Source organism: Dermochelys coriacea, chromosome 5, assembly GCF_009764565.3.
Source record: "Dermochelys coriacea isolate rDerCor1 chromosome 5, rDerCor1.pri.v4, whole genome shotgun sequence".
In the NCBI taxonomy this organism is placed as follows: domain Eukaryota; kingdom Metazoa; phylum Chordata; order Testudines; family Dermochelyidae; genus Dermochelys; species Dermochelys coriacea.
In genome coordinates this window covers 412,687-663,682 of record NC_050072.1, presented here as the reverse complement: position 1 = coordinate 663,682, position 250,996 = coordinate 412,687, and the positions used below count along the sequence as shown (strand labels likewise).

The following is a 250,996-nucleotide window of genomic DNA, read 5'->3' as shown; positions in this document are numbered from 1 at the left end:
GAATCTGAAGTGCCGTCCAAAATCTGAGAGGGATGAGGTGTGGAGCATGCTTTCAAAAGTCTTAAAAGAGCAACACTCCAATGTGGAAACTACATAACCCGAACCACCAAAAAAGAAAGTCAACCTTCTGCTGGTGGCATCTGACTCAGATGATGAAAATGAACATGCGTCCGTCCACACTGCTTTATCGTTATTGAGCAGAACCCATCATCATCATGGATGCATGTCCTCTGGAATGGTGGTTGAAGTATGAAGGGACATATGAATCTTTAGCGCATCTGGCATGTAAATATCTTGTGATGCCGGCTACAATAGTGCCATGTGAATGCCTGTTCTCACTTTCTGGTGATATTGTAAATAAGAAGCGGGCAGCATTATCTCGTGCAAATTGTAACCAAACTTGTTTGTCTGAGCAATTAGCTGAAGTAGGACTGAGTGGACATGTAGGCTCTAAAGTTTTACATGGTTAAAATTATAATTGTAATTGAAATCAATATATTTGAAAACGTAGAAAACATCCAAAAATATTTAAATAAATGGTATTATATTATTAACAGTATGATTAATTGTGATTAATGTTTTTTATTGCGGTTACATTTTTTATTCCTTGACAGCCCTAGTTTTCTATATATACTATGATGTGTGTACATGTTTGTTGTAAATATAGGACCTGGCTGTGCAGGTATGAGCACTCTGGCAATGGCAGGATTTTAGCAAGGGGGAATGCAAGGGGACTTAATAAAACTTAGTGGGTTTTTTTTGGTTGCTTTTCTCCCAATACCACGAGAACGCAGAAGGGCTGAAGAGGAGTCAGGACCCTGAGACTGACAGTCCCCATGGGCAATTGAGAGAGGCCAGGGCTCCAAGTCGGCTGGACTGACAGGGTAGTGAGGGAAACTGAGGCACACTACCATATAGCTTTCATGGCTAAATGTCAAGATTCCTGTACTATGAACAACATTAATATTTACATTGACTTAATGTTAATTGGGTTCCAAACATTTGCCAGAGCTTGAATGGATAAAGTATCTATGTTCTTCAGTTCTTGGCAAGATCACATGAAACATACAGGTTTCAGAGTATAAATCTCTCCTCTGTTTTTTCCACCAAATGCATCCGATGAAGTGAGCTGTAGCTCACGAAAGCTTATGCTCTAATAAATTTGTTAGTCTCTAAGGTGCCACAAGTACTCCTTTTCTTTTTGCGAATACAGACTAACACGGCTGCTACTCTGAAACCGCTCAAATAAATGTGTTAGTCTCTAAGGTGCCACAAGTACTCCTTTTCTTTTTATGAAACATACAGGAATCATGCTGCAAGAGCAGATCCAATCCACTCTTGTTCCAACCAAGTTTTACCTTGAGTTTGTAAAAAGATTCAATCGTGTTATTGAACATGACTTTGATAAACCATTTCTGTTCTACACTGGTATGGCTTCTAACCCAATACTTGCTATAGTAAGACAGAACCAAGGATGGGGAGCTCTTGGGATGCAGTCAGTGATGTTGGTGTCATCCCTTCCTGCATCAATTGTGCATTGGGGATGTGACTTTATTGACATGAACTGTAACCGCATATATCGTTGTTGCAACCGCGGTTATATATTCACAGCAGATATTGTACAAAGGTTGTCGTGTGTGGTGTCTATGAGAAGATTCTGGTTTGCTGGTTAGGATGATGCTATCTGTCTGGGTGTATCATTTTTGTAGTTGAAGTTATAAATATTGGCTCTGTACTTGTATCGCAATGTGTTTGATTCTACACTGGCAAGTTTCTGGGCAGTAAAGCAGCTTTGTGCTGAACGCCCGAGGGGTCACACGGCCAAGCCACCAAGTGCACAGAAACTGCACAGATGCAGCGCTCTAAAAACCCACCCCGATGAGCAGTGTCGAGCTTCCTGTGCCAGGGGTACGGCGCTGCGGTGCCAGTGGAGACACCCTGGTGATTACAGTGCTGCGACTGGCCTCCGAGAGGTGTCCCACAATGCCTGCTCTCGCCTCTCTGGCCATCGGTTTGAACTCTACTGCCCTGCCCTCAGGTGACCAGCCGTCAGCCCCACCCTGGACATTCCTTGGGAAATTTGAAAGCCCCCCTGCCATTTGCTCTCCAACGCGTGCAGTGATCTCAGGGTATCTTTCCAGGTGGCTGTCAGAGTTCCTTCCCCACTCTGAACTCTGGGGTACAGATGTGGGGACCCACATGAAAGACCCCCTAAGCATATTCTTACCAGCTTAGGTTAAAAACTTCCCCAAGGCACAAACTTTGCCTTGTCCTTGAACAGTATGCTGCCACCACCAAGCGTGTTAAACAAAGAACAGGGAAAGAGACCACTTGGAGACATCTTCCCCCAAAATATCCCTCCAAGCCCTACACACCCTCTTTCCTGGGGAGGCGTGAGAATAATATCCTTACCAATTGGTTACAAAATCATCAAAGACCCAATCCCCTGGATCTTGGAACAATGGAAAAATCAGTCAGGTTCTTAAAAGAAGGATTTTATTAAAAAAAAAGAAAGGTAAAAATCATCTCTGTAAAATCAGGATGGAAAATACTTTACAGGGTATTCAGATTCAAAACACAGAGGATCCCCCTCTGGGCAAAATCTTAAAGTTACAGAAAACAGGAATAAACCTCCCTCTTAACATAGGGAAAATTCACATAAAACAAAAGATAAACTAATCCGCCTTGCCTGTTTTACCTATACTGGTTGCAATATTGGAGACTTGGATTAGGGTGGGTTGGAGAAGATGGATTTCTATCTGGCCTCTCTCAGTCCCAAGAGAGAACAAACACGTAAACAAAGAGCACAAACAAAAGCCTTCCCTGCCCCCCCCCCGACCCCAAGATTTGAAAGTATCTTGTCCCCTTATTGGTCCTTTGGGTCAGGTGCCAGCCAGTTTAGCTGAGCTTCTTAACCCTTTATAGGTAACAGGATGTTGCCTCTGGCCAGGAGGGATTTTATAACACTTTATACAGGTCTCTAAGGTGCCACAAGTACTCCTTTTCTTTTTGTGTATACAGAAAGGTGGTTACCCTTCCCTTTATATTTATGACAGTGGCCATGCCTGCTCCATGCACCAGGCAATCCCCCGCTTGGAGCAAAGCCAAGCTGCTGGACCTCATCTGCATTTGGGGAGAGGAGGCAGTGCTGTCCCAGCTGCACTCCAGCAGTAGGAATTATGATACCTATGGACAGATTTCTAGATGCATGACAGAATGGGGCCATGCCCAGGACACATTTTTCCTGTGCCACTGTGCCATCACAGGGGGTGTGGGGGGACCATAGCTACACACAGGCTAGCTGCATAGGGGCCAGGGCGGAAGCCTTAGGCTTGGAGAAGACCCTCCCTTGATTCCCTGCTCACCCTCAGCAGCGAGATATCTTCCATAATGATCACCTCCTGTGGAAAGTGTGGGGACAGGAATGATTATCAGGCCCCACCCCCTGTAGTGCTGGCTCTCCCCAAGTGCCCAAGAGCCATGTGCCCAGTGTACTGCAGGGTCCAGGAACAGTGATTTACCCTGCCCCTGTGGCTACTCACCATTTTGGGGGTCTTGTGGGGTCAGGCAATTAGTGACGGGTTTGTGAGTAGTGGTTGTGTTTTAAAGCACTGAAACAGTGTTGTCTGTGTTGCAAACAATACTGGGTCTGTAAAATGTAGCATTTAAACTTCACAGAGATGACCTTGGGAGCATAGCCTCCCTCTTTGTTATCGGCAGCAGAACGGTTATGAAGAATTAGAAAGCATCCAAAGAAGAACTAAGGAAGACTTTCATTTGACTCTCTCCTCTGGTTGCTGTCTTTCAATAAAAGAATTGTGTTTGTTTGAAAGCAATCTTTATTCTATTAAGTGAAAGCAAAAAGAGCACTGCAAAGCAACATACAATTATGTTAAGGCCCCTTCTTGAATCATGGGCACCAATCACCTCCTAGCATTACAAGCACTGCAAGCCCGAGCATAGCAACAAATATTAGTGGCTTTCAGCTTCATATTGCTGCCTCAAAGCCTCCCCCATCCTTATGGCCCCGTGCCCCTCTAATAGCCGTGGTCTCCAGCTGTTCAAACTCAGCCTCCAGGTACTTAGCCTCTGCTGTCCAGCCCTGAGTGAAGCTTTCACCCTTCCTTTCACAAATATTATGGAGCGTACAGCACATGGCTATAAGCATAGGAATATTGTCATCAGCCAGGTCCAGCTTCCCATACAGGCATTGCCAGCAGGCTTTTAAATGGCTGAATGCACACTCCACAGTTATTCTGCACTTGCTCAGCCTGTTGTTGAAACACTCCTTGCTGCTGTCAAGTTGCCCCATTTATGGCTTCATGAGCCATGGCATTAAGGGGTAGGCGGGGTCTTCCAGGAGCACAGTGGGCATTTCGACTTCCCCTACGGTGATCTTCTGGTCCCGGAAGAAAGTCCCTGCTTGCAGCTTCTTGAACAGGCCAATGTTCTGAAAGATGTGTGCGTCATGCACCTTTCTGGACCAGCCTGCGTTAATGTCTATGAAATGCTCGCAGTGATCCACAAGCGCCTGGAGAACCATTGAGAAATACCCCTTGTGATTAGTGAACTCGGTGGCCAGAATTGGAATGTGCATGCCACCTATCACCTCTCCGCAGTTAGGGAAGCCCATTTGTGCAAAGCCATCCACAATCTCATGGACGTTGCCCAGAGTCATGGTCTTTTGGAGCAGGATGCAATTAATGGTCCTGCACACTTCTGTCAACATGAATCCAATGGTCGACTTTCCCACTCAGAACAGATTAGCGACCGATTGGTAGCAGTCTGGAGTAGCCAGCTGCCACAGTGCAATCGCCATATGCTTCTCCAGCGACAGGGCAGCTCTCATTTATCGTGTCCTTGCGCCCCAGGGCTGGAGCAAGCTCATCACACAGTCCGGTGAATGTGGCTTTCCTCATGTGAAACTTCTGCAGCCACTGCTCATCATCCCAGACGTGCATCAGGATGTGATCCCACCACTCAGTGATTGTTTTCTGAGCCCAAAAGCGGCATTCCACTGTGATCAGCACCTCCGTGAATGCCACAAGCATTCTCGTGTCATAGCTACTACACATGGTGAGACCAATGTTGCACTCCTCTTGCCTTTGTAGTTTAAGGAATAACTCCACTGCCACTCATGACATATTGGTCAATGCAAACAGCAATCTTGTCAACAGCTCGGGACCCATTCCTGCGGCCAAAAAGAGGCAGGGCAGGGCGCGCAGTACACAAACCGTTGAAAGATGGTGCCAAATGCGGACGGAAGCACAGGGATTGCTGGGATGTGACGCAATGCATCACGGAGCATTGGGACAGGACCTAGGATGCCCCGCGACCCCTTCCGCCCTCCCACAAGTCTTAGCAGCAATAGAGAAAGAGGTGCTCTGTGGGATAGCTGCCCAGAGTGCACCGCTCTGAATAACACCGCAAGTGCTGCAAGTGTGAACACGCTACAGTGCAAGCAGCTGTCAATGTGAACACACAACAGCAGTTTTTCTTCAGCGCTTTCTGAGTTGCGCTGTAACTTGCGGCGCTGTAACTTTGCCAGTGTAGAGACGTGCCCTAAGCAGCACCAGTGAAGCATTTGCCCAGTTTATTCAGAAGGGGCTCTTCAGATTAAGTGCACGATCAAGAAACACTTAACTGACAATGGGCCTTGGGAGACTCCAATCCACATGAGAAGCTTCCCTGGGGATGTTCAAGGCAGCATGTGAGCAATGGCTGCTCTACCTGTAAAGAAGTGAGTCATGCATGGACATGTGACTTGCCCATGTGACTCCAAACTCCATCTTGCTGCTGTGATTTTCCACAGTAAGAACAAAGGGGTCCTGCCACATGACAGAGGATATAAAAGGTCCTGGAAACCCCTCCATTTTGTCTTCAATCCTGCTTCTCACCTCTGGAGGAACTTTGCTACAAACTGAAGCTCTGAACAAAGGACTGAATGACCCATCCCAGCTGGGATGTTTGTACTCCAGAGACCTGATTGGCTTAAATCAGCAGTAATCCCATCAAGCCTGAAACAAGCCTGAACTAAGAACTTCGCAATTGTTGTATGTATTTGATTCATTTAACCACTATTAACTCTCATATATATTTCTTTCTTTTTATGAGTAAACCTTTAGATTTTAAATTCTAAAGGATTGGCCACAACGTGATTTGTGGGTAACATAGAATCATAGAATCATAGAATATCAGGGTTGGAAGGGACCCCAGAAGGTCATCTAGTCCAAACCCCCTGCTCAAAGCAGGACCAAGTCCCAGTTAAATCATCCTAGCCAGGGCTTTGTCAAGCCTGACCTTGAAAACCTCTAAGGAAGGAGATTCTACCACCTCCCTAGGTAACGCATTCCAGTGTTTCACCACCCTCTTAGTGAAAAAGTTTTTCCTAATATCCAATCTAAACCTCCCCCATTGCAACTTGAGACCATTACTCCTCGTTCTGTCATCTGCTACCATTGAGAACAGTCTAGAGCCATCCTCTTTGAAACCCCCTTTCAGGTAGTTGAAAGCAGCTATCAAATCCCCCCTCATTCTTCTCTTCTGCAGACTAAACAATCCCAGCTCCCTCAGCCTCTCCTCGTAAGTCATGTGCTCTAGACCCCTAATCATTTTTGTTGCCCTTCGCTGTACTCTTTCCAATTTATCCACATCCTTCTTGTAGTGTGGGGCCCAAAACTGGACACAGTACTCCAGATGAGGCCTCACCAGTGTCGAATAGAGGGGAACGATCACGTCCCTCGATCTGCTCGCTATGCCCCTACTTATACATCCCAAAATGCCATTGGCCTTCTTGGCAACAAGGGCACACTGCTGACTCATATCCAGCTTCTCGTCCACTGTCACCCCTAGGTCCTTTTCCGCAGAACTGCTGCCGAGCCATTCGGTCCCTAGTCTGTAGCGGTGCATTGGATTCTTCCATCCTAAGTGCAGGACCCTGCACTTATCCTTATTGAACCTCATTAGATTTCTTTTGGCCCAATCTTCCAATTTGTCTAGGTCCTTCTGTATCCTATCCCTCCCCTCCAGCGTATCTACCACTCCTCCCAGTTTAGTATCATCCGCAAATTTGCTGAGAGTGCAATCCACACCATCCTCCAGATCATTTATGAAGATATTGAACAAAACGGGCCCCAGGACCGACCCCTGGGGCACTCCACTTGACACCGGCTGCCAACTAGACATGGAGCCATTGATCACTACCCGTTGAGCCCGACAATCTAGCCAGCTTTCTACCCACCTTATAGTGCATTCATCCAGCCCATACTTCCTTAACTTGCTGACAAGAATGCTGTGGGAGACCGTGTCAAAAGCTTTGCTAAAGTCAAGAAACAATACATCCACTGCTTTCCCTTCATCCACAGAACCAGTAATCTCATCATAAAAGGCGATTAGATTAGTCAGGCATGACCTTCCCTTGGTGAATCCATGCTGACTGTTCCTGATCACTTTCCTCTCCTCTAAGTGCTTCAGGATTGATTCTTTGAGGACCTGCTCCATGATTTTTCCAGGGACTGAGGTGAGGCTGACCGGCCTGTAGTTCCCAGGATCCTCCTTCTTCCCTTTTTTAAAGATGGGCACTACATTAGCCTTTTTCCAGTCATCCGGGACTTCCCCCGTTCGCCACGAGTTTTCAAAGATAATGGCCAAGGGCTCTGCAATCACAGCCGCCAATTCCCTCAGCACTCTCGGATGCAATTCGTCCTGCCCCATGGACTTGTGCACGTCCAGCTTTTCTAAATAGTCCCTAACCACCTCTATCTCTACAGAGGGCTGGCCATCTCTTCCCCATTTTGTGATGCCCAGCACAGCAGTCTGGGAGCTGACCTTGTTAGTGAAAACAGAGGCAAAAAAAGCATTGAGTACATCAGCTTTTTCCACATCCTCTGTCACTAGCTTGCCTCCCTCATTCAGTAAGGGGCCCACACTTTCCTTGGCTTTCTTCTTGTTGCCAGCATACCTGAAGAAACCCTTCTTGTTACTCTTGACATCTCTTGCTAGCTGCAGCTCCAGGTGCGATTTGGCCCTCCTGATATCTTTCCTACATGCCCGAGCAATATTTTATACTCTTCCCTGGTCATATGTCCAACCTTCCACTTCTTGTAAGCTTCTTTTTTATGTTTAAGATCCGCTAGGATTTCACCATTAAGCCAAGCTGGTCGCCTGCCATATTTACTATTCTTTCGACTCATCGGGATGGTTTGTCCCTGTAACCTCAACAGGGATTCCTTGAAATACAGCCAGCTCTCCTGGACTCCCTTCCCTTTCATGTTAGTCCCCCAGGGGATCCTGGCCATCTGTTCCCTGAGGGAGTCAAAGTCTGCTTTCCTGAAGTCCAGGGTCCGTATCCTGCTGCTTACCTTTCTTCCCTGCGTCAGGATCCTGAACTCAACCAACTCATGGTCACTGCCTCCCAGATTCCCATCCACTTTTGCTTCCCCCACTAATTCTACCCGGTTTGTGAGCAGCAGGTCAAGAAAAGCGCTCCCCCTAGTTGGCTCCCCTAGCACTTGCACCAGGAAATTGTCCCCTACGCTTTCCAAAAACTTCCTGGATTGTCTATGCACCGCTGTATTGCTCTCCCAGCAGATATCAGGAAAATTAAAGTCACCCATGAGAATCAGGGCATGCGATCTAGTAGCTTCCGTGAGTTGCCGGAAGAAAGCCTCATCCACCTCATCCCCCTGGTCCGGTGGTCTATAGCAGACTCCCACCATGACATCACTCTTGTTGCACACACTTCTAAACTTAATCCAGAGACACTCAGGTTTTTCCACAGTTTCGTACCGGAGCTCTGAGCAGTCATACTGCTCCCTTACATACAGTGCTACTCCCCCACCTTTTCTGCCCTGCCTGTCCTTCCTGAACAGTTTATAACCATCCATGACTGTACTCCAGTCATGTGAGTTATCCCACCAAGTCTCTGTTATTCCAATCACGTCATAATTCCTTGACATCACCAGGACCTCCAGTTCTCCCTGCTTGTTTCCAAGGCTTTGTGCATTTGTATATAAGCACTTGAGATAACCTGTTGATCGCCCCTCAATGCCAGTATGAGGCAGGAGCCCTCCCCTCACAGACATTCCTGCCTGTGCTTCCTCCCGGTATCCCGCTTTCCCACTTACCTCAGGGCTTTGGTCTCCTTCCCCCGGTGAACCTAGTTTAAAGCCCTCCTCACTAGGTTAGCCAGCCTGCTGGCAAAGATGTTCTTCCCTCTCTTCGTAAGATGGAGCCCGTCTCTGCCCAGCACTCCTCCTTCATGGAACACCATCCCATGGTCAAAGAATCCAAAGCCTTCTCTCCGACACCACCTGCGTAGCCATTCGTTGACCTCCACGATTCGACGGTCCCTACCCAGGCCTTTTCCTTCCATGGGGAGGATGAACGAGAACACCACTTGCGCCTCCAACTCCTTTATCCTTCTTCCCAGAGCCACGTAGTCCGCAGTGATCCGCTCAAGGTCATTCTTGGCAGTATCATTGGTGCCCACGTGGAGAAGCAGGAAGGGGTAGCGATCCGAGGGCTTGATGAGTCTCGGCAGTCTCTCCGTCACATCACGAATCTTAGCCCCTGGCAAGCAGCAGACTTCTCGGTTTTCCCGGTCAGGGCGGCAGATAGATGACTCAGTCCCCCGGAGGAGAGAGTCCCCGACCACCACCACCCGCCTTCTCCTCTTGGGAGTGGTGGTCGTGGAACCCCCAACCTCAGGACATCGCATCTCATGCCTCCCAACCAGCGGAGTCTCCTTCTGCTTTCTCCCCCCAGACCTATCATCTGGTCCACTCTCCGCAATGGTACCTGTGGAGAGAACATGAAAGCGGTTAGTTACCTGTGTCTGTGTTACTGGAACCCGGACATTCCGCTGACCTCTTCTGGAGGTCACATGTTGCCAAGCTTCTTCACTGGCCTCTTGGCTCCTCTGTGCAACCTGCTCTATATCTTTAGAGCTTTGTGCCCCTAGAAGGCTATCCTGAGTTTGGTCCAGAAAATCCTCAGTCTCTCGTATACAACGCAGGGTCGTTACCTGTTGCTCCAGACCTTCAATCTTCTCTTCCAATATGGAGACCAGCTTGCACTTTGTACAGACAAAGTCGCTTCTGTCCTGTGGAAGAAAGACAAACATGGCACATCCAGTGCAGGTCACAACAGCTGAACCCCCCCCTTCCATATCACCTACCTACTATGAGCTTCCTCAGAGACGTTGGCAAGATGTAAGCCTCACTGGGCTCACTCCAGGCGAACTCCCAGGCAAACTCCTGCTGTGAGCTGCTCTGCTGTCCCCGCTGCTCAGACTGGTATATTGACCTGGGTCTGGGGCTTGGTCCTTTGGGATCGGGAGTACCTTTTTTTTCTTTTACTGTGGTATTGGTTTTCATAACCATTCATCCCCATAAGGAGTGGCACTGGTGGTGATACTGGAAACTGGAGTGTCGAAGGGAATTGTTTGTGTGACTTCTGGGTAGCCAGTTGGGTGAGACCAAAGTCCTCTCTGTTTGGCTGGTTTGGTTTGCCTTAATAGTAAAGGAACCCCAGCCTTGGGCTGTGACTGCCCTGCTCTAAGCAATTTGTCCTGAATTGACACTCTCACTAGTGTCCCACTAGAGGCAGCTTCATTACAAACGACAGCATCCCTCGGGAGTGACTTTGGCTCCCATGGTGCTAGTGTTCAGATCAATAGGGTGAACATTACCTTGGCGATTCTCTTCTAGAGGGAGACGCTGAGGCGCACACACAGAATGAATGCAGTGACCACACATGGTTACAAATGAACTCTTTGTTTGTATGATCATAGAATCATAGAATATCAGGGTTGGAAGGGACCCCAGAAGGTCATCTAGTCCAACCCCCTGCTCAAAGCAGGACCAAGTCCCAGTTAAATCATCCCAGCCAGGGCTTTGTCAAGCCTGACCTTAAAAACCTCTAAGGAAGGAGATTCTACCACCTCCCTAGGTAACGCATTCCAGTGTTTCACCACCCTCTTAGTGAAAAAGTTTTTCCTAATATCCAATCTAAACCTCCCCCATTGCAACTTGAGACCATTACTCCTCGTTCTGTCATCTGCTACCATTGAGAACAGTCTAGAGCCATCCTCTTTGAAACCCCCTTTCAGGTAGTTGAAAGCAGCTATCAAATCCCCCCTCATTCTTCTCTTCTGCAGACTAAACAATCCCAGCTCCCTCAGCCTCTCCTCATAAGTCATGTGCTCTAGACCCCTAATCATTTTTGTTGCCCTTCGTTGTACTCTTTCCAATTTATCCACATCCTTCCTGTAGTGTGGGGCCCAAAACTGGACACAGTACTCCAGATGAGGCCTCACCAGTGTCGAATAGAGGGGAACGATCACGTCCCTCGATCTGCTCGCTATGCCCCTACTTATACATCCCAAAATGCCATTGGCCTTCTTGGCAACAAGGGCACACTGCTGACTCATATCCAGCTTCTCGTCCACTGTCACCCCTAGGTCCTTTTCCGCAGAACTGCTGCCGAGCCATTCGGTCCCTAGTCTGTAGCGGTGCATTGGATTCTTCCATCCTAAGTGCAGGACCCTGCACTTATCCTTATTGAACCTCATTAGATTTCTTTTGGCCCAATCCTCCAATTTGTCTAGGTCCTTCTGTATCCTATCCCTCCCCTCCAGCGTATCTACCACTCCTCCCAGTTTAGTATCATCCGCAAATTTGCTGAGAGTGCAATCCACACCATCCTCCAGATCATTTATGAAGATATTGAACAAAACGGGCCCCAGGACCGACCCCTGGGGCACTCCACTTGACACCGGCTGCCAACTAGACATGGAGCCATTGATCACTACCCGTTGAGCCCGACAATCTAGCCAGCTTTCTACCCACCTTATAGTGCATTCATCCAGCCCATACTTCCTTAACTTGCTGACAAGAATGCTGTGGGAGACCGTGTCAAAAGCTTTGCTAAAGTCAAGAAACAATACATCCACTGCTTTCCCTTCATCCACAGAACCAGTAATCTCATCATAAAAGGCGATTAGATTAGTCAGGCATGACCTTCCCTTGGTGAATCCATGCTGACTGTTCCTGATCACTTTCCTCTCCTCTAAGTGCTTCAGGATTGATTCTTTGATGATGGGTTATACTCAGCGGATGACTAAGGCTGCAGTCACAAATGGGTGCACAGAACCTAAGCTACTGCTGTATCCATACTCATCTGCTCTGATGGACCCCTCAACAGGCGGTCATCAATAGTGGGGTGGCTCCTGCTGGGGCCTTCCCACACTGTCCATGCCAGGGATATCTTTTATCTTGTGGTTTTGGCCACGCCTAACACCTTATGTATATGCATAAGGATTCTAATCACCTTGTCCTTATCTGTACTTCCACACCCCATACATTGTGGGATGCCCCATTTTTCATAGGGTGTTCTCTTAGTTCACCTTATTCTTATTGGCAGCTACGTAAACATGTTTTCATTGGAGCCCGTGGTCAAAGCAGAACTTTTCATGATGTTACTATCAGGAACCTTACTGTCTAGATGGGTACACGGTGGTCTGTTTTCCCAGAACATCACCGGCAGGCACATCCCTTACCGTAATCTGGTTACCTTACTGGCACAGGGTCACTTCTGGTCACTTACCTGTGTCAGGTCGCCTTAAGCCTGGTGAGGCTAAGCTGAAATCTAACAGGTCTCAGCCCGCAGATCTTGCACTACAGTTGTGCTTCACATATATACCAAATGCACACTCATCCCTCCTTCAAACTTGTCCGTCCAACAGTCCTATCCTACTTATATCACACATACATCAGACATTAACTCTATATGAAATAACATGGTCACAACACAGTTAAATGATAACATGAACTAATTGGCATCCGACGAAGTGGGTATTCACCCACGAAAGCTCATGCTCCAATACGTTAGTCTACAAAGTGCCACAGGACTCTTTGCTGCTTTTACAGATCCAGACTAACACGGCTACCCCTCTGATAATTGGCTACAGGTATCACCGCAGCGCATCCAGCTGCTGGGAAGGAGGTCTGGGGCCAGGACTGGCTCTAGGTACCAGCAAAGCAAGCACGTGCTTGGGGCGGCAAAAAACCTAGAGCCGGCCCTGCCTGGGACCAGTAAGGAAAAGGCTGTGAATTGTTCTTGACTTAGAGAGACCAAAAGGCCACACCAAAGCATGGAGCTGGTTTGGCCAGATGTGGCATTGCTAAACTAACAAGAACTGGAACCGGCCCGCGGTTTGCTAGCAAAGATTCTAAAATCTTCACCATGGATTATGGATTTTAACATATTCTACCTAGTCCTGAATATCCGCAGAGTAATGGACTGGCAAATGGGGATTTATAACTGTAAAGAAGTGGGTAAGAGAGGCTGGCCCTGTGTGGTGTTTAGATGTTGCTTGTAATTATTAGAATTGGGAGCACTGGCTGTTGGGAGTCTGAAAGGACAGGAAACAGGAAGGGGGGGAGGTATTGAGAGGCTGGGAGAAAGCTACAGAGGCTGCAGCAGCAGCTTGGTAAAGAGGTTTCCCCTTTGAAAATAAAGTCCTGTTGAAGCTTGTTAGTACCTTGTCTGGTTGATACAGCACCCCTGATCACTCGTTACCACCTGTCTGGGAGGCAGGGGCTGGTGCTGACTGATATCAGACGTCATTATTTCCACTGGAGTTAGTGACCATTCAGAGGCTCAGGATCTTGACTGCTAATGGACTCCAGTTCCCGCCTTGCCCCTGCTCTGCCATGCATGGCACACAGAGAACCTTTGTCCTGCCATCACCTCTCTCACCACCCCGAGGCAATGTGCCCTCACACACCCCGTGAGCCATGGCAGGCACAGCCCTCAGAGCCAGGCACCTTTCCACCTGTCACTGCAGGCCAATGGCCCTGCTGGTCTCTGTCCAGCTCTCCCATGTGCTGGGATCTATCTATGGCTGGTCACTGACCGCACTCCTCACATCACTGCCCAGATCACACGTCCCTTCTTTTCATTTTATCTTGCTGACCCTGCCAGCAGCTGGGGCTGGAGATTGAATGTCAGTAAGACATAAACAAAATAACCGAAGTGCCCGCTCGCTTCTGGGAACTGCAAGGAAAGAACCAACACAGCTCAGGTTGCAGCCCCTGCAAGCTGCAAGGGGATATAAAGACGGGGCCTGACTGGTGACTCCAGACTAAGTGCTCGGGAGACTCAATTGGCTTCTGCAGGTGGCTTCTACTCCAAGTGATGATGGGAAAAACTGGCTTCTCCCTGATCCTCGCCCTGGCTCTGGTGACTGTTGGCACCTCTTCAGAGAGAAAGGTATGGGGCAGACTGGGCAGGGTGAGGGGCCAAGGGGGCTGGGCGCTCGCTCTGGGGTGTCTCAGGACAGAGCGGGGTGAGGGGCTGAGGAGGCTGGGTGCTCGCTCTGGGTGCTCACTCTGGGGTATCTCAGGGTGGGGCAGCGTGAGGGCCGAGGGGGCCAGGCACTTGCTCTGAAGTGTCTCAGGCTGGGGCAGGGCAAGGGGCCGAGGGGGCTGGGGGCTGACTGTCTGATGGATCAGGCTCTTGTAGGGGGTTTCTGCTGTGGGCAGGCAGGAGTGGGAGCTCGGGACCATTGACGGAGGTGAAGAGGGGATGGGGCCTTTCCCCCTGCAGGGATTTCGCTCTGGCTGTAAAGCCACAATGTCTGTTACAGCAAGGGAGATTCTGTCTCCCATAAAGGGCAGGGACAGGAACAGCTCCAGGGGTTATTTCATTGTAAATCTCCCCAACCCCATAGAAGTGATGGAGCTGTGAGCAGTGAGCTGCACGATGGGCGCATTTGGGCTGCAGAGAATAAAGCCCACCAGGCGGTCACTAGCAAACTGGGGAACACATGGGAGAAGGCCTGGAAGCATTATTGTTATTGGGGGTCCCATCACATCTGGTAGATCATAGAATCTTAGGACTGGAAGAGATCTCCAGAGGTCTCTAGTCCAGTCCCCTGCACTCAGGGCAGGACTAAGTATTATCGATTCTAGCCCATCCCTGACAGGTGTTTGTCCAACCTGCTCTTAAAAATCTCCACTGACAGAGATTCCACCACCTCCCTAGGCAATTTATTCCAGTGCTCAACCACCCTGACAGTTAAAGTTTTTCCTAATATCCAACCTAAACCGCCCTTGCTGCAATTTAAGCCCACTGCCTCTTGTCCTATCCTCAGAGGTTAACAACAATATTTCTCCCTCCTCCTTGTTACAACCCTTTATGTACTTGAAAACTGTTATCATGTCTCCCCCACTCCACCTCCCACCTTCTCTTCTCCAGGGTAAAAAAATTGGTTTTGTTTAACCTTTCCTCATAGGTCTTGTTTTCTAGACCTTGAATCATGTTTGTTGCTCTAATCTGTATTTTCTCCAGTGAGTCCACATTTTTCTTGAAATGCGGTACCCAATACTGGACACAATACTCTAGCTGAGACCTAACCAGTGCAGAGTAAAGCAGAAGAATTACTTCTCGTGTCTTGCTTACAACACTCCTGCTAATACATCCCAGAATGATGTTTGCTTTTTTTGCAACAGCATTACACTGTTGACTCATATTTAGCTTCTGGTCCACTATGGACCCCCAGATCGCTTTCTGCAGTACTCCTTCCTAGGCAGTCATTTCTCATTCTGTATGTGTGCAACCGATTGTTCCTTCCTGAATGAAGTACTTTGCATTTGTCCTTATTGAATTTCATCCTATTTACTTCAGACCATTTCTCCAGTTTGTCCAGATAATTTTGAATTTTAATCCTATCCTCCAAAGCACTTGCAACCCCTCCCAGCTTGGTATTATCCACAAAATTTATAAATGTACTCTCTATGCCATTATCTAAATCATTGATGAAGATATTGAACAGAACCATACCCAGAACTGATCCCCGTGGGACCCCACTCGTTATGCTCTTCCAGCATGACTGTGAACCACTGATAATTACTCTCTGGGAATGGTTTTCCAACCAGTTTTGCACCCACCTTATAGTAGCTCTATCTAGGTTGTATTTCCCTAGTTTGTTTATGAGAAGGTCATGCGAGAAAGTATCAAAAGCCTTACTAAAGTCAAGATATACCATGTCTACCGCTTCCCCCCTATAAACAAGACTTGTTACCCTGTCAAAGAAAGCTATCAGGTTGGTATGACATGATTTGTTCTTGACAGTTACACACTGACTGTAACTTATCACCTTATTATCTTCTAGATGTTTGCAAATTGATTGCTTAATTATTTGCTCCATTATATTTCAGGATGCTGAAGTTAAGCTGACTGGTCTGTAATCCCACGGGTTATCCTTATTCCGCTTTTTATAGGTGGGCACTATATTTGCCCTTTTCCAGTCCTCTGGAGTTTCTCCCATCTCCCATGACTTTTCAAAGATAATTGCTGATGGATCAGATATCTCCCATGTCAACTGTTTGAGTATTCTAGGATGTATTTCATCAGGCCCTGGTGACTTGAAGACATCTAACTTAGCTAAGTAATTTTTAACTTTTTCTCTCTATTTTAGCCTCTGATCCTATCCCATTTTCACTTGCATTCGCTATGTTACATGTTGAATCACTCCTAACCTTTTTGGTGAAAACTGAAACAAAAATGTCATTTAGCACTTCTGCCATTTCCACATTTTCTGTTATTGTTTTTCCACCCTCATTGAGTTATGGGCCTACTCTGTCCTTGGTCTTCCTCTTGCTTTTGATGTATTTGTAGAATGTTTTTTTGTTACCCTTTATGTCTCTAGGTAGTTTAATCTCATTTTGTGCCTTGGCCTTTCTAATTCTGTCCCTTCATACTTGGGTTATTTTTTTATATTCATCCTTTGTAATTTGACCTAGTTTCCACTTTTTGTAGGTTTTTTTTTTTTTTTTTTTTTTTTTTTTGAGTTTCAGGTCATTGAAGATCTCCTGGTTAAGCCAGGGTAGTTTCTTGCCATACTTCCTATCTTTCCTACGCAATGGGATAGTTTGCTCTTGTGACCTTAATAATGTCTCCTAGAAGAGACTGCCAACTCCCTTGAACTATTTTACCCCTTAGACTTGCTTCCCATGGGATCTTACCTACCAATTCCCTGAATTTTCTAAAGTCTGCCTTCTTGAAATCCATTATCTTGACTCTGTTGTTTTCCCTCCTACCATTCCTTAGGATCACAAACTCTCTCATTTCATGATCACTTTCACCCAAGCTGCCTTCCACTTTCAAATTCTCAATCTGTTCCTCACTGTTTGTCAAAATTAAATCATAGAATCACAGAATATTAGGGTTGGAAGAGACCTCAGGAGGTCATCTAGTTCAACTCCCTGCTCAAAGTAGGACCTACCCCAACTAAATCATCCAGCCAGGGCTTTGTCAAGCCTGACCTTAAAAACCTCTAAGGATGGAGATTCCACCACCTCACTAGGTAACCCATTCCAGTGCTTCACCACCCTCCTAGTGAAATAGTGTTTCCTAATATCCAACCTAAACCTCCCCCACTGCAACTTGAGAACATTGCTCCTTGTTCTGTCATCTGCCACCACTGAGAACAGCCGAGCTCCATCCCCTTTGGAACCCCCCTTCAAGTAGTTGAAGGCTGCTAACAAGTCCCCCCTCAATCTTCTCTTCTGCAGACTAAATAACCCTCAGCCTCTCCTCGTAAGTTATGTGCCCCAGCCCCCTAATAATTTTCATAGCCCTCTGCTGGACTCTCCAATTTGTCCACATCCCTTCTGTAGTGGGGGGACCAAAATTGGACACAATACTCCAGCTGTGGCCTCACCAGTGCCAAATAGAGGGGAATAATCACTTCCCTCGACCTGCTGGCAATGCTCCTACTAATACAGCCCAATATGCCATTAGCCTTCTTGGTAACGAGGGCACACTGCTGACTCATATCCAGCTTCTCGTCCACTGTAATCCCCAGGTCCTTTTCTGCAGAACTGCTGCTTAGCCAGTCGGTCCCCAGCCTGTAGCAGTGCATGGGATTCTTCATTCCTAAGTGCAGAATTCTGCACTTGTCCTTATTGAACCTCATCAGATTTCTTTTGGCCCAATCCTCCAATTTGTCTACATCACTCTGGACCCTATCCCTACCCTCCATCGTATCAACCTCTCTCCCCAGCTTAATGTCATCAGCAAACTTGCTGAGGGTGCAATCCATCCCATCATCCAGATCATTAATAAATATGTTGAACAAAACCAGCCCCAGGACTGACCCCGGGGCATTCTGCTTGATAGCGATTGCCAACTAGACATGGAGCCGTTGATCACTATCCGTTGAGCCCAACAATCTAGCCAGCTTTCTATCCACCTTATACTCCATTCATCGAATTCATACTTCTTTAACTTGTTGGCAAGAATACTGTGGGAGACCATATCAAAACATTGCTAAAGTCAAGATATATCACATCCATCGCTTTCCCCATATCCACAGAGCCACTTATCTCATCATAGAAGGCAATCAGGTTGGTCAGGCATGACTTGCCCTTGGTGATTCCATGTTGACTGTTCCTGATCACCTTCCTCTCCTCCAAGTGCTTCAAAATGGATTCTTTGAGGACCTGCTCCATGATTTTGCTGGGGACTGAAGTGAGGCTGACTGGTCTGTAGTTCCCTGGGTTCTCTTTCTTCCCTTTTTTAAATATGGGCATTATATTTGCCTTTTTCCAATCATCCAGATCCTCCCCCAATCTAGAACAGCCTCTCCCCTAGTAGCTTTCTCTACCTTGTGAACTAAAAAATTGTCTCCAATACATTCCAAGAACTTCTTGGATAATCTGTGCACTGCAGTGTTATTTTCCCAACAGGTCTCTGGGTAGCTGAAGGCCCCCATCACCATCAAGATGGCAGTTTACAAAGCAGGATGTCGAGTGTAGCTCTGCTCCATACCCCCAGTTCAGCTTTCCCCACCCCTCCCATTACCCAAGTTATACCAGCCAACTGGCCGGACCCAGCAATATCTCATTGGGTGACATCCCCTTGTCTGCTCTCGGGAAGGAAGGGCCCGGTGGTTCTAGGGCCGGGACAAGGAAAAGAGCAGGTTCTTGAAAACAGGTTGCTAATGTTTTAAGTAACATTTTAAAAACCCAGCTGTAAGCACGATGAGTTGTATTTTAACACTTGTTAGCTGGTTATGTTGTAGCCTAGGCTCCCAACTAATACTTAAACTACAACTGGCCTTGTCTACACTAGGGTTCTAAGACTTGTCAGGTAAAACATGTCAGCCAACCTGTTTTAAAGACACATCTTTTTGTCTAGCGTAAGTGTTGTGATTGTGGGCCAGTTTGTATTTTGCAGTTCCATCCCACATTGCAGGAAAGCAGCTGGACTCTGTCTAACCATCTAATCTCATTGCCATGGTACTCGAGGGGCTGATCCTGATCTCATTCTGGTTTCACCCCAGTATAAGTCCAGTGATCTCAGTGGAGTGGCGCCTGATCCCCTCCAGCGTGATGTCAGAATCAGGCTCCTAAAGAGAAGGGCCTGATTTTCAGAGGGGCAGGTGCTCACAGCTGCCTTTGGGGGATGGACGATCGTGGTGTTTGGAGCTCCCAGCCCTGTGGCAGACTTCCTGTCTGACCTTGGCAAGTCACTCATCTCCGTGAATTGGCAGAAGCACGCATGTCTCTACCCCACCAGGGTGTGAGGCTAGGTTCATGCTGGCATGTGAGGATCTGATCCCTTGGTGAGGCGGTAGATTCCGGAGAGCTTCTGGCTGCTCTTGGAGGAGAAGTGCAATGCCTGGATGTGAGTAAAGCACAAGCTGTTGTGGCAGCCACACAGGGGCATCTGCAGAGCCACTTCCTCTGGCAAAGGAAGCTGCACTGAAGGTTCTTTGATGGACAAAGCAGGGAGCTCATCAGGCCTGCATCAGACACAGTGGCCACTAGAAACGCTGGGTGCATGGCTGGAAAGATCAGAGAGGGGGCCATGAGGCCCTTCCCCCGGGCTGGGCCAATGCTGCCCACCCTGCTCCTCTGCGGGTTTCCGCTCCTACAGACAGCTGCCAAGTCAGTGGTGTCTTCTCTGTCCTCTCCCCATTCTCTTGTGTATCAGTGCCAGGGGGCAGGGGGTAATGACACTGCAGGGTGCAGTCCAGACCAGTGAGGGGCTGTCGCCCCCTCCCTTCAAACTTGGGTGCCTCACAATTCTTTGCTGCTGCAGCTCCCAGCTGGGCAGCTCACAAGAAGCCTTCAAGCAGCAGGTCACATCCTGAGTGTCTGTGTGTAGGTGCAGCCTGCCAGCAGCACTCCAGTCACTCTCCGGCTTCCACCAGCCTGGGTTACCACCCACAGTGTGACCCCAACACACTCCCAGTCCTGGATTTTCCCCCAAAATGTGTGTGCTGTACTGTCCAGCCCACTCCTGGGCAGTCCAAACATAGTAGGTCTGTTGCCCTTCTAAGGGAATGAATAGACCAGGGGTCAGCAACCTTTCACAAGTGGTTTGCCAAGTCTTCATTTATTCACTGTAATTTAAGGTTTCGCGTGCCAGTAATATATTTTAACGTTTTTAGAAGGTCTCACTCTATAAGTCTATATTATATAATTAAACTATTGTTGCATGTAAAGCAAATAAGGTTTTAAAAATGTTTAAGAAGCTTCATTTAAAATTAAATTAAAATGCAGATCTTATCAGTTTAGTGTGATCCTTGCCCTGCTTTTCCTTGCTGAGCTTTTCAATGTCCCCAGGCAGGCAGCGGGCTGAGCGGGCCGGCCGCAAGGACCCTGGCTGGCAAGGGACCGGCGGACGGAACCCCAGACTGGCAGCAGAGTGCCACTGAAAATCACCTCGTGTGCCACCTTTGGCACGCATGCCATAGGTTGCTGACCCCTGGAATAGACAATAGTTTGCTACCCTAAATGGAGCTACCCACACACTGCATTCATTTTGATTAAAGAATAAAATAAGTTTATTTAACTACAAGGAGGCAGGTTTTAAGGGAGTACAAGTGTAAGGCATTAAAGTCAGAAATGGCTACAAGAGACATAATGATAAAACACTTCCTCGTAGTAAATTTAACTAACTAGACTCCGTTCAAGGTGAGGTTCCCTTAGCACATGTTTCCAGTATCATTGCTGACCAAATTCTCAGACTGGATCTGCTCCCAAAGTCCAATGGCTGTTTTCCTTTCCCCTCTGACATGCATTTTCCCACGGGATACCCCTAGATAAAGTTCGTTCCTGCTGCGAGCTTGGAGTCAAGGAGTCTGGTGGTGAAAGCGGTTCCCTGCTGTTGTTTGCTAAGATGCAGAACTGTTTGTTCCTGCCCCCCCTCCCTTGCCAAGGAATGGACACTTGACAGGTGATGGCCCATCGGCTTTGATGGCACCTGGCTAGACATGTCACCTTGTCCTTTGTCTTTGTGAAACAGGTTCACCCCCTCCCCAGACTTCTCTGGTGAACACACTTCAATCGCTATTTCTGCGTGTCTTATCTCTTTACATATAATATTGCTACACACATTTTGACCTGATACTCTTGGCCAGTGCATCCTTGATTTTCAAACGATAGCTCACACAGCATATTGTGTACCAAGATTTTGCAGGGGTGTGTAGGATGTGAATACAGAGGTGCGTTCCATCCAGGGGGCTTCACTGGGCCCTGAAGAGCAGCTGGGAATGGGAAGAGGAGCCAGCACTGTCGTCTGCCTGTCCCGGATACGGGCTGGCTATAGAGCTTCCTTCTGAGCGAGATACACAGCAGGTGTGTTCGATCTCAGATCCTTTAATGGTCTGCCAGGGTTGGCCCACGGTGACTTAAATAAAATGTGTGCCACACAGCACCACCTCGTGGCCGAACAGCGTGATACAGCTTAGCATCCCATTACAGTACGAGTGCCATGGAGGCCTGTCAGCTCTCCAGGACCCTCACCCAGCCTGGGCCCCACTGCTCTCTGGGGTGTAGATGCCTGCAGCTGCCTCCTCTCTCCTGCCTCAGTAAGCTCCTCTGCCTGTGGGGAGAGGGACCAGGTGGCAAGGGAATGGAGGACAGCTCCCCCCACCCTATGGGTTAGGAAGGAGAAAGCAAAGGACCTCCCTGGAGCAGAGGAGGTCCCCAGTTCTGTGTTTATGATGTGATGGAGCAGGGAGTGGAGCGTATTGACCTGGGAATGTTGTGTGGGAGTTTTACTAGGACTGTCTGCATTGGTGCTGGATGGTGATGGGGATATCAGGGTGTGACTTCACTGGAGGGACGAACCTGAGCCAGGAGGGGGTTGGGGCCAGGTCCCACCTTCTGCCCGGCAAACTGGACAAAGGCTGGAGGAGGGGCCGGGGGGAGGCTCGGTGAAGGACTGGAGGGGATTTCAATTTGGAGCTGGCTGGGGAAAGAGAGGGAGGCCCAGAACCGTGGTCTGGCCTCCCTACCCCCCAAGATGGGCCTGACTGAGGGGGTCCTGTTTTCTACAACTACAAGCTCTGTTTTGGACTGTGTTCCTGTTGTCTCATAAACCTTCTGTTTTACTGGCTGGCTGAGAGTCATGGTGAATCGCAGGAAGTTGAGGGTGCAGGGCCCTGTCTCCCCCACACTTTGTGACATATGGTTTAGGATTTATTCAGTTAGTTGCATTTTTGGTGGAATCCCCAGCCTGAAAAACCCAGAGACAAGTGGGGAGGGGTCACAGAGGGAGGGAAGGGGCTTCCCTGGAGAGCTCAGGAAGCAGAGCACACACCAAGAGTTCGTTGTTCATCTCCGGTTTGAGTGGTCTGTGCCCTGCGTTCCGGGCTGGCAGGGTCATAGGCTCCGCTGAGCATCGGACCCGCAGTGCAGTGTGGGGCCCCTGTTCCAGCTGACTGTGTCCCTTCCCTTTTCAGTGTGTCCTGTCCGGATCATGGAGGAGCAACCTGGACTGCAGGATGGTTGTATCTGAACTCAGCGAGGCTGGAGCATTCTCAGGTTCATACCACTCTGTGGCAATGGCCCCCAAGGCTGATATCCTGTCATCGCCCCTGCATGGAGTCCAGCACAATGCCAATCAGAAGGAGCAGCCAACCTTCGGGTTCACTGTGAAGTGGCAGTTCTCAGGTGTGTAGCCTACACTGCCTCGGTGCCGGCCAGGTGGAGCCGGGGTAAGCGTGATCTGACAGGGGGCTGAAAAACCTGGGGGTCTCATGCCCCATTCTGGGGGAGGGCTGGTGACTCAGGTACCCTGGGACTGAGGGGTCAGGACAGTGTACAAGGAAAGCCTGTTCCTCAGTCAGTGAGAGGCCTGGAGCCGCTTGTGGTGGTCTCTGAAGGTAGGCCTGGAAGGCACAGTCCAGGCTTAGGCTGGGAGGAGGTGAGTGATGGTCAAACCAAACTTTAAGCGAAAGCATGGAGAGTGGAAGCAGACTGGTCTGGGGAGAAGGACCTGCAGAGAAGGCTCAGGGTGGGGATCTCTGTCTCCACGGAATTCCCTCCCATGCCAGACACATCCAGCTACAGCTCGCAATGGAAAATACTTGATGGAAACTTCGTGATGCTCATGTAATCCACTGACCAGTGTGTTACGTGTCCTCATCGATGCTCGAACCACGGAGGATGTGAGTCCATTACAGACACTAGCTTTGCAGCTCACACTGTAAAGTGTTGTGCGTTAGCTGGGGAGATCCTGGGTTCAGTGCCCAGAGGGTGGTTGTCACGCTTACTTTCCACAAAGACTTGGAAGTTGTCTTCAGGTGGCCCAGCTCAAAACCTCCTTCCCCCAGCCTTGAAATCCAGTTGACTCCTCCTGAGGGAGCAGGAGGATACTGCAGGCAGGGCAGGGAGAAAAGAAATGGGTTGGTGTAGCACAATAGTGAATTTCCATGGCAAAGGTATCAACTTCTGCAGCTGGAATCCGTGGAGCCCTGAGTGGGACAGCCCCATCGTTCAGCCAGTGCTGCAGGTGTTCTGCAGGTTTGCTCTATGCGCAGGCCAGGTTTTCAAGGTTCTCTCTGCTACCAGAGGGGCTAGAAACATGATTTTAATATTAAACGTAATAATTCAGGAGCAAGGGGAGAACTCCATGTTGTGGAATTGTGGAAGACAGGGGGTCCTAATTTAGACCATGCTTCTATTGTCACCCCTTAAACTTCCTTTAATAAACAAAATTGTGCCTTAAATCTCTCTTCTGTAACACACACTGAAGCTGGGAATGGGCGACGACAGGGTTGGATCACTTGGTGACCACCTGTTCTCTTCACTCCCTCTGGGGCACCTGGCATGGGCCACGGTCAGCAGACAGGACACGGGGCTAGATGATCCTTGGTCTGACCCAGTCTGGCCGTTCTAATGCTATTACATTCTTATATGGCGTATCCTTACTGCAGTGGCTTAAACCAAAAGCCCCATGCTTTTACACTGGCGATCCCCAGGTTCAGGGACTCTCAGGGGGCCGGCACGGTCGTGACCGCACCAGGAGCAGGGCAGTGGCACTTGGGGGCAAGGGGGGACTACGCGGGGGCAGAGTGTTGGTGTCGGGGCGGGGAAGCCGTGGACGGGGCGGGCTCAGACTGGGGAGGGGCAGGAAGGCAGGTGCCGTCAGTGGCTGCCCTGGCCGGTGTCGGTGCGGGAGGCCGGTGGGGCCCGCGCAGTGAGGTTTGGCTGGGGGGCAGGGAAGGAAGGGTGCGGATCCTGGACACAGGCGCGACGCCGGGGGTGCTCGGGGGCTGGAGCACCCATGGGGGAAATAGTGGGTGCTCAGCACCCGCCAGCCACAGCAGTTTGGCAGCTCTGGGCGGGTTTGCAGGAGGGCAGAGAGTGGTGGGTGAGTGGGGGGGTCAGGGAGGGGTTGGAGTGGTGGAAGGAAGAGGAGGAAGGAGGGTGGGGTCACGGGGAAGAGGCGGGGAAGGCTTGAGCCGCGGGAGAGGGGCGAGACTCGGGCCGTGGGAGAGAGGCGGAGTGGGGGTGGGGAGGGGCGGGGCTCGGGCTGCGGGGGAGGGGAGGGGTGGGGCTAGGGTAACGCACCCCTGGGGTAAAGCAGAAGTTGGCGCCCCGGACCCTGGCACTGCTGAGGGCGCAGCCGTGGGATTTGGAAATGCCCCTGCAGGCCGGGGGGGGCGGGAGCGGGAGGTGCCCCACTCACCCCCCAACTGCTGCCTGGCGCGGGGATGGGAGGGGGTCCGGCTCTGGGTCCGGAAAACGCGGCACCTCCCGCTGGTCTGCCGTGGGTTAAAGGGGTGTAACCGCTGCGCTCCCCCTGGGGTGAGGCAGGCCGGGGGGCTGGAACAATGTGTATAGTGGGGGGGCCCTTGAACCAAGCTGTAAACCCCGCGTATGGTGGAAGCCACGTGCAGGCAGGGAGTGCGTCAGCCCCCCACACCCCGAGTTCCAGCCCGTCTGCAGGCAGGGGGTGAAAGGCAGCAGCCTGCACCGCAAGGCCAGGCGCGCCGGGGCCGGGCCCGGGCCGGGGCTGGGGCGTCCTTTGGGAAGGTTCCTGTCCCTGGGAAGGGGAGGCAGGAGGAGCAGAGGCGCAGCGAGGAGGCAGCCCGAGTCCCTGGGAGCCTGGCCCAGAGTCGAGCCGGGAGAGCCCCAGCCCCAGAGTCGGCGCCGATGGGGAAAGCTGTGGGGCCCAGGGCGGCTGGGCAGGGCTCAGAGCTGCGCGCAAAGCCGCTCTCCCCTGCCGTGTTTGCATCCGAGATACCTGGCTGCAAGACCCACTTCTCCTGCAGAGCTGAATGACCCGCAGGGCCCTGCGTTGGGCCAGCTGTGCGGTAGCAGAGGGGTAACGGCAGGGAGGCCCGTTACTGAGGGCGGGCGAGCGACTCGCCTCGTATTTTGCTTCAGCGTGTTGGCTTGGGGGGCACTCAGCACGGGGGTTCCCAAAGGTGCGGGCTGAGTCTGGGGGGGGTTAGAGTGACCCTAGAGCGTCCTGCTGGGCTGGCGGGGTCCCTTGGGCCTGAAGGCAGACAGGGAGAAGGAGGCTTGTGCAAGGTCCCGTTGCATGAGAATCAGAGCCTGTCTCTGCAGACGCATCGCTCGGGGGCCAGGCTGTGATGGGTGATTAAGGCCTGTCTTGGGCTGACCTGGCATGGGGCTGGGGGGCAGTGATGCCAAAGGGAAGGCTGACATTGCTTGCTGCTGCAGAAACCTCCGGCTCCACCTTTGGGCAGCTGCTTCTCCCTCTCCCCATTCCACACCCAGTGTTCTGTCCCCTCCCCAACTTCCTTGCCCCCCCCCAGCCTGCTGCCCCAAGAATGGGTCACTGCACTGACCCTCGACGCTGCCGAGGACCCAGTGGGTCGCTCTGGTGTGACTATTGCAGGTGCATGGCACCACCCCAGCGACACGCAGCAGACTCCCTAGGGCTCCGGGCTCTGTCTGGGGACCCTGTGCCGGGATCTCAGAGCGAGCAGCGCTGACCCTGTCACTCTATCACCTGACAGAATCTCCACCAGAGTCCATGAGCGTCTTCGTGGGCCAGTGCTTCATGGATGACCAGGGAGAAGAGACCCTGCAGACCACGTGGCTGCTGCGCCAGGAGGTCGGATCCCCCAATGCCAACTGGGAAGCGTTCAGGTGGGAGACGGGACACAGACTGCCCAGAAGCGAAGGTGCTGCCTGCAGAGCCAGGACTGCAGGGCCTGGCCCCATCTGTCCTCAGCGCTGTGCCAAGGGCTGGGATCCCAAGCCTGGCTCTGAGGCTGTGGTGCTGGAGATCCAGGGAACCCAGTGTAGGATGAGGTGGGGCAGAGCAGGTCTCTCAGCCCAGAATCACAAACTCTTGGGGGACCCACCATGTGCTGTAGGAATTTTAGGGGGGAAGCCCTAAGGCCCGTGCTATGCAGGGGGTCAGATTAGTCCTAGGGCCTATGCTGTATAGGGGGACAGGCACAGATCACAATGGTCCCTTCTGGCCTGGGAATCTAGGAAGCCATGTATCTTGCTGAGGAAGGATGAAGGTGTAACGACGTGGCCTTTGGCAGTACACTTCTGAGAGTATCAATTCAGGACAAATTGCTTAGAGCAGGGCAGTCACAGCCCAAAGCTGGGGTTCCTTTGCACATCAATGCAAACCAAACTAGCCAAACAGAGAGGACTTTGGTTTTATCCCACTGGCTAACCAGAAGTCATACAAGCAATTAACTTAGACACTCCAGTGTCCCAGTATCACCACCAGTGCCACTTGTTGTGGGGACGAATGGTTATGAAAACCAATACCCCAGTAAAAGAAAAAAGGTTCTCTCGATCCCAAAGGACCAAGTCCCAGACCCAGGTCAATATACAAATCAGATCTTACCTACAAATCACGCTGTTGCCAATCCTTTAGAATCTAAAGGTTTATTCATAAAAAGAAAGAAATATAGATGAGCGCTAGAATTGGTTCAATGGAATCAATTACATACAGTTATGGCAAAGTTCTTGGTTCAGGCTTGCAGCAGCGATAGAATAAACTGCAGGTTCAAATCAAGTCTCTGGAGAACATCCACAGCTGGGATGGATCATTCAGTCCTTTGTTCAGAGCTTCAGTTTGTGGCAAGGTACCTCCAGAAGTAAGAAACAGGACTGAAGACACAATGGAGGGGTTTCCAGGGCCTTTTATATCCTCTGCCATGTAGAAGGACACCCCTTTGTTCTTACTATGGAAAATCACAGCAGCAAGATGGAGTTTGGAGTCACATGGGCAAGTCACATGTCCATGCATGACTCACTTCTTTACAGGTAGAGCAGCCATTGCTCACATGCTGCCTTGAACGTTCTCAGGAAGGCTTCCCATATGTAGATTGGAGTCTCCCAAGGTCCATTGTCAGTGAAGTGTTTCTTGATTGGACACTTAATCTGAAAATTCCTTTCTCAAGAAGCTGACCACATGCTTCACTGAGGCTACTAAGAATCAAACACATTGCGATACAAGTAAATAGCCAGTATTCATAACTTCAAATACAAAAATGATACACACATATAGACAGCATCATTATAACCTGCAAATTATAACTTTTTCATAGACACCTCACTTGACCTCCTTTGTACAAGATTTGGTGCAACTATAGGACCTTGGTTGCAACAATGATCTATACAGTCACAATTCATGTCAATAATGTCACAGAAGGTTTGCTGAGTTCCCTGGGCCCTGTCACACCCCAGGGCTGTGTGTGATCCCCACAGCTCTTCTCCAAGAACTTGCTAATGGGTGAGCAACCCACCAGGGGTGTGGACATCCTGTGAGGGGGAGCATCCCCAGGGTAGACGAGTCAGTCGCCAGGGAAGAGCACAAAAGGTGGCCTTGCTAACCCACCCAGGAGGGTATGGCTGGATGAGCAACCCACAGAGCCCCTGCCCACCCCTGGGGTGCAGCTGGGTAGCTCTGAGGCCATGCCAGTGCGGGGTGCCCACAGCCATGCTGCCTCCCTGGGCTGGGCGGCTGGGTGCCCCCATGAAATGGAGCCTGGAGGAGGTGCCTCTTTGGGCTTATATCCATCTCAGATTAATGCACCTTGTGCCCCTGCCCCTCCCCCCCCACCCCGTGTATGGGACAGCCCCAAGCGCAGGCCTGTGCTGAGCCAGTAACTCCAGCTCTGTGCTTCCCCGCAGGGTCGGCACAAATATTTTCACCCGGATCAAGTGACAGAACGTGGGCAAATCCATGAGGAGCGACGGTGCCCGGTGACCCAGCAGTACCGTGACCACACTCTGCAGCCCCAGGGCTCAAGGCCCCCCCATCCGGGATTGTTCTGGTCTCTCTCGAGAGATTCTCACCTGGCCTCAGGGCTGTTTGCTGGGTTGCAGAATCGCCTGTCTCTGTCTCCACCTCCCCCTCGCTCTCTGGTGACCCCCCCCAGAATCGCTGTCCGCAGCCCCCCTATGCTGCAGTTTAGTTCCTTTCCCAGTAAAGCTCTAGTGCGGGAGGCAAATGAGTCTCTGGTGTTTTTATCGCTCTTGGCCCTTGGGGTGAAGCTGTTGCTGAGCCGTGATTCCCACCTGCCCCTCCCTGGTTTCCCTGGGAAGTGCTGGATTCTCTCCTGTTAGCAGGGCCCTTCCTGGGACACCCGTTGGCAGGTTCATCCCCCTGGTTCGCTCCTTTGCTCCTTGCCTATGGCCAGGGGCACACAATACAGCAGCCCAAGGAGGCGCCCTTCCTGGCTAAACAGCCTTTCGCTCACTTGGGAGGTTCCTGTCCAGCGCTCTCAGCCCCGGGTTTCGTTTCTCTCCAGCATCCGGCGCCGCCCACCTTGAGGTCTAGGCCCCAGGAGGCAAACAAACATTTTCCATCAGAAAAGCAGGGCTCAGTTCTGTGTGGTTCTCCCTTGAAACCCTCCACGGGAGGTGTAAGGCTCCAGAGGAACCCGGCACGGGGAGGCTGTTTTGTGCAGGGTGTCCAATTCCGCTGGGGTCAGAGTCCCATTTTAGAGATGATCTTAGGGCAGCATCTGAGCCTGGTACCAGGTGCTCCCCTCGGCTCCCCACTCTCACTGGGTTGGTTGCACAAAGGTCCAAGGGAGGATCTGGCCTATATGTAGCACCCGAGGCCGGGTCTGCTGGTGACACGTGGCGCTGGTGCAGGGTGACCCGATGTCCCACCCAGGTTGCAGTGCACTTGCAGCGTGCTAGTGAAGACGCTCCAGCCCTGGCGGGAGAAGCTCCCAGCAGCACAGTGACCCCGGCCCAGCGCTGTCCTGCTCCCCACCCCACATGGGGTCCCGCCCAGCCCAGCTCCCGCCTCCGCACCCGAACGAAAGACACGCTGCACAAAGGACGGTGAGGGGGCGTCTCGGACAGCCCATGAGAGCTGGAAGTTGCCGGCCTCTTCCAGGAACAGGTTGGGAGGGGGGGACTAAAACTGCAGAGCAAAGAGACCAGTAAGTGTTACGGGGGCCTGATCCCCAGGGGACCCCTCCCTGTGCCCCCAGACCCCCTACCTCTAGGGGACCCCTCCCTGTTCTCCCAGCTCCCCTGCTCCAGGGGACCCCTCCCTGAGCCCCCACCTCCCTGCTCCCAAGGGACCCTCCCTGTGCCCCAGCCCCCCACAGCTCCCAGAAGACCCATCCCTGTGCCTCCAGCCCCACCCCCAGCCTCTAAGGGACACCTCCCTGTGCCCCTAGCCACTGCCCCTGCCTCTAAGGGACCCCTCCCTGTCTCCCCAGCCCCCCCCCCCGGCTCCCAGGGGATCCCTCACTGAGCCGCCAGCTCCCATCTGGGCAGGGGGAGGGCTCAGGCATAGGTGTAGTTTGATGTCTATTTGAGGGGCAGGGGCCAGCGGGGCTTGAGCCAGCTCCGCAGGATGGGTCCAGGGAGGCAGCGCTACATCCCCCCCCCCCGACTCACCTCATGTCACGGAGTCCCCGGGCGATGCGATGCTCTGGAGCTGCTCCCCATGAAGCCAGAGAGGCTGTGGCTCAGACCCAGCCACTGAGAGGGAACCGGGCCCCATCCCTTCCCCAGCCGCTGAGTTCCAGGCCAAGTTGCAGAAAGATCCCTCCTGGCGGAAGCTCAGGGACCTGGCCAACCTCAGTGTGGTACGGACCATGAGGAGAGGTTGCCAGGAGAGGTTCCTGTGGGAGAAGGGGTTCCTGTACCGAGAATGGGCTCCCCCAGGGGAGGTGGAGTCCTGTGGGGTCAGGAGGCAGCTGGTGGTACCCCAGAAGTATCGCCGCAAGCTCCTATACCTGGCCCATGACATCCCCCCTCAGGGCACCAGGGAATCCGGCGCACCCAGCAGAGGTTGCTACAGGCCTGGGGTCTTTACCACTGTCCGGCAGTATTGCCGATCCTGTGACCCCTGTCAGAAGGTGGGGAAGGCCCGGGACAAGGGGAAAGCGGCTTTGAGACCTTTGCCCATCATAAAGGAACCTTTCCAGAAGGTGACCATGGACGTAGTGGGACCTCTCGGCAGGATGACCCGGTCGGGGAAGATATACATTCTGGTGGTGGTAGATTTTACCACCCACTACCCCGAGGCAGTGCCCTGAGCTTCAATTGAAGCAGACATCGTGGCAGATGCACTGCTGACCATTTTCAGCTGAATGGGGTTCCCTCAGGAAGTCTTGACAGACCAAGGATCCAACTTCGGCCCTGCTCCAGTGCTTGTGGGAGAAATGTGGGGTTCGGCACAGTTGGGCCTCAGCACAGAATCACAGAATATCCAGGTTGGAAGGGACCTCAGGAGGTCATCTAGTCCAACCCCCTGCTCAAAGCAGGACCAATCCCCAATTTTTACCCCAGATCCCAAATAGCCCCCTCAAGGATTGAACTCACAACCCTGAATTTAGCAGGCCAATGCTCAATCTGAGCTATCCCTCCCCCATACCACCCCCAATCCAACAGGCTGGTAGATAGGTTTAATGGGATGCTAAAGATGATGCTGAAAACCTTTATGAACCAGCACCCGCAGGATTGGGACAAGTACTTACCTCACCTTCTGTTTGCGTACAGGAAAGTGCCCCTGGAGTCTACTGGATTTTCACCTTTTGAACTGTTACATGGATGGAGGGTGAGGGGCCCCCTGGACCTGATGAGAGACGAAGGGAGGGGAAGGCCACTCCCGATGGAGAGTCAGTGGTAGAGTATGTCCTGATCTTCTGAGAGAGACTTGCTGAACTCATGGGCCTGGCCAGGGAGAATCTGGCCAGAGCCCAGAAGAAGCAGAAGGTCCGGTATGACCGCACAGCGCAGGCCCGCGCCTACGCCACTGGGGATCCGGTGATGGTTCTCATCCCCATGAGAAAGAGCAAACTACAGGCTGCCTGGGAGGGCCCTTCCAAGGTCGTCAAGCAGCTAAATGAGGTAAACTATGTGGTGGAGCTGTCGAACCAGGCCCACCACCGCCGGGTGTACCATGTGAATATAATGAAGCCATATTATGCTAGGGGGAATGTGGTGTTGGCCGTGTGTGGACATTGGGAGGAGCAGGGAGGTGACCTTCTGGTAGATCTATTCCCTGAGACTGGGACTGGCCCCTCCCAGGAAACAATTCCCTCTTGGATCAGCTAACCTCTGCCCAGCAAGCTGAGGTCAGGGGGGTGCTGCATCCGTACCGACAGCTGTTTTCCAACCAGCCTGGACTCACTAATCTGTCTGTCCACCGGGTGCAAACAGGATCTCACCCGCTGATAAGATGCTCCCCCTTCCGTGTCACAGGGAAAACTGCTCAGGACCTGGAAAGGAAGATCCAGGACATTCTGGCTTTGGGGGTGATCCAGCCGTCTGCCAGCCCTTGGGCCTCGCCGGTGGTGCTGGTCCCCAAAAAGGATGCGTCGATCCGGTTCTGTGTGGACTAACGGAAGCTCAATGCCATCACTGTATCTGATGCCTACCCCATGCTCAGGCCTGATGAGCTCCTAGACAAATTGGGAGGAGCTCGATACCTTACCACCATGGACCTTACAAAGGGCTACTGGCAAGTGCCGCTGGATGCAGATGCCCGGCTGAAATCGGCCTTTATCACCCCTCTGGGGCTCTATGAGTTCCTGACCCTGCCTTTCGGCCTCAAGGAAGCGCCGGCCACCTTCCAGCGCCTGGTGGATCAGCTACTGAGGGGGATGGAGAGTTTTGCCGTGGCGCAAATCGATGACATCTGTGTCTTTAGCCAGACCTGGTAGGACCATGTGTCCCAGGTTAGACAAGTGCTGGACCAACTCCAGGAGGCTGGGCTGACTGTAAAAGCGGAGAAGTGCAAGGTGGGGATGGCTGAAGTATCTTACCTGGGCCATCAGGTGGGGAGTGGCCGCCTAAAGCCGGAACCAGCTAAGGTGAAGGTGATCCGGGACTGGCCTGCTCCCCACACCAAAAAGCAGGTCCAAGCCTTTACTGGGTTGGCAGGATACTATCGAAGGTTCGTGACCCACGTTAGCACCATAGCCACCCTCATCACCGAGCTATGCAAGAAGGGGAAGCCAGACAAGGTGGTCTGGACTGAGCAGTGCCAGGAGGCTCTCTGCGCTGAAGGAGGCTCTGGTCAGTGGCCCAGTTCTTCCCAACCCAGACTTGGACAAGCCCTTTATGGTGTTCACTGATGCCTCAGACACGCAGCTGGGGGTGGTGTTAATGCAGGAGGATGAAAAGGGGGAGCGGCACCCCATTGTGTACCCGAGCAGGAAGTTGCTACCCTGGGAGCAGAACTACGCAGCCATCGAGAAGGAATGTCTGGCCATGGTGTGGGTCCTCAAGAAACTAGAGCCATCTCTCTTCGGGCGACACTTCACCGTGTGCACTGACCACTCTCTACTGGGCATCTGTGGCAGAGTCGAATTAGGCAACTATCTAGCAACATATTTTGCCAAGAGAGATGTTTAATTTTCGGAATTGTTTTTAAAACCTTAGTTATTTGTAGATTGTTGTGCTGTACTTTAATGAGAATTTGGTTTTTAATGTGTTTTATGTATTCAGAATCTCTTTCCATTCTCCTGGTTTTTGGCTGCTTTGGCCACTTTTTTTGGTTCTTATTTAAAAAAAAAATACTAATTTTTATAATGTACCCGAAGGGTTAAATGCTAAATACCAAAATTAAACCACACTAGTTGCCTGTGTTTAGCAAAAGGATCTGTTAGTGTAGCGACTTTGAATAAAAGATTTAAATGGATTTTTAATGGCATTATTAAAAAAAAAATTGATTTTAAACCTACAAAACATTGGCTGAAAAATAACTTCTTGTATTATTTTATGCCTTTTGGTAATGCAGCCAGGTAATCATGCATCAGCTTTCCCTTCCAGCTGCTGTGGAAGTCATTTCCATTCCAGACCTGCTGCAAGAACACCATGAAAGAAAATGGGTGTCTCCAATTTCACAGGGGACTGGCAGATGCATAGAATTACTAACAAGCCTCACTGATAAATAAAAGGGTTAAAATATGCAGCAGTAACTAAGTGACTTCGGAGCCTAACTCCCATTTTTAAGTGATTTAGGCACTTAAGGGCCTGACTATCCCTGAAAAGCAGTGGAATGTAGGCACCCAAGGCCAGACTTTCAAAGGTATTTAGGTTTCAGAGTAGCAGCCGTGTTAGTCTGTATTCGCAAAAAGAAAAGGAGTACTAAAGGTATTTAGATGCCTAGAGATGCAATTAGGCACCTACTGTAATTTTCAAAAGGAATCTGACTGTACCGAGTTGTGCACATATTTTGACTGGGTTTTATTATTAAACCCAGAATTCTCTTCTTATAACACTAAACTGTTCTTTTTAACATTTTTACAAGTTTCAACTGTTTACTTTTCTTCAAACTCCATCGTATGTATTTTTAGCAAAAGTTACTGTTATCTTTTTACTTCTTGCTTCTGCATTCAATTTATTGTATTTTAGCTTTATTCTATTATTTTTTGCTGCCAAAGCTTTTAAAGCTTTACTGGCAACATAATTTTATGATCTTAAACCCTTCATGCTTTCACTTAAAGTGCTGTGTTTGTTAGTTCTGCTGATTTTTATGCATTTTGCATTTATTTATAAAAGTGGTGCATTTTGCCTGTAATGACTTAATCACCAAGTACCATCCCTGCAACTCCGCTGCCTTAGTTTGCTTTTGCAAACCCCAAATTTGTTCCCCCAGTGTCTGTTGCCTTTGTTTGCATGCCAAAGGGATGGCAGGATTGCCCTTCTTTGAGGCAATTAATTGTTTCTGGGCAACTCCAAGGGTTAGCACATTAACTTTTTTCAGAGTAGCAGCCGTGTTAGTCTGTATTCTCAAAAAGAAAAGGAGTACTTGTGGCACCTTAGAGACTAACAAATTTATTAGAGCATAAGCTTTCGTGAGCTACAGCTCACTTCATCGGATGCATTACGATGAAGTGAGCTGTAGCTCACGAAAGCTTATGCTCTAATAAATTTGTTAGTCTCTAAGGTGCCACAAGTATTCCTTTCACATTAACTTTAGATGTTAACCTGCTAACTCTCCATTTTTTACCTTGATGGGGGGAGGGGCGGAATTGATCCCCTTCCCTGGGATCAAGTCGCAGCTCCTGTGTCTCTTAAGGTTGTCTGTTAATTCTGCAAGATTCCTGCCATTCCCTTCTTAACGGGACATATGGCCCTTTGGGGAAGGCATGGGGTGGGGGGGGTATGACCATACAGGATCTGTCCCCTCGGGATCGGTCCAAATATCCTTCCCTAAGTAAGTAGCATCTCAGGGGTCTGAAGTACCCCTGGTATCAGCACCTACTCCTCCCCATACTCCCCACTCTGGGCTCCCAGTTTATATTTCAACTCTTAATCTGTGATCGCTGCTTGCCTGGGTAAAGGATCCTGTGACGAAGCGGGACTGTTCTTAATGTTTCCTCTGAATAGTGTGGGGGTGCCTCAGTTTCCCCTAGGCAGTTCTTAAGTATCTAGGTGGTGGGATAAGGGTGTATGATCGTTGCAGAGCCCTAGAGGGCAGGTGTGGGCAGGGGTCTGGACACAGAGAATGGCCAACACCCTGTTTCCTGGCAACTGATGGCCTGGGCCCTTCCCCCCTGCAAGGTGAGAGCTAAGGGTTGGAGAACAAAGGAATCCGGTGTCCTCCTGGCCCGGGAAAGGGACAAAATCCAGAGGAGGAGGGGCTGGAGAAAGTTTGTTTGGGGCTGGCTGGGGACATGGAGTGAAGTGCAGACATGGTTGTCTGGCTCAATGCCCCCCCAAAATGGACCCAGCTGAGGGGTCCTGTTCTCTGCACCTACAAGCTCTGGTTTAGACCATGTTCCTGTCGTCTAATAAACCTCTGTTTCATCGGCTGGCTGAGAGTCACGTCTGACTGCGGAGTTGGGGGGCAGGACCTTCTGGCTTCCCCAGGACCCCGCCTGGGCGGACTGGCTGTGGGAAGCGCACGGAGGGGCAGAGGATGCTGGATGCTCCGAGGTCAGACCCAGGAAGGGGGGAGCCGGGGGAGCTGTGTGTCCTGCAGACAGGCTGCTCCCAGAGAGGAGACTCCCCCAGAGTCCTGCCTGGCTTCGTAGGGAGCAGTTCCAGAGCATCGCCCGGGGACTCCGTGACAACTGGTGGCAGAGGTGGGATGTACCGCACCCTGTAGATGGCGCTTCCTGCATTAAGTGACTGGGGAGCAGTAAAACGAAGGGGGATTGACAAGGACCAGGCATGCCAAAGGCTCAGAGAGGAGCGGTTTCGGGGGGGCAGTTACCCCCTGGGAGTGTGTGACCAGCGAGAAGGGCTGTGCAGTAATGGGGTCCCCCTGGGGACTGCGGTGAGCAGTCTCGGGGGCGGAGGAGTCTGCAGCTTGGCCCTGGGAGAGAGAAGGACTTTTGCAGTAACAGGGTTCCCCTGGGGATTGTAGTGAGCGGTCCCAGGGGCAGAGGAGTCTGCAGCTCGACCCTGGCAAAGAGGTGGTGACCTCGAGAATGGCTGGCACACTCGGGGTTCTCCTTGAAAACCGTGGGGAGCTGAGAACACACAGGCCTGTGAGTCCACAACAACTTGGGAAGAGTGGAGTGATGGCCTGTCACCATCTCCTTAAGAAGGACATTGTAACCCTGTGCAAAAAGAGAGGGTTGAGCATTGGAAAGTTCACCAAAGCACAGTTCATCGTGCAGCTGGAGGAGGATGATCACTCTAAGGAGCAGATTCCTGACCCAGATGGGGCTATAGCAGGATCTGGGAGCAGCTGGAGTAGTAGCCAGGCATCCCCTAGACTCCTGTCCCTGACCAGATGAGGGTCTTCAGGATCGGGTTCCCCATCGGGGGATCAGAGACGGACGGGATTGGAGCTGAGTCCGAGAGAGCAAAAGGACTGTGAGAGACAGCGAGAGCCCGAGAAAGAGCTACAGGAGCAGCAGCAGCATGAACTGGCGGTGGTGGAGCGGAGAGACAGAGGGGACCTCCAAGGGGTGAGTGGGGATAGACCCCAGGGTGCCAGTTCCGCAGGAAACCTCAAGACTAAATTGCTGCCCCTGGTTAAGGATGGGGGGGATGTGGAGGCCCCCTCACTGCCTTTGAGCAGTCTGGCGATTTGAATCAGGGGGACCCTGCGGAAAAGCCCCAGTGTGTAGCTCCTTTGCTGGGTCCCAAGGCCATAGACTCCGACAGCCAGATGGGTGGGGAGGTGGACAGGCTCCCACTCCTGACCCCAACCGATATGTCTCTGTGGAGTTTCCTGGGCTCAGGCCCCTCGGACCCACAGTGGGAGTGGAAGGGGATGGTTAATGGGGAGACATTCCTGGGGTGGCGAGATTCTGGGACGGAGAAACCTGTTGTCAGGCCCCTGGTGGTGCAGCCTCAGATGCTGAGGGGCTGTGTGAGCTGGGTGAGGGTCCCAGGGATGAAGCCCCTCGCCCTGCCTATGCCCAGATCCCTGTGCAGACACAGGAGGGGTGGGGCTGGCTGGTCGTTGGGGTGCTCCAGGATATCAGCTGTGAGACCCTGTTGGGGGGTGACTGTCTCTTTGGGACAGGATCCAGGCCCTGCTCCTGTAATGGCCAAGGGTTTGAATTTGAATCCAGGGAACCAATCGGCGGAGAGGGAAATGGTCAGTGAAAATGCAGATGACCTGGCTGGCAGCAGGGAGGAGCTGCTAGGCTCAGTCTACCTGCCTGCCTGTAATCAGACCCCTGGGGCTGGGTGGGACAGAGAGATGCTCCCTGCCCCCTTGCACACCGGAGAGGGGTCTCATGCTGGCTCTGATGCAGTGAGGAAAGCAGCGAGCTCGCTGCCTACCCCCACGGGGACAGTAAGGGCAGCGCTGAGCACAGGGAGCTGAGACCCCAGCTGAGGGGGGGAGACACAGGCAGTGCAGGGCATCTGTGGGGAGTGGCAAGGTGCTTGGTAAGGAAAGTTTGGATGAGCCTAGGCAGCCTTGTGAGCTGATGGCTTTGTCTAGTCAGCAGGGTGGGAAGGTGAGGAGAGTGGAAGACGAGTGTCCCTGGACCTTAACTGTTAGCTGGGTGGAGAATTGGGACAGGGAAGGAAAGGTGCCTGTGTCTGTCAGGGGTATTGACTTGCCTATGGAGGGAGCTACCCCGGTCTCCAAGCAGTTGGCTGTTCACAGGGTGTGTGCTGGGACCAGGGGAATGATCCCGAGCTGTGTGTCTGGGAAAGGAGAAAGTGTCTCCGGCTCTTCTTTGTCTGTGGAGCAGACAGAAGGGGCCTTTCAGCCTGTGCTGGTGGAGAATAGTGCAGTTGTCTCAGAGCTGGTTCTGGATTCAGCCAAAGCCCAGGAAGGGAATGGCCCTAAGTTTGTGTCTGCTCGGGAGACTGGCCCTGTAACTAGGTCGCATCCAGTTAGTGTCTATGTAAAATCCCAGAGCCCAGACAATTCTGGTGCTTGTATTTTGCCTGTTGCTAGTGTGTGGTTGGGAAAGGCTGTAGCAACTGTCTAATCAGGGTAGATCCTAGCCAGGGCACAAGGAGAGCAGAAAGGTGATTTGATTGTGTTACCTACTGAGGGTGTGGAAACCTGTAGCAAGAAGGAAAAGATTCCTGAACTTGTGTCTGGCAAAGGGAAGGAGAAGGCTTCTAACCTTTTATCTAGGAAGTCTGTAAGGTTGCCTGAAGGGGGATTGTGTAGGAATCTGCCTGATGGGCCAGAGGTGATTCTGGATGTAAGTGAGACTCACAAAGAATCTGTTGTTGCTCAGGAAAGTGTTTCTCTAGAGCAAGCCCTCAGTGAAGAGGGTAAGGGCAGAATTTCTGTGAAGGGTGAATTGTTGCATAGAAAAGCCCCTAGGGAAAGGAATCCTCATGGAGTCTTTGCAAGCAGTTTACTGCAACTGAAGGGTGTGAAAGTGATTTAATCAAGAAAGTTTCAGTTCCTAACAGCCAGAAATTTTCTGTTGTGAATGAAGCTACTGACTTTCCGGTTGAAAGATCCAGTGTGGATAGCTTTGAGAAGGTCTCAGATGAAGTGAAAGCTGTTAAGAAAGTTGAACAGTCCTATAACCAAGTGACTATGTTTGGCCAGCTTGTTGGGGAGACAAGGTTGTAGAGAAAGGGATGTCTCCATGCTAGTTCTGTAAGTGAACAGTATGTGGCCCAGGTCAAGATGGGAGCTCTTAACCAAGAGAGCCCGAATTGCAGGCCTCCAGACTGGAGAGCTGGGAGAAGACCCGATCCCAGTTTGACCCCTGGGGGTTTTGGGGTTGCAAAAGGGCTCGGGCCACATAAACCTTCTCACATGTGGCATGCGAGTGCTATCAACCACCCCCAACCTAAGGGAGGGCGTGAAACTGGAAGGGCCTGGTGTAACTCCCACCAAGGAATGGGAGAGATGCTGGGGCACCCATGGGAATGCTGGTGGCTTCGAACTTCTCCAGGTCACCGGCTAAAGTGATCCCGCTCAGTTTGGTCTCAAAGGGGGGAGAGATGTGACGAAGCGGGACTATTCTTAATGTTTCCTCTGAATAGTGTGGGAATGCCTCAGTTTCCCCTATGCAGTTCTTAACTCTCTAGATGGTGGGATAAGGGGGTATGATTGTTGCAGAGCCCTAGAGGCAGGTGTGTGCAGGGGTCTGGACACAGAGAAGGGCCTACACCCTGTTTCCTGGCAACTGATGGCCTGGGCCTTTCCCCCTGCAAGGTGAGAGCTAAAGGGTTGGAGAACAAAGGAATCCGGTGCCCTCCTGGCCCAAGAAAGGGACAAAGCCCAGAGGAGGAGGGGGCTGGAGAGAGTTTCAGTTTGGGGCTGGCTGGGGACATGGAGTGAAGTGCAGATGGGATTGTCTGGCTCACTGCCCCTCCAAAATGGACCCAACTGAGGGGTCCTGTTCTCTGCACCTACAAGCTCTTTGTTAGACCATGTTCCTGTCCTCCTAATAAACCTTCTGTTTTCCTGGCTGGCTTAGAGTCGCGTCTGACTGCGGAGTTGGGGGGCAGGACCCTCTGGTTTCCCCAGGACCCTGCCTGGGCAGACTCGCTGTGGGAAGCGCACGGAGGGCAGAGGATGCTGAATGCTCCGAGGTCAGACCCAGGAAGGGGGAAGCCGGGTGAGCTGTGTGTCCTGCAGACAGGCTGCTCCCAGAGAGGAGACTTCCCCAGAGTCCTGCCTGGCTTCGTAGGGAGCAGTTCCAGAGCATCGCCCTGGGACACCGTGACAGATCCCTTGAACCAGTATAAGGCCTCTATATGTGAGGAAATAGAGATATTATGTAGGAAAACAGGTTCGGGCCCAGGTGGGACAAAAATGCCTGACAGGCCAGGTGCACCGCTGTGAGCTCCCTGATGTTGATACGAAGAGCTAAGTCACGCTGCATCCAGCAAGCTTGGGTGCAGAGGTTGCCCAGGTGGGCTTCCCAGCCAAGATCTGATGGGCTGGGTGAGACCAGGCTGAGCGACGGTGATGGGGGCACAAAGGGATCTTCCCTTAGCACTGACTTGGGGTCTAGCCACCAGTTCAAGGATGAGAAGATGCGGTCCAGCACCGTGACCGCTCGGTCTAGGGGGTGCCTGCTGGGAACATAGACCATTGCTAGCCACATTTGCAGGGGTCACAGATGAAGCCAAGCGGGCCTGACCATGTACGTGCATGCTGCCATGTGGCCCATCAGCACAGGCAAGTGTGGGCTGTGGTGATCGGATGTTTCCTCACATGGGCAATAAGATCCACCATGGCCTGGAAGCATGTTTCCAGAAGGAAGGCCCTGGTTCGCGTGGAATCAAGAACTACTCCAATAAACTCTATGCTCTGGACTGGCGTTAACGAGGACTTTTCTGTGTTTATTAGGAGGTCCAGGTCACCGCAGGTGGAGCGTACCAGATCGAGGCTTCTCCGCACCTGTCCTGGAGACCTGCCCTTGACGAGCCAATCGTCAAGGTACGGAGAGATCTGGACCTCCTGACGTCTAAGGTAAGCCACTACTGGTGCCATGCATTTCATGAACACCCTGGGGGCTGAGGACAGGCCAAAGGGTAGCGCTGTGAACTGGAAGTGGTGCCTGGCCACTATGAAACGCAGGAACCGTCTGTGTCCTGGAAATATGGAGATATGGAAATACGTGTCCTTTAAGTCGAGAGTGTGTACCAGTCCCCAGATCCAGGGAGGGGATAATGGAGATCATGCAAAACTTCAACTTCTAGAGAGACTTATTGAGGCCACGCAGGTCCAGGATGGGTCTGAGGCCCCCCTTGGCCTCTGGGATTAGGAAGCAGAGGGAATAGAATCCTCTTCCTTCCATGTCCCAAGGAACTGCCTCCACAGACCCCAGCTGTAGGAGCTTGTCGACCTCCGGAACCAGGAGTTGCTCGTGAGAGGGGTCCCTGAAGAGGGATGGGAAAGCAGGGGAGTGGGAAGGAGGGGTATCCACAAACTGCAGGGTATAGCCCTGAGGTACTATGTCCAGGACCCAATGGTCTGAGGTAACCTGAGACCAGGCCGAGCGGTAGGGAGAAAGGCAGTAGAGCAAAGGACGGGCAGGATCTGGCCAGCTGATTGGGGCGTCACTCTCAAGCGCACCCTCAAAACGATCGCTTTTAGCCTCCTGGGTGTTTAGCGGGTCTGGGTTGGGCTGGCGAGTGAGAGAAGGAAGGGCAGCGATGGCTAAACCCAGTGTCCAGGGAGCTCGCCCCGCTTGGGGTGAATTCCCTGCTGGGACCTTAACTATCCGCTAATTATGCACTTAACGCTAACTACAATCGAAGGAAGGCTTGATGGCACAAAGTCCCAGTGGAAGAAATGGCTAGCTCTTGACAAGCAAGAGAGGTGCCCTGACTGACCACCACAGGCGGTAAGAAGGACTGAGAGCGCGTGGGCCGGCAGCGTCTGATATACCGCGGCATGAGCGCGCACTCTAGGGGGCGCCACAGCCGGCCCTACGGGTACCGCTAAGGCAAAAGTCACCGATGGCCACGCACACGGGCACGCACGCACCTAGACTGGAATCGACGTGAGCAGGCACTCGCAGAAGAACAGTCAGTTACATCTGTTAAAGCTCACAAAGAGAAGGATAATCTCAGAAATGAACTCTCCCTGCTCCTCAGCCCAGGGGACCCTGGGAGACGGCAGAGATGGCCCGCAGCCTGGCCCAAGCATCAGCTTCCTTGGGGGGTCCACCAGGGTGACCTCCTATTATGTACGTCAGGGCCTGGTGGAAGCTGCAACCTTCTAATTGCTTATTGGACATTTGTCAAAGGGGCGCTTGGATTTCTGGTCTTAGAATCATAGAATCATAGAATATCAGGGTTGGAAGGGACCCCAGAAGGTCATCTAGTCCAACCCCCTGCTCAAAGCAGGACCAAGTCCCAGTTAAATCATCCCAGCCAGGGCTTTGTCAAGCCTGACCTTAAAAACCTCTAAGGAAGGAGATTCTACCACCTCCCTAGGTAACGCATTCCAGTGTTTCACCACCCTCTTAGTGAAAAAGTTTTCCTAATATCCAATCTAAACCTCCCCCATTGCAACTTGAGACCATTACTCCTCGTTCTGTCATCTGCTACCATTGAGAACAGTCTAGAGCCATCCTCTTTGAAACCCCCTTTCAGGTAGTTGAAAGCAGCTATCAAATCCCCCCTCATTCTTCTCTTCTGCAGACTAAACAATCCCAGCTCCCTCAGCCTCTCCTCATAAGTCATGTGCTCTAGACCCCTAATCATTTTCGTTGCCCTTCGTTGTACTCTTTCCAATTTATCCACATCCTTCCTGTAGTGTGGGGCCCAAAACTGGACACAGTACTCCAGATGAGGCCTCACCAGTGTCGAATAGAGGGGAACGATCACGTCCCTCGATCTGCTCGCTATGCCCCTACTTATACATCCCAAAATGCCATTGGCCTTCTTGGCAACAAGGGCACACTGCTGACTCATATCCAGCTTCTCGTCCACTGTCACCCCTAGGTCCTTTTCCGCAGAACTGCTGCCGAGCCATTCGGTCCCTAGTCTGTAGCGGTGCATTGGATTCTTCCATCCTAAGTGCAGGACCCTGCACTTATCCTTATTGAACCTCATTAGATTTCTTTTGGCCCAATCCTCCAATTTGTCTAGGTCCTTCTGTATCCTATCCCTCCCCTCCAGCGTATCTACCACTCCTCCCAGTTTAGTATCATCCGCAAATTTGCTGAGAGTGCAATCCACACCATCTTCCAGATCATTTATGAAGATATTGAACAAACGGGCCCCAGGACCGACCCCTGGGGCACTCCACTTGACACCGGCTGCCAACTAGACATGGAGCCATTGATCACTACCCGTTGAGCCCGACAATCTAGCCAGCTTTCTACCCACCTTATAGTGCATTCATCCAGCCCATACTTCCTTAACTTGCTGACAAGAATGCTGTGGGAGACCGTGTCAAAAGCTTTGCTAAAGTCAAGAAACAATACATCCACTGCTTTCCCTTCATCCACAGAACCAGTAATCTCATCATAAAGGCGATTAGATTAGTCAGGCATGACCTTCCCTTGGTGAATCCATGCTGACTGTTCCTGATCACTTTCCTCTCCTCTAAGTGCTTCAGGATTGATTCTTTGAGGACCTGCTCCATGATTTTTTCCAGGGACTGAGGTGAGGCTGACCGGCCTGTAGTTCCCAGGATCCTCCTTCTTCCCTTTTTTAAAGATGGGCACTACATTAGCCTTTTCCAGTCATCCGGGACTTCCCCCGTTCGCCACGAGTTTTCAAAGATAATGGCCAAGGGCTCTGCAATCACAGCCGCCAATTCCTTCAGCACTCTCGGATGCAATTCGTCCGGCCCCATGGACTTGTGCACGTCCAGCTTTTCTAAATAGTCCCTAACCACCTCTATCTCTACAGAGGGCTGGCCATCTCTTCCCCATTTGTGTTGCCCAGCACAGCAGTCTGGGAGCTGACCTTGTTAGTGAAAACAGAGGCAAAAAAAGCATTGAGTACATTAGCTTTTTCCACATCCTCTGTCACTAGCTTGCCTCCCTCATTCAGTAAGGGGCCCACACTTTCCTTGGCTTTCTTCTTGTTGCCAACATACCTGAAGAAACCCTTCTTGTTACTCTTGACATCTCTTGCTAGCTGCAGCTCCAGGTGCGATTTGGCCCTCCTGATATCTTCCTACATGCCCGAGCAATATTTTTATACTCTTCCCTGGTCATATGTCCAACCTTCCACTTCTTGTAAGCTTCTTTTTTATGTTTAAGATCCGCTAGGATTTCACCATTAAGCCAAGCTGGTCGCCTGCCATATTTACTATTCTTTCGACTCATCGGGATGGTTTGTCCCTGTAACCTCAACAGGGATTCCTTGAAATACAGCCAGCTCTCCTGGACTCCCTTCCCTTTCATGTTAGTCCCCCAGGGGATCCTGGCCATCTGTTCCCTGAGGGAGTCAAAGTCCGCTTTCCTGAAGTCCAGGGTCCGTATCTTAGTTTCTCTGCTACATCTGTTGGTAGCCAGAAGGTGCCGCTGGTGTATAACACGTTCCTTTTACTGGAGGTTTTTATGTTTGATTCATTTCAAGGATTTGCAAAAAGAAAAGGAGGACTTGTGGCACCTTAGAGACTAACACATTTATTCTAAGGTGCCACAAGTACTCCTTTTCTTTTTGCGGATACAGACTAACACAGCTGCTACTCTGAAACTTTTCAAGGATTGTGTTTCTCTGTTAACGCTTACTCCTAATTGGAATTCCTCCCTTTTTAACGCAACTTGTTTAATGTTTCGGAGTTGTACTGGGTTACATACTTGTAGCTTTCAGTATGGGTGTCCATAGTCTGTACATGCTGTGACCACATCTCACACCTTTCATCTGTCAGCTTTCAGGGCTGTGAATAGGATCAGAACAGGCAGTACTGCAAGTAGAAATAATTTCTTGTGGGTACTGTACCCATCGGAAGGACACAAGGGGGGGCATGTACCCTCCCCACATGACTCCTCCCCACCCTGCTCCCAGGTTGGGGCTCCCACACTCTCCCCATCCCCTCCGACACCCCTGGAAAGACCAGGGAGCCAGCTGTGTAGGCGGTGGGTTTCCTTGGGGGCTAGATGCAAACACAGAAGGCTGGGTATTGTTTTGGTGGAGCTGTGTGTGTTTGTGGGGGTGCCAGCCAGTCTCCCCCTCCCCCTGCAAACACCTACTGCTCCCCACTCCCATAGCTGGGAGCGTCTGACTGGCTGGCTGACCCCGTGGGGTAGGAAGGGGTTCTGGCTCCTGTGGCATAAGCAGGCTGAGCCTCCCACCCACACAATTACTGCATCAGTGTTGAAGTAGCTGAGCCCACCACGGGCTGGTCAAGTCCTTTAGGGGCCTCTTGCCCGAGCTGGGCTTCTCTGGGTGCCCTGGGCAGAGCCAGGCCTGCTGGGTGTGCGTGGCAGGTTGGCAGGAACAGCAGCAAGCTAGCTGCTCTCCTGGCCTAAGCATGGGTCAGCACGGCAGGAGCAGGTAGGACCCCCAAGCCAAGGCTCAGCGATGGGCTGCTTGGGAAGGGCCTGACCAGAGATGAGCAGCCCAGAGGCCATGGGACACAGGACAGCTTAGGGCCACTGGCTACCCCTGACCTTGGGGCCCCAGGCCGGTGTTGGTGTGCAGGACCCCAGGCAGGTAATGCAGAACCCTCACCACAGGTGGGAGGCACTAGCCCAGGAGGGACAAGTCTGGGCTAGACGATGTGTTTGGTTAGGGAAGGCAGGGCCAGAACCGAATGGGTTGGAGTGGACCCACCCTGCCAGAAGGAAGCAAGGCACTGTGGCAGCGGGGAGGGAAGCCAGGGGCTCCAGGTGCACGAAGCCTGTCCCAAGCCCCACCCCAGGGGTGAAGCTAGGACATGCCAGGCTGCTCCCTGCTGCAGGGATGCCTTACAGGCAGCGAGGAAACTGCTGGCGATGAAAAGCCAGGGCGAGGGCCCTACAGCTGCTGGATCACGTGCAGGTCCCTAGAGCAGGGCTCCCTGCCGGCCAAAAACTGACCAAGCCCCTGCCCAGCAGTTTGGAGAAGTCCTGGGGAAAGGAGCCAAAGAGGAGAAAGGTAGCACCCCTCTGCCAGGGCATCTGCTGGGCAGGGACAGGCCCAGGGAAGTGGTGTGATGCATTTAGGCCCAAGTCCCCACCCCAGGTTTATCTAGGTGAAGCGCACTGGATGGAGAGTTCTCCTAAAAGGGACCCCCTGGTGTGTGTAGGAAGGTGCCCCCTTAGGGTCCCCTTTGGCCATGCCTGTACCAGACTCCCCAGGACAGAGCCGATTTAGGGACAAGCATTCATGAGGGGTCTGCAGCTCAGCACAGGCCAAGCTGAGCCCTGCTGGCCATGGAGAGGTCAGCTCCTGGGGCACACAAGCCTTACTGCAGCAGGCACTGCCCTGGGGGGAGCAGGAGCAGCTGCCCTCCCCACAGGGCACACCCAGGGACAAAGGGGGCAGGGCAGGTGACTCACGCAGCTGCAGCACTGCTCTGACCACAGGACTTCCCTGAATCTATCCTGGTTTGAACAGATCCCTTAGAAAAACATCCCCCTGCTGGCTGAAGAATTTCCAGCGATGGAGAATCTGCCACCACCCTGGTATGAAATTGCTGCCGTGGTTCCTCGCTCACTGTCACCAGTTACACCTTTGTTCTAGTGTGAATGGTCCTGCTCCAGCATTGGCTCGAGTGGGACCTTTCTCGGCTTGAGAGAAGGACCCTGGCGTATCAAGTTCCTCTTCCCCCACTGATACCGCGAGTGTGATCATCACCCGAACCTTCTGTTGGATAAAGTCCTTGAGGCTGGTGCTCCAGGGAGCCCCACTTTTCCCCCTCTGCTTTACCACCTGTCTCCCCCGGGGGGCAGGGCCAGGCCCCTCTCTCCAAACAGGGTGGGGCTGGCCCTGGCTGCACCAGGCTCAGGCCCTGCCTGGCTTCCTGGGACTGGAGACAGCGAGGTTCCAAATGCACATGGGGCAAAGCAGGTTCCTCAGGAGAACAGGCTCAGCTGCTTCTGAGCAAAGGCTGCCTGCAGGAGGCTGGTTCTTTGGTTTGGCTGAAACACAGCACCCCTGCCCTGGAGAGGGAGCAGGCCTGGAACAGGCCCCAGGTCAATAAGGGTCAAGTCTCGCCCTGGGAGCATAGTGACATGCCCCCGTGTGTGGCTGGGAGGCAGCTGTGGGGTTAGACAGACACTGCACCCAGGGGACAACCCAGCAGCGGGTCCACTTTATTATAACAGAGCCATTACTGTAGCAGTTAGGAGCCTGCTGGACCAGGCCCCCTTGTTCTCCTTTTCCTGGGCTGGAGCTGGCTCAGCTGGCAGTCCTCATCCCATGGCTCAGCCACGTTACAGCAACACCTGCCCAGGGCTGCAGGCCAGAGGTCAATTTATGGAGGAGCCCAGCTGACCTAGTCCTCCCCCCTGCCACAGGCCCCACCAGCCGTTACAGAGGCTGCCCCTCAGGGCTCTCTGAACCTCCACCCCTGCAGCAGTGCAGCCCCCTCCCCTCAAGGGGCTCATGATCAGCAGCCCCTTGGCCAGCAGGGAGGCAGCACACAGCGCTGGGCAGGGACCCTCTGCCTGCAGCCGCCCCCAGCCACGCCAAGAACAGTGGCTGGGGCTCTGCAGGAGGGAGGTCGATGAGAGAAATTTAGTGCTGTCCCCTGGCCGAACCACACCCAGCTGGCAGCCCCTGCGGGGCATAGGGGCTTGGCGTGCCCTGCTGAGGGATGGGGAATCATCGTGTTACTGGAAGGGACAGGTCGCTTGGAGCTGCGGGACTTGCTAAGGGCACCCAGACCCAGGGGCCCAGCCCAATCAAAGTGGTTTCCCACTCCGTCCAGCTGCAGGGAACTAAGTAATGCAGGTGCTTGATCTGGAGAGGGAAGGGGCTGCATGGCACCAACTCCCCATACTTGGCCCCCTCCACGCTGCAGCTAGAACTGTTTCCTGCTACCCCGGAGCCTAGCTGCCCCCCAGTCAGGTTTGGTGGGTCAGGAGACAGACCCCACTCAGGGGCATTTAGAAGCATTTGCGTAGACAAGGATCAGTCAAAACGGCCCCGGCAAATTCACAGCCAGGCAGCACGAGGTGCCCAGCGCTCACATCTCCTCTGCACGGTGCTGCTGGATGACTATGCTGGTGGTGCGCTCCACCCACTCCTGCTTCTTGGTCCCCCAGGCTGATGGCTCAGTAGAGTGCAGGGGGCCCTTCCCAGGAAGCTGCTCTGGCTGCTGGTGGGGGGGACCCAGCTCAGAGCTGGCTCCTGGCGGTGGGTCGGAGGATGAGTTACTGTTGATGGCAGAGCCATGCTCCGCCTTGGGTGGGCGGTGTCCATCCCGGGAGTGATTGAGGCTGCCTGGCAGCGGGGCCGTCTCAGATTCCAGGGCCAGCCCCTCCATTGTGCGCTCCCCCCGTGTTTCAGGCCTCTCTGCCTGCTGGGCAGCTGTTGCCTGAAAGTGGGCCGTGTCACTCGGGTACTCCCGGATCTGACGAGACAGCACTGTAAGAGAGAGGAGAGTCAGCCTGACATCGCCAAGAACGTCGTGCGCCAGGATGGGGGCTGACCCCAGGCTCTCCTGGCCCTACTCTGCGCAGGGCAGGGGAGAGCAGCTTTGCCAGCAGCTTGTGGTGGGACAGGACAGCAGAGCAACCCACAAACAGGCCCCACGCACACGAGGCATAAGCCTGCGACTGCGAAACCATGTCTGTGCTGGGGCCACATCACCAGGAACATTCACCCCGGAAGAGTTCACTGTAGGGCACAATCCTGCCCCTCCCGCTCACCCCCATGCAGCCAGTGACTCACCTCCTCGGAACTCCTCCTGCTGTACTCTGGCTCCGAGCGGATAGAGACTGGGTGAGAGAATGAGGCAGAAGGATAGGAGCAGGACCTGGAGAGAGACAACCGAGCCATCAGCACCAGCGCATGACTCCAGCCAAGGAGGCTCCTCAGCACCACCCACATGGCCAGCACAGATCCGGGGGGCAGAAGCTGGGGCCAATGCCCGGCTACGGGGCCACTCACCATGACACAGGTGCTGGCGGTGGTGGTTTTGGTCGAGGACTGTCTCACCAGGGCCTGGAGCCTCCGTAGCTGCTCGAGCAATGACCTAAGGCAAAGTGTGAAACGCAGGTGAGTGCAGCTCCTGATCCCAAGCTTCCCATCCTGCCACCGAGCCCCGCACAGACCGCCGTGTCCCTCCACCCTGGGGAACAGACTTCACTCCCCTGGCATGTCAGTGCTGACTGGAGGGGCACAGGGAGACAGTGCCCCTTTTCCCACCTTCTTGCCCCCAGGTTTTCATGTCTGGAGTGTCAGGAACTCACATGTTCTCCTTCTGCAGCAGCTGCACCTTCTTCTGCAGCTCGTGGTTCTGCGCCGTGCAGGTGACAACCCTTCCCAAGCAGTGACAGGGAGAGAGGAAAGAGTCAGATTGACCCCCAGGGGAAACCGCGTTGCTGGCTCAGGAGAGTCCTGGCTCAGTGCCTGGTGCAGAATGTCCTGAGGGTGGGGGGCAGGTGTGACCTCATCTGTCCCTAGCACAGCCACAAGCTGGGGGCACAGACAACCAAACTGCTCTGACACAGCTAGGAGGCAGAGCCATGGGCAGCCACCAATTAGCAGTACAGTCGCAGAGCAAGCAGACTGGGTTGCTGGGGTTACCCTGGGACAAACCTCTGAGTGGTAAAAATCAGGTCCCACTCCTCCGCACGCTCACACCAGTGCTTGGAGCCCCGAGCCAGCTCTGCTCCCGGGGCATGGGGCTGCTGGGGTCACTCGCAGCAGGCACTGCCCTGTTGCCGAGCCAGCTCTGCTCCCAGGGTATGGGGCTGCTGGGGTTACTCGCAGCAGGCATTGCCCTGGTGCCAAGGCAGCTCAACAGGAGTGTCTGGCAGAACGCGGCTCCCAGGGGAGGGGGAAGGGCTCATTAGCCGGTGGGTCTCAGCCCTTGAGCGGAGCTTTGCAGCTCCGCCAGAGCGTGGTACAAACAGGCCCTGCCTATCAGCTTCTGCTCCTCTGGGCCCGGGGGCTGGCAGCTGCCTCCAGCGCTTGGAGTGCAAGCGCTTGGTGTCCTTATGCCAGAGGTTTCACTACCCCAGTACTCTGGCAGTGAGCGCTCCCCAGACCCACGGGAGAAGCGACACCCTCTGCTGGGCCTATCACTCCCTAACATCCTGGGGGGATGCAAACCCACTGCTGTGCCCCGGTACCTGCTCTCCAAGCCATCCACATAGACCTTCTTCCTGCGCCGACTGTCCAGGGCCGACTGCTTGTTCCGGATCTTTCGACGGACTCTCTTTAGGAGCCGCTCCTCAGCCTGAAACAGCCAGCTCAGGTTACAGGCCATGCCTGGGCCTCCACACTCTGGGGCGAGAGCCCTGATCCCACCCTGCCAAGGATCCTCCAGAGCACAGGGAGGAGCAGCTGGCGGGTATCTGCCATGGGGCCAGGGGCAGGAAGGGCCTAGGGAGGGCAGAGGTTACTCCAGGTATTTCTCACATGCTTTGCCTGTGGTGTCACTAGGAACCCAGCTGCAGGCCTTGGCCCAGAGGGCAAAGTCACCTGCTGCCTTCCAGTGCGTCAGGAAATCCAGGGGCACTATCAGCACAGCAGGGAGACAAAAGGCAGAGGAGCCCCAGCTCTGACAGCACCTTCTGCTGTTCCAGTCTCTGCATGTGCACCCACACCTACTTCCACTGCCGTCAGCCCACAGCCCCTACACCAGGCGGGCATGCACGCCGGGGCCTGGCCTCCGGCTCACACCGGGCGGGCATGCACGCCGGGGCCTGGCCTCCGGCTCACACCGGGCGGGCCCACCAGAACCCAGCCCAGCCAGAGGTCTTGAAAACAGGGCCTGAAAGAGTCACTGGCCTTAGGAGACCAGGCCAAACTCCTTGGCAGGAGGGGAAGGCCTGAGCCAGTGTCCCTGCAGAACACGGCCCCATGCAGCACAGCCATCTGGAGAATGCAAACAGGCACAACAATGCTCTTCAGGTCCCCGTGGGCAGCTGAGGACTGTCAAGACTCACTTCACTTGCTTTCCTGCTGCTGGGAAACTCTCCACAGCAGCACAGACCCCGCCATCCCTCCACAGTGGCCAGCATGCCAGGGAGCGGCAGCAGCAGGCCACACCTCCGCGACACCTTCTTCCTTCTAGCAGCTAGAGGGGCAGTGGCTCAGATCACCTAGCTGGGGTCTGGCCAGTGGCTGCTATGGAAGATGGAGCCCCGCAAGCAGGGTCCAAGGCAGGAATCCAGCACCATCCCCAATCATGGAGCGGCAGGCCGAGCCTCTCAGCAAGACACCAGCCCTGCACCTTGGTAATGGGGCCCCCTCTTCATGGCTCCTATCAGTCTCTGGCCTAGGCCCCCTTTGAAGGAATGAGTGAGGGGAGGGGCCATGCACTAGAGCGGGGGGGGGAGGAGTGAACTCACCTTGGTCAGGGGCAGGTGGGATGGCAAGGAGACACCCTCTCTCTCCAGAAGCTGTTTCTCCTCTTCTGTCAGGATCAGTTCCGGGAAATCGAACTACAACACAAACCAACCTGCTGCTGAGCACGGAGAACCCCCTCTTCTGAACTAGCGAGGGAAGCCCCCAGGGTAGGAGGGAGTCAGCACCCGAACAGGGAGTGGAGGTGCAAGTGAGGAGGGAAGGAAGGGGCCCACCAGCATTAGCAGTGAGGCCTGCCCCTGGGGCCTCAGTACCTGCATGGGGGTCCCAGGCACGAAGTCATCCATGGGCACAGCAACCGGGAAGTTGAAACTCTGCTCCTCGACAAGCGTCTCCTCTGTACTTCCCGAGTCCCCCCACATATCTGGGAGAGGAACGAGAGTCAGGCGCCACCCACTGTACACCCCCTGTGGCAGAGAAAGATTGAGCCAGCAGGCCAGCCAGACCCCTCTTCCCAACCTCCGGCCTTCTTTTTCCACCTGGCAGACAGCACCAAGTGCTAGGCTGCTTCCCTGCCAAGCCGAGCACGGCCAGTAGCCATGGGCTCAAACTGCGGAAATGGGATTCCCAAGACCTACCCCTTACCCAGGTCAATGGAGATGTCTCTTTCTGTGGTGTCAGCTCTCACGCTCTCCAGCACCGTCCCGTCCTGATGGAGGGAGTAGCTGTGATCAACCTGCACAATGTCAGAGCTCAAAGGGCTGCAAGCGAGGTCCCTGGCCGGAGACACATCCCAGCTGCTGGGGCTGGGGAAGGGATTCTGGTCCTCTGAGATGCCGCTATCACTGTCGAGAGGCAAGTGACCCTGCAAGGCGCTCTGCCCCTCTTCAAAGGGGCTCAGCAGGGAGCTGAGAAAGTCTTCTACCTCCTTGTCATTCAGGAGCTGCAGAGAAAAGTTGCTGCTAAGCAGAGGATGGAGGCCTGAAAGCCCCCTCCCACAGCCCAGCCCAGCTCACTTCTCTATGCTCTGCACCAGACAGCAGTCTCACCTCGGGCTCCAGCAGACCCCAGTCTCCCAGCAGGTTGGCTTCGTCCCCTGAGAACTCTGCACAGGGAGCATCATCCACCAGGAGGAAGCTGAGCAGCTCGTCATCTGCAGAGGCAACCACCTCTTCTGGGCACGACATCTGAGCAAGACAGACAGGGCCATCCAGGGGCCATGGGAGAGATCCACCTCGCATCCAGGAGAGGGACAGGACCTCCCTCCTGCCCCTCTGCCTGGGCACTCACATCTCTACGGTTGTAACTGCCAGGAGTTCTACAGGGAAGGGTACAATACATGCAAAGCCAGGCCCCGGAGACTCTTGCAGCAAGACTACTGGTGCACCTGTGCCTGGCTGGCCATGCACTGTCTGGGCCCAGCAGCTCACAAGAAGGGCAATGAAAGCAGGCAATGCGGCCAAGGCACCTCACAGTGTTAGAGCGCTGCAACAAGGCGCAGCTGGCTGGGCAGGGCCCAGGGGAGTCGCCTCACCCAGCCCCGATACGAGACTGGCTCCTGCAGCTTTCCCTAGAGCCAAAAGATTCTTTGCACCCTGGCCTGATGTCAGCTAGGCCGGCACTCCTTGGAGGCCTCAGATCTGGATGACAGGTGCATCAACTTGTGACCAAGCTGGAGGACAGATCCCAGAAGCCTGAATCTCAGCACAGCAGCAGCTGCTCGGAAATGGGAGGTTGTCCATGGGTCAACCCTGGTGGATCACTCCATCTGCTGCATCAAAGGAGCAGGAAGCAAGGTGGTGAGAGGAAGGGGGGACGCAGGGGCCCCATTGTTCCAGCGAGCACACTGAACAGGTCCCCAGACAGGCAGCCAGGCCCCTGCGGGCTACAGCAGGTGATTCAGAAGTAAGGGTCATAAAAGCTGCTCTGCACATAGAGCGACACCTCTCCCAACATACGTGTGTACATACACACACACACACGCACGCGCGTGCAAACCCAGCAGCCAAGACATCAGCTATTGGGCACGTCAGACAACGCTGAATGGGGGTCATGTGGCTGCCACACTCTCTGCCCCTGCAAGCCTGTCTGAGGAACAGGAAGGCTGGGAGCCGGCTCTGCCCTGCTGAGTCAGAAGGCATAGCTGCAGAAGTGTGCCTAGAGGCAGAGCCTGAGGCAGCGCTAGGCTCCCCCATCGCCTTACTGCCTTGGGTCCCTATGTCTGGGCCCTCAAGGGACCAATCATGCAGCCTCAAAACACACCCCTCTCCTGGCCAGTTCTGAGCTCTGGGGAGCCGCGGACAGACAGCCCACGGACGGGATGGAGAATCAGACTAGTTCTCTGTGAGCATCCAGTGGCCAATTCCACGGCAATGAGCCACTGCCCCAGTGATCACCCCTGGCAATAGACCGGCCTACACCGATCCTTGATTACTTGCACCATGTGTGCTTTCTGCAGCCACCCTGCACTGCTTCCCTCTGCGATTCTGAGCCCTAAACAGACAGCTACACCCTGCACTGCACAGGGTGATCCCACCCCTCTACACAGCCTGCAGGCCCAGGGGACCCTCTTCCCTGGGGGTCAGAAACAGATTCAGCCTAACTCTGGTTTCAATTCCTTTGCCTCACCATGCCATGCCACCTTGCAACGACAGCTCAGGAACATGCCAAAATCCCGCAACATCAGCTAAGCTGCTTTAGAGCGGGGGGCCTGGGAGACAGGACTTCTTGGTTCCTTCCCCAGTTCCGGGTGGGGTCCCCTGGTTAGAGCGGGGGGCCTGGGAGACAGGACTTCTTGGTTCCTTCCCCAGTTCCGGGTGGGGTCCCCTGGTTAGAGCGGGGGGGCTGGGAGACAGGACTTCTTGGTTCCTTCCCCAGTTCCGGGTGGGGTCCCCTGGTTAGAGCGGGGGGCCTGGGAGACAGGACTTCTTGGTTCCTTCCCCAGTTCCGGGTGGGGTCCCCTGGTTAGAGCGGGGGGGGGCTGGGAGACAGGACTTCTTGGTTCCTTCCCCAGTTCCGGGTGGGGTCCCCTGGTTAGAGCGGGGGGGGGCTGGGAGACAGGACTTCTTGGTTCCTTCCCCAGTTCCGGGTGGGGTCCCCTGGTTAGAGCGGGGGGGGCTGGGAGACAGGACTTCTTGGTTCCTTCCCCAGTTCCGGGTGGGGTCCCCTGGTTAGAGCAGGGGGGCTGGAAGTTAGGGCTATTGGGTGCTTCCGCCAGCTCTGGGTGGGGAGTGACGCCTAGCGGTTACAGAGTAGCAGCCGTGTTAGTCTGTATTCGCAAAAAGAAAAGGAGTACTTGTGGCACCTTAGAGACTAACAAATTTATTAGAGCATAAGCTTTCGTGAGCTACAGCTCACTTCATCGGATGCATTTGGTGGAAAAAACAGAGGAGAGATTTATATACACACACACAGAGAACATGAAACAATGGGTTTATCATACACACTGTAAGGAGAGTGATCACTTAAGATAAGCCATCACCAACAGCAGGGGGGGGAAGGAGGAAAACCTTTCATGGTGACAAGCAGGTAGGCTAATTCCAGCAGTTAACAAGAATATCAGAGGAACAGTGGGGGGTGGGGTGGGAGGGAGAAATACCATGGGGAAATAGTTTTACTTTGTGTAATGACTCATCCATTCCCAGTCTCTATTCAAGCCTAAGTTAATTGTATCCAGTTTGCAAATTAATTCCAATTCAGCACTCTCTCCTTGGAGTCTGTTTTTGAAGCTTTTTTGTTGAAGTATAGCCACTCTTAGGTCTGTGATCGAGTGACCAGAGAGATTGAAGTGTTCTCCAACTGGTTTTTGAATGTTATAATTCTTGACGTCTGATTTGTGTCCATTCATTCTTTTACGTAGAGACTGTCCAGTTTGGCCCATGTACATGGCAGAGGGGCATTGCTGGCACATGATGGCATATATCACATTGGTAGATGCGCAGGTGAACGAGCCTCTGATAGTGTGGCTGATGTGATTAGGCCCTATGATGGTATCCCCTGAATAGATATGTGGACAGAGTTGGCAACGGGCTTTGTTGCAAGGATAGGTTCCTGGGTTAGTGGTTCTGTTGTGTGGTGTGTGGTTGCTGGTGAGTATTTGCTTCAGATTGGGGGGCTGTCTGTAAGCAAGGACTGGTCTGTCTCCCAAGATCTGAGAGAGCGATGGCTCGTCCTTCAGGATAGGTTGTAGATCCTTGATGATGCGTTGGAGGGGTTTTAGTTTAGTGCTGTCGTCATCATGAATAGGTCAGAGTATGAACAAGAGGCTACTAGGCAGCTCTCCAACACCACTTTCTACAAGCCATTACCCTCTGATCCCACTGAGAGTTACCAAAAGAAACTACAGCATTTGCTCAAGAAACTCCCTGAAAAAGCACAAGAACAAATTCGCACAGACACACCCCTGGAGCCCCGACCTGGGGTATTCTATCTGCTACCCAAGATCCATAAACCTGGAAATCCTGGACGCCCCATCATCTCAGGCATTGGCACCCTGACAGCAGGATTGTCTGGCTATGTAGACTCCCTCCTCAGGCCCTTCGTTACCAGCACTCCCAGCTATCTTCGAGACACCACCGATTTCCTGAGGAAACTACAGTCCATTGGTGATCTTCCTAAAAACACCATCCTAGCCACTGTGGATGTAGAAGCCTCTACACCAACATTCCACACAAAGATGGACTACAAGCCGTCAGGAACAGTATCCCCGATACTGTCACGGCTAACCTGGTGGCAGAACTTTGTGACTTTGTCCTGACCCATAACTATTTCACATTTGGGGACAATGTATACCTTCAAATCAGCGGCACTGCGATGGGTACCCGCATGGCCCCACAGTATGCCAACATTTTTATGGCTGACTTAGAACAACGCTTCCTCAGCTCTCGTTCCCTAATGCCCCTACTCTACTTGCGCTAAATTGATGACATCTTCATCATCTGGACCCATGGAAAAGAAGCTCTTGAGGAATTCCACCATGATTTCAACAATTTCCATCCCACCATCAACCTCAGCCTGGACCAGTCCACACAAGAGATCCACTTCCTGGACACTACGGTGCTAATAAGCGATGGTCACATAAACACCACCCTATATTGGAAACCTACTGACCGCTATTCCTACCTACATGCCTCTAGCTTTCATCCAGATCATACCACTCGATCCATTGTCTACAGCCAAGCGCTACGATATAACCGCAGTTGCTCCAACCCCTCAGACAGAGACAAACACCTACAAGATCTCTATCATGCATTCCTACAACTACAGTACCCACCTGGTGAAGTGAAGAAACAGATTGACAGAGCCAGAAGAGTACCCAGAAGTCACCTACTACAGGACAGGCCCAACAAAGAAAACAACAGAACGCCACTAGCCATCACCTTCAGCCCCCAACTAAAACCTCTCCAACGCATCATCAAGGATCTACAACCTATCCTGAAGGACGACCCATCACTCTCACAGATCTTGGGAGACAGACCAGTCCTTTCTTACAGACAGCCCCCCAATCTGAAGCAAATACTCACCAGCAAGCACACACCACACAACAGAACCACTAACCCAGGAACCTATCCTTGCAACAAAGCCCGTTGCCAACTCTGTCCACATATCTATTCAGGGGATACCATCATAGGGCCTAATCACATCAGCCACACTATCAGAGGCTCGTTCACCTGCGCATCTACCAATGTGATATATGCCATCATGTGCCAGCAATGCCCCTCTGCCATGTACATTGGCCAAACTGGACAGTCTCTACGTAAAAGAATGAATGGACACAAATCAGACGTCAAGAATTATAACATTCAAAAACCAGTTGGAGAACACTTCAATCTCTCTGGTCACTCGATCACAGACCTAAGAGTGGCTATACTTCAACAAAAAAGCTTCAAAAACAGACTCCAACGAGAGACTGCTGAATTGGAATTAATTTGCAAACTGGATACAATTAACTTAGGCTTGAATAGAGACTGGGAATGGATGAGTCATTACACAAAGTAAAACTATTTCCCCATGGTATTTCTCCCTCCCACCCCACCCCCCACTGTTCCTCTGATATTCTTGTTAACTGCTGGAATTAGCCTACCTGCTTGTCACCATGAAAGGTTTTCCTCCTTTCCCCCCCCTGCTGCTGGTGATGGCTCATCTTAAGTGATCACTCTCCTTACAGTGTGTATGATAAACCCATTGTTTCATGTTCTCTGTGTGTGTGTATATAAATCTCTCCTCTGTTTTTTCCACCAAATGCATCCGATGAAGTGAGCTGTAGCTCACGAAAGCTTATGCTCTAATAAATTTGTTAGTCTCTAAGGTGCCACAAGTACTCCTTTTCTTTTTACCTAGTGGTTAGAGTCAGAGGCGCTGGGAGCCAGGAGCCAGCACTCCTAGGTTCTATCCCAGCTCTGGGAGGGAAGCAGGAGCTAGTGGTTAGAGCGGGGTGGGTGGGAGCCAGGACTCCTGGGTTCTCTCCCAGCGGTCGCGCCCCGGCCCCGGCGACCCCCCGCCCGCACGAGGCGACCCCCCCCATACCTCACTCGGCACCGTCCGCTGCGCCGAGCCGCTTCCAACGCATCAAGAATGACGTCACCGAGCCCACAACCCCCAGCGGCCCCTGCGCCGAAAGCCCGCTCATTGGTGCGCTTGGGGCTGGCTCGGATCCCCATTGGCCGGAAATAATGTCACCCCGACAGCACTGAAGAGCCCGCCCCCAGCCGGCGCCTGAATGACGGGGCGTTGGGGCACCGGGCTGTGAGTGACGGGGACGCTGGAGGGGGCGGGGCCGAGGGCTGTGAGTGACGGGGGAGGGCGGGGCTGAGGGCTGTGAGTGACGGGGGAGGGCGGGGTTGAGGGCTGTGAGTGACGGGGCAGGGCGGGGCCGAGGGCTGTGAGTGACGGGGGAGGGCGGGGCTGAGGGCTGTGAGTGACGGGGGAGGGCGGGGCCGAGGGCTGTGAGTGACGCCGGAGGGCGGGGCCGAGGGCTGTGAGTGACGCCGGAGGGCGGGGCCGAGGGCTGTGAGTGACGGGGGAGGGCGGGGCCGAGGGCTGTGAGTGACGGGGGAGGGCGGGGCTGAGGGCTGTGAGTGACGGGGGAGGGCGGGGCCGAGGGCTGTGAGTGACGCCGGAGGGCGGGGCCGAGGGCTGTGAGTGACGCCGGAGGGCGGGGCTGAGTGCTGTGAGTGACGGGGGAGGGCGGGGCCGAGGGCTGTGAGTGACGCCGGAGGGCGGGGCTGAGTGCTGTGAGTGACGGGGGAGGGCGGGGCTGAGGGCTGTGAGTGACGGGGGAGGGCGGGGCCGAGGGCTGTGAGTGACGGGGGAGGGTGGGGCCGAGGGCTGTGAGTGACGCCGGAGGGCGGGGCCGAGGGCTGTGAGTGACGCCGGAGGGCGGGGCTGAGGGCTGTGAGTGACGGGGGAGGGCGGGGCCGAGGGCTGTGAGTGACAGGGGAGGGCGGGGCCGAGGGCTGTGAGTGACGCCGGAGGGCGGGGCCGAGGGCTGTGAGTGACGCCGGAGGGCGGGGCCGAGGGCTGTGAGTGACGGGGGAGGGCGGGGCCGAGGGCTGTGAGTGACGCCGGAGGGCGGGGCTGAGTGCTGTGAGTGACGGGGGAGGGCGGGGCTGAGGGCTGTGAGTGACGGGGGAGGGCGGGGCCGAGGGCTGTGAGTGACGGGGGAGGGCTGGGCCGAGGGCTGTGAGTGACGCCGGAGGGCGGGGCCGAGGGCTGTGAGTGACGGGGCAGGGCGGGGCCGAGGGCTGTGAGTGACGCCGGAGGGCGGGGCCGAGGGCTGTGAGTGACGGGGGAGGGCGGGGCCGAGGGCTGTGAGTGACGCCGGAGGGCGGGGCCGAGGGCTGTGAGTGACGGGGGAGGGCGGGGCCGAGGGCTGTGAGTGACGGGGGAGGGCTGGGCCGAGGGCTGTGAGTACGCCGGAGGGCGGGGCCGAGGGCTGTGAGTGACGCCGGAGGGCGGGGCCGAGGGCTGTGAGTGACGGGGGAGGGCTGGGCCGAGGGCTGTGAGTGACGGGGGAGGGCGGGGCCGAGGGCTGTGAGTGACGGGGCAGGGCGGGGCCGAGGGCTGTGAGTGACGCCGGAGGGCGGGGCCGAGGGCTGTGAGTGACGGGGGAGGGCGGGGCCGAGGGCTGTGAGTGACGGGGCAGGGCGGGGCCGAGGGCTGTGAGTGACGGGGCAGGGCGGGGCCGAGGGCTGTGAGTGACGGGGGAGGGCTGGGCCGAGGGCTGTGAGTGACGCCGGAGGGCGGGGCCGAGGGCTGTGAGTGACGGGGGAGGGCGGGGCCGAGGGCTGTGAGTGACGGGGCAGGGCGGGGCCGAGGGCTGTGAGTGACGCCGGAGGGCGGGGCCGAGGGCTGTGAGTGACGGGGGAGGGCGGGGCCGAGGGCTGTGAGTGACGGGGCAGGGCGGGGCCGAGGGCTGTGAGTGACGGGGAGGGCGGGGCCGAGGGCTGTGAGTGACGCCGGAGGGCGGGGCCGAGGGCTGTGAGTGACGGGGGAGGGCGGGGCCGAGGGCTGTGAGTGACGGGGGAGGGCTGGGCCGAGGGCTGTGAGTGACGCCGGAGGGCGGGGCCGAGGGCTGTGAGTGACGCCGGAGGGCGGGGCCGAGGGCTGTGAGTGACGGGGGAGGGCTGGGCCGAGGGCTGTGAGTGACGGGGGAGGGCGGGGCCGAGGGCTGTGAGTGACGCCGGAGGGCGGGGCCGAGGGCTGTGAGTGACGGGGGAGGGCTGGGCCGAGGGCTGTGAGTGACGGGGGAGGGCGGCGCCGAGGGCTGTGAGTGACGGGGGAGGGCTGGGCCGAGGGCTGTGAGTGACGCCGGAGGGCGGGGCCGAGGGCTGTGAGTGACGCCGGAGGGCGGGGCCGAGGGCTGTGAGTGACGGGGAGGGCGGGGTTGAGGGCTGTGAGTGACGGGGGAGGGCGGGGCCGAGGGCTGTGAGTGACGGGGGAGGGCTGGGCCGAGGGCTGTGAGTGACGCCGGAGGGCGGGGCCGAGGGCTGTGAGTGACGGGGGAGGGCGGGGCCGAGGGCTGTGAGTGACGGGGCAGGGCGGGGCCGAGGGCTGTGAGTGACGCCGGAGGGCGGGGCCGAGGGCTGTGAGTGACGGGGGAGGGCGGGGCCGAGGGCTGTGAGTGACGCCGGAGGGCGGGGCCGAGGGCTGTGAGTGACGCCGGAGGGCGGGGCCGAGGGCTGTGAGTGACGGGGGAGGGCTGGGCCGAGGGCTGTGAGTGACGCCGGAGGGCGGGGCCGAGGGCTGTGAGTGACGGGGGAGGGCGGGGCAGGATGAGCTGGGCAGGGTGGGAAGGGCGGGGTCAGTGGAGCAGGGCAGGTTGGGCGGGGTGGGGAAGGGTGGGGTCACTGGGGTGGGGCGGGGCAGGATGGGTGGGGTGGGGTCAGTGGGGTGGGGCAGGATGAGTTGGGCGGGGTGAGGAAGGGCGGAGTCAGTGGGGCAGGGCAGGTTGGGCGGGGTGAGGAAGGGCAGGGTCACTGGGGTGGGGCGGGGCAGGATGAGCTGGCCGGGGCGGGGCAGAAGGGGTGGGGAGGGCGGGGCAGGATGAGCTGGGCGGGGTGGGAAGGGCGGGGTCAGTGGGGCAGGGCAGGTTGGGCGGGGTGGGGAAGGGTGGGGTCACTGGGGGGGCGGGGCAGGATGGGCGGGCGGGGTGGGAAGGGCGGGGTCAGTGGGGCAGGGCAGGTTGGGCAGGGTGAGGAAGGGCAGGGTCACTGGGGTGGGGCGGGGCAGGATGAGGTGGGCGGGGAGGGGTCAGTGGGGCGGGGCAGGTTGAGGAGGGCGGGGCGGGGCAGGCGGGGCGGGAGGGCGGGGTCAGATCGGTGGGGCGGGGCAGGATGAGGTGGGCGGGGAGGGGTCAGTGGGGCGGGGCAGGATGAGGTGGGCGGGGCGGGGCAGGCGGGGCGGGGTGGGGAGGGCGGGGTCAGATCGGTGGGGCGGGGCAGGATGAGGTGGGCGGGCTGGGGCGGGGAGGGTGGGGTCTAATGAGTGGGGCGGGGCAGGATGAGGTGGGCGGGGTGGGGCGGGGAGGGCGGGGTCCGATCAGTGGGGCGGGGCAGGATGAGGTGGGCGGGGCGGGGCGGGGCAGGCGGGGCAGGGAGGGCGGGGTCAGATCGGTGGGGCGGGGCAGGATGAGGTGGGCGGGGAGGGGTCAGTGGGGCGGGGCAGGATGAGGTGGGCGGGGCGGGGTGGGCGGGTTCAGATCAGTGGGGCGGGGCGGGATGAGGTGGGCGGGGCGGGGTGGGCGGGGTCAGATCAGTGGTGCGGGTCAGGATGAGGTGGGCGGGGTGGGGCGGGGTGGGCGGGGTCAGATCAGTGGGGCGGGGCAGGATGTGGTGGGCGGGACGGGATGGGTGGGGTCAGATCAGTGGGGCGGGGCGGGGCAGGGAGGGCGCGGTCAGATCAGTGGGGCGGGGCAGGATGAGGTGGGCGTTGTCAGATCAGTGGGGCGGGGCAGGATGAGGTGGGCGGGGCGGGATGGGCGGGGTCAGATCAGTGGGGCGGGGCAGGATGAGGTGGGCGGGGCGGGATGGGCGGGGTCAGATCAGTGGGGCGGGGCAGGATGAGGTGGGCGGGGTCAGATCAGTGGGGCGGGGCAGGATGAGGTGGGCGGGGTGGGGTGGGCGGGGTCAGATCAGTGGGGCGGGGCAGGATGAGGTGGGCGTTGTCAGATCAGTGGGGCAGGGCAGGATGAGGTGGGCGGGGCGGGATGGGCGGGGTCAGATCAGTGGCGCGGGGCAGGATGAGGTGGGCGGGGCGGGATGGGCGGGGTCAGATCAGTGGGGCGGGGCAGGATGAGGTGGGTGGGGCGGGGCGGGGTGGGCGGGGTCAGATCTGTGGGGCGGGGCAGGATGAGGTGGGCGGGGCGGGATGGGCGGGGTCAGATCAGTGGGGCGGGGCAGGATGAGGTGGGCGGGGTCAGATCAGTGGGGCGGGGCAGGATGAGGTGGGCGGGGCGGGATGGGCGGGGTCAGATCAGTGGGGCGGGGCAGGATGAGGTGGGCGGGGCGGGGCGGGGTGGGCGGGGTCAGATCTGTGGGGCGGGGCAGGATGAGGTGGGCGGGGCGGGATGGGCGGGGTCAGATCAGTGGGGCGGGGCAGGATGAGGTGGGCGGGGCGGGACGGGGTGGGCGGGGTCAGATCAGTGGGGCGGGGCGGGATGGGCGGGGTCTCTTGCGGGCTCTTGGGACAAAACGAGGGGGGGCGGCTGCTGCCTGCTGGACCCTGCTCGGGCCCGGCGCTCGGAGTCCGCCGCCTGCCTGAGGGCGGGTCCGTGGCGCCGCCTGGCCCTACTCCGGCGGGGCCGGGCCTTGCCCACAACCAAGATGGCGCCCGGCTGGCTTCGCGCTGGGGGTGGGACGTGGCGGTGCGAGCGCGCAGCGCTACCACAGAGAGTCAGCACAGAGCGTCTCCCTGAGGGCGGGGGGCGTCGCTCTGTCTTTTCCTCCCAGCGAGTCGCGTCCGGAGCAGCGCCGCAGCGGGACCCGCCTGGCGCCCCAGGTAGGCCCGGGCGGGTCAGTGCTCGGGGCGGCGCGAGAGCGGCCGGGGCCGGGGCCGGGGCCGGGGCCGGGGTCTGGTGCGCGGGAGCCTGCGGTGGGGCGGTGTGTGTGGGGGCGGGAGGCCAGGCCTGGATGGGGAGGCCAGGCCAGGCCAGGCCAGGCCAGGCTCAGGGGAGGTGGGGGAGAGGCCAGGCATTGGGGGTGGGGTGGGGGAGAGGCCAGGCTCAGGGGGTTGGGGGGGAGGCAGGCCAGGCCAGGCTCAGGGGAGGTGGGGGAGAGGCCAGGCATTGGGGGTGGGGTGGGGTGGGGGAGAGGCCAGGCTCAGGGGGTTGGGGGGGAGGCCAGGCTCAGGGGGTTGGGGGGGGGAGGCCAGTCTGGGGGGGAGGCCAGTCTGGGGGGGTGGGGAGGCCGGGCATGGGTGGCGTGTGTGCCCAGCGTGCGGGTTGCAAAGCGCAGGAGACACGTGTTGCAGGGTAATGATCAATCAGTGGCTGTGCAAGCCCCGAGCCTGGTAGACAGCCGAGACAGACCAGCTGACTCAGTGACTTGCTGGCGGAGAGGATGGGAGCTGCTGTGGGAGAAGGCAAGGTACCCTGCATCTGACCCCCAAGCTCCTTTTCCCTGCTGTTGCAGCTCCCAGACTACCTGTCTGCCAGGCTGTGTCACTAACGAATTTAACAGCCTGGCAGCTGGGACTGGCTCATTTTACTGACCCAGCACAGCGGGACAAATGCCTTCAGCAGATACCATCCTCCCTGCCTGTCACTTCTGCTTCTGGACCTCCCCAGAAACGTTCTCTGACAGTTCCATGAACACTGAGCAAAGGGGCCTCTGGCCTCAGTGTGGGGTTGGCCTCCTGTGCTAGCTCCTCCCTGACCACTACAGGGAGCAGCACTCTACTGCCTGGGGTATGCACTCACTATTCGTTTGAAGTTGAAGCTCTTGCTTCCTGTTTTTAGCTTTTCGGCCATAGCTTGCTTCTTTCTCCCTGTGGGATGAGCAGGCAGCAGCTTGGGGGTGGCAGGCAGCTGCACAGAGGCTGTAGAGTGAAGTTTCTCTGCTTTCCAGCCCAGCCCTTACTCCATGATGGCTCTGTCCGGCTCTGCTCAGTTGCTCAGACTGAGTCCAGTTCTCTTGCCATCTGCTAATTACAGTAACATTTGCATAAACAGGCCTTGCTGCAGGAAGTAGTGGTTAGTAGGAAACTTGCAAAGGTCGAGGTCTCGGGTCTCTTCAGTTTCTGCAGGATCTGAGCTTTCATTTAAACACCACCCACAAATTCTAGCCCTTCTCTGAATGCACTTGAGTGCCTGAGACTGCAGACAGGGAGCTCTTGGGTCTCTGCTGCCTCTGGTAGTTTTCCAAGCAACCTCAGAGTGAGATTAACAAAGCCTGGGGCAGTTTCAGGGCTGCTCTTTGGGTTCCCATGGACAGGCTGGGGGGGTAAGTCTGATACCACTGTCACACTGCTGGTCAGAGAAGCTTGAGTGGCACAGCCAGAGCTACCTGCAGTGAGGGGGACCCAGAAAGGCTGGGGGAATAGCAGAGTAATGGGGATGTCCCTTGGAGCAGCCAGCTGGCTGAGGGGGTGGTACAGCTCCTTTCTGCCAGGAGCTGTGGTGAGGAGGAGGGGAGCTTTGAGTTGATCAGTTTCCTTCTAGCCAGAGATGAATCTGAAAGATGCTTCCAGATAGGGTCCAGTTGAAACATGTGCTAGGATTCACTGCACCTGGGGCAAGGGGTTGTGCTCTTACACCTCTCCTTATTGGTTTCTCTGTGGGTCTGCTAAAATCCTATGCATTGGCTTTGTTGCTGGCTTCCCTCAGTTGTGCAGCCTGTCCTTGTCCCCCTCTCTCTGGCTGCAGTAGTGGCAGTGTTGGGCCCGTCTGTGTCAGGTTTTCACAGGGGCCATGGTCCTGCGGGGCCCACCAGACTGCTGAATCTTGCTGTCCAGGGAAAGGCCAAGGCTTCTCTCCTGGGCTGTAGGAGGATTGGAGTTTATTTCCCCCTCCCTGTCTGCTCCACTGCTGTCTCGGCTGAGCTGAGTCAGGCGCTGCTCACTGTTACTCAGGCGGGAGGAGATGGGGCTATGAGGAGCTGAACTCTGGTTGTGTGTGCTGAGGTGGGGTGGGGTTTGCTGCCTCCTGCCAGGAAATGCAACGCAGGCTGCAACTCCCGCTGGAGCTCTAACCTCCATCCCTCTTCTGCTGCCCCCTGGACTGTGCTCCCAGAAGTTATCCTCTCCTCCCTGTACTGGCTTCTGCACAGGCTTGTGTCCTCCACTGGAAGTGTTGCCTGGAGCTTCTGTCTCCCTCATGCTGCTGATTCCATGCCTGTAGGGCAGGGTTTTGTGGAACAGGTTTGTCGTCTGCCCAGTGCCAGAAGGGGAGGGGATAGGTTAGCTGAAATGGCCTGGGAGGTGATAGCTGTCCTCAGAGGGAGTCTTGCAGGTTGCCTTGGCATGCACAGTGTAGATGCTTATGGGGGGGCTCCTTTGGGGTGTGTGTGTGGGGAATGGAAGAGGGGTTCTTACTAACTTTGGCATACAAAGTACAGAACCCTTCCCAGAGCTGCTGGTGGTAGGAAAGTGTGTGGGCAGGTTGTAGCGGGGCACTGTACCTTAAGGAATGTCTGTTAACAATAATGCCCATCGCACGTGGGTGAGATGATTCTGTCCCGTTTCTCTGCGGTGTTCAGCTGAGAACTGGATCCTGGATGCCATGTGCATCTCTTGGTCCTGACCCAGCTTTAATCTGTTGGATGGAAACATTGGGTTGCCCTTCTGTCTTGGTTCCCCTGCTGCAGCTCTCTGGGGTGAGGCCTGGTGATTCTGTGGTTCTTAAGGTCTGTGTGCATGTGCGCATGTATACGCGTGTGCACGCGCGGATAGCTGATGGTCTCCAGCATGTGTGGATGGATGCATGCTGTGGGGAGGGACGTTGCCCGGTTCAGCTAGGCCAATCTCAGAAACAGTGCCTGGGTTGCTTTGCCCTCTGATTCTGCACCTTTTCTTGTGAGGGGGCATCATTTCTGAATGACCCTTGAGTACTTAGGGAAAGAGCAGTGTTTTGTTTGTTTGTTTTTTTTTTCCTGGGAGGGGGTGTGGGAACATGGATATGAAAGTGGTAGCAGGTTATGTGTTGGCTCTGGGGGTACCTCTGCCTCTCCATCCCTGGACTCAGCCCCAGCTGGTCGTTGTTCTGAGCATTTGAGCAATGTAACTGTTTCTGGCTAGATATGTGATTAATGGATGTGCATGACTGATCTAATTGGGCAGCAAGGCCAGGCAGCTGTGGTGAGCTAGGCACTTTCCATCTTTAGTAATTCTCGTGCCCTGTGACTCTTCCTCCAGGTTCCTCACTCCCTCCCCCTGAGTTAAAAGCTCTGCACTGGATAAGGCTTCCTGGGCACGTTCCAGATGCTGAGCTGTAAAACCACTGGGGTTTACTCCACACCTCCCAGGAAATCTCTCGCCAGCAAGAATCTCTTGGTGACAGGCTGGATGGCCTGCAGTGTTTGGTTTGCAGCCATGTTTCACCCCTGCCTGTGGCGTGCCTGACCTGCTGCTGGCATGGATAAATTGGGTCACTGAGCTAACGAACTTGTATCTTTCTGACTCTTTCTGAGCACTGGTTTCAGAGTAGCAGCCGTGTTAGTCTGTATTCTCAAAAAGAAAAGGAGTACCGGTGGCACCTTAGAGACTAACAAATTTATTAGAGCATAAGCTTTCGTGAGCTACAGCTCACTTCATCGGATGCATTCGATGAAGTGAGCTGTAGCTCACGAAAGCTTATGCTCTAATAAATTTGTTAGTCTCTAAGGTGCCACCGGTACTCCTTTTCTTTCTGAGCACTGTAATCGCTTCCTGCCAGGGATTTCAGGGTGGGAGCTTTAATGGGGCACCTACTTCCAGTGGGGCTTTAGTGTTGGAGTGAGTTTGTCCTCCTGAATCCATCCCTGCTGGCAAGTGTCTCATCTCGGGCACTGATTTCTCCTGCCATGGGGACTTCACACCCTCTCTTGGTAGCAGTAGGCTGAGTTTCTTTGTTGAAGGCAGCTTGCTTGACTGCATCAGCTGGTGACTCCCTGGGGACGTCCCAGGGCCCCTGGAGCTGCTGTCAGTGATGAGGTAGGGAAATTATCTCTGCAAAAAGAGCAGCAGGGAGAGACCTAGGCTGCCCTGGAGAGACTGCGGGGTCCCTGTTGTACAGAGCCCCTCAGGGACAGCAACACAGCATCATATCTACACGCTGCTGTTTTGATGGAGGTGGGGTGAGAGGGTTTGGTGATGAATTGAAACATTAAAAAGTAACCGTGGGAATCTCCCTGAAAGAAAGGTGGTTGATGCCCCAAGCTGAGGAGCCAATTATGCCTCCCAAATGTGCTCTTATAGCCTTGACCTGCTGCACAGGATTTGACAGGGTCTCTAGCTTATTACAGTTACTCTGAATGATAGACTCTGGGCCCTGGGGCTGGGTGATGTGCATCTCAAAGGAAGGGCCTGATGCTGCCAAAGTGGTGGATGTTATTTCCACATGGGAGGACCAGAGCAGACATGTCAATCTGTCACTAATTGGCTCCTGTCCAGGTGGATGCTGGCTGGAATAGCAGAGGCAAACTTGAAAAAACATTCGCTCTTCTCTGTTGTACAGTGACTTGGTCAGTTCAGCCAGCTGCTGTCACCCTGCTCAAAGTCTCTAGAGCTGCACTTTCCTTAGGAACAGACCTGCTGTCACACGTAGGCACAATCTGCCTCCCCAGCTCTCTCGGGCACTGTGTAAAGCTGGTCCTGCAGGGGCCCCCTGTGCTATTTCAGGCATACTTAGCCATTGTCTGCACTGGCAGTTATGGGAAAGCTAGCAGGGTTACAGCTCCACTGGTGGGAGTGCAAGTGCTAATTGGGGACAGGCATTTTTACCACTCCAAGCAGCATCAGGCAGTGGGGTGATAAACACTGGTGGCTGGTCTACACGGGCATGCCCACTATTCCTAGCACCAGGGCTAGTGCAGAAGTGGGAGAGGGGCTATCTGCATCACAGCATACCTGTGAAATCGAGTGAGCTGACTGCCATCCAAGGCAAGGCATGTTCAGCATTGTCGCTTAGGAAATGCCTACACTGCAATCAGAGGTGCATTTGTAGCACATGTAGAATACCTGAGCTAGCTGTAATCTAGGTATCACAAGTACCAATACCAGCAAAACTGGCAGCATGGACTTTGGGGTGGGCTAGCCACCCAAGTAAGTACCTAGGGTCATGGGTGGGCTTGTACAGCCTGCACTGAACTCTCTGCTGCTGCAACTTCACTGCTGCTAGTATTCATGGTAGCTAGCTTCAAGCTAGTTTGGGTGTGTCTACACATGCTGCAGTCACACCTCTCATTGCGGTGTAGGCAATCCATGGTTCAGGACTTAATCGTGACTATGCTGACTGGTTAGTACTAGTCAGCATCATGAGAGTTTGTGATGGAGCATGCCACACCAGAGTGTGCACTATTTGAATTGAATTTAGTGATCATATGTTCAGAGAGGATGCGTGCAATTAGTTTAATTTCTACCTGATGAGATTCTGTGCATCATTATTTGCATCTTCCAGGCAGGCTCTGTATTCAGCTGGTTTGCAAAGTGATCCTGGATGTGATGGAGATGAGGGAAGGATGAACTTCCAACGCCTCCCATCGCTATAGCTTGTCATGGCACCAAGCATCTCTAGAGGTTCCTAGCCCCAGCAGGAGAAGCACCTTTTGTCCCTTGTGCCAGGACTCAAGGTTTCCTGCTCCTCCTGGTGCATTTTCCAAATAGCCATTCAACCCCTTGGAAAATGATCCAGATATTCAGGTGGAAACTGAGTTTCACTTGCACTTTGAAAATTGCACTTTGGGGATGGAGATCCTAGTTTTGGAGGGGGTTCAGCCACCAAAATGGGCTGGGAATGAAGAGACTCCCATCTCTATTAACCACAGTGTCACCTCCAAATGACTCTCTGAAGTTCACATCTACCCTGCTGTGGAATCAAAACAAAGGACATGCAATAACAAGCCCCTGCTCGCTCCTATGTTGCTGTGAGACTGAGGGCTTCACAGAGGGGGTTGCACTGTGCATGTTTGACAGCTGCTTCCTCTCCTGTAAAGTGTTGGGGGAAGCTATTATCCTTCCTCTGCAGGACTGTCAAGGAGAGCAGCATGCCCCTACTTCTGGCATGCTGGGGGTCCAGAACTCTCTAGCTAGTCCGATCTTGGCTACATGTATTGACACGCAAGCCCATACAGTCAGCCCTTGTGGGCCCATGAAAGATCCCATGTTAGTGCTGGTGCCCATTCCCTCCTGGAAAAGCAGCAAGAACCAGAAGAGTGGGGAGGAAGGAGGCTGATTGCTCAAACCTGAAGAAATTCAACCTGTTACTGGGGAAGCCTCCATGGCTGCTAAGAGAGGCTCAGCCCCAAGCCTGCTGAAGATGGGGAGAGGGCACATCAGGGGCCTTCCCAGGGTAATCAGGTATCTTGCTAGCACCATGAGTTCAGAGTTACAAGTGTGAAATTCCAGGGGATGGCAGTGGCAGCAGTTCTGTGTCTGCGATGGGAAGGGTTAATTTTCATAAAGAACAATAGCAGCATCTGTGGGCACTCAGCAGGATACAGCGTGACAGCAGCTCTGACGTCCTTCCGGCTTGGGCACACAGGCTGGCCTCTAACCCAGGGTCAGGAGGAAGTAGCATCCCTCTTTGGTAGCGCACAGCTGCATGTCAGAGGGGCTGCCTTCCTCAGAAGCCCCCATCCCTCTTGGTGCTAGGCTGGCCATAGGTCCAGTCCTGCATGGCAGGTCCTGTCGCGTGGATGGATGCAGCTCGGTGGTGGTAAGAAGGGAAGAGTCTCACCCTAGGGTTGGAGATCACCTAGGTGCTCTGATCCTGGTGAGGCTGCTCTCTCACACATGGGCTGTGGGCAGGGAGAGCCGGGACTCCCGCCTCTGGCTCAGAAATGCCATCTTGGGGAAGCAGGATGCAGAAAGGTCCATGTTGTGCTTGGTCCCAGGTGGGGTGGCAGCTGTTATAACTACCCAGCCACATGTCTGGTATGACTTTGATCCCCCATTTCCCAATAAGGGGAGCTGGCCTGATGAAAAGAGCAAGGAGAACCTGGGAGGTGGGGCTCGGGTGGGCAGAGTCTTGTCTTGCCTGTAGGGCTGCTCTAATGGGACATCCCTGGGGGCCCAGGCTGCTCTTGGTGTTCGCTCTTCTTGGGGCCTGACACACTCTGCTGTTTGGAGCCAATTCATAGAATCACAGACTGTCAGGGTTGGAAGGGACCTCAGGAGGTCTAGTCCCACCCCCTGCTCAAAGCAGGACCAACCCCAACTACATTCTAGCAGCCCAGCTCTGCAAGAGGCACGGCTCTCGTCCCATGCATGGTGCACTGGCACCTTGGGGGTTATTTATAGCTTGCGCTGTCAGTGCCCCCTTCCCAGCCTGGCAATGTTTCTGTTTGGGCCTTTGGAGGGCTGGGGGCCTGAGGGAAGGTGACTGCGGGGGGGAGGGTGCCAGAAGCAGGTCATTTTGGAATATGATCTAAATGCTGTAAATTATCTGGGTACTCTGCAGTCCTCTCACCATTGTTTGTGGATATCTCGCTAGCACCAACAGAGTTGTCATCTTCTGTGTGTGAAGTACTAGCCCCATGGCTGGCTTATGTGACTGGCCCAAGGTCACACCGGGAGTCAGTAGCAGAGCTCGGCGAAGGACCCCGATTTCTGGGCGCTCTCCAGTGCCCTGGCTCTGCTGCCTGAGTGTCAGTCTTCTTCCCCCACCCCTCTGCTTTGGAGCTGGCAGCAGAGCGCTGGGGGAAGGAGGGGACATTAGAACTTCCCTCCCCTTTGCCTAGCCATGGGACAGGATTGCTGGCTGTGGAGATCCAAACTTGCTGGATTCCTGCCCTTCCGAGCCCAGGAGGCAGAGTCTGGCTCTCAGTGCTGGTGTTGGCGCTTACCCTGCAGAGTGAGGGGCTGGGATTCACTTCCACAGCGGGAGCCGTGTTGGCCTTTACTGCAGCCATGTCTGCTCCCCAGTGGTGTGCAAGGGGGGACTCAGGTCACCGGGTGCTCTTGAGAATTCCTGCTCGCAGGACTGGCCTGGCAGCGGGGCTGGCTGGAGCTCTGACAGCCCAAAACAAAAGGCTGATTGTGCCCAGAGGAGAGGGCACTGGGGCAGGGCACATAACTCCAGTTCTCCCCCATCAGCTGGGATGTGTCTGTCACGCTTGTGGTCTGAAGTGGGTGCTCTGGCCAGAGCTGGTGTCGCCTGGGACAGAATGCAGATGTAACCCAGAAAAGGGGAACTGCAGTGCTGGCTGTCCTGCCCCCACAGCCTGAGCACCAGGCTGGCTGCTCCATGGGCCCTTTTCAGAGACAGATGGACAGTTGGGGGGCATCCTTCTAAGGAGCAAGGCTGTCACTACCTGGGTGTGGGGAGCAGCGTGCCCCACGGAGTGCCCAGGAACCCCCCAGCCATGGGGTGTCTGGGTGGGAAACTTAGTGAGAGGGAATTTTTGACTCTGTTCCTTCCGTAATTAATCTCATGACTTTCCAGTCCCACTCTGCTCTCTCCTCTCTGTCCCCTGCTCTGGTGCCTAGCTTGGCTGCTCAGTGAGCTCCCTGGGGCCTGGCTCCCTATCCAGTAGGCTGTTTCCTTGGCCCTTTAAATCTGCCCAACAGGATGTTTAAATGCTTGGACTGTGGCTTCATCGCTGGCTGTTAATTCCATATTTGGTAGCAGTCATTGTTTACTCCTTGTCTCCTCTGCCCCTTTCTTGTCCTTGCTGGGGAAGGCAGTAGGGGGAGGGGGCATTTTTTCAGAGTCATTAATATTGGTGAATCGGCTGGTTTCCTGATAAAGGGGCTGGAGGAACCTGGAAGGGTGAGAGAGGAAACCGAAAGGATTCAAATAGCAGAGGGAAAACAGATTGCTCTAGAGTAACAGCACTGAACTGGGAGCTGCTCCCAGCAAGGGGCTTGTCGAAGATAGAACCAGGTGGAGCTGTGGCTTGTAGAATGTCTTGGGCTGAGGACTGGTGTGTTGGCTGGGGGGAGTTGGAGGGGAGTGGGTCCTTTGCCCCTGTTCCCAGTGCCATTAAGGATATAATTTCATTTTTTGGTGGAGGGAGTAGGGAAGTTTCAAACACCTGGGGAACTCCGTCTTCCCCTTCCAGGTGCCACTCGCTGTGCTTCATTCCCGCTTTGCCATGCATCTGCATGGGCCTTGTAAGGCCACTGCCTCTGGGCAGCTCGGAGCCACAGGCGCCCCCTTCCCAGCATGTCTCTTCCTGAGAGTGGCTGAGTGGGGTCCTGGGTGGGAGGTCCCCTTCAGCAGGATGCACCCCTTACAGCCTGAAGCTACTGGAACACTCTGGGAGGCCCAGCTGGCCAAGTGCTGAGTGAGGGTGGAGCTGGGTCCCTGATTGGTTGGCCCAGCCCTTGAGAGAGGCAGGTAGGCAGCCAAGCCTGTCAGTGGGCGGGACTTGTCTAGGGATCCCTATCCCGCTGAAAGAAAAGGAGTACTTGTGGCACCTTAGAGACTAACAAATTTATTAGAGCATAAGCTTTCGTGAGCTACAGCTCACTTCATCGGATGCATTTGGTGGAAAAAACAGAGTAGAGATTTATATACACACACACAGAGAACATGAAACAATGGGTTTATCATACACACTGTAAGGAGAGTGATCACTTAAGATAAGCCATCACCAACAGCGGGGGGGGGGGGGGGGGGAAAGGAGGAAAACCTTTCATGGTGACAAGCAGGTAGGCTAATTCCAGCAGTTAACAAGAATATCAGAGGAACAGTGGGGGGTGGGGTGGGGGGGGAGAAATACCATGGGGAAATAGTTTTACTTTGTGTAATGACTCATCCATTCCCAGTCTCTATTCAAGCCTAAATTAATTGTATCCAGTTTGCAAATTAATTCCAATTCAGCAGTCTCTCCTTGGAGTCTGTTTTTGAAGCTTTTTTGTTGAAGTATAGCCACTCTTAGGTCTGTGATCGAGTGACCGGAGAGATTGAAGTGTTCTCCAACTGGTTTTTGAATGTTATAATTCTTGACGTCTGATTTGTGTCCATTCATTCTTTTACGTAGAGACTGTCCAGTTTGGCCAATGTACATGGCAGAGGGGCATTGCTGGCACATGATGGCATATATCACATTGGTAGATGCGCAGGTGAAGGAGCCTCTGATAGTGTGGCTGATGTGATTAGGCCCTATGATGGTATCCCCTGAATAGATAGGTGGACAGAGTTGGCAACGGGCTTTGTTGCAAGGATAGGTTCCTGGGTTAGTGGTTAGTGTTCTCTGTGTGTGTGTATATAAATCTCTACTCTGTTTTTTCCACCAAATGCATCCGATGAAGTGAGCTGTAGCTCACGAAAGCTTATGCTCTAATAAATTTGTTAGTCTCTAAGGTGCCACAAGTACTCCTTTTCTTTTTGAGAATACAGACTAACACGGCTGCTACTCTGAAACCTCTGATATTCTTGTTAACTGCTGGAATTAGCCTACCTTGCTTATCACCATGGAAGGTTTTCCTCCTCCCCCCCCTGCTGTGGGTGATGGCTTATCTTAAGTGATCACTCTCCTTACAGTGTGTATGATAAACCCATTGTTTCATGTTCTCTGTGTGTGTATATAAATCTCTCCTCTGTTTTTTCCACCAAATGCATCCGATGAAGTGAGCTGTAGCTCACGAAAGCTTATGCTCTAATAAATTTGTTAGTCTCTAAGGTGCCACAACTACTCCTTTTCTTTTTGCGAATACAGACTAACACGGCTGCTACTCTGTATCCCGCTGAGTACTCTGACACCAGAGAGCTGCGCCCCATTAGCCAGGGGAGTGTTAAGTGACACCTGCTGCTGCCGATAGCTTCATTGTGACAGCCTGGAGGGGAAATGTCCAGCTCACTTCTTCCCTGGGCCAGCCTGACTCCTGGCCCGGCGTGTGCACAGGGCTCTGTCTCCCACAGTCCAATGTCAGGCTTGCTTTCGTGCCTTGCTCAGACTGTCGGGAAGGGCCTGCAGAGCAGATTCTGAGCGTGAAGCAATGGCTAATGGGGAAGAGTGGGGTGGCTAAGTGATAGAAATGCCTGAGCCAGGCCTGTGGGATTCAGTCTGGCTGTGGTGTGGCAAGGTGCAGACCCCTCTGCTTAGAATCATCATAGAATATCAGGGTTGGAAGGGACCCCAGAAGGTCATCTAGTCCAACCCCCTGCTCAAAGCAGGACCAAGTCCCAGTTAAATCATCCCAGCTAGGGCTTTGTCAAGCCTGACCTTAAAAACCTCTAAGGAAGGAGATTCTACCACCTCCCTAGGTAACGCATTCCAGTGTTTCACCACCCTCTTAGTGAAAAAGTTTTTCCTAATATCCAATCTAAACCTCCCCCATTGCAACTTGAGACCATTACTCCTCGTTCTGTCATCTGCTACCATTGAGAACAGTCTAGAGCCATCCTCTTTGAAACCCCCTTTCAGGTAGTAGCTTGTTTGCAACTCGACCGGACTCTGCAGCTTTGTGTGCGCCTTGTTAGTGTTTTGGCTTTAGTTTGCTGGACAGCATGAGCCGAGTGCAGCTCCTAGGTGCCCTGGTGTTGGAAGGGAGTGGGGATCCCTTTGTCATGTGCTTCCTGAGCTTCCCCCATGCTGTTCTGGGGGTGGGGGAGTGGGGCTCTAGTACATTCCTAGTCCTGGTCTGCCCCTCTTGTGACTGTGTGCTGGCTAGGTCCTGCCAGCGGTGGGCAGCAGATGATGCTTCAGCTGCATGCACATATACTCTCAGACCCTGTGAACCCCACTCCCCTATGCCTCACTGTGCCCTGGGTTTCCTGTGCTTTCCCTCCCTAGGGCAGGGGGCTGACAGACACGGGACCTGTCCCAATTATACTTTTCTCTTCAGTTGAATGCTTTAGCCCTTTCAAACCACTATCAAGGACTCCTGTGCTCTGCTCATCTCTTCTTCCTCCCCCCCTATCTGCATAGTGACCCTTGGGATGCTTCTTTCTCCCCAGCTGCATGGCTGTGTGTAGAGTGGGTTGGGAGGAAGCATGAGGCACAGCTGCTGGGGGCTCTGCACGCTAGGAGCTGGTTGGGAAGCTGCATCTATAGAGAGCCCCTGTGGTTATTCCTCTCCCTGAAGTCTCTGGCTCCAACCACAAATACTGTTGGAGCAGCCACTGGAATGTGAGCTTGTCAGCAAAGCGCAGGCTCCCTGTATGTCTCCTGAAGTGAGGCCCAAAGCCACTCTACGAGCGGGAGCCGGGGCCGGGGTCTGGTACGTGGGGGTGGTGGGAGAAGCAGTTGAGCTGTCACTTGTGCTGCTCAGAAATAGCCATGCATAATGACAGGTTTCAGAGTAGCAGCCGTGTTAGTCTGTATTCGCAAAAAAAAAAGAGTACTTGTGGCACCTTAGAGACTAACAAATTTATTTGAGCATAAGCTTTCGTGAGCTATCGGATGCATCCAATGAAGTGAGCTGTAGCTCGCAAAAGCTTATGCTCAAATAAATTTGTTAGTCTCTAAGGTGCCACAAGTACTCCTTTTTCTTTTTTCAGAAATAGCCAGGCGCCCAAATGAAGGGGATCTGGGAGTGTGGAATGAATGTACTTGGGCTGCTTGTACTGTGGTGGCACTAAGACACCCCAGTTGGGAGTGGGGCTGGAGTGCTGAACACTGTACAAATATACAGTCTGTGGCCTGGAATGCTTACTCTGAAGAGCCAAAGGGGGGCAGTGGGGGACACACCAGCCAGGGAGACAGCTGAGGGTGGCAACAGGCATGGGGCTTGATAGTCCCTTTTCTAATGTGTGCATGTGTATACATCCTCACACTGGCATTTCTACTTTTAGGGTTAGTCATGGTGGACTAGCACCCACAGCAGTGATCAGGGACCCTTTGGGCTGGCAGCTGCACAGATAGAGTGAGACCGTCCCTGCTTCAGAGAGCTCAGTTTAAGTCAAGACAAGTGTAACAGCCAAAGGAGGTCAGACTGGAGTAGCAGCCATTGGAACAGGTCCTTGCACAGACTAGCCAGGGATCTTCTCTCTGTTATTTTCGTTTGTCTTTTGAATGAGATGTAACTAAATGAAGTAGCTATTGACCTTCCCTCTGGCCACCTTGCTTGCCATAAACCCCTTTAAGGGCTGCACAAGTCATGGGGGTGCTGGCCTCTGGGTGCTGGGGCAGGGCCAGGACACGGGCTGATGGGACTTCTGCACTGATCATGACACCAGAAGTGACACTGGCTATCTGAGTGTTGATGGAAAAGCCCATCCAGGATATGACCCCCAGGACTGAGCACCCTCCCACAGGGAGGAGAGGGTGGTACTAGCCTGGGAGAGTCCCTTGCAAGACCCCTTTGGGGATGCCAGGTGCACAGCTGAGCCCTGTCCCGTGGATGAGTCCATCTTTGCACACATCAGTGTTGGATGTAGGTGTCAAATGCACAAAATAGATGCAATGTCTGCTCCATGCAGAGGGTAAGTCCTGTTCTCTCCATCTCCCTGTTATATGGCCTTCTTCCCCCATGCCGCCTCACTGGGGTAGGTGGGGCAGGTTTATGGAGCTTTCAGACACAAGATTTAGATAAATACTTTTTCACTCTTTGAGAAAGTGACTGACTGTCCTTGTCCCTGTTAACTCAGAGCCAGCTTCTTAGTTCTGTGTGTGTGTGTGTGTCTGCACTGAGAGCTGGTGCATAGCACTGCCTTCGCTAATAAAGCGGAGAAGACAATCTAGAAATGTTTTGAGGTCATGCTCAGTAGTGCTTGTCCACGTTTTTATAACTTCTGCAAATCCTGGCATGGAAAGAAAATGCAACAGAACTAAGGTATAGTTTTTTCACAGTGAGACTAACCATTGGAACCAACTACTACTCCTGGGGGCATTCTGCACCAAAAAAATTAAAAATTTTGCGCCAAAAACTAAATTCTGTGCACAGTATTTTAAAATTCTGCATATTTTATTTGTCAAAATAACGTTCATGCCGGTTTCAATTATTTTGGTAATTTATTTCAAAATACCTGTCACCAAGTATGTCTCTAATAATATAGACACACAAAATTCCCCCATGAGTAGGGCCCTACCAAATTCACAGTCCATTTTGCTCAATTTCACGGTCATAGGATTTTAAAAATCGTAAATGTCATGATTTCAGCTGTTTAAAGCTGAAATTTAATGGTGTTGTCAATTATAGGAATCCTTGCCCAAAAAGGAGGGGTGTGGGGGGGGCACAAGCTTGTGGGGGAGGGGAGATTGCAGGACTGCTACCCTTACTTCTGTGCTACTACTGACGGCGGCACTGCCTTCAGAGCTGGGCAGCTGAAGAGCAGCGGCTGCTGGCTGGGAGCCCAGCTCTGAAGGCAGAGCTGCTGTCAGCAGCAGCACAGAAGTAAGGATGGCATGGTGTGGTATTGCCACACGTCTCTCCTGCTGCCTGCAGAGCTGGGTCCTCAGTCAGCCACTGCCTCTCTCCAGCTGCCCAGCTCTGAAGGCAGCAGCAAGAATGACATGCCACACTCACTTCTGTGCTGCTGCTGGCGGGATAGCCAACAGCCACTGCTCTCAGGCCACCCAGCTCTGAAGGCAGCACAGAAGTAAGAGTGGCAATACCTTGAACTCCCCCCGCAACTACCTTTTCAGGTCAGGATTCCCAGTTTGAGAAACATTGGTCTCCCTTGTAAAATCTGCATAGTATAGGGTAAAAGCACACAAAACACCAGATTTCATGGGGGGGAGACCAGATTTCACGGTCCATGACATGTTTTTCATGGCTGAGAATTTGGTAGGGCCCTACCCATGAGTAGAAAGTTAAAGAAAACCCTACAACAACCCAGTTCCTGTTTCTCTGTCCTCTTTCCCTCCTCCCCAGAGCCCAGCCAGGGGGACATACGCCCACAACCCTTCCCCCGAGAGCCCAGCCATGGTGCCCCTCCCACCCAGAGCCCAACTGCAGTCCCCTCTATCCCAGACACTCGCACCCCTGACTCCTTGGAGGCCAGCTACAGGGACCCCCCTGCCCAGACACTCGCACCCTCTACCCCCCAGAGCCCAGGAATCCAGAGGGACAAACAGCCTGATGCTGAGTCCCGGGCTTGCACGGCATTTCCTGTGCACCGCTGCCTCCTTCCTTCAGGGCATGCTGGTGGGAACTGCAGCTTCTGAAACCTTCCAGTTCCCCCCCCTGCCAACCGCCGCCCTTGTCTTCTATTGTGAGCTGGGCTCCGCTGGGTTCAGTGGCCCCTAGTGGCAGCCAACATCTCTGCAGCCCATTTCAGTGGGGGGGGGAAAAAGGAAATTCTGCGCACACAAGATTAATTTCTGCCAAATTCTGCATTGCATAGTTGCGCAGAATTCTCCCAGGAGTAACTACCATGGTAAGCAGCGGATTCTCCATTGCTTAGTGTCCTGAAATCTAGATGGTTTGCCTTTCTGGAAGAGCTGCTTTAGTCAAACATGAGTTATTGGGTTTAAAAGAACGGCAGCTGGGTAAAATTCTCTGGCCTGTGATATGCTGGGTGTCAGACTAGACCATAAAAAGTGCCTGGAAAAATCAGTGAGGCAAATGGCTACAGTTCAGGAAAATTGCAGTTCCGCTGTCTGTTTTAAATTCTGAGCTGCAAGTATTAAATTCCTTGAATCTGCACAGAGGTTCTAGGTGCTGCAATGGTAAAAGCTCTTGCACTTCGACAGTTACAAACTCTGCTAAATTTGATGCAGGGTTTCTGTAAGAACATAAGGTCGACTGTACTGGTCCAGACCAATGGTCCACCTAGCCAGTATCCTGTCTGCTGACAGTGGCCAGTGCCAGCTGTCCCAGAGGGAATGAACAGAACAGGCAACCACTGAATGATCCATCCCTTGTCAGCCACTCCCAGGTTCTTGCAGTCAGAGGCTAGGGTCACACAGAGCATGGGATTGCATCCCTAACCATCTTGGTCCATCAATGGCTATTAACCTATCCGCCATGAACTTCTCATTCACTTATAGTTTTGGCCTCCACAACATCCGCTGGTAATAAGTTCAACAGGTTGACTGGGTATTGTGTGAAATATTTCTTTGTTTGTTTTAAACCTGCTGCCTATTAATTTCATTGGGTGACCCCTGGTTCTTGTGTTACGTGAAGGAGTAAACGCTTCACTTACAGATTTTAAGTGATTATAAGTGATAGCAAACGGATAAAAGCAGATTGCCTAGTAAAAAAGCAAATCTGCAAACTGAGCTTAACATATTGGAAAGAGTAGGATATGAAGTAGCAAATTCTCACCCTGAGCGATAAACTGGCTGGCAGATTAAGGCACACGCTGCCTTTGCTTTGCAGCTTGGCTTTTCCAGGATTTTACACAGGCTAGAAATCCCTTTAGCCTGGGACCATCAGTTCTCCCAGTTCAGTCTTTGTTCCTCAGGTGTTTCCAGGTGTGGTGGTGGTGTAGAGAGTGAGGTCCCATCATGATGTCCTTTTCCCCCTTTTATATCACCTTCCCCTTGCTGGAAAGCTCTTTTGCTGTGACCTGGGTGAAACGGTTCCCATTGTGTAGTGCTATCTGAGAGGTTTCTATTGTATGCAGTTCCTGGGGTAACCCTTGTGCTTGTTTCAGAGTAGCAGCCGTGTTAGTCTGTATTCGCAAAAAGAAAAGGAGTACTTGTGGCACCGTGTTCATTTACTCAATGAGCCATTAACATTGTTTGGCCTTTTTACTGATGTACATGAAAGGCAGCGAGATGTTAATCCAACAAGATCTTAATGTCTAGCAAATCAGACTCGTAGAATATCACCTCACAAGGAATACTTTGTGCAAAACATATTCTAATTATATGAATAAGGGGGTGCCAGGATGTCACACTTATTACTGTTAAATTTATCAATTTGTTCCCAAACATTCTCTGACAACTCAGTCTGGGACAAAAAGAAAAGGAGTACTTGTGGCACCTTAGAGACTAACAAATTTATTAGAGCATAAGCTTTCGTGAGCTACAGCTCACTTCATCGGATGCATCATCCATGCATGCATTCATCGGTTTTTTTCCACCAAATGCATCCGATGAAGTGAGCTGTAGCTCACGAAAGCTTATGCTCTAATAAGTTTGTTAGTCTCTAAGGTGCCACAAGTACTGCTTTTCTTTTTGCGAATACAGACTAACACGGCTGCTACTCTGAAGTCTGGGACAGTGCCTCAGATTTGTTACCTAAAGAATAGCTCAGGTGTGGGAGTCCTCCCCACATGCTTTGCACTGGAGAATGATGCAAAGAATTCATTCAGCTTCTCCACAATGGCCTTGTCTTCCTTGAGTGCTCTTTGGACACCTCACTTGTCCAGTGGCTCCACTGGTTTTGTCAGGCTTCCTGCTTCTGATGTACTTACAATTTTTTTTTGCTATTAGTTTGAGTCTTTTTGCTTGTGGTCCACCGTACACACAAAATGGAGGTGTTCATTGTATTTATACCTTCTGCTGCTCTGTCTACGGAGGCTATAAACATTGTGGCTGTACTGACGAGTGTGTAGTTCTTGGCAGTTACAAGCCATGTCTATGTTCACTGGATATGTGTCTGCCGTGCTTATAAAAAGCTCTGGTTAGTCGGAAGCCAAGCTATTCAGTCTGTAACTGTGCCGTTTGTCTAACTTCCTGTAAGGAGAGTTCTAGCCATTCGTGCCCTTTCACCCAGCCAAATGAATTTGGAAAGAACATTCCAGAGCTGTCTTTTTCCAAGGAATTCAGGGTTTTCATAAGATCTGGTATTTTGCCTTCCATGGGAGTTACTACATTAAAATAGTGAAATAAATGACTTGAAGGTTTGTATTCATTTATTGTGCAATGGAACTGGGTGCCTAAAGACAGACAAACCAACTACAATGTTAGTTTATTTTTTTCATCCAAACCCTACCCCAGTGTCCTCATCTCCTAAAGCAGACAACTAAAAATATATCCACCCCATTAAGATTTTGTTCCTAGAAGCCTTGAAATGTTCTAGTTACTTTCCAAATTGAAAAGAAGATACCTAAGAACAGTAGACTGAACAGCAGTAGGAGAATATCCTATCAGTCAGTTGGGGAAGGTGGAGGTGGCAATGCTCAAAGTAGCCAGCAATTCAGTAACACTGCTTTTTTCTTTTTTTTTTTTTTTTTTTTTCCCCTTTACTGAGATACGTAGACTCTACCCAGTCATCCATTGGCCTTGCTCATATCATACACTTCAGGGTTCTACAGTCTTCATATTCACTGTGTGACTAGCCATCTGGCAATATTTCGAGTTTCATTGCAAAAACAAAATTAAAATCCTTGGTTCTGGAATTTCCTTAAAGAAGTTTAAATAAGAAATTCACTAAATGTTTTGTTACACCCATGTGTCTGACAATGAGAAAGCTGTAGTTGGTGCTCCTCAAACAACCTTGGGCTTGGCTACACTTGCAAGTCAGAGCACATTAAAGCAGCCCCAGGCGCCCTAACTCGTGACCTGTCCACACTGGCAAGGCACTTAGAGCACCTGGACTCTGCAGCTGGAGCGCTCCTGGTAATCCACCTCCACGAGAAGCATAACGCTCTACTTCTGGGCTGAAACGCCCCAACGTCAGTGTGAACGAGGTGTTGCATTACTGTGCTCTGTTCCCATAATCCCCTTAAGACAAGTGGCCACTCTTGTCATTGTTTTGGAATCCGCCGGCTGGACGCAGGAATGCGGATATGCCCTTTCAAAGCTCAGTTTCTGACGGCCATTAGTATGGAATGCTGTTTGCTGTGAGTGTTTGGGGGGGGCGGAGGGGGGTCTGCTGCTGTCTGAACTTACAAGACAGCATGCTAACAAGCTCTCCCCCAAAAACCCACTCTCTCCCCCCACATACACACAACACGCTCCCTGTCACGCTCCACCTCCCACCCCCATTTGAAAAGCACATTGCAGCCACTTGCACACTGGGATAGCTACCACAATGCACTGCTCTCTGGCCGTAGCAAGAGCTGCTAATGTGGCCACGCCAGTGCACTTGAATCTGACACTGTGGACACATGGCAGCGCTTTCCCTGCTGCACTCTCCGAGGGCTAGTTTAACCCAGTGCTCTACATCTGCAAGTGTAGCCATGCCCATTAACTCTGCTGCTGTGTCCCAGCCCAGCATTGGCCTGTGAGCCAGTAACATTGCTCTGGCCCCCAGCCACTCAACCCTTGATGCAGTTGCAATATTGACTTCAGACCCTCAAAAACGCAGGTTTGGTGCAAGGAAACAAGCCCCACAATTTGTGACTCACTTCAGAAGCATTGTTACTTCTCAAAAATGAAATAGTTGCACACGTTGTCCCCAATGAAAAGCTTGCAGTTTTGTTGGTAAAACACAAACAGCCTGCTAACTAGCTAGGCCTCTTACGCTTTTATCTGCCCTTTTACCAGGCTTTTTCTTTCAGCACCTAGCCCATTACAAAGTTTTGTCCAAACCCATCAGGACTTTTAAAATGACAATTCAAAGTTCAGCTGTCCTCTCTTCTTTTACTTCTACAGTTTCTCACTATTTTGATGCATGAACTGTGATACCAGTTGCTTCATAAAGATAGGCTGGGTGCGATGGGATCCCCAGGGTACAACCTGGAACTGCAGTAATGCTGTGTCCCCCTTAATGCTCCAGCCTGGGCTCTGTCTCAGTGCTATGCTAGTGATAAGTGGCAAACCCCTCCAGGTGCTGTGATCACTCATCCATCCACATGTGGAGACCCACACCCAGCTAAGTTGCCTCAATGCTCTCTAAGCCAGTCATAAATTATATAGAGAGAGGCACCAGCAACTCACCCAAGCCTTTCTCTGCAGAAATATACCATCTTACACTGCTCAAGACTCCGACAATGCAAGATCATTAGTTAACCAGTCCAACAAAAGGTAGGAAAGTGCAACTGCTCTTGTTAACCTGAGCTGAGATTCTCTAAGCACTTCAACCAAAAACCACACTGTTTTAGGTAAAATATAAAACCGATTAACTACAGAAAGATAGGTTTCAGAGTAGCAGCCGTGTTAGTCTGTATTCGCAAAAAGAAAAGGAGTACCCGTGGCACCTTAGAGACTAACAAATTTATTAGAGCATAAGCTTTCGTGAGCTACAGCAGTGAGCTGTAGCTCATGAAAGCTTATGCTCTAATAAATTTGTTAGTCTCTAAGGTGCCACGGGTACTCCTTTTCTTTTTACAGAAAGATAGTTATTGTAAATATAGACAGATCAAAGTTGGTTTCATAAATAAAAATAAAATCGCAGTCTAAATTCTACAGACTAAGCAAGATTTGAATCAAGCAGTTTCTCACCCCACTGGATGTTTCAGGCAGTTGACAGTTCTTATTACACAGGCAGAATTTTTCTCAGCCTGGTTCCAATCTCCCCAGTTCAAAGTCTTTGTCTTCCAAATGATTTTCCACGTGTTGAGATGGGGGAGGAGAGAGGCTCTGTTGTGATGCCATCGACTCTCATTTATACTTTCTCTCCAGGTTCTAGAAAGATCTTTGCAGTGATGTGCGGGTTAGGTAGCCCCCATTCATAGAATCCTAGAATATCAGGGTTGAAAGAGACTTCAGAAGGTCATCTAGTCCAACCCCTGCTCAAAGCAGGATCTACCCCAACTAAATCATCCTAGCCAGGGCTTTGTCAAGCAGCACTACAGCTGAGGCCTCACCAGTGCCAAGGAGAGCGGGACAATTACCTCCCGTGTCTTTCTTACAATGCTCCTGTTAACACACCTCAGAATATTAGCCTTTTTCACAACTGTATCATAGTGACTGATATTGTCACATAACTGGGATATGGGCTGTCAGGCCTACTGGTTGGCACTGGAGTTGATAACCAGGAATCTGAGTCAGGCCAGAGCAGCTGCTAAATTGCTGCTGCTTGGTTTAAGAGCCGGGCTGCTGACACTTCCACCCAGTCAGGCGGCCTATTACAGGCCACCTGGGCTCACTAAGTTGCTGGGAGACTGGTTTTGTGGTAGGCTCTGATTCCTGACACACGTTCAATATATGAGCCGCTCTAGCCCCCAGATCCTTTTAGCAGTACTACCACTGAGCTAGTTATACCCCAATTTGTAGTTGTGCATTTGATTTTTATTCCTTCCTAAGTGAAGTACTTTGCACTTGTCTTTATTGAATTTCATCTTGTTGAATTCAGACCAATTCTCCAATTTGTCAAGGTAACTTTGAATTCTAATCCTGTCCTCCGAAGTGCTTCCAACTCTCCCAACTTGTCATCTGTCATTAATAAAAACATTGAGAGTGTGGGACCCCACTACATACGCTCTGAGTTTTACTATTTTCAAATAGGTTTTTTAGCACGTTGTGAACCCACCTTATAGTAATTTCATCTAGACCATATTTCCCTTATGAGAATGTCACATGGGACAGTGCCAAAAGCCTTACTAAAATCAAGATAGATCATGTTTAATGCTTCCTCCCATCCACTAGGCTAAGAACTCTCACAGAAAGAAATTAGGTTGGTCTAGCATGATATGTTCTTGACAAATCCATGCTGGCTGTTCCTTATAACTGTTGTTTTTCTAGGTTTCAGAGTAGCAGCCGTGTTAGTCTGTATTCGCAAAAAGAAAAGGAGTACTTGTGGCACTGTTAGTCTCTAAGGTGCTACAAGTACTCCCTTTTCATGTTGTTTTTGTAGTATCTTTCCAGGTGTCAAATTTAGGCTAATTGGTCTATAATTCACCCTGTCCTATATGTTCCCCTTTTTAAAGATAGAATTACTCTTTGCTCTTCTCCAGCCCTCTGGGATCTCACTCATCCTTCATGAGTTCTTGAAGATGATTGCTAAAGTTTCCAAGACTGCTGCAGCTAGTTCTTAAGTACCCTAGGACGAATATCATCCGGTTCTGCCAACTTGAATACATCTAATTTATCTAAATATTCTTTAACCTGTTCATTCCCTATTTTGGCTTGCATTTCTTCCCGCTTATTGTTAACAAGAATTGTGCTGAGTAGCGTTTTTAATGAAGACTGAAGAGGAATAGGCGTTAAACACCATGGCCTTCTCTGACCTTAACTTGGAAGTGAGTGTGTTCTCATGTGGCTGCTCAGCTGGGCTTCAGGAAGTGAGCTGGAAGGGAGCTTCATGGCCATTTCTGAAATTAGACTTGGGTGTGTAGGCTCTGTGTGATTCATACATTCCTATGCCAAAAGAGACCATTGTGATGATCTAGTCTGACCTCATGCATAACATATGCTAGAGAGCTTCCCCCAAATAATTCCTAGAGCACTTATTTTAGAAAAGCCATCCAATCTTGAGTCCTCCGATCTAACTTGTCACCTGGGTGAGCTTCCTTGTGTGACAGACATCCTTTATACAAAAAATCACAATAATATTCAGGTTACTCCTGGTCCTAAAGCATCAGTCACATATCCCAGGTCAATTGCTCCAAACACCACACTTATAGCCAACCCTATAGTAAACTATCTCAAACTTTAACTCTCATTCCCTTTTCCTAGTTATTTACAAGGTTAACGCAGGTAAATATAGATATGCACAAATGAGTTTCAATCTTAAGTTTCAAAAAGTCATAGAATCTTCTGTGATAAATTAGCTCTGTATGTCCTGTAGGGCTAATCCAGACCAAGCACTGGGATCTTTTGCTAGTAATCCTAGCCCCTCAGGATCCAAGCAGCATAAAAGATATGGTTCCTTCTTGTTAGAGCTTTTTATGCCTTCCCCCTTTCTGCTTCCAGTTGCAAATTCAGCTGTTAGGAGGAATTCAATTACTTGTCTCCTCTTCCTGGGTTGGGGGAGGAGGAGGAGCAGCAATCAACAAAGGCTTTTGTCCTCTAATGTTCTACAATGATTCCTGTAGCGTTTATAAGAAAAGGAGTACTTGTGGCACCTTAGAGACTAACAAATTTATTAGAGCATAAGCTTTCGTGAGCTACCTTTTGTGGGCAGGAGATAACACCTCCTGTTGGAAATGAATATTTCACGCTGGTAAATGCATTTCTCCTCTTTCCTGACTTCCAGTAAGAGAGCAAACACTTGCATATTACCTGATAACTTGTACAGTGAGATTAATGCAGGTAGCAATTTACAAGCATTGCATAAAGTCTAAACACCTTCTTATAATTATAACACCTATTTTAATGATACTAATACACAGGTGAGCCAGACTGGTTCCAGCTATGCATTGGTCAGTGCTCAGTTGAGACTTAGGGGCCCTGGAATGAGCTGTCTCCTGGTTTGCGAGCATCACAGTTGGCTGCAACATTTCTTGAGTTAGGAGATTGTCATCTATAATGTTGGGAAATTCCAAGGATGTTTTAGTAGTTGCATCTGATGAAGTAAGCTGTAGCTCACGAAAGCTTATGCTCAAATAAATTTGTCTCTAAAGTGCCACAAGTCCTCCTTTTCTTTTTTGTGAATACAGACTAACAGGGCTGCTACTCTGAAAGCTGTCAGAAGTCCAAACAACACAGTTCCCTTAAATTGATCCAGCCTCAAGCCCCCATCCAGGTATCCATGTCAAATATGATAAATTCTTTTTCTTGACCTTTGGGTCTTCCTTAACATAGGTTTTTAATTAACCCTTTCCTTGGGGTTTTGGTATTTTAGGGTTAACCTGTGGGTTAACCTTTTATTTTCAAGGTTTAATCCTTCCCTTCCTTCCTGTCCAGTAGGGTCAAAATCGGAACTCTTTTGTGTAACAGAATCCATTGGTGTCTGGCTGCGTCCTCTTTGCTAATAACTACAGGCAAGTCTTTCTCCCTGCAGTCAGTCAGGTAATTTTACATCAACACAGACACTAGCTTGTTTACTAGTTTTAGTGTTACCAATTCCAAGACTGGACTCTCTCTTAAAAGAGAGATCATCCATTTTCACTAGCATGTTAAACTCAAGGTTCTTTTGTCCTTCCATTGCCAACCTCTGCTTCCACATGGAATCGGATGTCAAGTCCACTAAGACTACAAATCGTATCCAAAATATCTAGAGATGAGTCACAGACTACTTACTTAAAGAATCAACATGGAGACATTCATGTTCCAACAACGTCTCCGCAACAAGCTGGTTAAGCTTATAGGGCTGTTTAAACTCCCTAAAATTTTTTATTTCCTCTGAAATCTTTTCAAAGTTATTCACACTGGGTCTTTCCGAAGCTAGGCCAGTGGATCCATACACATTTGAAAGACTGGTTTCAGAGTAGCAGCCGTGTTAGTCTGTATTCGCAAAAAGAAAAGGACTTGTGACACCTTAGAGACTTATAAATTTATTTGAGCATAAGCTTTCGTGAGCTACAGCTCACTTCATTGGATGCTGTAGCTCACGAAAGCTTATGCTCAAATTTATTTGAAAGACTTTGGCCATTAGGCACCAACACACTTTCCTCAGAAGAGACTGTTTACTATCCACCATGGCCCATGAAGAGTCAATGGAAACAATTCCTTTTCACAAATGTCAAGGACTTCACCCAGAAATTCCTTCCTTCTGCAATATCATGCACTGCAACTGATTCTTTCTGAGCTTTATTTATGTCCAGAACCGAATTTGGCACAACAGAAGGAGTTTGGTGATTTGTCTAAGTTTCACTTACATCCAGAATCACCTGTGGCCCACCAGGAAGATTTTCACACAACCCCCTTTAAGGTAAACTGCTAGACTTCATAGTCAAAAGATTAGAAACATTCTTTTCCTTGTTACAAGTTTCCACGCTGTCAGTGGGTAACCTAATTAAATCACCTTCATGCTTTCCTTGTGCCCTGGCTATGATATCACCCTGATCATTCGAGGTTGTCATATATTCACCCAGCAACACTAGCAACGGGCAAAATGGAAGCACCAGAATATTTGGTCTCTGGGGGCTATTTATGACATTAATTGGATGCAACCTAATTACATCGTCATCCCTAGCAGAGACAAATTTAGGACCATATCCTTCCTGGGCTTTAGTTGTATCCAGAATTAACTCTGGGTCAGCTGATAAATTTTCAACCATCATAGGCTGACAGGCTTCTTCTATCTGCTTTACAGACAGAAAAGAGCTGGAGAAACTTTCCCCTTTAACAGACAAACAGCTGTTTCTTACAGATAGTCTTATTACACTGAGCTGCTTTAAACAAATCATTTCTACCTTTTTCAGGCTTACTTTCACAAACTTTACTTGTGATGGGGCTGCCTCTGGAGATGCCAGATGGACACTCAGAAATTTCTTCCACATATGCACTGCTTCTTTGCACATATAAACAGCTATCTTCCTCATACAAACATTTGGAGAATCCCTCCATCGGCAAATCGTTGCCCCTAGTAGACACAGGTTCAGGATTATTTCTTTCCTGAGACTGACTTATGTCAACCTGGCTGAACAAAGCTTTAATATCATCCTCAATCAAAAGATTGGGCAATCCTTGGGCAATAACTTCCTTACACCATCTATATGTCTGGCTCATCTATAAGTCTGCTGCTGATGGATTTCCATTCAATTCCATTCAGACTGAAAGGGAAACATAACCCTGATTTAGTGTTATGCTCTGACAAATGACAGTGATTAAGACATAAAGGACAAATTCTACCTTACACTACAGGTGGAGTTAGAGAGAGTACCATGCCACGACCTAACTAGCATCATGAGAGACCTAAATGCTCAGGTCGGTTAGGACAACAAAAACAATGACTGCAATGGGAAGACATGGGTGTGGCAATATGAATGAAAATGGAGAAAGGCTTGTTGATTTCTGGAATATGAATGACCTAGTCATTGGCAGAACCCTATTTGAACATCGTGAAATTCATAAGCTGACATGATGTTCTCCAAGTGACAGAGATGATAACCAGATTGACCATATCATGATCAACAGCAAATGGTGACGCTTACTGACAGATGTGAAAGTGAGAAGGGGTGCAGACGTTGGCAGCGACCACCACCTTGTGACAGCCTCCATCAAGCTAAAACTGAGAAGCGTGGGTCCACCAAACAAGGGGCATAGACATTAGAATATTGACAAACTAAAGTCCCCTGAAATGCAGAGAGCCTTCGTTCTGCAGTTAAATAACAGGTTTCAAGCACTTGAAGACCTTGATGGAGAGGAGGGGAATGCAGATGAGGAGATCAACAAGAAGTGGGACAAAGTAACAGCAATTTATAAACAGAGCAGTGAAGCCTGTCTCAGGCAGAAGAGAAGGAAGGAGTGGATTACACTCAGCACCTGGAATGCCATAGAAACCAGATGAGCCCTGAAGAGAGGTTTTAGAGACACGATCCCAGAAGCTAAAGGACAAATACCACGAGCGGTATAGCAAGGCACACAAGGAGGTCAAACGCCTTGTGAGAGCAGACAAACTGCTAATGTAGTGCCTATCTTTTAAAAAGGGAAGGAGGAGGATCTGGGGAGCTACAGGCCAGTCAGCCTCACCTCAGTCCCTGGAAAAATCATGGAGCAGTTCCTCAAGGAATCCATTCTGAAGCACTTAGAGGAGAGGAAAGTGATCAGGAACAGTCAGCATGGATTCACAAAGGGCAAGCCATGCCTGACTAACCTAATTGCCTTCTATGACAACATAACTGGTTCTGTGGATGAGGGGAAAGCAGTGGACGTGTTGTTCCTTGACTTTAGATAGATTCATAGATACTAAGGTCAGAAGGGACCATTCTGATCATCTAGTCCGACCTCCTGCCCAGCGCAGGCCACAGAATCTCACCCACCCTCTCCTACGAAAAACCTCACCTATGTCTGAGCTATTGAAGTCCTCAAATCATGGTTTAAAGACTTCAAGGAGCAGAGAAGCCTCCCTCAAGTCACCCATGCCCCATGCTACAGAGGAAGGCGAAAAACCTCCAGGGCCTCTCCAATCTGCCCTGGAGGAAAATTCCTTCCCGACCCCAAATATGGCGATCAGCTAAACCCTGAGCATATGGGCAAGATTCACCAGCCAGATAACTACAGAAAATTCTTTCCTGGGTAACTCGGATCCCAAAGCTTTAGCAAAGCTTTTGATATGGTCTCCCACAGTATTCTTGCCAGCAAATTAAAGTAGTATGGGCTGGATGAATGGACTATAAAGTGGATAGAAAGCTGGCTAGATCGTCGGGTGGTGATCAATGGCTCCATGTCTAGTTGACAGCCAGTATCAAGCGGAGTGCCCCTGGGTCGGTCCTGGGGCTGGTTTTGTTCAATATCTTCATTAATGATCTGGAGGATGGAGTGTACTGCATCCTCGGCAAGCTTGCAGATGACAGTAAACTGGGAGGAGAGGTAGATACACTCGAGGATAAGGATAGGATACAGAGGGCCCTAGACAAATTAGAGGATTGGACCAAAAGAAATCTGATGAGGTTCAACAAGAACAAGTGCAGAGTCCTGCATTTAGGACGGAAGAATCCCATGCACTGCTACAGACTAGGGACCGAATGGCTAGGCAGCAGTTCTGCAGAAAAGAACCTAGGGGTTACAGTGGACGAGAAGCTGTTTGAGTCAACAGTGTGCCCTTATTGCCAAGAAGGCTAACAGCATTTTGGGCTGTATAAGTAGGGGCATTACCAGCAGATCGAGGGACATGATTGTTCCTCTCTATTTGACGTTGGTGAGGCCTCATCTGGAGTACTGTGTCCAGTTTTGGGCCCCACACTACAAGAAGGATGTGGAAAAATTGGAAAGAGTCCAGCAGAGGGCAACAAAAATGATTAGGGGACTGGAACACATGACTTATGAGGAGCGGCTGAGGAAACTGGGATTGTTTAGTCTGCGGAAGAGAAGAATGAGGGGGGATTTGATAGCTGCTTTCAACTACCTGAAAGGGGGTTCCAAAGAGGATGGATCTAGACTGTTCTCAGTGGTGGCTTAGGTTGGATATTAGGAAAAACTTTTTCTCTAGGAGGGTGGTGAAGCCCTGGAATGCGTTACCTAGGAAGGTGATGGAATCTCCTTCCTATGAGGTTTTTAAGGTCAGGCTTGACAAATCCCTGGCTGGGATGATGTAGTTGGGGTTGGTTCTGCTTTGAGCAGAGGGTTGGACTAGATACCTCCTGAGGTCCCTTCCAACCCTGATATTCTATAATTATATTGATGATCTGGCAACACAAGCAGAGGATGCAGCTGCTCATGGTGAACAAAGAACCATCTACAAAGTGATCTGGCTTGTCAGTGGTAAACGGCAGACGCCAACGTTCTCGTCAGGAACAAACAAGGACACCTACTAACAACTGAAAAAGGGCAAGAAATACACTGGATGGAGCATTTCAAAGAATTGCTCAACAGGGAGCCTCCTAAAGAGGCAGCAAACATCCAGGAGGCAGAAGATGATCTTGTTATGGGCACAGCCACCCCAACTATTTGTATTTGTATTTTCCACCAAATGCATCCGATGAAGTGAGCTGTAGCTCAGGAAAGCTTATGCTCAGATAAGTGTGTTGGTCTCTAAGGTGCCACAAGTACTCCTTTTTCTTTTTGCGAATACAGACTAACATGGCTGCTACTTTGAAACCCAACCAAGGAATAGCTCATTCAATGCATCAAATCCTTGAAAAATGGGAAAGCTCCTGGCAAGGATAACTTGAATGCAGAATTGTTCAAGGTAAATCCTAAATTAGTAGCATTTATCCTGGCCCCTCTGTTTACATCAGTCTGGAAAGGGGGAAAAGTGCCAGATGTGTGGACCACTGGGGTTATAGTGAAGGTACCAAAGAAAGGAACTCTGACTGTAATAACTGGTGTGGTATTACACCTTTATCTGTGCCAAGGAAAGTATTGTGTAGGATCATAGTCCATCGTATATCGGAGGCAGTTAATAGCGTTCTCAGAAAAGAGCAAGCTGGTTTTCGGAAAGGGCATGGATCCACAGGCCAGATCTTCACTCTACGAAACATAATATAACAATGCTTAGAATGGCAATGGCAACTCTACATAAACTTCATAGACTGAGAAGGCTTTTGATAGCATTCACAGGGCCAGCCTATAGCATATTCTGTGGGCATATGGAATTCCTTTCTGTATAATAGTCATCAAAAGCTTCTATTTCAAGTTTACATGCAGTATTGATCACAGTGAGCTCAGTTTTGAAGTCAAGACAGGAATACATCAGGGGTGTGTCATGTCTGCAATCCTCTTCAACATTGCCATCAACTGGGTAATGCAGCATACAACAGAAGACATGCCAAGAGGCATTAAATGGACACTGTTCTCATCCCTTGAAGACCTGGACTTCGCAAATGATGTTGCTCTCCTATTGCATACCCAACCCCATATACAAGAAAAAACAACTTGATTCAATGCATTCAGCCAGTAAATTGAACTGAAAATCAACCGCAGTAAGAGAGAGATCATGACCTTTAATATTGCCTCGGCACCACCATTATGGATAGTGGATTATGTTCTCACCAATGTAGAAACATTCACATACTTGGGCAGCACCATCAGCCAGGATGGTGGAACAAGCCAGGACATCCAGAACAGAATCAATAAAGCCAGGAACACCTTCCAGACTTAAATACAGTCTGGAAATCCTCAAAATACAACACCAAACCAAACTCAAGATTTATCAGAGCTGCGTACTTCCAACACTACTTTAGAGTGCAGAATGCTGGGGAATGAGGAAGTAGGACATGTCCAAACTGTCGTCATTCCCTACAACATGCATAGAAAAATCCTCCGTATCTTTTGACCCAGAACAATCTCAAACCAAGTTCTATTGACACAGTGCAGCAGAGGATCTGAGCACCATCATTGCCAGGAGGCGCTGGAGATGGATTGGTCATGTGCTTCGGCTGCAAACTGGTTCCATCACCAGAGTAGCAATAAGATAGACACCAGAAGGCAAGTGAAAATGAGGCTGCCTGAAAACAACATGGTGAAGAGCTATGGAAGCCGAGCTGAAAAACCTGGGGCACAGCTGGGGAAATATTGAAAGACTCGCCAGAAACAGACAGGAGTGGAGGAGCTTTGTCGCTGCCCTAAACGCCAGAGACTTAATAGGAACATGATGATGATGACGATCAGCTATAACTTCATGTTTAACACTATTCCGTTCAAGATGGATTCTGGCTAAAGGAACGCTTACAGTAAACTCAGAGGATTACGATATTCACACTCTGATTTGGTAAATAATCTTCCTCCTTGAAAAGATCTGCTTTAACAAGAGTGATGATCGAAGCTGTAATTTGCCCTAAACAGCTTTTACCATTGACTTTTACATTCTCTGCACAAGTTATGGGGTTACCTTCACCCAAGCTCACGGTAGAAGCATTTACATAAAAGGTGGCAGTGTTGGGGTAAATTTTTGGTTACACACCAACTGCTTAGAGCAGGGATGGGCAAACTTTTTTTGGCCCGAGGGCCACATCGTGATTGCGAAACTGTATAGAGGGCTAGGTAGGGAAGGCTGTGCCTGCCCTGACCCCTATCCACACCCCCACCCCCTGACAGGCCCCCTGGGACTCCCATGCCTAGCTAACCCCACTGTTCCCCGTCACATGATCGCTTGTTCCCCGCCCCGAGCCTCTGCCCCATCCAACCGCTCCTGTCCCCTGACTGCCCCCCCCCCCGGGACTCCCTGCCCTGTATCCAACCCACCTCACTCCCCACCCTTTTACCACACCGCTCAGAGCAACAGGACACTGCCCAGAGCACTGGCAGTGCAGTGAGCTGAGGCTGTGGGGGCGGGGAGACAGCAGGGGAGGGGCCGGGGGCTAGCCTCCCTGGCTGGAAGCCCCCGGGGACCGGATGTGGCCCGCAGGCTGTAGTTTGCTCACCTCTGGCTTAGAGTCAAACATACCAACATTGTTAAACTGGATAGCTTCTATCCCCATCTTTGCTATTGAAAGGAGCTGTTTTTTACTTTACTCTTGAGTTGGAGCTTAAGTCTCTCCACTTTTGTCTTAGCTTCTAGTTCCTGCAATTGAATATATATCATTCCTTGTTCATGTTCAAAACAGACATTCTCTTTCAGCAGCTTCTCCTTCCAAATCAGCTATTTTTTGTTTTTGTTTAAGTTCTAGCTGCTGGTTTCTCACTGCAAGCATTTTCACTGGGTTAGCTTCCTGCTCTGGGGCCTTTTTCTTAAGACAAACCCCTCTGTGAGCACAATTCTTCCAGGCTTTTTCTGTCAGGATCTTGATCATGGGTCACTCACTGTAAATGATTTTTAACCCTTAAACTCTCAAATGTCAAAATTTAATTTTGACAAGTGTGTGGTTCTGACCCAAAAACCCAATTAACCTGTGGTAATGTGTATCCAAGCACAACTACACCACTGTGACTGGGGTCCTAGTAGGGAGCCAGCTGTGGTCACTCAATTAGGATGAACTGCGAAGAACGGGGCAGACAATCCCCAAAAAGCTGGTGGATATTCCAATACTTAGATTCACGAAACCAGCACAAAACAGCTTCGTTATTACCTTACTGGTTACTCAGAAGTCCAAACAACACACTTCCCTTAAAGTGATCCAGCTTCAGGCCCCCATCCAGGTACCCATGTCAAATATGAAAATTTCTGTAAATCTTATTTCATCATATAAAAGAACAGGTTCTACCAATCCCAAAGGATCGGACACATTACTTCCCAGGTTAATGAATGTTTCAGATCTTACCCAAATACACGGTAGAGTTTTAACTAAACTAAAATGTATTAAAAAATGAGAGGGGGGGGAGAGAGAGAGAGAGAGAGAGAGTATGGTTAAAAGATCAATATACAGACAGACGTGAGCTCAATTCACTGAGGTTCAGATTCATAGCAAAGATGGTGAGCTTTGTAGTTGCAAAGAGTTCCTTTAGAATTCAATTCATAAGTCATAGTCCAATGTCCAAATCTCGTATTCAGGGCATACCAGCATAACTGGGACCTCAGTCTTGTGACTCAAATGTCCTCTGATGAAGCCTAAGCAGATCTGAGATGACAGAATCAGGACTCCAAGGATCTTTTATACAATTTCATGTCGTCTTTGACAAGCTGGGATTTCCTGGGGGGGGGAAGGTAATTAGGATAACTTTGCAGGAGGTCCATCACTGATACTTAGCTGTATAAATTAACATAAGGCCATTTGTGTTTTCCTTCACCATTCACAGTACATTTCAAAGAGAGATGAATACTGAGATTATCCCATGTTTATGCTGTATTATATCATTTAAATAAATTCGCAAAAAGAAAAGGAGTACTTGTGGCACCTTAGACTAACAAATTTATTTGAGCATAAGCTTTCGTGAACTACAGCTCACTTCATCGGATGCTGTAGCTTACGAAAGCTTATGCTCAAATAAATTTGTTAGTCTCTAATGTGCCACTAATGCTCCTTTTCTTTTTGCGAATACAGACTAACAGGGCTGCTACTCTGAAACCTGTAATTTAAATGAATTGTAGACAGGGACTGTTGACCTATAAATACACAAACATTAACTCCCCACACGTCTTCTGTGGGTTATTTATTTTGCAGGATGTTTAACCCTTTCTAGCCATGCGTCAGTTATGTTTTCCAATGTGCATTACTTGATTCAGAGGCTGTATGCGTATGGGGGTATGTGGCAGGAGTGAGGTGGAAAGGGGGGATGGGGGGGGCGGCATGGGATGCCACAGTACAGATATCTTAGTTGAAGCCAAGCAGAAACAACTAAGGTGTCTGTACAGTGCAAGGAACCTGGATCAAAATGGAGGAACTACTGGTGCAGGAAGTGAAACCAGATATTATAGTGATGACTGGAATACAGGCATTGAAGAGTATGTGCTGTTCAGAAGTGGAGTAGCATTGTATATGACTAAGTAGACTAAAGAACTCCCTGAAAAAGCACAAGAACAAATCCGCACAGACACACCCCTGGAGCCCCGACCTGGGGTATTCTATCTGCTACCCAAGATCCATAAACCTGGAAATCCTGGACGCCCCATCATCTCAGGCATTGGCACCCTGACAGCAGGATTGTCTGGCTATGTAGACTCCCTCCTCAGGCCCTTCGTTACCAGCACTCCCAGCTATCTTCGAGACACCACCGATTTCCTGAGGAAACTACAGTCCATTGGTGATCTTCCTAAAAACACCATCCTAGCCACTATGGATGTAGAAGCCTCTACACCAACATTCCACACAAAGATGGACTACAAGCCGTCAGGAACAGTATCCCCGATACTGTCACGGCTAATCTGGTGGCAGAACTTTGTGACTTTGTCCTGACCCATAACTATTTCACATTTGGGGACAATGTATACCTTCAAATCAGCGGCACTGCGATGGGTACCCGCATGGCCCCACAGTATGCCAACATTTTTATGGCTGACTTAGAACAACGCTTCCTCAGTTCTCGTCCCCTAATGCCCCTACTCTACTTGCGCTACATTGATGACATCTTCATCATCTGGACCCATGGAAAAGAAGCTCTTGAGGAATTCCACCATGATTTCAACAATTTCCATCCCACCATCAACCTCAGCCTGGACCAGTCCACACAAGAGATCCACTTCCTGGACACTACGGTGCTAATAAGCGATGGTCACATAAACACCACCCTATATCGGAAAGCTACTGACCGCTATTCCTACCTACATGCCTCTAGCTTTCATCCAGATCATACCACTCGATCCATTGTCTACAGCCAAGCGCTACGATATAACCGCATTTGCTCCAACCCCTCAGACAGAGACAAACACCTACAAGATCTCTATCATGCATTCCTACAACTACAATACCCACCTGCTGAAGTGAAGAAACAGATTGACAGAGCCAGAAGAGTACCCAGAAGTCACCTACTACAGGACAGGCCCAACAAAGAAAACAACAGAACGCCACTAGCCATCACCTTCAGCCCCCAACTAAAACCTCTCCAACGCATCATCAAGGATCTACAACCTATCCTGAAGGACGAGCCATCGCTCTCTCAGATCTTGGGAGACAGACCAGTCCTTGCTTACAGACAGCCCCCCAATCTGAAGCAAATACTCACCAGCAACCACACACCACACAACAGAACCACTAACCCAGGAACCTATCCTTGCAACAAAGCCCGTTGCCAACTCTGTCCACATATCTATTCAGGGGATACCATCATAGGGCCTAATCACATCAGCCACACTATCAGAGGCTCGTTCACCTGCGCATCTACCAATGTGATATATGCCATCATGTGCCAGCAATGCCCCTCTGCCATGTACATTGGCCAAACTGGACAGTCTCTACGTAAAAGAATGAATGGACACAAATCAGACGTCAAGAATTATAACATTCAAAAACCAGTTGGAGAACACTTCAATCTCTCTGGTCACTCGATCACAGACCTAAGAGTGGCTATACTTCAACAAAAAAGCTTCAAAAACAGACTCCAACGAGAGACTGCTGAATTGGAATTAATTTGCAAACTGGATACAATTAACTTAGGCTTGAATAGAGACTGGGAATGGATGAGTCATTACACAAAGTAAAACTATTTCCCCATGGTATTTCTCCCCCCCCCACCCCACCGTTCCTCTGATATTCTTGTTAACTGCTGGAATTAGCCTACCTGCTTGTCACCATGAAAGGTTTTCCTCCTTCCCCCCCCCCTGCTGTTGGTGATGGCTTATCTTAAGTGATCACTCTCCTTACAGTGTGTATGATAAACCCATTGTTTCATGTTTTCTGTGTGTGTGTGTGTGTGTGTGTGTGTGTGTGTGTATATAAATCTCTCCTCTGTTTTTTTCCACCAAATGCATCCGATGAAGTGAGCTGTAGCTCACGAAAGCTTATGCTCTAATAAATTTGTTAGTCTCTAAGGTGCCACAAGTACTCCTTTTCTTTTTAAAGAAATTAGAAGTGCTGGAATGGATAAAACAGAATCCGTTTGGTCAGATTTGCTTTGAGGAAGAAAGGTAACAAAAGCTTCACTGGGAAAGTGCTTGGAATCTGCCACAGATCAGTGTTCCCTCTAATTTTTTACATCCATGTGCGGAATGAATTTTATGTGCGCCCATATGGAGTTGAGGTGTGACACATCACATCACATAGCAGCTCGGGGCCAGGGGAGAGATGTGTCTCCCTGGGCTATGGCAGCTCTAGCAGGGCTGGGCCGAAGGAGGGACTCCTCGCCCCTGGCCACAGCAAGTCTGGGGCTGGCAGGGAGAGGCGCCTCTCCCTGCCAGGGAGGGGCTTAATAGGCAGCTGTGTGGCCATATAGCTTAGAGGGAATTTAGCTGCAGACCCCCAGGATCCGATTTGGATATGGATAGAGATCTTTTATACTTTTAATGAAATAAATACTACTGGGAATTGTGTGATTATAGGAGACTCTAATTTCACAGATATAGATAGGAGGACCATAATGGTAAGGCCAAGATATTCCTGGATGTGAGAGCAGACAGATTTCTTCACCAGATAGTCACCAAACCAACAAGAGGTGAAGCCATTTTAGATTCAGTGTTGGTAAGTAGTGAGAACTTCACAGAAGAACTGGTTGTAGAGGACATCCTTGGTTTAAGTGATCATGAGTCAATTCACTTTAAACTAAATGAAAGGATAAACAGATAGGTCTGCAACTAGGGTCCTTGATTCCAAAAGGGGAAACTTTAAAAAATTAAGGGAGTTAGGGAAGTGGACTGGACTGAAGAACTCAAGGATCTGAATGTGGAGGAGGCTTGGAATTGCTTTAAGTCAAAGTTGCAGAAGCTCTCTGAAACCTGCATTCTGAGCAAGGGGGAAAAGTTTTTTGTAGGGGAAGGTTGCAGACCGAACTAGATGAACAAGCATCTCCAATAGGTTATTTAGAGCAAGCCTACAAGGAATGAAAGAAGGACTAGATCATCAAGAAAAGCTACCTCTTGGAGGTCAGAAACAGTGAAAACTGCCACAAGCCAAGCAGAGTTGGACTTTTGAAAAGAAATTGAAACCCATAGTAAATAAATAAAGAGAAGAAAAGGCGGGGGGGGGGGGGGGAAGAGACATAACAGTTTTCAAGTACATAAAGGGTTGTTACAAGGAGGAGGGAGAAGAATTCTTAACCTCAGAGGATAGGACAAGAAGCAATGGGCTTAAATTGCAGCAAGGGCGGTTTAGGTTGGATATTAGGAAAAACTTCCTAACTGTCAGGGTGGTTAAGCACTGGAACAAATTGCCTAGGGAGGTTGTGAATCTCTATCACTGGAGGTTTTTAAGAACAGGTTACCCCAGGGGTTCTCAAACTGGGGTTGGGACCCCTCGGGTCGCAAGGTTATTAGATGGAAGATCACGAGCTATCAGCCTCCAACCCTCAAAGCCCGCTTTACCTCCAGCATTTATAATGGTATTAAATATATTTAAGTGTTTTTAATTTATAATGGGGGGTTGCATTCAGAGGTTTGCTATGTGAAAGGGGTCAACAGTATAAAAGTTTGAGAACTATTGGGTTAGACAGACACCTGTCAGGAATGATCTAGTTATTATGTAGTCCTGCCTTAAGTGCAGGGGACTGGACTAGGTGACCTTGAGGTCCCTTCCGGTCACATTTCTGTGAAAATAAGGGAAAGAAGTGGGACTACTAAACACAGCGCATTTTAGCTGGTTAAAGTGGAGACTACAAAGGGTCATGTTGGAGGGAGGTTACTAGTGAAGTTTGTCAAGGATTGGCCTTAGGAAAAATCTTATCTAGCATTTTCCTTAATGACCTTGGCACAAAAGTGGGAGTGCGCTAATAAAATTTGCGGATGACACAAAGTTGGGAGGTATTGCCAATACTGAGGAGAACCGGAATACCATACAAGAAGATCTGGATAACTGAAAAGTGGAGTAATAGAAATAGAATGAAATTAATAGTGTAAAGTGCAAGGTCATGCACATAGGGACTAACAGGTTCCCAGCATATAGCCAAAAAATTATCAGTTGATGGCGACAGATTAGAAAGATTTGGGTGTATTGATTGATCATAGGATGTCTATAAGCTGCCAATGTGATGTGACTGTGAAAAAGGGTAATGCATCAGTCAAGGTATTTCCAGTAGAGATAAGGAGGTGTTGTACCATTACACGAGGCACTGGGGAGACCTCATCTGGAATATTGCGTGCAGTTCTGGTCTCCCATGTTTAAGAAAGTTGAATTCAAACTGGAACAAGTGCAGAGAAGGGCTACTAGAATGATCCAAGGAATGGAGAACCTACCTTATGAGAGGAGACTTAAGAATCTTGGCTTGATTAGCCTAACCAAATGAAGGCTATGGGGAGATACAATTGCTCTCTATAATTACATCAGGGGGATAAACGCTGGAGGAGACAAGAGTTAAGTGCTAGTGTTAACACAAGAACAAATTGGTATAAACTGGCCATCAATAAGTTTAGGCATGAAATTAGATAAAGGTTTCTAACCCTCCTGGAAATGCTGTTCTGGGACAGCCTGCCAAGGCAAGTAGTGGGGAAAAAAGACCTAACTTGTTTTAAGACTTATCCAGCTAGGTTTATGGAGGGAATGGTATGATGAGATTGCCTACATGGCATATCGCCCAGCTGCGACTGCTGTTGGCAAATATCTCCAACAACCAGAGATGGGACACTAGATGGGGAGTTCTCAGTTACTACAGAAAATTCTTCCCCAGGTGTCTGGCTGGTGGGACTTGCCCACGTGCTCAGAGTCTAACAAATCTCCACATTTGGTGTCAGGAAAGAATTTAGCCCCAGATCACATTTTCGGAGTCCCTGGGGGGTTTTCGCCTTCCTCTGCAGCATAGGGCACAGGACACTTGCTGGATTTCACTACATTAAATGGTGGACTCTCCTGAACTTGAAGCCTTTAAATCAAATTTTGAGCACTTCAGTAACTGAGCCAGAGGTTCTGGGCCTATGCAGGAGTTGGGTGGGTGAGTTTCTGTGACCTGCGATGTGCAAGAGGTCAAATTACATGATCATGATGGTCTCTTTTGGCCTTAAAATCTCAGTCTGGGGCAGGGTTGGATGATTTGAAGATGGAGTGTGGGTGAGTGCTGTGGGGTGTGTGTGGAGGGCCAGGGAAGTGTGATTTGGCACTGGTGAGGCCACACATGGAGTAGTACATCCAGTTTTGGTCCCCCCACTACCGTAGGGATGTGGACAAATAGGAGAGAGTCCAGTGGAGGGCAACAAAAATTATTAGAGGGCTGGGACACATGACTTATGAGGGGAGGTTGAGGGAACTGGGATTATTTAGTCTGCAGAAGAGAAGAGGGAGGGGGGATTTGATAGCAGCCTTCAACTACCTGAAGGGGGGGCTCAAAAGAGGATGGAGCTCGGCTGTTCTCAGTGGTAGCAGATGACAGAACAAGGAGTAATGGTCTCAAGTTGCAGTGGGGGAGGTCTAGGTTGGATATTAGGAAACACTATTTCACTAGGAGGGTGGTGAAGCCCTGGAATGGGTTACCTAGGGAGGTGGTAGAATCTCCTTCCTGAGAGGTTTTTAAGACCTGGCTTGACAAAGCCCTGGCTGGGATGATTTAATTGGGGTTGGTCCTGCTTTGAGCATGGGATTGGACTAGATGACCTCCTGAGGTCCCTTCCAACCCTAATCTTCTGTGATTCAAGGAGGGGTATGAGGGGGGAATGCTGCAGGGGGTGTGTGTGTGTAGGGTTGGGGAGTGATTTGGGAGTGTATATGGGAAGTGCTGGGGTGTGTGGAGGGCAGGGAGTGTGATTTGGGAGGGGGTATGGGCGAGTGCTGCAGTGGGGGGGAGATGATGCAGGATGTGTGGTTGTGGGGGTGCTATTGGGTGTGGCAAGGGGTTTGGGAGGAGTGCAGCAGTGGGGAGAGATGATGCAGGGTGTGTGCTATGGGGTATGGGAAGGGGTTTGGGAGGAGTGCTGTGGGGTGTGGGGAGGTATGTGTGAGTGCTGCGCTGTGGGGGTGCTATGGGATGTGGGGAGGAGTATGGGTGAGTCCTGCAGTGGGGGGGAGACACTGCAACAGGGTTTGTGTGGTTGTGGGGGTGCCATGGGGTTTGGGAAGAGTGCTGCAGTGGGCGGAGATGCTACAGGGTATATGTGGTTGTGGGGGTGCGGAGAGGGGTAAGAGTGAATGCTGTGCTGCTGGGAGATCCTGCAGCAGGTTGTGTGGTTGTGGGGAGGGGTTTGTGGGAGATGCTACAGGATGTGTGTGGTTGTGGGCAGGGCTGGCTCCAGCGTTTTTGCTGCCCCAGGTGGCCAAAAAAACAAACAAACAAACCTTGTCACCGAACGGGGAGGCGGAATCCTGCCCGCCGAATGGGGAGGCGGAGTGATGGTGCGACCAAAGAAGAGTCGCGTCCCCGCCGCCGAATTGCCGCCAAGCGTGGAACACGCTGTGATGGAGCGGCTGCCAAATTCCTGCCGCTGCAGCCGAGGACGGATTGCCACCCCAGAGCCTGCCATCCTGCTGCCCCTTTACATTGGCCACCCCAGGCACCTGTTTGGTTCGCTGGTGCCTGGAGCTGGCCCTGGTTGTGGGGAGGGGTATGAGAGAGTGCTGTGGTGGGGGGAGAAGCTGCAGGGTGGGGGTGGTGTGGGGAGGGGTTTGGGAGGAGTGCTGCCGTGGGGAGAGAAGCCGTGGGGAGGGGTTTGGGAGGAGTGCTGCCGTGGGGAGGGGTTTGGGAGGAGTGCTGCAGGGTGTGTGTGGGTGTGGGGGGGGCTGTGGGGAGGGGTTTGGGAGGAGCGCTGCAGGGTGGGTGTGGGGGGGCCGTGGGGAGGGGTTTGGGAGGAGCGCTGCAGGGTGGGTGTGGGGGGGCCGTGGGGAGGGGTTTGGGAGGAGTGCTGCAGGGTGGGTGTGGGTGTGGGGAGGGGTATGGGGGAGTGCAGCGATGGGGGAGATGCTGCAGCAGGGTGTGCGGAGGGCTGGCGGAGTTTGTGGTTTGGAAAGGGATGCATGCACACACTCCCTGTGTATTTCTCTCCCCCTCCCTGCTGACATTCCTCTGAACTAGAGTTCCTGCCTCGTCAGACCTGCTGCGAGCCAATGCAGAGCCATGGGGAGCCCTGGGCCTCCGAGCAAGGCTGTCCCAGAAACATTGCTGCAGTGCTCAGGAATGCAGCTGGAATGGCTCCATGTGGGAGGGCAGGAGAGGAGAGAGCTGCTCAGAGCCCCACCCCTGGGTGTCTCTCTTAGCTATGGGGGTCCCCTGGAAACCAGAGCAGAAGGGAATCCTCTGACCATGATCATACCGGGGAGTGTGATTTGCTGCTCCAGACCCTGCCCTTCCCCCCACCCCCTCCCCAGCCTCAGCCCCCTCTTTGCCTGGCCTCCTCACCTTCCTCCTCTCTGCTTGGGCCTGTTCCTGACTTGACTGCCCAGTCAGTGCCAGCTGCTGTTTGGCCCAAATTCTGCTCCTCCCCTCTAAAAGTCAGGGTGGGACTCTGGGGCCCGCTCTGGGCAGGGGAGTTTCTTTGCTGTTGCTCTGGGGCTTGCAGGCCTTGGTCCTGGCTGAGAGTTCAGCTGCCTGGCCAGGATTCCGCTCCCAGGAGCGAAATAAACATCTGGGAGTTCGAGTGCCTGGCCTGGCCTGGGGCAGTGACTGGGCCTCGAAGCACTCAGCCCATCCTCCATGGCACAGAGGGTAAGCCTCCCCATGTATTATAGTGTGGGTTACTGATATGGGGCTCCTTGCTGTGGGGCTGGGTGTTGCTGTGACAAGCTGGGGTTAGCGCGCCTGGGATGGGTTTTTAATCCCTTCCTGTTAGGTTTTCTCTGAGCTCCTGTTCATGCCATGGCCCTGTTAGGAAAGGAGGGACCTTTCTGTGGGGCGGGGGTTAGACCAAATGCCTATGCTTGGGCTAGCCTGTCCAGGCTCCCAGCTCCAGCCAGACTGGTGTAACATCTCCCAGTACGGTTCTGACCAGGGATGTCAGACGCTCCAGGCCTGGTGCCTGGGAGCTGATCATGGGGACCTTCGTTTTTGCCATTCCCAGCTTCACTGTTAGTGCGATGTTAACAGCAGTATTTTACATGTAGCTTCATTGGTTTTAGGCAAGACAGGAGAGTGGGTGGGGACAGAAGAGTAGGTGGGGACAGAGAGGCACCTTGCTGCAGCCCCCGAGATCTTGGGTCCCAGGCAGCGCTTCTTCAACAGAGGCAATATCTGGCCTGTGGGATTGGGGTGCAAGAGCATCTGACACTGAAACACCAGCTGAGGGCTCACACATGGCCACAGGGAGGATCAGGAGGAGGCTTGAACAGGAACACAGAGGGTCACGTCTCCAAGGCCTGCAGGCTATTGGACTCACTCCTGTTCTCTTTAGCTTTCTGGGTGATGTGAGCAAGGGCTACAGAGAGGGTGAAATGCGGAGCTGCGGCTCTGCTCACTGGCAGGGTTTGTATCTAGCAGCAGCCAGAGACCTGGCTCAGGATCAGGCCCAGTTGTTCCAGGTGCTGTGCCTCCAGGGAGCTCTGTCTAAACAGAAAGACAATACCAATGGGTGTGACACACAGGGCAAGGATGAGAGTAAAGGGGGTGGAGTTCTACAAGTGAATGGTGAGCACTGGGGGTGGTGGTGGTTCCAGATAACTTAAAAGGCAGCATGGTCCAGGGGGCAGGGCGTTGGCCTGGGAATGAGGAGATTTGGGCAGAGACCCGCCCCTCGCTGTGCCACTGTCTCCTTTGTCTGGTCTCTCCAGGGGCTTGTGAGCTCTGTGCGGGCAGGGACAGTCTCTTACTGTCAGCCTGTGCAGCGCCCAGCACCATGGGCATGTCTGGATGCTTTCCTAGCATACCGAATACATAGTACGGTGGTTAAACTGGTGTTTTTAATGGGGCGTTGGCTGGCTGGCTGATTTCTTGTGGAGGTCACAGCAGGAGTGACTCGTGCGGGCGCCTCTGTGGAAGAAAGCAGGGCCAGGGCTTACACCTAGTAACTAACTGGGGAGGGAGGAAAGAGGGCCCCTGTATTCCATCCGGTCCCAGCAGAGGTGCTGGGCACTAGCTTTGTGCTGTTTTTTGCACAAATCAGGCTCACTGCAGCACGTTGGACATGGTATAAATTGGAAGTGACCTTGCTCTTTTTATTTTCTCTTTCAAGCTCTGAGACTCCTGTTGCTCCAGACTGGGTCAGGTTCTGCCTCTGGCTGCTCCTTACCAGTCAGCAAATGGTGCTCAGCAACTTTGTGCTTGTTTCTCAGAGGCAGCCTGTCAAATGACTGTTAGAAGCACCAGTGCTCCTTGGACACGGTGGAGTCTCTTACAAGTCTGAGATTAAGTCTGGGAGGAGACCTGGTTCTCCAGAGGGTGGGGCTCACTGGCCAAATGTAGAGCATTCATCTGCGAGACTGACGGACTGGGTAGCGTTACCAACGCTTACTCATGGACCCTCGGGTGTCTGTTAGGGTGGGTATGACCTGTGGAGATAGGGCTATACTGTGTTTGGGGTTTGATCCCCTGGCTCCGTTCGTCAGCAGTGCCCATCCCTGACCTGGTGGCAGGAAGCTCCATAGTGCAAGGCTGTCCTCCTTCCCCCAGGGTCAGGCATGACTTTTTTTCTCATCGCTCTTTGAGACATGGCTTACAATGGTTTGAGCTGATCTTTGACTATAGGTGTGAGCAGTAATGTGGGGCACGTTCCCCCCCGCCCCCGTGCATCGCGGGCCAAAAGGCTCTGGCTGCTCTCCTGGGAACTGGGTTAGCTAGGGATACCTGTGAGAGGAGGCCGCTGCTCTCTGCAGGGGTGTCAGTGTCACTAGGGTTATTGCCCTGCCATTTAAGCTAAGCAAGTGAGCGCATGCCAGTATCTAGAAGGGAGACCAGCAGCTCAGATCAGGTGTCGCAAGGAGTGGTGTGGGTGTAGTTGGTACAGCATCAGATAGGCTTCTGCTGGAGGTGCTGTCTGAAGTCCTGGTCCAGATCTCGTGGTCTTGCCCTGTGAATAGGAATCACTACCCCGAACGTCCTGGTCTGATCCCAGCTGGAAGTGTGATTTGGATACAGGATTCTCCTTTACTTCCTGTCCTGTGTCACTTAGCTGTGTGGTTTTGTCTGTGCCCCACCCAGTAGTACTCCAGCAGGTGAGATGAGAGGCAGCAATATCCATTACTCCCATGTGCAGAGAGTTCCACTGTTCTCTGGGCTGTGCCCGCCTTGCTGTGGCAGCACGGGCTTGGGTGCGGGCTGTATAAGGCCACCCAGGGTTCTGGGTACGTACTTGGGCAGCTAGCCCACAGTGTACCTGGACTGCTGCAGCTTCACTGCTTTAGCTCAGGTCTGTCTGCACGTGGTGCAGTCACATCTCCGATTGCAGTGTAGACCTGTCTGGAGTCTGCTCCGCTCAGCATGCACGCACAACAGACAGCTCCCCCTGAGCAAGGTGCCGCTTGGGAAAGGGATTTGTGAATAAATAACCCAAACCTGCCTGAGACTGACAGCACTGCTGTCTGGGGCCCAGAGCAGTGTTTGCACCAAAGGGCCTGTACTGCTTTTTGGAGTGTGGCTAAAAAGGCGCGCTCCTTCTGCTGAGGAATAGAGAGTTTTGGTTACAGGGGGCTGTGCAGCTCGGGCAGAGGGAGGGAAGGCTGAGGGTGAGGGATTTACATCGGGGCTGTGGGATTACAGGTGGGCTGTGCAGCTCGGGACAGAGGGAGGGAAGGCTGGGGGTTAGGGGTTTACAGCAGGGCTGGGGGATTACAGGGGGCTGTGCAACTCAGTGGGCAGCAGGGCAGGCTGGCTGGGAATTGCAATAGGACTGTGGCTGGGTGGCTTTTTGAGGGAGCAGTGGATGATGTGGTAGGGACTGGAAGGTGTGTGCTGAAGTATGTGGGATGTAGAAATCTATTGTCGGGAGTTTCTAGAGGTTTTTCATGCTCCTGAGTTTCCTGGTTGTGGGCGGAGGGTGGGTGGGTATGTTATGGGCCCCACGTGCCCAGGACACCAGAAATGCAGCATTTCCCCCATGCAGCCCCTGGTTGACTCTGCCCAGTACGGCCAGCTCTCCCGGAGCCCAGAACTACATGTAATTTGTGTGCAAGGGAGCTTCTGGCAGCTGCCCTTGATTGCAATAGCTGCACAACCATGGAGCAGAGGTCCCCAAACTGTGGGACGAGCCCCTCTAGGGGTGTTTGGAGGAGTGTGTGGCTGGGGCCCAGGCCAGCCCCCATGGGGAGGTGGAGAGGGAGTGCCACCCAGCCGCGTCTCCAGCTCCCAGCCTGGCCGTGTCCCCAACCACAGTGTGGCTCCGCTTATACCCCAGACCCACTCCAGCTGCAGCCCCAGCTGTTGCCCCCTTACGTCTGTCTGTGTCCCTCTTTCCCCCAACCCCTGAGCTGTAGCCCTGGCCCTGGCTCCCAGAGGTAGTGGACAGGGGTAAGGAGGGGGTGCAACCCTCAAATGTTTGGGGACCACTTCCATGGAGACTACAAGTCCCAGTGTGCAATGTGTACTGCATCTGGGACTCAAAGGAAGTGTTGCATGCTGGGGGCTGCGTTCTCTTAGGCTGTTCCTGCAGACAAGGCATGAGGATTCCTATCGAGCACTGCCTTGACATTCCTCAGAGGGCTCCACTATCCAAGTCCGCCTCTGGCTAGCTGGGGCCTGAAGCATTTAAAGCTCCCTTGTCATACTCTTGCTGCAGGGAGAAGAAAGATTCTACCCATCTGCCTCCTGACGGCAGCTCTGCTACTCAGCCCCCCCGCCAGCCACATCTCTGCTCCCAGCCTCCTTTTGGCTGGGTTTTCCCCTCTGAATAACTCCAGCACTGCTGAGAGCTCCCTGGTAGCCCTGGAACTTGGTGTGACAGTGTCACTGCCACCACAGTAGCTGAGAAACCAAACCTCTCAGCTGCTTAGGAAGCTCTGAGATGCAGAGCTGCCTGCCTCTGGCCTCACATCCCTGACCCGTAGCTAAGTCACACTGGAAAGCTAGAAACAAACTTTCATGAAATCTTAAACTCTGCAGAATTGGTTTATCCATCCCCTCCCCCGGTGCCCCTGATAGAGGTTTTCTGGCTGCGTCTGTTGCGTCCCACAACAGAGGTGGGGAGAGTGAGCTCTGCATATGGCAGAGCGTCCCTTGGGGCGAGAAGGGGTGCTGCCGAGCTGTTGTGAATACAAGGTGCTGTCAGTGTGGCTCGGAGATCCGTTCTCAGTCTTGTTTACTACAGTTGCTGTAGTGCCCAGTGTCCCATTGTGCTAGGTGCTGCACATACACAAGGACACAGTCCCTGCCCTCAGACTTCTCCCAGATGCTGCCCTCGCTGCCTTGGGGGCTGAGTGCCCCTTGCTGTGGAGATCAGCTCAGGCTGGATGGGTGCAGCACGCACAGTGATCATACCGGGGTGTCTGAGCATGGGCACTGGGTCCCCCCATCCCGCCACGTGTCCCATTTGGTGAAGGAAGCTGAGAGCCAAGCTGGGCAGAAGTCAGGAAATGCCACTGTTATGGTTCCCACTATGACCCTGGCTCTGCCATGCTGCACCTTTGACACCTGCACTGTAGCAGCACAGGTGACCACATGGCTTTTGCCTCGGTATGTTCTCGGCTGGGCAGTGGGGCTGGTGGACTTCTGCGCAAAGCCTTTGCAGAGCCGTTGATCTCCCAGGCCGTCACTACGCTCTGCCCCATCCCCTCCTTTGTGCCGTGAGCTCTTTGGGGCAGGGATCATGGCTGTGTCTGCAGGGGCCAGGGCTCAGGTACTATGGTGATGGGCAGTCATTTAAAACCCTAGAATACCTTTCGCTGTTGTGTGTTAAACCATCAGCCATCAGGCGGAACCAGGTGTTCATGTCTGCAGGAGGGAGACCCACCTCCCTGTGAGCAAATGTGCCCTGGGTGGCTGCAGGGTGCCGTTTGTGGGCAGGGTACCATGTTTCACCCCATCCCTACTGTCTGGCCCACAATAACCCCCCAGTGTGGGAGGTTTGAGCCGCGGCTCCTCTTACCTGCTAATGCAGACGGTTGCTTGCAGAGAGCATGTTGCGCTCAGAAGAGCTGGAACATACTCAGAATTCAACATCTGCTTGTGGCAGGAAATCAGCAGCTGCGTATCAGAGTGAAGGAGGGTAGGGTTTGTTTGCAGGCTGTTGACACTGCTCAGTGCCTGTGCACACTGCTGACAAACCACGGGGGCCTGCAGCTTCCTCCACACTGATTCAGCAAGCTCCTTGCAGCTAGGGCCGGCGAGCCTGACTGCGGCCAAGGAGAGGTGAGCAGGGTGGAATGCTGACTCATAGGGCTGTGGGTTACTGAGGGCGGCAGGTACACAAGTGTCATGGGAGTGGTGTCAGCATGTCTTACTATCACCAGCTGCATGCCTTGAAAAACCTCCCTGACTCCCACTCTCCAGAGGTGAGGGTTGCTGCTGAGGCCTGGGGGCTCTGCCCTGCGGAGGAGCTCAGCTCCCCCAGCGGCTTGGGAGCAAAAGGGTGCTGGAGTCCTGCCAGCTGCTGCCCTGGGTGGCAGCTCTGTCTTCCCTACCTCTTTCTGGCTGGTTGGGGCCTGGTGAACTTGACACCCTTTGTGGTGGCTGGGAGGGGTCTCTGGGGCTGAGCTCACAATTTGTGCCCAAGGTCCCCACTAAGGAAGTGGGGGTGAAGCAACCCTGGCAGGGTCTAGAGGCCTCAAGTCTGGGACAGAGCATGGCTCAGTGACACTGGTTGACACTTGCTTCCCATGATGGGTAGAGGCTTGGCACCCAGTGTTGCATCTCCCAGCAGCCTCTAATGATGGTCACCCTGGTGGGGTCTCTGGCAGGAGAGGACAGTTTAGCCCACAGGGCTTTCACCAGCAGCAGGGGAGGCTCTTGAGGGGGTTACCTTTCTGCTTTGATGGCTCCTGCAGGTTGAGTACCCTCTGTATGGCCCCATAGCTTCTGGGACAGCCTATGGAATCCCCAGAGTGCTTCATTCCTGTCTCATCTGCCCCCCATTAACGATATAGTCACGGGGTCTACATCTGCTGGAAGGGCAGCACAGCCAGGCCCCATCTCCTACCCCAAGCGAGGCCCAGATCGCCCTCCCTTCAGCCCCTCACACGCTCTCTGACCTGCCTGCTCCCTTGCTGCTCCCTCCTTGCTCTCACAGCCCCTGTGTCCTCCCGCCACTGCCCACCATGCCACTGTCCCTGGCTGCCTGCTCCCTCCTCTCCCCCCCCCCCCCAATACAGCGCCTGGGTCTGATTTCCCACCCTGGCAGGGAGAAACGGAGACCCTTCTAATGGAGCGGAGTTAGCTGGGCGAGCCCCGTGGCCTGGGCTGAGCCCCAGGAGGGAGTCTGGTTCCAGGCAGCTGCTGCCTCTGGGGAAGTGCCTGGCCTGTGGGGAAGTTAACACGGTCAAGATGGACAGGGCAGGGAGGAGGCAGCGTTGATGTCAACACACAATGTAGCTGAACCCTGTGCGGGGTGTCCTGCGGCAGAGGCAGGAGCACTGGGCGTCTCCCCAGGATATTTGTGTGTGTGTGTGTGTGTGTGTGTGTGTGTGGAGGGGGGGTAGCTCCCAGGATCTGGATGTGTGTGTTAGGGGAACGGGGTGTGTGGTGAGGGGCGGTTCTCTGGTGGAGGGGCCGTGAGGAGACCTGAGATGTCTGTGCTTCCTTTTCACACCCAAGATGTTTCCCCTTTTCTAACTCTCAAGTTGCCATTAGCAGCTCTCCTCTGGCTCTGAGACTTGGAACCGTGAATTCCTCAACTCCTTGGCTTTCCCCACTGCTGGGTGCTGCCTTTAGCCCCCATGCCAAGCTGCTGGCTGCTCTGAGAGGGGTCAGTGCCTTAGAGGGGAAGGTTCCTGTATCCCATCTCTTTCCCCCCCCAGGACTGGATTGGAACAACTGTGGAATAATACAGCATGTAGGGAAGTGTCCCTCTAACCCGGCCATTGGGGTGCCTCATGCCTTGAGTCAGGAGGAGTTACAGCTCGTTATTTTGATCCTATTGGATGTAACTGGCTGTTCTCGTTCTCTTGGCTCAATGAGCTCTTGTGGCAGAGTGTTCCACAGGTAAACTATGCACTGTATAAAAATTTTCCTTGCTCAGTTTTAAATTCACCTCTGTTTCGTTTTGGTGACTGACCCCTTGTTCCCATGTTAGCAGAGAGGGTAGGTAGGGCGCCCTATGTTCACCAGCTCTTATCACTCCCTTCCCTCCCATCCCATCTCTGAGCAGACAGGCTTTTCTCTCTCTCCGGGTCCCCCCTTTCTGGGAGATGTGGCTGCATGTTGCACGTGCTCCAGGGAATGGGTGTGAGGCCACAACACCTCTTGTTTGTGACTCCTTAGCACAGGTAGGTGTCATGGGGAGACCTTTGAGAAACCCCTGAGAAGGAAGACAGGGCAGCACAGGCAGGGCCCTGCTGGCTCATGGTTTGAGCTCAGTTTTCCTCTTGTGGTTTCTGTGTCATGGCAGCTTTTATTTATAATTCGTTCCCTCACCCTCCCCATCCTATCGGCCTGTACTCCCTGTGCAATCGTTTCCTTCAGGATGATAGTGTCACTACCAAGTAAACACTACAGTCATTCTCCTTCCCTGCACAGAAGTGACAGTCACTGTCCATGGCTCACTTGGTGACCTTGGGGGCAAGTTCCTTCCCTTTCCTTGGACTCTGTGCTTCCGTCTGTATGGTGGAGGTGATGATCCTGACCGGGGCAGATGGCCCCCAATAGCTTTGGCAAAGCTGCCCCTTACTAGTGCTGCAGATTCGGGGCTTCTGCTAAAACCATTCAGTCCTTATGGTTGTGAAGGACCTTTTGAGCATGATGAACTGCTGCCCCCACCCCACCAAGGTGTACAGGGGCAGGGCTCTCTGGGACCTGGCATGAATTGGACAAGGGCTGGATCCCTTACCCAGACTGCGAGCTGGGTCCTAGAGAGAATCTCTTTGGGTGTGAGCAGCTCACAGGACCCTCTGCCCCTGGAGGGAAAAAGCAACCCCTTTCCACGGGCTCTTAAATGAAGGGCACAACCATTTCCTGTAATTGGGGAGCCATTGTCCAGAGGACAAGAATCAAAGGGTCACCCCAGGAGAGGGAGGGGAAAAGTAGGTGATCCTTTGTTTACTGCACCCTGGCGCTGCAGGGGTCTGTGCACTGTGAAAGAGCTCTTCTCCATGAGCCTGTGGGATTATAGCCTCTTGTAGCTGGTTCCTGGGGGGAGGCAGGGGGGCGGTCCCTAGAACCATTGTGAGGGCTGGCATTAGTCTGGGTAGCAGTAATGGGAACTGATTTGGCTGTGACTTTCTTTTGGCAGGTGAAACAGGAGCGGGGACTGTCCAGCCACCATCATGGTTGCCCTATCGTTGAAGATCAGCATTGGCAATGTGGTGAAGACCATGCAGTTTGAGCCCTCCACCATGGTGTACGACGCCTGTCGGATCATCCGGGAGCGTGTGCCTGAGGCACAAATGGGGCAGCGTAAGTGACAGGACCCCAGAGGCGTAGTGGGTAGAGATGGAGAAGTCCCATCTGGTCTTTGTCCCCAGCCAGAGCCATCACTTTGCCAGGGGTACTTATCCCCAGCAGCAGGGCTCCCTTCCCAGCTGGAAGATCAATCCTTAGCCTGACACATCTTGCTGCTCCAGCTGAATTTCCCCTTAACTCCACCTGTTCCTCGTTATGCCCCCAGATACCACCCCAAATAATCTAAAGTCTTTCTGGAGCATGACGCCCTTCGGATTCCTGTCAATGCTATGACCTGTAACCTGAGGTTTAGCGTTTGCAGCCCCTGAGTTCTAGTCCTGGCTCCGCGACTGGCTCTGCAGCTTTGGGCAGGTTCAGTCTCCTATCTTCATGTATTCCCTGTGGCATGAGTGACAACATTACTGGATTTTGCGGCCAGAAACAATGGTGAAGTCAAAGGGCTTACCCCAGCAAGAGAATGGGACTCTCAGGGTTCACGCTCTAAGGGGGTCCTCTCTGGGACAATTACAGAACCTCAGAGAGCACCAGACCTGTGAAGCCATGAGAGGGTATCCAAATAATTCCCATTGGCCACTGTCAGCTTGAGGTGGCACAGGAAGCCTTCCCCTGCCTCCACATTTCGTCCCTTAAGTGTTCAAGGGAATCCTGTGGCTGAGAATGAATGGGTTGTAAAAGGAGGCGAAGAGCTTGTACATTTCAGCAGCTGTGGGGTTATTAGTCAATGGGGTACATTGTGGCACTGCTGCATGGGCAAACTGTGCATTTCCTGGCTTTCAGAAGGGTCTGAGGTAGCTCAGCTTAGTATTCTGCAGGGGACGACATACCACCAAGCAACCGTCATTCTGCGTTCAGAGTTTTTTGCCATTGAATTTTTAACAGGAAAAGATATGTTGTTGTTAGCAGTTAATAATCCTGTTTAGACAGTTGTACGTATCATGTCCTGCAATTAGCATGCTGAGCCAGCTGCTGCTGCCCTCACAAATACATACATCAGCTGGGCCCCACCAGTCTTGTTTCAGTCCCCCTCCTCAGCCATTCCTCTGACCCATTCAAAGTGTTCCCCCTCCCACCTGGCCCCCTCCCCACTTCTATACCCAGGCCTCCCAGCTGCAAGCAGGGAATGCATCTCCCTGAGGTCTTCACTCCCTTGTATACAAATGTTTCTATTACCGTTACTTCCCCCCTTCCCAGTCCTATAACCCAACTCACATCAGTGCCTAGAGCAAACAGCAACTATGTAAAAGCAAAATTATGTTGAAGTGCAGGAAGGCTGGGTATGGGAGGACTGGGATCCACTGGCAGAGCTGTTGAAGGTATGGGTATTGGGGTGCTAGGGTCACGGGGGTTGGGGTGCGCTGGCGGAGCTAGGGTTGCGGGGGTTGGGGTGTGTCACAGATTGGTGCTAGAACTTGTCAGTGGGCTAGACCCCCCCGGGGGTCTATTCTTTCTCCAGGGTAAGCCATGCAGCTTCACCGCCTTGTGCATTCTCTGAAATGCTCCCAGTTCCGCGCACAGGGCCAATCAGACAACTGTAGGGTCTCAATGCATGGATGAGATGATGGTGTAGGGAGGAGGGGTTTAGGCTTATTAGGAACTGGGGAAACTTTTGGGACAGGAGGAGCCTATACAGGAAGGATGGGCTCCACCTAAACCAAAATGGAACCAGATTGCTGCTGGCACTTCACATTAAAAAGGTCGCAGAGCAGTTTTTAAACTATGGGCTGGGGAAAGCCGACAGGTGCAGAGGAGCACGTGGTTTGGACAGAGACATCCCTTGGGGGAGGATCTCTTAATGGAGATTCTCTGTGTCTTAGTAAGAATGCGCGCTAAGCAGCTGGCTGCTGTAATGTCCTCTTTGGACGTAAATGCTGTTCTGCTTCCCTTTTTACACTGGCATTATCAGCTGCAAGTGCTGACTGCTTCTTCAGACTGAGGTCAAAGGCCTAGAGTTTTTCAAATATTTTTGTGGCAATCTCTTGTGCAGTGTCCTATCAGTGTAAAAATCCAAGAGAAAGTACTGACTCCCTTTTTTAAAAAAAACAAAAAACAAAACTATAATACTTATGGAAAAAAAAATTCTCACTCTCTTAGTTGAAGCATCAGTGGCCAAAGAGAGTTATAGATCATTAGCGTTAATATAGTCTAAATGCTTCTGAACTGGATCTGAGGTTAAAATGGTCTGTCTCACTACTTTTGCCTTGTTTTTTCTGCAAGTCATGTCTTCGGCCACAGACCAGTCATAGTAAATAGTTACTGAAGCATAAAAGTTGATGCAAGAATGGTGTTGCGTGACAGCATGGAACAGTTTGCAAAGTTCAGCAGCAGACCCTTTGTCATGAGGAGGTGACACACTAACTTTGAAGAGAATCTGTGTTACTTGAAGCAGCTGCACTACATGAGTTCTGTTTGATTTTCAGAAGAAATGTGCCAATTCAAATCTCCTTGTCCATGATTGCTGACCTCTGTCACGCCTATGCAGGCTGCAGCATGCTTGGTGCTCTCCTTTCCTACTTTGAGCAATGAGCTCGTGTCCTTTTGGCCAGTCAGGATTCAATGGTCTTGTGTTTCAGCTTAGTGACTATACATCAACTCCGAGACATCAACTCCGAGACTATCTTGGCCTTATCCACCACAGCAGAGAACTGACCGTGAATCTGTGTTTGAGGGAACAGTCTATCTATAGAGCAGTGTAGTCACCCTGATTGTGGAGATTGTTAATTTTCCACCAAGTATCAGGATTTTATCAAGACTCCGTTTTTCCATAGTTCAGCTAGACTGAAGTAGCCAATGTTAGCAAATCTAGAATCCCCCAGTCCTCTGGTTATGTTGCTACTCACTGCTTTTTCTGAAATGAGGAACCTTCATGTGAGGCTCATTGAGGTGATCATAACATAGAATCATAGAATCATAGAATATCAGGGTTGGAAGGGACCCCAGAAGGTCATCTAGTCCAACCCCCTGCTCAAAGCAGGACCAAGTCCCAGTTAAATCATCCCAGCCAGGGCTTTGTCAAGCCTGACCTTAAAAACCTCTAAGGAAGGAGATTCTACCACCTCCCTAGGTAACGCATTCCAGTGTTTCACCACCCTCTTAGTGAAAAAGTTTTTCCTAATATCCAATCTAAACCTCCCCCATTGCAACTTGAGACCATTACTCCTCGTTCTGTCATCTGCTACCATTGAGAACAGTCTAGAGCCATCCTCTTTGAAACCCCCTTTCAGGTAGTTGAAAGCAGCTATCAAATCCCCCCTCATTCTTCTCTTCTGCAGACTAAACAATCCCAGCTCCCTCAGCCTCTCCTCGTAAGTCATGTGCTCTAGACCCCTAATCATTTTCGTTGCCCTTCGCTGTACTCTTTCCAATTTATCCACATCCTTCTTGTAGTGTGGGGCCCAAAACTGGACACAGTACTCCAGATGAGGCCTCACCAGTGTCGAATAGAGGGGAACAATCACGTCCCTCGATCTGCTCGCTATGCCCCTACTTATACATCCCAAAATGCCATTGGCCTTCTTGGCAACAAGGGCACACTGCTGACTCATATCCAGCTTCTCGTCCACTGTCACCCCTAGGTCCTTTTCCGCAGAACTGCTGCCGAGCCATTCGGTCCCTAGTCTGTAGCGGTGCATTGGATTCTTCCATCCTAAGTGCAGGACCCTGCACTTATCCTTATTGAACCTCATCCGATTTCTTTTGGCCCAATCCTCTCATTTGTCTAGGGCCCTCTGTATCGTATCCCTACCCTCCACCATACCTACCTCTCCTCCCAGTTTAGTATCATCCGCAAATTTGCTGAGAGTGCAATCCACACCATCCTCCAGATCATTTATGAAGATATTGAACAAAACGGGCCCCAGGACCGACCCCTGGGGCACTCCACTTGACACCGGCTGCCAACTAGACATGGAGCCATTGATCACTACCCGTTGAGCCCGACAATCTAGCCAGCTTTCTACCCACCTTATAGTGCATTCATCCAGCCCATACTTCCTTAACTTGCTGACAAGAATGCTGTGGGAGACCGTGTCAAAAGCTTTGCTAAAGTCAAGAAACAATACATCCACTGCTTTCCCTTCATCCACAGAACCAGTAATCTCATCATAAAAGGCGATTAGATTAGTCAGGCATGACCTTCCCTTGGTGAATCCATGCTGACTGTTCCTGATCACTTTCCTCTCCTCTAAGTGCTTCAGGATTGATTCTTTGAGGACCTGCTCCATGATTTTTCCAGGGACTGAGGTGAGGCTGACTGGCCTGTAGTTCCCAGGATCCTCCTTCTTCCCTTTTTTAAAGATGGGCACTACATTAGCCTTTTTCCAGTCATCCGGGACTTCCCCCGTTCGCCACGAGTTTTCAAAGATAATGGCCAAGGGCTCTGCAATCACAGCCGCCAAATCCTTCAGCACTCTCGGATGCAATTCGTCCGGCCCCATGGACTTGTGCACGTCCAGCTTTTCTAAATAGTCCCTAACCACCTCTATCTCTACAGAGGGCTGGCCATCTCTTCCCCATTTTGTGTTGCCCAGCACAGCAGTCTGGGAGCTGACCTTGTTAGTGAAAACAGAGGCAAAAAAAGCATTGAGTACATTAGCTTTTTCCACATCCTCTGTCACTAGCTTGCCTCCCTCATTCAGTAAGGGGCCCACACTTTCCTTGGCTTTCTTCTTGTTGCCAACATACCTGAAGAAACCCTTCTTGTTACTCTTGACATCTCTTGCTAGCTGCAGCTCCAGGTGCGATTTGGCCCTCCTGATATCTTTCCTACATGCCCGAGCAATATTTTTATACTCTTCCCTGGTCATATGTCCAACCTTCCACTTCTTGTAAGCTTCTTTTTTATGTTTAAGATCCGCTAGGATTTCACCATTAAGCCAAGCTGGTCGCCTGCCATATTTACTATTCTTTCGACTCATCGGGATGGTTTGTCCCTGTAACCTCAACAGGGATTCCTTGAAATACAGCCAGCTCTCCTGGACTCCCTTCCCTTTCATGTTAGTCCCCCAGGGGATCCTGGCCATCTGTTCCCTGAGGGAGTCAAAGTCTGCTTTCCTGAAGTCCAGGGTCCGTATCCTGCTGCTTACCTTTCTTCCCTGCGTCAGGATCCTGAACTCAACCAACTCATGGTCACTGCCTCCCAGATTCCCATCCACTTTTGCTTCCCCCACTAATTCTACCCGGTTTGTGAGCAGTAGGTCAAGAAAAGCGCTCCCCCTAGTTGGCTCCCCTAGCACTTGCACCAGGAAATTGTCCCCTACGCTTTCCAAAAACTTCCTGGATTGTCTATGCACCGCTGTATTGCTCTCCCAGCAGATATCAGGAAAATTAAAGTCACCCATGAGAATCAGGGCATGCGATCTAGTAGCTTCCGTGAGTTGCCGGAAGAAAGCCTCATCCACCTCATCCCCCTGGTCCGGTGGTCTATAGCAGACTCCCACCATGACATCACTCTTGTTGCACACACTTCTAAACTTAATCCAGAGACACTCAGGTTTTTCCACAGTTTCGTACCGGAGCTCTGAGCAGTCATACTGCTCCCTTACATATAGTGCTACTCCCCCACCTTTTCTGCCCTGCCTGTCCTTCCTGAACAGTTTATAACCATCCATGACTGTACTCCAGTCATGTGAGTTATCCCACCAAGTCTCTGTTATTCCAATCACGTCATAATTCCTTGACATCACCAGGACCTCCAGTTCTCCCTGCTTGTTTCCAAGGCTTTGTGCATTTGTATATAAGCACTTGAGATAACCTGTTGATCGCCCCTCATTCCCAGTATGAGGCAGGAGCCCTCCCCTCTCAGACATTCCTGCCTGTGCTTCCTCCCGGTATCCCGCTTTCCCACTTACCTCAGGGCTTTGGTCTCCTTCCCCCGGTGAACCTAGTTTAAAGCCCTCCTCACTAGGTTAGCCAGCCTGCTGGCAAAGATGTTCTTCCCTCTCTTCGTAAGATGGAGCCCGTCTCTGCCCAGCACTCCTCCTTCATGGAACACCATCCCATGGTCAAAGAATCCAAAGCCTTCTCTCCGACACCACCTGCGTAGCCATTCGTTGACCTCCACGATTCGACGGTCCCTACCCAGGCCTTTTCCTTCCACGGGGAGGATGGACGAGAACACCACTTGCGCCTCCAACTCCTTTATCCTTCTTCCCAGAGCCACGTAGTCCGCAGTGATCCGCTCAAGGTCATTCTTGGCAGTATCATTGGTGCCCACGTGGAGAAGCAGGAAGGGGTAGCGATCCGAGGGCTTGATGAGTCTCGGCAGTCTCTCCGTCACATCACGAATCTTAGCCCCTGGCAAGCAGCAGACTTCTCGGTTTTCCCGGTCAGGGCGGCAGATAGATGACTCAGTCCCCCGGAGGAGAGAGTCCCCGACCACCACCACCCGCCTTCTCCTCTTGGGAGTGGTGGTCGTGGAACCCCCAACCTCAGGACATCGCATCTCATGCCTCCCAACCAGCGGGGTCTCCTTCTGCTTTCTCCCCCCAGACATATCATCTGGTCCACTCTCCGCAATGGTACCTGTGGAGAGAACATGAAAGCGGTTAGTTATCTGTGTCTGTGTTACTGGAACCCGGACATTCCGCTTACCTCTTCTGGAGGTCACATGAGCCAGACAGTCCAGCTGCTCTTGAAAGGCCTCAGTAATATGCATTTAAGGTAAATGGGTTATTCTGGCACACCACCATGTTCTATAATGTGCTGCTTCCACCACTGCCCTGCCTAGCTACGGAGAAAATGGTGCCCCACAAGTGCTGACTCCAGGCACAGACGTTCTGCTAAGAAGGGCTTCTCCCACCACTTTGACTAGCCCTAGTGCACTGTTGGAGAGGGACTTTGTTTCCTTGTTGGCTGCATATTGAGACCACAAATCAGCTGTAAACTGTATACATTTCTCCTTGACATATTTGTACAGCATGAACATTGCTGGTGTTTTTGATAAACACAAGGCCATGATACAATGGTGATGGAGCCCCGTGTTCTGTCTGGGAGAGTCAGGTGTAGCAGGCTCCGGAGTGAAGAGTCTTTTAGCACACTGTCACTATTTTCTTCATGGAGTTTTTTTGGTGCACACCAGGGATGCACAGAGAGACATGGGTTCCTGCTGGAGTCCGACGTTGTTTTTAATAGCAGGCCCTCAGTTTAGGAGATCTTCGGTTCAAACAGCATGTCGGCCTCCCCCTCAGCCACCAAAACCCTGCCATTGGCTTTGATTCACAAAGTTACCTTTCTGATTCTGATTTCTTTCCATCCATTCTGTTTTCATGCCCTGTGCTTCAGCCTCGCCCTCTCTGGTGTCCCTCCTGGGTGTCTTCCCCTCATCTGAAATGTAACATGATCCAAAATGGAACTCCTTTCTTCAAGCCCTTCCTGCATTTTCCTTCACCGTTGAAACATCTTACCTATAAGTCACTCATACCATTAACTTGTGAGTCATAAGAACTGCTGCACTGGGTCAGACCAAAGGTCCATCTAGCCCATTATCCTGTCTGGGGCACCTGGCTTTGGCCACTGTTAGAAGAGGGAATGAACGGAACAGGGAATTATCAAGTGATCCATCTCCTGTCGCCCATTCCGAGCTTCTGGCAAACAGAGGCTAGGGACTCCATTGATGGACCTATCCTCCATGGACTTATCTAGTTCTTTTTTTGAACCTGTTAGTGTCTTGGCCTTCACAACATCCTCTAGCAAGGAGTTCCACAGGTCTTTGAATCTTCCCTCTCCCATGCCCCCACATCAGGCTGTGTTTTCCTGTCTGTTTCTGAAATCTGATCTTTTTGATTCTGTACACCCTGCAAAAAGTATTGTCCCTCATCATCTCAGATTTTAATTACTGTAACCTCCTTTTCACTGGCTTTCCAATCCCTGACAGGCCAGTGTAACCCCTGCAGCAGAGTCTAACTTACTGTTAGCCCTACCAAAGTATTGGCTGGCTGCTTGGTTTGCAGCCTCCAGCAGCCAATGAGGGGGAAGGGCAGCTGCTCCAGCTGCATAGAGTGAATGACAGAACAGCATGGAGCATGGGCCCATCCCTGCTGCGTCACTCTGTACGGAAGCACTGCCCCCCACGACCATCAAACTTTTTCCACGGTCTCCTCCTCTCTACTCATTTTCACCAGACAGAGCCGCGTTGGGTGCTAACTCCCCACCAGACAGGGACAATGCTCTACAAAACTAGAACTTTCAGTCTTTAAACTGGACAAATGGCCTCCCTACCTTTGAGTGAAATGACCCCAGATTTGGATCACTAACATTACCCCACACTCCGCAGAGGCACACCGCCTTTCAAAGCAATCCGAGGAACTGTTTGGATTTTAGAGCATGTGCAAGACTTTAGCTTTTGAAGCATATTAAATGGCATAAATGGAAACCCTGTAGTTTTTCTGAATTGGCATATGCGTTGTATAAAAATTAGGGCTGTCAAGCAATTAAAATAAATTAATGATGTGATTAAACAATAATAGAATACCATTTAATTTAAATATTTTTGGATGTTTACTACATTTTTAAATGTATTAATTTCAATTGCAACACAATACAAAGTGTACAGTGCTCACTTTATATTTTTGATTACAAATATTTGCACTGTAAAAAAACAAATTGTATTTTTCAATTCACCTCATACTAGTACTGTCGTGCAATCTCTTTATCATGAAAGTTGAACTTACAAATGTAGAATTATGTACAAAAAAAGTATTAAAAAATAAAACAATGTAAAACTTTAGAGCCTGCAAGTCCACTTAGTCTGTCTTTTTTTGGTCAGCCAGTCACTCAGACAAACAAGGTTGGTTACAATTTGCAGGAGATAATGCTGCCTGCTTCTTGTTTACAATGTCACCTGAAAGTGAGAACAGGCATTTGCATGGCACTGTTGTAGCTGAAGTTGCAAGATATTTACATGCCTGATGCGCTAAAGATTCATATGTCCCTTCATGCTTCAACCACCATTCCAGCACATGTCCATGGTCATGATGGGTTCTGCTTGATAATGATGCAACGCAGTGCGGATTGACACATGTTCATTTTCATCATCTGAGTCAGATGCCTCCAGCAGAAGGTTGATTTTCTTTTTTGGTGGTTTGGATTCTGTAGTTTCTACATCAGCGTGTTGCTCTTTTAAGACTTCTGAAAGCATGCGCCACACCTCGTCCCTCTGAGTTTGGGAGGCACTTCAGATTCTTAAACCTTGGGTCAAGAGCTGTAGCTATCTTTAGAAATCTCACATCGGTACCTTCTTTGCGTTTTGTCAAACCTGCTGTGAAAGTGTTCTTAAAATGAACATGTGCTGGGTCTTCATCTGAGACTGCTATAGAATCCTAGAATATCAGGGTTGGAAGAGACCTCAAGAGGTCATCTAGTCCAACCCCCTGCTCAAAGAGGGCCAACCCCAACTAAATCATCCCGCCAGGGCTTTGTCAAGCTGGGCCATAAACCTCTAAAGATGGAGATTCCACCGCCTCCCTAGGTAACCCATTCCAGCGCTTCACCATCCTCCTAGTGAAATAATGTTTCCTAATATCCAACCTAAACCTTCCCCGTTGCAACTTGAGACCATTACTCCTTGTTCTGTCATCTGCCACCACTGAGAACAGCCGAGCTCCATCCTCTTTGGAGCCCCCCTCTTCAGGTAGTTGAAGGCTGCTATCAAATCCCCCCTCACTCTTCTCTTCTGCAACAAAGTAACCCCAGCTCCCTCAGCCTCTCCTCTAAGTCATGTCCCAGCCCCCTAATCATTTTCATTGCCCCACTGCTGGACTCTCTCCAATTTGTCCACCTCCCTTCTATAGTGGGGGGGACCAAAACTGGACTCAATACTCCCAGCTGTGGCCTCACCAGTGCCAAATAGAGGGGAATAATCACTTCCCTCGATCTGCTGGCAATGCTCCTACTAATACAGCCTAATATGCTGTTAGCCCTCTTGGTAATGAGGGCACACTGCTGACTCGTATCCAGCTTCTCATCCACTGTAATCCCCAGGTCCTTTTCTGCAGAACTGCTGCTTAGTCAGTCGGTTCCCAGCCTGTAGTGGTGCATGGAATTCTTCCATCCTAAGTGCAGGACTCTGCACTTGTCCTTGTTGAACCTCATCAGATTTCTTTTGGCCCAATCCTCCAATTTGTCTAGGTGACTCTGGACCCTATCCCTACCCTCCAGTGTATCTATCTCTTCCCCGAGCTTAGTGTCATCTGCGAACTTGCTGAGGGTGCAATCCATCCCATCATCCAGATCATTAATAAAGTTGCTGAATAAAAAGAGGAGCTTTTTAAAAAATGGCTTTGGGGGGGGGCTTGTATATCCAGAACACCTGGTTCAAATGTCTCCACATGTGGGTCACTAACCCCATTCTGTAGCCTTGTGAGGCACACAAAATTTCAAAGAAATCTGACTAAGCATGTTCACTTTAGAAGACATAGACCAGTTGACTTTTAAACAGATGTCATGATGCAATGCTCCTGTGTTCCTATAATACCTTGTCCAGTTCTTGTTTCCACACTTTTTAAAAGAATGTTGACAAATTGGAAATGGTTCAGAAAAGAACTTCAAGCATTATTAGAGGTCTGGAAAACCCTCCCCCCAGCGGGAGATTGAAGAAGCTCAAATATTTATTTTAACAAAGAGAAGGTTAAGAAGTGGTTTGATCACAGTTTACAAGTATGTGCAGGGGGTGAAGATTTCTGACGGAGGGCTCTTTGATCTAGCAGACAAAAGCATAATGAGACCCAACGGCTGGAAGCTGAAGCTAGTTAAATTCAGACTAGAAACAAGGTACAAAATTTGAACATTGAGGATAATTTACTATTGACACAACTTACAAGGAATGTGGTAGATTTTCTGTCACTTAGTCTTTAAATTTAAGATTAGGCATCTCTTTCCTAAAGATCTGCCCTAGCTTGACCACAAGCTGTTGGGCTGGATGCATGAAGGTGGGGTTCTCTGGCCTGGATTCTTCAGGAACTCGGATGGGATGGCTATAATGGTCCCTTCTAGCTTTACAGTCTACAAATCTATGAAAATGCTTCAAAGACTAAATGTTCTCCGAGGCCTAAGATGTTGTGCCCATGGTGCCTGGCGCAGCCCTCACTGAAAATGCCAAGGTCAGGACAGGCTGCAAAAGGGAGAGCAGATTCTCCCAAAGACTGGTGGTTAACACTGCAGTAACCACACACACACACACACACACACACACACAACACACACACACACACACACACACACACACACACACACACACACACACACACACACACACACACACACACACACACACACACACACACACACACACACACACACACACTCCCTTTATTGCATTCTAGTTCTCTGGCTTCCAGTCAGCGCCTAGGTCCAGTACAATGAGAAATTATTTAAAACTCTTCACAAAATTTTCTTCTGATTTCCAAATGGCCAACCAGATTACCAGGTTAGTATTAGGTTGGCTCTTAAGAAAGAAAACGAGGAGAGTTGTTTAAATGATAAAGTAATCAGATCCATACAGAGACTTCAGAGTTTACACATGAGGTTCTTAGCAGTATTGGTGAGTTTCCTGGCTTGAAAGTCCAGCTGAAACACATCCACAGCTTGAATGGGTCATTCAGTCCTTTGTTCAGAGCTTCAGTGTAGCAAAGTTCCTCCAGAGGTAAGAAGCTGGAATAAAGACAAAATGGAGATGATGCAGCTGCCCTTTATATTCCTTTTTGCCATGTGGCTTGTACTTCCTGTATCCCAAACACAAACTTTACAGTGCATGGCATGGCATGGAAAAACCTTAGAGTTTTATCCATAAGCATGCCCTGCTGAGTCACAGTGTAGTCCTGTCCTTTCACTGGGTTCATTGTACAGCTGATGACCCTTGATAGGCAACTGTCTCGTTATGGCTCTGGGGGAAAGTGTTGGGGAAGGGGACTGGACTGGACTGCACAACACAAAGATCAGAATGTGGAGGAGACTTGGAATTAGTTTCGGCAACTTTGCTTAAAGTATCAGAAGCCTGCATCCCAAGCAAGGGGAAAAAATTCATAGGCAAGGGTTGCAGACCAAACTGGAGGAACAAACCTCTCAAACAGGTTATTAAGAGAAAGCAGAAAGCCTACAAGGAATGGAAGATGGGAGGGATCATCAAGGAAAGATACCTCTTGGAGGTCAGAAAGTGTAGGGGCAAAACTGCCAAAAGCCAAGCAGAGTTATACCTCGAAAAGGAAATTAAAACCAGTAGCAAAAGGCTCTATAGTCTTATATTTTAAAAAAAAAAACAAGGAAAGGAGTGGGACCACTAAGCACTGAGGGTGGGCTGGAGATTAAAGTCAAGCTAGGCTTGGCCCAATCCTAAATGAATATTTTTGCCTCAGTTTTTGGTAAAGATAATGAGGAGCTTGGGGGCAGTGGCAGGGAGGCTAATGGAAATGAGGATATGGAAGTAGAAATGACCATATCTGAGGTGGAAGGCAAACTCAGACTGCTTCATGGGATAAAATCAGTGGGCCCGGATAATCTCTCTCCAAGAATATTAAAGGAATTGGCGCATGCAATTACAAGTCCAATAGCAAGGATTTTCAATGAATCCATAAACTCGGGTCAGACCCTATGACCAGAGAATTGCTAACATAGGACCTATTTTTAAGAAGGGGAAAAAAGTGAGCAGGGATCTACAGGCCTGTTAGTTTGACCACAATTGTACGCAAGGTCTTGGAACAAATTTTGAAAGAGAAAGTAGTTAAGGACATAGAGTTCAATGGTAATTGGGCTAAAATACAATATGGTTTTACAAAAGGTAGATCATGCCAGACCAACCTGATCTTTTCTTTGAGAATATAACCAATATTTTCAATAAAGGAAATGCAGTAGGTCTAATCTACCTAGATTTCAGTAAGGCATTTGATACAGTTCCACATGGGAAATTAGGAGTTAAATTGGAGAAGATGGGGATTAGAAGGAGAATTGAAAGGTGGATAAGGAACTGGTTAAAGGGGAGACTACAACAGGTCACGGTGAACTGTCAAGCTGGAGGGAGGTTACTAGTGGAGTTCCTCAGGTATCAGTCTTGGGATCAATCTTACCCAACATTTTTATTAATGACCTTTTCACAAAAAGTGGGCATGTGCTACTAGAATTTTCAGATAACACAAAGCTGGGAGGGATTTGCCAATACAGAGAAGGACCAAAATGTCGTACAAGAAGATCTGGATAACCTTGAAAACTTTGAAAAGGTAATAGAAATGGGGTGAAATTTAATAGTGCAAGGTCATGCTAATAGGGACTAACAACAAGACTTCTTTTTTTTTTTCCCCTGAAAACTGGGGATATATCAGATGAAAGGGAGATGTGGAGAAAAGACCTGGGTGTATTTGTCCGTCCTAGGATTACCCTGAGCTGCCAATGTGATGTGGCCATGAAAAAGGTGAATGCAGTCTTAGGATGTACCAGGCGAGGTATTTACAGTAGTGATAGGGAAGTGTTACTTCCATTATACAAGGCACGGGGGAGACCTCATGTGGAATAGTGTGTGCAATTCTGGTCCCTCAGTTTGAATTCATCTCTCTTAAGCATGGAACAGGTGCAGAGAAGGGCTACTAGGATGATCCAATGAATAGAGCACCTACCTTATGAGAGGAAACTTAAGGAGCTTGGCTTGTTTAGCCTAATCAGATGAAGGCTGAGGGGAGATATGATTGTCTATAAATACCTCAGAGGGATAAACACCAAGGAGGGAGAGGAGTTAAAGTGCCAGTTTGAACACAAGAACAAATGGGTATAAACTGGCCATCAACAAGTTCAGGCTTGAAATGAGACAAAGGTTTCTAACCATCAGGGGAGTGCACTTCTGGAATAGACTTTCCAGGGGAGCAGTGGGGCAGAAAACTGAACTGCTATGACTAGTTTCATAAGTTTATGGACTGCATGGAATTATGAGATGTGGCCCATCGATGACTGCTGTTTGACAAATATCTCCAATGGCTAGAGATGGAACTCTAGATCGGTAGGGCCCTGACTTAATACAGAGAATTTTTTTCCTGGTGTCTGACTGGTGGGTCCTCCCCACATACTCAGAGTCTGATTGCCATATTTAGGGTCAGGAAGGAAGTTTTACATCTCTTAGGTCAGACTGGCAGAGATGCTGGGCCTTTTTCGCTTTCCTTTTCATCATGGGTCACTTGCTCTTCTAAACTAGAGTATATGATGGATTCTCTGTACCTTGAAGTCTTTAAATCAAGTTTCGAGGATGTTAGTGACTCAGCCAGAGGTTATGGGCCTTTTACAGGAGTGGGTGAGTGAGGTTCTATGGCCTGTTATGTGTAGGAGGTCAGATTAGATGATCATGATGATCCCTTCTGGCCTTAAAATCAGAGTCTAACTTCCAGCCACTAGATCATTGTTTTACCTTTCTCTGCTAGACTGAAGAGCCCATTATTAAACATTTGTTCTGCATGTAGATACATATAGACTGATCAAGTCACCCCTTAACCTTCTTTTTGTTAAGCTAAGTAGATTGTTCTTGAGTCTATCACAAAGGCAGGTTTTCTAATCCTTAAATCATTTTTGTGGCTCTTGTCTGAACCCTCTCAAATTTTTCAATATGCTTCTTGAATGGTGGACACCAGAGGACACAGGATTCCAGCAGTGGTCGTGCCAGTGCTAAATACAGAGGTAAAATAACCTCTATGCCTCTACTTGAGATTCCCCTGTTTGTGCATCCAAGGATTGCATTAGGCCCTTTTGGCCACAGTGTCTCTCTGGGAGCTCCTGTTCAGCTGATTATCCACCCCTCCCCCCCAAACTTTTTTTTTTCCACAGTCACCGCTTCCCAGGGTAGAGAGCCCCACTCTCTAAATCATGGCCTGCATGCTTTGTTTCTAGATGTACACATTTAGCCATATTAAGACTCGTAATATTTGCCACCTTGTATTAAGCTCCCAAGGTTACAGCTTTTCTCTGACCTTGGCTTGGTAAATGCTGCCACCACCCAAATGCAAAAAAAACCAACCCTTTGAACTCAGGAAGGAGCACTTGGGAATTCCTCTCTGTGGGGTACCCTCATGCCCTTTCACCCCCACTGCCCTGGGAAGAGCTGAGAAAGAAAACAAAGGAAATTAGCTGTGGCTACCAGCTAATCAAACAACATGCACAAACCTCTTAGGACACCAAAAATCCAATCCTGTTCTTAAAGGTAAATTTTATTAACATCAAAAAGAAAGAAAATACATTTTGAATTTAGGCTTCTGCTAGTTTTTAAAAGAGCAATTCCAAAAATCAAGCACCCAAAATAGCTTTCATGGGGGTTCAGCTTAAAGGTTACAAGCAAACAAAAGCATCTAGGGTTAGCACAGAGGAGTTCACAAGCCAATAAGAAATAAAAGAAATAACCCTGATCGCGTCTAGCTAAACACTTGGATGTACGGTCACATTTGGAGTTCAGATAAGTAGTTGTAGGCATGATCTGATAATTTATGATCATACCTGGCTTAAACTGCTTATAGCATGGCTGCTCTGTCCCTCCAGCCCAGAGAACAACAAAGAAAGGGAAAGTTTCTTTCCCAATTTTAAAAAGTTCTGCCTTCCCATTGGCTCTTTTGGTTGGGTGCCCAATTTTTTTCTTTACTTGGACGTTTTACCCTTTACAGGTAAAGCAATTAAAGAACAGCTACCAAGAGGGATTTTATAGCTAACTGGCTGGCTGGGTGCCCATCAAAGGGAGCTCTCCCCCCTTTATTTATCACACCATCTTACCAAGTGATCCAGATTGCTTTATGTTCGTGATCTGTCCTCTTCATTATTTACCACTCCCTACATTTTTGTGATGTCATCTGCAATGTTTATAAGTTAGGATTTTGTTTTCTTCCAGGTCATTCATAAAAATATTCAGTACTGTAAGGCCAAGAACTTAGCCATGTGGGACTCCATTAGATACACACCCATTTGATGAGGATTCCATGTTTACAATTGCCTTTTGAGACCTATCAGTTAGCCAGCTTTAAATCCATTTAATGTGTGCCATGCTAATTTTATATCATTCTAGTATTTTAATCAAAATGTTGTGGTACCAACTCAAATCTAAGTATATTAGATTAGGAATATTTAGGAATATACTTGGGAATCTAAGTATATTACATCTGCATTATTACCTTTATCAACCCAACTTGTAATTTCATAAAAAAGATCATTACTTTGGCAAGATCTATTTTCTATAAACCCATGTTGATTGGCATTAATTGTTATATTCCTTTAATTTTTTATTAACGAGTCCCATATCAGCCACTTCATTATCTTGCCTGAGTTTGATGTCCGATTAACAGCACTATAACTACCCGTCATCCCATTTACCCTTTTAAAATATTGACACATTAGCTTTCTTCCAGACTTCTTGAACTTCCCCTGTGTTCCAAGACTTATTGAAAAATCAACATCAATGTTCCAGTGAGCTCCTGAGCCAGCTCTTTTAAAACTCTTGGATGCAAGTTCTCCAGACCTGCTGATTTCAAGAAGTCTAACTTAGGAGCTGCTGTTTAACATCCTCCTGAGATACTAGTGCAATGGAAAGCGTGTTTTCATATTGTATGACCACATTTGTTTTTTTTACCAAATATCGAACGGAAATATTTAGTGAACACTTCTGCCTTTTCTGCATTGCTAGTATTGATAATTCTACCATTTCCATCTAGTAATGGACCAATACCATTGTTAGGGGTTTTTTTTGGTTCTTATATACTTTTAAAAAAATCCTTCTTACTGTCCTTAACTCTGCCAGCCATAGATTTCTTCTCATGTCCCTTTGCTTCCCTTACCAATGTTCTTATCACACACGTTTCCTGGGAACCCTGGGATCATGAGTTTCCTCAATCGGGGACCCTACTTTCTTTCCCCTCCAGTAATGGGCCCCTCTTCTAATGGAAGTGTTTTTGGCTCTGTGTTAAGCCCTGGCCTTTCCAAGCCTCATATCCCGATAAATGGGGGAAGGGGTAAACCCCTTAGTGAAGCTGCTGTCTTGACCAATATGCTGCAGAATGCCCAGTCACCCCCCTAATAATGCTCCATCTGTCTGGGGCTCACATGAGTCTCTTGGCGTGCCCCAGCTCATCACACTTGCAGCACGTTACCCCTGGGACTTCACGCTTCTCAGCCCTGATCAGTTTCTCCTCAGTCCTTGGTTTGGCTTTTATCAACCATTGTGGTCTCTGGTATCTGAGACCCAGTGTCCTTCGTAACCCAGACATCCCCAGGTGCCTGAGTGTTCTGTGCCAGGTAGTAATCCCCATTGTCTCTGGCACCCACGGGCAGACCAGTCCTGCCCATGGTACCCACCCCCAGTTGGCGGGACCATCTGACTCCTTTTCCTTTCCTGTGTGCAATGGCTGAGCCTGTCTGCTTGCTGTCATGGTGGCCCAGCTTTCCATCCAATCAGTGACAGGTTCTCTTAGGGTTGTCATTGCTTCATGTGCCGATCTGGGATATTGGCCATCTCATGCTTGAGACAGTTGTTGTTAGCATCGCTCTGTGTCGTCATCGGCCTTGATGGGAGTGGGTCTCGGATCCCACTCCTAGAACCATGTTGTAACGGTGGGAACACCCTGCTGGAGGGCTCTCTGGCATCCAGTGTGGAACTAGAGTTGCATCTCTGCCTCAGTTTCCCCTAGTGGACTTTGAGTAAGCTCAGTGAGGCTTGTACACAGTGAACAATACATACAAGGGCTCTAGTTTATTGAATCAATTGCCAGACATGGTAGGGAAACGCCTTCTGTTTCTGCTGTCAGTCCCCAGGCTTCGCTCCCTGAGCTCTGCAGTCCCTCCCCTGTGGTCTCAGGAGAACCTGGAGAGCTCTGTAGTGCTGTCCTCTGGAGCATCCCATCTGTGTCCTGGGACTGTTCCTTTCCCCAGGAGCCTTTGGGAGTAGCTGCCTACCTAGCTCCTAGTAGCCTCCTTTCTCTGTTCTAGGCTCTGGCCTGAACCATCCTAACTCTTTGAGGGCCAGGTGTTCTTGAGCTAGCTGCCAGCTACTTATCCAGTCAGCCATCCACAGGTGGATCTGCCTTGGCTTGTTCTCCTTAGCTGAACCTGACACAGGAGGTCTGGGTGTCTGCCTCTGAAGAGGGCCACCCTAGGACAGGGCTTCACTCCATCTGCAGTTGATAAATTGACCTGGCCCTAACCCTGCAGTACCTCGAGGTGCCTCTGCCCAGTTCAGAGAACCGTGCGGCTAGGAGGGGCTGCCAAGGTCATCTCATCCAAGCCCTGGGCAGGATGCAGGATTTGTTGCGTCTAAACCATCCCAGACAGATGGCTCCAGGCTCCTTTTGAAAACCTCCAGCAAAAGAGCTTCCACAGCCTCCCAAGGCATGTTTCATTGTCCTACTGTTCTTACAGGTAGGGAATGTATTCTGAGATTTAATCTAAATCTGTTCTACTGAAGTTTGAACCAATGGCCTCTAGTCCTGCCCCCTTTTCTCCATTTTTCTTATGGCAGCCTTTTAACTATCTGAAGATCACTGTCATGTCCCCTCACTTAGTCTTCTCTTTTCCAAACTAAGCATACCCAGTTCCTTCAGCCTTTGCTCATATAGCTTGCATTCCATCCCTTTGATCATCTTTGTCACTCGCCTCTGGATCCCTTCCAGTTTCTTTACATCCTTTCTATACATTGGTGACCAAAACTGGACACAGTTCTCCAGCCTAACCACTGCCAAATAGAGCGATATGATCGCTTCCTGTGACTTGCATGCTATACCTCTGTTAATGCAACCTGAAATTGCATTTGCTTTTTTTTTTTCTTTGCAACAGCATCGCATTGCTGACTCATGTTGAGGTTGTGATCCACCACAACGCCCAGATTCTTCTCGGCAGTGCTGCTAGCAAGTCAGTTTTACCCCATTCTGTATTTGCACCCTTGTTTTTTCTTCCCTTAGTGTAGCATCTTAATTTCTTTGCTGAATTTCATTGTGATTTCTTTTAGAGTAGCAGCCGTGTTAGTCTGTATTCGCAAAAAGAAAAGGAGTACTTGTGGCACCGTAGAGACTAACAAATTCATTAGAGCATAAGCTTTCGTGAGCTACAGCTCACTTCATCGGATGCATTTGGTGGAAAAAACAGAGGAGAGATTTATATATACACACACAGAGAACATGAAACAATGGGTTTATCATACACACCGTAAGGAGAGTGATCACTTAAGATAAGCCATCACCAACAGCGGGGGGGGGGGGGAAGGAGGAAAACCTTTCATGGTGACAAGCAAGGTAGGCTAATTCCAGCAGTTAACAAGAATATCAGAGGAACAGTGGGGGGGGGGGGGGGGGGTTGGGAGGGAGAAATACCATGGGGAAATAGTTTTACTTTGTGTAATGACTCATCCATTCCCAGTCTCTATTCAAGCCTAAGTTAATTGTATCCAGTTTGCAAATTAATTCCAATTCAGCAGTCTCTCGTTGGAGTCTGTTTTTGAAGCTTTTTTGTTGAAGGATAGCCACTCTTAGGTCTGTGATCGAGTGACCAGAGAGATTGAAGTGTTCTCCAACTGGTTTTTGAATGTTATAATTCTTGATGTCTGATTTGTGTCCATTCATTCTTTTATGTAGAGACTGTCCAGTTTGGCCAATGTACCTGGCAGAGGGGCATTGCTGGCACATGATGGCATATATCACATTGGTAGATGCGCAGGTGAACGAGCCTCTGATAGCGTGGCTGATGTGATTAGGCCCTATGATGGTATCCCCTGAATAGATATGTGGACAGAGTTGGCAACGGGCTTTGTTGCAAGGCTAGGTTTCTGGGTTAGTGGTTCTGTTGTGTGGTGTGTGGTTGCTGGTGAGTATTTGCTTCAGGTTGGGGGGCTGTCTGTAAGCAAGGACTGGCCTGTCTCCCAAGATCTGTGAGAGTGATGGGTCGTCCTTCAGGATAGGTTGTAGATCCTTGATGATGCGTTGGAGAGGTTTTAGTTGGGGGCTGAAGGTGATGGCTAGTGGCGTTCTGTTTATTTTCTTTGTTGGGCCAGTCCTTGCTTACAGACAGCCTCCCAATTTGAAGCAAATACTCACCAGCAACCACACACCACACAACAGAACCACTAACCCAGGAACCTATCCTTGCAACAAAGCCCGTTGCCAACTCTGTCCACATATCTATTCAGGGGATACCATCATAGGGCCTAATCACATCAGCCACACTATCAGAGGCTCGTTCACCTGCGCATCTACCAATGTGATATATGCCATCATGTGCCAGCAATGCCCCTCTGCCATGTACATTGGCCAAACTGGACAGTCTCTACGTAAAAGAATGAATGGACACAAATCAGACGTCAAGAATTATAACATTCAAAAACCAGTTGGAGAACACTTCAATCTCTCTGGTCACTCGATCACAGACCTAAGAGTGGCTATCCTTCAACAAAAAAGCTTCAAAAACAGACTCCAAGGAGAGACTGCTGAATTGGAATTAATTTGCAAACTGGATACAATTAACTTAGGCTTGAATAGAGACTGGGAATGGATGAGTCATTACACAAAGTAAAACTATTTCCCCATAAAGTAAAGGAGTACTTGTGGCACCTTAGAGACTAACAAATTTTCCCCATGATATTTCTCCCCCCCACCCCACCCCCCACTGTTCCTCTGATATTCTTGTTAACTGCTGGAATTAGCCTACCTTGCTTGTCACCATGAAAGGTTTTCCTCCTTCCCCCCCCTGCTGGTGATGGCTTATCTTAAGTGATCGCTCTCCTTACAGTGTGTATGATAAACCCATTGTTTCATGTTCTCTGTGTGTGTATATAAATCTCCCCTCTGTTTTTTCCACCAAATTCATCCGATGAAGTGAGCTGTAGCTCACGAAAGCTTATGCTCTAATAAATTTGTTAGTCTCTAAGGTGCCACAAGTACTCCTTTTCTTATTGTGATTTCTATAGCCCACTTCTCCAGTTAACCAAGATCCTTCTGAATTCTATCCTCCTAAGTGTTGGCAACCTGCCCTAGCTCTGTTTCATCTAAAAATGTGATCAATCTGCTCTGTGGTCCTACTTCCAGGTTATTAATAAAGATGTTAAACACTAGACCCAAACAGATCCCTGTGGAATCCCACTTGAGACCTCCTGACATCATTCCATTAATAGCTACGCTTTGTTTGTAGTTGTTTAACCAATTATGTATCTACTTAATAGTAGTTCTGTCGAGCCCACATTTCTCCAGCTTAGCTATCAGAATGTCACCTGGGACTGGGTCAAAAGCCTTGCTGAAGGATCCAGGTATACTATGTCCACTGCATTCCCCCCCAACCACCAAACCAGTTACCCTGTCAAAGAAGGAAATCAAGCTGGTTTGACACGATTTATTCTTGGTAAATCCATGCTGGCTGCTAGTGATCATCTCTCCATCCTCCCGGTATTTGCAAAGTGAATGTTTTATACACAGTTCTAGTAGCATCCCAGGTATCAAGGTCAGGCTGTCTAGTCTATAGGTCTCCGGCTCCTCCTTTTCCCCTTTTTTAAACATGGGCCCTACGTTAGCCCTTCTCCAGGCTTCGGGACCTCTCCTGTCATCCATGAGCTTGTAAATATTGTTGCCAGGGGCTCCGAGAGTTCTTCAGCTAATTCATTCAGTACCCTGAGGTGAATAGCATCCGGCCCTGCTGATTTGAATTCATTCAGATTAGTTAGAAGATCTGACATGTTCTTTATCTGCGTGCTTTCCCGTTTGTCTGTGATACCTTTGCTAGTCATCTGGTCACCTGTTATTTTTTATGAGAAGACTCAAGCAAAGTAGGCACTGAGCAGCTCTGCCTTCCTCTCCTCTACAGTCACCTGCTCACCTTCTCCACTGAGCAGCGCACCCACACCATCCTGGATTGCTCTTTTGTGTCTGACGGATTTGAAGAACCCCTCCTTCCTGTTGTCTCTAACATTCCTTGTGAGCTGTAACTCATTCCTTGCTTTAGAGTAGCAGCCGTGTTAGTCTGTATCCGCAAAAAAGAAAAGGAGTACTTATGGCACCTTAGAGACTAACAAATTTTTTTTGAGCGTGTGCATCTGATGAAGTGAACTGTAGCTCACGAAAGCTTATGGTCAAATAAATTTGTTAATCTCTAAGGTGCCACAAGTACTTCATTCCTTGCTTTGTAATTCATTCCATTGCTCACCCTTTGTCATTTCCCTTTAGCTGGTGCACAGGCCACATGATTCCCGTCCAGTTAATTTTGAGAATAAGATTTTGCCACAATCTGTTACCGCTTTCCTGATGCCATCTATTTCCTGGCCAGTTTTTCCTGGCTCTGTAATCCTAGGTAGTTCCCGTTTCTGGTACTGGAAGAGACATCATAGGCTATTGTGCTGTCAGTTCAGTTCCCACCACCTTCCCCAATGGTGGATTCTGTTACTGCCTCTCAATGCCATTTACTCCCTAGATCTCTGAATTCCCCAGCATTTGTTCCCCTGCAATCTAAGCCCTTTGCGCAGACATGTTCTGAGATGGTCTGTTCCTTGCTATGTTTAATTCAGTCAGCTTGGGGTCAAAGTGTCCAGCTTCCCTCTCGCTCTCCTTCTCTCGGGCAGCTCCTCGCCACCCATTGTCAGGGCTCTTCCCTGGCTGAGTTCCTTGCGTTCTGTAGTATTGCATTTTCTTCTGTGGAGTTTTCTTTGAGAAAATAGATGAGGACAAGACAGATCCTGGTGACTTTCATGCCATTTGGGATCCTGTCCGAGGAACGATCCAACAGCTGCTAGACTAGATGAGCAAAATGCTGATGCCTCAGGAACTCCTGATACTGATGGAGAGCAATTGAGCAGATGACTCCGTATAGTCGGCTGCCAGCAGCCAAAACTAGAGCAGGGAAGCCTGGGCAATTCGCTAACGCAGAGTCCATCCTTCCTTGACACAGTACTCGGAGAGAGGGAGATGCCGTGTATGGGACTTGCGTGCAAGTAGGAGGGTGGTTCTGCTCTCTCTCTTGCAACGGGCCGTGGGGCAGAGAGAGCTCTCTCCACGTCTGTGCACCTTCAAAATTCAGTGCAAGTTTTTACCTCTGTTCGTAATAGTTTTGGGTCTGGCTGCCTCCCCTCCTCCCTCCATTCCCTGGACACCTCAGCACGTATCTTTATTCTCCATCTCTCTGAGCTGTGTAGTTGCACGTTAGAAGTTCAGGGGGAGTCTCCAAAGCTCTACACAACTGCACCCTCCTGCATCTCCTGTCCCCCTTGGCCTCCCTGTTCTGCAAAAAGCCCCTTCACCTTCCCCTGTCTCTTCTCTATCGTCACCCCCTTCTGCCCCCCAGAACAGACCCTCCATCCATCCCTGCACCTCTGTAATGTAACGTTCTGTTAGGAGAGATGTGCACTGGGGGAAACCCTGCTCTTGGGGCCTGGGCACTGAGGGGCCCATGCTGGGAGACTAGGGACCCAGAATCATGGGCCCGTGCTGGGAGAGTCTGCTCTGTTTTTCAGCCAGTGATTTTGGGCTGTTCCTTTCGGATGAGGACCCGAAGAAGGGGATTTGGTTGGAAGCTGGGAAGGCTCTGGATTACTACATGCTCCGTAATGGGGTAAGTGCTGAGTCCCTGTGCATCCCTCCCCAAGCTCTGGACTAGGACATGCCCTGCAGTGCGGTATGTGCTGCCCCAGCCCCAGTGAGGGATTCCTTATGCTCTGCAGTGCCTGGTGCAGCCTGCTTCATAGCCCTGGTTACTCCCTCCGTCTTCCTTGCATAGCTGTTCCTCGGGGGTGGGCGGGGTTCCCTGGTACAGAGGGGAGGGTGTGGTGACCGCAGGGCTCTGCGGGCAGGACCGCTCGCTGGTGCTAACACTGAGCGTCTGTGCTGCAGGACACCATGGAGTACAAGAAGAAGCAACGACCGCTCAAGATTCGCATGCTGGATGGGACGGTTAAAACAGTCATGGTGGATGACTCCAAAACTGTCACAGACATGCTCATGACAATCTGTGCCCGGATCGGTAAGGGAGGGAGCACTGTGCAGGCCAGAGCTGGGGGCAGGATGGGAGGGTGCAATGTCCAGCTTGGAGAGGTTGGGGGGGAACGAGGGGACATTGCCTGGCTGTGGGGTGGCGAGAGGATGGGGAGGGGACGTTGCCTGGCGAGGGGGCAAGAGGATGGTGTGGGGGCATTGCCTGGCTGGGGTGCAGGGGCAAGAGGATGGGGAGAGGGGGCGTTGCCTGGCTGTGGGGGGTCGGGGAGAGTGGGGGGCAGTGCCTGCATGCAGGTAGGGGGTGCTGCCATTCAGGGATGTTGCCCAGGCAGGGGGTTTCTGTGCCCCATAGGGCGTCTTGCAGGGATGCTGAGCTGGGCAGGGGGAGCTCCGTGTTCTCCAGGGGCTCTCTGGCCCAGGGCTGCCGGGCAGGCTGTGATGGGCGTTGTGCTGTCTGCCCCTTCAGGCATCACCAATCATGACGAGTACTCGCTGGTGCGAGAGATGATGGAGGAGAAGAAGGAGGAGATCACTGGCACTCTCAAGAAGGACAAGACCTTGCTGCGGGATGAGAAGAAGATGGAGAAACTCAAGCAGAAGTTGCACACGGACGATGAGTGTACGGACTTGCCCTGTGCTGGGGGCACGAGGGGTGGGGCCAGCCTGCACTGCGGGCAGCAAGTGGGCAACGTGGGGGGAGGTCGGTCCCGGGAGCGGCTGGTGCCATGGATGGAGGGAGGTCGTCCCTGCTTAGTGTCTCTCAGTGCCTTGGGTCAGTCAGTCTGTCCCACGCCCTGGGTGGGGACTGGCTGTGGGGCTGGCAATCGGCCCTGCTCATGTTCTGTGCTCTCGGCAGTGAACTGGCTGGATCACGGGCGAACGCTGCGCGAGCAGGGCATCGATGACAACGAGACACTGCTGCTACGGCGCAAGTTCTTCTACTCTGACCAGAATGTAGACTCCAGGGACCCGGTGCAGCTCAACCTGCTCTACGTGCAGGTACTCTGCCCCCCAGCCTGCCTCTTGACACGGCTACCACTGCTCGGGGAGTTGGTTTTATGATGTCGCGGCTACATGAGCGACCTGATAGCAGCGCAGCTGCATCAGTACGGCTGGGCCACTCTCACACACCAGCATCAACGTGGCCAGAGTCTGGACGTTAGGCTCAGCTCTCTCCCCGCAGGGATGGTTCAGCAGGTGATCTAAGGAGCCTGTGGAGTCCCAGTAATTGCAGGGTTTTAGGAGCAGACCAGACAAACCCCGTCCAGGATGGTTTAGTGTCAGTTAATTCTGCTGCAGCGGGCTAGACTGGCTGAGCTCTCGGGGTCCTTCCTGCCCTAGCCTGCCATGCTTTAGGGGCCGCAGCTCAGCTTCCTGCTCCCTTCTAGTCCTTTCCCTGGGGAACTAGCATTGTCTGTGCTTTTGGGGCGGGGCCAGCTCAGGCTGCTGCCCTGTGTGAGGGTGGGAGATGGGCTGCCCTGGTCTGGCACCTCCTGTCCCTCAGGGGCTGCTGCTTCTTAGCCCCATGGAGAAGTGTTTGAGTGGCTAGTAATGCATCTTGCCCTCCCCACCATACACTCTGTGCAAGGTCAGGCCCCAGCCAGCTCCTGGGCCTGACATGTCCCCCCACCCCCTGGCAAAACCACAAAGCAGCTTAGTCCCAAGGCAGCAAACGGTCACCTTCAGAGCACTGGCCAGGAACAGGCTCCGTAACAGTCTCTGCAGACAGTCATGTTAAGCCACAGTGCAGGAACTGGCCCTCCAGCTAGTGTGAGGTTCCTTTCCCCTCTCCTTCCTCCACCTCTCCAGCCAGCGTGTGGCCCCATCCCCTCTTCTTTCTCTTCACCCCTCAGCCAGTGTGCGGTTCCCTTCCCTCCCCCCCCCCAGCCAGTGTGCAACCCCCATCCCCTCTTCTTCCTCCTCACCCCCCAGCCAATGTGCGGTTCCCTTCCCCTCTCCTTCCTCCACCTCCCCAGCCAGCGTGTGGCTCCCCTCCCTCCCCCCCAGCCAGCGTGTGGCCCCATCCCCTCTTCTTTCTCTTCACCCCTCAGCCAGTGTGCGGTTCCCTTCCCTCCCCCCCCCAGCCAGTGTGCAACCCCCATCCCCTCTTCTTCCTCCTCACCCCCCAGCCAATGTGCGGTTCCCTTCCCCTCTCTTTCCTCCACCTCCCCAGCCAGCGTGTGGCTCCCCTCCTTCCCACCCTGCCAATGTGCGGCCCCCATCCCCTCTTCTTCCTCCTCACGCCCCAGTCAATATGTGGCTCCCCCTCCCCCAGCCCAATGCCCCAGACTCACCCTTCTCCTCTCCCGCAGGCTCGGGATGACATCCTGAACGGCTCTCACCCTGTCTCCTTCGACAAGGCCTGTGAGTTTGCTGGGTTCCAGTGTCAGATCCAGTTTGGACCTCACAATGAGCAGAAGCACAAGCCGGGCTTTCTGGAGTGAGTGTCCCAAGGAGTCCGCTGAGGTGCCTCCCGCAGGCCAGCCAGCCCCCCCTGCCCCCCGCATGCTCCCCCAATGCAGCACTTGGCTCAGCACTACTGTGAGGGCAGAGCCCCCGGCCTGCTCCCTACCACACCCCCTTCCAGGAAGCCCTTGCTCGGGTACTGGGGCTGCAGCTGTTTGGGCTCTGGGTATCTCTGCAGTGCGGAGGGGTCTGCTTTGGGGATGAAGGTCCTGGCGGAGCCTTGAGCTGTAGGACCCCGGTTCCCTCTTTGGCCTCTCCCATGTCTGCCCTGCCCCAAGGACTCTCTCCCTGCTCGTGCCCTGCCTGAGGCTCATACGGGGGCTGATGCCAGGACTTGGCACTGGGGCTTATCCCAGGCCCAGGCCGGGGGTCGGACAGGCCTGTGCCAGGCTCTGCTGGTAACAGCTGGTTCTGCTCTCCTTGCAGCCTGAAGGACTTCTTGCCCAAGGAGTACATCAAGCAGAAAGGCGAGCGCAAGATCTTCATGGTGAGTGTGTGGGGCTGGGGCAGGCCGCAGCCGGGGCTGGGCCTGGCCTGGGATCTGTTCACCTGGCCTGTGCACAGCCAGGCCCTTGCCTCTCCAAGGCTGCAGTGCCCAGTCCCCTGGAGAGGAGCCAGCAGCCTGGGGTGGCCATTCAGATGCGGCATCTGGGGCTTCGATTATTTGGTGTGCGGCTGTAGCTGGGTTGGAGCCTGGTAGAATCCTAGAATATCAGGGTTGGAAAGGACCTCAGGAGGTCATCTAGTCCAACCACCTGCTCAAAGTAGGATCAATCCCCAACTAAATTATCCCAGCCAGGACTTTGTCAAGCCGGGCCTTAAAAACCTTTGAGGAAGGAGATTCCACCACCTCCCTAGGGAACCCCTTCCAGTGCTTCACCACCCTCCTAATGAAAAAGTTTTTCCTAAAATCCAACCTAAACCTCCCCTACTGCAACTTGAGACCATTGCTCCCTGGAAAAATCATGGAGCAGGTCCTCAAAGAATCAATCCTGAAGCACTTAGAGGAGAGGAAAGTGATCAGGAACAGTCAGCATGGATTCACCAAGGGAAGGTCATGCCTGACTAATCTAATCGCCTTTTATGATGAGATTACTGGTTCTGTGGATGAAGGGAAAGCAGTGGATGTATTGTTTCTTGACTTTAGCAAAGCTTTTGACACGGTCTCCCACAGCATTCTTGTCAGCAAGTTAAGGAAGTATGGGCTGGATGAATGCACTATAAGGTGGGTAGAAAGCTGGCTAGATTGTCGGGCTCAACGGGTAGTGATCAATGGCTCCATGTCTAGTTGGCAGCCGGTGTCAAGTGGAGTGCCCCAGGGGTCGGTCCTGGGGCCCGTTTTGTTCAATATCTTCATAAATGATCTGGAGGATGGTGTGGATTGCACTCTCAGCAAATTTGCGGATGATACTAAACTGGGAGGAGTGGTAGATACGCTGGAGGGGAGGGATAGGATACAGAAGGACCTAGACAAATTGGAGGATTGGGCCAAAAGAAATCTAATGGGGTTCAATAAGGATAAGTGCAGGGTCCTGCACTTAGGATGGAAGAATCCAATGCACCGCTACAGACTAGGGACCGAATGGCTCGGCAGCAGTTCTGCGGAAAAGGACCTAGGGGTGACAGTGGACGAGAAGCTGGATATGAGTCAGCAGTGTGCCCTTGTTGCCAAGAAGGCCAATGGCATTTTGGGATGTATAAGTAGGGGCATAGCGAGCAGATCGAGGGACGTGATCGTTCCCCTCTATTCGACACTGGTGAGGCCTCATCTGGAGTACTGTGTCCAGTTTTGGGCCCCACACTACAAGAAGGATGTGGATAAATTGGAAAGAGTACAGCGAAGGGCAACAAAAATGATTAGGGGTCTAGAGCACATGACTTATGAGGAGAGGCTGAGGGAGCTGGGATTGTTTAGTCTGCAGAAGAGAAGAATGAGGGGGGATTTGATAGCTGCTTTCAACTACCTGAAAGGGGGTTTCAAAGAGGATGGCTCTAGACTGTTCTCAATGGTAGCAGATGACAGAACGAGGAGTAATGGTCTCAAGTTGCAATGGGGGAGGTTTAGATTGGATATTAGGAAAAACTTTTTCACTAAGAGGGTGGTGAAACACTGGAATGCGTTACCTAGGGAGGTGGTAGAATCTCCTTCCTTAGAGGTTTTTAAGGTCAGGCTTGACAAAGCCCTGGCTAGGATGATTTAACTGGGACTTGGTCCTGCTTTGAGCAGGGGGTTGGACTAGATGACCTTCTGGGGTCCCTTCCAACCCTGATATTCTATGATTCTATGATTCCTTGTTCTGTCATCTGCTACCACTGAGAACAGCCCAGCTCCATCCTCTTTGGAACCCCCTTCAGGTATTTGAAAGCAGCTATCAAATCCCCCCTCATTCTTCTCCTCTGCAGACTAAACAATCCCAGTTCCCTCAGCCCCTCCTCATAAGTCATGTGGTCCAGTCCCCTAATCGTTTTTGTTGCCCTTCGCTGGACTCTTTCCAATTTTTCCACATCCTTCTTGTAGTGTGGGGCCCAAAAGGGGACACAGTACTCCAGATGAGGCCTCACAAATGTCGAATAGAGGGGAACGATCACGTCCTTCGATCTGCTGGCAGTGCCCCTACTTGTACATCCCAAAATGCTATTGGCCTTCTTGGCAACAAGGGTACACTGTTGACTCATATCCAGCTTCTCGTCCACTGTAACCCCTAGCTCCTTTTCTGCAGAACTGCTGCCTAGCCATTCGGTCCCTAGTCTGTAGCAGTGCATGGGATTCTTCCATCCTAAGTGTAGGACTCTGCACTTGTCCTTGCTGAACCTCATCAGATTTCTTTTGGCCCAATCCTCTAATTTGTCTAGGACCCTCTGTATCCTATCCCTACCCTCCAGCGTATCCACCTCTCCTCCCAGTTTAGTGTCGTCTGCAAACTTGCTGAGGGTGCAATCCACACCATCCTCCAGATCATTAATGAAGATATTGAACAAAATCAGCCCCAGGACTGACCCTTGGGGCACTCCACTTGATACCGTCTGCCATCTAGACATGGAGCCATTGATCACTACCTGTTGAGCCCAACGATCTAGCCAGCTTTCTATCCACCTTATAGCTCCTGGGAGAGCCCGTAACGGGGGGAGGGACAGGGGTATGCCTGCGAGGAGGGGCAGGGGATACATCGACTGCGGGAGAGGCTTGGTAGTGGTTCAGGCTGGCAAGCACAGCTGCTGTGAGGGGAGGTTCATGGAGGGCTGGCAGAAGGCAGGGTGGGAGAGAGCAGGACAAGGGCCGGGTGGGAGCCGATGGCTGGGAGGGCTGTGATGGGGGGGACAGGAAGGAATGTGGCATGCTGGGGGGAGCCGTGGCATTGGGGTGATCGGCTCTGCTCTCTTAGGCTCACAAGAACTGCAGCAACATGAGCGAGATTGAGGCCAAAGTTCGCTATGTGAAACTCGCCCGCTCCCTGAAAACCTACGGAGTCTCCTTCTTCCTGGTCAAGGTGAGCCAGCGGCTCCCCATGTGCCCTGGGCCTTCTGTCCCTGCCACCCCTCCAGCTATCGGTGTACATGCAACCCCCCCAACACCCCTCCCTACACCTGCCTTCAGGGCTCTCCTCCTCTCGCCTCTTCTCACGTGTTCTCTCCTTCCTTCATCCCTGGGGCACTGGGGCATCATCCAGCGGAGTGGGGCCCGAGGGGCTGTGCCCTCACAAATGGGACATTGCCCTGCTGGTGGAGCTGGGCCCTGCTGGTGGCTTCGCTTTGGGGCAGCTGTAACCCTTCCCTGTCCTGGTGCTAGGAGAAGATGAAGGGAAAGAACAAGCTGGTGCCGCGGCTGCTGGGGATCACCAAAGAGTGTGTGATGCGTGTGGACGAGAAAACCAAGGAGGTGATTCAGGAGTGGAACCTCACCAACATCAAACGCTGGGCTGCCTCGCCCAAGAGCTTCACCCTGGTAAGGGCCTGTCCCCCAGCACTCTCCAGCCTGCCTCCCGTTGCCTTCAGCGTGCCTCTCCCAGACCACATCAGCCTCTGGGGCTGGGGTGTCTCACCCAAGAGCATCACCCTGGTAAGGGCCTGTCCCACAGCGCCCTGCCACACTGACTCTCCTGTTCCGGCACTGCCTCCACCCTGCCCTCCCTGACCACACCAGCCTCCAGTGCTGGGGAGCGTCTGTCAATAGCTTCCCCTGGGTAAGGCCTGGACTCTTGCCCCTCCCCAACACCCCTGGCCAAGCCATGCCTCCCACACCTCTCCTTGCCTTCTGGGTTCCCTCCCCCTCAGGCACACGGGTTCACTGTGGGGCAGAGCAGCACCTTTGGCATGGAGCTGAGGTGCAAGCCACACTGAGCAGGGCAGCAGGTGCCCGCTCCGGTGCTGCCCAGTGCCCTGTTGTTGTAGGATTTCGGGGATTACCAGGATGGGTACTACTCAGTGCAGACGACAGAAGGGGAGCAGATTGCCCAGCTTATCGCCGGCTATATTGACATCATCCTGAAAAAGGTGAGGCTGGGCGGGGGTGAGCGCGCCAGGGGGTGTGAGGCCGGGTGGGAGGGTGAGGCTGGGCCGGGGGGGGGGTGAGGCTGCGCAGGAGGGGGGTACACCGGGGGGTGAGCGTAGCAAGCAAGGGGCAGTGCTGCCATGAGAAGGGGGGCAGCTGTACAGGCTGTGCTGAACTCCCAGGGAATGTCTCCTGTTCTGCTGGGCTGGAAGGAGTCACAGTGCTGCAAGGAGCAGAGGGTGGGGGCTGAGGCAGTCCAGCTGTGGGGTCTCATGGAGGTGCACGGTTTAGTGCTTAGGAGTCAGGAATAGCAGAGTTGTTGGTGCTCCCGCCTCCTGCAGCTGCTGCATGGGATCAAGCAAGGAGGGCAGCAGCTTCCCCTTCCCCTTCCCTGTGCAGTCACGGGAATCCCACTATCTGCAGAATCTCCTGGCCCCTCCTCAACCAGCCCCCAGCAGGGCTCGGGCACAGGAAGCCATGCTGGGGGCTGTCCCAAGACCAGGTCTCTGCACCCTCCTCTGGGGGACTCCCCTGGGGTTGATGCTGACTAATGGGCATGCGCGCGCTCTCTCTCTCTCTCTCTCTGTCCCACAGAAAAAGAGCAAAGACCACTTTGGGCTGGAGGGCGATGAAGAGTCCACCATGCTGGAAGACTCTGTGTCTCCAAAGAAGTATGGCTCTGGGCAATAGGAGGGGAGGGCTCTAGGGAAGGAGAGCTCAGTCCCTTAGGTTGGCTGCGGGGTTGTGCATGAAGCACATAGAGCACAATACCTACAGATGTGTCAGCTATTCTACAGTGAGTCTGAGCCGGGCTCTCCCTGCCAAACTCACCGTGCTGCATGTGAGGGCTGCCAGATCCTTGAGTCGTGGGGAGCGGGGCAGAAGAACTCCCGCCCCCGCCCCCCAAAGTTGTGATTACTGGCTTGTCCTCCTGACATTGAACCTGGGCAAGGTAATGGAGCAGTTGATACAGGACTCGAGTATTAAAGGAGGCTCATAGCTTTTGTCTGACTAACTCGGGATCTTGTTTCAATGAGATTACAAGCCTGAATGGCAAAGGTGAGTGTTGATGAGATGTACTTGGACTCTCCGAGATGTGTTGCTCATGTCCATTCCATGACCCGACCTCCTGCCCCTTTGTCGGAGTTGCCGGTAAGAAGGAACTGAGAGGGTGTAGGGCTGACAGTGTCTGATATACCAATGCATGAGCGCAGCACTCCGGGGATGGGGGCGTGCCACAGCCTGCCCTATGGATACCGTTAAGGCAAAAATCTCAGATGGCCATGCACACCTAGAATGCAATGGGCATGAGCAACACATCTCAAACAGTTACGGAACCGCTTTTGTACTAGTGGGCTCTTCAGTCTAGCAGAGGATGGTGTAACTCAATCCAGTGGCTGGGAGTTGAAGCTAGACACATTCAGAGTGTAAATGATTGATGAAAGGTCGCTAGCTATTGGAGCCATCTACGAAGGGTCACACTGGGCTCTCCATCCCTGAGAATACTGAAAGCAATCCGATGGTTTTCTGAAAGGCCTGCTCTGGCTCAGGCTCGGTTTCTGGCCTGTGCTGTGCCGAGGGTGAGACCTACCAAGCACCATGGTCCTTTCAGGCCCTGTGAGCTGAGCTGTAGCCGTGGTGCTGATTCTCTTGCAGGTCAACTGTTCTGCAGCAGCAGTTTAACCGCGTAGGCAAGGTGGAGCACGGCTCCGTAGCCCTGCCAGCCATCATGCGCTCAGGGGCCGGCGGGCCAGAGAACTTCCAGGTTGGCACAATGCCACAGGCGCAGCAGCAGATCACCAGTGGCCAGATGCACCGAGGGCACATGCCCCCCCTGGTAAGAATTGCTTCTGCCACAGACAGCTGGCTCTGCCCATCTTTGGCTGATCGTGGGGAATGTGTTGTGATGGGCCATACTCCCCTGGGCTGGGTGCCCGTCACACCAAGTTAATTGGCACGCTGCCCTTGTGCGTTCTCACAGGCATCCCCGTGTAGACCCCTTTTCCATCTCTCTGCGCTGCACCATTCCCTCCAAACCATTCTTGGGTCCCCCTGTCCATGGTCACTTGGGTCCTCCTTTCAGCCCGAGCTCCCTGCAGCTGTGCACCTCTTCCAGCTCAGCATTGCCAGCAGCTTTAGCACCTGTGGCATCTGGCCCTGCCCAGGCTGGTGTCCCCTGCAACGGTATGTCTGGCAAGGGGCTTTTCCTTGACCTGGCTCAGCAGCCTTACCCCACTTGTGCTCCGTGTGGGGTAGCAGTCCCTGCCCTAGAAGCTGGATATGTCCCCCTCCCACTCCAGCAGGGCCCTGCTCGGCTGGTGTTGTGTTCATGGAGGGCGGGTGGGGGAGGCATGATACAGATTTGCTGACAGCGGCCTCAAGCATCTCCTTTGTCCCAAGATGCGGCTAGCCCTGAGCTGCCTGTGTTCCCAAATGTCGCCCTCAGGGCGGGTGTCAGACACAGTTCCAGATCTTTCCTTGTTATGTCTGCCCAGGTAAGGGCCCTGGTTCCGGGCTTTGCCCAGGGCTTGGCGAGAGGTGCTAGCCTTGCCTGGGAAGGCCTCATCGGGCTCTCAGCTGGACCCCAGGGCAACCTATAGGCACTTTGCACTGGTCAGCCCAGCTGGGGGGCTCTGGGCAGGCCGTGTTCCCTCCCCGTCACTGTGGAGTGGCTGCCATGCCACGCATTGGACGCAATGCTGGGCTGGTGTTTCTGCACAGAGGACACAGCCAAAGCCTCAGCTTGGGCAGCCGCTTTCTTGTCCCTCTGCATGGGTCAGCACAGCACCCACAGAGTGCTGGGCGGGGCAGGGACCGAGCGGGCACTCAGCCCCTGCAGTGCCCTGAGCCCAGATCTCCCCGTGTGTTGCAGACCGCGGCCCAGCAGGCCCTGACCGGCACCATCAACTCCAGTATGCAGGCTGTGCATGCCGCAGAGGCCACCCTGGATGACTTTGAGACGCTGCCGCCCCTTGGGCAGGACGCTGTGAGTGTTCGGATACCCACGCCCTTCCCAAGCCTGGCAGGGGGGCAGGGTAGGGAATTACTGGGGAGGACCTTGTTCTGGGAAGTTGCTTGTCCCCAGGGATGAGGGGGTCAGGTCTCTGGGAGTGACTTCTGCCCTGAGGAGGTCTGTCCCGTGAGGGGCAGGTCTAGGGGCCCCAGATCCCAAGCATAAGAGTGGCCCTTCTGGGTCAGACCAAGGGTCCATGTAGCCCTGTCTCCTGACTGCGGCCAACGCCAGGGGCCCCAGAGGGAATGCACAGAACAGGGAATCATCAAGTGATCCACCCCGTCACCCATTCCCAGCTTCTGGCAATCAGAGGCGAGAGACACCATCCCGCCCATCCTGGCTAATAGCCACTGAGGGACCTGTCCAGCATGAACTTCTCATTCTCTTTTGAGCTCAAGGAGGGGCTGAGGAGGCACCAGCTGCCCTGGAGGTGGGTCCCCTCCCCCTCTTACAGCTGCCCCCGGGGTGATGTGTGTGGTGTGTGTTCTCCCCCCTCCTCTCCTTCACAGATAGGGCTGAGGGGTCCCTGGGCTGACTCTGCTCTCGCTTTTTCAGGCTTCCAAAGCCTGGCGCAAGAACAAGATGGACGAATCGAAGCACGAGATCCATTCGCAGGTGGATGCCATCACTGCCGGCACTGCCTCCGTGGTGAACCTGACTGCAGGTGTGTCTTGGGGCTGGGCTGCAAGGGCTCCCTGCCCCTACCTAGTGATTGGACCAGTGTGACCCAAGATTGGACCCTGGGGTAGAGACTGTCTGCCCCTTCCCCCAGCAAGGCCCGTGCCCTGGACCCTGCCCCCACGCAGCAGAAATCCTAGCTGCCCCCTGCCACCTGCTGCCAGTGCTCTCTGCGTCGTGCCCCTCTTGGGTCCCAAGGAGCTCGGCTCCCACTGCCTCGACCCCGCTCTGAGTTGCTGCTTTCCCTCTGAATGTGAGTGCATCCCACAGTTCCCATGGGAGCTGTATGTCAGGCCTGGGCTGTGCCCCCTTGGCTCCAGGATGGGCAGGGGAGTCGGGCCAGGCAGTCGTTGAGCAGGGGCATGTGGGTGCCCCTGACCCTGTCTCTTTGGGCTGTGGGGGCTACTTGCTGCCCATGCTGCTCCCACTTACTCCTGCCTCCTCCCTGCGCAGGGGATCCGGCCGACACGGATTACACGGCCGTGGGCTGTGCCGTCACCACCATCTCCTCCAACCTGACCGAGATGTCCAAGGGCGTGAAGCTGCTGGCTGCGCTCATGGAAGACGAAGGGGGGAATGGGCGACAGCTCCTGCAGGCTGCCAAGAACCTGGCAAGCGCCGTCTCAGACCTGCTGAAAACTGCGCAACCAGCCAGTGCAGAGGTGAGTTTGGGGCAGGGGAGGGAAGGGGGAAAGAGGAACAGAGGGAAGCAGCGGGGTGGGGCTCCGAGGGCTGACCATGTGTTTGCCCTGGTTTCCTGCAGCCGCGACAGAACCTGCTGCAAGCGGCCGGCACTGTGGGCCAGACAAGCGGGGAGCTGCTGCAGCAGATTGGAGAGAGCGACACTGATCCTCGGTTCCAGGTGGGTGCAGCCCTGGCCAGGGGAGGGGTGGGGTGGATGGACACTAATGGGAGCAGATCCTTTTCCCAGGATTGTCCTGCGGGTCCCTTCTCCCAGCATGGAGGTCGGGGCAGGCAGCGTGGGCTGCCCCAGCCTGGGCCCTGTGGACGACGGCTGTGCCAGGTACACAGAGGGCAGGGCCACTCCTGCCCCCAGCCGGAGCCTCCACGGAGTAACGCTTCTTCTCTTGTGGATTCCTGTGCAGATCCCAGAGAGCTGCCGCGCTCGGAGCCTGCCCACCTCAGAGCCAAAGACGGTAAAGGGTGGGGAGCGCAGGGGCTCCCAGCCTTCCTCTCGGGAACACAATCAACTGGGTTCTTTGGGAAGGGAACTTGCCAAAATCTGCTTTTCCTGTAACTGAATCTTGGAAGTCCATGCACTCAGGTCACTCTGCTCCAGTGACCACTCACAGCTCTTCCCCGTGCCCCCAAATTCCTCGCACTGTCCCCCCCAGTCACCTCTGCTCCAGTGACCACTCACAGCTGTGTCCTGCACCCCCAAATCTCTTGCACTGTCATCCCCCAGTCCTCCGTCTGTCTGTCCCCCGCCCAGTCCCCTCTGCTTCCGTGGACCCGCCCCTTCCCCCAGCACTGGCTGTTCCTGGGCCAGCAGGGCCCTCCTGCCTGGGCTCAAGTTGGCATTGGGGCCGCACAGATGTCTAGTGCTTTCGTGGGCACTCGGCCAGTGGGGCTTGGGGAAGGGCTGGCGCAGAGCACAGAGGGGAGATGGAGCTGAGAGGCGCTCGGAGCAAGGAGCAGGCGGCAGGAGTCCATGAAGGGAAGGTTAGAGAGAGGCAGCCAGCAGGGAACAAGGGGCTGAGAGTGATGGGACTGGCCTGTCACAGCCGCTCGCAGGACTTACCGTTCTAGGTCCTGAGGCTCTTGTCTGTGCGGCAGGCCAAGGGGCTGGGTCAGCCACAGGGACTGGCATATAGCTGTTCAGACACACACCAAGGGGAGCTGTGCAGTCCAAGCCCCAGCCTGACCTCCGTCTGCCAGGCTCTGCCACTCAGCAGCCAGACCCGAGTGTATCCACTTCCTGCCTCTCGCGTTCTCCTGTCGGGGTTGCTTCTGCTGCAGACAGTTAATCTGGATGTAACTGGGACTGGGAACTAATGAGCTTGCTGCGTGTCTTCTGGCTTGTGATTGTGGCTGGAACTGGTGATGGGTCGGGGGAAAGCTGATTGCAGCAGATTGAGGAGCAAGGGAGGTAAGGCCTACCAGGGCTGGAGCTGTCTGTAGCAGGGGCTCTGGGTGAGGGAGCTGGACTGCCAGGGCAGGGTGCGGTGTGGCTGGCCATGTGTGCAAGGCCAGGGCCTTGTGGCCTGTGCCTGCAGGCTGCCATGTGGGCATGTGGAGCGCTGTGTAGGGGAATGTGGAGTTATTGATTGCCGCGTGTGCTGCCGGGTGTTGTATCGGTGGTTGTCTGTTGTGTGCTGTGTCACGGAGTCCCCGGGTGATGCTTTGGAACTGCTCCCTATGAAGCCAGGCAGGACTCTGGTGATGTCTCCTCTCTGGGAGCAGCCTGTCTGCAGGACACACAGCTCACCCGGTTCCCCCCTTCCTGGGTCTGACCTCGGAGCATCCAGCATCCTCTGCCCCTCCGTGCGCTTCCCACAGCGAGTCTGCCCAGGTGGAGTCCTGGGGAAGCCAGAGGGTCCTGCCCCCCAACTTCGCATTCAGACGTGACTCTCAGCCAGCCAGTAAAACAGAAGGTTTATTAGACGACAAGAACATGGTCTAACACAGAGCTTGTAGGTGGAGAGAACAGGACCCCTCAGCTGGGTCCATTTTGGGGGGCAGTGAGCCAGACAACCCCGTCTGCACTTCACTCCATGTCCCCAGCCAGCCCCAAACTGAAACTCTCTCCACCCCTCCTCCTCTGGGCTTTATCCCTTTCCCGGGCCAGGAGGGCACCTGATTCTTTTGTTCTCCAACCCTTTAGCTCTCACCTTGCAGGGGGGAAGGGCCAGGCCATCAGTTGCCAGGAAACAGGGTGTTGGCCATTCTCTGTGTCCAGACCCCTGCACACACCTGCCTCTAGGGCTCTGCAACGATCCTACACCCTTATCCCACCACCTAGATACTTAAGAACTGCCTAGGGGAAACTGAGGCACCCCCACATTATTCAAAGGAAACATTAAGAACAGTCTTACTTCATCACATGCTGTCAGAGCCGTGGTTCTGCTGAGGGGCAGGCAGTTGCCTGGAGTGTGGCTGGTGCTGCTGTTATCTGAGGTATGCCCATCGGGTGGTGACACTTGCTCGGTGCCTGCAGCACGTATCGTGCCTCAGTACTGGCCGCAGTGGGCAGTGCCCGTTGTTGCCCGCAGGTGTTGCTGACTCTGAGCCTTCCCTGGGGCTGGTTAGGTGAGAAGGTCCTACGGACTCCTGTTGAATATGTCACGAGGTTCTGGGTGGGCCTGCCACTCCATGCCCCGGGGCCTGCACTGACCCTCTGCCTCCCCCCAGGACATGCTCATGCAGCTGGCTAAGGCCGTGGCCAGCGCAGCCGCTGCGCTGGTCCTGAAAGCCAAGAATGTGGCCCAGAAGACAGAGGACTCGGCGCTGCAGACCCAGGTGATTGCGGCTGCAACGCAGTGCGCCCTCTCCACCTCCCAGCTGGTGGCCTGCACCAAGGTAAGAGCTGGCTCAGAAGCCAGGTGGCTTAACCCTTCCCTGCCTACACACCTCCCCTGCTCTGCGCCCAGCACCCTCGGTTCAGCGCTGCAGAGCTGGCACAGTGCGAAAGGCGAGAGCACCATGCTCTGCAGGGCAGCTCAGAAAGCCCAGCTAGGGCAGCCCAGGGGAGCTGCTCCCAGGGCCAGTTCTCTGTGTCCGCCAGCTGCTAGCTCTAACTTGGCTGGGCCCTGGGTACCTCCCGGCCCCTTCTGCTGCCCCGCGTTCATGGGAGGGAGTGGGACCTGGGGCTGATGCACTGAGCTCCTGCTCTGTCTGCTGGCCCTGGGTTTGCAGGGCTGGCAGAGGTCCCTGCCCTTGGCCTTTGTTGTGTCTATTACTGTCCCTGTGCCCCAAGCCCTTACACACTGAATGAACCCTGGGGGGATTAACCCTCTCTGTGCTGCTGTGTGTGTAGCATTAACCCTCTGCACTGCGGGGCTGGGGGGGGCAGCATTAAACCTCTCTGCGCTGCAGTGCCAGTGAGGAGAGGGGCAGCATTAACCCTCTGCACTGCGGGGCGGGGGGGAGCATTAACCCTCTCTGCGCTGCAGTGCCGGACCCAGGGGGGCAGTATGAACCCTGTGTGTGCTGCACTGCTGGCGGACGTAGGCCCGGGGCCAATAACGGGGCCCTGGTGGTCTTTCCCTTCTCCTGCAGGTGGTGGCTCCCACGATCAGCTCCCCTGTGTGCCAGGAGCAGCTGATTGAGGCTGGCAAGCTGGTGGCGAAGTCGGCGGAAGGCTGTGTGGAGGCCTCCCGAGCAGCCACCAGCGACGACCAGCTGCTGAAGCAGGTGGGGGTGGCAGCCGCAGCAGTGACCCAGGCCCTGAACGACCTGCTGCAGCACATCAAGCAACACGCCACCGGCGGGCAGCCCATCGGGCGCTACGACCAGGCCACCGACACCATCCTCAATGTCACCGAGAATATCTTCAGCTCCATGGGCGACGCGGGTGAGGGGCGGGGGCGGGGGAGGGGGCATGGAGCTGGGGAGGGGCCAGAGAGACCATCACAGGGTAACAGCATCTTTTAGGGTGGTGGCCTGCCGTGGCTGTGCACAGGGGGCTGACACAGAGCCTGCTCCATGCTGTGATCTCACAAGGTGAAGGGGTCCGTCTCTGCCAGGTCTGCACTGACTTGCCATGGCCTAGGAAGGGGTGCAGGCCAGCACCAGCAGGGACATGAAGAGCTCCCAGTGAGGGTGCGGGTGGAGGGTGCCAGCTGGCCCTGCTGCGGGGTATGCAGGGGGCAGCACGACTGACCCTGCCACAGTCCCAGGGGGTGCGGGTGTGGGGTTCCAGCTGATAGTGCTGCAAAGGGTGCAGGGGACGGTGCTGACCTTGCTACGGTCCAGGACAGGATGGAGGGCGCCGGCTGACCCCGCCTTGGGGAGGGGGAGCACCGGCTGACCCCTCTGCAGCCCCATATGGTGTGCAAGTGGGGGATGCCCAGGGCTTACTGACAGGCAGCTCTTCCTTTGGTCCCCAGGGGAAATGGTGCGCCAGGCTCGTATTCTGGCTCAGGCAACCTCTGACCTTGTAAATGCCATCAAAGCTGATGCCGAGGGGGAGACGGACCTGGAGAATTCACGCAAGCTGCTAAGTGCCGCCAAGATGCTGGCCGACGCCACAGCCAAGATGGTGGAGGCAGCGAAGGTCTGCAGCGCTCCGGGCGGAGGTGGCGGGGAGACAGGATTAGAATTTCCTTTGGAAATCCAGTGCGGCTCCTGGCCCGTGCAGGGCAGACAGCCCTGACCTGGTGCCAGGAGTAGCGGAGAGTAGCTGCGGCTCTAAGGCTGAGGGCAGGCATGGGGCGGGCAGGGCAGGGCAGGGCCTGTGAGGCATTCAGCATATAGGGCAGAGAGGCAAGTACCCCAGGACCTGCTCTGTGCAGATCTGCAGGCCTGAGTGCCCCTGTAATGTCTGTAATTAGTAATTTAAAATTAAACTAAACTGAATGTTTCAAGGTTTGAGCTTTTGGGGCTGTTACAGACAATTACATTGGGGGGGCAGCTGTGAGTGACAGTGAGTGATAAAGTTAAAAGCTATTTTCCATTAAGTAGTTAGGTAAGCAGGCAGGCCTTACAAGGTAACCTTATACTTACATTTTAAGATGAAATGATGATGTGTTTAGGGGCAGTTAGCCTCTAAATGAGGAGAATGGGTCGAATTTTTTTAACATTGCTTTGATGGCAGATGGATGTGCCTAATCTAAAATTACATATAATTAATTATAACTTACTTTAATTAATTACCATTTAATTTACTTTTTACTCTATTTGTTTTTGCTAATATAATTACATTTTATACTTTTTATTGCCTATTTAACATTAAGCATTATTTTAATTAATATTTGCATAAATACCGTATTAATAACTATTAATATACAGAGCATTTTTTTAAACTTTAAAACACTTGTAAAGACCAGTTCGAACCAAAACGTGTTTAAACTTATTCTTAACTTGCCTTTAAATTGTCGCACTTCACTTCTATTGTATTAGGCCTCACTTGACGACTGTCAAGGGTATGTTTAAGAAATAGATTTTTGGGCGTACTTGCATGTCAGTATTTCGTATAAACATATACAGATATTCTCTTTGTAGGGTACACCATGGAGGGGATTCCAAAGCTGTAAAACAGCCCCCTTGTTACCCCCAGGCAGGGGCTGATCCTGTTTCTCAGTCCATGAGATTCTCTTTGCTGGTTCCATGCTTCTCAATAGGGCTGTTGACTTTGAAACCTAATAATGGCATTTGAATAGTAGTGCTGATACTACTTTCAATACTGACCTCTTTAGGAGAAGCATCATGCTCCTACGGGGCTCGGATTGCGCACCCCTGCTCTAGTGCTGCAGTGAACCGAGCTGGGGGGACTCTGGTGCTAAGGGTGAGATACAGCCGCTGCTGTCAGGATAGGGGAGATTGCTGGGTGCCATCTGGGAGGCATCTGGCTTGATGGGTTTTCCTGCTCTGCCCAGGGGGCTGCGGCCCACCCAGACAGCGAGGAGCAGCAGCAGCGGCTCCGGGAAGCGGCTGAGGGGCTCCGCATAGCAACCAACGCCGCAGCTCAGAATGCCATCAAGAAAAAGCTTGTGCACAAGTTGGAGGTGAGATGCCTGGGGGCGCTGCGGGCAGAAGGGCCAGGTGATGAGCGAGCGAGGGGCTTTCTGCAGCACTGAGTCCTCTTCTCTTGACGCACCTCACAGAGTCCCCTTCTGCCCCGCCCCACGCTGGGATGGGCTCTCAGCTCCCTGACCAGAGGGCCTGGGGTGGCTCTGTGAATAAGCTGCTCTGCTGGTGCCTGCATCTCACCTGCAGCTGGCTGGGATGAGGTATCCCCGAGTGCAGGGTCTGTGTTGGCCAGGCCGCCTGAACTGCACAGGGCGGTTCCTGCTCCCCAGTATCAGGCGAGAGCCCCAGGGGCAGTGGGCCAGCTGCAGGAGGGAGCCCTGGGCTGGGGTTGCTGGGCGGGCTGCCCCCTTCCCTGTGCCCTGCAGCCTGGGCATCAGGCAGCTCTGATGGACCTGCTGCTTCTTCCCTGCCAGCACACAGCCAAGCAGGCTGCAGCTTCCGCCACGCAGACCATCGCCGCCGCGCAGCATGCCGCTGCCTCCAACAAGAACCCAGCAGCGCAGCAGCAGCTGGTGCAGAGCTGCAAGGTAAAGAGCAGGGCGTTCCCGGCCACCCGCGTGTTCTGCCCCACCCTGTCCCAGCAGTTGAAGTGCTGTGTCACCTCACCCAGTCCTTCCCCTGCCTGCTGCCCTGCACCCGCCCAACATTGGCACTCTCTGAGCCCATGTTCCACCTGGCGTCAGAGCTGGGCATGGGAGCAGCCCCAGAGGGCATGGGGAGCTGCAGTGCCCCATTGGAAGCATTTCACTGCCCACTGTGGGAGGTAGCATGCTGTGCCAGGATCTTAGTCCTGCAGCCCAAGTCTGGGGGCTGCTTAGGGGTCCCAGAGAAGCTTCTCCCACGTGGGGGGGTGGGAGTGGCCTCTCCCAATGTGGGCGAGATCCCTACTCTGAGTGACCTTTCCCAGGTTGGGAAGGGGATGAGAGCAGCCTCTCCCAGTTCGGAGGGATTGTAGGGGGTCCCTACTCTTGGAGTGCCTCCTCTCAGGGTGGGAGGAACTTCTCCAGGGTTGTGGGGGTATCCTTGCTCTCAGAATGGCTTCTCCCAGGTTGACATGGTTGGGGAAGGACCCCGCTCTTGGAGCACCCTCTCGCTGGTTGGCTGCGGGGTGTTATTAGATAACCAAAAAGCCACAATTCCATGATCGTGAAAGAAGACAACTTTGGTTAAAAGGCTGTCCTGGTTAAGGGGGCAAGTGAAGGCAACAACTAGAAATAATATGTATATATTAACAACTGGAAGAAAGGAGAAGTAGATAGCAATCAGTATAAATAGGAAGTTGTAAAGTGCACAACACTGATAAGGGAAGCTAAAGACAGGGAGAAATCCATGGGTGACAGTGCTAACAGTAAGAAATTTTTTCACTTATCGGAAGCAAAATAAAGCCTAGCAGTGGCATAGGCCCATTAGCAAATGGAGATGGTGAAACAGTGAATGATGCAGAAGAGGGAGACGTGTTCTGTATCTGGTAAGAAGCCGGCCGATGTACTCGTATCACACGAAAAAGAGGAAGTACTTTCTAATCTTTTAATAACCAAGGAGGATGTTCAACAACATCCAGTAGGGACAAATTTGTTGAAATTAGCAGGCTCAGATAATGTGCACCCAAGCGACCTAGAAGAGTTGGCTGAGGAGATCTCTGGCGTTGCTGATTTGATTTGTAATAAACCTTGGAATCTGGGGAAACCAAAACGGTGGAAAAGTGATAAGGGATTCAACAGGTAAAGAATTGAATGGCAGGAACATAGTTAATGTCAGCCAGCTTGGGTTTGTGGAGAACAGGTCTTGTCTAACAAACTCAATTTCATTGTTTGTTGGGATTACGAGTTTGATTGAGAGAGGTAACTGTGTAGATGTAATATACTGAGACTTCTGTAAGGATCTGACTTTGGACCACATGACATTCTGATTAAAAATTATCCCTCTTATATCAGTAAAGTACTTGTTAAATGGATTAAAATCTGGCTAACTGGTGAATTTCAAAGAGTAGTTGTCAATGGTGAATCATCATTGAATGGGGGAGTTTCTGGTGGGGTTCTATGGGGATCAGTTCTAGGCCCAACACTATTTGATATTTTTATTAATGATCTGTCAGTGAATATAAAATCACTGCTGATAAAATCTGCAAATGACACAGATTGGCGGAGTGGTAAATAATGAGGACAGGGCAGTCATACAGAGTGATCTAGGTCACTTCATAAACTGGGCCCACTCAAACAAAATGTGTTTTTAATACAGTCAAATGCCAAGTTCTCCATCCAGAAGCAAAGAGTGCAGCCGGACCTCCGAGAACTGGGGGCTGTATCTTGGGAACCAGTGGCTCTGCAAAGGATTTCAGTGTCCCAGTGGACAATTGTCCAGGAGCTCCCAGTGCGATGCTGTGGCACAAAGGGCTAATGTGACCCTGGGATGTATAAAAAGGGGAGCAGGGAGGTGAATTTACCCCTATGTATGGCTCTGATGAGACTGACTCTGGATCCTGTGACTAGTTCTGGTGTCTGCATTTTGAAAAAAAATATTGAAAAATTGGAGAAAGTGCAGAGAAGAGCCACAAAAGAGTCAAGGGCTAGATTAAAAAAAAAAAAGTCTTCTAGTTAGACTCAAAGAGCTCAATCTGCTTAAAGGTCAGGCAGTGACTTGCTTGCAATGTGTAGCTACCTTCCCCGGGGAGAAAAGGCTCTTAGCGGAGATAGGCAGAACACAAACCACTGGCTGGCAGCTGAAGCCAGACACATTCAGATTAGAAATAAGGCTCAAATGTTTAACAGTGAGGGTGATTAACCCTGGGAGCAAACTCCCACAGTGGGCGATGCTGGATTCTCTATCTCTTGTCTCTTGATCCAGCCTGGCTGCCTTTCCCAGAAACTGTTTCAGCCACACACAAGTTCTGGGGCTCCAGGCAGGGGGGGCCAGGGCGTCATTCAAGGGCCTGTGTCTCACAGCAGATAAGACTAGGGGATCTGCTGGTCCCTTCCTGGCCTTCAGCTCTAAGTCCCTGCTTCGGAGTAGCCTCTCCTGGCTGGGGAAGGGAACAGGGACCCAACTCTGCTCTCCACACAGTGTGTCCCAGCTCACCCTTCTGTATGGCCTGTCCTCAGGGAGCCCAGCTCTGCCCCCAGGCCTGTCGTAGGGATCAATCCCTGACCCTGCAGTGCGTTTCACTCATGCCCCCCTCTCTCCCTGTCCTGCTGCCCACCCTGGGCTCCCCACTGACTCACTCTTCTGTCTGGCTGTAGGTGGTGGCGGATCAGATCCCGATGCTGGTACAGGGCGTGCGAGGAAGTCAGTCCCAGCCAGATAGCCCCAGCGCTCAGCTTGCGCTCATTGCGGCCAGCCAGAACTTCCTGCAGGTACCAGCTGGGCTCCCACCACTGGCACGGGGACCTGCTCCCTGGCACTCCCCTCACCTCGTCTCTGATGCAGGCTGGCCTCACCCTCTGCTCTCCTGACCCTGGTGGCAAGCTGAGTGGCTCTGTCTGCTTAGCACATGTGGATTCCATCCCCTGAGTTTGGGATCTCCCTGCCTACCCCTCCAGACTGCGGGGGCTCTGCTGGGCATGGGATGGGAGTGCCGCCCTCTGTCCTGTTCTTATGGTTTATCCTTTCCACCCCACAGCCTGGTGGGAAGATGGTAGCTGCAGCCAAAGCCACTGTCCCCACCATCACAGACCAGGCCTCTGCCATGCAGCTCAGCCAGTGTGCCAAGAACCTGGCCGCAGCCCTCGCTGAGCTCCGGACAGCTGCCCAGAAGGTAAGCGACTCCTCCCTGGCCTGCCCCTGAGGGCACTAACTGAGAAAGGAGAGTAGAGATGCCAGGAGCAAGGTTTGCTGCCCATGTGGCTCAGTTCCTTTCTTCTGCTGCAGGCTCAGGAGACCTGTGGGCCCCTGGAGATAGACTCAGCGCTCAGCATGGTGCAGAGCTTGGAACGAGACCTGCAGGAAGCCAAGGCTGCTGCCAGAGATGGCAAGCTCAAGCCCCTACCGGGGGAGACGGTAAGGGCCCCGGGAGGTAGATGGGTGCGTGGGTGGTCAGGTAGGAGGGACAGTGGGTGGGCTGTGAGATGGTGGTGGGATTGATGGGCAGTGGGGGTAAGAGGATGGGTGCGTGGGGGCTGGGGTAAGGAGTGGGAGGGGGTGAGGATGTGGGGTGATGGGTGAACCCTCTCTGGTTGTCCCCAGATGGAGAAGTGCGCCCAGGACCTGGGGAACAGCACGAAGGCCGTCAGCTCTGCCATCGCCCAGCTGCTGGGTGAGGTGGCCCAGGGCAACGAGAACTATACAGGTACCAGGGCAGAGCCCTCCAAGGGGGCAGGGGAGCAGGCCTGCCTTCTGTTTGTGGCCCGGTACAGCCCTGCCCCGGTGATTGTGTGCTGTGCACACATGCCCTCAAGGCTCAGGTTGGGGCTGACAGCCTGTCGTGGCAGCGTAGGGTGACAGCAGAAAGGCAAATGTAACGGCTGTGGCCAGTGCTTGTGAGCAGGAATACCAACCAGCCCAGATGGGGGAGGCAGAGGAAAGGGGCCGGCCATGTGGGCCCAGATGGAAGAAATGGGGGAAGGTGGGGCCGGCCCTGTGGCCCGGAAATGGGAAGGCTCGTCCAGCTCTGGGCCGCTGAAGGCAGAGGCAGATCCTTGCTTGCACAAGGGATATCTGAGCAGGGGAGGGGTGATGTCTGTGACTGGGTCAGGGAAGCTCCCTGCAGGCTGGGTCAGTGGCTCATGTCTCTCCCAGGGATTGTTGCCCGGGATGTGGCCCAGGCCCTGCGCTCACTCAGCCAGGCTGCCCGCGGCGTTGCAGCCAACACGTCCGACCCCCAGGTGCAGAGTGCCATGCTGGAGTGTGCTGGCGATGTCATGGATAAAGCCGGAAACCTCATCGAGGAGGCACGCAAGGGTGTGGGCAAGCCGGGCGACCCCGAGAGCCAGCAGCGCCTGGCCCAGGTGAGTATGGGGCCCCCAGCGTCCTCCAGCCCAGCCACCCGTGTCCCCCCAGGCCAGCCACCCCAAGAGCCAGCAGCATCTGGCCCAGCTGAGTGTGGGGCCCCCAGCATCCCCCACCCCGAGAGCCAGCAGCACCCTCCAGACCCAATCCCTCCAGCAGTGGGACTGAGGGAAGGTGCCCACCACTCACGCTCAAGGGACAGGTCTGTGGGGAAGGGGGTACCAGGGAGGAGCAGGCGTGTGCACATGTGATTGGCTGTCTCTTTCTCCTGGCAGGTGGCCAAGGCAGTGTCTCAGGCCCTGAACCGCTGCGTGAACTGCCTCCCGGGGCAGCGGGATGTGGACGCCGCCATTCGCACCGTGAGCGAGGCCAGCAAGAAGCTGCTGGCCCAGTCAGTGAGTGTAGCCAGATGAGCTAGAGATGCTCCTTCCATCCCTCCCACCATTGGGCTGGATCGATCCTTCCCTGCAGCCCAGTCCAGGAGGGGCCCCCACCCCACATTAGCTGGCCGCTCACTCTGACGCATGTTCTCCGAGGTTCAGTCCCACTTCCCCTCCACACGTTCACAGCACCAAGAAGCCTGTGGTCTGAAGTGCCCAGCCCCAGTCCTGCGGGGGGCCCCTTTGAGCAGGGGGTTGGACTAGATGACCTCCTGAGGTCCCTTCCAACCCTGATATTCTAAGATTCTATGAATGCCGCCCTGGGCCATGTTTCAGGGGATGTTTTCAGTGGGAAGCTCCCTAAACGAGGAGTAACATATCCTGCTAAGCCCCCCTTTGACCGGCATGTGCCCCGCCTGGCCAGGCACTGCTCAGTCTGAGCGGCACGGCTGCTTTGCCTGGCACAGCTACATGCTCCTGGCACGTCAGGTGGTGGCAGCACATGGGTGCTGGCAGGCTGTCTCTGTGTTGCTGCCAGCCCCGCTGTTGGAATTGATGTGTGCCCCATCTCTAGGGCTCCTTGCACTGCCCAGAGGGAACAGGGCTTGGATGCCTGTGGCCATGACCTCCCTCCTCCTGCGTGTCACCCCCCTGCAACTCCTCTATCTCTGCTCCCAGCTCCCACCCAGCACCAAGAGCTTCCAGGAGGCACAGAGCCAGCTGAACCAAGCAGCAGCTGGGCTGAACCAGTCTGCCAATGAGTTGGTGCAGGCCTCCCGGGGCACCCCCCAGGACCTGGCCAAGTCCTCCGGCAAATTCGGGCAGGACTTCAATGAGTTCCTGGAGGCTGGCGTGGAGATGGCTGGGCAGTCCCCGGTAAGAGCAGGCGCCTTGCTGCTGACCAGCCCAGGGGGTGTTTAATGGGTGGGTTGGTTGGCAGGAGGGTTACGGGGAGCAATTGGTACGGTAGGTGTCTGGTTGGGGTGAGCAGCTGGCCAGCTGTGCTGATTGGCAGTGGATGGCTGGGGCGTGAGCAGCTGTTACAGTGGCCGGGGATGGCTGGCTAGTCAGTGCCTGGCCTGGATGGCTGAAGAGTGTTTGGCAGATAGGTGGGATGGCTGGTGTGTTGGTGTGGTTGGTTGGTACAGTGGCTGGCTAGCCTGGGGGTTGGCGAGTGGCTGATGCAGTGACTGGCTGCGGGGGTCAGCTGGCTATCCAGTGTCTGGGCCAGGTGGCTGAAGAGCCATTTGGCAGGTAGGTGGGATGGCTGGCAGTTTGGCTTGGGTGGGTGGCTGGCTGGGGGTTGGCGTGAGCAGCTGATAGTCTATGGCTGGTTGTGGGGTTGGTGTGGCTGGCTGATGCAGTGGCTGGCTGGGGGGTTGGCTGGCTCTCCAGTGCCTGGCCAGGTGGCTGAAGAGCCATTTGGCTGTAGGTGGAATGGCTGGGGGGTTGGTGTGAGAGGCTGATGCAGTGCCTGGCTGGCTATTCAGTGCCTGGGCCAGATGGGGATGTGACTGGTGGGTTACCTGACTGGCGGTTGGGCTGTTTGTGGAGTTGGGAAGGGGATGGCTGTCTGGTGGGAGAGGGCACCAGTGAGTTCTGATTGAATTGGGGAGGGCAGCTGGTGGGTTGAGCCTGGCAGAAGCTGCTGGGGGTGTGGGCAGGGCCAGGAGGTGTGGCTGAGCGGAGCTGGCTGCAGGGTTGACTGGTGGCTCTTCTGGCTGGTTGCAGAATAAGGAGGACCAGGCACAAGTGGTGTCGAACTTGAAGAGCATCTCTATGTCCTCCAGCAAGCTGCTCCTAGCCGCTAAGGCGCTCTCTGCAGACCCCACTGCCCCCAACCTCAAGAACCAGCTGGCAGCTGCTGCACGGTAGGAGATGCCATTCACAGTCTAGTGCCCTGCTGACCAGCCCTGTAGGGAGGGAGATGGGCGCGTGACCGCAGTGCCAGGCCCTCTGGCTGGGCAATCAGGCACTCTGTATGTATATGTTGTGTTTGCATCTACATAGACAGTCAGTCAGTCTGTCTGAGCCATTGAATCGCTAGGGGAAGGGCATCGTACAAGGCCACGAGAGACCAGGAAGACCTCGCCGACGGGTGCAGCCTGCACATATGGCTTCATTCATCAGTGTGTCTGCTAGTGCCATGGCGGGGAGACGGACTCTGCTCCAGGACAGCACAAGGCAGGGTCTGCACCTGGGCTTCCTACATAGACGTAGTTTCAGAGTAGCAGCCATGTTAGTCTGTATTCGCAAAAAGAAAAGGAGTACTTGTGGCACCTTACAGACTAACAAATTTATTAGAGCATAAGCTTTCGTGAGCTACAGCTCCGATGAAGTGAGCTGTAGCTCACGAAAGCTTATGCTCTAATAAATTTGTTAGTCTCTAAGGTGCCACAAGTACTCCTTTTCTTTTTACATAGATGTAGCTGGCTGATGATCAGTTTGTTTCTTCTATTTTCAGTGAGGTCTTGGTGAAGTTTTCCTTGACAGTCATGGTTCAGGCCAGCATAACACCTAGATACACAGGCTCTGGGTCATAGACCAGCCTGTCCCCTTCCAGGAAGCTCTTTGTTGGCTGTTTTGGTGTAGGTGGAAGCAGCTTGAAACTTTTTGGTACTAGGTTAAGTTTCCCCCTTCCACAATCCTAGGCTGTCTGTCACGTAGCGTTCAGGACTTCTAGACGCTTGCAGACCCTGTCCCCTGCCAGACAGCTGTGGTCTGTGTAAATAAAATGCCGGGGAGTGGTGCTGGGATGGTCACTGGAAGTTCAGTGCTAGAACTGGGCCCTGAGGACAGACCATTGCTGGATTCCCAGAAGCTGTGTTTTTGTCCAAGTGAATCTTGAAACCAACTGCCTCTCAGCACCAGGCCTACAATCAGACAACCCACTTCCGTAGGACCAGTGACAGTTTGCACAGGAGGCCTGTGTGCCAGATCCTGCCCTATGCAGCAAGAAAATCTAGGAATACCGCACCTGTCATCTGCTGGGCCTGGAAGCCATTTTCAGGGCCGGTGCTGAGTGCCAGCACTTCATCTCCAGCACTGCAATTTGATCTGAAACCTGCTTGATCTGTACTCAGGGTAGCGAGGGTGGGGGCAGTTCTGTGAGGGATATTTGTACCAGCAGCTTAGCAGAGAGGTGGGACAGTACATGGTGGCAAGTCAGGGATCTTTCTCAGGTGTTGGCAAGGTTGTTGCTTTTCCTCTGCTCCAGATTTCAGGTGTGTTGTTCTGCTGACTGACTCTAGGTACGAAGCTGGATCGCCATAGCTCTTTCCAGGTTCTCCAGGAGTTCAGGAGAAATGTACCTGTTTGCATTGTTTTGGATCACCCGTTCTCTTTCTGCTGCGGTGAAAGGCTGGGAGTCTCCTTCTGTTTGTGGTAGTGCTGTTTGTATTACTGCCATTGTTTCTTCACCTCTCCTTCAGCCTTCCTGTCCTTATCCAGCTCTGCGGTGTGTGCCCAGTGGCAGCAAAGCTGTCTGGAGAGACTGGGTGGTGGCACTTAGCTGGAGGCTTCTGAGCAGCACCAGCCTCTCTCATGGTGCCCTTTGCAGCTGGACATCACGTGTTCCGTTCCATGGTACCCTGCTCTCATCTTGCTCTGCTAGAAATGTTCACGTCCTCTAAAGACACGTGGGAATATCTGAATCGCCACTTGCTTCATGTTGCTCGAGGAATTCTGCATGCTCCTCATCCAGGCAGGGAGTGTGGGTCTTGTAACTACCTCCTGGGAGGGACTTGGTGGCAACTTGTAAATGGTTTTGTGAACCACAGTAAGCTGCTTTGGTAAGTATATAAGAATGGCCAGACTGGGTCAGACCAAAGATCCATCCAGCCCAGGATCCTGTTGACTGACAGGGGCCAATGCCAGGTGCCCCAGAGGGAGTGAACCTAACACGTAATGATCAAGTGATCTCTCGCCTGCCATCCATCTCCACCTCTGGCAAACAGAGGCTAGGGACACCGTTCCTTACTCATCCTGGCTAATAGCCATTAATGGACTTAACCTCCATGAATTTATCCAGTTCTCTTTTAAACCCTGTTATAGTCCTAGCCTTCACAACCTCCTCAAGCAAGGAGTTCCACAGGTTGACTGTGCGCTGAGTGAAGAAGAACTTCCTTTTATTTGTTTTAAACCTGCTACCCATTAATTTCATTTGGTGCCCCTAGTTCTTATATTATGGGAACAAGTAAATAACTTTTCCTTATTCACTTTCTCCATACCACTCATGATTTTATAGCCCTCTGTCATATCCCTCCTTAGTCTCCTCTTTTCCAAGCTGAAAAGTCCTAGCCTCTTTAATCTCACCTCATATGGGACCTGTTCCAAACCCCTACTGATTTTAGTTGCCCTTGTCTGAACCTTTACTAATGCCAGTATAGCTTTTTTGAGATGAGGGGACCACATCTGTACGCAGTATTCAAGATGTGGGTGTACCATGGATTTACATAAGGGCAATAAGATATTCTCCGTCTTATTCTCTATCCATTTTTTAATGTTCCTAACATCCTGTTTGCTTTTTTGACTGCTGCTGCACATTGCATGGACGTCTTCAGAGAACTACTCACGATGACTCCAAGATCTTTCTCCTGATTAGTTGTAGCTAAATTAGCACCCATCATATTGTATGTATAGTTGGGGTTATTTTTTCAATGTGCATTACCTTACATTTATTCGTATTAAATTTCATTTGCCATTTTGTTGCCCAATCACTTAGTTTTGTGAGATCTTTTTGAAGTTCTTCACAGTCTGCTTTGGTCTTAACTATCTTGAGCAGTTTAGTATCATCTACAAACTTTGCCACCTCGCTGTTTACCCCTTTCTCCAGATCATTTTATGAATAGCTTGAATAGGATTGGTTCTAGGACTGACCCTTGGGGAACACCACTAGTTACCCCTCTCCATTCTGAAAATTTACCATTTATTCCCACCCTTTGTTCCCTGTCGTTTAACCAGTTCTCAATCCGTGAAAGGATCTTCCCTCTTAATCCCATGACAACTTAATTTACGTAAGAGCCTTTGGTGAGGGACCTTGTCAAAGGCTTTCTGGAAGTCTAGGTACACTGTGTCCACTGGATCCCTCTTGTCCACATGTTTGTTGACCCCCTCAAAGAACTCTAATCGATTAGTAAGATATGATCTCCTTTTACAGAAACCTTGTTGACTTTTGCGCAACAATTTATGTTCTTCTGTGTGTCTGACAATTTTATTCTTTGCTATTGTTTCAACTAATTTGCCCGGTACTGACGTTAGACTTACCGGTCTGTAATTGCCAGGATCATCTCTAGAGCCCTTCTTAAATATTGTCATTACATTAGCTATTTTCCAGTCATTGGGTACAGAAGCTGATGTAAAGGATAGGTTACAAACCATAATTAATAGTTCCGCAATTTCACATTTGAGTTATTTCAGAACTCTTGGGTGAATGCCATCTGGTCCCAGTGACTTGTTACTGTTAAGTTTCTTTATTAATTCCAAAACATCCTCTAGTGTCACTTCTATCTATGACAATTCCTCAGATTTGTCACCTACAAAAGATGGTCAAGTTTGGGAATCTCCCTAACATCCTCAGCCGTGAAGACTGAAGCAAAGAATTCATTTAGTTTCTCCGCAATGATTTTATAGTCTTTAAGTGCTCCTTTTGTATCTTAATCGTCCAGGGGCCCCACTGGTTGTTTAGCAGGCTTTCTGCTTCTGATGCACTTAAAAAACATCTTATTACCTTTTGAGTTTTTGGCTAGCTGTTCTTCAAACTCCTTTTTGGCTTTTTATATTTAATTTGGCAGTGTTTATGCTCCTTTCTATTTACCTCACTAGGATTTGACTTCCACTTTTTAAAAGATGCTTTTTTATCTCTCACTGCTTCTTTTACATGGTTGTTAAGCCACAGTGGCTCTTTTTTAATTCTTTTACTGTGTTTTTTAATTTGGAGTATACATTTAAGTTGGGCCTCTATTATGGCGTCTTTGAAAAGTTTCCATGCAGCTTATAGGGATTTCACTCTAGTCACTGTACCTTTCAATTTCTGTTTAACTAACCTCCTCATTTTTGCATAGTTTCCCTTTCTGAAATTAAATGCCAGTGTTGGGCTGTTGACGTGTTCTTCCCACCTCAGGAATGTTAAATGTTGTTATATTATGATCTTTCCAAGCAGTCCTGTTATAGTTACCTCTTGGACCAGATCCTGTGCTCCACTCAGGACTAGATCAAGAGTTGCCTCTCCCCCTGTGGGTTCCTGTACCAGCTGCTCCAAGAAGTAGTCACTGAAAGTATCTAGAAATTTTGTCTCTGCATGTCGTCCTGAGGTGACGTATCCAGTCAATGTGGGGATAATTGAAATCCTCCACTATTATTGAGTTCTTTATTTTGATAGCTTCTCTAATCTCCCTTAGCATTTCATCATCACTATCACTGTCCTGGTCAGGTGGTCGATAATAGATCCCTATTGTTGTATTCTTCTTAGAGCACGGAATTACTATTCATAGAGATTCTATGGAACATGTGGACTCATTTTAAGATTATTTCATTTGATTCTACATTTTTTTCACATATAGTGCCACTCCCCCCCGCCTCCCCCCAACACACACCCTCCACGTGACCTGTTCTGTCCTTCCGATATATTTTGTACCCCGGAATGATTGTGTCCCATTGATTGTCCTCACTCCACCAGGTTTCTGTGATGCCTATTTGCATCAATAGAGATGTTGTGCGGGATCCCGGTGTTGTAGCAGTCGGAGAATTGCGTCCAGCTGGGCCAGTTTACTTATCCAGTGAGGGTTTTGCTGGTGCTGACAGTAGGGATAGTTACTCCAGCTTTGGGAAGCGGATGATGGCCTGTGCTGGTGGTCCCGGTGAGGTCGGGGGAGCAGTTTTGCTTCCATCTGGCAGAATGAAAAGTTCCCCCTTGTTCTGGATCATGGGTGAGGTGAAGGTCATGGAGCGAAGCCCATTCCAAAGGTCAACTCCACTTTTTTCTGACTCTGTATCCCCAGATCTCCAACATAGAGGGCTGGTTGGGGGAGCTTACGAAGAACGTTTTGGGTAGGCCATGGCTTTGCACACATTCACTGCTCTGAAATGCCCAACCCTGTGTCCGAGAGGAGTGAGTTCGATGGAGCAGCCCTGCGTCAGCCAGATCTGCTCTGACGTCGGTGGCCATGGCCAGTTTGCTCTGCGCAGAGCAGCTCACGAGGTGATAACTTCTACTGTGAGGCGGCTGGCAGACAGGGAAGCCGCGTGTCTCCTGAAGGCAGGTTCTGCCTGTGATGTGCTGGGGACCGGACAACGCAAAGCTTAGCAAACGGTGAAGGATTTTCAGGGATGGGCCCCTCTGTGTGAGGCCGAGGCCAGGCCTGACATCTGTGGGGCTCAGTCAGGTCTGGAGCTGCCCTCAGCTCACCCTGATCCAGTCTCTTCACTGTGGTGCTGCAGTGTCTCCTTCTGGGAGCGGCCGGGCATGCCCCACAGGCAGCATTCCTGCCCCCGCAGCCTGCAGTGCCCCCTGCTGGCAGTGCTGAGTCTGTGGTGATGGACGCGGTCCCTGAGTGTGTCTCCCCTGTTTTGCAGAGCCGTGACTGACAGCATAAACCAGCTGATCACAATGTGCACCCAGCAGGCTCCGGGCCAGAAGGAGTGTGACAACGCCTTGCGGGAGCTGGAGGTGAGGGGCAGCCCGAGGCAGGGGATGCGCTGGGGGTGGTGGGAGGACGAGCTGGGGGTGACGGGGGGCAGCCCGAGGCAGGGTTGCGCTGAAAGAGATGGGGGTGACGGGGGGCAGCCCGAGGCAGGGTTGCGCTGAAAGAGCTGGGGGTGACGGGGGGCAGCCCGAGGCAGGGTTGCGCTGAAAGAGCTGGGGGTGACGGGGGGCAGCCCGAGGCAGGGTTGTGCTGAAAGAGCTGGGGGTGACGGGGGGCAGCCCGAGGCAGGGTTGTGCTGAAAGAGCTGGGGGTGACGGGGGGCAGCCCGAGGCAAGGGACGCACTGGGAGAGCTGGGGGGTGGTGCGGAGCCTGGTATCCCTGAGCCCTTCCTACTGATCACATTGTGGTGGCCTGGCTGGGGCTCTGAACATTCGGGAATGGAGAATAAGGGGGGACTTTCAGCTTCACTGTTCAGTCCTCCCGCTGCTCACTCTGACATGTCTCCCCCCACAGACGGTGCGGGAACTGCTGGAGAACCCCACCCAGGCCGTCAATGACATGTCCTACTTCAACTGCCTGGACAGCGTCATGGAGAACTCCAAGGTGAGGCTGGGGATATGGAGGCATAGGGGGCTCATGGCACGTGGCTGGAGCTGGATCGGGGTGGAGGGTGATTCATGGGCAGCTGGGGCTTGGTGGGGGAGGGCGGGTATTGGTGTCTGTTTGGGAAGGCCCATTGAGTTCGTCACTCCCAGCTGGTTTCCCGCTCCTTCCTGCTTGCCAGGTGCAGTGACTTGCTCTCACCCTATGTCCATGCATCTGCCATTTCGCCTGTGCTGGCTCTGCCTGTCCCTGGCAGCCCAGGTCTCTCTAGGGCCCGCCCAGGGGAATGCTCCAGGGGTTTGGGTTCTTGTGCAGAGACCAACCCCTCCAGGATTCTGGCCCTTTGTGGCCTGGGCCAGCCGCAGTGCCAAGCAGGCTTTTCTCCTGTTCTCCTCGTGCCAGTCTCTGTCGGTGTCTGAGGTCTCCCCTGTCCTGTGCTCCTGGGTGCCTGGACCCCTTCCACCCATTGAACATAGGGTCTGGGCTGCTGGTCCCATGGCCTGACTGAGCTCCAGGGCAGGGACGCATGTTTCCTCTAGGTGGACTGCTTGCCTCTATCCAGGGCATCTTGTCCCGGCTGTTCCCCAAAGTGCCCGCAGTGTGCCTGGTACCCCGACCACCCATGTAGTGCAGAGAGGAATAAGACCTTTGCAGAGAAGTTTGTGCTGAAGGCCTAGCTCTCCTCCTGGGCTCTTCGCAGCTCCACATTAGTGGGCTGGTTCCCATCAGGGCACAAGGGGAGTGGTTCTGGCCTCCCAGAGCAGTGCAGAGGTTTGTGGGAGGAGCAGCCAGGCAGGGGGGCAATGGTATAAGAGTGGATGAGTGGGGCCAGTTGAGCTGTGAAGGGCCTGGAAGGGGAGGAGAGGAAGCCTGAACTTGATGCCCTTTAGATGGGGGGCAGAGGAGGGAGGTGGCCAGACAGGACCCAGGGCCATGGTATGAGCAATGTGAGTGGAGAGAGGTGGGTGGTGCTGAAAGCTGGACAAGGTGGACCTTGGACACAGCAGGGGACAGCGTGTCTGTCTGTCTTGCTGTCCACCCCGCCAAGCCATCTCACGCTCACTTGCGGGGGGGGGGCATTGTGGGGTGTCTGGACACCTTTCTCTCCGGCAGGTCCTGGGCGAAGCCATGGCTGGAATTTCCCAGCATGCCAAGAACAGCAAACTGCCCGAGTTCGGGGAGTCGATCAGCACAGCCTCCAAGGCACTCTGCGGGTTCACTGAGGCCGCTGCTCAGGTGAGACACACCTCAGCTCAGCCCAGCCTTTGGCCTCAGCCCCTCACAACAGCCCTGGGGCCAGCTGCCGGAGCCCCTGTCCCTGCATGGCCACTGCGTGCCCTGGAGCCCCTCCCTACACTGCCACCTGTGTCCCCAAACCTGTCCCCACCCCATCCCTGTCCCCCAGAGCCCCTCCCCCTGCTGCCCCACCCCCATCCCTGTCCCCCAGAGCCCCTGCCCGCGCTGCCTCATCCCCCACCCCTCACCCCCTGTGCTGTCCCCCAGAGCCCCTGCCCGCGCTGCCTCGTCCCCGACTCCTAGGCTTGTCTGGCCCTGATTCTATTCCCAACTTCTCCCCTCTCTCTGGTGCTCCCAGGCTGCCTATCTGGTGGCTGTTTCGGACCCTAACAGCCAGGCCGGACAGCAGGGCCTAGTGGACCCCACCCAGTTTGCCAGAGCCAACCAAGCGATCCAGATGGCCTGCCAGAACCTGGTGGACCCGGCCTGCACGCAGTCGCAGGTGAGTGAGGGCACTGGGAAGGAGCAGGCTGTCTGGGCACCAGGCTCCCTCCCGCGCCCACAGGCAGGAAACATAGGAGCAGCGGGAAGGGCTGAGTCTTGGGCATGGCGTGGCACCAGCTCGGGGGGTTTGTGACTGGGAGGCTGAGGCCAGGCCCAAGCTGGCTAATGACAGTGCTCCAGGCACTTCGGGCAGGAGTGCCTGCTGGCTCAGCCAGGTCCTGTCTGTCACCTGGGGGTTTGATGGGGCTGTGGTAATGGGCCCTCCAGGCACCGCCTGTCCCCACTTTGTGGGAGGCTAGTCCAGGAGTGGATGCTGGGTGACCCCTCTGGTCCTGCTCTGTGGGTTGGGGGTGCAGGGAGTCTCTGGTCTGGGGGAGGAGCAGGACACAGGGATGGGCAGGGCTGAGGCAGGGAAGTGCAGGGAGGCCCCTCTGCCCCCGGTGGCAGGAGGGGTTGGAGCTGGGATCTAGGGCTGGACAGGATGGCGCGTGACCCCTGCCCCTCTCTGTGGGGGAACAGCAGGATGCAGAGTGGCTCCCATACCCTGCTCTGTGGGGGGGGGAGAGTAGGCAGGGGTGAGGTGGCAGGTGCAAGGGGACCCCTTTGCGCCCGGTGGCAGGAGGGGTTGGAGCTGGAATCTAGGGCTGGACAGGATTGCGCATGACCCCGCCCCTCTCTGCAGGTGCTATCAGCCGCCACTATCGTAGCCAAGCACACCTCAGCCCTGTGCAATACCTGCCGCCTGGCCTCCTCCCGCACCGCTAACCCCGTTGCCAAGCGCCAGTTCGTCCAGTCCGCCAAGGAGGTGGCCAACAGCACAGCCAACCTGGTCAAGACCATCAAGGTACCTCTCTGCCCCTGCACGACGTGGAAGAGAAACATCACCCCCTTGGTTGGCTGCTCAGGGGTCCCTGGCGACCACACTGGGGAGTGGGCAGCAGGGGCATGGTGGGGTGGATGCAGCAGGGCTGGCGTCTGGGCCCACTGCAGTAATCATCTGGTCTCTCCCACTGCCTCAGGCATTGGACGGAACCTTTAACGAGGACAACCGGGAGCGATGCCGGGCAGCCACCGCCCCCCTCATTGAGGCTGTGGATAACCTGACGGCCTTCGCCTCCAACCCAGAGTTCGCTACCATCCCTGCCCAGATCAGCCCTGAGGTGAGAGCCGCCACGGGGCGGGCATGGAGTGTGCCCTACAGTGGGCTCGCAGCCACTGGGCCTGGGGGGTGTCAGGGACTGCTTCTTCCTAATTCAGACTGCGAGAGCCCTAGGCCCTGGGGGATGGGATTGGGGTGGCTTCCTGGATCAGGTGTGTGGATGGGGCAGATCTCAGGGAACTGGAGAGGATATGGGAAGAGGGTGATGAGGTCAGATATGGGGGGAATCGGAGGGGGAGGGAAGATTGCTAAGGACAGGGGGACTTCATTGCAGAAAGCAGGCAGTGCCTCTGGGTCACAGAGGCCATCATCTCTCCCTGGCAGGGGCACAGAGCCATGGAGCCCATCATCACCTCTGCTAAGACCATGCTGGAGAGCTCAGCAGGCCTCATCCAGACAGCCCGCTCTCTGGCTGTCAACCCCAAGGACCCGCCCAAGTGGTCGGTGCTGGCCGGTCACTCCCGCACTGTCTCCGATTCCATCAAGAAGCTGATCACCAACATGCGGTGAGTGCAGGCCGACTGCTGGGGTGTCACCTCCAGAGTCTGCTCTCCACTCAGCTGCCAAGCGCTGTCTGTCGTCCCCCCAGACTGCTGCCTGGAGCTGCGGGCTGGGCTGGGGATCCTGGGGCCACGGCTCAGATCTCGTTTACAGGCAAGGCCTCTATCCTGGCTTGGAAACATGCCACAAGTGGGAGGGACGCAGGGTCGTCTGCCTGGGTCTGCAGGCAGCTGGGCTCCAAAACGGGCAGCAGCCACGTTCACCTCATGGGGCGTTACTGCTGGAGCTGAGCCCAGGACTGAACATCCTCACAAGCCATTTCCCTGCTGGGCGTCTCCGGGGTGGCTGGTTGTGCACCGTTGCTGGGCAGTGCCTGCCTGGGTGGGACCAAGGCATTCCAGGCGCTGAAGCAGGGATCTGTGTGGGAGGGGACAGGGAGATGAGAGCCCAGAAAAAAAAGGAGGGTGAGATTGGCAGTGTCCACAGCAGCCACTGGGCAAGGAAGGATGATGGTGGCACGCTGGCCTGGAGATGGGGAGACCAGTCTGAGTGAAGTGCGGCCATGCATGCTGGGATGGAGCTGGAGGAAAGCCATGAACACTTCCAGCCCCATGCTCCTGTTTCTGCTCCCGCGCAGCAGGGCTGGGGCCATTTGTCTTGGTTCAGGAAGGGCAGCTGCCCATTGGGCGGGCCCGGGGCTGGGTTCCCCGTGGCTCTGGGAGGAGGCAATGGAGGGGTGAAAATCCTGGGGTGCTTACCTGGCCTTCCCCTGGGCCGTGGCTTTGCTGGGGGCCCTGGTGCTTTCACTCTGTCCTGGGGGAAGCTGAGGCTGTGTCCCAGCCCGGGCATTGCTGACAGTGAGCTGTCATACAGGGATAAGGCCCCCGGGCAGCGGGAGTGCGACGAGGCCATCGAGGTGCTGAACAAGTGCATGCGGGATGTGGACCAGGCCTCCCTGGCTGCCATCAGCCAGCAGCTGGCCCCCCGAGAGGGCATCTCCCAGGAGGTGAGTTTGGGGGGCAGCATGGGCCCCTTTGTATGGGGACTCTGTACTCCGCCAGTGCAGGCTGCTCCCAGCCCCTCTCAGTCAGGGTGCCTCTGTCCCCTGCTCTTAGGGGAAAGGCCGGAAACAAGTGGCTGCCATGCTTGGGGCTGGGGGCTGCTCTCTCTCGAGAGCTCCCTGCACAGCCTCACCCCCAAAAGTCAGGGGCTCCCCTTCCCAGCAGGAGCCTGATGCCTGGGGAAACTGACAGAACCGCTATTAAATTCGGCAGAGTCTGGAAATCTGCCTTACCCTATGGGGGCTCTGCTCCTTCGGCATTCCTGGAACCTTGCCTTGTGCCTGCACCCCACAGATCCTGGGATTGTCTCTAGGGCAGATGCAGCGGCTGCTTCCTGGCTGAGCTCCCCCTTGCTGCCATGAGAGATGCTGGGATTTGGCAGTCACACACCAGTTCCCCGCAGCCCCTGCCTGGCTCCCCACCCTGTGCGACTGGTGCCGGGCATCCTGCAGAGCGGATCCCACGGGGACCTGCCCTTCTCTTGGGTCCCTGCCAAGTGACTGTGGGGACCAACTGCCCCCTCCTGTGTGGAGCACATGGTCACACGCTTGTGCACCCCAGTGATCACGTGGAGCGGGGTTCCATTGTATAGGGCAGGCAGTAGCCAGCACCAGCCTGGCTGCCCTGACATGCCAAAGGGTGTGGTTTAAACAGGCCCCTGGTGGAGGATCTAACTTCTCAGGCCCCAAACCAGTCCTGCTGGGATAGTCCGGTGACCAAATCCCTGCCACCTGCTCCTGGGGCAGGCCAGTAGCCTGGGCTTTCATCCCCCTACCCCTTTTAGGTCCTTTAGCCACGCCCTGTGACTCCAGCCCCCAGGGTCTGGGCCATGGGGCAGCCTTATTTCTCGGTGTCTCCCCCCAGGCTTTGCACAACCAGATGATGACTGCTGTTCAGGAGATCAGCAATCTGATTGAGCCTGTGGCCAGTGCGGCCAGGGCAGAGGCCTCGCAGCTGGGACACAAGGTAACGGACAGGAGCTGGGGTGCCTTGGGGCAGGAGGTACTGTACCTGCTGGACATGGGGGATGGGGCCTGTGTTGGGGCGCCTGGCGAGGACGACTAGCCTCAAGCCGCCGTGGGACTAATGCTGCTTTTCCCCAGGTGTCCCAGATGGCTCAGTACTTCGAGCCGCTCATTCTGGCCGCTGTTGGTGCTGCGTCCAAGACGCTCAACCACCAGCAGCAGATGAACCTCCTGGACCAGACCAAGACGCTGTCCGAGTCTGCCCTGCAGATGCTGTACACGGCCAAGGAGGCCGGCGGGAACCCCAAGGTGCGTGTGGGAAGCACTCCTTGCAGAGCAGGAGTGGGGCTGCCCAAAGCATGTCTGAATGTGGGGGTGGAGGAGTGGTGCAGCCCATCTCCAGTTGTGTGCATGTGTGTGAGGGTGGTGTGCACACCTGCAGCAGGGTCTTGTATTGTGTGTGTGCGCGTGTGTAGCAGAGGTGCCATCCCTGTGCGCCCCCTCATGGTGCAGTGCACCACTGCAGCAGCTGTGCCTCAGTTTCCCCAGTGGACACCTCAGCACACGTAGCTTAGCCTCCGGCCCAGTCCCTGGGAGGCCAGCCCAGTCTGGAGAGTCCCCAAGTCAAAGTCCAACATAAACACGAACCAAAGGAATCCCCAGCCCTCCTGGGCCCAGCTTTCAGCCACCTCCTTTCAGGCAGGCCCCAGCAGCAGCCTGCCAGTGGGTTCCTGGTAGCAAAGCGAACTAACAGGCAGGGTCAGCCCTGCCTCTTGCAGGCCAGCCCTTCAGTCAGCTGCTGGCCCAGCCAGACTGCTTTTCTTCTCTGTCACTGCCCAGCCCTTAGAGCCAGCTCCCACCTTTTACCGCCCCCTCCATGCCTGACCGCTCATGCAGGGCGAGGGGCAGGGTTGGTAGAGCGCACCACAGCTCATTAATCCTTCCTGGCCCACGCGAGGCTCGCACGCTGCATTGGTGTGTGATTTCAGGCACGTATGCCAGGTGAGAGTCTGTGCCAGCGTGGTGTGCACTTGCGCAGGGCAGCCCGCAGTAGGGCATTTTAGGCATGTCCCCAGCAACAAGCGTGTGTAAGACGATGTTTGTGGCGGGTGCACGTGAGGCGACCAAGGAGGGTTCCGTGAGGACAGGCCCAAGTGCTCCCGGTCGCCGGTTCTCATCCGCCACCGTACCCTGCCGGTGGCTGCCTCGACCTGACGCAGGCCTGTGCTTGCAGCAAGCCGCACACACGCAGGAGGCACTGGAGGAGGCTGTGCAGATGATGAAAGAAGCTGTGGAGGACCTGACCACCACTCTCAATGAGGCTGCCAGCGCTGCCGGGGTCGTCGGGGGCATGGTGGACTCCATCACCCAGGCCATAAACCAGGCAAGGGGGAGCATAGAATGCACAGCGAGGGGCCGAGAGGAGGGGAAGGATTGGCCTGGGCAGGGATGGGTGCGGTTTCCTGATGGTTGCCATCTGGTGCCCTAGAATCCAGGGACTTCTGCCCACAGGCTCAGGGATAAAGTGCTGGGTGGGTTTGGGGTCCCTGCCTCCTCCATCACGTGGAATGAGATGGGCCCATCCCAGGCGCTACTCCTTCCTGAGCGGAGACCTGAGAGCAGTTAAAGGACTGGAAAACGTACCTTAGTGTACGTCTACACAGCCTGCGGCAGCAAGCGTACCAGCCTGGGTCAACAGACGTGGGTTAGTGGGGCTCGCCCTCGCGCCCAACAGATTGCTATGTAATCAGCACTTAGAAGCTGGGGCAGGAGCTTGGGCTTTGAGTCCTAGGGTGGCAGGTGGGCCCAAGTCACAGCTGCAGAGTGCTGTCCACGCAGCTGTCTAGAGCAGTGGTTCTCAAATTGACTGGATTGTGCCCCCTTCCTTGTGTCTGTCGTAATTTCCACCCGCTCCCACCACAAGTACGTATACGGCTGCCCTGTTCTGAAGGCAGAGTAGAGCGCGCCCAGCTCTGAAGGCAGCGCCAGCAGCAGTGCAGAAGGGTGGCAGGCTGTGGTCTTGCTACCCTTCTCCACTGCTCAGAGCTGGGTGCCCAGCCAGCAGCTGCTGCTCTCCAGCCGCCCAGCTCCAAAGGCAGAGTGGCTTCTCATGCCCCCCAGAATACATTCTGTGCTCCCCCGGTTTGAGAAGCTCTGGTCTAGAGCACTACCACGAGCCGAGGTGGGGGCTATTCACACACATCCATAGTGAAAGGCTCCAGGACTCAATCTGTTTACTTAAAAAAGGGAAGGTGAAGGGGTGGCTGGATGCCAGTCTGTAAGTCCCTACATGGGGAACAGAAATTTGCTAAAGGGCTCTTCAGTTTAGCCAGGAAAAGTCTAACATGATCCAGTGTCTGGAAGTTGAAGCGAGACAAATTCAGACTGGAAATGAGGGGTACGTTTTTAACGGGGAGAGTAATTAATCATTGGAACAACTTACCCGGGGGGGGGTGGATTCTCCATCACCGACAACAGTTAACTCAAGATCAGATGGTTTTCTAAGCAATGGGCTCTGGGAATTGTTTCAGGGTAGGTCTCTGGCTGTGCTCTGCTGGAGGTCAGCCTGGATGATCACAGTGGTCCTGTCTGGCCTTGGAACCTACGAACCTCAGACTTGGCTATGACCCTGGCACTGAGTGTGGTTGGGAATGAGGAGGGGCAGGGAGGGCCACGCACCCCTCTGTCCAGCCAGAGCAGGCTGCCCACGGTACCCAGTGGCACAGTCCATGGAGGGCATGTTCGGGGAAGCCTTTGGGGAAATGTGGTGGGAGGCCAGGCTGGGGCACTGTGGGATCCTGCCTGCCGGGGGGTGCTCAGGGAGGTGGTGAGTAGGCTGAATCCCATTAATGGTTCGTTCTCCCTCTCTCTCTGGCAGCTGGACGAGGGGCCCATGGGGGAGCCGGAGGGGACCTTTGTGGATTACCAGACCACCATGGTCAAGACAGCCAAGGCCATTGCAGTGACGGTGCAGGAGATGGTGAGTGTTGGGGGCAGACAGCGACTTCTGGGTCTCCCTATTACACCCCTTCTCTGTCTGGGGAAGATGGCAGTGGCCGCGTGCAGCCTTGCAGCATGAGTCCCTGCAAGGCTTTCTCCAGGGACACGAGGGCAGCACCAGGTTGGCTCACTGCTGCTGCAGGGCCAGCGGTTCCTGGGTGTGTTATGGGCCCTTCTCACTCCTCTTCTGCCTGCAGGTCACCAAATCCACCACCAACCCGGACGAGCTGGGCACGCTGGCCAACCAACTCACCAGTGACTACGGGCAGCTGGCTCACCAGGCCAAGCCTGCTGCCATCACTGCCGAGAACGACGAGGTGAGGGATGCCAGGGGGCAGCACAGGGACCTGGGGAGGGCAGTGCGGGGGCCTCCTACTGGGGGCTGAAGCTGGGGGCAGTGCGGGGGCCTCCCACTGGAGACCTGGGGTGGGGATAATGGGCAGTGCTGGGATCTCTCACTGGGGACTGGGGCAGGGGGAGCATTGGAATGGACAGCGCTGGGATCTGCCATTGAGGGTTGGAGAAGGGCAGGGTCTCCCTTGGGGTGAGAGCGGTGAGTCTCCATGGGGCAGGGCAGTTGGGATTTCCCATTGGATATTGAGGTTGTGTCAGCTCCCCTTTGGAGGGTAGTGCTGACTCTGCTCTGGGTCACGCAACCCTATGCACTGGTTCCTAGATTGGCTCCCACATCAAGAACCGGGTGCAGGAGCTGGGCCATGGTTGCGCTGCCCTGGTGACAAAGGCCGGAGCCCTGCAGTGCAGCCCCAGCGACGCCTACACGAAGAAGGAGCTGATCGAGTGTGCGCGCAAAGTGTCCGAGAAGGTGATGGGGCAGGAATGAGCATGGAGTGGCTGGCACGGGGGAGAGGAAGGGAGCATGGGCAGAAAAACTAGTGGGACAACGGAGTGTGGGGTTGGACCAGTATGTGCCCCCCGGCCCTTTGTGCCTGCTGGATTCCTCCTAGACCCCTATGCCTGGGCATGCCCCCACCCCATGCCCACTGTACCCAGCATGTGTCCCTGGCCCCTTTGTGCCTGCTATGTACCCGCTAGACCCCTATGCCTGGTGTATGCCCCCACCTCATGCCCACTGTACCCAGCATGTGTCCCTGGCCCCTTTGTGCCTGCTATGTACCCGCTAGACCCCTATGCCTGGTGTATGCCCCCACCCCATGCCCGCTGTACCCAGCATGTGCCCCTGGCCCCTTTGTGCCTGCTATGTACCCGCTAGACCCCTATGCCTGGTGTATGCCCGCTGTACCCAGCATGTGCCCCGCAGCCCCTTTGTGCCTACTATATCCCCGCTAGATCCCTATGCCTGGCGTGTGCACCCACCCCATGCCTGCTGTACCCAGCATGTGCTCCCCGGTCCCTTTGTGCCTGCTATGTACCCGCTAGACCCCTATGCCCCCACCCCATGCCCGCTGTATCCACTAGACCCCTATGCCTGATGTGTGCCCCCTAGCTCCTCTGCATTGCTTTCTGGACTCCCTCATGTTCTCTATTCATGGGAGTCTGATGTTGGCATTTCCCTTTCTGGCCCCTGGTACGTGCCAGCTGCTTGCTGCCCTTCCAGACCAGCCTATGTGGTGGCACGGGGTCTAGTTTGCATGGCAGAGCGGATGCCCAGTGGCTTCAGCTGCTGCCAAGCTGTGGGAGGGGGCAGCTGGGGTTATATCTGCTGGGGTGGTGTCTGCTGGTGCCATAACAGTGATGGGCTGCGACAGGGACAATAGTGGGTGGGATCCCTACACTCACCATCGGTCTCAGGGTCATCCCAGCCTCCTCCCTGCAGGTGTCCCACGTGCTGGCAGCCCTGCAGGCCGGGAACCGCGGGACCCAGGCCTGCATCACTGCAGCCAGTGCCGTCTCCGGGATCATTGCCGACCTCGACACCACCATCATGTTCGCCACCGCGGGGACACTGAACCGGGAGAATGCCGAGACCTTCGCCGACCACCGGTACTGGGGTGGACGGGGAGCCCACTGGGTGATCCAAACACAGCCCCCGGGGGGCTGGCTATATGATCCTTTCGCATGTCCCTTGGCATGGTTCTGCCCAGAGAGTGGGGCTGGGTGCCTGCCATGCTGTCTGACTCCACTCCCTCAGAAGGGGTGGATGCAAGTGGGAGGCCGGGCACAACTCTCTGGCCTCTCTCACACTCACACACAGTGGATGCGGGCTGCATGGTTGTGCTCTTCTTCCCCCCCCCCCATATTCCCTTACCAGCTGTAACACATGCACATTCAGGGTAGGCAGTGCTTTCTGTGACCCCTTTTCCCCCCAGAAAGGGTGGGACAGGCCATGGGGGGCACACTCTGGCCCCACCTGTCTGTGCCGCACACACGCATAGTGATCAATGGCTCCATGTCTAGTTGGCAGCCGGTATCAAGTAGAGTGCCCCAAGGATTAGTCTTGGGGCCAGTTTTGTTCAGTATCTTCATTAATGAGCTGGAGGATGGTGTGGATTGCACCCTCAGCAAGTTTGCAGATGACACTAAACTGGGAGGAGAGGTAGATACGCTGGAGGGTCGGGATAGGATACAGAGGGTCCTAGACAAATTAGAGGATTGGGCCAAAAGAAATCTGATGAGGTTCAACAAGGACAAGTGAAGAGTCCTGCACATAGGACGGAAGAATCCCATGCACTGCTACAGACTAGGGACCGAGTGGCTAAGCAGCAGTTCTGCAGAAAAGGACCTAGGGGTTACAGTGGACAAGAAACTGGATACAAGTCAACAGTGTGCCCTCGTTGCCAAGAAGGCTAACGGCATATTGGGTTGTATTAGTAGGGGCATTGCCAGCAGATCGAGGGAAGTGATTATTCCCCTCTATTTGGCACTGGTGAGGCCACACCTGGAGTACTGTGTCCAGTTTTGGGCTCCACACTCCAATTTTTCCACCTCCTTCTTGTAAAGAGTCCAGCGAAGGGCAACAAAAATGATAAGGGGACTGGAACACATGACTTATGAGGAGAGGCTGAGGGAACTGGGATTGTTTAGTCTGCAGAAGAGAAGACTGAGGCAGGATTTGATAGCTGCTTTCAACTACCTGAAAGGGGGTTCCAAAGAGGATGGAGCTCGGCTGTTCTCAGTGGTAGCAGATGACAGAACAAGAAGTAATGGTCTTAAGTTGAAGTGGGGGAGATTTAGGTTGGATATTAGGAAAAACTTTTTCACTAGGAGGGTGGTGAAGCACGGGAATGGGTTACCTAGGGAGGTGGTGAAATCTCCTTCCTATAAGGTTTTTAAGGCCTGGCTTGACAAAGCCCTGGCCGGGATGATTTAGTTGGGGTTGGTCCTGCTTTGAGCAGGGGGTTGGACTAGATGACCTCCTGAGGTCCCTTTCAGCCCTAATAGTCTATGATTCACCCGCAGAGGACGGGTGCAGGCCGTTGGTCTCTGACTCATGGGTCTCCCACAGGGAGGGCATCCTGAAGACAGCCAAGGCACTGGTGGAGGACACCAAGGTGTTGGTGCAGAATGCCACTGCCAGCCAGGAGAAGCTGGCCCAGGCTGCCCAGTCTTCCGTGGCCACCATCACCCGCCTTGCAGAAGTGGTGAAGCTGGGCGCTGCCAGCCTGGGCTCTGAGGACCCTGAGACTCAGGTAAAATCTGGTACCACACGGCGTTTGGGCTGGGGTGGGGCCTGGCCTTTGGTGCCCCGGCACATTCAGCTCACTCCCTTCTCAGCCTGCCCCCTCTCCGCCTGACACTGCGGGGCACCAGCCAAGCTGCTGACCTGACCCTGCTCCTTCCCAGGTGGTTCTGATCAATGCAGTCAAGGATGTGGCCAAGGCGCTTGGGGACCTGATCAGTGCCACTAAGGCGGCGGCCGGCAAAGCCGGGGACGACCCCTCCGTCTACCAGCTGAAGAACTCGGCCAAGGTCAGTGTGTGGGCAGATGAAGGAAGAGCGGAACTAGGCACATAGTGGGAGGGGATGGAGCAGGGTGCACAGGGGAAGGAAAGCAGGTGGTGGGGGGTTAACTGGGGAAGGGGGTCACTGGCAGGGCAGGGTGTTTGGGGTGGAGGAGGTGAATTGGGGGGCAGGGTTTGTGTTGGGGTGCTGGGGAGGAGGGGGTCACGGGGGCAGGGTGTCGGAGGGTGCTGGGAAGGAGGGGGTCACTTGGGGGGATATGGGGTATGGGCTGTGGTGGTCGGAGGAGAGCTGGGGGCAGAGCAGAGGGATATGGGCTGTGGGGGGCAGAGGGTGGAGGAGAGCTGGAGGCAGAGGGATATGGGCTGTGGGGGGCAGAGGAGGGCTGGGGGCGGAGCGCAGGGATATGGGACATGGGCTGTGGGGGGCAGAGGGTGGAGGAGAGCTGGAGGCTGGGGGGGGGCAGAGGAGAGCTGGGGGTGGAGCGGAAGGATATGGGGCATGGGCTGTGGTGGGCGGACTCAGGACAGGGCCTGGGGCTGTCAGCTCCCTGCGCCAAGTCACTGAGTCTCCCTGTCTGCCTGCCTGCCAGGTGATGGTCACCAACGTCACCTCCCTGCTGAAGACGGTGAAGGCCGTGGAGGACGAGGCCACAAAGGGGACCCGTGCGCTGGAGGCCACGATAGAGCACATCCGCCAGGAGCTGGCGGTGAGCATGGGCCGGGCCAGCACCCCTCTGCTAGGAGTTGCCTTGGCACCCAGCACCCAGCTCAGGGGTGGAGTGAAATGGCACGGGGCCCCTCTGCGCACCGGCAGCGCCTGCTCCCCCACCCCGAGGCACGGGGCCCCTCTGCGCACCGGCAGCGCCTGCTTCCCCCCCCCTCCCGGGGCACGGAGCCCCTCTGCGCACTGGCAGTGCCTGCTCCACCCCATCCCGGGGCACGGAGCCCCTCTGCGCACCGGCAGCGCCTGCTCCCCCACCCCGAGGCACGGGGCCCCTCTGCGCGCTGGCAGCGCCTGCTCCACCCCATCCCGGGGCACGGAGCCCCTCTGCGCACCGGCAGCGCCTGCTCCCCCACCCCGAGGCACGGGGCCCCTCTGCGCGCCCACAGCACCCACGCTCCCCCTCCCGGGGCACGGGGCCTCTCTGCGCGCCGGCAGCGCCTGCCTCCAAGGAGCAGGATGTCGCATGTCTCGGGCGAGCTGAGGCTGTGGGCCATGCGCTCGGAAGTCAGGCAGTGACCAGGCTCCAGTATCTGCGCAGCCTTAACTCTGCGGCCCCTGCCCCCACCCATCCTGGTCTCATCCCCACCGCTCGGGTCTCAGGTTTTCTGCGCCCAGGTGCCTCCAGCCAAGACCTCGACGCCAGAGGATTTTATCCGCATGACCAAAGGCATCACCATGGCGACAGCCAAGGCCGTGGCCGCCGGCAACTCATGTCGGCAGGAGGATGTAATCGCCACGGCCAACTTGAGCCGCCGTGCCATCGCTGACATGCTGCGCTCCTGCAAGGTAAGCGGGGACACAGGGCCCTGGGCTGCCAGGGGCAGGGCAGGAGGGCTATAGGCTTTGGGGGGGCACCGAGGGGCAGGGCAGGGCAGGAGGCTGCAGGGCAGGAGGGTGATAGGTTGCAGGGGGGGCAGGGCAGGAGGCTGCAGGAAGGGCATTGAGGGGGGCAGGGCAGGAAGGCAATAGGTTGCGGGGGGCACTGAGGGGGGCGGGGCAGGAGGGTCATAGTCTGCAGGGGGCACTGAGGGGGGCGGGGCAGGAGGGTCATAGTCTGCAGGGGGCACTGAGGGGGGCGGGGCAGGAGGGCAATAGGCTGCGGGGGAGGCACTCGCGGGCACTAGGGGGCAGTGGGTCCTTCAGGCACTGGAGGGTGTGGGTGCCACGGCACTGGCCTAGGTGATGGGCAGGGCTGTGTGGCCGATGCTGTGTGTGGGGCAGCACTGCTCACTCTTTCTGGCTTTCAGGAAGCCGCCTACCACCCTGAGGTGAGCGCGGACGTACGACTGCGGGCGCTGCGTTACGGCAAGGAGTGTGCCAACGGCTACCTGGAGCTGCTGGATCACGTGCTGGTGGTGAGTGACCCCACCCCCTCCCAGCTTCCATCTCCTGGCGGCATCCCAGGAGAGCCCAGGCACACGATGCTCAGCCGCCCCATGGATACAGGGGTCACTCTGTAGCACCTTAGGGTCACAGAATGTCAGGAGTGGAAGGGACCTCAGGAGGTCATCTAGTCCAAACCCCTGCTCAAAGCAGGACCAATCCCCAAATAAATCATCCCAGCCAGGGCTTTGTCAAACCTGACCTTAAAAACTTCTAAGGAAGAAGATTCCACCACCTCCCTACGTAACGCATTCCAGTGTTTCTTCTTCTGGGATCCTTCCCCCCCCCCCATTCCCCCTCAACTCTCCCCTCCCCTCCTCCTGTAGAGCTCTCCCCTTGTACACCCAGAACTCTGTCCTCACCCTCCACAGGTTATGCTTTAGTCAAACACATGTCACTGGGCTCAGTGCCGGGATACCTGGGTGAAATTCTCTGGTCTGTGATATACAGTAGGCCAGGCTAGATGATCTAATGGACCCTTAAACTCTGTGAATCTATGAACCATCCCCATGGAGACCTCTTAGTAGCAATTAGGAAAGGCAGACAATTGATAAAGGAAGCTAACGGTATCATGAAAAGCTTATGGCCAGTATAAATACAAATGATTTTTTAAGAAAAAAAAAATCGGGAACAAACAAAATTCTAGCAGTGGTCTAGGTCAGTTTTACCATCCCTGTCGCATAGCAATATATCATGCAGAAAAGGCAGATGTATTCAATGGCTGTTCCTGTTCTGTATTTGGAAAGAAGCTGTATGTTCTATTCGTATGTGAGTGACAATGAAATAGTTTCTGTTCCATCAGTAGTTAGAGAGGATGTTAAGCAGTAGCTACTATAGTTAAACATTTCTAAATCATCAGGGACAGATAACTTGCATCCAAGAGTATTAAAGAATTGGCTGAAGAGTTTTCTAAACCATTAATGTTGTTTATCAAATCTTGGAAGCGCCAAAGGACTGGAAAACAGTCAGTGTTGTGCTAGGATTTAAAAAGAGTAAATTGGATGACCCAGGGAACCACAGGCTGACATTGATCCTGGGCAAAATCATGAGAAGGCTGATACGGGTTACAGTCAGTAAAGTACTGAAGGACCATAGCATGATTAACACCAATCAACGTGGTTTTATGGCAGATGGGTCTGGTCAGACAAACTTTTGTGTTTTTTGAGGTCACAGGTTTGGATGCTAAAAGTAACTATAGGTTAATGTACTGAGACTTCTCCAAGGCACTGGACTAAAAACAAGCACTATGCACAGTCAGTGTAACCCACGTGTGATGAAGCTACGAAATCTCACACTAGCACAGAAAAAGCGGGAGAGCCTGTGGGCCCAGCTGAGCCTGTCCCACTGTAGCTGCAGCCAACACCAGGCCTGGAGGGGAAGAAAAAGAGAGAAACTGGCTCAGTTCAGAGTGGACGGGCGAAGAGGCAGGAACCAGCTGCCTCCCTATCTGAGGGCAGAGTCCCTAGGAGCCTGGCAGCTGGGCCAGCAGCACTGTGTCCCTGACCCTGTCCAAGAGAGTCGGCTGAGGAGACCAAGGAGCACCCAGCATCTGCATAAACGGGGTGATTGGACAGTAGAGCATTTTGGGGTTCAGTCCTGGCAAACTTACAGCCCTCTTCCCGGAGAAACCTGAGGCCATGGCAGGATGCCCAAGGTCCATGGGGGAGCGCTACTTGAGTTAAGCCTCTAAAACAGTTTGGACTAGAGAGGCCAGAGCGGTAGAGAGTAGCCCAGGGCAGTGGACTGAGACTCTCTGCCAGGAGCCCGCTGTCAGGGGGCTGCTTCACACGGAGCCCTGGGCTGGGACTCAGTGGAGAGGGGGTGCCGGGGTCCCTTAAGGACTGAGACACCTTGGCCAGGGAAGCAAGGGGCTGGAAGGCAGGTGCGCCAACCACTAGGCCACCTGACTCTCCAAGCACCCTGTTACACCATCTGAAATTGCTTTAGGAATTAGTCTACTGACCTATCAGTTCAGGAAACATGAAATCTCATCCAGTGAGAGGGTTTCTAATGGGTCCTGCAGGGATCTGTTCTTGCCTCAGTGCCATTCAATGCCTGTATCAGTGATCTGGAAGAACATATAAAATCGGTACTGGTAAAATTGAAGCTTCCCCAAAATATGGGCTTGGCAAATGATGCTGGGGACTGGTCGTTTATCCAGAGCTGTCAGGATCAGTTGGTAAGTTGCACTCATTGGAGGCCCTGAGGATGTTACATGGGCCGTAGCTCTGTGCTGATTGGGCCGCATGCTGGTCCTTCACTTTCAGTTCCAACTCCCGCCAATTCAAATCTATCAATGGGAAGTCAGGTCATGAAGACCCCCTGCTGGACGGGGAACCGGGTCTGCAGGACACCCTGCTGCTGCCTTTGTCACTCTCAGTCCCTCTTGGAACCCTGCGTGGGTCTGGAACCTGCTTCTTGGACTGATCATCCTTCTCCAGCCATGCAATCTGCTGCGCCTTGTTGAGGTTCCCAATGCTTAACCCTCTCTCCCTGCACTGGTTTGCAATGCCCTTCTTAGGGAGGCGGTTATACACCACTTTCTTGCTGCTTCCTCTAACTAGCCTGGTTTTACTGCTGCAAATCACTTATTGCAAAATACTACTGCAGAATTCAGCATTCCCACCCTGCCACCACCTGTCACGGATCCACAGGATTGGTGCTACGGTCCCAGCTTTTGAACAGTCCCTGGAGGAACCCTTTAATGTGCTAGACCCCCAAGGAATCTCACTCTTCCTCCTGCATAAGCCACGCAGCTTCACCGCCTCCTTAGACCAGACCTCTGAGCCTGTAACACTCCTGCTTCACCCCATGAGCTCCATTCAGTGAGTTCAGCTGAGACAGACCCCAGTGGAGACTTGTACACTCTGCAGGGATTAATGCACCTTGCCAGCATCTGCAGCAACATTCTCACAGTGCTGCCAGAACAGTCGGATTTATTAGTCAATGGCAACACAGCATAGGAAGTCCTTAGGTTAGCAGAGAGAACTGAAGGTTAGAGCCCAGCCAGGCTCTGCTGAACCCCATTGTTCAAGCTCTGTCTGTGTCTCCAGCTGACCTCCTCATTAGACTTGTACACTTGTATCTTCAGAGAGAGGCTCTATTGATGTGAGGACCAAGACCCAGACAGCCGAGCAACATCCAGATCTGTCTCTTCGCCTGCCCTGAGAACAAACAGCCTGTTCCCACCCCCTGGGTAACAATGCAGCACACAGAGCACAAACAGGACTCGTAAAAATATTAAACCAGACACATTCAAATGAGAAATCAGGCACATGTTGTTATCAGAGTGGGGGATTAGCCCTTGGAACAAACTCCCAAGGGAAGCAGGGAAGCCATCTTGTGGTGGCTTCAGATCCAGACTGGTGCCTTTCTGACAGGTGCTTTAGTCAAACACAAGTTACTGGGCTCAATCTGGGGAAACTCGGTGAGGTTCCCTGGCTTGTGCTATACAGGAGGTTAGATGAGATAAACTAATGGTCCTGTGTGACCCTAAAATAAGAGTCTAGGAACCAAGAGCACAGGTCACATTTTATGAGATGGGGGACTGGATCCTGGAAAGGACTTCAGGATCGTGCTAGATAGCCCGCTGAATATGAGCTCCCAGCACGATGCTGGAGCTAAGAGAGTGGCTGTGATCCTTGGATGGATGTGCAGGACAATATAGAGTAGGAGTGGAGAGGTGGTGTTACCGCTGTCTGTGGCATTAACGGGACCGGTACTGTATGTTGTGTCCAGTTCTGGGGTCCATGCTTCCAGAAGGATGTTGATAAATTGGAAAAGGTTCAGAGAAGAGCTGCACGAGTGATCTGAGGTCTGGAAAATCAGCCTGACACTGTGAGGCTGAAGAAGCCTTATCTGTTTAGTTTACGTGGGAGATGACTGGACTGTTGTCTACAGTTACCTGTCTGGGGAGGAGATGATTGTTAGCCAGGGGTTCTTCAATCTAACAAAGGCGAACCACCATCCAGTGACTGGAAGCTGAATCTAGACTCATTCAGACTTGAAATAAGGTTCAGTGAGCATTAGGAGCCACTGGAACAACTGCCCTAGGGCTGTGGTGTATTCTCCATCCCTTAGCTGCATAGGCTGCACACAAAGCCGCCCCCTCTTCCCCCGCTTTTCCCCCACCCACCCGAGGCACACTGAAGCTCAAGCAGGAGGTGTTGTGCTTGATGCAGGAATCCCTGGAGGAGGGGCGGTGGTTCTCTGGCGCTCACGGTGCAGAAAGTCAGATTAGATGGTCCAAATGGCTCATCCATGACATGGAACTCACCCTTATTTCCGCTGCGCACACCACTTCCTCCCTTGGCAATCTCAGCCTTTCCCAGGCAGACCCCTGCCCCCCAGGCTCCCTTCTCCCCACGGGATGAGGCCCTGTCTCCACATGCATGTTCAGAGCCCCTCAGGGCCTTTGACTGGCACTGCCCCTGCAGGCTGTTCACTGCTTTACTCTTCTTTTCTATATTCTGTTCTTTCCACCCTTTCAGCCGGTGAGTACAGTGGTGCTTGGAGTGACTCTGTGTGTCTGCCCCAGCATGAGCCTTGTTCACAGCCCACGTGTGTGCATGTGAGCACCGAGTGACACAGCTGGGGTGGGTGGGAATGGGGCGGGGTGTGGGACACAACACGTGCTTTAGGTGACAGGGATTAGGGCTGTGTTGCTGGTGCATGTGAGAGCATGTGCCAGGGGTGTGCTCTCAGTGCACATGCATACTGATGTGCACACATTCTGCGTGATGGGTAGGGGTGTGCTCAATGTGTGCACACTGTATGTGTGTTCACACATGCTCCCGGTGACATAGGCCTAGGTGTGTGCTGCGTGTGCACGTGTTCCAGGTGACTTGGTTCTGGGAGGGTGCTGCGTGTGCATATGCTCCAGGTGACATGGGCCTGGGGCATGCTCTGTGTGTGCACGCATGTGCGCTGGGTCACCCGGAAGCAGGGATATGCTGTGTGTGTGTGTGTGTGTGTGTGTGTGCCCGTGCACATGCTCCAGTGACCCGGGATAGGGGGGTACTGTCTGTGTGCCCCCTGGATGGTGTGGGGGTCACTGCCATGCTCTCTGAGCCCCATTCTCCAGGACGTCACCCCTCTGAGATCCCTTCCTCGGTGACAGCACTTGCTTAGCCACGTGGCTATGTGCATTAACCACACACGTGTGGCTGGCCAGCGCCCAGCCCTTCAGAGTGCAGCATGTGCCCACAGTTTGGCCCAGCAGCTGCAGAGCCAGGCTGGGCATGTGAAGAGCTGGGCCCCGGCTGCAGTATGGGATCCTAGCATCTCCTGCAATGTGCTGTTTGCACTCATGTGGTGGCTCGGCACCTGCCTGGCCAGACCTTAGCACCTCCAGATGTGGGACCAGCAGCCTTCCCTGGCACGCAGACAGACGGGAGTGGGGGCAGGGTCTTAGCTCCAGGACCCCAGGGCAGGGGAGGTCAAGGTCATGACTCTGGAGGAAGGGGTTCTGGTTTGGATAATTCCACCATGGAGGAAGGGGCATCACCTTAACCTGCAGAACTCACCGCCACAAGGTGTCACTGAGATCACCAGCTCAGCTGGGTTCAGGAAATGATCAGCCATTTCTGTGGAGAATGAGACCAACTAAAGTCTCTGTAGAAAGGGTTAAAACAATGGACATACCACCAAGGTGCACAAGCCAGCCCCTCCTGCCAGGAGTAGGGGAAACTCCCTTACAGGCCTGTCGTTCCAGAATGGCCACTGAGAGGTTCTTGTGGTAGCTGGTCCTAGGCACTGTTAGAGACCAGAGGCAGGGGTAGATGGGCCCCTGGGCTGCCAGTTCCTGTTCCGAATAGTGGTATTCTGGGGAACAAGGGGAAAGCCCTGGAGGGTGGGAGTTGGCACAACCCGAAGTTTGTGAAAGGTCCTAGATGGAGTAACCCCAGATATTGCCAGCCATGTCCCCAGGGGCACTCTCTGGGGACACAGCCTGCCTCTGCTCACAGTCCTCTCCCTCCCCAGATCCTGCAGAAGCCGAGTCACGAGCTGAAGCAGCAGCTGGCTGGATATTCCAAGCGGGTGGCTGGCTCCGTCACCGAGCTCATCCAGGCTGCAGAAGCCATGAAAGGTGAAGTCCAGCTCCAGAGCGGTGGTCATTCTTTGGTCACTGGCTCCATCTCAGTGGCTAGGATCTCAGCTGGGACTCTGACCCAGTGCTTGGGAGGGATCTGGGTGTCAGTAAGAGGACCAGAAAAAGGCCATCATAGCTAAATGACAGAGTAAAAGGTGATTAGAGGCAAAAAGACACCCTTTTTTTAAAAACGGAGAGTCCAATCCTAGCAAGGACAATAGAAAGTAGCATCACTCAGGCAAGTCAGGTGTAAAAGTACAACAGGGCAGGCCAAGAAAGAGTTTGAAGAAAAACTAGCTAAGAGCACAAAGACTAGCAGCAAAAAAAAAAAAAAAATTTCAATACATGGGAAGCAAGAAGCTGCCAAACCATCAGCGGGGCCACTGGACGAGCGAGGTGCTAAAGAAGCACTCACAGAAGATAAGGCCATTGCGGAAAAGCTGAATGAATTCTCTGTATTGGTCTTCGCTGCAGAGGATGGGAGGGAGATTCCCACACCTGAGCCATTCTTTTTAGGTGACAGATTTGAGGAACTGTCCCAGAATGAGGAGTCAGATGACATTCCCCAGGGTACAATCTGGACTGTTGAGTAACTGTGTCCCCTCAATTCTCCAGCCTGGGTGCCTTTTACACTGGGAGAGCAACCACTGCTGGTGTCAGGGTTCCCTCCCCACTCTGAACTCTAGAGTACCAATGTGGGGACTCGCATGAAGACCCCCTAAGCTTATTTCTACCAGCTTAGGTTAAAAACTTCCCCAAGGCACAAATCCTTCCTTGTCCTTGATGGGTACTGCTGCCACCACCAAGTGAGTTAGACAAAGATTCAGGGAAAGGACCACTTGGAGTTCCTGTTTCCCCAAAATATCCCCCCAAACCCCTTCACCCCCTTTCCTGGTGAGGCTTGAGAATAATCTACCAACCAAATAGGTAAACCAGATTCTTAAAAAACAGAACTTTATTATAAAGAAAAAAAAGTAAAAGAAGCACCTCTGTAAAATCAGGATGGAAGATAACTTTACAGGGTAATCAGATTCAAAACACAGAGGATTCCCCTCTAGGCAAAACTTTAAAGTTACAAAAAACAGGGATAAACCTCCCTCTAAGCATAGGGAAAATTCACAACTAAAAACAAAAGATAATCTAATGTGTGCCTTGCCTTATTTACTTACTCTTTTTGCAATACTGAGACTCATTTTAGGATGATTTTTAGGAGAAGGAGTTTTCTGACCTGATGCTTCTCTGCTTTCCCAGAGAACACAGAGCACAAACAAAGCCTCCCTCCCCCCCCCCCGATTTGAAAGTATCTTCTTTCCCCATTGATCCTTTTGGTCAGGTGCCAACTAGGTTATTCGAGCTTCTTAACCCTTTACAGGTAAGAAGAAATTCTAGCCTACCCTTTATGCCAGCTGATCTGGTCACAGCCAGCCTCGAGCACGTCAACAACTCCCAGCTCTCCTGTGTGAGTGCTCTCGCCAGCCACCCCAAATTACTCTTCAGGGTAACACCAGCAAACTCCAAGTCCCAGACGTTCCCCCAGAAATGTGCGGCTTGTGCTGCCCAGCTCTCTGCTTCTGGACAACACAAGCTCATAGATAGTCTGTCATTTCATGAATAGAAAATGATGTGCACAAATCCTGTTATCCCAAATGGTGTTTCCCAATCACTTCCATCCAAACGCGCTGGTTTAGATAAAACAATAAAACGAGTTTATTAACTACAGAAAGATGGATGTTTAGTGATTACAAGGGATAAGGCATAAAAGTCAGGATTGGTTACAAAGAAATAAAAGATAAAATGCAATTAACACCTAACTTAAAAAGCTAAGTGAACTCAAAGCAAAAAGTCTTTCTCACCACATGTTTCAGCAGTCTTAATGGCAGAATCTTTCAGTCAGGATCCCTCCCCCAAGTCCAGTGATGCTTCCTTTGTCCTTCAAGTGTGGTTGATACCATGAATAGAGGGATCAGGAGAGATGATTTGGGGCGTCCGTTCCCCATTTTTATATCTTTTCCTCTTCTTTGAGAATCATCTCCAGCTGGGGTTCAGGGAACAGAAAGTCTGGGGAGATGACAACTTATTTGCCAAGCTATTTATTTGCCAAGGTGTAAATTTCTCACTTACTCCCTTTTTCCTCAAAAGAATGGCCACTTAACCAGGTGATAGTCCATTTGATTTTGTTGACACCTGGCTGAAGCATCAATTTGCCTTTTATCTTTGAGGAACTGTTATGTGCCTACTTTTCTAAACTTGGAATATGTCTCAGTAACGTTAAACGCTAGAATCTTATAACTTTACATACAAAGTTGCCGTGCATATTTTACCAGGACAGTAATGATCAGCAAATTATGAGTTTTCAAATGATACCTTACAAGGCATACTTTGTACAATATCCATTATAGCTTTGTAAAAAGGGTGAACATGGGGATACAGACTGTCACAGTTAGTAGAGGAGTTTTTGGAACAAACTGATAAATTAAATAGTAGAAGCTCCCCAGGACAGATGGTATCACCCAAGAGTTCTGAAGGAACTCAGATATGAAATTGGTGAACTAACAACTGTGGTATGTAACCTATCACTTCAGTCAACCTCTGTACCAAATGACTGGGAGACAGCTAATGTGATGCCAATTTTTTAAAAAGGATCCAGAGGCAAGCCTGGCAATTCCAGGCCAGTGAGCCTGACTTCAGTACCAGGCAAATTGGCTGAAACTACAGTAAAGAACAGAATTATCAGGCACGTAGATGAACACACTAGGTTGGGGAAGAGTCAACTTGGCATTTGTAAAGGGAAGTCATGCCTCACCAATCTATTAGAATTCTTTGAGGGGGCCAAACAAACGTGGACAAAGGTGATCCAGTTGATATAGTGTTGTTTAGACTTTCAGAAAGCCTTTAACAGCTCTTAAGCAAAGTAAGCTGTCATGGGGTAAGAGGGAAGGTCCTCTTATGGATCAGTAACTGGTTAAAAGACAGGAAACAAAGGGTAGGAATAAATGGTCAGTTTTCACAATGGCAAAAGGTTAATTGTGGGGTTTCTCAGGTATCTGTACTTGGACCTGAGCTGTTCAATGTATTCATAAATGAGGTGGGAAAATTTGCAGATGATACAAAATTACTCAAGGTAGTTAAGTCTAAAGCTGACTGCAGAGAATCCAAAGGGATCTCGCAGAACTGGGTGACAGAGCAACAAAATGGCAGATGAAATTCAATGTTGATAAATGTAAAGTAATGCACACTGGAAACCATAATCCCAACTATCCATAGCAAGTGACAGCATCTAAATTAGCTGTTACCACTCAAGAAAGGTCTTGGAGTCCTTGTGGATAGTTCTCTGAAAACATCCACTCAGTGTTGAGTGGCGTCAAAAAAAGCTAACAGAATATTAGGACCCATTAGGAAAGGGAGCGATAATAAGACAGAAAATATCATAATGCCTCTATATCAACTATGGTAAGTCCACACCTTGAATATTGTGTGCAGTTCTGGTTGCTCCATTTCAAAAAAGATACATTAGAAATGGAAAATAATTGGCGTATGGAACAGCTTCCATATGAAGACTGAAGGACTGTTCAGCGTGGAAAAGGGACGACTAAGGAGGAATGTGACAGAGCTCTAAAATCATGACTGGGGTGGGGAGAGTGAATAAGGATGTGTTGTAACACACGAATCAGGGGTCACCCAATGGAAAGAACAGGCAGCAGGTTTAAAACAAACAAAAGGAAGTATTTCTTCACACATCGCAGAGTCTGCCTGTTGAACTCTTTGCCAGAGGATGTTGTGAAGGCCAAAAGTATAAGTGGGTTCAATAAAGAACTAGGTAAATTCATGGAGGACAGGTCAGTCAATAGCTATTATCCAGGATGGGCAGGGATGGTGCCCCTAGTCTCTGTTTGCCAGAAGCTGGGAATGGGTGATGGGTGGATCACTTGATGATTCCCCATTCTGTTCATTCCTGCTGGGGCACCTGGCATTGGCCACTGTCGTGAGACAGGATACTGGGCTAAATGGACCTTTGGTCTGACCCAATGTGGCCATTGTTATGTTCCTGTGATTCTATGCCCAGCTCTGGGAGGGCAGTGGGATCTAGTGGGTTAGAGCAAGGGGGCTGGGACCCAGGATTCTGGGGTCCTATCTCCAGCCCTTGGTGCTGTGGGGTCTGGCTTGTGTTCTCAGGAATGGTTTCTCAGTCCCACGTCTTGGTTCTCGCCACCACAGGAACCGAGTGGGTCGACCCAGAGGATCCCACGGTCATTGCTGAGAATGAGCTTCTGGGAGCAGCAGCTGCTATTGAGGCTGCAGCCAAGAAACTGGAGCAGCTGAAGCCGAGGGCCAAACCTAAGGTACGGCTGCCCTGCACCTACCTGCACCAGGCTTGGCAGACCAGGATCCGGTCCTTGGGCCTCGCCAGGCTCCCTGGAGGCTGCTGTGTCCTGACCGGGCCAAGGATTCTCCCATCAACATCTGTGGCTCCAAGGCTTTCACTGTGGGGAGAGCTGGGCCCCACCCCCTCCCCAGGGAGAGCTCTCCAGTGTCACTTTCTCCCGCTGTCCCCTCGCCTGGCACCACGGGGCTGCATCCCTGGGTCACAGTGGTGCCTGTTCTTTCTCCCAGGTTCCCCTCCTTCCATCCGTGTTATACACATGCCCGCTCTGTGCCCCGTGTGCTGCCTGTCCCCTCCCACCTCTCAGCTCAGCTCCCCTCCCACCTGTCCCCGACGCTCCCCTCCTCTTCCGCCAGGGCTCACATCCTCTGTTTCCATCTGCAGCAGGCGGACGAGAGCCTCAACTTTGAGGAGCAGATCTTGGAGGCTGCGAAATCCATCGCTGCTGCAACCAGTGCCCTAGTGAAGGCAGCCTCAGCGGCCCAGAGAGAGCTGGTGGCTCAAGGAAAGGTAACGCTGCCGCGTGGGGGAGAGGCCATGAGACCTGTGGCACTTGCTACTCGAGGAGCCCGGCCAGGCTCTGAGCCCCGCTTTGGGTATTGCACAAACATCCTCTCCGAGCACATTCACAGCACGATGCTGGGGCATGAAGAGTTAGTGCGACCGTTGGGTATACAAACAGGGCAGCAGGGAGGGAATTTTACCTCTGCACATAGCACTGGTGAGACCAATACTGATCCTGTGCCCAGCTCCGGTGCCCACAGTTCAAGAATGTTGTTGATAAATTGCAGAGGGCTCAGAGGAGCCACACAAATGATCCGAGGAATAGCAAACCTGTTCAGAGAACTCAGTCTGTTTAGCCTCTCAACCAGGTTACAGGGTGACTCCCCCACAGCGGGTCAGGACCTCCAGGAAGAACCAATATTTGATCACAGAGGGTGTGACAGGTCCCCTCGGGGTGCCACCTGGAATTGGGGTATAGCTGAGCCCTCTGCCTTACCAACCTGGGTTCTGTCTTGCACTGTGGCGTCTTGACATACTGCAAAGCCCTCCAAGCTTGGATTCTCGCCAACATCCACAAGCAGGGACCCCACCCAGCTGTGTTCACGATTGCTCTGGCCAGCCACTCATGAACCCACAGCGGAGAGGCTCCAGCCAAAATACCCCCCAGCTCTTCAGCCTAGGATCCCAGAGCTGTACCATCCTGCTCTGGTCAAAACCTGACCAGTGTGAATTTATTACCCAGTCCACCACTTCCACAAAGGAAAGTGGAGGTGCACTAGCTCTTGTTCATGAGCCGAGATTTATCCCTTTTGCACTTCAAACAACACGCAATGTTTTAGGTAAAATATAAAAGAGGTTTATTAACTACAGAAAGATAGCTTTTAAGTGATCAAACAGATCAAAGTAGATTACCATAAGAAATAAAACAAAACCACAATCTAAGCCAAATATACTAAATAGGATTTGAATTAAGCAGCGTCTCGTCCTGTTAGATAGTTTAAACAGTCCATCAAAGTTTTCTACACAGACAGGCTTCCTTTCCTGCCTGAGACCAGCACTTCCCCCAGTTCAGTCTTTGTTTCTTGGATGTTTCCAAGTGTTCTCTTCTGTGGGGGGTGAGGTCCTGTCATGAGATCACTCCCTCCTTTTTTATCTTTTTCCAACTTGCTGGAAAGATCTTTTGCTGTGACCTGGGTCAACAGTTCCTATTGTGTGGTGTTATGTCTGAGAGGTTTCCATTGTATGCAGTTCCTGGGGTAACCCTTGTGAGGGGTGTGTGTGTGTGTGTGTGTGTGTTTCCTCAATAAGAACATATGAATGGCCGGACTGGGTCAGACCAGAGGTCCATTTAGCCCATTATTCTATCTTCTGACAGTGGCCAATGCCAGGTGCCCCAGAGGGAATGAACAGAACAGGGAATTATCAAGTAATCCATCAACTGTCGCCCATTCCCAGCTTCTGGAAAACCGAGGCTAGGGACAACGTCCCTGCCCATCCCGGCTAATAGCCATTGATGAACCTATCCTCCATGAACTTATCTAGTTCTTTTTTGAATCCTTTGCATAATGACAGGTTTCAGAGTAGCAGCCGTGTTAGTCTGTATTCGCAAAAAGAAAAGGAGTACTTGTGGCACCTTAGAGACTAACAAATGTATTTGAGCATAAGCTTCCGTGAGCTACAGCTCATTTCATCGGATGCATTTGGTGGAAAATGCAGTGGGGAGATTTATATACACACAGAGAACATGAAACAGTGGGTTTTATCATACACACTGTAAGTAGAGTGATCACTTAAGTTGAGCCATCACCAGCAACATGGGGGGGGGAGGAGGAGGAAAACCTTTCATGGTGACAAGCAAGGTAGGCCATTTTCAGCAGTTAACAAGAACATCTGAGGAACAGTGGGGGATGGGGTGGGGGGAGAAATAATATGGGGAAATAGCTTTAATTTGTGTAATGACTCATCCATTCCCAGTCTCTATTCAAGTCTAAATTAATTGTATCCAGTTAGCAAATTAATTCCAATTCAGCAGTCTCTCGTTGGAGTCTGTTTTTTGAAGTTTTTTTGTTGAAGGATAGCCACTCTCAGGTCTGTAATCGAGTGACCGGAGAGATTGAAGTGTTCTCCGACTACATAGAGTGCTTCCGCCGACGTGCACAGGCTGAAATTGTGGAAAAGCAGTATCACTTGCCCCATAACCTCAGCCGTGCAGAACACGGTGCCATCCACAGCCTCAGAAACAACTCTGACATCATAATCAAAAAGGCTGACAAAGGAGGTGCTGTCGTCCTCATGAATAGGTCAGAATATGAACAGGAGGCTACTAGGCAGCTCTCCAACACCACTTTCTACAAGCCATTACCCTCTGATCCCACTGAGGGTTACCAAAGAAACTACAGCATTTGCTCAAGAAACTCCGTGAAAAAGCACAAGAACAAATCCGCACAGACACACCCCTAGAACCCCAACCTGGGGTATTCTATCTGCTACCCAAAATCCATAAACCTGGAAATCCTGGACGCCCCATCATCTCAGGCATTGGCACCCTGACAGCAGGATTGTCTGGCTATGTAGACTCCCTCCTCAGGCCCTATGCTACCAGCACTCCCAGCTATCTTCGAGACACCACTGACTTCCTGAGGAAACTACAATTCATTGATAGGTTTCAGAGTAGCAGCCGTGTTAGTCTGTATTCGCAAAAAGAAAAGGAGTATTTGTGGCACCTTAGAGACTAACAAATTTATTTGAGCATAAGCTTTCTTGAGCTACAGCTCACGAAAGCTCAAATAAATTTTAGTCTCTAAGGTGCCACAAGTACTCCTTTTCTTTTTACAATCCATTGGTGATCTTCCTAAAAACACCATCCTGGTCACTATGGATGTAGAAGCCCTCTACACCAACATTCCACACAAAGATGGACTACAAGCTGTCAGGAACAGTATCCCCGATAATGTCACGGCTAACCTGGTGGCTGAACTTTGTGACTTTGTCCTCACCCATAACTATTTCACATTTAGGGACAATGTATACCTTCAAATCAGCAGCACTGCGATGGGTACCCACATGGCCCCACAGTATGCCAACATTTTTATGACTGACTTAGAACAACGCTTCCTTAGCTCTCATCCCCTAATGCCCCTACTCTACTTGCGGTACATTGATGACATCTTCATCATCTGGACCCATGGAAAAGAAGCCCTTGAGGAATTCCACCATGATTTCAACAATTTCCATCCCACCATCAACCTCAGCCTGGACCAGTCCACACAAGAGATCCACTTCCTGGACACTACGGTGCTAATATGCGATGGTCACATAAACACCACCCTATATCGGAAACCTACTGACCGCTATTCCTACCTACATGGCTCCAGCTTTCACCCAGACCACACCACATGATCCATTGTCTACAGCCAAGCTCTACAATATAACCGCATTTGCTCCAACCCCTCAGACAGAGACAAACACCTACAAGATGTCTATGAAGCGTTCTTACAACTACAATACCCACCTGCTGAAGTGAAGAAACAGATTGACAGAGCCAGAAGAGTACCCAGAAGTCACCTACTACAGGACAGGCCCAACAAAGAAAATAACAGAACGCCACTAGCCATCACCTTCAGCCCCCAACTAAAACCTCTCCAACGCATCATCAAGGATCTACAACCTATCCTGAAGGACGAGCCATCACTCTCTCAGATCTTGGGAGATAGACCAGTCCTTGCTTACAGACAGCCCCCCAATCTGAAGCAAATACTCACCAGCAACCACACACCACACAACAGAACCACTAACCCAGGAACCTATCCTTGCAACAAAGCCCGTTGCCAACTCTGTCCACATATCTATTCAGGGGACGCCATCATAGGGCCTAATCACATCAGCCACACTATCAGAGGCTCATTCACCTGCGCATCTACCAGCGTGATATATGCCATCATGTGCCAGCAATGCCCCTCTGCCATGTACATTGGTCAAACTGGACAGTCTCTACGTAAAAGAATAAATGGACACAAATCAGACATCAAGAATTATAAGATTCAAAAACCAGTCGGAGAACACTTCAATCTCTCCGGTCACTCGATTACAGACCTGAGAGTGGCTATTCTTCAACAAAAAAAACTTCAAAAACAGACTCCAACGAGAGACTGCTGAGTTGGAATTAATTTGCAAACTGGATACAATTAACTTAGGCTGGAATAGAGACTGGGAATGGATGTGTCATTACATAAAGTAAAACTATTTCCCCATGTTATTTCTCCCCACCCCACCCCACCCCCCACTGTTCCTCAGACGTTCTTGTTAACTGCTGGAAATGGCCCACCTTGATTATCACTACAAAAGGTTTTCTTCCTCCTCCCCCCCCCCCCCACCTGCTGGTAATAGCTCATCTTAAGTGATCACTCTCCTTACGGTGTGTATGATAAAACCCCTTGTTTCATGTTCTCTGTGTGTGTGTGTGTGTGTGTGTGTAAATTTCCCCACTGTATTTTCCACCACATGCATCCGATGAAGTGAGCTGTAGCTCCTGAAAGCTTATGCTCAAATAAATTTGTTAGTCTCTAAGGTGTCACAAGTACTCCTTTTTTTTTTTTTTTTTTTTTTTTTTTTTTTTAATCCTGTTATAGTCTTGGCCTTCACAGCATTCTCTGGCAAGAAGTTCCACAGGTTGACTGTGTGTTGTGAAGAAATAATGCCTTCTGTTTGTTTTAAACCTGCTACCTATTAATTTCATTTGGTGACCCTTAGTTCTTGTGTTATGAGGAGGAGTAAATAATATTTCCTTATTTACTTTCTCCATACCAGTCATGATTTTATAGACCTCAATCATATCCCCCCTTAGTCGTCTCTTTTCCAAGCTGAAAGTCCCAATCTTGTTAATCTCTCCTCATATGGAAGCTGTTCCATATCCCTAATAATTTTTGTTGCCCTTTTCTGAACCTTTTCTAATTCTAATACATTTTTTTTGAGATGGGGCTACCAGAACTGCACGCAGTATTCAAGATGTGGGTGTACAATGGATTTATATAGAGGCAATATGATATTATCTGTCTTATCTATCCCTTTCTTAATCATTCTCAACATTCTGTTCCCTTTTTTGACCATCACTTCACGTTGAGTGGACATTTTCAGAGAACTATCCACAAGGACTACAAGATTTCTTTGAGTGGTAACAGCTAGTTTAGACCCCATCATTTTATATGTATAGTTTGGATTTTGTTTTCCAATGCGCATTACTTTGCATTTATCAACATTAAATTTCATCTGCCATTTTGTTACCCAGTCACCCAGTTTTGAGAGATCCTTTTGTAGCTCTTTGCAGTCTGCCTGGGACTTAACTATCTTGAATAGTTTTGTATTATCTGCATATTTTTCCACCTCACTGTTAACTACTTTTTCCAAATCCTTTATGAATATGTTGAATAGGACTGGTCCCAGTACAGATCCCTGGGGGACACCACTGTTCACCTCTCTGCATTCTGAAAACTGACCATTTATTCCTACCCTTTGTTTCTTATCTTTTAACCAGTTACCAATCCATGAGAGGACCTTCCCTCTTATCCCATGACAGCTTACTTTGCTTAAAAGCCTTTGGTGAGGGACCTTGTCAAAGGCTTTCTGAAAATCTAAGTACACTCTATCCACTGGATCCACATGCTTGTTGACTCCCTCAAAGAATTCTAGTAGATTGGTGAGACACAATTTCCTTTTACAAAAAACATCTTGATTCTTCCCCAACAAATTATGTTCATCTATGTGTCTGCCAATTTTGTTCTTTACTATGGTTTCAACCAGTTTGCCCAGTACTGAGGTCAGGCTTACTGGCCTGTAATTGCCAGGATCACCTCTGGAGCCCTTTTTAAAAATTGGCATCACGTTAGCTATCCTCCAGTCGTTTGGTACAGAAGCTGATTTAAATGATAGGTTGCAAACTAACTTAGTAGTTCTGCAGTTTCACATTTGAGTTCCTTTAGAACTCTTGGGTGATACCATCTGGTTCTGGTGACTTCTTACTAGTGCTGTCAAGGGATTAAAAAAATTAATTGCGATTAATTGCACGATTAATCGCACTGTTAAAGAATAATACCATTTATTTAAATATTTTTGATGTTTTCTACATTTTCAAATATATTGATTTCAATTACCACATAGAATGCAAAGAGTACAGTGCTCACTTTATATTATTTTTGATTACAAATATTTGCAAAGTAAAAAACAGAAGATGTAGTATTTTTCAATTTACCTAATACAAATAATGTGCTGCAATTTCTTATCATGAAAGTTGAACTTACAAATGTAAAATTATGTACAAAAAATAACTGCATTCAAAAATAAAACAATGTAAAACTTTAGAGCCTACAAGTCCACTCAGTCCTACTTTTCGTTCAGTCAATCGCTCAGACAAACAAGTTTGTTTACATTTGCAAGAGATAATGTTACCTGCTTCTTGTTTACAATGTCCCCTGAAAGTGAGAACAGGCATTCTCATGGCACTGTTGTAGCCGGCATCGCAAGAGATTTACGTGCCAGATGTGCTAAAGATTCATATGTCCCTTGATGCCTCAACCACCCTCCTGAAGGACATGCGTCTATGCCTATGACTGTTTCTGCTTGATAATGATCCAAAACAGTACGGATCGACATATGTTTATTTTCATCATCTGAGTCAGATGCCACCAGCAGAAAGAAGGTTGATTTTCTTTTCTTGGTTGCTCAGTTCTATAGTTCTGCATCGGAGTGTTGCTCTTTTAAGATTTTTGGAAGGCACTTCAGATTCTTAAACCTTGGGTCGAGTGCTATAGCTGTCTTTAGAGATCTCACATTGGTACCTTCTTTTGTCAGATCTGCTGCGAAAGTGTTCTTAAAATGAACAACATGTGCTGGGTCATCATCCGAGACTCCTAGAACATGAAATATATGGCAGAATGCAGGTAAAACAGAGTAGGAGACACACAATTCTCTTCCAAGAAGTTCAGTCACAAATTTAATGAATGCATTATTTTTTTAACAAGCATCATCAGCATGGAAGCATGTCCTCTGGAATAGTGGCCGAAGCATAAAGGGGCATACTAAATCTTTAGCATATCTGGCACATAAATATCTTGCAATGCTGGCTACAAAAGTGCCATGCAAACTCCTGTTCTCGCTTTTAGGTGACATTGTAAATAAGAAGTGGGCAGCATTATCTCCTGTGAATTTAAACAAACTTACTTGTCTTAGTGATTGGCTGAACAAGAAGTAGGACTGACTGGACTTGTAGGCTCTAAAGTTTTACATGGTTTTGTTTTTTGAGTGCAGTTATGTAACAAAAAAAAATCTACATTTGTAAGTTGCACTTTCACAATAGAGAGATTGCACTACAGTACTTGTATGAGGTGAATTGAAAAATACTATTTCCTTGTTTTTCATTTTTATAGTGCAAATATTTGTAATATAAAGTGAACACTGTACACTTTGTATTCTGTGTTGTAATTGAAATCAGTATATTTGAAAATGTAGAAAAACATCCAAAAATATTTAATAAATTGTAATTGGTATTTTATTGTTGAACAGTGCGATTAAAAGTACTATTAATCGAGATTAATTTTTTTAATTGCAATTAATTTTTTGAGTTAATCGCATGAGTTAACTGCAATTAATCGACAGCCCTACTTATTACTGTTTAGTTTATCCATTTGTTCCAAAATCTCCTCTCATGACACCTCAATCTGGGACAGTTCCTCAGCTTTCTCACCTAAAAAGAATGGCTCAGCTTTGGGAATGTCCCTCATATCCTCAGCCGTGAAGACCGATGCAAAGAATTCATTTAGTTTCTCCACAACGGCCTTATCATCCTTGAGTGCTCCTTTAGCATCTTGATCGTCCAGTGGCCCCGCTGATTGTTTAGCAGGCTTCCTGCTTCTGATGTACTTAAAAAAAATTTTTGCTATTATTTTTGAGTATTTGGCTAGCTGTTCTTCAAATTCTTTTATGGCCTTCCTAATTATATTTTTACACCATTAACCTTTAAGCCATTAACATTGTTTGGCCTTTTTACTGTTGTACCTGAAAGGCTGCTTGTGGGTGTTTTTCAACCTGACATAGTGTTCCAGTAACGGATACAAAGCCAAACTTCATAACTTCACATACAATCCAACCAGATATTACTGTCTAGCTGATCCAGACTTTTAGAATGATACTTCACAAGGCACAGTTTGTGCAAAACATATCCTAATTATCTGACAGTAGTGAATAAGAGAGTGCCTGGGTGTTACAGAGGGCTCTTCAGTTTAGCAACAAAAGATTTAGTGGATGGAAGTTGAAGCCAGCAATAAGGTGCTGGTGGGGGTAGTTGGCTTTGAAACAGGAATTAATCCAAGGAAGCCCGGTAAGGAGCCTGTGCTATGCAGAGGGTCAGACTAGTCCTATGACCTGTGGTATCCAGATCAGACAAGATGCTCACAATGGTCCCAACTGGCCTTGGAGTGTCTGGCTCTGAGTCGCTGTCCAGGCCCAGTGCCTTCAGTGGGAGGGGGCAGACAGCCCTGGAGTGCCCTGCCGCAGAGGTACCCCTCCCTGGGTGCTGGATGCTCTGGAGAGTAGGTCAAGGCCCAGGGTTTCCTGTGCCCATGGGGTCCTGGGGTCAGGGACAGAGAAGGGCTGCATGCTCGCTGGGCCCTGCGCCATTACCATGGTGGGCAGGGGGCTGGGCACAGCAGGGCTCACTCACCCTGTCCTTGCTTCCGCAGGTGGGTGCCATCCCTGCCAATGCAGTGGACGATGGCCAGTGGTCCCAGGGGCTCATTTCAGCCGTGAGTATCAAAGGCCCTTTAGTATCGAGGTCACTGTGCCCGGGCCCTGCCCCAGGGTGGGGGGAAGATTCCTCCCCACTTGATGTTCTTCTTCCCTGGGACTGGGGGGCCGTCTCCTTCTCTGTGGGGAGCCTCTTCCTGTGAGATCCTGCCCCTTGCTCCCTTTCCTTCCTCACACCAGCTGCAGCAGGGCACAGAGGTCGCTCCTCTCCTCTCCCTTCCTCCCATCTGCCCCCCACTCTGGGCCCCCTCCACACACCCTTCGCTTCATGCTCCCCCTTTCCCCCCAGACTTCACCCTTCCACGTGCCCCATCCCCTCCCCCGCAGGACCTCGACCCCCCCATGACCTTGCCCCCCCATGCGCGCCCCCCCCATGCACCTCATCCCTATCCCCGCAGGACCTGCTCCCTTAGACTTTGCCCTTCCATGTGCCCCGCCCCGTCCTTGCTTTGCCCCAGGCCCTTGCCCTGCCAGGCCCCTCCCCACTCACCCCATCTCCTTCTCCCTGCCAGGCCCGCATGGTGGCTGCTGCCACCAACAACCTGTGTGAGGCTGCGAACGCAGCGGTGCAGGGCCATGCCAGCGAGGAAAAACTCATCTCCTCCGCCAAGCAGGTGGCTGCCTCCACGGCGCAGCTCCTGGTGGCCTGTAAGGTGAAGGCTGACCAGGACTCTGAAGCCATGAAGCGGCTGCAGGTGAGTCCCTGAGCCCGCTGCCCCAGAAGGGCCCCCTGGGTTGGGTCGGGGGGTCTGGCTCCCCGGGGACAGCAGGGGGTGCTCTCTAGAGCTGGGGTGCATGTGCAGCCCAGGGTGGGGCATCCCAAGCAGGGCTGGTGTCCTGGTGCTGGCAGGGCCCTTCCCACTGTAGGGCGTGGAGTGAGTGGCGCTCCCCACCCTGTCAGGGCCTGTGCGCTGAGGGCGGTGGGGCAGGTCTTGGGCTTCCCCCTAGGAGTGGGGTGTGAAATATCAGCCCTGCCGCACTGTAACACGGCCTGCCCGTGTTTTTATAAGGCATGGGAATTAACGCCCCCAGGGCACCAAACCCAAGGCTGCTGCCAGCAAATGAGAACAGTTCCCTTCCCAGCTGCGCTGGGTCACCTGCTCTACAGCATGGACTCCAGGGTTACCTGGGCTGGGGTGACGCCCACTTTACCCCATGCTGTCTAGGACCCTAAGGGTTAATGACGACTGGGTGAATTGGGAGCACTTCTGCTCCAGCAAGCATAGGACACAGAGGTTAATGCGGGGGCGGAGAGGGGTGGGCGCAAACCCTCAGGCTGCGGCACTGGAAAGGTTAGTTGTGAGGGGGAGGGGACAGGCTCTGGCAAGCAAAGGGTTTACTGGGGAGGGCGAGTGAGACCCTGGCTCTGGCACTTGTGAGGCTAACGGGGGGCATGCTCACAGGCAGCTCCTGGCTCTGGTGCTCAAGGAGTTAAGGGGGGGCAAGGCACTGAAGCGGCGGCATGGGGTGTCTGTCGTCCAGCTCAGAGGCCTTCTGGCAGCCCTGTCACCCCAGCGCCCTTCCAGGGTACAGAGGCCTTTATCCTGCCTGGCCCCCACTCGGGGCCCGGCTCCACCTGGCTTGGGCCCTGAAATGGCCATGAGCAGCATTTCTGCCGCTCCTGCGCTGCTGGCCACACACAGGAATCCCTGGCAGCTCCCAGTACCTGCATGACTCGCAGCTCGGGGGCCCAGGCACGAGAGCAGAGCCACCTTCACGGCTGCAGCCCCCGGTGCCCAGGCCACCACCTGGTGCCCTGACCCTGTGCTTGCAGGAAGTCCCCAGTTTGGCCTCCCCACACCCCCCTGCAGTCACCACATCCCACTGGCTGCCCCCATCCTCTCGGCCACCAGCACGGGTCCTATTGACGCTTGGAGCCTCCACCATGCCCCCACCAGCCCTCAGCCCCCGTCATGTCCCCTAGCCAGCCTACCCCAACCTTCCCCCAGGAGCCCAGTAAGCCCTGCCATTGCCATCCTGGGTGGTGGCTGCCCACTCGCAGGTCACAGAACTGTGTCCCTTGCCGAGTCTGCACCACATTCCCTTTCTCTCTGCCCAGGCCGCTGGCAACGCCGTGAAGAGGGCATCAGACCATCTGGTGAAGGCAGCCCAGAAAGCAGCCGCCTTCCAGGACCAGGAGAATGAGACGGTGGTAGTGAAGGAGAAAATGGTTGGGGGAATTGCACAGGTGAGGAGCAGGGGTCACACCTGAAGTCTGCAGGCAGCTTGAAACAGCAGCCCTGAGCAGGAGAAATGCCCCTTCCTTCCAGGGAGTGTTGCCTCTGAAACCTAACAACAACTCTATCTTATCCCATAACTGTGTCATTGCTGCTTATTTAAGTGGATGCAGCCAGAGAATATACTTCCCTCGCAGCCTCAGGACCAAGAGCTGCCCAAACCTCTACCTTCCCCCTTGGAAACTCCTCTGCTGTGGCGAGACGCTGCGTGCACCCCTGGCGGGGCTGAGACTGAGGCTGGGGTCGAGACATGGCATTGGATGTTAGGACAGGAATTGATAGACGGGGTGAAGCCTGGAGTCCTGTCGTGCCTGGAGCAGCAGCACCAGACACTTCAGAGGCTGGTGCAAGAAACTTGCAGTAGGATAATCTGCCCCACATCAGGCCTCCTGCTGGGCTCTGACCATTGGAGTTTGGCTCCAGCCCTGAGCATGAGATTTAATATCCCTGCCAGAATGTTAGCTGTAACTGTTGTAGCTGGATCTTCATAGTAGCTACATACCAAGAGCCAGCTCTGTAGGGCCCATGGACGAGACCCTGGCTCCCCAGCCTGAAGGCGGCTCTGCGGGGCCCGCGGGGAGAGACCCACTTCTCAGCTCTTGCAGGATGCCCGGAACATGGAATGTATGTTTATCCCCATGGAGGACTCCGGCCATGGGGCACGGGGTCGGGTGGGGAAGTCAGAGGTTCAGCGTAAACCTGGGAATAGCACGTAGCCCTGGATCTGACGCTCGGGTCAGGATGCGGGAATAAGAGTCCAGCCCACTGCCCTCGGCTGCAAGGCAACATTCACACACCTCTAGCGTGGCCCAGGCCAGATGGGGTATAGCGGGCTGCAGCTGGTGCTCGCAGGGCCCCAGAGCCCATGGGCAGGGCGGGCTCTCACCCGAGTCTTTCCCTGGCAGATCATTGCGGCGCAGGAAGAGATGCTGCGGAAGGAGCGGGAGCTGGAGGAGGCCCGGAAGAAGCTGGCCATGATCCGGCAGCAGCAGTACAAGTTCCTGCCCTCAGAGCTGCGGGATGAGGGGCAGAACTGAGGGAAGCGTGGCCATGAGCTGAGCCTGCCCACCCCCACTCACCGCAGAGACTGCTGCCGCCGCCTCCTATTTAATACAGGCCTGCCCTGAGCAAGGGATTGCCTGGATCACCCAGACTGGCCTGCTGCCCAGCGCACGGGGGCCTAATCTGCCACTGCCACCACTGCCCCCAGGGGGTGCTGCACCAGCAACTCTCTGCTTCACCACGCAGCCAGAACGCCACGGGCACACGCTTCTAAACTCTGCTAGGGGCACGGCCAAAGTGCCTGGTGCTCCGTGGGCCCCGAGGAGGCTGGGGCTCACCCATACAACTGCCTCGAGCCCTGCAGGGCTGGGGCTGCACCCCCCCCCCAGTTCTCCCTCCCCCCCCCACCTTTCAGGCGTTTTCCTTTGTGCCTTTGTGGGTTCCGCGTCTCTGGGTGTTGAGCGTGGAGACGGTTCTCACCCAGCTCCGCTCCGGGGCTAGTTGTGCAATGTGGGGACAGAAACTGCTTCCCTGGTGACTCTTGCACCAACCCCCACCTCACCTCTGATGCCTTATTGCTGGCTGCGCCTTCCCAGTTGCCCAGTGTCTCCGCTCCAGGGTGCAAGGGGTTAATCTCTAGGTTTGCCCCCTGCCCCATTGTGCCTCCTACTTGCAGGGACCTGCCTGCCCCTGGAGCAGCCCCCAGCCAGCACCCCCTGCTGCTCCTTGTTCCCAAGTGCCTGCGGTGTGCGTCCGAGATTGCCAGTATTTTTGTAGTGTTGAATTTTGGAAGTATTGAGGCTGTAGGTCTCAAAGCTCATTTACTCGCCTGTTCCCCCAGCCACTAACCCTCCTCCCCTGGGCCACAGAGCCCTGCATTCCCCTTCCCCTCCTCTGCTCTGGGACCCTGAACCCCACCCCCCGACCCTGCACTCGCTGAGGCTTCTCTCATCTCTCTTATTTTGATACTCTGAGCTTCCACTGTTAATCATGAAAGGAAAGCGATTGCCCTGCCACTCCCGGGGTGGGGAATGGGACAGCTCCTTGCAAAGGATTCTTCATCAATAAAACCAGCTTTCCTGCTTCTTTGGTCTGCATCAGTGGCCACAACTCAGCTGAGTCCGCTCTCCCCAGGCTGCTCTTCCAGACACTCCTCTCTGCTGGGGGCAGCTGCTCCCTCCCTGTGTGTGTGAGATCCCAGGGGCCTCTCCTGCACACTCCTCTCTGCTGGGTGCCCCCTCCTTCCCCACTGCTTTTAGAACTAAACCATAGAGGTGGCAGAATTTTCAGACTGTTTGGTGCTCAATCTGCCCCATCATAAACCTTCCCTCTGAAAAGCTCAGTGGGCCCAAGACTAGGGTGACCTTACACAGACTGTTGGGTCTCGATCCTGCCAGAACAAGAAGCAGCTGTTTGGCTTTAGCAGAGTGGGGACTGAATTTCCCTCTGTCAGGCAGTTGGGCCCGTGCTGCCCTTGGAGCCCCCAGCTGCTGCTCTCAGCAGAGGAAGGAGCAGCAGCCGCTGCTCTGAGCACAGATCTCGCACCAGCCCCTTGGAGCAGCCTGCCTGCTTGTTGGGCATTGGCCCCTCACTGGGAGGGTCCTGCTGCTTGGGAGGTTCTCCTGCCACCAGCCCAATATTCATTCTTCTCCCAGGGGCTGGGCTGAGCTTGGCCTGTGGGTTCTAAGCCTGCACCAGCTGGGGCCTTCCCCATCTCCCTTCAGACTGTGCAGGGAGAGGGGTGAGGCCAAAGTGCCCAGCTCCCAGGGCAGGGCTGCCACCTTAGCTCACAGGCAGCCCCCCACTCGAAGGAATAGCAACATAACAGGCTATAGCCAGCAAGGAGCAGACACTGGGCTCCCACGTCCCTGCCTCCCAGCTCCGCAGCCTGCTCTGGGCAGGGACCAGCCCTTGGTCCAAGGCAGGGCTTGACCCGAGTCATGTGTGAAGATGTGGGTCCTTCTCCAGCATCACCCCAACCCCTCCCACCACGTCTCACAGACAGCTCCCTGAATCCTGGCCCTAAACTGCCCCCCTCCCCTCCAGCACCTGTCCCATCAGCTTGCCAGACCCCAAACCCCACAGCTGTTCCCCTAGATACCCTGGACTAGAGCCTCCCCTAGGGGCTGCTTCCTTGACCTGCGTCTCCCCAGGGCACACCCCCATGCTGTAGCCCTCACCCCCGATGCAGTGAAGCCTCCCTCATGCGCTCAAGTGGCCCTGCTCCATCTGCTGAGCTGAACCTGAGCCCCTGGCCGCTCCCCCACAGAGCTGCTCTGTGCCCACACCTCCTGGGGAGTTGCACTCGTCCATCCCCACCCCTGGCTGGGCAGGGAGGTGCTGGGCCAGAGCAGGACTGGACTTGCTGCTGGAAGGTGCAGGTCCAAGTGCAGACTGCCCTGCAGTGAGGGGCCTAAACCCTGAATGGGCGTCCTGCCCCAGTGGTGCTGCCATGCTGGGACGTCACCCTCTGAGCTGGCCATGTGCCCAGTGCTTAGGGCAAGAGCATCCCGCTGCACAGCTAGACAGTGGGGACTTGGTATGCTGTCTTGGGGGGGACACCCCAGGGGGGCCTGTGGATATGTCTGCCCTGCCGCAGGAAACAGCCTCCCAGCCTGGGTAGACCAGCTTGCACTAGCCCGTGGTCAGTGGTGGCTAGCCCGAGTCTTTGCTGGAGCTGCAACACCCACACAGCTGTTTGTATGCCGGTTAGAGCCTGGCTAGTCTCTGCCTGGGCTGGAGGCTCACACCCGGGCTGCCATGGGTTGTAGCCTCACTGGGCCCTTGTTTTGTCACTACCCAGTTTCCTAGCATCTAAGTCCAGAATGGATCCCTGATCATCTGGTCTCACCCCTGGACGAACACAGGTTGTGCAACTTCCCTGAAATAATTGGTTTGAACTAGAGTAGATAAGGTCAGTTGTTCCAGCAGTTAGCAACTGTCACTGTGAGCAATCTGCCTGTTCTAGTCTGAACCTGTCTAGTTTCAGCTTCCAGATTTTGTTCGGGTTAGAACTTTGTCTGCAAGAGACGGACGAGCCCATTATCAAATATTCGTTATACACTGGGATCAGATCACCCATAACTTTCCCTTTAAGCCAAGCAGATCAAGTGCCTGGAGTCTCTCATCGTCAGACAGGTTTTCCAGTCCTTTAATGCTGCACAGCCTGGCTCCAGCTGCTCAAAGCCCAGGGGAGCCTCTGCCAAGAGCCACCAGAGTGAACTCCTGGCTCTGTGGAAATCAATGGCAAAACTCCCATGGACTTCAGGGGCCCAGGATCTCACCCCAGGACCCCCCCCCCTCAGAACAGCTGCCTCAGGTTAAAGGGAGGCAGAGGCCAAGAGGAGCTTCTCCTCGTCTCAAGTGCCTGGTTGAAGATTTCGCCCCCAGTTATGCTGGGCTCTGATGCAGGGTTTGGCTCACGCTCCAAATGGAGCAGACACCAGGCCTGGAGAGCAGAGCGTCCCAGAGAACAGGGAGGAGGAAGGAGACTCGTTCCACACCACCTTTACGCCTAGAGCGCTCACTGGGAACAAGGTCACAAGGACACCATTCTGCAGCCCTCCCAGAGAACTAGCACCAGTGCCTTGCCTGAATTTTTTGAATAACTTCAGTTCTTTGAGGGCTTGCTCATGTCCATTCCACTCTGGTGTGTGTACATGTGCATCCTCTCCAGAAAGTTTTTCCCTCGGTGGTATCCATTGGGTTGGCTCTGTTGTCCCCTGGATTGGCGCCCTCGTGGCGTGGTATATAGGGACCTACTGACCCGCTGCCACCTCAGTTCCTTACTGCCCATGACGGTCGCTGGAATATTACTGCTCTCTGGTGCTTGCAAGCATTGTTCTCAGTGGACTTTCTGTAAATAAATTGTATATAGTTATTATCTTAGAGTTAAGTTAGGATGTAGTTAAGTAGCTAGTTAGTAGGTTCCCCACTCCGTGGGGCTAGTCCACCCTGGGCTCCAGGACATGCCTCGGTCCCAGAGCTCCAAACTGTGTGTGGCATGTCAAACCCATCCCAGTGAGTGACCTGCCTGATAGTTGTCTAAAGTGCCTGTGGGGGAGACACGTACAAGAACAGTGTCGCATTTGTGAGAACTTCAGGCCCAAGACCAAAAAGGAGAAGGACAATGTTAAAATTCCTTCTGATGGAGGCGGCACTGAGCACTTTGGTCTCGGTCAGGAGCACCCTGCTGTCACTGAGAGAGGCAGTGTGCCGCTCTGCCTCCCCAGCACCAAGGAAAGACTCCGCGCCAAAGGCAAGGTGCATGGGAAGACGACTCCAGCACTCTTCATCGGATGCATTGAGCTGTAGCTCACGAAAGCTTATGCTCTAATAAATTTGTTAGTCTCTAAGGTGCCACAAGTACTCCTTTTCTTTTTGCGAATACAGACTAACACGGCTGCTACTCTGACTCCAGCACTGACTCCTTAGGACTGTTCACCATCACCAGTGCCAAAGAAGGAACAACGGCAGATGGACCGGGAACACTCACTGACCCCAAGACCAGTGAGTCATAGGATCACAGAGAGAACACGGCCCGTCCCAGACCACTCGGAAACACCATCGGCACACATGGCACCATTGACTCCGGCCCCCGGAATGGTATTATTGAGTCCAGTGCCGGTGGACTCTCGCCACAGAGACAGCCACCAGGCGGGTGCCACCCTGGCCACGCCATGGAGGTGTTCGAGGTGGGGAGGGACCTCCTTTTCCTCCCAATGCCACCATCTCCAGCTGGCCGTGGGCTGTCAGCAGCTGCTCCGGCATTGCGGGTACTTCAGCACCAAAGCAAGCACCTGCAAGGGGCAAGCTGGCAGTGATGGCGCAGTACAGCTTCTCTCCTGTGCAGCATTGCTCTTCTGTACAGCACCGACCGCCACAGCACCACTGTGCTCATCCAGAAGTGAGACAGACTCGGAGGTAGAACCCTGCACCTCATATAGGAGTAAACATCAATCCGACCACAGATACTGGGCAGCGGATTCAGTGCAAAGTATGGTGCCAACACCACGGCCGCCAGTACAACGGCAGGTGCCAAGGCATTGGCCAATGTATAACTCTTGGGGGCTCCAACAGTTTCCGCGGTGTCAATCGTGGCATTCCTTTCTGGCAGCATCAGAGAGCCGAGCTCCCCCACCGTGCCCCTCAGAACAGGGATCGGTCCCCAATGCCGAAGTGGGTACCGAGGGGCAGGACATGCCACCAAGGGACCCACTGGCAGAGGAGACAGTCCAGGACCCGGTGCCAGTACAAGCCTTGCCATCTTCCTCCCTGGACGAGGCAATGGCAGGGTCCACTATGGCGCCCACACAAGATGACTGTGGGGCACATAGGTTCTGACTCTGTGGGTGCTCTGGGGCTGGAGCACCCCCTTATCAGCTGCCCCCTGACCCCCCAGTGCTTCCTGCCCACTGGCAGGCCCCGCGGACCGGTGCCTCCCGCCCACCACAATCCGCTGTTTCGTGGTGTGCCGGAGATTGCGGGGAGGAGCGAGGACACTGTGCACTCGGGAGGAGACGGAACTGGGCGGGAGGAGGTGGGGGCTGGGAGGGGCCTCGGGGGAAGGGGTGGGGCCTGGGCAGAGCCAGGGGGCGAGCACACCTGGCACTTTGCGAAGTCAGCGCCAGTGATGCGGCACATCAAGAACTTCTATGCAGAGTGGTCCAGAATGTGGGAACACGAGAGGAGGAGCTGAGTCCTCATGTTTCCTAGTGAACATATGGGCACCTTCAGGGCCGTCACGGATGGACTTGCCCTTAGATGACACTATTCAGGAACTGATTAAAGGGCTTTTGCAGACCCCTGCATATCTCCAGCCTTTGACTAGGTGGATGGAGAGAAAACACATTGTCCCTACCAGGAGCTATGAGTTTCTATAGGGCTCCCCACCACCGGGCTCATGGGTTGTTTTGCCAGCCAATGATAGGAAGAGATGGGGCAACAAGGTACATCCCCAAAAGCCAAGGATGCCCAAAAACGTGATTTATTTGGCAGAAAGGTGTACTCAACCGGGGGCCTGCAGTTGAGAATAGCTATCCATCAGGTCCTTCTAGGCCACTATGGCTTTCACGCCTTGTCAGCCATGAAAAAGTTCAAGAAACTCCTACCTCTGGAGTCCAGGGGCAAGTTTGCAGCTCTAGTTGAGGAGGGTAAGGCAGTCACTAAAGCTTCCCTCCAGGTAGCTTTAGATGCATCGGATAACGTGACCCAATCCATGGCCTCTGCAGTGGTTATGAGATGGAGCTCACGGCTTCAGGGCTGCCCTACAAGGTCCAACAGGCCCTTCAGGACCTGCCGTTCAAAGAGGGCTCCCTTGTCTTGAAGCAAATGGATTCAAAGCTCCACAGTTTGAAGGACTCAAGGGCTATTCTGAAGTCCTTGGGTCTGCATAAGCCAGCCACGAGAAGAAACATTATAAGCTACAGCCGTTGGGCCAATTCTACCCACCACAACCAAGACAGAAGTACGGCAGCAGGAAAAACCGGCTACAAGATGAGGCGTCCGACTCACTCTGCATCATCCCAGACACAGGCCCCTTCAAGGAATGTAATGGGCTCAAAACAGGCATTTTAAGGGTATGCCCAAGGATGGCATACCAGGACAGTTCCGGATCCTATCTCCCCTACATTCGTGGGCCAGTTGTCCCACTTGTAATGCGAGCCCATGCACAATAGTATGGACCGCTGGGTACTTCGCAGGGTAGAAGTTGGATACACCCTCCAGTTCAGTTGTTTCTCTCTTTCCCACCCTCCTTCCTGTCCCCCTTCAGGGCCCCTTCTCACGAGAGTCTTCTGGCCCGGGAGGTGCAGTCGCTCCTAAGGGCGGGAGCAGTAGAGGAGGTTCCACTTGGAATCAAGGGGCTGGGTGTTCCTAATCCCAAAAGCCAATGGCGACCTTCGACCAATCTTGGACCTACGAAACCTCAACAGACCCATGAAAAGGATAAAGTTCCACATGGTTTCCCTGGCCTTGATTATTCTCTCTCTGAATCCAGGGGACTGGTATGCCGCCCTCAACTTAAAGAACATCGCCATGTTTCAGGGACACACAGAAATACCTACCGTTCGTAATAGGCCACAAACATTATCAGTTCACAGTTCTACGCTTTAGCCTGTCAGCTGCCCCCTGGGTGTTCACGAAGTGCCTGGCAGCCTGCCTCAGGAGCCGAGGGGTGCCAGTGTACCCCTGCCTGGACAACTGGCTGATCAAAGGTCGATCCAGCGATCAGGAGGAGGCACAAGTACAACTGGTACAGTCAGCCTTTCAGAACCTGGGCCTGTTGATAAATATGCAGAAGTCCACCTTTTCACCAGTTCAGAGAATAGAGTTCACAGGGGCAGTTCTCAACTTGAACCAGACCAGAGCCTTCCTCCCGAAAGGCTGATTCAGAGTCATCAAATCTCTCATAAACTATCAGAGAGTCCCCCATCACCATGTCAGGAAACTGCTTGAAGCTTCTGAGGCACCTTGTGTTTTGTATTTATGTGGCGCAACGCGCAGGACTCTGTCTGAGGCCACTCCAGTTATGGTAGGTGTCAGTGAACGTACCAGACCAACATCCTCTGGAGAAGGTGATCACACTTCTGCCATTGGTAATTTCGGCCCTTTGGTGGTGGCTGGAGCAGATGATGGTGTGTGCCAGCGTCCCCTTTTCGAGGCCTACCCCTTCGATGTCCCTGGTGACAGGGATTGGTTCTTGGCCTTACACTATTTAATAATTGTACCTGGTACAAAACATAACATCATCACTGATAAAGTTTGCAGATGGCCCAAAACTTGGGGGCCGGTAAATAGTGAAGACAGGTCACTGACACAAAGTGATTGGGATCTCTTGGTAAGCTGGGAACAAGCAAAGAGTGTGTTTTGCTACCGCTAATTGTACAGATCTAGGATCAAAGACTGTAGGCCCCACTTACAGGCGGGGGACTCTGTCCTGGAAGCAGTGACTCTGAAAAGAATTTGGGGGTGGATAATTATCTGGACGTGAGCTCCCAGTGTGACCCCATGGCCAAAAGGCTGGTGCAATCCTTGGCGGCTGTTCGTCTGGGGTTGACCAGTGGGAGGTTGTCACCGCCTGCCCTGCACCTCTGGGTGCCTTCAAAGCTGTGCTGCCACGGCAGGTGCCTGGGGTCCAAGTTGTGAGCCAACATCCATGCGCAGTCACACCCTGGCTCCCACTGCCCAGTTACCATTCGCAGAGTGACACTGAGATGCTCCCAGTCCCAGGAACCCCCTAAACCAGGGGTGGGCAAACCTTGTGGCCCGAGGGCCACATCTGGGTATGGAAATTGTATGGCGGGCCAGGAATGCTCATGAAATTGGGGTTGGGGTGCAGGAGGGGGTGAGGGCTCTGGCTGGGGGCACGGGCTCTGGGGTGTGGCCAGAAATGAGGTTTTCAGGGTGTGGGAGGGGGCTCCAGGCTGGGGCAGGGGGTTGGGGTGCAGTAGAGGGATCAGGGCTGGGGCAGGGGATTGGGGCACGGGAGGGGGGCGGGTGCAGGCTCTGGGCAGCACTTACCTTAAGCATGTCCCTTCTCTGGCTCCTACATGGAGGTGTGGCCAGGCGCCTCTGCGCGCTGCCTCGTCCATAGGCGCCGCCCCTGCAGCTCCCATTTGCCGGAGCGGTGGTGCTTGGGGCAGGGACAGCACATGGAGCCCCCTAAACGTAGGAGCTGGAGTGGGGACATGCTGCTGCTTCTGGGAGCTTCAGCACATAAACACAGAGCAACCTCCGACCCGCTCCATGGCTGCAGCATGTGAGCAGAGCCAGCCCCAGCCCCCGCTCCCCAGCAGCAGCTCGAGGGTCAGATTAAACCAGCTGGCTGTGGCCTGTGGGCCGTAGTTTACCCACCCCTGCCTTAAACTGTCTCCCAGCTTCCTCCAGGAACAGGCAGAAGTTAGTAAGTTTTCTGCTGCTTTTGAAGAGGCAGAAACAGCAGGTGGTTCTCTTGACTGGAGTTATCCAATCCTGTCAACGCAGGAGGTGGGTCAGATACTAAGTCAAACAGGTTCATTCAGGTAAGAAGGCAGGTCTGCAGTGGGCTGAGGTATAAAAACTAAAGGATTACGAACAAAAACAAAACCATGCTGGGGAAGCTAAGGCAAGCTCAGGCCTGGTGAGGATCCTGCAGTGAGCAATGTCCCTTTGCCAGCAATGGCTGGCGAGCTTTTAGGCGAGGTCCTCCGGACACCAAGGATCTGGTTTTCCTCCTCTCCTTGGGTGAAAGCTCACTCCAGTGAACCGTTGCACGGTGTCCTTTGAAATGTTTCCCTGCCACGTTCCTTTTCCCTGCCAGCGGTGGCAGCCAGGCAGCCTAGTGAAGGCTGTAGGCTGTCTTCTCCCCATGTGAGATTGCTTACAACGGACACCAGCTGTTCCTGCAGTAGCCCATGGAACTTGGTCACCCTGTGGTTCAGGTATTGGCCTCTTTCCTTTGTCTGAAGAAAACCTATTTCTGGACTCCCCGACATGCCTCATTTAAGCACCGTTTAGTCATATAATTTCAGCCCAGCTGCATACTGTTCTGTACGTACATCCAGCAAGACTGTTAATGAGCAGTGAGTTATGAGTTTTCCAATGACATTACATCTTTTACATCCAAAGTAGAAAACACAGCTCTGCCAATCCCCTGAAGCAGCACCTGAAGGCTCCTCACTGCACAACAGCTGCCAGTCTAACAGCCACCCCCAGCCCTGTAGGGGAGCAGTGCCCTCTGCCTCCCAGCTCCCACCCCAGAGCCGCGAATGAGGCTTCCCCCCTAGCCTTGCACTTCCGCAGTGTTGCCTATTCTCATAAGAATTATTGTTTTCCATAAAACCCCAGCTCCTGGAGTCTGTGGGTCTGTGATGATTTCAACCGTTGTTCTTTAAAGAAAAAGTAAGTTTCTAGCCCCCATGTCCATGGAGAAAGCTTCAAAATGGGACCCCAGGGCACCCTGAAGGCTCAAAAAGCAGAAGGCAATAGAGCCCCCCATCTAATACTTTATAGAATCTCATGATTTTAAAGCCCATCTCCTGATTTGTGCACATTTGGGGTTGACAATACTGCCCTTATATGACAGAGCAGGGAGTGGGGTGGATTGACCTGGGAATGCCGCAGGGGAGTTTTACTGGGACTGTCTGCATTGGGGATGGGATAGCAGGGGGGGCTTCACTGGAGGGACGATACCTGAGCCTGTAACCTGAGCCAGGAGGGAGTTGGGGCCAGGTGACACCTTTTGCTGGGAAGCTGGACAAAGACTAGAGGAGGAGCTGGGAGGAGGCTGGGTGAGTCAGCTGGAGGAGTTTTGAGTTGGGAGTGGACTGGGGAAACGGAGGGAACCCCAAGGCTGGGGTCTAAGCTCCCTGCCCCCCAGAAGCGGAGGAGCTACGCTTAACTCCTGGGAGTGTGTAACCAGTGAGAAGGACTGTTGCAGTAACGGACTGTGGCGAGGAGGCTCAGGGCGGAGGAGTCTGCGGCTCGACCCTGGGAGAGAGGTGGTGACCTTGAGAAGGGCTGGCACACTAGGGGTTCTCCTGGAAACCGTGGGGAGCTGCAAGCACACAGGCCTGCACGGGGCCAGCAGGAAGATGTATGCGAAGTGCCTTAAGCGTGACCTGGTGGAGCTGTGCAAGCAGAGGGGGCTGTGCAGTGGGAAGAGCACCAAAGAACAGCTGATTGCCCAGCTGGAGGAGGAGGATCACTTGGATGCACTGATCCCTGCCTCTGAGGGAAGCAGCCCAGCAGATGCAGGGCAGGCACCAGTGTCTGTCCCAGCTGGGAGTGCTCAGACAGCTACTGAGGGCATCCCGGGACCCCTCCTACCTATGCCTAGGGGAAGGCCTGGGAGGAGCCCAGCGAATACCAAGGGCACCGTGACCCCTGCGGCCACCAGGGGATCCTCCCGGCAGAACTCCCCATCTCTGGAGCTGAGGCGGCTGGAATGGGAGAGGGAGATAAAACTGAAAGAGCTAGAGTTGGAAGCATCAGGAACTAAAGGAGGAGCGGGAAGAATGAGAGAAGCAGAGACAGCATGAGCTGGAGTTGGCCAGGCTGAGGAGCAGCGAGGCCCTGGCTGTGATGAGTGAGGGGGGACCCAGGACAGCAAGGAGCTTTGATAAGTGTGTCCTGGCCCAGCATAAGGAAGGGGAGGACGTACCTGACTTGCTGAATGCCTTTGAGAATGCCTGTGAGCTGCACAGGGTTGACCTTGCAGACAGGCTCCAGTTTCTCACCCCCTTAGTGGACCCCAAAGCCAGGGAGGTGTACAGCCAAATGGAAGGGGTGGAGGCAGGGGACTATGAACTGTTTAAAAAGGACCTGCTCCGTGAGTTTGGGCTGACCCCCGAGATATACCGGAAAAGGTTCCGGAGTCAGCATAAAACCCCTGAGGTCACATACCTACAACTGGTCAACTGAATGCAGGAATATGCCCGCAAGTGGGCAGATGAGGCCCAGACTCAGGGGGACCCGCTTAACCTAATGGTACCAGAGCAACTGTATGAGCGGTGCCCATCCGACCTGAGGCTGTGGTTGGTGGACAAAAAGCCAGAGGACCCACGATGGGCAGGGCAGCTGGCTGACAAGTTTGACACTAGCCAATCAGGGGCTGGCAGGGAGAAGTCCCAAAAGAACAGGCCTGCCATGATATAGAGAAAGAGTCACCCTGGGACCTCCCAAAGGGGCAACATGGAAAACCCCCTTCCAAGGGGAACAGCTGGTGTCAGGACCAACCGACCAGCTCGAGGGGACTAACGGGACATGAGCTGCCATACTGTGGCCAGAGAGCCACATATGGACCCAGTGCCCCAACCTCAAGGACAGACTGAGCAGACCGAACCCGCACAAGGTTAAGTGGGTAGGGACCTAGCCTGATGTGGGGCAGGCTTCCCAGGCAAGGGGGGCTGACAGCTTACCACCTGCTCGGGAGGGAGGAATTTCTCAGGCCAGCTCCTCTTGGGGGCTGGAGGCTCTGGACTCAGAGTTCTCGATTTACAGGGTGGGTGCAGGGCTGTCCCTGGAGAGCGAGTGCCTTGTTCCCCTGAAGATGGATAGGAGGAAGGACGATGGATACTGGGATACAGGCCCTGAGGTGATGCTGGCCCGGCCCGAGGTGGTGGCCTCAGATCAGGTGCTGCCCAACACATACCCGACCCTGACGGGGGTGGGTGGGACCCCATTCAAGGTGCCTGTGGCGAGGGTACATCTGAAATGGGGGGGGGCCAAGGAGGGCCCCAAGGACATGGGGGTGCTCCATCATTTACTCACTGAGGTGTTGATGGGGGGGAGACATAGAGGAATGGCCAAGCAACCCCCAGAATGCCCTGGTTGTGACCCGTAGCAAGAGCCAGCGAAGGGCACTATGCCCTGACCTCGGGGAGGGTACCAGACTGAAGATGCAGGACCTTTGAAAACTTTGAAATCTTTGAAAACTCGTGGCGAACGGGGGAAGTCCCGGATGACTGGAAAAAGGCTAATGTAGTGCCCATCTTTAAAAAAGGGAAGAAGGAGGATCCTGGGAACTACAGGCCGGTCAGCCTCACCTCAGTCCCTGGAAAAATCATGGAGCAGGTCCTCAAAGAATCAATCCTGAAGCACTTAGAGGAGAGGAAAGTGATCAGGAACAGTCAGCATGGATTCACCAAGGGAAGGTCATGCCTGACTAATCTAATCGCCTTTTATGATGAGATTACTGGTTCTGTGGATGAAGGGAAAGCAGTGGATGTATTGTTTCTTGACTTTAGCAAAGCTTTTGACACGGTCTCCCACAGCATTCTTGTCAGCAAGTTAAGGAAGTATGGGCTGGATGAATGCACTATAAGGTGGGTAGAAAGCTGGCTAGATTGTCGGGCTCAACGGGTAGTGATCAATGGCTCCATGTCTAGTTGGCAGCCGGTGTCAAGTGGAGTGCCCCAGGGGTCGGTCCTGGGGCCCGTTTTGTTCAATATCTTCATAAATGATCTGGAGGATGGTGTGGATTGCACTCTCAGCAAATTTGCGGATGATACTAAACTGGGAGGAGTGGTAGATACGCTGGAGGGGAGGGATAGGATACAGAAGGACCTAGACAAATTGGAGGATTGGGCCAAAAGAAATCTAATGAGGTTCAATAAGGATAAGTGCAGGGTCCTGCACTTAGGATGGAAGAATCCAATGCACCGCTACAGACTAGGGACCGAATGGCTCGGCAGCAGTTCTGCGGAAAAGGACCTAGGGGTGACAGTGGACGAGAAGCTGGATATGAGTCAGCAGTGTGCCCTTGTTGCCAAGAAGGCCAATGGCATTTTGGGTTGTATAAGTAGGGGCATAGCGAGCAGATCGAGGGACGTGATCGTTCCCCTCTATTCGACACTGGTGAGGCCTCATCTGGAGTACTGTGTCCAGTTTTGGGCCCCACACTACAGGAAGGATGTGGATAAATTGGAAAGAGTACAACGAAGGGCAACGAAAATGATTAGGGGTCTAGAGCACATGACTTATGAGGAGAGGCTGAGGGGGCTGGGATTGTTTAGTCTGCAGAAGAGAAGAAATGAGGGGGGATTTGATAGCTGCTTTCAACTACCTGAAAGGGGGTTTCAAAGAGGATGGCTCTAGACTGTTCTCAATGGTAGCAGATGACAGAACGAGGAGTAATGGTCTCAAGTTGCTATGGGGGAGGTTTAGATTGGATATTAGGAAAAACTTTTTCACTAAGAGGGTGGTGAAACACTGGAATGCGTTACCTAGGGAGGTGGTAGAATCTCCTTCCTTAGAGGTTTTTAAGGTCAGGCTTGACAAAGCCCTAGCTGGGATGATTTAACTGGGACTTGGTCCTGCTTTGAGCAGGGGGTTGGACTAGATGACCTTCTGGGGTCCCTTCCAACCCTGATATTCTATGATTCTATGATTCTATGACCCTACCCTGGTGGGGAGAGAGCACCCAGGGACAAGGCTCAGAGAGGATGCAGCCACAGATCTGGCCAGCGAGAGGGAACCGGGCCCCATCCCTTCCCCAGCTGCTGAGTTTCAGTTGCAGAAAGATCCCTCCTTACGGAAGCTCAGGGACCTGGCCAGTGTGGGATGGACCATGAGGAGAGGTTGCCAGGAGAGGTTCCTGTGGGAGGAGGGGCTCCTGTACCGAGAATGGGCTCCCCCAGGGGAAGTGGAGTCCTGTGGGATCAGGAGGCAGCTGGTGGTCCCCCAGAAGTATCACCGCAAGCTGCTGTACCTGGCCCATGACATCCTCCTCTTAGGGCACCAGGGAATCCGGCTCACCCGGCAGAGGCTGCTACAGAACTTTTACTGGCCTGGGGTGTCACGGAGTCCCCGGGCGATGCTCTGGAACTGCTCCCTACGAAGCCAGTCAGGACTCTGGGGGAGTCTCCTCTCTGGGAGCAGCCTGTCTGCAGGACACACAGCTCCCCCGGCTTCCCCCTTCCTGGGTCTGACCTCAGAGCATTCAGCATCCTCTGCCCCTCTGTGCGCTTCCCACAGCGAGTCCGCCCAGGCGGGGTCCTGGGGAAGCCAGAGGGTCCTGCCCCCCAACTCCGCAGTCAGACGCGACTCTCAGCCAGCCAGTAAAACAGAAGGTTTATTAGATGACAGGAACATAGTCTAACACAGAGCTTGTAGGTGCAGAGAACAGGACCCCTCAGCTGGGTCCAATTTGGGGGGCAGTGAGCCAGACAACCCCGTCTGCACTTCACTCCATGTCCCCAGCCAGCCCCAAACTGAAACTCTCTCCAGCCCCCCCCCCCTCGGCTTTGTCCCTTTCCTGGGCCAGGAGGTCACCGGATTCCTTTGTTCTCCAACCCTTTAGCTCTCACCTTGCAGGGGGGAAGGGCCCAGGTCATCAGTTGCCAGGAAACAGGGTGTCGGCCATTCTCTGTGTCCAGACCCCTGCCCACACCTGCCCTCTAGGGCTCTGCAACGATCATACACCCTTATCCCACCACCTAGACACTTAAGAACTGCCTAGGGGAAACTGAGGCACTCCCACAATATTCAGAGGAAACATTAAGAACAGTCCCGCTTCGTCACATCTGAGCCTAGGCAGCCTTGTGAGCTGATGGCTTTGTCTAGTCAGCAGGGTGGGAAGGTGAGGAGAGTGGAAGACGAGTGTCCCTGGACCTTACCTGTTAGCTGGGTGGAGAAGTGTGACAGGGAAGGAAACGTGCCTGTGTCTGTCAGGGGTATTGACTTGCCTATGGAGGGAGCTACCCGGTCTCCAAGCAGTTGTCTGTGAACAGCCCTGTGTGCTGGGACCAGGGGAATGAGATCCCGAGCTGTGTGTCTGGGAAAGGAGAAAGTGTCTCCGACTCTTCTTTGTCTGTGGAGCAGACAGAAGGGGCCTTTCAGCCTGTGATGGTTGAGAATAGTGCAGTTGTCTCAGAGTTGGTTCTGGATTCAGCTAAAGCCCAGGAAGGGAAAGGCCCTAAGTTTGTGTCGGCTATAGAGAATGGAGAAGGTCACATCCATCCAGCGCACCAGGCAGAGGCTGCTACAGAAAATATATTTTACTGGCCTGGGGTCTATACCACTGTCCGGCAGTATTGCCGACCCCTGTCAGAGGGTGGGGAAGGCCCGGGACAAGGGGAAAGTGGCTTTGAGACCTTTGCCCATCATAGAGGAGCCTTTCCAGAAGGTGGCCATGGACATAGTGGGGCCTCTCAGCAAGACGACCCGGTCAGGGAAGAAATACATTCTGGTGGTGGTAGATTTCGCCACCTGCTACCTCAAGGCAGTGCCCTGAGCTTCCATTAAAGCAGACACCGGGGCAGATGCGCTCCTGACCATTTTCAGCCGAGTGGGGTTCCCCAAGGAAGTCTTGACAGACCAAGGATCCAACTTCATGTCGGCCCTGCTCCGGTGCTTGTAGGAGAAATGAGGGGGCCAGCACAGCTGGGCCTCAACTTATCACCCCCAGTCCAACAGGCTGGTGGAGAAGTTCAACGGGACGCTAAAGATGATGCTGAAAACCTTTATGAACCAGCACCCGCAGGACTGGGACAAGTACTTACTTCATCTGCTGTTCGCATACAGGGAAGTGCCTCAGGAGTCTACCGGATTTTCGCCTTCTGAACTGTTAAATGGAAGGAGGGTGAGGGGCCCCCTGGACCTGATGAGAGACGAATGGGAGGGGAAGGCCACTCCCGATGGAGAGTCAGTGGTGGAGTATGTCCTGATCTTCTGAGAGAGACTTGCTGAGCTCATGGGCCTGGCCAGGGAGAATCTTGCCAGAGCCCAGAGGAAGCAGAAGGTCTGGTATGACCGCACAGCGCAGGCCCGCACCTACGCCACCGGGGATCTGGTGATGGTTCTCATCCCCCTGAGGTAAAACAAACGACAGGCAGCTTGGGAGGGCCCTTTCAAGGTTGTCAAGCAACTAAATGAGGTAAACTATGTGGTGGAGCTGTCGAACCGGGCGCACCACCACCGGGTGTACCATGTGAATATGATGAAGCCATATTATGCCAGGGGGAATGTGGTGTTGGCCGTATGTGGACATTGGGAGGAGCAGGGAGATGACCCTTTGGTAAATATATTCCCTGAGACAGGAGTTGGCTCCACCCTGGAAGCAATTCCCCTCTCAGATCAGCTAACCCCTGCCCAGCAAGCTGAGATCGGGGGGTGCTGCATCCGTACGGATAGCTGTTTTCCAACCAGCCTGGATGCACTAATCTGACTGTCCACCAGGTGCAAACAGGATCACATTCCCCTAGAAGATGTTCCCCCTTCCGAGTCACAGGGAAAACTGCTCAGGACCTGGAAAGAGAGGTCAGAGACATGCTGGCTTTGGGGGTGATCCGGCCATCTGCCAGCCCTTGGGCCTCACTGGTGTTGCTGGTCCCCAGAAAGGACAGGTCAATCTGGTTTTGTGTGGACTATCAGAAGCTCAATGCCATCACTGTATCTGATGCCTACCCCATGCCCAGGCCTGATGAGCTCCTAGACAAATTGGGAGGAGCACGATACCTTACCACCATGGACCTTACAAAGGGCTACTGGCAAGTGCCGCTGGATGCAGATGCCCGGCTGAAATCGGCCTTTATCACCCCTCTGGGGCTCTGAGTTCCTGACCTGCCTTTTGGCCTCAAGAGAGCGCCGGCCACCTTCCAGCGCCTGAGGGGGATGGAGAGTTTTGCCGTGGCGTATATTGATGACATCTGTGTCTTTAGCCAGACCTGGGAGGACTAGGTGTCCTGGGTTAGACAAGTGCTGGACCGACTCCAGGGGGCTGAGCTGATCGTAAAAGCGGAGAAGTGCAAGGTGGGGATGGCTGAAGTATCTTACCTGGGCCATAGGGTGGGGAGCGGCCGCCTAAAGCCGGAACCAGCTAAGGTGGAGGTGATCAGAGACTGGCCTGCTCCCCACACCAAAAAGCAGGTCCAAGCCTTTATTGGGTTGGCAGGATACTACCAAAGGTTTGTGCCCCGCTTTAGTGCCATAGCCACCCCCATCACTGAGCTATGCAAGAAGGGGAAGCCAGACAAGGTGGTCTGGACTGAGCAGTGCCAGAAGGCTCTTTGTGCGTTGACGGAGGCTCTGGTCAGGGGCCCGGTTCCGGCAAACCCAGACTTTGACAAGCACTTTATGGTGTTCACTGATGCCTCAAACACGGGGCTGGGGGCGGTGTTAATGCAGGAGGATGAAAAGGGGGAGAGACACCCCATCGTGTACCTGAGCAAGAAGTTGCTACCCCGGGAGCAGAACTATGCGGCCATCGAGAAGGCGTGCCTGGCCATGGTGTGGGCCCTCAAGAAATTAGAGCCATATCTCTTTGGGCGACACTTCACCGTGTACATCGACCACTCTCCCCGACCTGGCTGCACCAAATGAAAGGAGTCAACACCAAGCTCCTGAGGTGGAGTCTTCTCCTGCAGGATTATGACATGGACGTGGTGCACGTGAAGGGAAGTGCCAATATGATCGCGGATGCGTTGTTCCGGAGAGGGGGCCCTGAACTTCCCTAGGTCACTGGTCAGAGTGACCCCGCTCAGTTCAGTTTCAAAGCAGGGAGAGATGTGACAGAGCAGGGAGTGGGGCAGATTGACCTGGGAATGCCGCAGGGGAGTTTTACTGGGACTGTCTGCATTGGGGATGGGATAGCAGGGGGTGGCTTCACTGGAGGGACTATACCTGAGAATGTAACCTGAGCCAGGAGGGGGTTGGGGACAGGTGACACTTTCTGCCTTGGGATGCTGGACAAAGGTTGGAGGAGGAGCTGGGGGGAGGCTCTGTGAGTCGGCAGGTGAGTCAGCTGGAGGGAGTTTTGAGTTGGAAGTGGACTGGGGAAATGGAGGGAACCCCAAGGCTGGGGTCTAAGCTCCCTGTCCCCCAGAAGGACCTGTCTGAGGGGTACTGGTTGTACCAACAAGCTCTGTTTGGGACTGTGTTCCTGTCCTCCAATAAAACTTCCATTTTACTGGCTGGCTGAGAGTCACAGTGAATCACAGGAAGGGAGGTGTGCAGGGCCCTGACTCCCCCACACTCCGTGGCACCTTACTACCAGTTTTCTAGCTGGTCCTGCCCTGCCCTGGCCAGAGCTGTCTCTTTTATAGCAGCAGGAGCTAGGGGTTTGGCCCAGGCTGCCCTGCCCAGCTCTCTCCTTCCTGCACAGGACACACAGTGACAGATGCTGGCTCCTGCAGTCCCCTGCCTGGTGCTTCTAGGACTCTGTCCAGGTCCGGCCGGAGGTGTGCTTGTGCCATGCAGACTGTCTGTTATCGGCATGCAGCCTCAGGGATCAGGCTTGTTCGCATGGCATAGGGGACCCACCAGGGATCTCTGAACCTTACAGCTGAGAATAGGGGTTGTGACGCACTCTATAGATAGAGTGTGAACATAATGTAACTAAAATATGCTTCATGCAAAAGGTCTCTTGTAAGGTATCATTACAAAGCTTATAATCTACTGCGTGTGGTCATCCTAGTTGTATGTATGTATGTATCATTCTTGTATCTGAAACTAGAAATATGAAATATAACTCTGAAGGCCTATTGTAGTTATGCAAAGTGTGGGCCATTAATGGTGGTTTGGAATCTTGATGGCTCCCATCAACCAGGACAATTGACTGTGGATGGCTCTGTTTGCAAGCAGGCCTTCCTGTGAGTCAGGCTGGGAGGGATGAAGGCTTGGGATCTCACAGGACATATGATCATGTCACCTGAACTGGAATCCATGTTTAACCTGGTGCTTTTCCACTGAGGAGGGTGGGAACCCAGAGGGACAAAGAATTCCTGCCTTATGTGAAAGATATATAAGGGGGGTGGAACAGAACAAGGAGAAAAGGAGTACTTGTAGCACCTTAGAGACTAACAAATTTATTTGAGCATAAGCTTTCATGAGCTACAGTTCACTTCACTGGATGCAGAACAAGGAGGGCAGCCATCATGAGGAATCCCCTAGCTACCACCTGAGCTGGAACAAGGGCTGTACCAGGGGAAAGGATTGTGCCCAGACTAGGAAGGTGTCCTGCTCCAGTCTGTGAAAGAAACTTATTGAAACATCTCTAAGGGTGATATTTTATCTGTATTCAGTTTTTATTACTGTACTAGACTTAGACTGGTGTGTTTTATCTTATTTTGCTTGGTAATTCACTTTGTTCCATCTGTTACTACTTGGAACCACTTAAATCCTACTTTGTGTATTTAATAAAATCATAGATTCATAGATACTAAGGTCAGAAGGGACCGTTCTGATCATCTAGTCTGACCTCCTGCACAGCGCAGGCCACAGAATCTCACCCACCCACTCGTATGAAAAACCTCACCCACGTCTGAGCTATTGAAGTCCTTAAATCATGGTTTAAAGACTTCAAGGAGCAGAGAAGCCTCCCTCAAGTCAACCATGCCCCATGCTACAGAGGAAGGCGAAAAACCTCCAGGGCCTCTCCAATCTGCCCTGGAGGAAAATTCCTTCCCGACCCCAAATATGGCAATCAGCTAAACCCTGAGCATATGGGCAAAATTCACCAGCCAGATACTACAGAAAATTCTTTTCTGGGTAACTCAGATCCCATCCATCTAATATCCCATCTCAGGGGATTTGGCCTATTTACCCTGAATATTTAAAGATCAATTACTTACCAAAATCCAATTATCCCATCATACCATCTCCTCCATAAACTTATCAAGTAGAATCTTAAAACCACATAGATCTTTTGCCCCCACTGCTTCCCTTGGAAGGCTATTCCAAAACTTCACTCCTCTGATGGTTAAAAACCTTCGTCTGATTTCAAGTCTAAACTTCCTGGTGGCCAGTTTATACCCATTTGTTCTTGTGTCCACATTGGTGCTGAGCTGAAATAATTCCTCTCCCTCTCCTGTATTTATCCCTCTTATATATTTATAGAGAGCAATCATATCTCCCCTCAACCTTCTTTTAGTTAGGCTAAACAAGCCAAGCTCCTTAAGTCTCCTTTCATAAGACAAGTTTTCCATTCCTCGGATCATCCTAGTAGCCCTTCTCTGTACCTGCTCCAGCTTGAATTCATCCTTTTTAAACATGGGAGACCAGAACTGCACACAGTATTCTAGGTGAGGTCTCACCAGTGCCTTGTATAACGGTACTAAAACCTCCTTATCCCTACTGGAAATGCCTCTCCTGATGCATCCCAAAACCGCATTAGCTTTTTTCACAGCCATATCACATTGGCAGCTCATAGTCATCCTATGATCAACCAATACTCCAAGGTCCTTCTCCTCTTCCGTTACTTCTAATTGATGCGTCCCCAATTTATAACTAAAATTCTTTTTATTAATCCCTAAATGCATAACCTTACACTTCTCACTATTAAATTTCATCCTATTACTATTACTCCAGTTTACAAGGTCATCCAGATCCTCCTGTATAATATCCCGATCCTTCTCCGAATTGGCAATACCTCCCAGTTTTGTATCATCTGCAAACTTTATTAGCACACTCCCACTTTTTGTGCCAAGGTCAGTAATAAAAAGATTAAATAAGATTGGTCCCAAAACCTATCCCTGAGGAACTCCACTGGTAACCTCCCTCCAACCTGACAGTTCGCCTTTCAGTAGGACCCGTTGCAGTCTCCCCTTTAACCAATTCCTTATTCACCTTTTGATGTTCATATTGATCCCCATCTTCTCCAATTTAACTAATAATTCCCCATGTGGCACGGTATCAAATGCCTTACTGAAATCTAGGTAAATTAGATCCACTGCATTTCCTTTATCTAAAAAATCTGTTACCTTTTCAAAAGAGGAGATTAGGTTGGTTTGGCACGATCTACCTTTTGTAAAACCATGTTGTATTTTGTCCCATTTACCATTGACTTCAATGTCCTTAACTAATTTCTCCTTCAAAATTTTTTCCAGGACCTTGCATACTACAGATGTCAAACTAACTGGCCTGTAGTTACCCGGATCACTTTTTTTTCCTTTCTTAAAAATAGGAACTATATTAGCAATTCTCAAATCATTCGGTACTACTCCTGAGTTTACAGATTCATTAAAAATTCTTGCTAATGGGCTTGCAATTTCAGGTGCCAATTTCTTTAATATTCTTGGATGAAGATTATCTGGGCCCCCCGATTTAGTCCCATTAAGCTGTTTCAGTTTCGCTTCTACCTCAGATATGGTAATATCTACCTCTATATCCTCATTCCCATTTGTCATGCTACCATTATCCCTAAGATCCTCTTTAGCCTTATTAAAGACTGAGGCAAAGTATTTGTTTAGATATTGGGCCATGCCTAGATTATCTTTAACCTCCACTCCATCCTCAGTGTTAAGCGGCCCCACTTCTTCTTTCTTAGTTTTCTTCTTATTTATATGGCTATAGAACCTTTTACTATTGGTTTTAATTCCCTTTGCAAGGTCCAACTCTACTTGACTTTTAGCCCATCTCACTTTATCCCTACATGTTCTGACCTCAATTAGGTAGCTTTCCTTGCTGATCCCTCCCATCTTCCACTCCCTGTATGCTTTCTGCTTCTTCTTAATCACCTCTCTAAGATGCTTGCTCATCCAGCTTGGTCTACAACTCCTTCCTATGAATTTTTTCCCCTTTCTTGGGATACAGGCTTCCGATAGCTTCTGCAGCTTTGATTTAAAGTAATCCCAGGCCTCCTCTACCTTTAGATCCATAAGTTCTTCAGTCCAATCCACTTCCCTAACTAATTTCCTTAATTTTTGAAAGTCAGCCCTTTTGAAATCAAAAACCCTAGTTGCAGATTTATTTTTGTTAATCCTTCCATTTAGTTTGAACTGAATTAGCTCATGATCACTTGAGCCAAGATTGTCCCCTACAAACATTTCTTCTATGAGGTCCTTGCTACTCACCAAAATTAAATCTAAAATGGCATCCCCTCTAGTCGGTTCAGCAACTACTTGATGAAGGAATCCATCAGCTATCGCATCTAGGAAAATCTGAGCCCTATTATTATTACTAGCACTGGTCCTTCAGTCTAAATCTGGGAAGTTAAAGTCTCCCATGATCACGCAGTTTCCATTAGTATTTACTTTATTAAAGACATTAAAAAGGGCTCTATCCATATCCAAATTAGATCCCGGAGCTCTATAGCACACCCCAAGCACTATCGTAGGAGAGGCTTTACTAGTTTTCTTCCCCACTGTAATTTTTGCCCAGACGGACCCTGTCTTATCCATTGCATCGCTTCTTATTTCTTTACATTCTACCTCATCATTGATATACAATGCTACTCCACCACCTTTACCTTTGTTTCTGTCTTTCCTAAACAGCACATACCCTTCAATACCTGTAGTCCAGTCATGACTACTATTCCACCATGTTTCTGTTATCCCTATAATATCAGGTTTCACTTCCTGCACCAGTAGCTCTAGTTCCTACATTTTGTTACCTACGCTCCTCGCATTGGTGTATAAACATCTTAATTTTTGCTGTTTGGCCTCGCTCACATTTTGTACCCTATTAGGCACAGTCATTCTACAGCCAGTATAACCTATTAGACTAGTATCCACATTGCCCTCGCTCCTTATATACATGCTCCTACCCACAGCTGTATCCTTTCTTACTTCGTCTTCTTCCCTCTCAATGCTAAAATCTGGCGTGGAGATTTCCTGGACATCTCCCATCCATCTCCCCCTAATTCCTAGTTTAAAGCTCTCTTTATCAGTTGTGCCAGCCTCGATCCTAGAAGTCTATTTCCTTCCCTACTCACATGAAGTCCATCCCGAGAGAACTGTCCTCTGTCCATGAATGCCTCCCAGTGGCCATACATCCCAAAGCCCTCCTTATAGCATCACTGCCTAAGCCATCTGTTGACAGTCATAATCTTGTCACACCTTTGTTGCCCTTCTCTAGGAACAGGAAGGATCCCGCTAAAGATCACCTGAGCCTCAATTTCCTTAAGCGTCTTCCCCAGCCTAGCATAGTCTCCCTTAATACTTTCCAGCGAGAATCTAGCCGTATCATTTGTTCCCACATGAAGGATAATTAGGGGATTCTTTCCCGCTCCCTTTAGGATCCTTTTCAACCTCAGGTCTACATCCCGTATCTTAGCACCCGGAAGACAGCACACCCTTCTATTCTCTGGATCAGCTCTAGTTACAGGCCTGTCTATTCTTCTCAATAAAGAGTCCCCGATCACATAGACCTGCCTTTTCCTGGTGACGGTGCTATTCTCCAGTCTCTCCCCTGTTCCTTCTGGCTGCAAGTTCTTTCCATTCCTATTTTCCCTTATAATCTTCTTCAACCCATCCTGTATCCTCCTGGGGCTCATATTATATTCATATAATCACTTTTTTCCTATTAATTAACCCAGAGTATGTATTAATACTTGGGGGGGGGGGGCAAAGAGCTGTGCATATCTCTCTATCATTGTTATAGAGGGCGAACAATTTATGAATTTACCCTGTATAAGCTTTATACAGGGTAAAACAGATTTATTTCGGGTTTGGACCCCATTGGGAGTTGGGCATCTGAGTGTTAAAGACAGGCACACTTCTGTAAGCTGCTTTCAGTTAAGCCTACAGCTGTTAGGGGATGTGGTTCAGACTTGGGTGTGGTTTGCAGCAGGCTAGCGGGTCTGGCTCAAACCAGGCAGGGCATTGAAGTCCTAAGCTGTCTGGGCAGAAAAGCAGTGGTAGAAGTAGTCTTGGCACCTCAGGTGGCAGCTCCCAGGGAGGTTCTGTGTCCAATCCATCACAGGGGTCCCCCACTGAATCCTCTCCCTGGTGTGTGTGGGGGAAATGCACCTGATCCCTGCTCCTCCATCACATTTCCACTCTCCCCTCTCCCACCGGGCTCTCTTCTCCCCTACAGCACCAGGGGTGGCTTTATAGGAGACTGTCCTCATGCAGGGTGGGCAGAGGGGCACAAATGATCCATCAGTGCTTGGACAGCATGAAAAGTATGCCAGGCATGCCCTGCACCCTGTCCTGCCAGCTATGTAGACGGACCCTCATGCTGATGTGGATGACAGGGGCAGCCAGGGTGGGCAGGGCAGGGACGATCTCTGTTGTTGCAGATTCTCCCCAGCACAGTGCATTGGGGGAGCCTGACAGGGCTGCTGCAACCATCCCAGGTTCTCCAAACTCTGGGGACTTTGCTGCTTGGACTAGAGCCTGAGCCCTGCCAGGGATCCCAAAATATCCCTGTTCTAGGGGAGGCAGAGGCTGGTCAGCGGGCAAGGGCACTTTGCACCCCCTGCAAACTGCAACTAGGCAGGACTGAGGCTGTTGGGGAGGGAATAGGTGAGACTCCAGCCAATGCACCTGCCCTCTGCTCACCAAAGAAGCACCGAAGTGCTGATTCCAGACGCCCAGAAAACAACAACTGTGCCAGACGCCTCTTTCCAGGCCAGGATCCCTGAGAGGATCTAGCCCAGCCCAGTGGCCTGGCTGTTTGTGTCCCTGCAGCCCTGGCTAGAACTCTGGGACTCTGCCCTTGGGGCTGGCAGCCTGGAAATCCCAACACGCAGAACGTGGCAGCTTGACAAACAGCAGGCCAGCAGCACTCGTCGCCTCAGCCAGCTCCCTCCCTGTGCATCTGGGCTAGCATCAGGCCTGGGCCTAGGGAGGAGGCTGAGCCCTGGTTCCATCGGGCCATTCCTGCCCACTCAGCTAACGGCCCAGGTGCTGCAGCCCATCCCAAAGTGAGATTGGGTGTTCTCTATGCATGGGCCTGACGGGGGATAGAATCACAGAAACGTAGGCCTGCAAGGGACCCTGAGAAGTCATCCAGTTCATTCCCCTGCACTGAATAAACCTAGGTCATCGCTGACAGGTTCTCTAAAACCCCAGTGACAGAGATTCCACATTCTCCAGCAGAAACCTGTTCCAGAGCTTAACTACCCCAAGAATTAGAACACTTTTCCCAATATCTAACCTACATCTCTCTTGCTACAGATTAAGCCCATTGCTTCTTGTCCTACCTTCAGTGGATGTGGAGAACAACTGATCACCGTCCTCTTTATAAGAGCATAAGATTGGCTATACTGGGTCAAACCAAAGGTCCACCTAGCCCAGTATCCTGTCTTCCAACAGTGCCAATGCCAGGTGCTTCAGAGGGAATGAACAGAACAGGTAATCATCAAGTGATCCACCCACTGTCGTCCAATCCTAGCATCTGGCAATCAGAGACTCAGGGACACGCGGAGAATGAAGTTGAACCACTGATCATATTGACTGATAGCCATTGATGGACCTATCCTCCAGGAACTTCTCTAATTCTTTTTTGAAACCAGTTATACTTTTGGCCTTCACAACATCCCAAGGCAGGTTGACTGTGCATTGTGTAAAGAAATACTTCCTTCTGTTTGTTTTTTAAACCTGCTGCCTGTAAATTTCATTGGTGACCCCTAATTCTTGTTATGAGAAGGGCTAAATAACACTTCCCTTTTCACTCTCTCCGCACCAGTCACGATTGTACAGACCTGTCACATTCCCCCTGAGTCGTCTCTTTTCCACGCTGACCAGTCCCAATCTTATTAATCTCTCCTCATGCGGCAGCTGTTCCATGCCCCAATTATTTTTATTGCCCTTTTCTGAACCTTTTCCAATTCCAATAGATCTTTTCTGTGATGGGATGACTAGAACTGCATGCGCTATTCAAGATATGGGTTTATCATGGATTTATCGAGTGGCATTATGATATTTTCTGTCTTATTATCCATTCCTTTCCTAATGACTTCGTTAGCTGTTTTGACTGCCACTGCACATCGAGCAGATGTTTTCAGAGAACTGTCCACAAGGACTCCAAGATCTCTTTCTTCAGTGATAACCGGTAATTTAGACCCCATCATTTAACATGTATAGGTGGGATTATGTTTTCCCATGTGTATTGCTTTGCATTTATCAATATTGAATTTCATCTGCCATTTTCTTGCCCAGTCACTCATTTTTGTGAGATCCCTTTGTAGCTCTTCGCAGTCTGCTTTGGACTTAACTATCCTGAGTAATTTTTGTATCATCTGCAAATGTTTCCAAACCAACTGATTTTAGACCAATTCTCTAATTTGTCGGGGTTGTTTTGAATTCTAATTCTGTCCTCCAAAGTGCTTGCAACTCTCCCAGACTGGTGTCATCTGCACATTTTCTGAGCAGACTCTCCATGCCATTATCCAAGTCATTCATGAAAATACTGACTAGTGCCCACCCCAGGACTGACCCCGGGGGACCTTACCAATTCGACAGCACACCATTGATAACTGCTCCAGTAGTGCACCCACCTTATAGTAATTTCCTTTAGACCACATTTCCCTACTTTACTTATGAGAATGTCACATGGGAATAAGAAAAGGAGTACTTGTGGCACCTTAGAGACTAACAAATTTATTTGAGCATAAGCTTTCGTGAGCTACAGCCACGAAAGCTTATGCTCAAATAAATTTGTTAGTCTCTAAGGTGCCACAAGTACTCCTTTTCCTTTTGCGAATTCAGACTAACATGGCTGCTACTCTGAAACCTGTCACATGGGAATGCGTCAAAAGCCTTATTACAATCAAGATACCTCCCATCTCCAGCTTCCCCAGTAACAGCACTGCCACTCACCACTAGCACGCCTCCTTGTAGCTAAGTCGGGGAATGGAGCTCTCGCTGTGTCAGATGCTCTCTTGCTCTTCCTTGCTTGCTCTTCCATAGCCTTGCTTCTGGTAATGTGGACCCCTGTCCACATGCCATCTCCAGATGGCGTTTGGCCCCAGCTCAGGCTCTGTGCCATCATATCTGTGGCTGACAGGGGAACCCAGGCCCACCCTTGACACCAGGTTCCAGTCCAGGGTCCCTATCACCAACAGTCCAGTTCCTCTGTCCCCATTTCCCTGGTTCCCTTCGGTCCTTCTTACCAAGCCTCCCTATATGCTCATTCCTGCTTCTGGGTTTACCCCTGGAGCTTACTCCATCCCCGTGGCTACTGCACCCCTCTTACCCTCGGCTCAGATGCCCTACTCTAGGGCAGGCACCCAAAGCTTGCTCACCCCTCACAGACAGACAGACAACCTCCTCCCAGGGAGTGCCTGCAGCCCCCTTTCCCTGCAGCCCTCAGCTTCCTGCTTTTAGTGCTTCATTCTCAGTTAACCCTGCACACAGGTCATGCCTGGTCACATAACTGGTGTCTCCGGCTGTCATTAACCCTCCCAGGGCTGGGCTGGGGTGCATAGCCCAGCACACATCACTAACCATGGGCCTGTACTCCTGTCCAGGAAGGAAACAAGGTTGGTTTGACATGATTTGTTCTTGACTAAGCCAGGCTGGCTGTTCCTTACAGCCCTGTTTCCTAGACCATGGGGGCAGGTGAGCTGAGCCCAGCAAGCCTGACTGCAGGCCCAGAACAGGGCGGCCTTCACCATGGCCCGCTCACTGCAATTCCAACTGTCTATGCTGGGTGTGTGGATACTCACCCTGATGCTGGCAGCCTAGACATATCCCCACTGCACACCCACTCACCTTCCATCTCCCTCACCACAAGTGACTGTGACCACCTTGTTAGGGGGTTTATTTCTTCACCCACTTACTTCCCTGGTCCTTCTCGCATGAACAGAGAGCAACAGTACCCGAAGTCCAAAGGTGCAAACAATTTGATGTTTATCGGGGTGAACTTCCAGCAAGCATGATTCCAGTTTCCTTCCTTAGTGTCCCCCTTCCCAGCTCTGACACCACAGAGCCTTACCTGTGTCCCTGTTCCCATTCCTGCCCTTAGCCAAACATGATTCCAATTTCCCCACCCCCATTCCCTGTTCCCATTTCCCCCTTTAGCAAAACATGATTCCAATTTCCTCATACTCTGTTCCCATTTCCCACCCCCTCCACTTCCAGATTGACTGCAGACTATATAGTAAAACTTGAGTTCTGCTTAGCTTTACCTTAACCAACCATTTTACTGAAATTTAACTAACCAATCCGAACATATTGTAACATGATTATTTAACCAATTATATCCCACCACCTTAATTAGTTTACACTCAGCAAAATTAATTATACAGCAGACAGAAACAATCACAGAACCAAACAGATATTATACAGACAAACAATGGCAAAGTGGAAACTATAATGACAAAACAATACAGAAGTGAGGATTTCACATCCCAGCTATTGATAAGTGAGTTCTTGCCAGACAGGATGCTGTCAAACTAAGTTTCCTTTTACATCTTCTAGGCACTTCCCTTTCTCTGGAGGTGATAGGCACTATCAGGACAGGATTGTATCCTAACAGCCCCATAGCACCTTCTTTCAATGGGACTAGTTTGGAATGTGAGGAGGTGACCGGTCGCTTCCCGGCTTATGGCTGCGCCTGCTGCTTAGCCAAAGGCCTTGGCCTACGAACAGGGCCTCAGACTGTCACAGTGAGACGAGGCCCTTACATCGGCAGACAGTGATTTTGATTCTTTCTTTTATACCTCTAGAACTAGCCAAGTGATAAGAATACACCCAAATGCTTAGAGTACAGGCCTTTACAGACAGGCCTGAATATCTATTTCCTAACATTCCACCCCTTTTTTTTCTTTTTGATCCTAACACACCTGCCGCTGCAGAGAGAGGGGCCTGACAGGGGCCCACCTGCTTCCGCCCGTGCACTGGCCAGTGCTGGCTGCGGCTCTACCAGGGGTGGGTTTGGGGGGGTCTTGACAGCCCCAGTGGAGGTTGTGCACAGCAGCCCATGTCCAGTGCCCCACACTTTGCCCGGCCTCCCAGTCAGATCTGCGTGCGAGGTCCTGGACCTCGCTGGCTGGCAGCCAGCTGCCTTGCAGAGATCACAGGGACCAGGGATGCACCCTAGCGGGCTGGGCCCCCTGATCAGTGCCAATCTTGTCTGGTGCAGGCAGAGCCAGGAAGGTGCAAAAGTGGGCACCTCTGCCAGCAGAAAGGCCATGAAAAAGAGTGAGATAAGTGCAAATAGGGACTAACCGCTCCCTGTCCGGCAGCCTCCCACCCTCGAACTGGGGGAGCTGGGACTGGAGAGGGCCGTCCCCACCCTGACCCCCTCCCCGACGGGAATGTGAGGGCTACAGGAGCTACAGGCTCCCTCAGGGCCCCTCTCCCCAGCTTCATCCCCCCAGCTGCCTGCAGTGCTGGGGCCAGTCTCCCTTGTCTCTGTCTTCTCTGTGTGCCCATCACCCCAGTTTCCAGCCCTGTGGCAGAGCGGCTCCCAGGATCCCTAGCTGGACTCTGGCTCTGCATTCCTGTGTCCCCAGCCCCGCCCTGTGCAGCAGCTCCATCTTTGGACTCAGCACAGCCCAGGCTCATCAATCTCCCCCTGTGTGTTTAATTTCAAAGACACTGAGCCCTTGTTTTCCAGCTCCTCCCTGCGTGGGGGGAGGGGAGCAGGCAGGCCCCACTGGGGCCCCTCTGTCTGTGCAGGGGAGGGGAGCAGGCGGGCCCCGCTCGGGCCCCTCTCCCTCTGCGGGGGGGAGGGGAGCAGGCAGGCTCCACTTCTCCCCCCGACTCTGGCCTGTTGTGTCTAAATAAAGTGCAGGTCCCAGCCAGCCAGGGCCAGCGCCGCGCGAGACAGACCCACGTGGCCTGCGAGGGGCCTGGAATGTGGGGCCAGCGCTGCCCTGGCTGCCTGCACTGATCTCACGCCTAGAAATAGAGCCCAGGGGCCAACCTGACGGCCGGCAGCTGCGGAGAAAGGGCAGCGCTCCCTGGCACCTGTTCCCACCCCGTCACTGGGGAACGAGAGGGAACAGGAGGCAGGAAGAACCCGACCAGGCGAGTTCCCCAAATGGCTCTGGCCTGTCGGTCCCCTGCGGCTGCTGGAGGGCAGGGGGGTGCAGTGTGGGAGGGGGCCGCGCAGGTAGCCGCTGGGTGGGAAACGTAAGGAGATAGGGAGGCGGCTCTGGCCCTGGGGAGCGGGGAGCTGTGGAGAGGGAGATACTCCCCCACCCGGGGTACAGGGAGGATGACAGGAGGAAGGGCGGGCAGGGCCTGCGAAGGGGGCAGCTGGCAGTGAGCACCCAGGACAGCTGGGCCTACCTCCTGAACTGAGCCCAGGCCCCTGCGGGTGCGGCGGGGGGCAACCGGGCTGGAGACAACTCTGTCCTAAGCGAATTTCAGAGTAGCAGCCATGTTAGTCTGTATTCGCAAAAAAGAAAAGAAGTCCGTGTGGCACCTTAGAGACTAACAAATTTATTTGAGCATGTGCATACGATGAAGTGAGCTGTAGCTCACGAAAGCTTATGGTCAAATAAATTTGTTAGTCTCTAAGGTGCCACAAGTCCTCTTTTTTTTTTTATTGTCCTAACGAAGGGGCTGGACCCAGTGTCCTGGGGAGCTGGCTGCTGATGTGCCCCCTCCGCGGAGAACCCCCTGCCTGGGGTCAGAGCGAGGGCAGGCGGGCAGCTCACTATGCCGGGGAGGCTGTGGGGAGCAGCTGGGAGTTTGCCCTCCGGACGGGGTCCCTCTCAGCCATGCCCCCACCCCAGGGCAGCTGCAAATACAGCCGAGGCTGGCAGCAGGGTCATCCTGACCAGAGCCCAGGGCTGGGGAATGGCCCCTCCAGACGGTGCCCATTCCCTGCTGGTCACTGCACCCCCCTCTCATTGATACCTCCCCCCCCGGTCACCAGTCCATCCCGCCCATTGACAGCCCCCTGCTGGTCACTGTGCCCCCCTCCCATTAACACCCCCCCCCCAGTCAGCAATCCCCCTCCCATTGACACCTCCCTGGTCCCCAGAACCGCTCCCATTAACACTCCCCCCATTGGTCACCGCCCCCCCCCGACACCCCTGCCCTTCTGGTCACTGCCCCCCCCCCAACTGGTCATAGAATCATAGAATATCAGGGTTGGAAGGGACCTCAAGAGATCATCTAGTCCAACCCCCTGCTCAAAGCAGGACCAACCCCAACTAAATCATCCCAACCAGGGCTTTGTCAAGCCTGACCTTAAACACCTCTAAGGATGGAGATTCCACCACCTCTCTAGGTAACCCATTCCAGTGCTTCACCACCCTCCTGGGGAAAAAGTTTTTCCTAATATCCAACCTAAACCTCCCCCACTGCAACTTGAGACCATTGCTCCTTGTTCTGTCATCTGTTACCACTGAGAACAGCCCAGCTCCATCCTCTTTGGAACCCCCCTTCAGGTAGTTGAAAGCGGCTTTCGAATTCCCCCTCACTCTTCTCTTCCGCAGACTAAACAATCCCAGTTCTCTCAGTCTCTCCTCATAAGTCATGTGTTTCAGCCCCCTAATCATTTTTGTTGCCCTCTGCTGGACTCTTTCCAATTTTTCCACATCCTTCTTGTAGTGTGGGGCCCAAAACTGGACACAGTACTCCAGATGAGACCTCACCAATGTCGAATAGAGGGGAACGATCACGTCCCTCGATCTGCTGGCAATGCCCCTACTTATTCCTCCCAAAATGTCATTGGCCTTCTTGGCAACAAGGGCACACTGTTGACTCAAATCCGTCTTCTTGTCCACTGTAACCCCAGCTCCTCTTCTGCAGAACTGCTGCCAAGCCATTTGGTCCCTAGTCTGTAGCGGTGCATGGGATTCTTCCGTCCTAAGTGCAGGACTCTGCATTTGTCCTTGTTGAACCTCATCAGATTTCTTTTGGCCCAATCCTCTAATTTGTCTAGGTCCCGCTGTATCCTATCCCTACCCTCCAGCGTATCCACCTCTCCTCCCAGTTTAGTGTTATCTGCAAATTTGCTGAAGGTGCAATCCACATCATCCTCCAGATCATTTATGAAGATATTGAACAAAACCGGCCCCATACCAACCCTTGGGGCACTCCACTTGATACCAGCTGCCAACTAGACATGGAGCCATTGATCACTTGAGCCCGACAATCTAGCCAACTTTCTATCCACCTTATAGCCCATTCATCCAGCCCATACTTCTTTAACTTGCTGGCAAGAATACTGTGGGAGACCGTGTCAAAAGCTTTGCTAAAGTCAAGGAACAACACGTCCACTGCGTTTCCCTCATCCACAGAGCCAGTTATCTCGTCATAGAAGGCAATCAGGTTGGTCAGGCATGACTTGCCCTTGGTGAATCTATGCTGACTGTTCCTGATCACTTTCCTCTCCTCTAAGTGCTTCAGAATTGATTCCTTGAGGACCTGCTCCATGATTTTTTCAGGGACTGAGGTGCGGCTGACTGGCCTGTAGTTCCCAGGATCCTCCTCCTTCCCTTTTTTAAACATGGGCACTACATTAGCCTTTTTCCAGTGGTCCGGGACTTCCCCTGATCGCCATGAGTTTTCAAAGATAATGGCCAATGGCTCTGCAATCACATCCGCCAACTCCTTTAGCACTCTCGGGTGCAGCCCCCCCTCCCATTGACACCCCTTGCTGGTCACCAGCCCCCCCCCATTGACACCCCCTCCTCCCTGCTGGTCACTGGCGCACCCCTCCTATTGACACCCCCCCCGCTAGCCACCGCCCACCCCTCCCATTGACACCCCCCCACTGGTCACAGACCAACCAACAGGCCATGCTCAGCCATGCCACGGCCTAGATTTGTGGTGCTAAGGCTAGCAGGACGGTTCTGCCCACCCAACCTGGCCTTCGCAGGGCAGAGCCAAACCCAACCACGGATCCCTGCGTCCAGCTGCTCGGCAGGGTGGGACAGCACTCCGTGGGCATTGCTGAGGTCCTGGCCGGCCAGGCTGCCCAGAGAGCTTGGGGGCCTGGCTGTGGTTAGCTGCCCGGGGGAAAGGATGGCAGCTGATTGGTGCGGGTTCAGGGCACTGAGGCAGATGGAGCTGGGAGTGGCTCCCGCCCGTCCCGCAGGTGGCTGAAAGCCCAGCGTGGCTAGTGCTGGATGTCACGGAGTGTGGGGGAGTCCAGGGCCTGCACCCGTCTTCCTGGGATTCACTGTGACTCTCAGCCAGCCAGTAAAACGGAAGGTTTATTGGACAATAGGAACACAGTCTAAAACAGAGCTTGTGGGTACAACCAGGACCCTTCAGTCAAGTCCTTCTCTGGGGCAGGGAGCTTAGACCCCAGCCCTGGGGTTCCCTGCGTTCCACCATTCAGCACCAAACTGAAACCAAAAACCCACTTAGCAAGCTCTCTCCTGTGTTACCTCTCCGTCCCCCTCCTGGCTCAGGTTACAGGCTCTCAGGTATCCCATCCCCAGTGAAACTCCCCTGCCACATTCCCAGGTCAACACTCCCCGCTCCTTGCTGCGTCACATCTCTACCCCTTCTAGACTGAACTGAGCGGGGTCACTCTGACCAGTGACCTGGATAAGTTCAGGGGCCCCTCTCCGGGACAACGCGTCCGCTATAGTGTTGGCACTTCCCTTCACGTGGACCACATCCATGTCATAATCCTGCAGGAGCAGGCTCCACCTCAGGAGTCTGGCGTTGGCTCCTTTCATTTGGTGCAGCCCGGTCAGGGGAGAGTGGTGGGTGTACACGGTGAAGTGTCGCCCGAAGAGATATGGCTCTAATTTCTTGAGGGCCCACAACATGGCCGGGCACTCCTTCTCGATGGCCGCGTAGTGTTGCTCCCGGGTAGCAACTTCTTGCTCAGGTACACGATGGGGTGTCTCTCCCGCTTTTAATCCTTCTGCATTAACACCGTCCCCAGTCCCGTGTCCGAGGCGTCGGTGAACACCATAAAGGGCATAAAGGTCAAAGTCTGGGTTTGCCAGAACTGGGCCATTGACCAGAGCCTCCTTCAGTGCCCGGAAAGCCTCCTGGCACTGCTCAGTCCAGACCACTTTGTCTGGCTTCCCCTTCTTGCATAGCTTAGTGATGGGGGTGGCTATGGCGCTAAAGCGAGGCACAAACCTTTGATAGTCTCCAGCCAACCTGATAAAGGCTTGGACCTGCTTTTTGGTGTGGGGAACGGGCCATTCTCTGATCACTTCCACCTTAGCTGGTTCCGGCTTTAGGCGGCCACTCCCCACCCGATGGCCCAGGTAAGATAATTCAACCATCCCCACCTTGCACTTCTCAGCTTTGATGGTCAGCCCAGCCTCCTGGAGTCGGTCCAGCACTTGTCTAACCTGGGACACACGGTCCTCCCAGGTCTGGCTAAAGACATAGATGTCATCAATATACGCCACGGCAAAACTCAACATCCCCCTCAGTAGCTGATCCACCAGGCGCTGGAAGGTGGCCGGCTCTCCCTTGAGGCTGAAAGGCAGGGTCAGGAACTCGTAGAGCTCCAGAGGGGTGATAAAGGCCAATTTCAGCCGGGCATCTGCATCCAGCGACACTTGCCAGTAGCCCTTTGTAAGGTCCATGGTGGTAAGGTATTGAGCTCCTCCCAATTTGTGTAGGAGCTCATCAGGCCTGGGCATGGGGTAGGCATCAGATACAGTGATGGCATTGAGCTTCTGATAGTCCACACAGAACCAGATCGACCCGTCCTTTTTGGGGGCCAGCACCACCGGCGAGGCCCAAGGGCTGGCAGATGGCTGGATCCCCAAAGCCAGCATGTCCCTGACCTCTCTTTCTAGATCCTGAGCAGTTTTCCCTGTGACTCAGAAGGGGGAGCATCTTATTGGTGGGTGCGACCCTGTCTGCACCTGGTGGACAGTCAGATTAGTGCATCCAGGCTGGTTGGAAAACAGCTGTCGCTACAGATGCGGCACCCCTCTGATCTCAGCTTGCTGGGCAGGGGTTAGCTGATCCAAGAGGGGAATTGTTTCTGGGGTGAACCAGCTCTGGTCCCAGAGAATAGATCTAGTAAAGGGTCATCTCCCTGCTCCTCCCAGTGTCCACACACGGCCAACACCACATTCCCCCTGGCATAATATGGCTTCCTCATATTCACATCGTACACCCGGCGGTGGTGCGTCCGGTTAGACAGCTCCACCACATAGTTTACCTCATTTAGCTGCTTGAAAACCTTGGAAGGACCCTCCCAGGCAGCCTGTGGTTTGTTCTTTCTCACGGGATGAAAACCATCACCTGATCCCCAGTGGAGTAGGCATGGGCCCGCGCCGTGCAGTCATACCAGACCTTCAGCTCCCAGACTGCTGTGCTGGGCAACACAAAATGGGGAAGAGATGGCCAGCCCTCTGTAGAGATAGAGGTGGTTAGGGACTATTTAGAAAAGCTGGACGTGCACAAGTCCATGGGGCCGGACGAATTGCATCCGAGAGTGCTGAGGGAATTGGCGGCTGTGATTGCAGAGCCCTTGGCCATTATCTTTGAAAACTCGTGGCGAACGGGGGAAGTCCCGGATGACTGGAAAAAGGCTAATGTAGTGCCCATCTTTAAAAAAGGGAAGAAGGAGGATCCTGGGAACTACAGGCCGGTCAGCCTCACCTCAGTCCCTGGAAAAATCATGGAGCAGGTCCTCAAAGAATCAATCCTGAAGCACTTAGAGGAGAGGAAAGTGATCAGGAACAGTCAGCATGGATTCACCAAGGGAAGGTCATGCCTGACTAATCTAATCGCCTTTTATGATGAGATTACTGGTTCTGTGGATGAAGGGAAAGCAGTGGATGTATTGTTTCTTGACTTTAGCAAAGCTTTTGACACGGTCTCCCACAGCATTCTTGTCAGCAAGTTAAGGAAGTATGGGCTGGATGAATGCACTATAAGGTGGGTAGAAAGCTGGCTAGATTGTCGGGCTCAACGGGTAGTGATCAATGGCTCCATGTCTAGTTGGCAGCCGGTGTCAAGTGGAGTGCCCCAGGGGTCGGTCCTGGGGCCCGTTTTGTTCAATATCTTCATAAATGATCTGGAGGATGGTGTGGATTGCACTCTCAGCAAATTTGCGGATGATACTAAACTGGGAGGAGTGGTAGATACGCTGGAGGGGAGGGATAGGATACAGAAGGACCTAGACAAATTGGAGGATTGGGCCAAAAGAAATCTAATGAGGTTCAATAAGGATAAGTGCAGGGTCCTGCACTTAGGATGGAAGAATCCAATGCACCGCTACAGACTAGGGACCGAATGGCTCGGCAGCAGTTCTGCGGAAAAGGACCTAGGGGTGACAGTGGACGAGAAGCTGGATATGAGTCAGCAGTGTGCCCTTGTTGCCAAGAAGGCCAATGGCATTTTGGGATGTATAAGTAGGGGCATAGCGAGCAGATCGAGGGACGTGATCGTTCCCCTCTATTCGACACTGGTGAGGCCTCATCTGGAGTACTGTGTCCAGTTTTGGGCCCCACACTACAGGAAGGATGTGGATAAATTGGAAAGAGTACAACGAAGGGCAACGAAAATGATTAGGGGTCTAGAGCACATGACTTATGAGGAGAGGCTGAGGGAGCTGGGATTGTTTAGTCTGCAGAAGAGAAGAATGAGGGGGGATTTGATAGCTGCTTTCAACTACCTGAAAGGGGGTTTCAAAGAGGATGGCTCTAGACTGTTCTCAATGGTAGCAGATGACAGAACGAGGAGTAATGGTCTCAAGTTGCAATGGGGGAGGTTTAGATTGGATATTAGGAAAAACTTTTTCACTAAGAGGGTGGTGAAACACTGGAATGCGTTACCTAGGGAGGTGGTAGAATCTCCTTCCTTAGAGGTTTTTAAGGTCAGGCTTGACAAAGCCCTGGCTGGGATGATTTAACTGGGACTTGGTCCTGCTTTGAGCAGGGGGTTGGACTAGATGACCTTTGGGGTCCCTTCCAACCCTGATATTCTATGATTCTATTCTATGATTCTATGATTCTGCTTCCTCTGGGCTCTGGCCAGATTCTCCCTGGCCAGGCCCATGAGTTCAGCAAGTCTCTCTTGGAAGATCAGGACATACTCCACCACTGACTATCCATCGGGAGTGGCCTTCCCCTCCCATTCATCTCTCATCAGGTCCAGGGGGCCCCTCACCCTCCTGCCATATAAGAGTTTGAAAGGCGAGAACCCGGTAGACTCCTGGGGTACCTCCCTGTACGCGAGCAGCAGGTGAGGTAAGTACTTGTCCCAGTCCTGCGGGTGCTGGTTCATAAAGGTTTTCAGCATCATCTTTAGCGTCCCATTGAACCTCTCCACCAGCCCATTGGATTGGGGGTGATATGCTGAGGCCCAGTTGTGCCGGACCAAACATTTTTCCCACAAGCACTGGAGCAGGGCTGACATGAAGTTGGATCCTTGGTCTGTCAAGACTTCCTTGGGGAACCCCACTCGGCTGAAAATGGTCAGCAGCGCATTTGCCACGGTGTCTGCTTCAATGGAGGCTAAGGGCACTGCCTCGGGGAAGCGGGTGGCAAAATCTACTACCACCAGAATGTATTTCTTCCCCGACTGGGTCGTCTTGCTGAGAGGCCCCACTATGTCCATGGCCACCTTCTGGAAAGGTTCTTCTATGATGGGCAAAGGTCTTAAAGCCGCTTTCCCCTTATCCCGGGCCTTCCCCACCCTCTGACAGGGGTCACAGGATCGGCAATACTGCCGGACAGTGGTAAAGACCCCAGGCCAGTAAAAGTTCTGTAGCAGCTTCTGCCGGGTGCACCGGATTCCCTGGTGCCCTGAGAGGGGGATGTCATGGGCCAGGTACAGGAGCTTGCAGCGATACTTCTGGGGTACCACCAGCTGCCTCCTGACCCCACAGGACTCCACTTCCCCTGCGGGAGTCCATTCTCGGTACAGGAACCTCTTCTCCCACAGGAACCTCTTCTGGAAACCTCTCCTCATGGTCTGTACCACACTGAGGTCGGCCAGGTCCCTGAGCTTCCGCAAGGAGGGATCTTTCTGCAACTCGGCCTGGAACTCAGCGGCTGGGGAAGGGATGGGGCCCGGTTCCCTCTCATTGGCCGGGTCTGAGGCCACAGCCTCTCTGAGCCGTGCCCCTCGGCGCTCCCTCCCCACCAGGGTAGGGTCCTGCGCCTCCGGTGTGGTACCCTCCCCAAGGTCAGGGCACAGTGCCCCTCGCCGGCTCTGGCTATGGGTCACAACCAGGGCGGTCTGGGGGTTGCTTGGCCAGTCCTCTAGGTCCTCCCCCATCAAAACCTCAGTGGGCAAATGGTGGTGCACCCCCACATCCTTGGGCCCCTCCTTGGCCCCCCATTTCAGGTTTACCCTTGCCATGGGCACCTTGAATGGGGTCCCGCCCACCCCTGTCAGGGTCAGGTAGGTGTTGGGCACCACCTGCTCTGGGGCCATCACCTCGGGCCGGGCCAGAGTCACCTCCGCGCTTGTATCCCAGTATCCATTGATCTTCCTCCCATCCATCTCCAGGGGAACAAGGCACTCGCTCCACAGGGACAGCCCTGCACCCACCCTGTAAACCGAGAACCCTGAGTCCAGAGCCTCCAGCCCTCTGGCAGAGCTGACCTGGGGTACTCTTCCTTTCTGAGCAGGTGGTAAGCTGGCAGCCCCCCTTGCCTGGGCCGTCTGCCCCTCTTCCTGCTGGGTCCCTACCCAGTTAACTCTGAGTAGGTTGGGTCTGCTCAGTCTGTCCCTGAGCCTGGGGCACTGGGTCCATACGTGGCCTCTCTGGCCACAGTGATAGCAGCTCAGGTCACATTGGTCCGCTTGAGCGGGTCGGATGGTCCCGACGCCAGGCGTTCCCCTTGGGAGGGGGTTCTCTATATTTCCCTGCTGGGAGGTCCCATGGTGACTCTCTTTCTGCATCATGGGGGGCCTGTTCTTTTGGGACTCCTCCCTGCTACACCCTGACCGACTGTTCACAAATTTGTCATCCAGCTGCCCTGCGTGCTGTGGGTTCTCTAGCTTTTTGTCCACCAACCATAGCCTCCGGTCGGAAGGGCACTGTTCATACAGTTGCTCCAGTACAATTAGGTCAAGCAGATCCTCTTTAGCTTGGGCCCCAGCTGTCCACTTGCGGGCATATCCCTGCATTCGGTTGACCAGTTGTAGGTATGTGACCTCAGGTGTTTTACACTGATTCTGGAACATTTTCCAGTACATCTCGGGCATCAGCCCAAACTCACAGAACAGGGCCTTTTTGAACAGTTCATAGTCCCCTGCCTCCGCCCCTATCATTCAGCTGTACACCTCCACGGCTTTGGGGTCCAGTAAGGGGGTGAGAAACTGGAGCCTGTCTGCAGTGTCAATCCTGTGCATTTCGCGGACATTCTCAAAGGCCGTCAGGAAGCTATCTATGTCCCCCCTGCTCCTTTCGGTGGGCCAGGAAGCACTTATCAAAGCTCCTTGCAGTCTTGGGTCCCCCCTCACTCACCTCAGCTGGGGCCTCACTGCTCCTCAGCCTGGCCAGCTCCAGTTCATGCTGTCTCTGCTTCTCTTCATGCTGCCTCTGTTTCTCCTTCTCCTCCTGCTCATGCTGGCGTTGCCTCTCCTTCTCCTCCTGCTCCGCTTACATTGCTTCTCCTCATGCTGACGTTGCTTTTCATGATCCTCCATCTCCCTCGTTTTCATCTCCCTCTCCCATTCCAGCCACTTCCACTCCAGGGATGGGGAGCTCCGCCGGGAGGATCCCCTGCTGGCTGCCAGGGTCAGGGTGCCCTCGGTATTCACTGGGCTTCCCACAACCCCTCCCCCAGGCATAGGAAGGAAGGGTCTCGGGATGTCCTCGGCAGCAGTCTGACCCCTCCCAGCCTGGTCAGGCCCCAGGGCTCACGCTGCATCCATCGGGCAGCTTCCCTCAGGGACAAGGATCGGGTCATCCAAGCGATCCCTCTCCTCCAACTGGACAATCAGCTGTTTCTTGGTGGACTTCCCAATGTGCAGCCCCCTCTGCCTGCACAGCTCCACCAGGTCACTCTTTAGGCGTTTAGCAAACATCTCCCTGCTGCCACTCGCAGGCCTGGGCAGCTTTCCACGGTTTCCAGGGAGAACCCCTAGGGTGCCAGCCCTTCTTGAGGTCACCACCTCTTTGCCAGGGTCGAGCTGCAGACTCCTCCACCTCTGGGACCGCTCGCTGCAATCCCCCGGGAGACCCTGTTACTGCAAAAGTCCTTCTCTCTGGTCACACGCTCCCAGGGGTTAACTGCCCCCTGAAACCTTCTCTCTCTGAATCTTCAGCAGGCCTGGTCCCCGTCAATCCCCCTTCGTTTTACTGTTCCCCAGTCACTTACTGCAGGAAGCGCCGTTCAGGGGGTGCAGTAGATCCCACCCCTGCCACCAGTTGTCATGGAGTGTGGGGGAGGCCAGGCCCTGCACCCCTCTTCCTGGGATTCACTGTGACTCTCAGCCAGCCAGTAAAATGGAAGGTTTATTGGACAATAGGAACACAGTCTACAACAGAGCTTGTGGGTACAACCAGGACCCCTCAGTCAAATCCTTCTAGGGGGCAGGGAGCTTAGACCCCAGGCCTGGGGTTCCCTGCGTTCCACCACCCAGCACTAAACTGAAACCAAAAACCCATCTAGCAGGCTCCCTCCTGCAGCCTTTGTCCAGATTCCCAGGGCAGAGGTGTTACCTCCCCCTCCCCCTCCTGGCTCAGGTGACAGGCTCTCAGGTATCCCATCGGCAGGGAGTGAAACTCCCTGCCACATTCCCAGGTCAACACCCCCGCCCCCCATCCCTGCTGCATCACTGAGCCGCTTCCACAGCACACCTGCCATGGTCCTGACCAGAGAAGGATTCTAGGGCTCAGCAGAAGGACTCCTGCCAGCAACCCTCCCCCTTCAGTCTGGGCGTTGATCCCGCAGCGACGGGGCCACCCTCTGAGATGATTCCCCCACAGCCCAGAGGGGAAGACAATTCCCAGTGCTGTCCCTTTGCCCCCAAGAAGCACACTGCCCCGGGGAGCTGGCACACCCATCCATTCCCCCGGACGGCTGCTCCCCAGTCTGGTACATGGCACAGCTGGGGAGTTATTTGTGCCAGCTGCCCAGGTATCTCCTGCTGACTGCAGCCCAGCCCAGGCCCAAGTATCCCCCACATCTGCCCTGCCCTGCCCCCCTTGGGGCTTGCACCTTTCCCATGTTTCAGACTGGTCTAACCCCCTCCACCCCTTAGCCACAGCTTAGCCAAGCTGGACAGATTTAGCTCTTTTCATCTTGCCTCGGAATGCAGGTCCCGGCCCCCGGAATATTTCTCCCACTTGTCTCTGGACTCCCTCCACATTGTCGGTCTGCAGCCCGCCCTCTGCACCCTCCCCATGTCCTTCACACCAATCCCCATCTCCCCCCTGCAGTCCCCTTCTTCTCTAACCACAGGGCCCCCCTCTGCAGCCCCCATCTCCCCCCTGCAACTCCCTTCCGCTCTGACCCCAGGACCCTCCTACAGACCCCCCATCTTCCCCCTGAAGCCCCCTTCTTCTCTGACCACAGGGCCTCCCCCTGCAGCCCCCTTCCTCTACCCCAGGGCCCCCCCCACAGACCCCCCTCGTTTCCCTCCTGCAGCTCCCTTCCGCTCTGACCACAGGGCCCCCCACAAACCCCCCATCTCCCCCCTGCAACCACCTTCCGCTCTGACCACAGGGCCTCCCACCACCCCCCAGCTTCCCCCTGCAGCCCCCTTTTGCTCTGACTCTGGACCCCCTCCAATAACCCCCCTTCTCCCCCTGCCAACCCCCCTCCGCTCTGACCTGCCCCACAACTCCCTATCTGCCATCCCCCCTCTGCTCTGACCCCCCCGACTCCCTATCTGCCATCCCCCCTTTGCTCTGACCCCCCCAACTCCCTATCTGCCATCCCCCCTTTGCTCTGACCCCCCCAACTCCCTATCTGCCATCCCCCCTCTGCTCTGAACCCCCTGACTCCCTATCTGCCATCCCCCCTCTGCTCTGACCCCCCCGACTCCCTATCTGCCAACCCCCCTCTGTTCTGACTCTGGGGCCTCCCCCCCAATGCCCCCTCGCTGGGCCCATCAGGCACAGATTAGCTCCTATCCCCCTGCTCGTTATGGGCCACACACTGTGTCACAACCCTACAGCTGAGGGTGGCCGCAAACCCCTCCTTACCTGTGAGGGGTTAAGAAGCTCAAATAGCCTGGCTGGTACCTGACCAAAAGGACCAATGGGGAAAGAAGATACTTTCAAATCTCGGGGCGGGGAGAGGCTTTGTTGTGTGTGTTCTTTTGGGAAGCAGAGAAGCATCAAGTCAGAAAACTACTTCTCCTATAAACCATCCTAAAAGTCTCTCATATTACAAAAATTGTAAGTAAAAGCCAGGCCAGACGTGTTAGGTTATCTTTTGTTCTGCTTGTGAATTTTTCCTTTGCTGGAGGGAGGTTTATTCCTGTTTTTTGTAACTTTGAAACTAAGCCTAGAGGAAGTTTTGCTGTTTTTGAATCTGTTACCCTTTTTTTTTTATCTTTTATCTTTTGTTAGCATCCGATGAAGTGAGCTGTAGTTCACGAAAGCTTATGCTCAAATAAATTTGTTAGTCTCTAAGGTGCCACAAGTACTCCTTTTCTTTTTGCGAATACAGACTAACACGGCTGCTACTCTGAAACCTTTTGTTACCCTGTAAAGTTATTTTCCATCCTGATTTTACAGAGGTGATTTTTTACCTTTTTTTAAAATAAAATCCTTCTTTTAAGAACCTGACTGATTTCCCTATTGTCCTAAGACCCAGGGGTTTGGGTCTGTGATCACTTTGTAACCAATTGGTTGGGATATTATTCTCAAGCCTCCCCAGGGAAGGGGGTGTAAAGGTTTGGGAGGAGATTTTGGGGGAATAGGAACTCCAAGTGGTCCTTTCCCTGATTCTTTGTTAAATTACTTGGTGGTGGCTGCGTACCCTCAAAGGGGAAAGAATTTGTGCCTTGGGGAAGTTTTAACCTAAGCTAGTAGAAATAAGCTTAGTGGGTCTTTCATGCAGGTCCCCACATCTGTATCCTAGAGTTCAGAGTGGGGAAGGAACCCTGACTCACTGCGACCCCAGCCCCCGCATAGTCCAGGGGTGTCTGGTGGGCAGCTTGCAGCCAGCAGACCGGTCTCCCATTTGCCCTGGCAGGTGTCAACTCCTGGGTGTAGAGATGCAGTGTTATTGTTCACCCTGCTCTGGGCCCTTTCCCAGGCAGGAGGGGGGCTGTGTCCAGCCAGAGAGCTGGGGAGGAGCACTGCCCCAGAGGAAGCAGTATTAATTAATTATCATTTGCAGTGCAACCAGGGCCATGCTAGACACCTTCCTAGCCCCGAAGGAACCAGGTCTCTGCCCTACAGAGCATATGATCTAGGGAAGGGCTGACTAGTGATGGGTTTTAGTATCATCCCCCCCCACACACACACCAGTCCAGGTCCTTGAGTTCCACCTGGTTGGTCCACATAGACCATGATACTGCAGAAGCGAGTGGCTGGTGGGTGGAAGGAGGTGAGGGTGGAGGCTGATGTCCCAGGCATACAGGGTGGTGCAGAAGGAGACCAGAGCAGAAGAAGGGGGTGAAGGGAAGGCAAGGTGCGAGAACATCCCCTTGAAATGCCCAGCTGAAACGGGAACTGCTGCTGCAGATGGCTCCTGGACTTTTCTAGAGGCCAGAACTCCCATTTAGACATAACCAAGGGTTGAAACAGCCCCCTTGGGCATTCAGTTAACCTGACAGTGAAAGATCTGTCTTTCAGCTGTCCCCTCAGCTGACATGCAGCCGGGGATGGGGGTCTGTAGCCAAGGCAGCTAAATCTGGGCCTGGAGAAACAACTCCGTCAACAAAGCCTGACCGGGGCCAGAGATCTGTCGGTAGAAGAGCGGAGCAGGCCAGTTGGAGGGCTTGGCTGGTCCTGCCCGACGACCCCTACCCACTTATACCTCAGCATCAGGGCTAGTGGCCATAGCAAGGAGACGTGCTGCACCCCAAGCACAGGAAGACAGGGAATGGGGCCCAGCAATGGCTTGTTGTGAGGGGCGAGCACCGAGAAGTCCATCAAACACCCTCTGGGGAGAGAGGAGCAGGGGGGTTCTGGCCTCCCAGACCTTGTTGTGGGACTTTAAACGAGGAGACGGTAACTCTGCCATGCAGCCATTGCACAGGCAGGAGAAGCTGGAGCTGCCCGGAGCCGACATAGTAGTCGCATATTTAATGGTTTGCATGCCAGGGGAATGGGGATGGCGACTGTTCTCATCTAAACTGGGCAAGCAGGAGAAGGAGCCTCTGACAGGCTGCCACCATGTGCCTCTGCTCTGAGCATTGCAGCCACGGCAGTGTAATGGTCCCAGGTGAGGGAAGGTAACCACAGGCAGGGTGGGGTGCAGGCGGGGAGCTAAGGTGCCTCTCCACCCCCTGTCCTGCCCCAGTTTTGTCCCTGGGAGGCACAGAAGGGCTGACGTGGCGTCCTGCCTGTCAGAGCTGAGGAACGCTCTCCAGGGGCCTGGCAGCAGGATGGATTTTTTTCCTCTTGGTCAGGAATGCCAAGCGCTCCCCAGCTGTCCCCAGCAATCTGCTCTGCCCTGACGCTGCGTCAGGGTGTCATCCAGGTAATAGACACGTGCCTCAGACATGAGCCGGGCTGTCGCTGGCCTCACGATCTTTGTGTTGTCCCACGGCACTAAGGGCAGTGTGTGGAACAAGAGCCAGCGCTGGTGACCCAAGCGAATGAGCAGCACAGAACAGGTCTGGCAGAATAAGCAGCTGGGACATTCAAGGGAAGCAGCACCAGGGCACTGTCCCCTTGAGCTCAGCACCCACGAAATCCACCTGTACCCCAATCTGGCCATGTGTTGTAAGAGTGGCTGCTCTGCCCAGGCTTTCCACAAGCTGCCTCCAATTCTCCCTGCTGCTCTCCGCAAACCCTTTGTCTGTCCATTATAGCTACCTGGGGATTAGCTCTCTACCCACAGGCACTGGACCTATGTTGCTCAGATGCTTGGCTCTGTCCAGTGAACCCAGAGATGATGGGGCTGGGCACCATAAGGAAACAGGAATAAATACATTACAGTAAGAAGATAAGGAGGGTGTGAGGTCAGTTGGTCCGGTAAAAGATATGACCTCACTCACCTTGTTTCTCTGATGTTTCTAGTATCCTGGGGCCAACATGGTTACAAGAACACTGCAGCCAGGAAATAAGACAAGACTGCTACAAGCTGCCCTTCCATCCACTGCAAATGCTGCATTCCGGCTACAGCTGAATCTCTATAAAGCTCCCGCACTTGAGCGAACGTGAATTGTGGGCGGGTTTGAATAGCTGCAGTGGCCAAGATGTTCCAATCCAGGTGCCTCAGGTTAGGCTTCTAAGTCCCTATTGATTACCAGCTGTCAGGCACCTAAATATGGGCCACGCAGCCTCACTTTAGGCCCCACTCTGGAAACCTTGGTCCTGTGTCTCTCTGAAGAGTGAAGTTTTGAATTGTGTTGCACTGTTCGGAGTACATGTGGGGAGGGAGGTTGTGCACGTGCGTGTTTGCACAGTGGGGGTGGGGATGCATGCATGGAGCCTGCATCAGTCCCTTTCAACCTCCGTGTACTGATTATTTTGAAGACCAGTAGTTTGCAAGCCCCTGTTAATAATTCTCAATTATTCCCTTTGACTGGCCTTCAGAGCAGCTTTTACTCCAGCCTGTGAATGACTGCTACAGCAAGAGCAGGAATGTACCAGGATCAGAAATCCCAGCTGCCCTTGCAACCTCATGATCGCCACAGCCAGGTGGAGCTTCCAGACAAATGTTGAAAGCTCGGTTTCTGGGGCTCCCGTGCTGAGAATAACCCTGCAGTTCCATCCCTGCAGCAGCCGAAGTCGTGGGGGCTCTGTTCCGGGCAGGCTGCTGTATAGCGAGACGCCAGTGGTGGCAATATCCCTAGGGTATCAGCCCTCCAGTGCACCTGCTCTGGGCACTCCGGTGGCGTGGGTGTTAATGGGAGAAAGAGATCACATTAGTGTGATCCATAGGGCTCCGGCTGCGTGACAAGTTCCAGCCTGAGCCCCTGGTCTTTGTAACTCACTGGGGATCAGAAGGGAGCTGCCAGGCCTGGCAGCAATGCAGGTACCTGGCAGAGCTGAGACAGGCTGATGTGTCTGTCCATCCCCATTGCTCCTTGCACTACTCTCACTGTCTGCTCCAGTTCCTCTAGCACTTTCCTAGCACTTTCCATCCCTTTCTTAAAATTGGCTCCTCTGCTCGCCTGCCCGCCCCAATGCTTCTTTCTTTCATAGAATCATAGAACCATAGAATATCAGGGTTGGAAGGGACCCCAGAAGGTCATCTAGTCCAACCCCCTGCTCAAAGCAGGACCAAGTCCCAGTTAAATCATCCTAGCCAGGGCTTTGTCAAGCCTGACCTTAAAAACCTCTAAGGAAGGAGATTCTACCACCTCCCTAGGTAACGCATTCCAGTGTTTCATAGAATCATAGAATCATAGAATATCAGGGTTGGAAGGGACCCCAGAAGGTCATCTAGTCCAACCCCCTGCTCAAAGCAAGACCAAGTCCCAGTTAAATCATCCTAGCCAGGGCTTTGTCAAGCCTGACCTTAAAAACCTCTAAGGAAGGAGATTCTACCACCTCCCTAGGTAACGCATTCCAGTGTTTCACCACCCTCTTAGTGAAAAAGTTTTTCCTAATATCCAATCTAAACCTCCCCCATTGCAACTTGAGACCATTACTCCTCGTTCTGTCATCTGCTACCATTGAGAACAGTCTAGAGCCATCCTCTTTGAAACCCCCTTTCAGGTAGTTGAAAGCAGCTATCAAATCCCCCCTCATTCTTCTCTTCTGCAGACTAAACAATCCCAGCTCCCTCAGCCTCTCCTCATAAGTCATGTGCTCTAGACCCCTAATCATTTTTGTTGCCCTTCGCTGTACTCTTTCCAATTTATCCACATCCTTCTTGTAGTGTGGGGCCCAAAACTGGACACAGTACTCCAGATGAGGCCTCACCAGTGTCGAATAGAGGGGAACGATCACGTCCCTCGATCTGCTCGCTATGCCCCTACTTATACA

General features: G+C 52.7%; 3 protein-coding genes across 10 annotated transcripts; 2 read left to right on the top strand and 1 right to left on the bottom strand.

The window, feature by feature from the left end:
• The first annotated feature begins 14,199 nt into the window (after positions 1 to 14,199).
• On the top strand, positions 14,200 to 28,759 carry LOC119856111 (avidin-like). Its single transcript, XM_038403246.2, has 5 exons — positions 14,200 to 14,274; positions 22,763 to 22,973; positions 26,294 to 26,426; positions 28,440 to 28,517; positions 28,617 to 28,759. The coding sequence occupies exons 1-4, from the start codon at positions 14,200 to 14,202 to the stop codon at positions 28,471 to 28,473; spliced, it is 453 nt and encodes a 150-aa protein (XP_038259174.1). The 3' UTR covers positions 28,474 to 28,517; positions 28,617 to 28,759.
• Positions 28,760 to 46,806: 18,047 nt separating this feature from the next.
• CREB3 (cAMP responsive element binding protein 3) lies at positions 46,807 to 57,713 on the bottom strand. 4 transcript variants are annotated; one of them, XM_043514662.1, is made up of 11 exons: positions 57,528 to 57,713; positions 52,052 to 52,189; positions 51,648 to 51,945; positions 51,317 to 51,426; positions 51,047 to 51,139; positions 49,823 to 49,929; positions 48,938 to 49,006; positions 48,636 to 48,720; positions 48,417 to 48,501; positions 47,511 to 48,110; positions 46,807 to 47,477 (listed from the first exon to the last, which is right to left on the bottom strand). In XM_043514662.1, exons 2-10 carry the CDS (start codon positions 52,187 to 52,189, stop codon positions 47,710 to 47,712), a joined length of 1,386 nt encoding a protein of 461 aa, XP_043370597.1. In that variant the 5' UTR covers positions 57,528 to 57,713; the 3' UTR covers positions 46,807 to 47,477; positions 47,511 to 47,709. The 4 variants fall into 4 exon arrangements, with proteins under 4 accessions (XP_043370597.1, XP_043370595.1, XP_043370596.1 ...); XM_043514660.1 differs by having other exon boundaries at positions 52,052 to 52,320; positions 57,528 to 57,675; XM_043514661.1 differs by having other exon boundaries at positions 52,052 to 52,773; positions 57,528 to 57,634.
• A 4,519-nt stretch (positions 57,714 to 62,232) lies between these two features.
• On the top strand, positions 62,233 to 205,020 carry TLN1 (talin 1). 5 transcript variants are annotated; one of them, XM_043514657.1, is made up of 59 exons: positions 62,233 to 62,498; positions 111,528 to 111,691; positions 135,111 to 135,208; positions 135,487 to 135,616; positions 136,055 to 136,207; positions 136,445 to 136,587; positions 137,901 to 138,028; positions 138,481 to 138,541; positions 141,438 to 141,542; positions 141,842 to 141,997; positions 142,444 to 142,545; positions 143,138 to 143,214; positions 144,200 to 144,380; positions 145,416 to 145,529; positions 146,112 to 146,220; positions 146,688 to 146,896; positions 146,998 to 147,096; positions 147,341 to 147,391; positions 149,607 to 149,774; positions 150,474 to 150,768; positions 151,304 to 151,470; positions 152,792 to 152,920; positions 153,359 to 153,472; positions 156,182 to 156,295; positions 156,562 to 156,696; positions 156,810 to 156,938; positions 157,125 to 157,227; positions 157,677 to 157,885; positions 158,162 to 158,281; positions 158,945 to 159,142; positions 159,998 to 160,137; positions 165,839 to 165,932; positions 166,424 to 166,513; positions 167,627 to 167,749; positions 168,108 to 168,251; positions 168,936 to 169,097; positions 169,273 to 169,413; positions 169,737 to 169,918; positions 170,787 to 170,919; positions 171,839 to 171,940; positions 172,078 to 172,248; positions 173,174 to 173,323; positions 174,818 to 174,919; positions 175,137 to 175,256; positions 175,616 to 175,762; positions 176,735 to 176,901; positions 178,364 to 178,547; positions 178,702 to 178,827; positions 179,411 to 179,527; positions 180,145 to 180,330; positions 180,792 to 180,899; positions 185,418 to 185,420; positions 186,910 to 187,015; positions 191,234 to 191,358; positions 191,784 to 191,909; positions 200,633 to 200,695; positions 201,209 to 201,391; positions 202,756 to 202,884; positions 203,839 to 205,020. In XM_043514657.1, the coding sequence occupies exons 2-59, from the start codon at positions 111,562 to 111,564 to the stop codon at positions 203,968 to 203,970; spliced, it is 7,683 nt and encodes a 2,560-aa protein (XP_043370592.1). In that variant the 5' UTR covers positions 62,233 to 62,498; positions 111,528 to 111,561; the 3' UTR covers positions 203,971 to 205,020. The 5 variants fall into 5 exon arrangements, with proteins under 5 accessions (XP_043370592.1, XP_038257617.1, XP_043370591.1 ...); XM_038401689.2 differs by lacking the exon at positions 185,418 to 185,420; XM_043514656.1 differs by lacking the exon at positions 185,418 to 185,420 and having other exon boundaries at positions 173,150 to 173,323.
• Positions 205,021 to 250,996: the final 45,976 nt, after the last annotated feature.

Excerpts from the sequence above, each read along its gene's own strand:
- TLN1 (XM_043514656.1), top strand. The coding sequence starts at position 111,562 with ATGGTTGCCCTATCGTTGAAGATCAGCATTGGCAATGTGGTGAAGACC. Across the intron at positions 141,543-141,841 it reads TCTCCTTCTTCCTGGTCAAG|GAGAAGATGAAGGGAAAGAA; the intron begins GTGAGCCAGCGG and ends TCCTGGTGCTAG. Across the intron at positions 187,016-191,233 it reads GGCTGCAGAAGCCATGAAAG|GAACCGAGTGGGTCGACCCA; the intron begins GTGAAGTCCAGC and ends TCGCCACCACAG.
- CREB3 (XM_043514660.1), bottom strand. The coding sequence starts at position 52,243 with ATGCGAGGTGGATCTCTCCCATGGCCCCTGGATGGCCCTGTCTGTCTT. Across the intron at positions 49,007-49,822 it reads GTGGATGGCTTGGAGAGCAG|GGTTGTCACCTGCACGGCGC; the intron begins GTACCGGGGCAC and ends CTGCTTGGGAAG. Across the intron at positions 48,721-48,937 it reads CTGCTGCAGAAGGAGAACAT|GTCATTGCTCGAGCAGCTAC; the intron begins GTGAGTTCCTGA and ends ACTTTGCCTTAG.
- LOC119856111 (XM_038403246.2), top strand. The coding sequence starts at position 14,200 with ATGATGGGAAAAACTGGCTTCTCCCTGATCCTCGCCCTGGCTCTGGTG. Across the intron at positions 14,275-22,762 it reads GCACCTCTTCAGAGAGAAAG|TGTGTCCTGTCCGGATCATG; the intron begins GTATGGGGCAGA and ends TTCCCTTTTCAG. Across the intron at positions 22,974-26,293 it reads TGTGAAGTGGCAGTTCTCAG|AATCTCCACCAGAGTCCATG; the intron begins GTGTGTAGCCTA and ends ATCACCTGACAG.